Here is a 207,512-nt window from a genome sequence, read left to right on the forward strand (position 1 = left end):
ACTGGGATACCTCCATGCCAGTACCGTCAGGCTGATGGTGAAGTGGCCATATGAATGAGTGTAAGCAATCATGCTATGACGCGATCATATTTCCACTGGGAAATGGGTCACTCTACCCAGTATCAGTCTTTTCACACTGAAGGAGAGAAGGAAGAAAATATGCCCTCGATGGGTGCATCTGAAACAGCATTTGTATCAGTGTAGTAAGGTTACTGGTGAATCAAGGAATTTGCGGAAGGAATTGGAGCTAGAGGCTGTGAGTCAGTGAGGGAAAATACTAGCTACTGGCTAACCTAAATTTCAAATACTAGCAAGGTAAGATGTAGCTAGACCTAGCCAGCAAGTGTGGCTAGTGCCACAGCCTGACCCCCATATTCCACTGGATACGGTACGGCTGCGTTACGGCTGCGTTACAGCTCCGGTACGGTTTTGCTCCGTCGTCGTCGTCCGGCAAACCCCACCAGTTGCGTTTTGAGTCCGCCACGGCGCAGCTCCGCCGATCAGCTGGAGTTGCGAGACCGAGGAGTTCTCGCGATAATTACGTAATCGCGCGCAGCCGCAGTTAAAGGTCCGTGTTTATAAACACAACAACACACAGAGAAACGTTTAGTTACCAACAAAGGAGTAGAGGAACGGTGGACCTGCTTTGATTTGTCTTTCTACCATGGGTAAGTAGCCTGTTTATATATAAATGCTTAATTTATTTACTGTTTCTGTTGGAAATGCTATCTGTTTAGAGAGTGCTCTGTTTTGTGCTAAGTTTACCTATTGTTGTTGTTGTCCTAGCCTACATTTGTACACAACACGTTTTGGTGACGTAGTTACGTAAAATATCATCCGGCGTCAACACGGAGTGTTTTATTTTGAAAGGTAACCGGATGTTTTAATGTTGTGTTGGTGTCTGACTTCCGGTTTCGCCATATTTGCTCTGTGCTGAATTGCTGCGTTGTGCTGCGGCGTCCGCAAAAATAGAAGTCCTGCGTATCTGCTCCGCAGGGCTGCGGACTGCCGGAGCTGGCACGCAGCAGACACGCAGCGCAGCGGACCTGGTGGAAATTAACACATAGACTAAAGTGTTACGGATCAGCTCCGCCGCCGTGGCGGAGCTGTAACGCAGCCGTACCGTATCCAGTGGAATATGGGGGTGAGCAACACCAGCTAGCCTAGGTAATTAGCAGATGTGTGAGTGTGGCAGTGGGAATGCAGGAATTAATTGGAGACGTGCTGGTCGTATCCCCTGTGGTATGGTACCACGGCGAGTTAGCCACTGCCGAGGTCCTTCCCAGCGCCGGGCAGAGCCAAGGGCTGAAACAGGTAACAAGAATCTTGACAGGACTGCTAAGAGGGGTATCATAGTGACACTGGAGGGTGTAGCGGTATTACATAACGTGTGGACACTACCTCCTCATTGGGCAATGAGTGTAAAGATCAGTCTTAGGGTGCTTGACGGACTGGGGTTGACTAAGAGTGAAGCCCGTTGGAATCCTTCAAAACACTGGAAAGTCTTCAGGTGTATTTGTGATGCATTGTTCCATCTGCATCTGAGGACTGTGGCTGTCTTTTTGAGAATTCACAGCTACAGTGTGTATATTAATGTTTAAATTTCTGCAATAATATGCACTTTAACTGTTATTTATTAAACAGATAATGCTCAATAAATGATAATGGTGAGAAGAAAAGGATGCTTTTCATTATGGTTATAGAAAGTGGATTAGGGGCACAAATTCTTCATATTCTGCTATTGTGTTGCAGTGATAAAAACTAACATGATTGACCAAATCTCCACTATTCAAAGAAATCGATCTGAAGGGGACTTTTCTAAATGTATCATGACTGAGGCCACCCATTCAGTTCCACTAACTTCTTTCAAATAATGAGGAAAAGCATCTACGAGTATAGCATATCAAAAAACATCTGTTATGAGTCCTGGCAGCTACTATACTCACACAAACACACAAATCAGGGCAGGGCACCTCCCTTGGGCACACTAAAAGGTCTTTCGTAGCATTCAAAGGCACTCTCGCTCTCTCAATCAATGGAAAGTTGCCTGCCAGGCTGTGTTACTGGAGACCAGAGCTTGGCTTTTACACTCAGTGGTTTGATAAGGCTCTGACTCAACACCAGGCAGAGTGCTGCTGGCCATCACAACAAAGACAGAGTCTTAAGCTTCACAGTTTTCTCACATATCCGCCACGTATTTCAGGTCAAGACAGATTTAAGACCACAGTGATATTACACAATGAAAAAAGGACTACACATGCCTCAGGGAAGTATTTCAGACGTTGGGAAATCTTTAGTAAGTTGGTAAAATGATACAAAGATCACAAGATAATTATAAAACATAAAACTCACACAGCCTCAGTTAGACTCACACACAACCGATTCAACAACAATCAATGACTATATGAGCTAATCACCAAACTCAGATCCCAGAAACAGGGACTGTTGGTTTGGTGCTGTCCTAAAACAACCTTTATTTTATTATGCTTTTGCCCACAGGGGCCGCCAGAATCAACAAATCAAAGTTCCTTGTAGCCACTTTAAGCAAATGATCTGAATAATTATTCCACCACTGTCCTCGTAAATACATACAGATACCTCAGATAATTGTGTTGAGTAGATAGAACACAGGTATATGGAAATGCTCAGGTTCACTACAGGCAATAAGGATACAGCTCCGTGTCTGGAGCCATGGGCAAAAATGAGTTGCTGGGCCTCTGTTTCAACATGTAAAGTATTCGTACGCTGCAATATTATGTAGCTCAGGATTGCTGTGTGGTAATATTAGACACAAATTAATTAAGCAATATGCACCATGTAACTAGATGTATTGTAAAACTATATTTTGTCAAAGGGCCACAAGATTGGATAACGTAGTAAAACTAACTTCCAGGCCCTTGTTATAGGAGTAGACACTGTGAGTTATAGGTGCCTATTCTCATCAAATATCAACAACATGCCATCCCAAATCTTTCTTATTTGGCTCAATATAAGTCCATTAAAATCATTTGTCACTTCAAGCGGGAAATGTGAGTGTTGAACAGCCATCATTGATGACAACCTTTTCTATTTACCTCCATTCATTTACCCTGGTGTTTATATTTGCTTGCAGATTGCACTAAAACCCTGTAGTCATTAAGTGCATGTATTGGATATTTTAATATTTATGGCTTACTCTGTGCTCTCAGTCAGGTCTAATTCTTGAAGTCATGAATAATTCTACACACTCAGATGAGCACAAAACAACAACAAAAGTGCCCTGTGCAACACACATTTGGAGCTCACTGTAGGTTTCACAGCGTAAACTGAATTATTTAGTGATTAATCACAACGCACCATGAGAATATAAAAGCGTAACAAATTTATGAATATTAAAATGGTTAACAGACCTTTTCCTGTTCCCTCTCACCCTGGCACTGTTTATATTGGCAGCAAACAAACATTCTGAACTGCTCATTTCCAAACCTATGAAACCTCAACTTTGTGCCCCAGAAACACCCCAATGTGCATTAAACACAAAAAAATACTTATTGACTGTCAAAGTGCTTACCTAAATAAACCTAAGTACCAGGCTTTAAAAAATGAAACGGATGGAACGCGTGTTTTCTCATTTGACCCAGGTTAAAAGAGTAATCATTTACCAAGAAATGTATCAGAAAGAATCAGACGCATGTGACTCAGAAATCAGCCAGGTCAAGCACAGTGACTGCCAGACCACAGCAGCCAGTCAGCTGACTGACTGCAGGAAGGGAGAGGAGGGGGCGAATGATGAAACACACCAGGACTGCAGGCAGTGAAGCATTAAGGACTGTTTATTGTACCCAGTACAGATTATAATAAACTCAGCAGTGTAAGAAACACATTGTGAGGGGAGGGGACTGAAGCCTATACAATTGCAGACAATCCCTGTGTCTGGGGTGGAGCCCATGATATACTGTGTCTTCACTGGGGCCATTGCTGGAACTCTGGTCTTTTACATACACATACACACACATACACACACGCGCACACACACACACATACATGCACACACACACACATACATGCACACTCACCCACGTGCACACGCACACATACATGCACACACACGCACGCACACACACACACACACCCACACCAGGCAAGATAATAACATCTTCTCATCTATTCTCCAACCCAATACAGAGGCCTCTTAAAGAAACAGTCTGCAGTAGTTGCGTCATAAGGATCAAGATTGGTTTTTAAAAAGGTACATATCTATTAGAGCCAGAACTATACAGCTTATACATTAAAATCAAAACAAATGCAGCCTTATAGCAAAAATATATACTTTATATACGTTTTTCTTTGCCCCCATTTGGAAACATAGATAATGAACACAAAAAAATGCAGAGAATATCACAAATATCATCTTTGTCCAAAGACAGTAAAGCGATATGTTAGTGGACACAGTCTTGACTGATTACACCATGCGAAGAGAAGCAGAAGTCTCCTGTTGACAACGTGATTGGCAGAGTGGTGCCCAAAAGAGGGTGTCAAAATGTCACCCTTCTTTGTTTTGCATGCAATGTCCTGATGCTCCTGCCATACTGGTGCATCAGAGGAACTAGTACACTGCCGAGGAAACATTAAGCACCCAGACAGAAATACAAAAATGTGACCATTTATCATACATAATAACTTCTTAGGCTTTTATGAATGATCAACGCCGCAGGGAAAATATGTACTTGCGTTATGTGTCCCTTTTGAAATGGAGGAGATGGAGTGCTAATCATCTCTACAGTTGAGCAATAAAAGGACCCAGCATTGATGAACAGACATGAGAGGAGTATACTGTATAGACTGTGGGCTCCTACCGTGGGGTGCAGTCTCTAAAGGGAAGCAGACACAATCTCGTACACGGGCAGAACGATTAAAGAACGTAACATTTACACGAGAGAGCAGCCCGACCGACTAGCCTGAAATACAGCAACGCCCCAGTAACCTGAGAGTTCTGGGTCTCTAAAGTTTCAACAAAACTGTAAAACAGCTGACATATTAAAATTAAAAAAAAACTGCAGTCCTATCTACAGGAAACAAACTGATCAGTGGGTGTAGAATATGTTGTGTGTTTTGTTTTTTTGTCAATCCGTCTTTGCAAATTAAAGCCCTTTCACGGATATTGTAGTTCAAATGTGGTGACATGAACATGGGGGGACCCAAAAAGGCATCTATAGAATGAATAGTGCTGCATTTAGATTATCTCATCAGATTTTTCATGTTTTTACTCTGTTGGTTATTTGATTGTTTTTAAGAAAAGCAGATTGTCACAAACTCAGAAATGCAACAACACTTTCAGTCTTGTATAAAGAGGGTGTCTGTCCGTTCTTTTTAAGTCGGCGGCGTATGGCCTTGCTTCGCTTGGTCTCCATAGCAACATCAGCCCGTTGCCTTACTTTAGTTAGCTTGTAAGGTGGGCAGAGCTACAGAGTCCACTTCACAACCCTCTCCCTTTCTCTCTCTCTCTCATATGATGGCGTAGAAGACGAGCTGTCGCAGGTTGTTCCCTCATTCATTCTTAGCTTGGGAGCTTACAGAGTTTATGAAGGTTTTCCAGGGAGCAGGAGAGAGAGCCATGAAGGAGTCGAGCGCCAGGTTTTCCTTGCCAGCAGCTCAGCAGTTCCAGCTCTGGATTTTAGAGTGGGCGTCGAGAGACTTTGGGAGTGTTTGCGTGTAAATGTGTGGTGTGCGTCGCGACCCTGCATCTGGTTAGTAGCTGTAGCCGTCTGGGAAGGGCAAGCCTGCCACACACTGCTCCCCGACGTCCAGCAGGTAGGGAGTGGTTTCGTCGTAGTGGGTGAGGGGCACAGTGTCCTCGTCCAGCCCCGGCAGACTGTCCGGGTCGACCTTCAGGTTGGGCCTCTGGTTGTCAGGGAAAGCCATGGAGAAGAGAGCCTCGGGGTCACACACAAACTTGTACACGTACCTCTCACCAGCCACCTAAGAAACGAGACAGAAGACATATTTAGCTCACATATGAAACCACCTGATTAATACTGCTTGTGCATTTTGAGTGAGTAACATCATATTTGACTTCCTTCACAGACTCTACAGACTTAATAAGTTCACCCAAAAATGTAAACTCAGTCATTATCTACCCACTCCCATGCTGAAGGAAAGTCGGGCAAAGTTTCATAATCCACAAAACATTTCTGGAGCTTCAAAACAGTGTTGCGACATTCTCCTAAATAACTGGAACTGGGACTTGTTTTAAAATGTAGAAAAACAAGTGAAAGAAAACACATAAAATGGCTCCATACAGCTTGCCTGGTGTATTCCAAATCTTGGGAAGCCCAGAGACCACAAACTGATTTTTAAAGATGTTATTTACACCCTTTTATAAGCCAAATTAACCCTGTTGCTGCTATCCTTAAAGTGTTGCCATGCACATTATCCATGTAGAGGATGTAAATAACGTCTTTTCAAACAATTGAGGATCTCAGGGCTTCTGGAGACTCAGATTACACTGGACGAGCCATTTTATGTTTTCTCTGTTGTTTGTTTTTACATCTTAAAACAAGTCCCCATCTACTTCAGTTGTTTAGGAGAATGCTGCATCACTGTTTTGCTATGAAGCTCAAGAAAAATTTTGTGGACTATGAAACTTCACCTGATATTTCCATTATCATCCAAATTTTAAATTTTTGGGTGGAACATTGCCTCCAGTAGTCATCGGACTCCAGTACATTAACCTGACTGATCCACCCATACTATTTTTTCCTACAAACTTATACACTAGTGTAAAATGTGGATCACAATCTAGTAGACGTCTGAGGAAACAAACACTAAACATAACTACACTAATATATTCAGTAGAAGAAGAAATGTGGCCTTTAGCCTAGTATTCATTGCAAATCTGGCTGTGATAAGAGTCTGTATCAGAACACCCCGACCCCCATGCTTTTACTCACATATCACTACCGAGACTATTTGAGCCCACATGCAGCACAAAGTTGCTGAGGCAAAAAGGTGGAGGGAGAAAAAACAAAATGGTGAACGTGCCTTTACCTTCTGCATGATGCCCTTTTCGTAGTAGTAACGCAGCGAGCGGCTCAGCTTGTCATAGTTCATGGCCGGTCTGTTCTTCTGGATGCCCCAGCGACGAGCCACCTGAGACCACACAAGACACATAAACACAAAGAATTAACATTAGCTTCAGAGAATTAGAACAACATAAACCCATATATTACAAATGTGTAACATGAATAGATGTGAACAGTTGTGGACAGTGGGGACTGACCTCCTCGGGCTCAATGAGCTTGAACTCCATGCCACGCCCAGTCCAGGCGATGAAGTGACCGTTGGCTGGGTCATCCAGTAATGTGACCAGGAACTGCCAGAGCTGCAGGGAGCCGCGGCGCTGGTAGGGAGGTCCGTCACGATAGACAGAAGGTTCCTGTTTGACTTTACCTGCGAGTGGAAGGAGGAGAGAGTACAGAGAAATAAAGAGGCAGAAGGGGAGAGAGTGAAGAAGAAGAAAAGTGTCAGTCAGCACTGTTCTCCACCACGACCACAGTGTGGTGAGACATTCCTGCCAGATGGTCACTGTGAAGTGGACTTGCTGTTCATTATGCACCATGAGCAGTCAAAGGACTGGACTGTGTCCCAGAAAATACCCACAGTACAACAGTTTATGAGCAGCATACAATATTTTGGGTTTAAGTTGAATGTTTTTTTATTGTTTTTTCAGTCTTACCTTCTAATCTTTCAGGGACCACACAGGTATCATCAAAGTACAGCTGAGGATCTCTGTCAAAGGAGAAGCCTGGAGTAGAAAACAGAAAGAAATGCAACATTAATCGGATGAAAGTGTAACAGCAGATAGAGCGTGGGAAACAGGCTTATGTGCTGAAATGAAGGCCAGTGACCACGTTCAACCTCGAGATCCAAACTGCATACAAAGCAATATAGCTGGGCAGCTTCCCAAGAGTGGAAGCTCGTATTGTGCTGAGCCTCTGCCAGCTGCTGATGTGAGAAATGCACTGCGTGTGGAGCAGCTACACAGTATTTACTGATAGATTCACTTCCCCTTGAGCCGTCATTTCAATGCTGCCGAGTGCTATTCTTTCACCAGCAGCTCGATAAGTCAGCAGGTTCAGGGTCACAGAGAATGGACTCCACTAATGAAATTATTCAAACATCTGAGACAGAAAAAGACAAAAGCAGACATAATCTGAACTTACTTTCATGGTTATTTTGGTAGAAGCTCCCCGCTCTCCCAAACGATGACTGACAGTTAGGCACTTCTGTAAACAAAGAAGAAGGGTGCATAAATTTAGACCAGAGACATCCTCACTGTCATATCAAATGTGGAATACATCAAAGTCTACCTCACAGCTGACAGATATATCTGGATCACTGCCACTGTGTACAAAGATACATGGCTTTGATACTTAGCATCTGGTTGATTCTATGTTTATGGAAGAGACATTCAATCCAAGCTATATTAGTGTGTTAAGTCACATTGATAAATATATATTATAGGTATTAACGGTCAAACATGATGGCTGCTTTAATGGCCAACCAAGTACCATATTCATCTGCAGATCCAACAACTGGGCTGAAAATGCCCAAACACACCCACACACTCCAGTAGGAGTGGACTAAATCCCCGATCAGAGGAGACTCACAGCACATAACATCCCTTGCATGTCTACCGAGCCTGTAAATAAGATTAGCACCATGGTTGCTGTTTTAAATCTCAATGACAATCGAGTTAGGCCAGTCCTCCCCCCAAGGGGTCAAGGCCTGTCTTCCGTTGGCAGCGTCTCTGCACTGCGTACCAAGCGTCTCCACCCCCACCCATTATATTGTTTCCTGTCTACTGATAAGACAACCAGAGATCAATCTTGAGCAATGTTTCCTCAAGTCTGTGTCTCCTCTCGCTCTAACTTTAGGCAAGAGTCTGGAGGAAGTAATTACCACGCATGCAGAAAAACAGAAAAGATAAACTTCTGTCAAACACCGATAATGCATTGGTTCAAATTGTGGTTTCACATGAATGGTTTTGTCACTGTCTGTGGACCACTGACGCTGCAGTAACAATATGTTCCATGTCGGTATGCCGAACATGCGCTTCTTCCATCCATCTAGAGATACTAGGCCTCTGTGATGCAGATATTTAAAAGGCCATAAGAAGCTAAGAGGATTTGTCATTACATCACAGCCCGCCAGCCGGTCACACACCAGGCAGAAAAGGAATGAGAGTATATGAGAGCGAGTGAGTGAAAAAAGATATAATAAAAAAAAAAAAAAAAAAAAAGAGTTGCAGTTTCAGGAAAAGAGGATGTTAATGCATCAGAGCGGGGACAGCAGCTGGGTGTGTGGGCGTTAGGATCAAACAAAGCGCCGTCAGTAGCTCTGCCTTGTTTGATTTATACCATGTGAGTAAACTGCAGCTCTGCCACCACTGTTTGACAAGGCTTTTTGGAGAGGACTGGCACCAGTTGTCCTCTTGTGTATTCTACAAAAACAAGTGGAGAATCACCAGGCTCTTACAACCAACTGGCTGTGCTGCAGGTCACTAAGTCCTCTGAGGGAACTGGCCTAGATCTATTCCAGGTAAGCTCAGTGAGGAGGTTCTCTGCACCTGGCTGGATGACCCATTTACTTTTTGCCCTTGGAGGCTTAGGCTGTGCTAAAAGACCCACTTTTACTTTACTGGCATGACTCTGGAGGAGTGGTGCAGATTAGGCTCTGAGGCACTAGCACACGCTTTGTGGGCATGTTTGTATGAAAGGAGCACCTGTGTATCCAGGCCTCTGCTGCATGCTAAAACTCACAGGCATGTGGTAGTGCCCAGAACAAATATGGCAGGGCACATTCCCTACCCTCTGTCTGCTCTACTTGTATGTGCCCTGAGACAATTACTTTCACACAGTGTTGTCAGAAGTACCCAGGAGCTGTACTTGAGTAAAAGTTGAAATATTGTGTTAAAACATTACTTTGGTACAAGTGAAAGCCACACATGCTAATAGTAGATCAGTAAAAGTATCTGATGTTGAATGTAGATTACTGGATTGATATTCAGTATTTTTCAGATAATCAGAATAGATGTATTTTTTTTTCTCATTGGAGTGCAAATAAAATAAATACATTAAAAAATGATATACACTGGCTCTGATGCATCATTTAATCTGCAAAGTAACTAGTAACTAAAGGTATCAAATGAATAGTGAAGTAAAAAGTATAAAGTACCAGAAAATTCGCACAGCTCACAATGGACTTCACAGAGCAAGTGCAGAGATGTAGATAAGCTCCACAGGGATATCATGAGAGGTAATGGACTCTTCCCTGCTCTAAACCCTGCTACTCACCAGAATCGAAGCAGAAGTCACGAGGCTCCTGCTTGATGGCCATGGGGTGGAAAGCAGCCTGACGTGGAGGGCCTTGGGGAGGACCTGGGGGGCCCATGGAGGGGACACCCTGCTCGGTATATCGTGGGTCGATGAGCTCTTGCTTGAAACCCTGGGGAGGCACGGCTACCAACGGCTCTGACATCTGCCGGTGGTACGGTGGCCGGCTGTCACGTGGCAGACTGTTGTTGCTGCTGCTGGCGGGCTGAGGCAAGAACTGGGTGCGCCCCTGGCTCTCTGATGGGGGAAAAGGTAGACATGGCTCTGACATCTGTCTCTGGAACCTACAGGTGGAGGGGAAGTGACAGGACAATGTGAATAAGCCTCTTTGTTGAAACACGGAAAGCAAATGAAGAGAGGTTCAAGAGGTTCAACGGTGAGTGCTCACCTGTGCTCAGGTGTGAAGTTGTTGGCATCCTGGTTGATGGGTGCACAGGGCACGACGAAGGGTGGGCTGTGGACTGGGAGTGTTTGCTGGTTGGGAGATCCTGCGCTTGCCGTTATAGGCTGTTGTACGTGCAGTGGATGCGGCCCTGGGGTCGGATTGGCTACATGGGGGTGAGGAGGCGGGGTCTGCTCACTCAATGGGTGTGTTCTTCCTGTGCTGGTGGGGCCGCAAGGAGAGACTGGTGTTGAGGGGGGAGTTAATGGCTTGAACCCAGGGGTGGGTTTCCTGTCACAGGCACTGTGGACAAAGAGATTCAGTCAGAAAAAACATTAATCACAGAGGGACAAACAATATGTTGTCCTGTCACTGCTGCTGTGCTCAGCTTAGACTGGTAGACTACAGATATCATTAGTCACTACATACCTGTAGCTGTAAAGGCACTTCTCTCCGTAGGGCATGGGACTCCTGTCCTGGCGACAAGGAGAAAGCTCTTTGGAGGGAGTCAGCTCTCGTTTGATCTTGGCTGGTGGCGGGCCATGAAACATCACTACGAGGAGACATAGAGAGAAGGAACAGCTGAGTGCATGAGATAAACTCCAGATATCACCTAATTGAAGCCATAAACAGAAGTGCAGCAGTTATCTTAACCACATTTGGAACTGATGGATAAATGGACGTATGGACAGTGTCTGTGTATTCCCTCGACTGACAGAGCCACTTAGCAGCAATTTATCATGTGCCCTAATGACGGTCGACTCTGGGCTCTGAAAACAACCATCCATCCACCACTGCTAGGTAGCATGATACTAACTGCACTATGCACACAAAAGCTATCAAACTTCTCGTCTGATTCCCATTAGGGCAGGCCAATACCAATACCCATGAATCAGTGTGGCTGTAATCTAATGGCGCTGAATGATTTTCTTCTCCCGTGCTGTAACCATTAGACACTAGCAGCAGCTCTCTGCAAATCGGCTGCAGTTTCCGGGGCGCCACATAATAGCCAGGCAGAAACTAGATCCCTGGGCACAGAGGAGCGGGAGCCAAACAAATCACCCATGGTGCTGATGGACCTAAGCAGAGCTAACAATGGGCACGTGAGCTCCCCTGTGCGCGCTCTGAAAACTAATGGCTCGAGTGAGACTCCTCACGCAGAGAACAGTAAATAATGGGCAGATTAGACATCTTTTCTTACTCTGAACTGGTGGATTAACCAACAAGCACCCGGCGTGCACACTCCTCTCCTGCGCAACCTCAGCTAAAACATTAATTCTAAACATTTGAAACGCTTTCCATACCAATTTTTGTTGTATTGATACACCTGTACAAGCTGCATTTCCTGTCTCCTCTCTGACAGAGCTGGCACATGCACTGCTGCAGTGCCCACATAGCCCAACTCCTCCAGAAGTAAATTTACTTAGATGCTGTTGTTCTGACAGACAAGCCTTGTAATATTCATCTTTTAATAAATCTAGAATTTTTGCCCTTTGTGTTGTGTCATTTTTTCCCTGTGGCATTAAAAATTATATTGAATGTCAATATTTTTCAGGGTATTGAATTGAAGTTAGAAATTCCAGTATCGTGACTACACTAACCTCTAATAGACTGAGAGTTCTCCTCCATCACAGAGTAAAATTATACGTGGTTTGGCCTGAGTTGGTGAACCGGTGCTTCACCCCATGTGATGCCCTACTGACTGTAGCTCACATTGGAAAATTTCCTTTTGGTGAATAGGCAACTTGTGAGAGAGAAAGGCTGGCAGCCTAGCAACAGAAGCAACTGCCAAACTCACTTCCCCTGTATCTGAGACCCACACAGGCATGCGCGCACACACACACACAACAGTGTGCTGACAATACAAGGTCAAGGACTACACCATAACGGTCGAGTCCATACAGTATAAAGCAACAACCTTCGATGGGGCCCTCTTTAAAATACATACATCTAAATGCATGCAACCTCAATTATGCTACAGCACTATGGACAAGTGGTCAGTTTGCAGCTCACTTTGCCACAATAACCAAGATTTAAAAGGCAGCCCTGACAAAGACAGGCAGCAACCACACCCTGTCTCCACCTCCTACACATCAGACGAAAACATAAACTCACAAAGACAGAGAGGAGGGGGAGGTCATAAAATGCTCCATTGGGTATAATTCAAATATATCCCTCAGCTGCAGCCTAAAGGCAATGTGCAGAGACAAACAGCCGGCTGTAAGGAGCAGTTTTTTGGGGGATGTGAGTTATGGGGAGCAGGACTGAAAGAGGCAGCTCGGAAGCTGCCCTATCCACTGGAATCTAGCCCACTTCAGCAGCAGGGCCTGAGTGCGAGAAAGTGTGAAATCAGATTAGGAGCTTGGCTCATGTGATGCCCCATGCCAATCGGCTGATTAAACTCAAAATGGAGGGAGGGAGGGATAGAGCAGCTTTTCCCAGAGCTGTGTTTTGAAGACGGAGAATAGTGTTTGTCCTCGGCAAGACGAAGAAATGTTGATGAAAGACGGCTGACCTGTACATGTGGTCAGGGACAGTCACTCAAAAAGAATAAGAGCTCCTTTCTCAAAGCAAAAACGTATGAATCTGACTTTTGTAGTGGTGAAAATATTTGACGCAGTGCTGCATAAATGTAAAAAAGCAGTTACAGTTTCTGTTCAGAGGACACATACAATAGAACAATAGAAATCAGGTACTCACAGCTATCCGACTGGAAATCTGGAACAAATTGTTCGTCATCAGGCACCTGGGCTGTGAGGACATAAGAGAATGACGCATATGTGAGAAAACTCAATGCATACCCCTGCTGACCTCTTTATAGCCAACAACCTAACACTAGACCCTTTAAGTGCCCAAAAGCAGGAGAAAAAGGCAAAAGAAGGGAAAGAAAACAAGGAAAAGGGAGAACGGTAATAAATAAAATACTAAAGAAGAAAGTGAACAAGTGACAAGAGCTACTTTTAGGGCAGATATAAGGAGTCTTGGACAGCAGTTTCTCATGCACTGGACTTTGCTCTTTGTGCTCTAATTACTAGTGCAAAAATGACGATCTTTCACATTCTCATCAAGTTAATCTTTAATCATTTAACTTGGCCAATTTCATCCAGCATCAAAAAACAATAGACTAAGAGACTCTCCGTTGGCTGGGTGTAGTAGAGTGAAGTGAAACACAGAGTGTTTTCTATACCAAGACCAGCATAAAACACAAAATAAAATTATCAGAAAATTATTATGGAACTCACCTTCTGCAATCCAGATCTCCTGCAGCTGACTGAGGTCTTGGAAGAGTTCTGGAAATCAAGAAGTGAAAGATATTAAATAAAGGTTCCCTCCAATCTAAATACATGTTCAAACACAGGATACTCACAAATATATTCATGGCATCAAAGCAATGTTACCTTCTGTGTCCTGGGCGAGCTCTGTGTCGACAAATTTCCTTTTCCTGTCGTTCAGAGGCCTGTTGTGAGATGGTTCCTCCACATGAGACTTGTGCTGTTGGGAGAGAAAAGATGAAGAAATGTCAGAGCATCAACAGAAGATGCCACTTCCTTCCCAATGGACAATGCAGATGGTATCTAAGTGTGCTATAAATGTACAGTGATCTATGGTGGCCACAGGGAGGGCCATCCATAATACACAGCCATGAGTTGAAAGTGGTGATGAGATGTTTGAGGCTGGCGTGTGACCACTTACACTGGGTGGGACCATAAATGGGACTTGCTGGTCATAGAATCCGTCCATGTTATCTGGGTGATTGGGGGGCTCCAATATCGGGGGGAGGGGAGGTGTTCGCTTTAAAGCGACAGCGCCTGGGTCACTCTGTGGGTCACTGGAAAACAAAATTGATGGTGGAAACATGAAGCGGGAGTACAAAGCTACAAAGATATCAATTTCATACATCCACAATCAGAAACTTTTTCAAAAGTAAGTCTTTTAGTCATAATAAAGGTGAACACAATGACAGTTAGACCTCACTATTAAGTGCAATACAAGATTTCAGATTAAACTGTGTCCAAAGGGTTGTGATTCACTTCTATAATATTTTTCATGGCCATACTTTGTGCTGCGCTTCATCATATGGAGATGTGTTTATGTGGCAGCACAACTGCACCAACCACCATCTCCGTCCAGCCTTTTATTTAACCAACAAATAGATCTTTGAAAAGAGTGATGCTGAGCGAGAGGAGGCTGCACAATGTAAACACACAGTCATAATGGAACACATGTAGTTATACAGTACACCGTTATATAAGCCGCACTCACTGGCCATCTGTGGCCATTACTTTCCACTCTACATCAGCCCGGAGATCAGGAATAAAAGACTTGGAAATGTGACTCTTCAGAGTCTGTCTATGGTCTGTGGCATGTGCGGCACCAAGTATTCCAAATAAGCCACTTATAGAGTTGGTTGGCGTCCTATTGAGGCATGAAACCATAAGAATTGAAGTTGCCTTTAGAATTGGCAGAATCAGAAGTGTCTGTTCCCCTGTGTGTGCTACTATAAAGTTAGAAACACAAAGTTCCCTTTAAACAACAATAACACAGCGCTAACACTGCTCTCTTTCCTCACATCTCCCTCAGCGGAGTGATATGACTCACTCCTCAATCTCCTGTTAATGGATGACGAACACAGGATAGCTGCTGGGCAATAATTACAGGCGCGGAGCACACATAGCACTTATAACATTAACTCATTGTAAGGCCTTTGTTTGGAGCATGTGTTCACAAATCACATTGATCGCAAGAAGGAAGTTGCCATCAACAACTTTATAGGCTCTAGTCTGACGTGCTATACACAAGAGTTAAAATAGTAGTAGGTCAAATAAGGCAGTAGATTGGGAAATGTTATGTTTTTTGTGAGGATAACTACTTTATTATCAAGAAACAACTATAGTAATGACATTTAGGACAGCAGCGTCGACTATTACAATATTATTATCAGGTTAAACTTCAGGAAAAATTAAACTAGGCTATATTGTGAAAGTTGGTCCGTAAACGCACCAAAAACTAGATTTAGTTTACCACATGCGGCTCTTAGAGTTACACTTAGTTTTCACCACAGCCTCACAGCTGCTGCAGGAGCCTGCATTTAAAAAAGTAACAAGTCAAACTTTAAAAAACAACTCATCAGCCCGTTAAGGTCAGAAAAATCAGGTGCATTCTCCTTAAAACTTTGGTGTTTCAGCCCAGGCTGGTCGGGCCGCCGCTCGGGGACGAAGATCACCCGACACCCCCTGCCTCCTCCTCCTCCACCTCCCCCTCCCCGCCCTTCCCCCACCCATCCCTCCCTTGTTTTTCTCAATGAAGTGAAACTCGACCCGTGTGGAAACACAGGGGGAGGAAAAAAATGGCCCGTCCATTCATAAAAAAAATCACAAACCCTGACCGCGCTGATAAGCCACAGCCAGTATCTACGCAGATAAACCGAGGACCAAATACAGCGCATGCTGGACTTTAAAACGAAATACGGTGTTTACTTAACGAAAAAAGGAGCCGATATAAAATGGTTGCCTAAGTACATATCTTTCAATAAGATGGCGTTGTACTTGTTTGTCTAAAATAGCGTTAGAAAAAATATATGGCCAAACCACGGCTTCATAAAAGCAACTTTTCGTCGAAATAAATATTGCAGCTTACCGTGTCTGTGTGTATATCTCCTCTGTGTCGAAACAATGCAGTAGAAATATCCACAAGTAAAAAAAACAACGTGTCGATAGTCGTGTAGTCGTCTGCGCTCAGATAAACTGATGCGTCTCCTTCGACTCACAAAACTTGACTGAGCTTTTCGTTAATGGCCCGGTCAGTTTTCCCCTGGGCTCGAGCGGCACACAGAGACACGCGCTAATTGGTCAATCGACTCTGTCCATTATGTGGGTAGCCAATGGCTTCTCCGGAGCTAATGAATTATGCATGACTCCCTGTTTGGCCAATCAGAGCGGCGCAGTGGCCTATTTTTATGAATGGCTGGATTTCATTCACATTTTTTTCAGCCATCAATGCCAAGCTGTGTTTGTTAAAGGGCCAGCTGCAGTGGAAATATACTAACGATCGAAACCTACACAGAGGCTGCTGTAGCAATGTCAGTGTCAAGCTGACTTCCCCTGGACTCTAATCATAGATGATTATACTGTATGAACAAATTGGATTTTAAACCGTGCTATTGGCTCTGACACACTTTGCCCCAAGGAACATATAATTATGATCTAAATATAGGTCTAAAGTTGATTTTAATTGCGTAAAAGTGAAACAGCTTTGCGGTTCAAGAGAAGGATGCAAATGACTTAGAAGAAAAGAAGAAAATGAACTCTAAAATGTGGATTAAAGAAGTTAGAGGTTAAATTAACCAAACCATATATGTTAGCCTACATAGCACATGCAACCTAAATCCTGTTGTCTAATTACAGGCATTACTGTCCTTAAAATCCTGTATTACATATTATATAAATAACTTTGCATCAGCAATATATTTACATGCAATCTGATTAGTTTAATGTGGGCTAAGAGAGCTATCTTACAAGGAAACTAGAAAGGATAAGGGTGATGATTAGGTTAGTAGATCTGTTCGGCACTTTGATGCAGAGCAAAATGTCTACACTAGTGGATTAGCATAAAAGTGGTGGAGACATACTGTATTTTGACAATTTGCAATACCAGAGCATCCAAATGTAAACTTAATTTACATAGCACATTGCAAAACAAAGATACAAAGTTCTTTACAGTAAAAAACAAATGATAAAGGTACATCCAATCCAAGATAGAAGATAAAAAACTAGTAGAGTACATGACTCAGCCCAGGCCCAACAGTCGGCTTTAATTCAATCAAGCCTAATGCAATATCAAACTCGATAGCCTTTTATCACTCACCATAATTCAAGCTCATTGGGTCTAGAATCGGCATCAAATTGTTTTTCACTCAAAGGTACCAGCCACCTTAAATAAGCCTGTTTTTTTTTTCATTTTCCCCTGAGAAATTAACAAAAGTGCTGAAAAATGCCCTACAATGCCCCCACAATGTTGTGAGAAAAAAAATCCTGGATCTGTCCTATTCTCCTGTTTGGCACCAAAAGTTAATGGGGCCTATTCCGGGCCAAGACCCATCATCCATCCAAGTTGCATGGAAATCCAAAGAGTAGTTTTTGTGTAATCCTGCTGACAAAACAACCGACCAACCAACAAAACATGACCTCCTTGGTTGAGGTAATAACTTAATTGCTGTATAGCTATATATTTATATATAAAAGTGAGTCTTGAGAAAAGGTTTAAAAGAGGACACTTAGTTTGGCTGCCAGGAGTTCCATGGACAGCAAAACCTGGTCACATTTGGTGACAAGCAGAGATTTTGGAACCATTAGTCAGGCCCTGCCAGATGACCTTTAGCAGTGATCGGGCTCATATGGAGTTTACCATTCAAGGCTTTAAAAACAAGACGTAACATCTTAATATCAACTCAAGGGTCATCAGTGTAGGGCAGCAAGAATCGGTGTCATGTGGTCACTTCTCTTTATACTTGTTAAAAGCCTGGCAGCATTGTTTTGTATAAGGTGTAGTCTCTGGATGTTTCGCCTGCTGATACTTTACTGAAGAGTACTGCAGTAGTCAAGTCTGTCGAGTCTTCTAACACTTTTGTATTATACTGTGGCAGTCTGTCTTAAGACTTTTAAATATAACATTTTAAATGTTAGAACAGATTTGTCTGTAACTCATATCAGTTCAAACAAATAACTACCAAAACTGAATCATTATTCTTTAAGTATAATTATTTTAAGTAATATTCTCCAATCGTAAAAAAAAGTATACCTTTATCTTACACAGTTTAAAACACAAACCTTAAGCCTTCCCAAATTGAAATGTTATATATAAATGAGAGAAACTAAGATGTCATGACATGTGCGTGACAGTTTGCCAACAAATATGTGAGCTCAGAAACGGCTGTTGAAAGCCAAAGGTTAGAGGTCATGAATAAATAACCTTTGTCATTATCACTTCCGTCACCGCTTTAGGAATCCCTCATATAAACTTGATGTCACTGCAAACGTCACTCAGAGTTTCAAACTAAATCCAGCAGCTGTATGAAAACTATAATCCCTTTAAATCCCTGCGTCCACGATGCAGAGATTATGAGCCTGCTGCAGAGGCAATAATAGTAAGAAGAGACAAACACACATGTTAGTAGTCACACAGGATACAGTGCTATGATTGCTGGTTGTCCCAGAGGGCTCAGGCCAAAGGCAAACAGCTTGTCTTTCAGGATAGGGGCTCCACTTGGAGATGTAGCACTGAAAAATGTGGAGGTGAGAGGGCTTAAAATATCCACTGTCAAATTCAACTGAACATGTGTGTGAAGCATTAAATAGCAGAGGACATATCTCAGTGAGACTATTTCAAAAGCAGCAGCCTACAGGTCCACTGTATGGTGCACCTCTTCGTTGGTACGGATGTGGTGGGTGGTCACTTGGAGGCGTGTGGAGAGTGAGCACATTGTGTTGCTGTTCTTACTCTTTCCTTAAATAAATGTGCCATATGCAAAGGGTGACATGCTGCTTGTGTACATACCTCTCTCTCTCTCTGGATGACTGCGAGTGTGAGAGTGGGCGTTGTGAACGCAGGGCAAGATTTAAAGCGCCAATTTCCTGTTCCCTCGAAGACTACTACTGTAGGTTAGTGTGATACTGATATAACGACCAGGTCAGCAGTGCTCCCCGGGTGCAATGTGGGCTAATCCTGATACTAAGAATCCTTCACTAAGCCAGGTGAGAAAGCCACAAATCACTACGCATGGAGCCTCTGAACCATGATCCTTCATGTACGTAAGGCCACCTTACTGGACAGACAATCTACCATAGTTTTGAAGCCTTGAGGTTAAAAGTTCTCCAATCTCTTTCCAAGGAAACAGCAGTGGAGAAAGGTCCACTTAGTTGCTGTAAAGATTTTGATCGTTATCAGCTAAAAGAGTTTACCGTGTTGTCATTGAACTTTAGATTGCTACATCACAACCAGAGATTCTGTCTTTTTCATTCGACACATTCTTCTTTGTTGTCCAAACCTGGGGCCTACATTACCCATAATGCAACTCAGATCGCTGACAGTTTGGTCGGAGGTGTCGTGTGTGACTAACAGAGCCTGTAGACTCAAGCAGAGTTGAAGAGTGGGCTACAGAGGTCTGGTAAGCTCCCTTCTTTCTAACTCTAAACGCTAACTCCACATTTCTAAGTGCTGTACCGTAGGCAACTGGACGTGTTTCAGTTCCTTGAAGATGTTTCACCTCTCATCCAAGAGGCTTCTTCAGTTCTAACTAACTGGAGGGGAGTTGCAGGCTTTTAAACTCTGTGTGGGAGTGTCCTTACAGAGTCGTTAAGGACACGTGTGGGTCGTTGGTCCAACCGGTCTTCATGTGGGTTGTTAAGGTTAAGGTGAGCCCAGGTGTGAATGGTTGTTAAGCTGTCTGGGGAGGGAACTCAGCATTGTAGGTGGGTGATAAGTAATTGTGTAGGCCACCTCCTCTGTTCAAAGACAGTCGTTCCAGTTTGACATGGATGGATTCCTTTACTCCTCTTTTAAACCATCTGTCTTCTCTGGCCAACATGTTTACATTGTTGTCCTCAAAGAAATTGTTTGTCTCCTTCAGATGTAAGTGGCCAGCAGAGTCTTGACCTGAGGAGTTGGCTCTCCTGTGTTGTGCCATTCGTTTATGGAGAGGTTGTTTTGTCTCCCCGATGTCCTGGCTGCATTGAACAGCATAAACTACATTACTCTGCCAGCAACACATTTGCAGACCCACAAGTGGCCCTAACGACTCTGAAACTCAGAGCTCACACATGTCCTTAACGACTCTATAAGGACACTCCCACACAGAGTTTAAAAGCCTGCAACTCCCCTCCAGTTAGTTAGAACTGAAGAAGCCTCTTGGATGAGAGGTGAAACGTCTTCAAGGAACTGAAACACGTCCAGTTGCCTACGGTACAACACTTAGAGTTACCATGACCTGGATGACTGAGAACCTTCATCAACATCTAACTCCACATTCTTTTCATATGTAAACTTTTAACAGATCCAACTCACTCAGACTCAGGTAACATCACCTGAGGCAATTTATCGGATATTACGCAATTCCCTCCTGAACCTAAAATGGTTTATACAACTTTTTTTTTTTTGCATGTACTCTCTATGGAAAGTCAAAGTCCTGTCCCTTCTGCTGTCCCTCACAGGACCTTATTTTGGAAAGATTTGTACAGTTGTCAATGGGGAGAGACAGATACATATTTGATCCCATTTGATTTGTGTCATGAATTAAACATATATTGTCAGTCAATTTAAAAGATCAATTTGGAAGTCAAGAAGGTCATAGTTTGTCCTAAAGATAGTGAAATACCATGTAGGTTTGTGTGAAACACTGAACTACATTGTCTTGCTCGATATACAGTACACCACCAACACCAACATTGCCATCACCTCGGCACAGAGAAAGTATTAAGGTGAAAATCACAAGTCTGGCCACATTGAAAGCTGCCGTGTAAGGAGAGTTAGTCATTTCTGTGAGTTAGCTATAGGGCCGACTCTACAAGGTTTCAGTTATGGGTTTGTGACGACGACGTCACTTACCAGACTATTGGGTGCGTAGTCTTTATAATTATTTTCAGTCTTTTAAATGATTAGTTCTCTGACAACATGCAAGTTTCTCAAGTAAAACTTTGTATAAATTGACAAACATCATATGTATTATTCATGGCACAATTCAAATGGGATAAAAAATGATTTATCTCTCTCTATTAACTACCATACATATTCAGAGACTTCATCTGTCTAAAACCTTTAAACAAACTTTGAGATGTAAAATTTCCTAGATGTCCCGTACAAAATCAGAGGTTTAAATTTCATTGTTGATACAATTAACAGCTCCAAAACAACTACTGAAGTAACCATGTGACTACCACTGTTTCATAAACAGTACACAAACTATACATATACAGTTCATTTGAACATGGAGATTTATTTTATTTTATATTCTTTATTATTCTTAATGTCCCTATAGCCCATCAGTAAACCCGACCTTTAGTCTTATCACAGTTAAATCAACAGCCACTGCGACGAGGCACAAGTGGGTGAGAGCATCATAATTGCGAGTCGTAGCAGTCTGCTTGCAAATGTCTGTCAAAATGCACATTTCAAAGAGTTAAAATGGGGAAGTAGTGCCTCTGGGCGCAGGATGCTCTCTCACTGAGGGACAAGATGTGACTTGCCTGCTATTAATAGCACTTTGGGAGATAATTCCTGCCTTGTTATCTTAGCAAGAAGCCTTGCCAAAGGCACACTCTTCTGAGGCTCTGAGTTGTATAACCATGCTTTCTTTTATTATCTCTCTCTTGTCTCGCTCCCATTCTTAATTCAATGCCTCCTTCTTCTTTGACATTTTCTCTTTTCTTCCTGATTCCCTGTCTTTTGCTCTCTCTGCCTCTCTATCGTTCTGCTTCTGGTGGCTCTGTAGGAAGCTGCTGGGCGGCAGATCAGGTCCAAAAGGGTAAAAGAACATTTAAACACTGCAGGAAATAGTGAGGTGGTACAAAAACTTCCCTTTGTAATTAGCTCATTAGTGATGTCGGTATGTTTTAGTTTTCTTTCACATTTAAGATTGTACCTCTATGACACAAAGCACACTTGAAACCAGACTGTACATCAAGGCTACGGATCTACAACACAGCTGCTGCTAGCTAACAGTGACAATGCTAATATATTGATGAAAGTCTGTACAACATTTCATGGCAATTCATTACACAGTTGATTCCACAGCTGATTCCAGAGTTGTTGACAGATTTCAGTCTGGACTGAAGGTGGACCAGCATTAGCCTACCATCATAAAGCTGATATTGTCTTCTAAACCTTGAACACATTTTGAGTTGCCTGTTTAATAAATTTCATAGCTTACTGGGAAAGAGCAGCCTTTGATCTAGCTAATCCCTTTAGCTATTTAAAGCTAAGTGTTAAATATAGGCTACATATGTATGTGCTAGGAGAGGGAAAAGCACTAAGAACACCCACAACAGCACAGCAATAAATAATTACCTTTGTCACTTGCAGAATGTAACTAAGCAAATTTAATCACGTACTGTTCCGAGGAACAAACCTGAGGTAGTAAACATAAGTTTATTGAATATGATTGACTGCCATTCTTAATAATATGTACAAATGTTAACATTACATTCACATCAACCAACTTCAACAGCAAAATGCTACTTACACATCAATGATATTATTAATTCATTTTAAATGAGGGACTTTTACAGTCTTTGTTTTGCAGTATTGCTGCTTTTAGTTGAAGTGGAAACAGACAGACCCCCATCGTAACTACCAACAACACATAACACAGTTACTTGATCGAGTCTATAAAGGAGACGTGAGAGCAGATAGAAATGATGCCAGGCTGCCGGCCTGATTGGATCATCAGTCAACCTTCATTCTCCTGGAAGATTTTGTGCCCGGTGTCAGACAGAATTGAGAGAACAGAGTGAGGGCGAGGTTTATATGGGAGCAGTCTGAACGCCGATGTGGTCATTAGTCCATATCCATTACATTGTGCAGTCAACATTTAGTTCATCATGACATGTTGAAGGAATACTTGGCAGTTTAAATATATGATCTGAATACTTCATCCACCACTTTGTATGTTGTATTTTTGTTAACACTACATCAGTACAAGGTTAGCTCAACTCATGCTGTTTGGGATTGCATTACGTAATATTGTCAGATGTTCCTGTTATTTTGTCCGCCTTTGAACTCTGTCCAGCAGTCCAACAGGGAAATGCATGTCTTCTCCAAACCATTGTCTCCTTGTTTGCTCACTCAGTCGTTCTCATCACAGATTTCCTCTCAGTCTGAATGTGACTGTTTAATGTCATCAGTGACTCACAGTTGTTGTTGGATGTATTTGTCTTCAAACGATCCATTAAGATTAAGAATTCAGATGTCGGTCTCTATCAGGTGGCACTAACAGATAGTATCTAACACATTCTGATCAGATCACAAGTGACTAAATAGATATTCATTTGGTCCAATCCAAATCCAACCAGTTTACACAGAAATCCAAGAGTGCCAACACGAATCTGTGAGCATAGTTAACAAAACAAGGAACAAATGCACATTTAACCACCGCTGTTTATTTGATGAAATGTTTTATCCATCAAAATGCCAGCAGCTAAGAAACAGTGAGGGTGACAGACTGTAGAGACAGACACAGGGCAGACTGCAGAGGCTGCTCTTATTGATTTTCAGCCTCTTTCATCCAATCAGGTCCTGGACAGCGTGGGGGACGGTCTGCCCTTGACCCTCTGTGGGCTGAGAGTCCCCTACCATACAGACCCTGAGGGGGAAGGTTCATATCACAGACATAGTTTATAATTAGATTAACTGTCCTCTTGGTTATATACAGTAGCCTCTCCTCCCCTGTAATACTCCCCTGAGGCTGTGTGATGACTCCGTGATATGTAGTATCTGATTTCTGATTCACTCTGTAAGCCGTCTTTCTCTGATTTGATGATTTAGTGTACATGTAGAGCAACTATATGCTGCTGGGGCACTGATGTCACACAATACTGTTAATACGTCCCAGGATGAGAACTGGATCACACTGGTCGGATCTGTCTCGGAGGAGGGGGGCCAAGCAGAAGGTGGGGGGAAGGGCCAGAGATACATGTTGGGGACTAGATAGTGAGTGAGTGATTAGCTTATCTTAGCATAAAGTTGGGGGACAATGAGGCAAACAGCTAGCCTGACTCTCAACCAAAGTTATAACCTGCCAACCAACACCTGTGAGTACGTCAAAATGTCAGAATCTGTGGTCCAACATGGAGACCAACTGTAACTATGATTACATTCTCCAGCAGAACTGAGAACATGCAAAACATAATTCCGATTTGGTAGTTTTCATGTATTATTACAAGATGGCTGCCCTGACTGCTAACCTTATAGTCACACCATATAAATATCCTAAATGATGTTTTATTGGTTGTGTTACATATTTGTAGCTGTTTGTTTTTAGCTGCATTTAAGCAGAACTGGTTGTATCAGTGTTAATATTAGATTTAATTTAGATGTAATTGGTAGTGATGGTGATTTTGGAGTCATGTTGCCATCAGTCGGTCGACACTTCTGTTCTTTGAGCGAAGCTTCTTCATATTTTACATTTTAACCGTCTGAATGATATGACTTGAATGTGGCGAGTCTCGCCAGGCTACAAAGACAGCGCCCAGCAGCTCTCAGTGGGTGAGACCTCAGAACTTCTGTGCAGTGTCAAAAAAAAGCTACATCCCGTAAGTCCACTGATCAAACAATACACAACAGGCTGATTAGTGATCTTCGTAGGTGAGTGTTTTAATTAGACAGAACCAGGCTGGCTGTTTATCTCTGTGCCTAGTGTTATGCTAAGCTGAGCTAATTGCCTCCTAGCTGCAGCTCTTTACTTAATGCAATGACATAACAGTGGCATCATTATTTTCATCCAACTCTCTCCAATGTCAAGTTTGTCCTTAATGGGAGAATTATACCAGCAATACATTCAACTTAGCTTACCTGGGTTATAAATCACATTTCTGGTTTATTTTTCTAGTTTGGTGGTTTATTTTATTTGGTCTTTTGAATAATATAACTGATAGAGAGCGCTTTATTCCTTACAGATATTTCCAGTGTGACGACAATATACTGTATGTTATTTGTAAAGAGAAAACCATCACCGTTAGGCTCCTCGGAATCATGGTCGGATGACCTCTATCCTGACTCCATAGAAGAAGTCAAAGAGGCGGAGGTACCAACTTTTCCACCAGAGACACATGTTTTTAACATTGTGTTTTTTTAAAGGGTTAGACTCTGTTTACAACTGGAAACCTGTCTGGTAAGTACACTTACAGCCGGCTGAATGTGACAAGCTCGTTGTTCCTATTGAAAGCTGTCAAACCTCATTCTCACAATACAAGAAATCTCAAACTGAAGGCTGTTTGGATGATCTCAACGCTGAACCCGGTGAATGTCAGCCAGTCAATTATCAAATGTCTAAATCGTAGTTAAAGAGAACAAATGATAAGTCTGGTGATAATTTAAGTTTCTTTTTGTGAAAAGGTCCAATGACTGAAGCCATAAATACTTAATCTTACTTAACAAGTATTCCCTGTATAGCTAACAGATTCATTCTCTGTGACGGACCTACACTAAAAAAAAAGTTTACCTCAAACACTGACTTTCAGTATTTTTCATCTAATTATATTACATAGTAAGTTTCATGGAGATTTTTTCTATCATGTTGAGTCTCTGTGTATATATTAAATAGCTACATAAATTAAATAAATTGAATGTGATTAAATTAAATCAGTGCAGACTTATAAACCTAATGTGTTCAGTTATTACATATACAATTATGGGGAACTTCTACACAACATAAAGTGTTTTTCAAGTGTTTATTATTCAAGTATTATACATAGTAGTAATGCATTTCAACTTGATTATTCTGTCTTCTGTAATAAATCACACATCTATTAATTTAATTTATGCACAGACTTAACATTAAAGAAAATGTGTGCCTTTATGTCGATTTATGTGATGGAAAATGTACATGTCATTAAATTACTTGCAGTAAACGTTTTAAGCAAGTTTTGTTTTTGGGTGTACTTTTTGTTAGAAGCACCTGTGAGCCATACTGTTGTACGGGGTGACATGTTGCTTCATAATGACTAACACATTCAACATTCAGCTTCCAAAAAAAACTCAGAAGAGCTCCAGATGTGTATTAGTCTGCAGCTGAAAATAGTCCCCAACAAATTTACCATTTACTCCTGTTGTGATGTTTGCTAAAGACTACAGCGACCAGCTGTTTGAGGCAATTACTGAGCCTGTGAAAATTAAATATATAAACAAACAGGCAACAAGTCAAAAATAGTATTGAGAGATGGATTCACACATTGTTGGTTCTGATCTTTTCTCATAGGATTTACTGCCTTATTTTTAAAGAGAACTCAGGAAACTGAACCTGCAGATAAAATGGACAGTTATCACCTCCCTTGTTTGCTAATAAAGGTCAGCTCATTGGCAGCAAATTACATCAGTCCATCACCCTGACCCCTGCTGCTGACTGAAGGTGAGGCTGACACAAAAATGCTGGGTTGCCAAACACTGATAAAATGGTCTGCGTTTTGTTTGTCTAAATGCTGGGGGTCAGCTGTTGACCATCCGGGTTAAAGTAAATCCTTTTCGGTAATTTACATGAATCATTGTGTCTACGCCATGTGATAATTTCTGCTTTTCTCTGTCTTGTGTGTGAGCCCTGTGAGCACATAGCGGGTCCATTTATCTGTGAAGGCAATTGATTTCACATAGCACAGGAATAGACATGACTTGTGACACACATCAGAGTTTCACACAGACACACTCTGCGTGGGCTTTCATGTTGCTCATCCCTTTGACTGGACAATAAATCACAAGGATGATGTAATGGTAGAAACTTCATCTGGGAATTGTACTTTCTTTTTTAATGTAACATGATAGCTTCTTCCCTGTCTTTTCTTGCACATGATCATAAACATGCTGGCAAAAAAAAGAAAAAAAGAAAACCACAACAAATAAATATATCAGATAGTTTGAATTTTTAAGCAAAGAAATAAGTTTGAATAGTCTGATCCACACTCTCCGTTTGTTCACTCTCCTTTTGTTTCAACAGGCATGCGGTGATGAAAGTTAACTTCAGATAAAATATTGTAAACAAATATATACACTTGTAATATAGCTGTCTAAAACCATTCTTTCAATAAATGTAAAGTAACTGTAAACATGCACACTTTTCTCACTGAGTTCTTTTGGCGCCCAGGCTCCATTTGGGACAACTACAATTTGAGCAGACAAAGATTTTGATGTGCTGTATTTCTTATCTGGTGACATCCACAGTGTTGATGAAGTGTTAAGGTTGTGTCAGATATGTTGCATGGCTTTTAATTGTTGACGTTGATGCTGTTTGGAGGGACCAAAAATCCCATCAGGGTACAGTAAGTATCGGCAGTGTAAGAGGATACACTGGTCTGTGTTCATGGGGCCTGGGTGCCAGAGTTAATGACTCAGTGTATTTTAAAGGGAACCAGGGTCTAAAGGCATCAGAGCCTGACCCTACAGTGGAGCTCAGTTTGTACCATCAGAACATCTCAGCAGTCTCACTCTGCCCTGCACGGTCAACGCTTACATTTCAGCAGGGTGCAAGACAGTTTTCCACAAACGTCTAACTCACATCTCAGAGAACGTTTGAGTTTTAATATTCACACATTTACTTTCTCCTTGAGTTTTACATTTTGAAGATATCAGCATGTATTAGCTAGCCTGGATAGAGATCAGATTTAATGTAACTTTCTGGAACATGAAACTCTTGACCATAGAGAAAGTGTGTGTGATGAAATAATCTCAACTCAGGATCCATGTATCACTTTCACCTACGACCTTTTTCTGAGGCCAATATCATTGTTCGAGAGCTATGTCTGATAAATATTGGTTGATTCCTTTTTTATTTACATAAACACTCCTTAAAATGTCTCAGAATGGGACATTTGACGGTTGAAAAATGTATTTGGTGACTAATTTTGTACTAGAGGAACTGTTCTTAGCTCTGCATGGCTCTCGGGGTGGTAATGTCGGTTTGTTAACTTGAGTCCAACACTTCGGTCTAGACTGAAATATCGTTCTGGATGCATTGTCGTGAAATTGTGTACAGACATTCATGGTAGTCAAAGGATATCTCCTAGCTCCTCCCCTGACTTTAAAGTTTGACCCCTCAAGATAAACTGCAATAACTTCAATGATACCTTAATTTTTCATCCAGCCCCAGCATCAGGTCAAAGTTTTAATTCGTCCAATACTTTGATAATTTTACAAAACTAATGACAATACCAACGTCCTTAGTTTCACTTTGTGTTTCGTGCAAACATTGGCAAACATGAACATATTAGCATAGCAAACATTAGCGTGCTTACATGCGACAGTACAATGGAAAACATGGTAATCGTTACTTGATCAGCATGAACATGTATGATTTGAAGGTAGAAGGTAGCAAAAAATGTAAAGGGGGCAGCATAACTGCTAACTGTTGCTAACTATACTCTTTCCTGTAGTTATCTTTGGCTAAGTGCTAAGTGGCCAAGTGGCCCTATAGCTGACTGAAGTGAGCCTGGACCATGAACTCAGATCACATAGGGATTAATGAGGCAATTAAGCTCATCTTAGTTCAGTAAAAGAGAGAAATATAAATTCAAACATGTCGCCTACAGTTTCATTTATCTGTTTAGTAAGAAAAAATAGGTGTAAAAATATTTCCTTTCTTGACATTTTGTCTGAGTAGCGAACTCACTGCTGGCATATACAGTATCTCCCAGCTGAAACTACAGGGGCTATGAGACTATTGCCTCTTAAGGTAGAAAGCTGTATTTGGAGACAGGAAGGGGCTAGCTGGTTAGCATGCTAACTTCACTTGACATCTCTGCAACACAATACATAGACGTCTTTGACATACAAATTAAATTAAAATATTGGCCATGTCTTACACATTGTCCTTAACATTGACAGTGTGAGCATGTTAGCCTACTGATATTAGCATTTTACTCAAAGTTTAGCACAGCCTCATAGAGCTGCTAGCATGGCTGTGGACCTCAAAAACACATTTCTCTGTACATTTCTGTCCTGCAGTTTCTTTTCAGCCAACACATGCGTTAATACAATATATCTGTCATAAGCTTTTTTATTGGCCTAGCTCTACTTTCAACAAATATACAAGCACTTCAGAGAGCTCCATTTGCTGATAAACTTCCGGCTCTGAAAGAGTATGTGAACTATGAGATTATTTTGTCACACATTCTGTAATTTTGAAGCTTATGCTGTTCCTTTTTTTTTTTTCTTCTAAAAGCAAGCCAAGTTGAGAAAGGAGGACAACACAACAGTAGATTCAAATCTAGAATAATCTGAATTAGACAAAGTGGAAAACTGCCTTCAGAGAGCGAGTGTGGCAGCTCTGTACAGTGAAGAATACTGATCTGAATCCCTCTAAGCTAACATTTCCACAGTAATAACAATGATATATTAAAAACACATTCGTGTGTACAGTATATGTGAGCTACACCTACTTTCCAGGAATATACATATACTCTGTCTGCACATACTGTATAATATAATTTGCCATATTGTGGGGACAGTAATATGAATACATTCTGTATAAACACTGAACTAAGCTCTTGGTCTCTGAATGATACATCCATCTGCCGTCTTCTCTGGTTTAAAACACAATTCATCCAATTTTGTCTGTATCCTCCATTACCGTCACACCTTCATTTGGCGTAGTCAAACAGATCATGAATGCAGTAGGGGCAGGCTCTTGGATTTGCACTCTGACAGCACACTTGACATTGTAAGTTGATGTTTGACACAGTAATTAGGCGTAAGGTTTCACTGGAGGAGCGATATACCCTCCCTGAAATAGAGGGATAAATTTAGTCCCCCTGTCAATGCTGTGGTAAATAAAAACCCCGGGGGCCCTCTGTTATACCCTTGAGAGGATTTATTTCAAACCTTGACCCACTTGAAGTGTCCGATAGCGTGTGCTGCACAGGAGCTGCTGTTGGTTCAGTTTGGATGGTCGTGTTGTTCACCAACCAGACAGGAGTTTCTTAAGAATAGCAAAGATTAAGTGCAATGGCTGTGGCTACATGGACAGTATTTCTTCAATCCGATTGAAATCATTCTTTTTACAGATTCCAATTAAACTGTTTACATGGACTGAATAAAGTGATCCGATAAGATGTGGGTTTACATGCCCCACAGCATTTAATTGGAATAAAACTTTTTTGACAATGGCAAAATGGTTCTGCCTGCTGAGAAGGGTCTAATCTGCTGGAATATCACAGAAGAACTTTACTGAGAATATTCAATTAATGAATTCATATATTCGCTCCACCTGGTCATATAGTTTATAAGATGGAACAACTCATTGTTTCTGTGCCACTGAACCATTCTGCTTTACTACTGCCATGTTTTCAGTCACCTCATCTGACGTAACCGCAGGTATAAAATATATGTATATTTTTTCCACTTTATATCTTTGTGCATAGAACAATGCTTTTCCATGGCCATCTACACTGTACACGTCTGCACTCAGCATCAACAGTCAAGCTGTAACCATGGTAATAAATGCTAGGGTAACACCTACTCAGTCCTTCACTAACATTAATGTCGGACTCAGACTTGATCGGACAGGAAAATGTGGCCCAATCCGCAGCCTAGTCAGGCCCGCCAAAAGGGAGGGTGTGGACGCCGATGTGATGTTTCTGGGCTGTCTGAAAAGGTTGAGAAGCACTGACTGCTAACCACAATGTTTCCTCCATGTGAGGTGAATATATCTATTCCAACCAGAGAGAAAAATCCAATTATGTTTTTTTTACATGATAATTAGATGGTAGTATATTCCTGTTGAGCAGATTATTAAAGTTTACACCACCTCTCTCCAATCTGCCCAAATCTAATTGAAAATTGATGAAGAGTGGGCCAGATTGGTTCAGTCTCCTACGACTGAGGTGGTTACATGAGGCATTTTAATTCTGATTGGGCAATCATTCTGATTATTATTGGTATACTAGGGTCCACGTAACACAGCTATTGTCCCAAATCTCTACTTTTCATCTCGACTCCATCCAATCATATAGAGATACGTGTGCACAACAAGGTAGGTCCTTCCTCTGCCTGAGGTCTACAGCCAGATCATCTAACAGTCTGCAGACATGGTTTAAAGGATGTTTTTTGTAGGCCAGTGACGCTGAGAGGCTAAAATCCCTGCATGTTTCCACCTCTTTCAGGCCACTGTTACGCCCCACTGCCATAACCCACAAACAAAATAAGTCAATAATGGATGAGGCTTTTCCACTCCACTCCTCTCTTCTCCTCGGCTGTACCGTGCTGTCGGTCTGTGGGGAGGCCCTGGAGTGAGCCCCCTTACAAGCAACCGCTCTTTCATTATTCATACAGGTGTTTTAAAGAAGAGGTGGCTCTTGCTCTATTTACTCCCTGCCCTTGTAAACAACCATGATCACTTCCCCGCCACTCTCACTTTCTTCCCTTTCTCACTGTAGTGTGTTGAAGTGCTTTCTTTCTCCTTCATACAACCTCTTTCTCTAACCCACCATCCCCTCACTATCACTTCCTTTACTTCATTCAAGGGCTTGAGGGAATCCCAGCAGCCAAAGTTGTGTTTAGCAGGCAGTGCAGTACTGGCATATGGCTGAGTTTTTGGGCAGGGGGCGGCTTGGACTGAGAGACTTGGCTGCTGCAAGTGGCTGAGACTGAATCCATGGCTGGGATGGAGACAAGACTAGAGGATGATGGTTACACAGGAATAGGTCGATACTGTAGACAGATAGTCTTTACATTTCGGGTGCCATCACTGCAGCTTCCTTTGGGAATGAATTATCTGTAGGCATCCTGACTTAAGGAATGTTCCATTTGTTAGCTCCAGCCTGGGAACAGTTCACCAGTCATCTGATGGAGCTGCCTATACGGTGGGTGGCCTGTATGTGCGTATGTGTACTGTATGTGTGTGTGTATCGCATGCATGTGTCCTAATCCCTGCTCCGGTTGCGTTTCTTGAAGAAAAAGAATGGTGTCTTCTGTGGTGGGCCCAGTAAAATGGGGACCTGGTTCTTGTGTGTGATCCTGATCTGTAAGAATCAAATAAAGGAGGACACAGTTAGGTAAGGCTCATACACCAATGTGTTCTCAGCATACTGACTGTAACAGAATCTCTCACTGCAACCTTGGAAATAACTCACATAACACAACACAAAGCTTTTTTATGTTCTGCTTCCATGAAGGTCCACTATGCAGAAACGCAAAATTGTTGAAATGTTGTGAGGATGAATAGATAATAGTTCATTTCCTCCTCTTTTAAGAAGAATATAGGCAGTCTGTGATATGTGATGGCACGACATTCCTGGAGGTTGAGGCCAGTGGTGTGCAGAGGAGGATAGACAAACGCAGGGAAATGAACCAAAACAGGACAAAAGCTGACTAACACTCTTCTTGTTCCGGCATACAGCAGACTTTATCAGCTATCAAGGGTAAGTAGCAGCCCACTGACATCCGAGGGACACTTAGAAGACTCTACAACCCCATACAGACTGACACAGTGACACAGGTCAAACCTGGTTTGATGCTTTTCTTGACATTTTGTGAGGATTTTTGGTTGTCTGTTACCTCTTGTGCTGCAAAGTGGTATCACAAGACAGGACGGGCCGAGGCTAGCTGGTTAGCATGCTAACTTCAGCAGACATCTCAGCTATACAGTACATAAACATCTTTGACATGACGTCCAACCTGTTGTCCAGACCTTAAAACATAGTATGAGGATTTATAACTTTGGCATGCGTTTGGTTATAAAATACAAAAATCCTAACGAATGGGAGCCTCCGGGACAAAATGCCTCTCTGGAGTCTATTGAACCTAAAGGGGTCTTTAATGTACAGTATTATTTGGGCAAGGGCCTCCAATGTGACATGTTTCAGGCCCTATGAGAAGCCCTGTCTTTAAACAACTTTTCAAGGTGTTAGCAGTGATTGTGATGTGACTCTCACCGTGCAGGGGGGCTGCATCCAGGGCTCGCCATCGATCTGCATGGGCAGCCGTCGGGACGTCCTGTGAAAGGAGAGGAGAAGGACGAGTAAGAGAGGTGGGGGGGAAGGGAGAGAGAGAGAGAGAGAGAGAGAGAGAGAGAGAGGGAGGGAGGATAGGGTGGGGTTGGAGGTTGTGAAGGTCAAATCACACACACCTCTGAGGCATGAGAGGCCTGTTCACACTGTCCCAGGACAGGGTCAAACACTGCACCCTTTGTTCCCATGAGACCCATTCCCAGACAGGCCCCCACTCTTTAAACTCACAGAGCCACTGTACACACACACACACACACACACACACACACACACACACACACACTCTCACTCAGAGTTGGTTTAAGACTTTCATGCATGCCTCTCTGGCTAGAGAAACACAGTATGGGAGAATGACCGTGATGAATGGCCGTTTAATTCTGGTCTAGGAAAATATTAGGGGCAGTTTGCTGAACAAGTGAGAGAGCGACTTGTAAATGTCACTCCTTTGGTACAGTCTACTCATTATAGAGCTAAAAGGGTCGAGATTGGAAGATCAACAAAAACACCTGATCTACAATCACTGTGTTTGAATAAAACATGTATCGGAAGCAAAAAGTGGCCACAGTGCAGCTGGATGTCTTTGATAGAATTTCGTTTAAAAGTGAATCCAGGCTCAAATACGTTTATGGTATCACTCAGATAATAACGGAGGTTCTCCAATCAGCTTTTGTTTTCTGAGAAGGCTTAAACCATTACGAGCTTCACTACATGTAGCTACAACCTCAACATAAGAGGAGCAACACAACATATGTGACTCACTTAAATAATAAACTATTTTCTCCAAATTCTGAAGGTCCCAACACAGAACTATTAAGTTCAAGTTCCAGTAGGCTACGTTATTGTCATGTGTACAACAGCAACAGTAAAGTGGCAATGAAAATCTTCAGGTGTACACAAATATGTATCCTGTGATGGATCAACAGCTTATAAATATATAGTTAAAAATTGTGTAGGTATTAACGAATAGTAATAAAAAGTAAACTGGTAAACAGTAGGTAACTAATTAGGTAAGCTTGCTTTCACACTGAAATTTAAATTTGGACTCATCAGACGTTTAATTATTTTTCACATTCAAATTTCAAATAAATGTGATGGTTGCAGAGACCACAAAATTTGACAAAAATATTAATTTTGGCTTTTGGATGAGTTAAGAGCATGAATGCATTACAGACCTGGGTATGGCAGCGTTGCTGGTCACTGGCAGTATTGCAACAAAAAAATTCCCTGCAGCCCAAAAAGGATCTTCCCCATAGACCATACATCCATTATAGAGGAGACGTCTGTAAAACTGTTGACAGGACACCTCAAACTGCAAACAAGGTCACTTATGACTCTTTATTAGGAATTTCTGAGCCATAGAGGTTTTATATTTTTTGTGAACTTTCATCAGACCCAGAAAAATGAATTAAAAAAGGGTAGGAAATTCAGTGGCATCAGGTTTTTGTGAATGCAAGTATTCAGTGAACTTGGCACTAAAGCTACAGACAGATAATTTGTCATTCTGTGATTGCGAGTCAGTCCTCGGCTCCACCGGCTCACTTAGTAGAGCATGCAGTTGGAATCTATAATTCATAAGGTACAGGCATGTTATTGTTTGGATACGGCAGGGATTTTAGCCTTCAAATGGGCGAAAACACTCAAAAGGAATACATTTTTGTTTATACATGCATAAAATGGAGCTAGATCCATTTTGTGTAGAAACAGCTTCCAGTTGGTTGACCAGAAGGAAGATAAGGGAGGATAGAGACATGAGACAGATGAAGTGGAAGATGGAGAATGGTAACGAGAAGGTGACAGGAGGGAGGAGGATGGATTAAATGAGGTTCTCACCTGATGGTGACGTTGGCACACTGAGCCAGTCTGCGTCCTGCACTCTTGAGTCCTGTGTAGATCTGTCCCATCTCTATGGCCCCTTCCAGGCCAACCACCTCCAACAGCTGGTCACTGAAGTCTGGATGGAGAGGGTTACAGAGAGAGACAGAGAGTTCAGTTTAGTATAGTTTATACAAATGAACTGAACTAAAATCAACTGAACTAAAAGTATTTTTCTTTAAATCAGTTAAGGTAGTTGCTTGAGGTAAAAGGCACTTTCCCCCAACTGCCAAGACCTGGATTCAGTCACCAGAAATTGTGTTTCCAGCTTGGCCCCATCAAACACGATTGCTTGTGTTTGTGTGCAGGAAACCAGCTGTGGAGCAGTTCCAAGTGATAATCGGCAAATATGGAAAACAAGATTCACCATGATACTAAAGCACATTGTCATGGACAATGACATGGTGATTTAACACATACTTGCTGACCTCTAGAGGAGGAGAAGTTTGGACTTCGACCTTCTTTGGCATGTATTCAACCTTTGAACTGCTGCCGGAGGCATCGATAGAAACTTGCTCGCACTTTTGGGTGGTATTGAAAGGCAATGAAAGCCCCGTGTGTGCATATGAACCCAATTTAAATTTGTACTTTTTAAGGCATTGGTTTGCTTCAAATGAAGTGAACATCTGAGCACCTTATTCTGGAAACTGGGCTGCTTTTTTCAGTCTTTACACATCTACTTCAGCTGTGTGTACACATTATTATACACATTATTATTTATCATTAAAAGCAAACTATTGAGCATGTTCTTGGGGCACCAATAGTGACTCACTCTGGTTGGTTAATTTATCTAATCTACATTCTAGGATAAAGGGAGAAAAGGAGAAAGAATGTAGCACTCCTTTTTTGTCATTATTTCCTAATGACTATAACATTGCTCAATCATTTTAGTTCATCTGGTGTACTTAATTGTAGGTTACTTTTAAAAGTACTTCGGTTAGGGATGCAAAAATTGACTTACAAAAGAGGGTACCTTCTCAATGTACTTGTATACTGCATGTAGTACCTACCGACGCACTTAAAGCAAACAGCTGCTTATTACACAACTAACAGTTATGGAGGATCATCTTTCTGCTAGAGTTGTCCAATATTCACTCTCTTTCAGCACTGGCTTTGGTCACTACCCACTCCTGAGGGAATTATCTGACTTTTAGCAGCTAAATGCTCCACATTGTAAACTAGCTAGTGTCCAACACTGTCTTGGTACTGAGCAGGTAGTGTACAGTGGGTTTGTCAGAGCTTTTTATCTGAAAAGAGCTGCATTTGAAAACAACGGCATGAGAGCGGTGAGGCTGAACCAAAACAGTAACGTTGTACTAAACAATGAGGTGAAACTGCAGATGGGAGCTGCAGATTCAGGTGTTAACTCTCATCACTACATTTTTTTACATATTGTCATTTGATGCAACATTTTGTCCAACTGAAAGGTAAACTGTGACATGCACAACCTCACAGTCATTCATGGAGATAATATTTATGCAGTTTTCACCACTCGCTCACCTTTACCTCCTTCCTGTTTGTCTCTACCTAACACACACAACATGTCCTGACAAGTTCAATGAGTCTTTCACCTGGTGAACTAAAAACAGCAGAGGAGAGGAGCTGCTCACTATCATTCTGTGTGTCAAACCTTTAAACACATCGTGCCTCCTCATTATCTTCTATGACTTTTCCTTTGTGTCCTCTCACTGTTTGGTAAGTGTGATGCCTAATAGTCAATATTTACAGACATAATCTTAAAGGTCACTGATGATGTCATTTGACATTTCACGTTCAATACACTTTAGCTCATACATTATCTAATATTGTAGAGAAATGCTGTGTTTGTATGGCCCCAGCGACTTCACAGGTTTTTACAAATGCTTCATGAAATGAATTATTAGAGACAAATGTGAGAAATGTTTCGTCTTCACAGCCAGGGTGATAATTTGTGAGGTGTTACAGCAGAAAGGAATCTCATACAACTGGGTTGGTGGCAAATCATCTACGCTAATTAACTGTGGTGGTGTACATCTTGTCTAAACATGGGAACAGGAACCAGCTCCATGAGCTGACCAGGCTGACAAAGACCACACGACAACAGCTAGATCTGCCCATTTTTCTTATACCAACAAGTTCTCACTCACAATCAACAAATACATCAGCTTGGTCAGTGGCCTTAAGCCTCAAATTATGATGCTCTACCTACCCCGCTAGAGTCAGTTTTGCATGTGCAGGGCTCATTAGCAAGGTCAAGTTAGCAATAATACATAGGCAACATGTCCAGTTAGACTTTCAAAATAAAGCTTGCTGACAAACAGCTCACATATTATGACATATTATGACTTTGGGTCTGTTATTAATGTTGTGAAGCGATCACAGTTTGGAACCAAAACTACTTGGTTTGGTTTAAGTGTCAAAGCTACTTGGTTAGGTTTAGGAACCAAAACTACTTGGTTAGGTTTAGGAACCAAAGCTACTTGGTTTGGTTTAGGAGCCGAAACTACTTAGTTAGGTTAAGGTAAAGATCATGCTTAGGATTAAAATAACTACATTCAGTCATGTCACTTACATAACTTGCATTATGTAACCTACTCACGTAACATACCTTAACTTAAATGCAAATCAATCTGGACTCTAGGTCACACACAGGACGCAAACCTGGTCTTTGTATATGACCCATCCAAGCACCTCGTCCACCCCAATTCTGACTTTCCTCTTTTCTCACTACTGCACTAGAGCGCCACTTCAAGATCCATTTTCAAGGCCATCCTCAGAAAAGCAGTGATATAGACTGACTGTGAAAGCAACTCATGCAACCCATTTTAATGGTTTTTGTTGCCGTCACTAGTGGCCATAACAATTATTACAGCAGCAAAGGAGGAAGTCAGGCAAAAAGTATAAAAATAGAAGTCCATATAGGAAGCAGGTTGGGGACGGATGGTTTGGTCAAATAAGCACACTGTCTGTGTCCAGTGTAAAAGCAATGGTTCAACTGTGAGTTATTCTAACTGTAGTTAAGTTAAATTAGGTGCATTATGTACATAACTTATGTACATAATGTAGCTATGTTTCTAACATAAGTAAAATAAGTTACATAGTTATTTTAAGCCAAACATAACCCTAACCCAAACCACCTTCCTAAACCAGACAAGTAGTTTTCTTGCCTAAGCCTGACTAAACTGTGAGGGCATGATGAAGGTCCGGTATGCCTGTCGCTACAAGGGTCATGCTGTTTTGGAAATGGTGAAATTTGTCGTTTTGGGGAGTCACTGGAAGGCGATACATTTAGTCTTTTAGGTATGAGGAAGTGTTTCAAGTGTAGGGCCACTGACCAGGCTGCTGTTTTTAACACAACTGGAATGAGAAGGGGCCTAAATTGAGTTAAGACATTCTCAATGGCTAAACACGCAGGTTAGTGTTGCACTCTAAGAGTTGATTAACTTTATCCAGGCAGGCTGGTGCCAGCTGAAGACCTCAACATATTTCACTTTCTCATGCCGACAGAAAACACTGGGTTTTCCCTGATTGCATCTCTGCATCCGTTCAGTGCTGAAATCACAAACATCTTAAAATGTCAGAAAATCATCTGACAAGAAAGAGGGAAGGACTCTTAAAGTTCCCGTCCATTAAATCTACAATTCTTCAAATTGTGAATGTGTTCTTATGATTACATGTTGCAAATGTTAATGGCAGAAAAAAAGGGAAAAATAATAAAAGTACAGAGGATATAGATAAATATAAAGACAAGGTGTCTACTTGTTTTAATGGCTCTAGCAGAGTTTGCTACAGTGCAGCAGGAAGAAAGAAAGAAGAGTTGTGTGAGAGGCACCCACTGAACCAGTCAAACCATTCCCCGAGGGTCTCAATCCTCCATTCAGCCCAGACAAGCTGCAACCTGCAGCACTGCCTGTTGTGACTGGAGCCACAGGCTGCAGGTCTGTCTGTCTGTTACAGTGTAAACAATGTTAATAATTTCCTAATGTCGTCAGAGCTTGCTCACCTTGTTGGCTTTGTTTTAAACTACAAACAGGAAGCAGTTGTGTGGTTTTTGCTGTGCTCTGGAGAGGAAATGTGCTCAGCAGCAGTCTGATACAACACAGGGCCCAGGACAAGTCTGGGTTATGACTTTTTAGATTTACGGAAAAAGGTATGTAAGCATTGTGACGTGAGTATAGAGTCAATTTAAATGCATTTTCCTTTAATAAACTCTCACGTGTACTGTTACTGTAGGCAACATATTTCATGCTATTTCCTATCAAATGTTGACTAAAGCCACATTCAATAAACAATTGATCTTCTAACACATTTAGAAAGTTTGGGGTTTTCTCCCAATCATCTCCTTGTAGTCTTAAATAAAACTATGTACAGCAGTTTGGTGATTAGGTACATGGTACATTTTAACTTATGGAAAATATGTAGTTTGTTTTGGTTCACGTATAAAAGCATAAGTGTGGAGCTGCATGTGTGGCATTTAGAAAGTCCTTCCATGACAACTGAAAAGAAAATGTCAGAGCACATTATGGAACAAACATTTTGAAATGACTTGAAGGTGGTCGGTTTTGTCAGTCCTCTTAAGAATAGCATTAGAACAGAGGCGCGAGTGACGAAAAGAAAAAGAAATAAATAAACTGCATCCACTTATGGTTCAATACATGAAAATGTGTACATTACATAAAGAAAAGAAAACTCTTTTTAAAATCTTAAAATTATTGCTTGATATCAAGGTGGTGATGCTACTGGTAGACAGACACATTAACTGAGTCTCCAGAATTTTTTTGGAACTGAACTTTAAAGTGAATCAGATTGAAATGCTTCCATAAAATGATTTTAAAGTTTCCTTTGTTGTGGTGTGTGAATGTAAAAACAGTAACTTTTCAGTTTTAGCGACAGAATTGGTGTGGGATTATTACAACATGATAGTGTGATTGTCAGCAACTTTTAACGATGTGAAAAAAGCACCAGAAACAAGCTGTGAATACAGCACTGACATTGTATCACCTGTTATGGTGATCTTTTTTAGCAAACAGTTGCTAATTCAGATGTCTGGTGGTTCCAGAGTAACATTATCATTCATTCAGATAGTGTTGGAATTAGCCAGGTGCAGAAGTAACTTTATAGTTACCTATTACTGTAGTAACAGAGTACAACATGTCTCTAATAGGATTTCAGTTATATTATTACAGCTACTATGTCCAGTATCGCCTTACCACCTGAAATTAGGTGTCTATTGTTGTTCAAGAATTTAACCACACCACTACAACCAGTGCACCACAAGAAAAAATATCCACGAAAAAAAATCTTGTCAACGTAATGCTGAAATGGCTGCGAGGTCAGACTCTTTTTTTCTTATTGGCTATATTGCATTACTTTGAGAGAAAATGACAAAAAATGGAGGAGATGGAGCAGGGAAGAGATACTTCATTAGGCTGTATCTCCCCCCCACTGGATTTGTTATGAACTGCAATAAAGTTGAACTTCTGTGGTTATTTTGGAGCATTTGGAGCTGTGTTTTTGACTACCTGATGAAGTCCAACACTCTTTTAGCTCTATTTTTGGTCCCTACCAGCTCCTGAGGGAAATATCTGGCTCTCTATCTGCAAAATACACCGCTATGTTCACCAGCTAGTCTATAACTGTGTCTGTCTGCTGGCAGGTACAGTGGTGTACAGTGGTGTACAGTGGGTTTATCAGAGCCGGTTAAAAAATAGGACCGCAAACCTGGTAAATGAGAACTCGTGAGAGTGAATCAAAAAGTTGGGTGATAATTCTCTGTGTTTCACTACAAGTGACACCGTTCAGCTAACATGTAGTAAATTCACCCACTGACACTGTGAAAACATTGGTATGTGCTGCCTTAACTCTACGATTCCTTCCAAAAAGATCAAAATGCTTTTCAAATCTTTCTCCACATAACTGATGATACAGTTTGTGACTAAATCCTGTTTTTATTTAGATCCACAACAATGAATTCCCCTTAGTTTCCTAAAACTCCAGGAAAAATAATCAGGACATAATCTCAGTGTCCTAAATAGCAGCTACAATCCTGATCACATGTTCATTATCCTGCGTCAGATACACAAGTTATGCTTCATCTTTAGACCGCATGCTATTGTGCAGGCGCAGACACATGTCCACCATATGTATCTCTGTGTCTCTGCAGAGCTTTCCAGGAAATAATTATAATAGGATTGGGCATCCATTAAGAAAACACTGGACAGTTGGAGACTAAGGGATCAAGAAGAGGGCGGGGGGCTAGTGACACACTGGATACACATGACAGATGGGAATTAAAAGGAAGGCTGGATGTAAAGATGGACGCAGTCTGTCATCCACTGCAGTTGGAAAACAGGGAGAGTGTCAGTGTGTGAAAGCTGTAACGTGTTTGTATATGCTACTGCAATGTTTGAAGAAAGAGGTAATGCAGTCTATTGAGTGTTGACATGTCCTATTTTAGGATTCTAAAACAGTACTATTCATATATCCTTTTCCTGTTGTACTATTAAATATATAAATCGCCCTCCTTCGCACACCCACCTATACATCTCTACTTCCTCCAAATACCAAAAATGGGCATGCCGTCCTGCCCGTGTCCCAGTGTGAGAGCCTGATGGCAGAATAGCCCACTGTGCTGGTTCTCACCTCAGTGATGATTCCCGCCTCATCAGAACTCTGCGCTTTTGACTCTCAGGCAACCAGCACTGTTACTTCTCAGTGAGGTAGAGCTAAGAATAGAATAGAACAGCCTCTTACATAACGCAGCCACAGTGCATTCTGGGATGGGATGGCATTGCTTTGCCAAGCAGCGGGGAGCGAGAATCGTCACTGCTGTGCTGCACTATTTTCTCTGCTGTGCAATAAATATGAAGTCATTTAAAATACATTCATTATTTTAGTAATCCTACTTTATATAGTGACTTTTCAGAATATTTCTGAATACATTATGCCAGAATATCTTTGAAATGTTGAACTCAAGCCTAATCCAATATCAAACTCGACAGCCCTGTATTTCAACCACCTACAACTGCTTAACCATAATCTAAGCTCACTAGATCGAGGATCTGCATCAAATTGTACTCACTCGTGGATGCTAGCCACCTAAATCTGCCAGATTTTTTTTTCATCAAGATCCATGAATTATTCCCCGAGAAACAAAAATGACAAAAAAAAAATCTGCTCAGTAGTTGTTGTGTAACCCTGCTGACAAACCAACCAACCAACCAACCAACCAACCAACCAGCAAACAAACAAACAGACACGATGAAAACACGACCTCCACAAGGAGGTGATAATATACATTTTACTCATAATTAAATCCTAAAATCTCAATATATAGCTAAAACTATGAAGCAAAAACTAGAAAGTGGGAGATGAAAATATAAATGAAAGAATAAGGGTGGCTATATTCTATATCTGAGTAATTTTCCAGTGCATCATTCCATAGCCCAGTACTTTCTTACTCAGCCCCAAGCCTATTATTACAACCCTTCTTACTGCAGATGTAAATCCTTTAAGTCAAACTAAAGTTTAATCATTTTTTTGCAGTCTGTTACAGTATACACATCTGCTCTGTAAATCACTTGTCCTGTGTTCTCCTTCCAGAGAAAAACTCACAAACCAAAAGGCAGGAAATTACATCCTATATTTCTTGGTTTCATGATGGTGCCGCCTAGTTTTGCAATGAATTGCTGACATACTGTAAGGTGTTTATCTGCAGTGATTTAATAACTTATTTTGATACAGGAAACTGAATCTTGCTTAACACAGTAATATAAGTGTTCTATCATAGATTGATGGCCACATTGAGCCAGACAGCAGCCTGCGACGCAAAATAACTCTGAACGACAACCACTGATTTATGAAAAGAACTAGATACCGAGCGCAAAGATGGCGCCTAATCAATCCAAAGAGAACTGCTCGCCTGGTGCAAACGCCCAAAAATTTTCTCTGCTTCTGGGTCAACTTTCTAGTTATGTGGCCCACTGTATATGTGCAGGAGTTTCTCCCCGCCTAGGAGTTCCTGCTCGGCTCAGACTTTTAAATCTCTTTTCTCAGTGAGAGGAAAGTTTGACAAATATAAATAAAAGGTGTCCTGTCAACAGTTTTAAGGAAGTCTCTTTTACAATGGTGCCCTATGGTGAAAAATAAGTTTTACTGCAATACCAAGTCAACACACATCTTGTCCTGCACCTTATCTTGTTCCATGGGTAACCAAACAATAGTTGGTGGGGAACATGGGAAGTGCGTCTGTTTGGACGCTTGCAAATTGCTGCAGCTGCTGACGTCACTTGTGTTAAATACTGACGTGCTCCTTACAACAGCAGTCAAGCACAAGTTTGTTTACCTTGTGTTCTTTCCTACTGACACTCGGTCTGCCAGCTGCTGTCAATCAAACACAGGGACACACCTGTCAAGCCGACTGAGACTAAAGAAGTATTTCTGATTTTATTTCCCCAGAGACCTTTTTCTTTCTTTTAATAATGAAAAAACATTAACAATGCATTGCAGGATCCATCTATTGATGGTTTTGATCTTTAATGAGATGTGTTGACATTAACAAATATACAGACTATCACCTGACTTGTCCTTTAAGATTTAAAATTAGTGATGAGCTATTTATAACAACCCTTCAGTTAGAAGCTGAAAGATGAATTATAAATCCCCCTGAGAAATAGCTGCAGCTTTTGTTGTGCGATAGCTTGAGGTGTCGGGCTATAATTATAAGCAGGCATATTTGTGTATCCTTCCTCCGCCCACTTGCCCTCCCTCCCCGACCGGCCTGTTATTGTCTCAGGGTGGCCAGAGTAATGGCAGATGGTCAAGAGGAACTGCAGCTCACCTCGCCAACCCCAACAGAGGTAAGGGAACGGGGGAGAGCACTTGGCCATTTGACAAGGAACACTATGTTACTATGATACAGTGCAAAAGTACACCACCGATGCTGAATCCTTGCATGGACTGTTAGCAGCCAGATGGCGAAATTTTATTTCTACATTTCTGTCACAGTTTAGTCCAGAAACAAATGGTCATGAGAATTTTCCAGATGGGAAAAAAAAACAATCGTGGGAAAGAACACATTACACTCCTGTCCTGTTTTTAAAGGAGCTCTCACAATGTCACAAGTGTGTCATGTCATCTTTTCCAGTCCCATCCCGTTTGGAAGTGATTGCCCTCTTTAAGGAGCAGTCACTTGTCATTCATTAACTTTGAGTAAATGTATGACTGGAAGGTCATCCACTCTCCCACCATCCACTGAGAGCGACTACAGCAGCTTCATGAAGCAACTATTTCCAGCCACACAGACCAGTGGGGGTGAATCAAAGTAATTATAGTCTGCTGTTTCTGTTGTGTGAGAAGAAAACAATATGCAGTCTATGGATGTGATAGGCCTAATATAGCCTCCTCCATGGTGTGTCACAGCTTGACTGCTGGTGGGGAGGCTCGGTTGGGGTTTGTGGACATCGGGAAGCAGAGAAGGAGGAGCAAGAGAAGGCAAGGTGAGGGGAGGGAAAGAGCTCGGGGGCGTGATGGCTGGAAGAGGGGGAGAGGAGGGAGGAGAGGAGGGAGGAGAGGAGGGAGTCGGACAAGCTAGGAGAGAAAACAAATGAGTCATGGAGGGGAGACGCAATGGGAACCTGGACAGAACATACCTGAAATAGCGGGTTTCTAAAAAACAGCACCAGTGAACTGCCAGTGATGAGCAACTTATTAAAATCGGATATCAATTACTCATAACCGACTGAATAACCTCATCAAAGGTGGTTTCCAACAATGTTAAAGCAACTACACCCACATCTCACATTTTCTGTGACGTCCGGGATGGAGATATTACCACTTTTGTAGATATAAAAACAGGTCATCGTGGTTTAACAGTTATTCACCGTCCAAATTTCTCTTTTCAGGACAAAGTGTAAAAGATTACAATTTCAAATTCAGTAATTACTTATTACTGCTTTCGACTAAAAACTCATATTTGGTTTTCTTTCTCACCTGGGAAGTAACTAAAGCTGTCAGATAAAGGAAAAAAAACATCAAAATTGTACTTCAGTACAATAAAATGCACTTGGTTTCCACCACTGCAAATAAAATAATTAAAGACAAAAACAAGCTGACATCATACAAGTGAGCATTGCTGGTACTAGTAACTATTATATTTACTGAATTTTAAATTGTGATTCCTTGCACTAGTCATAACTGCACAGTGCACACATCCCACACTTCAATCTCTGTAACTACTGCGTGCTACATCCACTTTATTTATGTGCATGCTTTCCAGCTCAATCCACAGCAGGATGTTGAGGAAATCTGATCCAGGAGCAGGGAGGAAATAAACTGGGGAGGGGAGAGATGGTGCAGAGATAAAATGTGAGGAGGAGCATGCTGATGGGATGGGCTGACACCGGGGCCTTCGTACGTGAATCCTCTTCCTGTCAGCAGCTCCAGCCATCTCTGTGTTTATCTCCGCTCCTCTGACTGTTATTTATCTTCACCCAGCGGACATGAATGGACTTTTGACCCCACTTCACTTACAAATTCAGACAGGTTGACTTTTTCTGACCACCACAGCATATTCAGAAACCTTTAGCTCTTTGCTCGGTGTTCTTTGTCCTATTTATTGAGTGTAATTCACACCTTGACATCAGAACAACAGACGCGCAGGAAGATGAATTTCAGAGGCATGGAGGCACATTACAGAATGCAGTGTGTTTATCGAGCTTTTGATAATGTCCCCTAACCTAACCCCCAATGAACCTGACTTGCATTTTTTTCTGTAAATGGGTATCTGACCTGAGACTGAATTTGAAGGTCTGTTCAGACTGAGGGTGAAGTATTTTTCTCACGCTTTTATTGAAAGCAACAATACAGAGATGTGGGACAAGTACCAATGCTCAGAGGCAGTCTACAATCCAGATATCTATGTCTATAGTAACTACACTAAACTGAAATGAATTTTTTTGCCCTTTAGCTACAGTAATGACATATGGGTTGCCTCTAGCTGATTCATTTGTTATTCTTCTTCTCCTTTTTCTTGCAATCTCTCTGAGTGTGGGAAAATAAATGGTGCTGGCATACGACGACAGTCTACAGACCTGTAGGACTGGGATCGCTGCACAGTGTGCTAATATTTAGTCATTTCAGCTGCTGTTACCAGTCCTAGTGTCCATCATATTCTGCCAAAATCACATTGCATGTAGCATAAGCAGCAAAGACAGTAACAGGTTAACCTGCACGTTACCCACATGTGCACAGACTGACATCAGACACGTGATGACAGCCCTCCCTGTCTTCTTCACAGCCATTAGACAAAAGCCTGATTTACAAAAGCGTTTGTCCTGCAAATGATTTGACTTTTGAAAACTGTAGCCAATCAAAATTTGAGACATCATCACAATATGTGGGACGTGGAGCAAAGGATACAAATGCTGCACAGTCCCACATAGAGCAGGGCACCTGGTCACCCTAAGAGAGAGGACTGTGAACAGGTGTAATGTAAAATGACAATGCAAATCAGTGTTTAAGTGTCACCTCACAATAACACACACAGCAGAATTTGCATTAGGCCGTGTAAATGTAGGCAAAGATGCAAATGATCCCTCTTCACCAAAACATTTACATCTCAAGAATTTCTGATTCCTGAACACACAGAAATATGGAAAAAAGAAAGTAATGTGGAGGAAAATAACTAAAAAGCTCTTTGAGCTCCTGGTTATTGTCAGAGTCTGAGCCACCACACACACTTGCACACACAGGCGCATGTACACAGACACACACACAATTGGTGTGTGCATTGTTTGCTTACAGCTCACGTCTGTACAGCTGATACAAAAATCTGTTTGGGGTGAAGACACTTGGATTGCACTTGTCAGTGTTCACCTTTAAGCCTTCACAGCAGTTAAGTACTGTTGTTTAAACCTGGTAATTGATCTAATGTTTACATTTCTATGATGTAGGCGACTGTATTACATTTAAACAATTACACGTTACTATAGGCTGTCTCTGTGTGTCTGTCTCCGTTGTTGCTTCTGTTCATGCAGAACACAAAGCAGAGCAGCAACACAGTGACTCAGAGGACTGAAGTTTCATCACTGAGATCACAAGTGCCCAGGGCGTCTTTCACTCACTCTGGGTAACCCCGGCTGATTGTGTTATCTGCAGCAAATGGATTTAAAAGCTTTAGTTTATTGTGCCAGAGAAAGCAACTGCCATAAACAATTAGTTGTATGATAAACATGCAGGCACGCATACACACTGGCAGGCACACTCGCACATACACACTCTGAGGCACGCAGAGGCTGAGGCACATTAATGCATACCTTGCATGGAGACAATTTCTCTCTGAAACTAGAGCTCTCGTCTTTGAGCCCTGTTTCCAAATAGCATTAGCAGGAGAAGCTAATTTAATAATGGTTAAATCCTGAGGGACAACTGTGGAGCACAGAGATTCCATCACACACACGCTCTAACATGAATGAGAATGGAATATTTACCTGTTTTAATAAACTGTCTCTAAGTAAAGCGAGTTTGGGCAAACATTATAATCTACATTGTTCAGTCATGTAAAAATGCATGCATGCATGTGCATGTGTGTGCAAAGTACAGGAACATTTGTCTTTCAGTCTCTTTGTTAAATATGGGAACGTGATAATATTCAACATGTTCTCACTCCCAACTTGTAAAATTTGGCAACTTGGTCAGTGGCCCCAAGCTTCAAACTATGACGCTTAAATTATTCATCTAGCCCCAGTTTTGCACATGAAGGGCCCCACAGTGGAAGTTAGCACTAATACCTTATATGCAACGTTGGGCTTCACTTGCAAAATAAAGGCTCTGTCTAAAAAGGTCAAGAAGCCCCAGCAACATGTAGTATATAGAACAACTACAGCAGTCTAATAAAGTTGGTCTTCATGATGATACATTGAAGCAGAAAACTTGTCTAGTGCCAATTTAAGTATCATATTAATGAGTAACCTTTCCACAAACAAAATTCCAATACAACACCACCCCAAACACAAGGCCAAACTATGAGAACGTTACCTCAAAGGTCTCACAGAGGTATCACATAGGACACGGCTGCTGGCTCGTGTTACAGTGTACAGGTTTTCTGTATTTTTTTCTGGTCACTCTGTGTAATGAGATAAGGGAAATCCCTTCAAGTGAGGACAGTTTGTTCGTCTTCACTTCTTTAAGAGGCTCCTTTGGGATTATAGCTTGGATTTAGGTCAAGTTCCGACCGGGCTGATGTTTTACACCATGAATGGAGTGAATGGCTGCTAAGGCTCTCACACGTACAGTGATACAAACTGTGTCTGCTTGTGTGCACCGTGCAGTGTGTAGAAGTGCTCTGGGTTCTGTAGTTAGAAATACCCGAGCCTAGGAACTGAACGGTCCTGTGGAGCCAGAACCTTTGGACTGAACTGAGAGAAGACAGGGGCAGCAGAACAAGATGGTGGAGTCAGCAGCTAATGTGACCTCACATGGTGATGAGAAGTGTAACTACAGTACTATACTGTACTTCATGTGTTTGCAAGTGATGCTTGGTCTTAAAGGAGGGCTCCAGCAAGTTAGCATTGTATTTATACTAAGTTGGGGGACTCAAAAGAGATTCCAAAATCGAAGCAGCAAAGGCCCAGAAAGATTTACTCTGTAGTATGGATTGAGCTCCAAAATAATAATAGTGTTTTTCTAAATGCCCACATCTCTCAAACTCCATGTCCCAAGTTTGTTAGACAGGCTTTCTGTTACAAGTTTGAGTTCTCAAGCCTAATCCAAGACAACCCTGATCTCAGACTCTAAAGAAGCTCCTTTCAGAGCCGCAGAAGACTTTATATAACTGTTTTCACAGGCTGAGTAGTACTTCACGAGACCATGTGATCTTGTTAACCTACTAATCCAATTTGCACTCGTGACTGAACCAGTGTTTCGGACCAATCAGCGTCCTATGAGGAACTAGTGGCAGCTATAGATGACAGGGTGTAGTTTAGGTGCGTGCTCAGCTAAAGAAGTTAATGATGTTATGGCTACTCTCTCGACTAGCTACTGTAAGAGTTTCTGTGACCAACTTGCTCACTACTACATCATATGGTTTGTTGAACTGATTGGTTGAAGTTAGCTTGTGATAGACGATACAAGACAGATGCTTCATCCAATCACCTGCAGAGTATTTTCTGAAAGGGCCAATTTGCGCATCAGGTTAGAACTAATTAGACAAGTAAACTGAACTTTACTTTAAGACTTTTAAGATATTAACTATTTTCAACAGACACAGAGTTGACAATCACAAAGAGGCACAGATTTAACCAGATGCTGGATGACAGGTGGACTGTGATAAAACAGAAACAGACTTCACTGCAATTCAGTTATTCTTGCTAATTTATGATACAGTTTGTATGGAAGAGACAAAGAGCTGAGGAAAGATTCTGTATTTAAAAGGAGATGTGGATGGACAGACAGTGGCAACAGGGACTTTGAACTGTGCAAAGAGAGATGGAGGAGACTTCATAAGAGTGACGGTGCATTCGCACATACAGATAGAGTCTCTTTTCACTCTCATATCTGGAGCTGGCAAGTGTGTTTTTAGCATCGAGTATGTAATTTATATTCAGCTTGGATTGGCAGTTGTTTCTCGTACTGCCACGTTACTCGATGACAACTAAGTCGTTTCTTTCCTGAACAATTCTTTAAAGGTATTTCATGTAGAATTGTTAAGATGTTGACTGTGTCATCAACTCCTTTACGGATCTGAGAGGAGTAAAAAATAAAATGTGCTTCTGTTTTACGACGGAAGCCTTTTGACATACTTGTCAACCCTAGGTCACAATTTGCTGATATATTTCTCCCAATTTATGACACATTGGATTATGGATTATAATCCTCACTCATAGTTAATCATACATTAACATATTTTACATTGACTCGCCATTTTTTATTATCATTTCACCCACTATGTGATGTCAATGGTCCCCGCTCCACCCAAAATAAATTGACTGTGATCAAAATAATCTTAATGAAAACATGTAGTGATTTTAGCACTACCAAACTCCTGTTTATAATTGATCTAATAACTAAAATATTTTTCAGTACTTTAAATTGACGCATGCATCTGTGTCCATCAACTACAGACACACATAAGCCTGACAGTGACTTACATGAGTCATCCTTTTTTCTTCTTACGCTAATAGTTTCTCTCACTATATCTTCCTCCTGTCTCCTCCTCTCCTCCAGTCTTTACTTCAGTATAGCCCTGAGGTCTCCATGGAAACAAGCTTTGGTTCAGTCAGCAGAGATGTAGAGACAACGTGGAGTGAGATAGACAGAAGTGGGATGAATCGAGAAAACCTTGGTGAAAGCACATAGTGGGTTGTTTTCTAATGTGTTTGGACTGCAAACTGCAGCTCCAAGTAACTCATCCTGGAGATTAGCCAGATTATTGTGAGAATTATTGTTTTTGTTTAATTGTCAATATTATCAGTGTTTTATTGGCAGTAATTGACAGTAAAAAGCCATCCAGGCTGATGTTGGTTGATTTTTTTTGTTTTTGTTTTTTGGCTCTCATGCAGCAAAACGCCCAGATAGGACTCAAGAAGAAGAGAGACATGGTGTTGCGAGTTCAGTCCAAGCATGGGCATGTGTGATATGTATGGAAATGCATCATATGAGACAGATTTAAAAGGAAATTGAAGCATCGGAGGTCAATAAATATACCCTGGCTTTTGCTCCCCATTATGGATTGAGCTCCAAAAACACCAGGTCTTACAATTCCCGAAAGTTAGACCCTACACATGTGATAAATAATAAATGTCTTTTAAACTCCACACACCAGTGACACAGATTTTTCTCTAGTACTCCTTGTGATAATTAAACTGACCTTTATGAGCTACAGTAGCAGCAGATAAACTCAAAACTCAGGTTACGAGCATGCAAAGTGTTTATCTGCTGGTGTCATGCACTGCTGAAATGTCATCACTTGGAGTAATACAATCGTCAACGCATTCCAAATATGAAACCTTTATGAAATAGACTGGATGTTTTTAGAAGCAGATGTGGTGCTCAGAAAGACCAGGAGCCACAAGCTGCTTGCCAAAAATCTGTACTCTTTATTGCTATCTTTCATTTGAAAGATGTGTTAATGAGCCCCACATATAGTGATTTAAAGCTAAACCATGAAGAATCAAAGGTCTAGATGTGAAGTAGTGAATTTTGGGAGATGTGAAAATAATAAGATGGATAACAACATGGAAATGTCTATAAAGTTGCATCTGGTTTACAGATACAGCATATCCACCTTAATCTAAGCCACCATGATACCTTGCGTAAATTAAAGTTGCGACTCCCAGCGTGAAATGTGTCTTAAATGGAACAAGCTTTTCCATGGTTACAGGACGCTAATCTTAAAGTGATTGCTATGGCCTTTCATTCATTCATGGAGATCTGGATTGGCGACTTTACGCTTCTAAAGCCTTTTAAGTGCCGCTGGTACATCAGCTATTATGATACACTTCTTATGCTAGGCCTGCTGAACACCAGAAATATCACTCATAATCATTTCCCCAGCAGCCTTCCCAGTTATCTCCCCTGGAAACTCAAAAGTGAATGGAAGGTAACACTTTAACCCACATTCAATTGCAGATGTACTATTTTATTTCGAGCCATGGACAAGCTGCTGCCACACGTCATGCAATTCAATCAGTAAAGCGACAGCCTGGAGCTGGTGATAACAGTATGTCATTTTATGCCCATTAACTCTTTGATTGTAACCTTGATTTAATATCACATAATTGAATATACAGTGCAGCTAAATTATATGGAGGTGCTCCACCTGAACCTTTTAACGCCTTGCATGCTGTACTTTTATGAATGTAAATGTGGGTGGAATGTGAGAAGTCAGCACTGAGTTGCATTTAGCTTATAGCCAGATAATGATCACTGACCAACTGGACTTGTATTAATGTCAGAAAGTCCATCTTTATTGCCTAATGTCTCTCATCAGAGAGAAATGTTTAAAGAAGAGCACACAATCACAGCTCTACCTCACCAAAACATACTGTGGCTGAAATTCACAATGTGTCACTCAAACAGAGACCGGCCAATTGTACACCAATAAATCAGAACTCACAGACTAAGGAATGGTCGGGCATGTGCAGAATCTATTGAATAACTGTCTTCATTTATTTACTGAATATTCTGTTGTCTCCTCTCTGATGTAATTTTGAAGGTCATGTCATGGCATTCATATAAAACAGATGTTTGGTGGTTGTCACTGTCCTTAAATACCTCTTCTGCCAGCCCTTCCTGTCCCCAGGGACAAGAGGATGACAGAGGACGGAGTCATTTGAATGGAGCCAGTCCGTCAATGCAGCAGGGGTGCCAACACGGGATAATCCAGCAAAAAAGTTGAACAAGGCTCAACTTTTGCTGCAACGCAAAGCAATGGCATTCGGGAAAGCACCGCACTGGCTAATCAATTACATGCAAGAGCGTAGTCATGGTGGATTTCTTTGTAATGTGGACACTGTATTTCTGCTGTTCATCCTGTAATCTCCATGTCAAGAGAGAAAACAGAATTTAAGTCTTACTATTATCTTATATTATTACTATTATAAACCATCTGGTTTCACTGAAGCCTTACACCAATGGAGCTCCATACACTGTTTTAATTCAGGACTGTCTATGACAGCACCTTGCTTGGAACATATATTCTCATTCATCTTCTTTGACTCACCTTGAATGCAAAATTTGAGCTCTTTAGCGTCGGTGACAGTGCTGGCAGGCATCCTGTCAGGAACCTTCTTGCTCATGCGGTTGTAGTTCCTCCTCTTCTTCGACTCACCCCACAAGTTGGAGCCACCATGCATGCTGGGAATGTTGAGGACAGCGATGCCCTCTAAGGAGGTGTTACTGAGGTCCAAGATGATCCCATCGCACTGAGAAGAAATTAATGAAAGAGGCAAAAAGACAGTAAGAAGAAAAACAAAGAAAAATAATGCTTATGAAGAAACATTTAAGATGGAATCTCACTATACAAAAATATCTCATTTTGCATGAATACTCTCCTTATTAAATCAAATAATTATGCTTCTGCATGTGCACAGAAGCTGCGAGATTACAGACACCCTGGTAATATTACATTACAATTAAAATTATATTACATGAGCGATGGGACAACTAAGTGTCCAGAAGCAAAGGGAGCAATGATGGCCTGGGTGTAGGTTTTGACCATGCCTTGGAGGTAAGAAGGAGCTTTTGAATTGGATGTGAACAGCAACAGGAGCCAATGTAGTGAGCCGAGAAGAAAAGCTCTGTGAGAAAACTCTGGTTAAATACCAGACGAGCAGCAGCATTCTGGATTAGCTGCAGAGGTCTGATGGCAGATGCAGGGGTTCCAGCAAGTTGCTGTAGTCTGGTAGGGAGATATGTGCCTGGATGAGCACTTGGACTGCCTCCCTGATGAGGAAGGAAGGGGTGAATCCTCCTCCTGAGGTTGTAAAGGAGGAATTGACAGGAGGGGGCTACTTAATTGATGGGGTTCAATGTTTGCCAAGAATGATAATTTGTCACTCCCAGATTCTTTGCTATGCGAGATTGCACCACCATGCTGTTGTCAGTGGTGAGAGACAGGTCTTGGTGAGGGCATCTTTTCCCTTGGAGGCTCAGTCTTGTTCAGTTTGACCTTTCAGTTGCGTCTTGAATTGCACTCCAAGATGTAAGCAAGGGATGCAGTGCATGCCTCCACCTGAGCATCAAATAGGAGGAATTACTAGAATAGCTAGGTGTCATCAGCATAGCAGTGGTAGGAGAAGCCATGCAAGTGTAGAGGGCAAAGAAAAGAGGGCCCGTGACGGAGCCTTGTGGAACAGTCTGTTGACAGGCTGTGTGATTCAGACATGATCCTTTCCATGTCACTTGGAAGGCGCTACCTGTCAGGTAGGATGCAAACATAGAGAGTGCAGAGCCTGAAATGCCCAATCCTCTTAGTTGAAAGGAGGATTTGGTGTTTCACTGGGTCAAATGTCAGCAGACAGATGTCAGAGTAAGACGACAGAAGAGAGGGAGCTTGCATGGCATGGAGCAACATGGAGAGCCTCTGTCACTGCAAACTAAAAACAGCACTTTCTAGTGTCTTGGAAAGAAAACAGATACTGCTTATTTTGTTTTAAAGAAAGATTAGAGAGAGGAGGAGAATGAGGCGGGGACTGGATCAGTCAGAAAAAGGTCCTGAAGAGTTTTCTGGGATTTAAAACAGAAGTCTGGAACTAACATGTTATGCAAGCTTATGCCAACAGCCAGTTTCATATGATCCTCCATGTGTTGCTTCCATCTGTGCAGAGATACAGTATTGGCAAATGTATTCTGGTACAAAGTCATTCCTTGAAACTGTTGATGTTTTCAATGAATTTCGATGACAAATGCCATGAGCTCAGCTGTGTAGGCAAACAATTTCTTCAGCAGACATCTCCAGACATTGGCAAGACACACAATAACAATGAGGATAAATACATAAAAGTTGGATGAAAGACATTTCTTTTGATTTTGTAAACCACCTTGTTAAGTGGTTCTTTTGAGTTTAACTGAAACCAGTTTTGGGGTGAAAAATTCACAGTTGCTTTGGAGCACAGTGTGACAGTCAGTGTGCTCTCATGTACTGACATTATACAACCAGGTTACAGTCAGTCTTCTGCAATAACCCAGTTTACTTATAAATGAGACACATGATAATTGTAAGATCTAAGCTAATGGATACTAAAGACATTACAGCTGCAGTATATGAGTTACTGTATCATAGAGTAAAATGGCAGTCCTTGCTTGCACCCACTTTGCGCACCAGTGATTTGTTAAAGACTGCAAGATTTAGTTTGTCCTGATGCTTTACCTGGACAGAAGCCAAGTGTGCAGTTGTGTGAAGCAGCAAAACAGGCGGCCATGAAATAAGTTGGCCCAATGTCAATACATACTGTATGATACTTACAATATATAATATTTGGCACTCCTGGCCTAAACTCTGAATTACATTGTGTCTGGTCTCATCTGGTTACATAAAATAATTCACACACACAACAGCGAATGTCAACATCATATAGCAATGACTCAGCATGCAGGGTTGATTTGTGCTGAGTCGAAGCAGACAAAAAAATGCTGGACTACTACCGTGTGCCCACAACATGCAGGCAAACCACCTTGTAATGTTTGTGTGAAAAACTACATAACATTAACATTTACATTTAAATGTATTTCTTAAAATGTGTGATTGATTGCTAACTGACATTTATAAGAATCTGTCAAACTTAAAAAGATTTACAATCTTTACAGTGCCTGGTACTGGACGGCTCTGTAAAGAGTATACAGACATAATATTCTGAACCAGTAATCCAGTGACTGAGAACATTTTATTTTAACATCATAATTTATTCTGGGCCACATACGTACGTTAGTTGGTGTTGTTCCTGGAATATGAAAATGAATACTGCTCCAGGACCATCACTTCAACTTAAGAAAACCAACAGCATCCTCACCTGAAGCAAGCCATTGTGGCTGAATTAGATAAGTAAAGGACTCTCACTCAGGGGACCCAGGTTCACTATTTTCCATTGCTTTTCAGTTTTCTGTCGCTGTATGGTTAGGTTAACGGAAACAAAAACACCTGGTTAGGTAGACCCTTTCATAACATTAAATACATGTTTGAAACAAGAACTTCGCCCATGTGAGTCACAAAGCTATGACTTTACAACAACATGATTGGTTAGTTGCAGTGATGGTCCTGTAGCAACATTAATTATGATGATCTGATGTGATATCAGATTGTGCCTACCTTCATACATATGTATGTATGATCACTTATGCGCTATAGTTTTAAAGCAAATGTATTTTATAGAAAAATAATTCTTATATATGGAACAATGAGACACAAAAATGTTGTCACACTCCAACATTGGTGTTTTATTTATAACAGATAGTAGCTTCCCTGCTTTGTGCTCTGCTTCCCTTGTCAAATGTGAAAGTCCAGTCAACCCTTGTTAAGGTCATGGTAATACAAGCCCAACAATTACTGCAGCGGCTTCACAGTGAAAGCTGTCAAAACCATACCTGCACTTTCTCAGTGTCTGTCAATTTCTGCCTCTGGCTCTCCACTCTCTATTCTTTGTCTGCCTGCATCTGCCATTTACTTTCAATAACCTATGGTACAGCACCTCTCACCTCTAAAAGTTTCCTGCCTGTGCACATCACCTGACCACCTTTATGATTTGCGGCCTGTTTACGCAGTTGTTCCCCAAAGCAAAAGCTCAACATATAGACTGCTTAAAAGAGGAAACATTACATATCTAGTTTTGAAGAGGCTGAATTACTAACGAAATACAAGTGTTTCTAAGTTTCTGATGTGTAATGATCTCCAAATACATGCTGAAGTTGTTAAGATTTAATCAGGCTGACACACTGTGCTTCAAAACAGGAGCAGGGGTGAACACACCTATAGTAAAGTGACGTATACAGGTGGTAGAGGGAGTTATTTGTGATTACTGCTCTGCTCAGTCTAAGTGTTAATAAATATAAATATACATGCCAAGGTTACTTTGGAGGAAGTGACAGGAGTTGTTTTTGAGCCATGTGACCCGAGCCTATCATGATGAATGACTATACTGTACCAAAACATACAGTATTTAGGTTAAAGAATAATTCCGGTGACATTTTACACAATGAATCAACCATACTAAGTAATGTCTCTGTGATATACTGTATATTCTTCCTCTGTGCCACAGAGCTCCATATTTGTCCAAAAACTATTAAAAACACATCAGTGAGCTACACTGTTGTACTGTTCCTTCATTTACACACTGCAGTAATCCAATCTCATACACGCAATTACACACTTACTAGAGCATTGTTTTCCAATCTTTTTGTCTGTGGAAGTGACAAACCATCGCAATCCACTTCACAATAGGCCTTGTACTGTATAATCGAGAAGAGTGAATTTTTGCATACACATTCCTGACCATCTATATGATCTTAAATAGGTAAACCAGCCATTTCAAAGAGACAGATTGATAAGTCACAACTCTGTTTTAGGATTGTGATTTTGAAAACACACACACATGGCGGGGTTAAGATGCTTATTGTTTTAATTTCCTCTCAGTAAAACAAATACACATTTTGAATACTTCTTCTACTTTCTTCTTTTATTTCCCCTTGAAGTTTCTCGTAAATGGCTTGCTCAAATCTTTTGGATGCATTTTAAATCTAATTAAAAAAGAGAGAGGGAACAGTCAGGTCACGCAGTGTCACCTAAATATTTTATGGCATATGATTACTGTAAGCTCCACAAGCAAGTGGGTGTGTGCTGTGAAATGGTGAAATGAGTATGGCTAAATTTGGGTATGCGTGTGTAGCTGTGACACTGGCCATAGCACTGCAATGGGGCATAGAAGATCGATTGACAGACAGACAGACAGACAGACAGAACATGTCACTTAGTTCGGTTTCTTAGCCAGCTTGCCTTTCACAGTTGTAGATAGAACTTTAAACACTAATTTCTTTCCCACCACGGGAAGGTGGTGAAACGGCTGTTTCTAAATGCCTCTCCCTGATGATTGTGAGTGATTATTGTGAATGCTCTAATTACTAAATGTAAATAAATAATTCTCTGTTTGCGATGACAGTTTTTTGCCATGTTTAGTTTTAAGTGCTAGCCCCCAGGTGTTGTTCAATGTGCTGTAGGCACTGAGGACTTTTGCTGGGTTCCATGACTTTGTCTCTCCCCCTGACCTGCCAGAGCAGCACCCTGTCTGTGTTTCTGATTTACAAACTAAGCACTGGTTATATCAACAAGCTCTTCTAATATGGCTCTTAAATAAAAGACCATAGAAAAAATTCTGCTAATTTATTTGGTGACCCATATAAAATCTTCACACCAAGCACCAAGTGTGGAAATAACAAATCCACTTTTTCTCTCCTTGAGTTACTTCTGCTGCAGAGCCCAGCTGTCATTGGGTAAGGAGATACACACTAACACTTGTTTGTCTTTTCAATGGATTTGTTGACAATAACGAAATAAAGTTAACCTCGAAGATAGTGATGCTCCATACTGACAAAGACAATATTGTTCAAAAAGATGATGACATCTTTGTCGAACACTAAATATAAAACACTTGGTGAAATGGGATTTTTTTATTAGTTACATATATGGAGGGATGATGAACCCTGTGAGATGAAATGCAGCTTGTTTGCATTTAGCCCCACCAGTTCCTGAAACGGTGTGTTTCTTGTGTGCTTTCTTGGAGTCCTGCTGTGCTTTAAGCACCCAGGTGACAGATTACGCAGCGCTGTATGACAGAATGAGGCAATCAGTGACTTTATGGAGCATTAATCTGATGATGTGCTATGAATAGCCCACCTCATTAATATGAGAAAATGACTTTGTTGTAAATTTCTGCAACACATAAATGAATAACAGCACTTAAAAGTCTGTCAGCAAAAGACAGAAAAGCAAACTCGCTGACATGTAATGTACACAAGGTGTTTCATATTTTACTTTTGTTTTTTGCTTCAAATACGGTATATTCTTGGGTATTTAGAGACATCATTCCACATTTTTGTCAGTTACACAACCAATCTCTTTTTTTGTCAGCGCTCATCCATAATGACTCTGACAACAGCTTTGATGAGACTGTGACTCACCTCCACTTCTATGCATTCGTTGAGCTTCTTGCAGGTGGCAGATATGGTCTCAGTGGTGCCAAACTCAAAGTACCAGAGCTTGTTCTTCATTCTGAGGAACGAGAGGGGACACAGAGGACACACGTTTTTTACTAACACATTAGAAAATATTCCCGGTCCTAACCTTAGCCTGCACATGAGTACAGTGTTGAGAGCCTACGGTGTGATTTGTTTAGGGTGCACTGAACACATATTGAAGCTGTCCGCTGCCTTGAGTCATCTCACATTTTGAATGTGACAGTTCATGACAGCTCGCAGCCATGTGACCACAGAGGTCAAAGCTCCATCGATGCACCCTAAAGCCTTAAAGTCGAGACACTGGCAATGGCAGCATGGCTTGTTTGATACTGAACCACAGAGAGTTAACCTCACCATCTGTCAGACAGGCGTTTTGCTGTTGTCCGCTCTTTCATCGAGACAACGCACACAGTCGCCTCAGTGCCCTCGGAGCTGAGTTGAAAAGTCAACATAGCCTCTGGAGGGGACACAGGGGGAAACATTGCTGGTGGAGACTATAAGATCATGGTAAATATTATTGTGATTCACAATGTTCTGAGCAATGGTTCATTTCTGCCCTGCAGAGGATTTGTCAGAGGTGACCTGATGGATGCAGTTTTGTTCATGTCCTGATGTAATTTGTTGCAGTTTTGGGACTGGACAGTCTGAATAACAGTTTACAGTCAAAGAGAAATCCCTGCTTACCAAAGCACCAACTCTCTGTAACTGAAGAGAACTGGAGCTAACTGTGGATTTTTTGTCACAAAATGGTGAAGAATCATATTTCACAGTCAGCAATCCTCGATTTATCTCTATGATTGCTTCCAAAAGCAATCAAATGAATTCATTCTTCCATACAGACAGCACCACCACCCTCTACCCTCCACACCTCACACCAATACACCTTTCACACTTTTGCCGATTGTACGCATTCACACTTGTGTGTGTGTACAATTGGCATTCGCTTCCACCAAATAGGTACAATGGAAAAGTATTAACAAGCCAACATCCTTAATTTCAACACACGTCAGAGCATCATGGCTGACAAGGGGCGGATATTAGTGTGTCCACCCAAGTATTGTGTCTTCATCACAAGCAATCGGAGCTGGAGCTGATAAACACCTGCGACTACTGCAGAGTCATTTGATGCAGGAGCTAAGCTAGCTAACGTTACTGGCGGGTGTAGTTCAGTAGAAAGAAAATAGTTCCTACATGAAGCTGCTCACAGTTGATTAGGTCATTATTTCTAGAAAGCGACACCGTGTTGAGTTTTTCGGATGTATTTTGAACGCTTTGAGCGCTACAAGCTGAGTGCCATCTAGGTCTGTTACAATTGAGAGAAAGCAGACATCTCTGTGTCCCTTATCTGCAAAACTCAGCGACTCACAACCTAAGTAGATGGATCAATAGCATTACAGGTAAGAGGAAAAATATGGATTTTTTAATAATGGGTGAACTGTCCCTTTAAGTTGTGCGATGACACTGGAGCAAGAAAAGCCTAGGGAAAAGCTGATTAAGTGAACCTTGAGTTTGTTTTATTTTACCTCAGATGTTCATCACAAAGAACAAGAAACCTCTACCTCCACTTTATCACACAACAAGTCGACAAAATGATTCCCTTCACCTTTCTGTAAAGGATGTGCCGATCGAAAAAAACAGACGGCCAGCATGATGTAAGTTTATTGGCATGTGGACATGCTGCTGATAGTGACAACACAGCTATTGACACAACAGCTCAGTATCATGTGGGCATACCAGTGCCAAGGTTATGTGCCACCTTGGCACTGAGAAGAAGAAAAGTGACACAGAACATTTGACCTAAAGAAACCCTCTCACTGTTTGAAAGACTGCTTTGTTATTCTGTTTAATCTTGCACATTAAAATAATTGAGGAGATAACTCAAACAAAGCATTAAAATCATCCCTAACTGTTTATCTTACTTGTAACTGAAATGTCTTAAGCCGCTCTCCTTGTTCACATGTTTTTCTTCCTGCTAATTGTCTTTCTGTCCCCTGTTCTTTCTCTTTCACCTTAATACCTCCCCAGAAACCTCTGCCGCTGTCAAATCAGGGGATTATGAGCATATTTGAGATCACAATTAGGCACAGTTGCGATTCTCAACGAGGCGAGCTGCCTAACCTCATTAAGCTGCTTCCACTTGAGACGGCCTGGAAGAAATGCAATTAACTGATGTTTTTTCCCTCTCTTATGGACAGAGAGTGCAACAGGGAGACTTCCATAAGCCTTTCCTCCATTATTCCCAGGTTTCTGCACCAAAACTGGTGACACACTGGTACAAAAGGATCTGAAATAATCTTTAAAAAGGGGGTATTTTTTTCAGTTATGACAAGGAGGACGGATGTTTTTTTCTCCAGTTCAGGCTGTGTGTGCCGAGCCATGGGGCCTGGACTGATAAGAGCGTGGTTTAGTGTTTGACAGTGGACTTGCAAGAGCGAACTGCTGATACTTCAACACAGCAAAGTACTTCATTAATTCTTTTCAACTTTAATGAATACAGTTGGTCTGTAAGATAACTTCTCTCTGTAACACTTCAAAGAGAATTCAAAGACCTGCTGGAGTCACATTTCAGCTGAGAGAGAACAGAGATTGGCACTACAGTAAGAAGGTGGAAGGTGGAACCATGTTGTTATGAAAACACTGCAAAGCTCGAGGGCTCCACTCTCTAGCTGAACACTGTATGTCTCACCCTTCTACCCTGCCACCCCTCCCTTCAGATAAGCATCTGCTTTAATCCCCAATATGAGCAGTGGCCTTGTGACCCCACCACCTCTTTACTGCCCCCCTCTCTTCTCATACATCTTGTGAAATCAGGAGGACGCAAGGTGACAAGTCAGTAGCGTTAAACTAAAGAGGGTGAGTTTTCACGTCAGTTCTTCGTGGAAAACAAACCCTCCAGGGACATTCTGATGGTGAAGCTCCAATACCAGAAGAAAAAACAACTGTACTGATGAAGCAAAGCCCGTAAACAACAAGGATTCATACAACATACAGTGCCTGGTCAGTGGTGAGTGTCTGTGAGGACAGATCTGAGAAAAAAAACTTCAGTTTGTTTCAGCTATCTAGTCCTTTTTTAAATTATTTTTTTTATCAGTCTTTGTCAAAATGTTCGTGTGCAGCAGCTCAATCATTACCTCTGCCAAGGAGGTTATGTTTTCAACCTTGTCCATTTGTTTGTTGGTTGGTTGATTGGTTTGCTGGCAGGACTACACAAAAACTACTGACCGTATTTCCACCATTAACAAGATCCCCATTAACTTTTGGAGTAGGTCCGGATAAAGTGGTGAATCCACAAATTTTCTTTTGCTTTCTTTAACATTGTGAAATGGGGCATTTTTTAACATTTTCATTCATTTCTCATGGAATAATACATGAACCTTGATCAAAAAAATCTGTTGTATTTAGGTGGGTGGTATATATGACTGAGTGCAGTTTGACGCTTATCCCAGATCTGCATCAAAGGACATAAAACTCTCCATCAGTACAAAGAAAGGTGGGGAGAGAAGTGAAAAGAGGCACATTTCACTGGAAGTATCCTGTGACCAAGGAATATATATCAGGTTTTGGCAAGTGGAATATTACTTGGATACTTAGTGGATTAAGCTTTGTACAAACCTGATAACACATCCAGCACTTTAAATCATTTCCCATTTGGAGACAATCTTCCGATGGATTATGTGTTTATGTGCCTTTTATTCCCAGCTGTAAGACTGCATTTAGACTGCATGCTTTTTCTCACATAGCAACATTGGTACAACTGTGTTTCAGTGTTAATATGATATATTGATTAGAACATAACAGCACTATCTACGCCTTTCTTGTAACATGGTGTGTAATAATACTGATTTATTGATAAGTGAGTGTCTGGAAGGATGTGTCTACATGTTGTTAGTGGTTAAACATTAGAGAAGTACATTTAAAAGACATATTATGGTCAGTTATTTTAAAGTAACATAATGGTGTCTCTGTCACAGCCACTCCTGCCCCCCATAACTTGTTCCTGCACTGTGTAACTTCAGTGAGCAGGTAGCTGTACATCACACACAGCACCAGCTATCAGTGTTGTGTTGAAACGGCATCATATTTTATGCATAAAATGTTTTTCTGGTTTTCCCTCTGATGTCCTCCGGCTGCTCGGCCTCAGGTCGCTGTGATTTACGGAGTTTCCTGAAAGCAACCTGTAACTGCTGCATACTGTAGCTACAAATTAGCTCTGCTAGCTGATTCAGCTCTGAGCAACACCTGGAGTGATGGTGTTTACACCAATATCACAGCAGCTTTGGTAAGCAAAGGAGGAGGTGGTTTTCAGGTGCGAGGCCAGAATGGGCACCAGAACTGGAACCGGGCGAGCACCAACAGAACCAGGTACAGCAGCCTCTACGGACATCATGATGGAGGTGAGGAGACCAAAGAAGATGTTGACAGAGGAAGCTTAGAAGAGAGGCAAGAGAAAGAGTAAACCTCAGGCTGACTCTCAGTTGTAGGCCACAGCTTCACTAAACAGATGCCAAGCTGTTGCTGTTGAATAGTAAGTGATATTAGCTGGCTTGCTAAGTTATTTGTTTTGTGTTGTTGCACTAGCTCGACGTTTGGCTGTGGTTTAGCTGGTAGCATGTGATTGTCTCTGGTTCAGGTTACGTTAGCTTGCCGAGCTGTTAGTTTTCTGAGTTGTGTGCAGCACTTGACTGTCTCATGGTAAAAATGCCTAAGCATGTTTAAGTTTGTTCATTACATCGTTTTGTCTGTTGTTACCATGTAACGTTACATTACATGAGACAAATTGTTATAGAAACCTGGGATTTGTATTTACGTATTCACACTCACACAAAATACAAATAACATAATGTTGCTTTAATACTGATGAGTGAAACACCTTAATGAAAGGAGCTAAGGGCTTGTAGCTGTCCACCAGAGGCAGTGATTACTTTTAATCAAACTTCATAACGATTCATAAACTCAATAAATAACCTGTCCTCAAAGGACAACACCATTTCATTCATCTACAGTGTTCATATCTGCAGGACCCTCATGTAGCCACATTTCTAACTTCAAGCAGCGTTCTGGGGACCTTGAAACATACTGAGAACAGCTTGTTCATTCTGTTTTAGAAATATATCAAATAAATATTTCTAATAAATATATTTCCTTATTGATAATGTAAATCTTTTTTTTCCAAAACTACATGGTGCCCCTTTAAAATAATTACTTTAATCAGATACTAAATTATTTTCAAAGAAAATACATCATGCTTCACATTCAGGAACAGGTTTGAATTCTTTAGGAGCAGTAGCAGCACTTTGTTTGAAGAACGGGCAGTGAGTATGACAGTCAGTGTGGCTGAACAGACAAAGAGCACCACCTATAAAGACAATCCTACAAGGAGAGACAACAGTCACTGCAGTGTTTTGGGACAGGGGTCAGTAGGTGCTGGTATCTGATTTCTACTAATCCAAGTGTCAGTGACCTGCTCTTTAGGCTCCACAAAGCAGCTTATGGAGAGAGCTAATGGTGACGACATTTACAACAGGCATGAAAAGATTCTTATTTACTGTACTTCAACATATAATGCCCAACTTTATTCTTCTTTTTCTTCTTACTTATATTACTACCATCGCAGTGCAACTAAAACAATCACTTCATTCATCAAGGTCGTGTTTATGTGTGTTTGTGTCAGACTATGAGTCACGTGCAGTTGTTTGTGTGTCCTGTATATAGGCATGTTTTTATAACAAAAGAAGAAGTCCCCAAAGTTATACTGTGACTGTTTGTTTGCTGTTTGTATGTCCTTGTCTGTCAACAGGAAGCAGAGTGAGTGTGGAGAGATTTTCCCTTCCAGACACCAGGACAAATGCAGCAGAGGAGAGTTTAATGTCATCTCTGCCTCACCCTAATTTCAATATTCATGAGTGATACATCAGAGCTTCGTAATGATTCTTTTTTTATGGTCTTGGTAGAAACTAGACAGGTGGAAGCGACTGCATGTTGCAAAACAACTGACTGAAATCAATGTAGCGCTGAGGTCGCGGTGCAGCTTAAATCCCAGAGGAAGATACCTTTGCCTCTTGACAGCAGTGAGATACACACAAGCAGGTCATCGCATGTAAAATTACATCGATATATGGCTGATATGATGTACAGAGATTTAGAGTTCTAGAGTCGGAAAATAAACTCTGTAAACTTTGTAATGCCCATATTTGCATCAAGCTAAAATCCAGTAATCAGTAATGTAGCGGTGAGGCTGTGAAACTATAATTTTGTGTTTGACTAATACACTGCATTTATATAGACTTCATCAGTAAAGTCAAGTTGAAAAGAGCCCCAGGTCATTTATAAGGTAGCCTTTTGATTTTTAAAACAAGCCAAAGTAATCAGAGCAGTCTGTTACTGCCATGTTATCGTTTCCAAACGTCACACTAGACGCCGATACTTCCAGAATGCCCTCATGCTATTTAAAATCACACACTGGGGAGGAAGTTTGTTGCCATTGTTTGGTTCAGAGTACAAAAAGCAAAAGAAGGGAGAAAAGAAGACACACACACACACACACACACACACACACACACACACAGACAGACAGCATTGTCTCTGTGTGAGAAGTGATTAGCACCTGGGCTTTGGGCTCCTTAAGGTCTGGCTACTGTGACCATTAGGTGCTGGTGGAGCTCCACAGGATCAGGTGTCAGGAGTCACACATCCCCTCTGTCCAACAGGCCCATGGTGGGAGGGTGACACTGGTGGAGGGGGGGCTGTATGCGCTAGTCAACAAGCGGGGGATGGTGTGTAGTGTGAGAGAGACACATGAAGACAATGCTGGCTTACGAGTCATAGGAAGGACAATAAAGCACTGAGCTAAGTGCTACACGAGGCCATGGGCCTCTTTCACCAGGTCAAAGGTGGTTTATCATCTGCTCAGCCATTCACACAGACTCCTTTCAACTCAAAGTGCTGTAAAAAGGACGGATATTTAGCTTGCCAAAACATCAATCAGGCAACAAGAGAACAGTTGCAGTTGTCCGTCAGCTGTCTGTTACTCTGCGGAAGAAACCAAAGATAAAACTCTCAGAAGAACAATAACCTCCAGTGTTGGCTCACTGTAAATAGTGCACATTAGACTGTTGGTGTCATTGTGTGTAGTGGAGAGTGTCAGTACAGTTCATGTTTTCCAAGCTACAGTTGGAATGGAGCCATGAGCGGCTCACACAGTGAAGGAGTGATCCATCAGTAGAATAGAAAGAGTTAGAACCATCACAGATCAACAGTGAAGCACACTGTGTAGAAAATAACTAGCTTTACAGGTTACTGTGTTTAACTGCTGAGTGTCTTTGTGCTGAAGACGTCCTGATCTCCACACTCACACTTTACATCTTTAAACTCTGGCCGTCGCTCATGGATCAAAGGGAGGGCCCTCAGGGAACAGAGGCATCTCTCTTTTATCTTTTATCACCCGCCCTTCCTTCTGCCTGTGATGATGAAAACAGATACAGGACTAGAGATGGAAACCTAAGCATTAATTATTGAATTTCAAAGAGTAAACAATCCATCTCTCTCCTACTCTCCCTGCCCTTCCTCTTTTATTTTACAGTATGTAGGCTAATTAACTGTGGAGGAAAGCAGCAGCATACATGTTGTCATCATGCAAACAACATGACACACCAGCTAAGCACACAGAGAGCCAGTTCCCATGTGACTCAGTGTGGAATTCAGAACAAGTCTTTATACTTTAGTGAATAACTCTACAAAGCGAAAGGACACACACGCCTCACTGATTTGTGTTCGTGGGTCGTAAATATGCCAAATTTGACAAATACAGTAAACAGTAACCAATATAGGTTACTTCTCTGTCACCCCTGGAGAGAAAAAATTGTCAGAGTCTTTCTTTGTGTAAAAAAAACAAAACGTTGTTTCCATTTGTCCCATTGATGTACGTGTTAACTTGCATATAGAGCAGGGGCGTGAGAGCCGATCACAAGTGGTGAGTGGAGGTGTGTTCTAGTGCCGGGTGTGAACTGACGGACCTAGAGCTGTCCACTTGTGATCGGATCACTCAGGACAAATGTTAATACCAGGTATGAACAGGCTCGAACACACAGTGTACAGTACACACAAGAAAGCTTCTAAGCAAATGATTGGTGTGCAAGCATCCGTACTGCTGACACCAAAGCTTTACACAGAGTTTCACGCTGACACACTTGAGAACATGAACACAGTCATGAACACACCAATTGTTTGTTTACACACACACACACACACCTCAGCCTGAGGCTCCAGCAAAGACAACAGGCTGGCCACAGAAGTGAGCCAAGCAGCACCATATACTCATCAACAGTGAGTCACCTCAGGGCTACAGTACAGTGCAGAGGCTGTGTGCATACTGCTGCTGTTTGTTCTCCACTGTCACACATCACAGGCTGTGTTTCCCCCGAAAGCTCCTCATACTTGTGGATGGTATTGTTTTGGGCTGAGGGTGGATAACATTTATATTTTAAGGAAATGGCTGCTGTTGATCAAAAAATCTCTCAGCTGCTGGTTTGTCATGTAATAGTTCCTTAAAGACTTGTCCATCCATGTTGGTCGTAATGAAGGAAATAGCCATGGCTGCAGGGTAGCTCAGCGGTTTTCAAACTTTAGTGCACACCTGAATTCAAATCTGTGCAAAGTAGCCTCTGTAACATACAACCTGACAAATATTACTCGTGAAATATTTCTTAAGAAAATGTTTCGTTATTTAATTTGAAACTTTCCAAAACTGCATAAAGGCAGCAACACTCATTTAGACCACACAGGTCATAAAATTAAAAATGAGATGAAGTGCTCTGCACAGGGAAGCGATCCATTTTCCACCCTGTTATCCTCCTTCACACTGGCTGTCAATCAGGGCCTCTGATGTGTCACACTCGAATAATTATCACCACCTGCGAATAGTGTGAACAGCGAAATACTGGTGTTCCTCTGTATTGGGAAATAAATGTGTACAAAGTGCTGATACAGTAAATTTAAAACTAATGTATTACTTGTAGTATAGATGTACAGCTTATTGTATAAAAGTCTCTTGTGTCTTGTATTTTCTAAATTCAACTTTCTGACTTGTGCTGATAAAAGCGGTGCATCATCACCGAGGTATTTGTTCTCATCTGACTCTGGATACTCTTTCTGTTGACCTCCTTGTTATATAACTATTAATTAGCATCTTCAGAGTTGTATCTTCAAACAGCCTGCCATCTGAAGGTGCCTTCCCTGCTATTAGAATGACACAAACCTTCATTAACTTTATAACTATATTCACCAGCCTTTGTTCTGTTCTCATGCATTGTGACAACATTGTATCAAGAAGATTAACTCCTCGTTGTTCTTTTCATAAGTAGGTGAGAACTTCACCTGAACAAACAAACAAACAAACAATTATCTGAAAACTTACAGTCTTCATGTCACCTGTGTTCAACTATGGAACCACTGCTCCATGCGAGTTGGACATGGGCTTCACATACTCTGTCATAACTCAGTTCAGTTTTAACACAACGAGGCACTGTCAATATATTGATTCCACTATGCAGGCAGGTTTTGTCCTTCATTGATTGCTGATGACTGTGGCTCGTGTGATATTGAGTTTCCAGATGAAAGTGCAGGGTCACTAGTTGGTTATGAGGTTGCCTATTAGCTAATGGTATTGAGACAGTAAGTCTTTTTGACTAGCAAACCATCATGTGAAACACCACTATCCCTCCTCTCATTGACTGCTCAGTGCAAGTGTGTTTTACTCCTTGTAGCCTTTTGCAAAACATCCCATCCTCTCACCTGCTGTTGAACTTCTCAGGGTGCTTTTCCCGCATCAGATGAAAGCGATGTGCGATGGAGGCATCCTGTAGGAGACAACAGAGGAGACAACATTAGCAGCAGGAAAATCTACACATTATCACAGGTTGCTGTAGGTCAAATGCTGAGGCTGTGCCAACGTTAGAAGACGTTACACCTCAGTGAGGTTTAACCATCCTTCACTTTTAGGACAAGCACCCTTACATCAAACAAGACCTTCATCCATATTTGTTTAGGAAAATGGTGGTGTTTGTCTCGAAGCCAAGTAATGCTTTTTGCATCTGCGTAGCTGCAAGACTTCAATATTATCATCTGCCAGGCCTGGTTGGTGTGCTCCGTCAAAGTTTGAACTTTATCCACCTTCTACTGGTGTATATTGTATGTACTTACAGGACACATCACTTAACTAACAAAGCCCAATGAGGCAAAGAGAAGCCTCAGATAGCTTTTAAAGGAGCCTGGTCATAGATCATTGATATTTGGCGGTGTAACATTACAAGGTAAACATCACATGTCTTTTACATGAAAGAGTTACTTCTTTATTCCAGTGATGGAATAGTGATGAGACATTTACTCAACTAGGCTACTGCACTTAAACTGGCAATAGAGAACTTTTTGAGCTTACTTATCATTCTGAAGGAAACACTGACTGCACAGTGTAATGGCTGTAGAAAAATGACACCGTCTGCATCTAGATTGGTTCCCAATAAGCCTCACTTTCATTTTTCTAGTGCAAGAAGCTGAAGAGGGAGAGTGATAGAAACTGAGGTAAAACAGGAGTGAACAGACAGGCATTCACTCGATGGAGAGCACCAGGTTTTGTCAAAGTCTGTTCCCCCGCTGATGTGTGTTCCTCTTACCGCCAGAACTTGAGACGATTCAAAACCAGCACTCTCTTTTCTAGATCAGTAAGTAACAAAACCTTCCTACATATGATACAACCAGGTGTTTTATTCTGCCTTCATAGCAGCGAGATCAAGGTCAAAACAGGATTCTTACAGTTGTGTTTTGCTTTGGACAGTTGTACCAAACATTAGCCATGTTGCTAACACTGCCTTTGCGACAGCAGCGCCACCAGTAATACCACAGGGAAACGCAAGGAGGGAAGGAAAGTTGAAAAGTTGTCTCTAATTCTCCTGAAGTATTCATTTTCTTCAGTTTTACCATTTTTCAGCAATTTTATACATTCTTCGACTACACTACATTGTAAAATTCATTGCAAACAATTCACCATATGTATATAATCAGAACAATGCTGAATATCTGATCAGTTAATCAACCAGGCCGATAGTCAGTCAACTCGTAGTATACAGTATATACATTTGTACATGTAAATATATGTATAATTTCCTTTTACGTATACTTTTGATACTAAAATCAAGCACTTCATATAGGTGACTTTCAGCTTTACCAAAGTACTTTATTTTTACTCAGGTATGACTTTTGGGTACTTTTTACAACATTAAATCAGCTGGCTGATTCACCCACTGTACCTCCTAGAGTTGAAATGATTAGATGGTCAGCTGTACAACTTTTGTAATGATCAGTTAATTCTTTCTTTTTGCACAAAGAAATGCCAAACATTCTCTGGTTCCAGTTTCTGTGCGATGATTTGCAGCTTCCTTGTTGTTTTTGATAGTCAACTGAATAAAATCTTTAGGTATATTATTGTTTCTTTCACATTTTATATACAAAATGATTAATCAATTAATCAGGAAAACTTATCACGAATGAAAATAATTGTTGATTGAAACCCTACTATGTAACATAAGTATGTGTGGCACTAGGTTTTTCCACGTGGTAGTTTGTGTTACACAGTTTGAGGCTAACCAACAGTATTTTGGCCAAATCTACAACAATCAGACCCAAAAAGTAAATTGTCCTAATGCTGGTTGACAGTGTAAAATACTAAATAGGCTAGAGCTCTGAATTAAGACAAAGTTCTGCATCGAACAAAAGGTCACAAGTTGATCCGAGCATGGCTCAGGCTTGACCCGGCCCACCCCTCCCCATGTGTTTAACCTCCGACCTCTGGGGCAGAGGTGAATGCAATCCTGATCAGTCACAAGAGCAGCCCCAGAGCGACCTCATACCAGCATGAGGTCACGCTGTCACAACAGCATTATCGATCTTAAACCACGCAGGCATTTTTAATTGTTATTATCCTAATTCATTCATCACAGAAATGCCTGTCAGTCACCCGCGCCTCAAGTAGTTCTTTACATTAAATGACAAAAATGGTCAAGTTGCTTTCATGATATTTTAACAAATCAAATAAATTTAGATTTAGAATTTGGATTTAAAGCATCTGTCAGACATGCACCTCGTTAAGTTAATGTGTTGGCTATTGTCCTCCAATATGGTTAAAGTCTGAGCTGAACTGTTATTTTACCATACAGGCTACAGCAGCACAGTTATATCATGAACATCCCCCCGAACTGGCTTTACATAGACTACAGTATATAGGCTTACACAGCTCACACACAACATACTGAACATTTATTCAAATTAAGCAGAGCAGCCTTAGTTTGACCGTGAGTCTGACCAGAGCTGCATCATCTCCACTCAGGCCTCAGGATGTGATCTGTCTGTCACAGCAACTGTATATAAGTGTACAATAAGTTCAACATGTATAGATTCAGAGATTATATCGACCTTGTGTCAGAGGAAGTACTATAGCTGACGCAGATGTAATATCTATATATGTCAAATGTTATGGAGATGTTACACAGCACCAGAGCGTGGTGGATTGAAAATGTCATTGTGTTGGTGGAGTCAGTAATGACATTAACGTATGAAGGCAGATATAAGGAGTCATCCTTTCACTCCGTCATTGTATAATAACATCATCTGGTTCTGCTTTAAGTGCTTAACAGAGACAAGACACATGAGACAGCCGACTTCCACCGGTTAGTGCGTAAGGACGATAAATGCATGAAGACATCGTCAAATCAGTGTGACAAACTACGAACAGAGCAGTTTTATTTAAGAAAGTATGACTGGTGAATATAATTATGACAAAAATCGGTTTTCTGTGCCAAATACTGTAAATTGTCATTATATATGGAGACAGCAAATACTGAATGAATCTTGCTGTACAAATACCTCATTCTGATTCAGTAATCAAAGTTTTCATATGCAGCAAAAACACATTAAGGAGGTAAATTAGCCTTCAAGTTCAAACAAGTGGTTCATACAATTAAACTAACTGGGATTCAATCAACTAATGCACTAGTATATCTTTCATTTTCATGCATCTTTTGGAGCTGTGCTTTGAGAGGGAAGCTGGCACTTTATTTTCCACACCACACAGAATATAGCTCATCCACTAAGGGTATAATTTTGTAATTTTCTTCCTATTCAGCAACAACTCTTAGATATGCAGAAGTAAATGGTGCTTATGCATCTGTAATTTTAGAGAAATTGAAGGCTTAATGATTTTAAGAGATGAATAAGTAAGGGTCTGGGGTTCAAACTGTACTTTGCACATGGCACACTTTGACATTGAACTTAGGATCACATATCAGTTCAAGTGTCTCATTTTCTGAGTCTCTCTAACGTCTGTGTCAGATCTAGATATTTACTGAACCTAATTAACTTGAATGCACAATCTGCAATTTGTGCCACTCTGGGTGGCTATCTATCAAAACAAAGCATACAGTAAGACGTTTGCTCAGCTGCTCAGAGCCAGCGAGCTCTGGACGAGAGTCGGGTGCAGAGCTAGACCTTTTGGAGGAATAAACACCAAAAGTGACGTCAGATTCTGCTCTGATCTGGAGCCATTTACCGATGGGAGGGCAGCTCAGAGGATTTTGGTATTAAAAAGTGAATTCATCTTCAATCCTGTTTATCAACCTGACTGCAGCAGTGACCCATGTTTATGTTCAGTAATGTTGACTGCTGACTGGAGCTGGAGGGGAAATATATTTTACTTGTACTTTTAAAGAAACTAATAAACAAATAAACAAATTAACTCCATGAATATAACGTTGAAGAGGGGAGAGGAGAAAAGAAGAGAGAGAACCCGAGTCTCCAGTGAGTGCTAAGTTTAGTGAGAGGTTGACCTGAACCCTTGATGCATGTCATTGCTCTCTAGCTTAGAGCTGATGTACAGTAAAGTAATCTGGCTGTTTGGGGTGAATAAACATAAACTCGCACAACTAATACAAATAAACACAAATGATCCTGCAGTGAAACCCCCTCTTCACCATTAAACAACCACCATTACTGATTCAAATCTATATCTATTAATCTATAAATCTATACACACATTTTGCTTTGCTTTATAGGTCACCAATAACCTATAAAGCTGGAGATATGAGTCCTCAGCTGATACTCACACTATTATAAACACCAGTTTTGTACATTTTATACTGAAGGAAAGATGAATGTGGATCATGAAAGTGGTTTGAAACCTAAAAATGCATTTCAATAAATGGAAATGGAGATAAAGGACACAATGTGATTATGTGTGATATATTTAAACTCTACACAGTATGCTAACACTACCAAGCTGGCCCATCATAAGGTGTTAAGCTGCCAATAGGATATAACAGGCAAATGAGCAAGCAGCCATTTAAGAGGCAACAAGTGTTTTGTTCCAACGTTTCCACGTCCTGAAGGTGAATGTCCACACGCTTTATTTAATTTAATGCTAAAACTAGGGCATCTTGATCAGATAATTTACCCTCTTTTTGTGATTTGGGCTGTAAGAGGTGTGTATTTACACCGAATCTTGCATTGTGCAACTTTGACAGGCAAACTGATCTGTGATGGCAGCCTGGCACCCTGCCTGACTGTGCAGGTGTTTCAGTGCTCTGCAACAAGGAGAATGGAAGGTTGTGACAGGACAGGTGGACAATTATACACATCCTCTCTCGTCACCCTCAAAATCCACTGGCGCTACGGGCATGCTGCAACGCACCTCCTCAACCAGACACTATGGGCAATGTGCTGAGATCTCACAGCATCAGCGAATATCAGATCTTAAAATAGAGCTGCATCTGCTGCTTTAACTGGCTCAGAATTTGATACTGGAACCGAGGGAGCGAGCAGACATCACAGGTAAACCATTTTTCTACAATGATCCCCAGACACAAGAGACTGACTTTGCCCACAGAGCTCAAACTATAAAGCTGATTCTCGTGGCAAGGTTACTCATCATAACAACAAGCGTCCATAAAAGAAGAAAACATGGAACGATTCAGTGAGGGTAAGTCGTTCACAAGTTGCCCGAGGAGCTACTGTCACATGTGAACAAAACAGGGAGTTATGTTTAACTGATTTTGGTACAATGTGGGCAGTGTTCTCAGCACAGCGTGTGGATTAGGGCCAGACAATGACACAAAGTGGCCGTGAAGCTTTCCAAAACATGATGGGCTGTTTCATGTCACTAAATCTGCTCTCAGTCACCTGCTGCAGGCGGTCACTGACCAGTCTCACTTTTCTGCATTGTCCCCCTGAAAAATCTGGCTGTAACAATATGTGACATTTGCCGTCGCCTATAGTTGCCCGTGTGATGAAGGTTGTTTTGATCTTGCCGTTTGAAGTTTTGCACGTGGTGTGTGGGGGCAAGGGGAGGTTCTATTGGATGAGTGATGTGAAAAGTAGGAAGGGAGGAGAGCGAGACAAACAACAAAAAACAACAGCAAAAACAGTGGCTGGAAAATGTCACCTCAGTGGGACTCAGCGGAGAAATGGGTTGTCAGTTCACCCCTATTGTGTTTCACTGGCCTCTGGTAAGTTGCTTGGTTAGCTTAATGTCAAAGAGAAATGTCATAGTCAGCCTCTAATCTCTTATATCTTATGATTCTGTTATACTGGAAAGTTAAACATACATTTATGTTCATTTAGTAATCATCTATACACTCCTAATTCTTTGTGTTAAGATCTCGTAATGCTGTAACAGTCAAGTTGGTATATGAGTGTGTTCATTTCCAAATGATTTTTGAAAATGCAGTCTATTAAAGAAGTTAGAACTTTTGGGATTTAAAAATGGATTTATCCTCACTCCTGTTTATCAACCTGACTGCAGCAGCTATCTGCAGAGGTGACCTCAACTGTCAGGTAATGTTGAGCTGGAGGGGAAATGTACTTTCTAGAATTCAACAATTATCTTTTAAATTGACAAACGTGTAACTCCTGGCAGAATTCAAACAGAATACATTTTTTGTCTCTTGCCATCTACATGGTGGTCCACCAGAAGGGGAGGGACTTCGACTCTATATACACATTCCTGCCGAAGGTTTCACACCAATCCACCGATGAACAGTTAGAGGCGGTAATGTGCCAAGAAACGTAGCAGTATGCTAGCAAAGGCAGCGAGGGACATTATAAGAAGGATTATACACTCAGCATATTTGTTTGACCTCAAGGATATACTGTGAGTTTTGGTAAGAAAGTCTGTGCTATCTCACTGGTTTGAGGTAGGCGGGGCTTAGTTGCAATAAAGCTGATTTTTCGATGGTTTTGATTTTTAGTCGTGCATAGTTATTCATGAATATTTGATGCGATGGAGACACACTTGAGATTTAAAGCCATCTTTTCACGTGTTTGACCATGTGTGTTTTTGAGTGCCGTTCCTCCCGTCTTTAAGACCAGCCAGGTGTCACTCAGCACGGTCATTCATTACCGTGGTAACCTGGCCTGAACCTGGCAGCCGCTTACTTCCTGTCACTGATACTTCCCCTGACCTTCAGTCTGTGCCAGCGCTACTCCATCTCTCTAACACACACACACACACACACGCACGCAGATAATTTTATATGCACACTTTCTGTTCCTTGTGGCCTTGCCTGTTTTCTGAACAAATACTAACACACTCTGTTCAGGACTGTGTTAAATTTAATAGGGTTTTGTCTCCGAACACTTACCCTCCCACAAGAAGTGCCATACTGGCAGCAATGTCAGGGAGTGTAACACTGTAACGCCTTTAAAGTCTTCATACCTTAATAAGGAAACCGAAACACAGTTGAGAGCAAACTTGAGCAGGAAATTTGATTTCAAATTCAAAGAGAGAGTTTTGAAGCATGCAGAGGAACATTCAGGAGAGAAAGCTGCGGGGAGCTTTCACACTGACCCGAGAAGAATAAGGTACAAGAAACAACCAGAGAGGGAGCTGAAAACAGCAGAGCATTGCTTGCTTGAGGTGGGAGGAAGAAAGTTAGCTTGGAGCTAGAGACTTTTAAAGGCTTTCAGAGTGGATTTATCCAATGCAGAACAAACACAACTGAGTATCAAGAAAAATGACTTTTTAAAAAAAGCATTGAAGATCTACTCTTCAGTGAGTGATGGAGGCAGGGTGTTTGTTTTTAGCATGGAATTTAAGTTGCATCACCATGGCCCAGAAGGACCCAGATCTACTTGCTGAGAACATGTTTTCCTTTGTTGGCTATGTTTGGAAGGCTGATATGGCCCAACACACCAAACCAACATTTAAGAACCAGCAGCCACAAATGCAGACTGTTGCATCTCCTCACATCACCTGTGTCTTGAGCAAAAAGTGGCACTTGAACACACCACAAAGACTACAACAGACAGCCAACTAGCTTGTACATTCTGCGCCTGAATGACGGGAAATAACTCTCCATACCAGCAGGTGGCGGTAGTCTGTATTCGTCATTCATAAAGGAAATCTGAAAGGACTCAGGACTGCAGATATACAAACTGTAGTTATGATAAAGCAGTTTTCATGCCACTCTCGCTAATATAGCCACTTCTAATCAAGAACATGTCTGAAGTTACAAATGGTACTGGTGAAGAGTTGAAGAGTTGGCTTTCTTTTTCCTTTCTCTTCTCCAGCACTGGTTTTCTTAGGTGAACAACCTAAGAACAACAATCAGAGGGATTTCTCTCACCGACGGCCTCCAATTCAGCACACTCTGACAAGGGCTGACTCGAGCCACCCACACTTTGAGAATCAGTGTGCTGGTGTATATGTTGTCAGTTTATGCACTTGATTTTGTAGTCTTAAGGTGTAAATGTAATAGTTATATTATTACTGTATCCCCCTCCACTCCACAAATGTAATGTAAATACATTTACTCAGAGTAACATTTTAACTGACCTACGTTTAACTTTGAAATCAAAAGGTGAAAAAAAAAAAAACTTTTAAAGAATTGAAAGTCTTTAAACAGAAATGTAAACATCCATGACAACTGGACAAACTTGATCTGAAGGAAGGAAGATTGTGTTTCAGACTGAAAGCTCCAAACAGCCTCTCATGGACTTGATGGTGAGATTGTTCGAGAATAAAAATGTTTAGCCTTCTGAAATCCTATCTGCACTAGGATTCAAGAGTGCTGCAGTGTTGTCTCCAGTGAACAGCATTAACCCCTTCATGTTTGATGCCTTTCAGGTGAGAGAAGCAGCTAGCGACTTATATGTCCATCAGGAGAGGCACAGGATAGTCTACACTCCCCTGGCTAATGGCAAAGTCAGGGATTGTGGTACGCATTAGGAACTGGCTGTTAACACTAGGAGTCATCTTGCAGGGCACACACACACAGTCATGTGCATTCAAGCATGCACATACACATTTACACCTGTGCACCCGTCCACAGAAAGTCCTGCTCAGAGACACACGCTGCAGAGGGATCAGCTTCCTCGCTGCAACATGAGGTGGCATCTTTAATGGCTGCTGACATGGTGTGATTTCCTTCTCTCAAATTCCTCTCACAAGATTCCTTCCATGCTGCAGGTCAAGTGAAAGTACATATACTGACCTGCTTGTGTACACACATGGTTATCCACTGCCATTATTTGTTATGTATAGTTTTTTTTATATAAATTCAACAAAAAGCCTGCTTAAAGACAAATGCTTTAAAAGTAATGTGAATTATGAAGCTGAAGAGGAGGCAGAGGCTTCACACATATTCTTATTGCTTAACTGTGTGCTTAGTGTGGTGCTGCCAGCCCCCACAGTGAGCCCACTGCTCAGTTCCTGCTGCCAACAGCACAATGGCTGAACCTACTAAACCCTCATCTTCCATGAAAATGATGTATATAACTTTAAGTATGTTGAATTCTGTTTTAAAAATGTAAGAATATTTGAATTTATTACATAAAAACAGAAAAATGTATTCGTGACAAGGCGATGAATAAAATGTCATCAAAAACATGGAATAAATTGAAGGAGAAATGACATAATACACTCTGATTTACAGTTCTGAGGGCTTTGGCTGAGCCAACCGCATGCTCCACACCATGTCATCCACAATTAAGTCAGTGAGATAAAGGACAGATGACTGTGGAAGCTTTCAGATTCGGCCTTGCCAGCCTCCTGTCTCCATAGCAACCAAACCCTGAGTAGCAAGGTCTGTGATGGGACAGCAGGAAACGCAAACCCTGTATGGTTAGTAAAGCAGATTTGAGGGTTACTAATGGCTACATCATTGGTGTGAGTCAGAGATCGGTTTGCTCAGGTGTCGTGTGCACCCAGATACTCAGCCATCTGTCACCGTGGCTCTCAGAGGCACAGCGATCTGTCACTGTGTGTAATGGCCGGGCCACATTGGAGTGTTTCAGAACCCGAGGAAAACAGTCACAGTTTCACACAGAGGACCTATACTTTACATTAAAAGATACACTTTTTACACTATTTTTTACTAACGATGAGTAAGTTGGCCTCAGTCTGTGAGGATGAAAACCTTTAAAAACGTGTAGCCAAATAAAATGTTTGTTTTATTAAAGACTAAGTTGTTGTGCAGTATTTTTTATCTACGTGACCAAGTACAACAGTGTGGCTCACGGAGGTTGCTAAGCATACAGAAAGTACTTGTTGGTTGGATCAATTTATTGTTGCTTTTGGTCTTTTCATGTGCTTTGTTGAGTTTAATTTATTTTCCCAAGTTTGCTTTATCTATAAGTATAACAGGGATTGAGATTGTCAGTTGTGGAAGAAGAATTTAAATGATTTTCTTTCATAAAAATATCGATTTCGCAATGGAGGCATTCCATTGTATTATATATTAATTTACTGTCCTTTTCGGGCGTGATGCTATGACGTGTGTTGAAGTTTTGGCTGTTGGTTTAATATCCATCTCTGTCAAGCAGTGCTTAAACATCATTCAGATGATGCTGAGTTTGAAAGAGAGACTGCGGTAAAAGAAGCAAGATGTCTCACTCCTCAGCAGCTTCTGAAAAAACAAATGTGTAACTCAGTATTTAATTAAGACTTATTAACTTAGATTTATTAAGACTTTTTAAAACAAGTTTAACATCTTCTGGATGTAGTCTGATCAGGTGTATGATCCGCTGCTTTCTACTGTTCCCTGTTTTCCCGGCACGTTTGTGATGACGACGGGGACACACAAGGAGCCTCTTGGCAATGTGGAAAGAATTAAATGCAGGTTATTAGCGGGTTTACCTGTGCTCAAAAAACCTTCATAAATATACACGCTCTTTTCAGTGTTAAAGTGGTATTATAGACAAAACCAGCCTTAACTTAATAATACAACCAGGTGTTGTGCCTTTTCATGATCAGAGTTTCTTGGTCAAACTGGGATTCTTTTGCTCTTCTTTGCTCTAGACAGTAGCCAGGCTGCTAGTGGTAGCCATGTTGCTAACGCTGCTGTAAAGAGTGTTTATTTTTATATTGTAGCTGGTCCAGTAGCTGTTAGTCTATACAGGTAGCTAGATTTCAAGAGTCCCCTGTGGAATTTCTGACCTGCAGTAGTGCTATGGAGCAGCTTTTGAAGAGTGGGTCTCTGTTTTGTATTGTTCACATGCACAAGGACACACTGTACATACGCAGGGACATGGGTCATGAGATACACGTTCCTGCCAATGGTTTCACTCTATTCCACTGCTCAACAGATGGTGGTAACATGCCATGAAAAGCAGCAATGTTCCAGCAAAGCCAATGAAGAAGACGACTGCAAGCTGGCAAACTGTATGTAAACAATACAGAACTCAAATCAACTTTACAAATGTTTTCTGAGGAAGCAAATGGATTCAAAACATTTGTTCCCTCATGAAACAAGCATGACATTACCATAAAAGCACAATCTAATACATTTAAAATAAATATTAATATCTGGAAGGAGCCCAAACAATCGACAATATATTGTCAATTTGCTTTGAGAATACTTTACAGAATATAATGAGCGTATATTTTGATAATATATTGGCAAAATATATTGATAAGTATTTAAAAATATATTACTTAAATACACATGAATCCACGTATGACTCAATAATAAATTATTTGCTGAAAATATATGGTGATATTATGGTTTTCTTTACAATATATGAAAAAACGGCAAAATAAGTAAAGTGCTTAATTTGGAGTTGCACACACTGGAAATATAGTTTTTAAGCACCCTTACCTAAAAGTTGTAGTACGTATCATCTTTAATCTAGGCAGCTCCTCTCCAATTATGGAGACTATTGTGTTTGATTATACAACGATTATACACAAACTGTTAAATGTAAGAATTGAAAGAGACAAAATGTAGCAATATGCATCATCAAACGCAAACAGCCTGTCAAATATTATTACGGACCTCTATCTGACACACCGTCAGAGAAATGCAGGCCACAAAGAGAGCACTGCTCCCTGCTGCCTTTGCCCAGTTTTGACAGAAAGGAGTTATTGTTTGGAAAAAGTCAAAAGTTGATTCAGTGTGCTGCATCTCTAATTAGAAATATTCAGACAGGACAATGTATAAATATGAATCCACAAATGGCAACCAGAGACATATAGGTGAGTATAGGGCCTCCTCTGTGTGGTGTACTGCTTACGTGTTGTGTTTACACTGACACATATGCAGGTATCAGCGGGGGGGCAGTTGTATAACATCACTGTGGTTGATCCTCTTCTTGCCAAAACTCTCTAACTTCTACCTGTGCACATATGTCCTCTTCACACTTATGTCACTTCTGTTTATTTATACTCATAAGTACAGCACTGTACGTCTAATCAGCTGTTATTTGTATTCATTAGCTTAATGGAGCTGGAATGTTTAAGAAAAATAACATCAGATGGTGCCTCCTCTAGCTGTTATGGTGATGACTCAGCTCAAAGTTTGGAAAATCACCAAGGTTAACAGTCTGGTTTCCATTGCTTCACTGAAATATTTACTCTGCTTCCATTTACAAGTTGGATTGGAAAAGGTAGGGTGCAAACTATTTCTAGGATGCCTGCAACAACTGTACTTTGATGACAGTGGAATGAATTTAAACAGCTATGAATTGTTGTTGTACATGAGCTGATGGTTAAATTGTAGCCGCAAATGCATTCTTGTGCGTCCAAACAACAATATAGGAGTGATGAGGTTTGAAAACTTTGTGACTCCCTATGGTTGCCATATCGCCATAAAGTAATACCAAAGAAACACATTTCACTGACCTGCGCTGGGGACACATCCACTAATTGACTGCACTGAAGCTAAATCAGCAGGGCCAACACTGTGATAACTTCATGACGGCCTAGTTTGTCACCTCTGAATAAACGTCCCTGAGCCTTAACACTGGTATCTCCATCAGGACAAGATAAAAAGGTTGCTAAGCAACTGGAACCTGGCAGCATGTTTCTTTCCTCCAATTAAAAGATGAAACCTGCCCAAGAGGGAGCAGAAATTCACTGATGAATCTACTAATTGCCCCTGTCCACAAAGACCAAATCATCTCTGTCACCATGCTGTTATTGTTATAACTATGTCTCAGACACTTTGGGGGCCGGATTTATATCTCTGATACACATTAAACTATTAATCAGAATTAAAAATTCCAATTCTTGAGATTAGATAGTTATCTGAACATTAAGTCTTTACAAGTTCTGTTGTTATAAATTGTCCCTTTTTAAAATAATAATAATAATAATAATAAGAAGAAGAATGAGGAGAAAGCCCAGACATGTTTTCACTCAAGGCTTGGAGTTGGTCAGCACCGAGCAGCAACCTCCAGTACAGGAAAATTAACGTTGAACTATTGAAAACTGCAGTTCCTCGAATGACCACTTGAGGGTGGTTCCAAAAGTGAATAAATCCTCAAAAGAGCCCATGTTAAAATATGTTACAGCCTGGTACAAAAAGCAGTTTTGGTCACTATAGTTACTTTCTCCATTCATGCCATGTACGTCATTTAAATTATATTAGGCTTAAGTTGTGCATAACTAAGGGCTTGTCCAGGGCTTTTAGTGACAGCCAGCTAAGAGCTTTGTAGGGACAGCTGTGGGTAGAGCTCGGAGCTTCTGGAGGAACAAACACCCGGTCAAGAACAGCACAAGTGGATTCATCTTCACTCTCGCTTCTTAACCTGTCGCTAGCAACGAGCTGCAGGGGTACTGAAGTACTCTGTAATGTTCTGTACCTCATGAAAGTACAGATAGGAGATGGGAAAAAGAAGACACTGGAGGATATCAGAAATGACTCTAAGTCTGGTGAGTGCTGAACACACTCTTAACGCTAACACACAGATCACATACATGTGTCTGACTAGACACAGTATAGGGAATAACATTACAGATGACTTACAGATTTAAATTCCATTTTTTTCACTACGGTTAGTATTTATTCACTAGATATGTTTACAACGACTAAGATATAATGTTATGTGCATTTTAAAAACAGGACAATAATCATCTGTTTCCTAACAGATATTGGTTAAATATTTAGCTATATCAGCTAAAACAAAATGTTTTGATCTTGGCCAATTACAATTAAACAAGCTGTCTGAATTCCAGTTTAGTATTATACAAAAAACAAAATAAAAAAAACCCCTGTGATATGAGCGTGTGTTTATGACAAAGTGTGGACAGAATACCTTCCTGTACATTAGCCACAAGATAGCAAGCGACTGCAGACACTCAGTTTCCTTACCACTCCAATGGAGAAGTAGTTGTTGACGATGCAGTAAGGGACAGGGTCCCCCTTTTCCTCCTTGTCATCAGGGACAATGTCTATGTTCCAGCGGTCCAGCACCACCTCTGTGCTGTGCTCGATGTCCCGAAGGAACTTCAGCAAGTTGCCACCCTCATAACCTGCCGGGAACAGCCAGAGAGGGAGGTGCAAAGGGTAAAAACACAAGCAATGCACTGATACAAACAACAGAAAGTATACATAATGTGCCCAAAAGTACACCACCGTCTACAGCTGTGTACTTGGTTTGCTTCAATTAGTACTATCCATTTATATCAAGGAACTGACCACTTCTGGGTAATGGTGACACAGATAGATGGTTTGTTTGAGTGTAATCAGCAGAGTAACAGTGATAAGTGACAGGTCATGATGTCTGCGCTGTACACCTGCATGCATATGATTAGATGTAAATGAGCTAGTTATTGTAAAGCATATTGCAAACAGCTGATGCTAATCAGGCAATACAAGCAAGGGCAACTTCAGTACTCTGGATGAATAATGGGAGGGAAATGATAAGGCGACAGCATGCGGTTATAGAATAAAGCCAGGCCCACGGAGAAATGTTTTGGCCTGCACAGAGCACTGACATTTACCTCAACATATTTGGGATGAGCTGGAACACTGACTGAGATAAAGTTATTTTGTGAATTTTATTTTTGAATTAAATTCAAATAAATCAACTCTAATGTGATTTAATGTGAGCAAAAACTGGCAGGGACTTTAATGAGTGGTTCCTGAAATTATTGTTTCACCCTATTTAAATTCAAACCCCTGCATTTAACTGGTGAAATGGTGAATTATATGGGTTCAGACATGAAACACAGTGGCACTGATTAGGCTGCCATTTCATAGACACTGCCACCCCCACCACCTCCGAACTGAGAATACGGCCCGGGCCTGACAGCACCCCGGGGAGCCCTCTGGTTTTGCTCTGCAGCTGACAGCCCGCTTCAGCAGCCAGGCATGTTAATAGCGATCAGAGGCGGAAGTATGTTCCAAAGGTGTCACGAGGGCGTGAGGCATTAATGAGTACCATCACACTGGGAGCATCATGTGTGAAATATGAGCGTGTTTGCATGTACACATTTTCTGACACACTGGCATTCTTAAGAAATAATTGCAATTTCAGGGAAAACAATTTCCTTTTCACATTATAAAAACAATTGTCCCTTATCACATTTATTCTGAAAGTGTGAAAACACTTACACATTTGTATGTTGTGCATCATACACACTATGTATCACACACTAATAAGCCCTTTAATAGTTTTCAACAGTCTAAAATCTAAAGTTGACAACACAGGACATCAGAAGACGCTTGTGTCACAGTCATAAAGTCAAACATAATAAACGTGTTTGTGGCCAGTAGAACAATATTAGGCCTCATTCAGACAGAATCAGGCGCTGCGAAAAACACCATCCTATTCATTTAAATGAGGGTAGTGTGTTGAGGCTGCTGTGGTGTGACTGCAGGGGGTGCTGAAGAAGCTTATGATGGCGGCACAAGAGAAGTCATGAAACTGTCGTGTCTCATATTGACATAAGGTCATGCTTTAGTTTTTTCTCATTTTTTCCATTTCTGTTTCCTGTTTTATTTTGGCGTCTATCTCTCCTCTCGTTGTGTGTTTCCCGCCATTGTGATTGTCTGCCCCTCCCTGATGTGTTTCACCTGTGCCCGATTATCTTTGCCTCCCTTGTGTAGTCTATGTGCTCCCTGCTCCCTTTTGCCAGTTCGTCTTCACCCTTGTAACCAGTATTTACACTCTTGTGTTAGCCTCTTAGTACTTTTTTACCCTGTGTGTGGATATTATACTTCAGCCTTGCCCTCTGTTTTTCGTTTGCCTTTGCTGACTGATATCCTGTGTACCGAACCTGCCTTCAGTAACAATGTTTTTCTCGGAAACTTGAACTGTCTGTGGGTCGTGGGTCTACTCCTGCTGTGTCAGAAACCTTGTCAGAAACGTCATAAATATTCATCCTAAGAGGGACATGTATGCAAAGTGAATTTCAGGGCAATCCATCTGACAGTTAACAAGATATTTTCCCCAAAGCCAAATATGTGAACCTATGGTGATAAAGCAAAAGTCAGGATTCATCATCTGGGGAACAAGAAAGTTTGTCCAACGTTTTTGTGCCAATGCATGATATTATTTGTTGAGATATCTCACAGGATATGTGAAATGTTTGACCTGCTGGTGGCACCAGAGGAAAAGTCCGGGATGGCCCTGAGTAGGATTCATCCTCTGGAGACCATGAATGTCTGTACAAATGTCATGTCAATCCATCCTATAGTTGTTGAAATATTTCTGTCTGGCCCAGAGTGCTGTACCAACTGAGAGCCACGTGGTTAGCGTCACTAACAACTGACTCCTCACCTTCGGATACACGTCACCCTCGCTTACACTGTCTGCCGAGGTAAATATTCATCCGGCTAAATGTCTGCTGATACTCCAGCTCTTACATCACTATTTATTTCTCAGAAATACCATCTATTCAACTGAAGTCCCAAAGCCCCGCGGACCTGGCAGCATATTGACAAAATATCATGCTGAAGCCTGGGTAAGTGCTCTGCTGGTCCTCCAAGAGGCAACAATCAAGCAGTCACAACCAGCCATTCTAATTACTAGCCCAAAGTACTGCAACAAATCAATGGCTGGCAGAGGATTTACAGCACAAGTGCTTTGCATATTAACAGTTTTTAATTTGACACATAAGAGCTCTCGCTCTCATCTACCAATCTTTCATTTCCTACAAACAGGAACAAACATGCCTGTGTTTGTATTCTAGTATGCAACGGAGACCCTTCCTGAAACTACAATCATACTTGAAGCACTAAAATGAACCCTAACAGAGTGTTTAGACTGCTGTCAAGTCAATCAAGTACTCATTTAAACCTGTTCCTCTTTAATGAGCCAAGTTGAACCTTGTGGCATCTGATATTGTCTTGACAGCGCCACTCCTTTGTAATTTCTTCATTACATAGGACAAGGGTTTTAATATTGACACCTTATGTCATCTCTAGATGTCTTGTGCATCATTTTATACACATTTCTCCAAACTTCATCTGTGTAAACTTTGGAATCTCCATTAAAATTCTGTGTATTTGAACAACGGTTGGCTGCGCAACAGTTTGTTATAACTGGGCCGTTAGTGGGACAGTGCTGTGGCCTCCATTCATGATTCAAATTTAAGTTACTTTCTATTGTTTGTCTACAAGATCAAACAGCACATACATAGATACAGAGGATAATTTTAAACCGACTGAATGGAAAGTCTGTTGTGGGGCACTGAACAACACTGTCACAACATTCAAATGTGGCATGTGTGACAAAACGGTTCTACTTGTTATTGTTCTTAAGTTTCACAAATACCCTGGGGATGGATGCACTGTGAAAGATTAGACAAACAACACACACACACACACACGCAGATGACTGACTGAGTGCCTCACCTCCTCCCCAGCGTAAGCAGCGTGCCAGGTCGTTGCCTGTGCCCAGAGGGAGGATGGCCACTGGGGGGTGCCTGGCAAAGTTGGCCTTATCTGCAAAGACAAACACAAACAGTTCAATCTTCTTGAATCAACTGTCTCATTTGTTTACAACTTTGGCCTTATTTTGGTAGCTTCAGACACAGTATATATTGGTTACAATGACATTATATTAACATCAAGATATGGAGGCTAATGGATCTGAGAACAACACAATGTTGCCACAGCAGACGATCAGGCAGGATGTAACAAAGCTAACTTTTCATTCGTGTATCTACCACTTTATTTGGAGGCGGGTAAAGCTGTAATATTGTCGGTCCTTACTGTAGCGATTACACAGGTCAAAGTTGAGCGTAAGTGTGTCTATAAACTGATGGATTTTTATAATGGGCAGTCTGTGACAAAAATTGTTGGCTAATTGGAGGATTTGTTAACAGCCTGCCTGACCCTGTTTGTTGTCCCACCTGATTTCTTTGTAGCGGTCCCAGATCTCAGTAATTAACTGATTAATTTATCCAAGTTGTAAGTGTTGGTAATGTTGTGATGGTTCCAGTCATTAGTCCAGAGGATATAATCTGCGTACCTATACAGTCGAGGATCCAGCCCACAGTGCCGTCACCTCCACAAGCAAGCACCCGGAAATCAGGGACATCATGGAAGAAGTTGAGCCTGAGAGGGCAGAAGATCCGGTAGATTTAACCAACTTTTTCTACGAAATGCTCCTCGATCTCATTGTCAAAGTGTGTCATAGATGGCACATCCATTGATTGGATTTCATAATGGTTGAGTGAGGGAGAGAGAGAGAGATTACAATCAATGTGTGCCTGTCCAGCTGTGTTCACTCCATTCCTTCCCCTCGAAACCATCATCACAGAGTGGTCACAGAGGGCGCGCCCTTCAAAGGGACCTTTAATGTGTGTTGGGACAAAGGTGTCGACAGTAGCTTTCATCTCTCTCCGTCATGAGACAGCTGCATACAGAGCACCCACCCCTTTCACACCAACCACCTGGTCCTGCAGAGCAATGGCCGGAGACCTTCCAAACCATGTCGATCTTAAAATAAATATGATGTGGGTTGTACGGCAAATAGTTATTCAGTGCTAAAGGTAGCGATTTGCTCTTGTGATGTGGCAGCTCTAACAACATGAGAGGCTCACTCAATATTAAAGTTCCAGTGTGGAGGATTTAGGAGCATCCTGCAGTGTGGCTGTAGATTGCCACCAATTGAACACCCTTCATCTCACCCTCCTCTACAGTTGCCGCTAAAAATGTGACAGGCCCTGTCTAGAGACAGTTTTAGGTTTGTCTGTTCTGGGCTACTTTAACTGAACATGGTGGAGGACCTGCTCCCTCTGTAGATATAAAAGGCTTATTCTAAGGTAACAAAAACCTAGTCATTCTTAGTTTCATGTGATTATACACAGATAAAAACATGATGAAGATCAGATTCCATTTTGACCCATAGATGTCCTTAAATTCTACACACTGGCTCTTTAAAGGATACATTTGTCAATAAATAAATCTTTTATAAACTTTGCATCGGCATTTGATAACCCTTCATTACTTATGGATCTTTTATCCAACCTGGACCAGATTTCATATCTCACTGGTACCTGGAACAACAATATGCTAGCCTTATTCCTTTAAATCTAAACAATCTAAACACACACTCCAGAACAGCCTCCTCTGTTTTTGCTCTGATGTTATGTCAGTGGTCCACTCAAATGAAAGCAGGTGGTGATCAGGTCAGAAGATGCAGAAGCCACGAGGCAAACAACCCTCTGTAACTGACATTCAGAGGAACTACACCAACATGCACTCAGTGTGGGGACATTTCCACATGGAGCTCCGTCTCTCATCTAACCGAAACCCTTCCATCTCAGCATAAAATTTTAATTAAGCCCCCTAATCCTGACTGTTTGTGCCTATGCTTTATGTATGACAGCTCTGGAGAAACATGTGCATCAACAAAGAGCCAAATGGAGGTTTACATTAATGTAATGACTCAAAGTACAGAGAGGAATTGCATTCCCTAAACAAATTACTCAGAGTAAGCTGCCTCTCACTTCAAAGCCTGCTGCGCCTGTTGCTAGGGAGCCCATGGTAACAGTTGTGGAAGTTAACCCTCGACGTGACAACAGACCTTCATTCAGTTTATTTGTATGCATGTGTTTATATTCACTTGTGCACACTGGAGCCCCCAGCACAACTGTCCCACTGCTCAGCAGTAACACAGTTACATCACCTCAGTGAGATGTGGAAGACCCCTGTGCTCACATGTGTGTGACTGGTAATATAGACCATGTGCACTTTATTAATAATAACACAACTGCTGTAAATTACAATCTCAACAAAATGTTCTTGGTTTGAAGATATTGTGGAAGCAAAATGATATAATGAATGGAATAATAACAATAATAAACAATAATTCCTGTTTAATTCCTGTTGAACAACCAGATCAATTGAATACATAATTAATTAAAAACTGTGTATTGAGATAGTTTTATCACTGAACTCTAATGCAGTTAAACTCTAGTTTAACAAAACTACAAAAACAAAAGTTCTGAAGGACTCAGATCGTAATGTTAATATCTTTTCCAGTGTCCAACATCACATCGCAGTCTTTGAGTTTGACTGCGTGTATCAGCCACAGCTTTCTCCTCTGAGACCTGCGTGCGTCACTCAGCTGCTTTTCCTACAATGGATTCTCGAGGGCAGCAGCTAGTCGTGACTGAGAGAGAGAGAGACGTGCACGAACATGGGAGGAGAGAGATTCAAATGGAGGTGAAAGGATGGTGAAGAGAGCGCTTCACCTTCAAGGTAAAGCATTTACAGCCTTGGTGCTGTGCAGCACGATTTTCCTCCGTGAGCGGACAAAAGGAACAACAGCATTCATTACAAAGTACAAGCTGTGCTCAGCTCTGACGGATGCCTGAGTGTGTGTGTGTGTGTGTGTGTGTGTGTGTCAAGAGGTCAAATGTACAGCACGGCAGTAATGCGCATTCCCATTCTCCTTCAGCGACCTCCACAGCAGGTTAGTTTGATATAAAGGCGAGAAGTGGTCTGACAGCACAGCTCCCTGACTGTACTTACTGTACTTCTACTTTATATTCATGTTGTTCTTTCCATTCTGTAGTACAAACTCCTGATGCAGCTTAATCAGTAAAAAAAAATAAATAAATAAAAATGCACACATGCATTCATCTTTGAATCTTAAAATCAGCTGCGTAGCCACAGGTGTGCCTGGTTGTGGCTGTGCCATCTAAATCTAAAGCTGGCACACCCAACAAAAGCATGAGTGGCCAATGAGTTTATATAATTACACTATTACACTTACACTATTGAAATTAATTGGAAAAAATAGACTGTTAGAGAGAATTCATGTCACTTGTAGTTCCATGAAGTTCAAATGCGTATGGGGTTGCCTTAAAGTACACGCTGCCTTTACACTGTTCAATATGCGGTCAGTGACAGATTATTACAGCAAACCAGCTAGCTAGCTCAAGCCAAGAGATTGAATTAAAAATGCAAAAAAGTCAAAACCAAGCTCTCTGGACAAGCTTTACTGTAAGAGGCCATGCATTGAGAAAGAGGACCAGAGGACAAGCCTCGGGCAGAAGCCTCGGGCAGAAACCTGAACGCTCCACTGACGGCCCTGGGACATCGCTGTAAATGGTTGACATTTACAGTGATGTCCCATTGCGGATTTTTCAGCAATAAACGTGCAGATGTTTAGTGAGTAGACCATTGCAGTCGCCACAACTAAAAGTTTGATACAACTTCTACCTCTACAGTGGAATTGTGCTTCTAGTTGAACAGTCCGGAGTTTTGTTTATGATACTTGAGCTTAGAGTTTTCAGAATCGTGTGCATAGTTCCAGTTTTTGTCTGTTTACAACGTAGAAAACTGTATTAAATGATAGCTTTATTTCTGTGTCTGGCTCTGTATATGGATACTTCAAGCACTGAAAGACCTGAGGTTGTATATTTTTTAGATGCTCTAACGTGCATGCTGTATCTTAACCCAAAAGACCCAAAGATTTTAAAGCCCCAACTGGACATGATACATCTCTGATCAGATGGCAGATGGTCGCCCACTGTTGAGTCCGGTTCTGCTCCGAGGTTTCTGCCTGTTAAAGGCAGTTTTTTCTCACCACTGTTGCCAAGCTTGCTCAGGGGGGAACTGTTGGGTCTCTGTGAATAAATGAATCAAGGCGTATGGTCTTGACCTGCTCAATTTGGAAAGTGTCATGAGATGACTTTTGTCGAGAATTGGCGCTTTACAAATAAAGATTGATTGATTGATTGATTGACTGACTGATTGATTGATTGATTGACTGATTGATCAGAACATGCAACATCATTCAACTCAAGTAAAACAGATACATTTGGACACGTTGTGTATGATTGAAAAGAGATGAATGCAGCAGACTTACCCTACCATTGGTCCCCCTTGCTCCAAACTGTACACCTGCCGGGGGTTTAGGAGGTACCTGAACTTCCTCAGCACCCTAGAAGAAGAGAGAAACACATAAGAAAGGACAACTCATCTCGTAAGAAATACAGTGAGCACCTATACAGTACATTGAGTACATACACAATATGCCATGTATGACAAAAAGACAAATTCAATATTCCAGGTTATAAAGTGGAGTATTCATCTATATGTTAGAAGACTGAAAAATAATAAATAACTGTAATTACTGCGTCACGGTGTACGCCTCTGCCTATTAGTCAAGCTGCAGTTTACATCCATGTCTGTGCAGACTAATATACTGTATATAGCGAAGGCCTTGAATATAGGTTATTAAGTGTATTTTTAACAAAATGGAAATTCTTACTATATTGACATGTATGATTCCAGGGAATGGTTTCCAGTTAGAAACATGCTGTCTTCACTTAGAGACTATTATTACAGAGGAGTACAGAGGACTGATAGAAAGCCTCATCACATGGTGCAGCGACAATCACCTGAAGATCAATATTAGCAAAACCAATGAGCTTGTGGTGGCCGATTGCTGTATGTCTGTTAGTGTCTAAGTTCACTGAGAGGAACAAAAAACAGTCAAATTCCTTGTAAGTGTTCACATTTTGGTCAATAAATCTGATTCTGATAGAACACAAAGAAGAAGCTATGAATAGTAAAACGTGGATGCTTCACACACATGTTGAACCTGCAGAACAGAAGATCTCTACAATCAGCACAGTTTCAAGGTGGACACCAAATGATAGTGTCACCAATTCAGTGTTTGACCTAATCTAAAATAAGGTCAAAAGGACGGGTCTCGGCCCAGAATAGATTCCATTGGGACAATGGGACAGATGCAGGAATTATTATTTCTCACTTTCTTTACATTGTGAGATGTTTTTCCACATTTCATTTAATTTCATAGGGAATAATGAATGAATCTTGATGAATAAAACTTGGCCGTATTTAGGTTGGTATATACAGTATGAGTGGGGACTGTTGGGCCTTGGTGGAGATATGCGTTCTTCTGACTCTTCTGAGTCTTCTAGTCGCTGCTATTTGTAAGGAAAGTTGATTTTTGAGTCCTACAGTAGTCCCAACTCGGCAAAAAGTGATGCATGTGATGGTGGCTGACCCGTCCTACAATCCCAAAGCGTCAGTTTTTGACAAGTTGGGAAACCCAGAGCGTCATATTCTCACGATTTGGGAAATGAGACTCAAAAATCAACTTTTAACTTTCAACTTCTAACAAACAGCAAATAATAGGAAAAAAAAGTCAAATCAACTTGCATCTAACCTCTTTGCTGCTCTCATGACGAAACCTTTTTAGATGACCTAAGAATCACCAATTCAGTATTTTTTTATACAGTTTTCTACCAATCTCTATTGGTAACCTGACGCGCCAGCTGGTTTGTTACAGAAAACCATACGAACGTCATCCTGATCATGTGATCTTGCTAATCCTGCTGCCTCGCAAGGATCATTTGAACTCTGCTGACAAGGTTGACAGGTCCATCTTAATAAACTTAATTGAAAAAATGATTTGCAACCAAACAGTTAAACAGTTTAAACTCCTGTACAGTATATCTAAAATTCTACATGAGATTCCAAAGCTGCCAGAGATAAAAATTCATGTATTACTGACTGAGTTTTAAAGAAAAGTATATAATACAATGCCAAGAACATTACATTTTATGGAATGCTGCAGCCATGAAAATCAAACAAGTTGTATTTGAATATTCAACTCATATAGCTTCACTATAGACATGTCAAATGACTTCCGTACAACCTCCATACACATCTGAAATAATCTGTCCTCAGGAAGATTCTTCTCTAAAGTTTCTGTTTGAAATGTGCAGAAATAATCATTTGAGAGTTCAGGAAGAAGAGAGGAGAGAAGAAGTGCGAGAGACTTTAAAGCTTTTCACTCTTCCATCTATGATCTTTCAAACTGTCAGTATCTGAGCCAGCTGCACGTCATTGCAGTAGATTCCTGTAACCTTGTGAGTGTTACATAAAATGCTCATTGAAGCCTGCACAATAATCTTCATTCACATCTCACACAGGCAATTTTACTGGTACCTAATATGCTTCTAATTTCCAAGGAGGCAAGTCAGAATATTTCAGAAGACTAGTTGAATATATTTAGATAAACAAGTGAATAGATGCCTCAGCCTTGAAGAACTCTACACAAAGCTGTATGAGGGATTGATAAATGTATTTGCCAGTGGATGACACAGATTTTGACAGATAATATAAAATGTGTTTAAACTCATAACATTTGTATGTAGGACAGAAGCTTATACAACTTCTGATGAGTTGCTGTAGTCGTCAATCAAACTAAACATGTTTAGTAACTGAATGGAAAAACTTGTTTCAGTTTCACACAGACAAAAATAGCATCACAATAGCCTCTGGTTTCCTGTTCAAAATGATGTTTTGTTCTTGTATTGTCTATTAATAGAGGATAATTTCCTTTCTAGTGGTAATAAATAGTGTGTTGCTATGGTAATGTACCAGGCTGAGGCAGAGCAAAAGAGTATGATTGCTCTCTGTTGTGTGGCAGGTGGGGAGCAAAGTAACAGTGTACAGCCATCTCAGTCCTTAAATTACAGCATTCAGAGGGACAGCAGGGAGGTGCACAAGCTATGGAGCCCTGTGTGACGGAGATCGGTCCTGAAGTGCTTTGTAATTTTCACATAATGACCTAAGAGACTCTAATGATTATTAGTTATTAAACATAGGCATTTAATCATATTATTTCTTGGCTAAACGTAAAAGCTTAAATTGGCATGGGTAAGGAGAACAATGGTAGTTTTATTCTTCTACTTTCATTCTAAATTATCCATCACTTTTGTTTTTTACCCACATTTCGAAATGACCGATTACGCTTCTAAATGTTTTAATCCATTTTCTTTTTTAATCAAAAACCTACTAATTAAAACTGTGGTTGGTAAGATTGGAAAATTACCAAGAGCAAACTTCATTTCTAAAATATCAAACCAAAAAATACAACCCCCTCCCTTCAGGCCTCCAGAGCACCTCAAACGCAGACTGCCCATTAACTCTCGCTGGCTAGCAGGGAGATGTATTAGCAGCCAGTTTGCTACATTCAAGCTCTCTCAGCCTTTGTCGTCTACTAAATACATAACTACCATGATTATAAACACAAGTTATTTTAACTGTCAATAACTCACAAAAGAATACCCAGCTGAACGGTTGCTACTTACTGCTGTAGGTGTGTTCTTTGTGCTAACTGGGTTAGCGACTGAATGACAGTCTGTTACTGCAGCTGGTGCTTACTCTTGGCTCACAGGCTTTGTGCTTAGTGCTACTTAGATAGCTATCTACTTAACAAAAGGCTTAGGGGCTGAGTGCTTTGTGCTACTAGGTTAGCTGCGTTCAGGCGTTGTGTACTGTACCTGCTAACCATGTCCTACTACCTTATGTCTCACTCACATGTAAGAAAAAACCTAACATTATCACAATGACTGTAAACTATAAAAATGGCTATTGTACTCACCGCTGTCAAGCTAGCAATGTATTCGGAAATTTTGGCTGCACTTTCTCTGCCATTCTTATTCCATTAGCTTTAATAATATGTCCACCTAGTAGGGATGGAGTAGGGTTATCCCTATAATTTTTGATGTGGTTATCCCGGGGTATGTGGTATTACCACCAGGTGATTACATTTCACATTGCTTTGAAGGAGACACCAATTGCTTCTATACCATTTTCTGTCACAAGGTGGCTGCAGTGCTGCAGTGCACTTCAACTGTAATTTTCCATTTTATGTCAAATTAACATTTTTTATGTTGTTATGTTTATTTTAAGGTCTAATCTTATGTGAAGCACTCACTGCACATACTTCATTTGTTATTAGGTATTTTGAACTGCAGCTATTTGAAGCATCACCATCTCTGGCTGTGTAATTCTTCATGTAGGTCTTAAACAGAGCCTTGTTGCAACTTTGCTTGCTCCGCTTTTCATTTGGTCTGAACCCAAAATGCTCCCAAATTGCAACAGCTGCATTCTTGACCAACTCACTTGTGTTCAACATACGCAAGTGGCCGACACCGCAGTGAGCATTTATACATGTGTGCCGGGGTGTCTGTGTTGCTGCCAGCATTGAGCAGATTGCCAGTCGACTTTCCCACGTTAAACACATCGATCCCTTCAGCTCACGGCTGTGTCTCTGGGCTTTGCAGACTGGACAGGCCAAGTGTCTGCAGGGAGGAGTGTCCCTCCATACAAATCGAGCTAGAACGACTCCCTGCAAGGCAGCGTATGCCACTAGACTGCTCCTGGAGGGAAAACTACAGGTCACAGTCATCAGTATTAGCAATGCTGCTGTGCACCGGAGGTCAAGCCGGAAAATTCTCCTTTCTGAGGAGAGGCTGTCATGTGACGTGTGAGTATGAGTGCTTCTAAATAGTATTTTTTTTATTTGACAAATTACATTTTCTACAAAAAGTTCTGTCTTCACTTTTATGGGATCTTTAAACACACAGACAATGGTGGTGCTGTACACACACTCTTAAGGCATTGGCTGTATTCACACAATACGTAGCATAATCTTTTCATGACGTCAATTAAAGTTACAGTGTTGATATTTTTAATTACAATATTACCATATTACCACCCAATCCAACCACCTAGCTTTGTGGAAGGCTCCAGTCATGAGTGTACAGGCAGAGTGTGTGCAGGCAGACAGGTATGTAGGTAGACAGACAGGTAGCCTGTTCAATCTTAGCATCCGGCCGAATGAGATGATTGGATGGGCTTATTAGAGGCCTGTGACAGCCACATATACTTATTATTTTCTTTTATTTGTCAAAGTACTTAAATTACCGATTGCTGTTGGGATGTTAAAAGATTTTCTCCAAGTATAACAAAAAAAATTGCCTCGAGAATAACTTACCAACTTACTACCCATGAAATAATCAAAGTTCAGTTCAAAGTCTTTATGGGAAGCCAAGCTGTCTTCAATCTTAACGTTCCTGCTTGGTCTCTATACATGATATTGCAATAAATGTAAACCACAATGGTCGAAAAGACCCATGGGTGACAGGAACGTACCTCTCTCCCTGCCTCCCTCCACTCTTGGGATTGACCATGACCAGGAGTGGGTGAGTACCCGGGAGAGGAGTGATCTGGAGATAGGAAGGAAAAACAGACTTAGGCATCTGTTAACTCGCTTTGTGTGGATGAAGTGCTGCTGGATGCTGGATGCTGGACCTGTGTACCTGCAGTGCTTGTCCGTCTCCAGGGGAGAATTTGAAAGTCTGATTGGTGTCATCAGGGCTGGTGCTGGGTGGCGACTCCCCCTCACCTCGCTTCACCACAGAGTGACGGTCCTGTGATAGAGGAAGACTGATGAAGTTGTGCACAGATAAACAACGATGAAGCAGGATTTTTATTTACTCTACACTGATTCCTCAAAAGCAAGAAGAAGAAAAAATATAATGAATATCAATGTATTTACCTGTTTACATGCATTCTTCCATTTATTAATCAAAATGAGCTCTGGTTATGCTGCAGGTGCATGGGTCCATGTATTAATGTTTGAAAAGCACACTCTGGATATGGATAATATGCATATAAATCAGCCTGTCAATGAGGTTTCTGTGAGGAAAATTGAAAAGTCCAATTCAAGCGAGAATTGAATCATCACTAAGCGTGAAATTGAGGCAGGTGTCTGGTGGACACAGGTCTGACATGACTGGTTAGAAGCAATCTGTTGAATAGCATGTCACTAATACAGCCACTCAGTCATCAATCTATCCATTCTCTCTTATCATTTGTAAGTGTGAAACCAATGGATATTTTTTGACGAGGGACCATAGTGTTTCAACATTTCAAAGCATAACATCACTGGATTTATTTTTTAAGGTGACCACAGGACTATTTCAAACCACATTTGTGGTGACAAAAACTAATTTTTTGATGGGAAGTCAGGACAACTCTATCCGTGTTCTTTAATGAGACTTCGGGTCATCTCCAGCTTAGAACACAGGTATTCTAATCCTAAACATGATCTCTTCCTGACCCTGACTAAGCAATTTTTTGTGCCTTAAACTAACCGGACCATAAGAACAGCGTTTTCACGACGTAAAATTAAAAACTGAACCTAAAGAAATGTAAAGTTTCAACATATTCGTGCTTTGCAGACATCTACTTTGCTAACATTTATTCAGGCAAGTGGGTTGCTTTGCATTCATTAAAATATTTTGAACAATCCAGTATTAGGCTGATTTGCTTTTTCTGTTAGATTTGTGGTCCTTGTACTTGTTCTATTGTTGTTGGAGTGAATAGTACAACAAAAAGGAGTGCTTTTGACCAAATGTCAGTGTGGATCCTACTGAGCTACAGATGAACATCTAAAAGTGGACAGCTTTGCAGGAGTGGCTTAATAAAACAGTCATGCAGTAAACCCTACCTTCATAAAGGTTACAGGTTATAATGTTTAGTTTATGTTAAAGGTGATGAGTTATGGTGATTTTGAAGGCTGCAGTTTGTGGTGCTGTTAAATTGTACTGTGTGATGTTCTTGTGTCTATTATTTGGTCTACCCATTTATATATATGTATACACACACACACACCCTTATACATCATTAAGGGTCGGCTAAATGATAATAATAAAATAACAGAAGCAGCTCTCTGTATAATGTTTTACAGTAATGTCTGCTATGTCTGAAATGATCATAACATTGATGAAAGTAGGATTCATATCAGGAGTCTGTATGACAGACAGCATTACTTTTAGCTCAATGTTCCTATTAAATAAACTTTATAACAACGTTCTGAGGCGGCAGTAACAGTTGTGAGAGTGAGGCTGACTGTATAATCAGGGCCGTCAACTGAGTCTGAAGAGGATTTTTTTTTATGTGAATGATATAATACTGAAAACAAACCGTTCCTCCTTCGTCTGTGGGAGTGAACATAGTTTCAATTGTACATATGTGCAGCCTTGTGTACGGATAGCAGAGAAAAGCATTCTCACCAAGACAACGGGGCAGATGTACGAGGGCAACAGAGTGTGGTCCCTCAAGGCTCCTCCATCACACTCTGCTTTCACATTAGATGCACACTTATTATGGAGCTACGGAGGAGAGGAGAAGCAGAAACATAAGAACTGTGGGTGGACTCCATCTGTGGGACTGAGTGTATCAAATGTTAGCAGTATGAAACGCTACACGTTGGAGGCTGTTTATCCTGACAGTATATACTGACTGTTTGACAGGCCATCAGAAGTCAATCAAAAGTTATACATTTGTATTAATCAGTGGAATATTTTTCATGCTGACATGAGAACAGCTCTGTGAAACGGTGTGTTTTGTGAGCAGGGCTGATGTTGAGAAAACTCCAAGTCAGTGGTGACATCTAGTGGATTTGAAAGGTAATGCTAAGTAAAATGGGTCAAAGTGTGTAAGTATTTGTATGAATCATATTGTGGCAAACATGTCTCAAGTCATTTGGTTTAAGTCTCAGGTCCCAAGTCATTTTTGGGGGATAAGTCAGTCAAGTCTGTAGTTAAGGCAAGTCAAGTCCAAGTCAAGTCCCCTTTTACACCACCACCATCAAGATACTGCAGTCTTACCTGCAGTAAGAATTCTTTTTAGCACCTGTCTAATAATTATATTATTGGATATTTTATCTAACCTGTTCAAAAAATATGATGTGAACTTACTTCTTATTATAATTATAGATATTCAGTGAAATAAATGTCATCAAATAGATCAAGCCAAGTTAACACAAGCCATCAAAACAGTGACTCAAGTCAGTTTGAGTCTATAACTCTGCACTGTGGGGACATGAATGTGTTTACACAGGACACTGTAGGGATTTGCCTCATATATGGGGACAAAACTCTGATCCCAATGTAGTAAAACATCACATTTTACATTAAGATGTAGTTAATGTTTAGGTAAGGACCGAACCATTACACAATTTCTAGCTACAGAAGGTGTAAGTCAATGCAACGTCCTAATGTGTGCCTGTAAGAGTGAGACAGACTTTATAATGGACATAATTAATTCACAATGTACTGATATTATATCAGTATCATTTTATGAGACTATAAATCAGTGGTTAGCAACCTTATTGATATGAAGTGCCATTTTAAATATAATATCAGCAATATTAGCCTCATGGTTAACAATAAGTGTAACAAACAGAAATAAGCACTTGTACAAGAATGCTGCCATCCTCATGAAAACATCCACATCTGAGTTGAAATCATTTATCATGTTCATCAGCAATAACATTACAATAAGTATCATGCCTTTGTGCCAGTGGTTACTACTGCATGGTCTCTGCATTTTGGCAGGCTTGGGAAGTAACGGAATACACCTGACGGGATTACGTAATTAGGATACAAAAAGAGGTAACTGTATTTGGGTAAAATTACATAACAAAAGATGTAATTAGATTACAGATACATTCAGCAGAAAAGGAAATTACTAACAGGATTACAATTTTAAAATAAAGAATGAAATACTAGACTGTAACTTTGCACATGCGCGCACATGAGTCTAACACAACATCACTCTGGTTTTAAGTGAAACCAAATACACACTAGTATATTCTTACAGAATACACACTCGATATTAAGATAACATACATGCTATGTTATTGATATTTATTTCCTCTTGTCTTTATTTGCATATGTTTGGTACTGAGGTAATCCAAAAGTAATGGAAAGTAATCAAGTTGCATTACTTTAATCTTGTGATACTTGGATTACTTACTACATTTTTGAACAAGTAATTAGTAACTATATAGGAATACATTTTTAAAGTAACCCTCCCAACCTTGGATTTTGGATATTGTTATATGGAATATGACATGAAGTGATGTCATTTTCTGAACTTACCAGACCGTTCTACTTGTTCTCATACACGTCTTTACACACTCAGTCATTATATCCATATTACTGATGATTATTGATCAAAAATCTTGTGTAAACATCTAGTTAAAGTATCAAAAGTCATCCCTACAATATTTTCACAATATTGATTTTGAGGTATATGGTCAAAAATATTGTAATATTTGATTTTGTCTCCCAGTCTTAAATTTATTAAGTGTTTTTGATGAGATTTTTAAATATCGAGATATATTGTGTATCGCTATATAGCCTAAAAATATTGCAATATTTATTTTAAGTTCATAACACCCAGTCCTGCATTGTTCATTAACCCCTTTAATATATACTGTGAGGGTGAACCATAATAAAACAATACTCTACAGTCTATACAGTCTAAATCTATTGTGCTGTATACTTAGGATGCTCCCCTGTTAGTCAGTACAGAGTTTGGAATGTGGCCACTGCAAATTAAAGCATTGCCTCATAATAATAAGAGTTATCTGTGTCTACATAAGGCAGCAACTCACAGTGATCTGACACCACACACAGTGCAAGCCCGTCAGGCCCTGGTAACACTTGATGCTTCTGTGACAGCGGTCGCACTTGGTAGGAGAGTTACCCTCTATCCATACATGCTGCATAGCCTGGAGGGTAAGAGAGAGAGGGCAACATGTTAAAATGTTAGTAAGCATTTTAATTAGTCATTTCATCAAGAAGCAAACATAATTTATGGTTTTGAATGTTATAATGTTTTTTGCTCAATGTATAGTGAAGTGCATCTACAAAACTGTGACATTAAGTTGACACCATGTGTAAAACAATAATGTGCAATATTAGTTTTATCTAAAATAAAACACTGCTGCAGCAAAAACAACTATGATGACTTCAAACCAGGGCCACTTTTTTTTTATCTCGAGAGAAATAATACATGAATGGAGCTAAAATTCACACCAGGATAATAACAACAGCTGAGACACTTAGTTGCTCTACTGGACAATAAGCAAAGTATCCTTGAGTGAAGTCTGTATTGTGCAAGGTCACGGTAGAGATGGATATTGCGATGTGTAAAATAAAAGTGGCTGGTGACGGAAACTTTACATTAATGTAAGTGAAGGGGGAGGCTAGTTGAAGATGGGAAGAAACTGTTCTTATGGCAAGAGGTTTTGGTCCTGTGGTCGCAGCCTCCTGCCAGAGGGGAGAGTCTCAAAAAGTTTGGGTCTGGGTTGAGAGGGGTTGACAACAATCTTACCTACACGCCTCAGGTCTTTGAGGCGTGCAGGCCCTGGAGGGATGGCAGATTGCAACCGATCACCTTCTCAGTAGAGCGAATGATAGGCTACAGTGTGCCCTTGTCCCTGGCAGTGGCAGCAGCGTACCAGATGGTGATGGAGGAAGTGAGGATGGACTCGATGATGGCAGCATAAAAGTGCACCATCATCGCCTTTGGGAGGCTGAATTTCGTCAACTGCCACAGGAAGTACATCCTCTGCTGAGCTTTTTTGATGAGAGAGCTGATGTTCAATCCCCACTTCAGATCCTGGGAAATGATGGTACCCAGGAAGCGGTAGGACTCCACCGTGTTGGCGGTTCTCGCTGCAACAAGTCACCAGATGGTCTATATCCCACCTGCAGTTTGACTCATCCCCATCTGAGGTGAGCCCAATTACAGTGGTGTCGTCCACGAACTTCAGGAGCTTGACAGACTGATGGCTGGAAATGCAGCTGTTGGTGTACAGGAGATTAGCAGAGGAGAAAGAACACAGCCTTGGGGGGATCCGGTGCTGATGGTCCGTGAGTCAGAGACATAGCTTCACGTGCTGCTTCCTATCAGAGAGTGTCCTCACCGACCAGATACTGTGCGTGGAGTGGTCATACCAGGACTCGGTGACTTTAACAAAGGACGCCTCAACCACGAACTTCCCAAATACAAACAGTTTATTAAATGTCCAACCAGAGAGGGGAATGATTTGGGTCACTGTTAAACCACAGTCAGCGCTGCACTGGGCCACTCTGATCACGTCAAGGTCCATCTGATTCCTGCATACAGGAAGAAATTAAAGCTCTGCAACCTGTTGTGAGGACATCAAAGAAGTGGACCAGCGAGGCTCTGGAGGATCTTCAGGCATTAAAAAATGAACTCAAACTATCAACAGAATGTGAAGTAATAACAGTTTTGATGTTATGTTAGGGACGTCTATGTATAGTGTTGCAGATATCTGCCGAAGTTAGCACTGAAGTTAGCATCTTTCTAACCTCTTTCTCCCAGCAGTCCAAAGTGTCTGTGCTTGCTGTGTAAACAACACTCCCTCGGTATTCTGATCAGCTGCACAGCTAAGTGAGCTAACAAGCAAACAGCTACAGTCATGGATGTCCAAACAGAATACAGTTAGCAGTTAGTCTGGTGATATGCTGTACCCTCTTTGTTAGGAGTATGAATTCAACAGGTGGCAAATCCTTACATTACGAGAAACTGGGAAATGAAAATGTTTGGTGTTTTTTTTATGACTTAAATGTGTTATCGATTAATACAATTATTGACTGTTAAATGTATCATCAATTACTGAAGAAATACAATATACAAGACAATTTGAAAATAAATATTACAAAAGGAAATGAATTGGACTGAAGAAAAGTACAAACCTCCACAGGGGTATACAGCATGTGACCTGAGCCTGAGAAATCATTCTGTAGAGCCTAACCACATCAATGCTAAAAGACAGAGGGTATTTACTAGATGCGCATGACCTCACAGACCATCCCATGATCCTCCTTGCTCTGTTAAACAGAACCGTGAGCCAGTGGGAGGCTGCTGAACAGACTGGTCAGTGTTCCTTTCTCATTACCCTGCAGCATCAGTCCATGTTATCAGCAAGGCATGTCATGCACAGAATGAAGCCTTTCATGCGCTCTGTTTGTACTTACGTTGGTGTGTCTACGTGACTTGGCGTAGGTGCTGATGCAGGCAGCGATGTCTTTGGACACACAACGTTCATGTACTGTGTACTTGCATACTGTGGAAATACGACAGGAGGCAACAGTTTGTTGACATATTCCTCATTTACACTTCCTGGTTCTGTCTCACGCTAAAGGTGTTCTATGTAGTGTTGGGGTAGAAAAGTTTAAAAAAGTTTTTCTGCCTAAACAAAAACTAAATAAACTGAATAAACAAACTGACCTTAAAGGACAACACAGTTTATACTGTTTTACTTTGTTTATATGTGGCGGACCCTGCCACCTTTCTAGATTCAAACAGTGTTCTGGGACCTTATTTTTCCTCTTAGAACAGCTTGTTTAATCACTCATGGAAAAAAGTTCTGAGTTTAAATTTCCTCTCAAAAACTACATAGTGCCCCTTTAATAAGAGCTACTAAAACAAGGTTTAGAAGGAATTTAATCAAATGTTACCACATTACAGATCATTTCAGACAATAAGTGAGTACTTGCATTAAACAGTGACAATAACAGCAGCCCGGAGAACTGCTCCCTGGCAGAATTCAATCAATAGTGAAATTACACATGATAACATTGTTAATGTTTTTTTAATGACGACTGCGAGGACTTTTAATTGAAAAACAACATTGACTCAGAGGCACTCAGGCAGAACAAATAACTGAAATTTGAGTCAGATGCTGGGAGTAAAGTGGAAGACAGATAAAGATGGAGGAACAGACAAAGATGTAATGACAGAGATGGAGAGGAAAGGAAGTCAGAGAAGCAGGAGAAATGGAGACAAAGAGATGTAAACAGACAGAGGAAAGCAGACACACACTTACTGGAGCAGCAGAGGCCCTGCTTGCGGACTCCGAGCAGCATGGTCTGGCAGTAGTTACAGTACGCTGGTTTGTTGAAGTGCTTCAGACGCCAAACATGCTGCCCATCTTCCTGTACATTCTAGGAGGAGACAACAAAGGATGGATTAAGCACTGATAATGTCCTTCTATTGGGACAGCCTTGTATTTCCAGGATTTTGGTGAATGTTGTTGGCATAAACAGTCTGGAGAATTCTCAAATCAACAATAACCCCACCCAGCATGTACTTTATCTGTTTGAAAGAAGGGCTATCACAACATCAGATTTTCACAACACAATTATTGTGGTCTAAAGTATTCACAATAATTATACTATCACGATGTCTATAGAAAATATAAATATAATTTTTAAAAAGCCCTGTCATATTCTTCTTTAACTTTGTTTATTTTTTTTTTTTTTGGAAAATAAATTGCACTCAAAATACAAGTGAGGGGATGTGAAGAGAGCCTCGCAGCTTGACTAACTAACTTCAATAAGTAACAGTAGTAGTTTGCCTAACAGAGAGTGTTGATTATTGAATTTTCTGACTGTAAAATTGGGTATGAGCCTCAAAAATCCAGTATGGAGTTCATGAAAACGTGCTATGCATTTAGTACATGAAACCATATTTTTAAAAAGGAAAATCCTTCCCCAGGGAAGTATGTTTTGAGTGTAATGGTTTAAATTTCCAGCAGTAGTAACAAAATGTTTAGATTTTTGTTAAAGCTACTACAGAAAGCTTTCATGTGTTGTTGATTCTGGCGGTCCCTGTGGACAAAAGCGGTATGAGCACCACTGCCTTGTGGTAACAAGCTTGATCTGATCTTTTTTAGATAAAAACATAATTATGTACTACATGGGGGCTCTGCAGAAAAGGTTTGGGAACCATTAAACTATAATAACAATAATAAAGTAGCCAATCTTCTCTCTGATGGCATCGTTTGCTTATGTAGGTCATAAAGAGGCATCAAAATAAATTGACTGAGACTGTTTCATAACCAATCAAAATCTCCTTGTAGTTTAAGAATAAACAAAAAATAAGTAAACGGTTAGCGGAGAAGGAAATAAGCTACATTTCTGTTAGTGCTGCTGACTGGGAACTGATCTTATTACAGCCAATGAGTACTTTGAACTCAAGATGTCAAAAAGGAACATACAGAACAATAAATGTTAAATGGTTGTATGAAGACAAGCTATAGAGTTTTACACACACCCACACACACACACAGAAAGAGAGAGAGAGAGAGAGAGAGAGAGAGACTGCCCCTTCCCAGACACAGTCTGACCAGCCTCACAATAACACTGCTCTACAAACACCAATCAGAGTAAAGCAAATTATAACGCAATGTAAAGAAACCTATCTGGAACGTTGGAAAAAAGAAACTAAAAGCCAAAGTAGATTAGAATGTTATCTAGCCCTACAAAGAGATTATGAATTAGCAGAATATTTCTCTACTGTCAGAGATAGAAAGCAGAGACAGATCCTCACCCAGTACAGGCTCAGTGACCACAAACTGACAATCCAAACAGGAAGACACAAAAAATCATGGAAACCAAAAGAAAACAGAACATGTGGTCACTGCTCGACAGGTGAGGTTGAGACAAAGATGCACTTTCTCCTACAACGTAAAACATTCAATGAAACAAGGAACATTTATTTTAACAAGTTCAACTCTGTAATCTCAGAGTTCAAAGAGCTGAATGACATCTCAAAATTAAAAACACTCCTGGAGACAGGGCATATCTTGCTGCCCAATATGTGTCAACATGCCACAACCAGAGGGACAGTGAATGACCGACACACACACACACACACACACACACACACACACACACACACACACACACACATACAAACACACACAAGATATACTGTATATATAATTAATGCAAATCAAGCTTAATGTTGTGTTAATATTCATATCATTGTTTATTGTGTTCTGTCCGAATGTTTGGACAAATTGTATTTTGATGCTTTGGCAACATTGTTATTGAAACTTTCATGCCAATAAAGCCCCTTTGAATTGAATTGAAAAAAATGTACCGTATCCATGCCCAGCAGGACCAGTAAAGGGATAGTAGTGAGGCCTCCTCTGATCCACTCCTCCAGTGTGACAGTCCCATCTTTGTCGAAGTCAATCTCTTCCATCATCTCCTTCAGTATCTGAGGAGACAAAGATATATAGTCCTTAAAACCAAAGTCAGCATATCTTATGTATATACCTCCACAGAGAAGTCAGTTACAGGCAAACTGCATACTGTGGTTTAAAGTAAGTCTCTAATATTATTAAAGAGTTTCTAGTGGTTGAAACAAATGGACATACTCTATGTACTGGTACTACAGGACCACAGATGGTTGTACGCTTTTAGCTATATCTTGTGCATTATAAAGTAAAATGCATTGCCATTGTTAAACAGACAGAGATACTTTTACAACTTCATAACTGGCTCTGATTCACTTTCATGGTAGGTGTAATTGTTTACTCAGCTCAGGGTTCAGTTATATTCACAATACAAGGCACAAGGTCAATTTATTGTCATTTTTTAAATCACAAGGGTTTAAAAATAAAATAAAACAATGTTTGATTCCCTTGAGTCCTGCTACATCTATCTTGACAAATGGAGTGCTGATGATGAACTGAGGAGTCTCCCAGCCTGAGGAATGAAGCTGCTCTGTAGTCTGGTGGTACGGCAGCAGATATATTCTTTATCATTTGTCAGATGGCAGCAGGGTGAACAGACTGTGGCTGGGGTGGGTGTTGTCTTCTAGTATCCTACTTTGATTGCTAGCTTCTTTGGTGGGTCGGTCTCAGTCTCAATGAGTTACCTATAGTATTAGAATTCACATTGTCCTGCTGACGAGAAACAATCTGTTTATTCTGATTAACATCGCATTTCTCTAACTTTTTGTTGTCTGTTCTCACAAGCTGTGTCATTCTCTCACTGTCCACTCTATAGCTTCCTCCTCCTCCTCTCTTTTCATTCAGGCTCCTCCTGATGGATCATGGGCTCCTGGGAGCATCTACCTCTCCTGGCTCCTGCTGCCTCACATATTGATGGATCTGGATCATCATACCCTGGCCTCCGTTTGATCATTGCTCTCCTTTATTTTACTATCTCCTTATATCTGTATTTCTGCAAAAACTGATGCCTCTTCACTTTGATCTTCTCTGTTTTACTGCTAATTATCCTGTGTGGCCTGCCCTCTTCCAGGTCACCCCGGTGGACAGGAGGTCGTGTGGCTCGGCACCACTTGGTGATGCTTCGTCCTGCTCAGTCGTCTCCTGGATCCACACACTTTACATATACTATAATTTGTATCAAATATTCTGTCAATCCAATTTGTAAACTGTGATTTTGTTGCTCTGTTCTGTACATTCGACATATACTGCATGTCTGTCTGTCCTGGGAGAGGGATCCTCCTCTGTGGCTCTTCCTGAGGTTTCTTCCATCTTTTTCTTCCTGACAAAAGTTTTTTTTTTTTTTTCACTTCTGATGTTCTGGTGGTTTTAATCAGCTGCTGTAGAGCCTTCCTGTCCTGGGCCGTGATGAACCATGTCAGTTTGTGATGTTTCCAGGCAGGATGCTTTGTGTTGCTTCTCTGTAAAAGTTGACCAGAGTCTGGCTCCAGAATTTAGCCTTCCTAGGTTTCCTTAGGGAGTAGAGCATTTTTTCTGTGCTTTTTTAACCAGTGTGTTAAGGCCAACAGTTTGAAAGAATGAATGAAAAATAACCATGGCAGTTTAATTTTCTTTACAAATGACTCCATGGGTATAAAATTTCACTGTTTTGTAGTTTTGCTGCAAAATGCAAAAAAACAAAACAAACTTTGAATGAATAAACCTCTTTTTCATGGTCCTCCCCTCTAACAAGCCTGTTGTTTTTCTGCTTTAAGCAACCTTGTGTTTTTCTGGATCTAAAATCCACTTTCTGGGTGTCACTTGGGGCATTAAGGGTGAGTAAATAATGACACAACCTTGACAGTGGGGCCTGTTTATGTTTCTCTTCCAGCTCAGCATTAGACTTTACTGCAGCGGAGAGTTTGCTCACCGGCCGCAGCTCCGTTGAATCCCACTCCAGGTACTCTGCCACATGCACCATCTGATTGATGATACGATCCAGCTCCTACATACAGAAAGACACAAGTGGAACCCGTCATCATAGCTTTACCCCCTAGTTTGCATTTCCCTTCATACATTTCAAACATGGATGACAAATGTGAAACTTCTCCTGCTTGTGATGTGAATAATGTGCTTTTAGTCAACAATAAAGTCAGTCCTTATGGTGATGTACAGTGAAACAAAGTCTGTATATGAACAATGTATATCCCTTCATATATAACATATTCACAGACGAGAGTGTCTGTTTATGTGGTCTCTTCAGCACATGGCTAATGTCAAACTGAACAGAACCATTACAAATGACCTCATGTAAACACAACTGCTGTCACTGAGTGTCCAGGTTTCTATTCTTAGAGCTGCTCTGTGCAAAGGGCAAAGAGAGAAAGATGAGGTTGGTGGGGGAGGGTGGGGGAGGGAGACAAAAGTAAGAAGAGACTACTCACCGAGCTGTCCAGAACCCCGTTGCCGTCTGTGTCGTACAGCCGAAACATGACTAGAGGTAAATGAGAGAACAGAGATCCCATGATGACTCAGATCCGTCAGATAATTAGTAGCTGTCCGAAGCATTAACATTTGTTCTTGGACTCTCTCCAAATGTACTGGGGCATGGGGAACAGTTAGCGGAGATTAGCCTTGTCAGTGTGGGCCAATATAGCATTAGACGCTAAAGAAGTCAATTGGGCACAGCAGGGCTTAAGCATGTCACTGACCTGCCCCATGTGGGAGGTGTACACCATATCTACGGCCCTGGGGAGGCAGCTAGAGAAGGATGGAACGCCTTATTACTCATGCTGTCAACCTGAGCTGACGTTCTACTCAACAAGCTGTATTAGAGGCCTGAGCACACATTGCAGATGACAGCTGCTCCCACTTGACATTCCTGAGAGGAGCTGACCCTCCGCCTGCATCCCCCACCCCTGTCACTCACACTCCAGCTTGTCCTCCGGTGTCCCCCTCTCGAGCAGGGAAAGGTAGCAGACGATGTCCTTGAGAAAGACCACCTGGGGCGATGGCAAGGGGGAGCCTTTCTGGGGCGACGGGCTCCTCCGCAGAGACAAATGCTTCTCTGAGCGGCTCCTCTCTGTTGATGTACAACACAAGTGTTCAAGGCTGCTCACAGCTCCCATCACTCTCTCTACTGTGCTGCGGTTCCTCTGGTGAAATTAATGGAATGAATAAGTAAAAGAAGCAGTTTAAATGACACATTGAAGTATTAGTTTGACAGCTTTAGAGAACTCTGATCCCAGTACAACAGGTAGAGACAAAACAGAGCCATGGAGAACAGTTTGACAAAACATTGTTTACAGTACAGATGGAGGATGGAGATGCCACAGGCTGTTGACCAAAACAATGTGACATCATGTGACAGGGTAACCAATCAGGAAAGTCATAACTGGATTAGCAGCACCTAGATGGCATGAGTCATGTTAGTCTAAAGTCTAAAAAGCACAGAAGTGCAATCTTCATTTTCATGAAGATGCACTAAAACTCTGATTCTATTATCTTAGAAATGGGACCATCATCAGACTTTTATAAACAACAGGAACCTACTTCATCTTAACCGTACCTTTCATTTTACTGAAAAAAATTTTGTGGCATGTAGTGTAGTTTTGGAGAAGAAATTCAATCTCAGAATGTTAATATTTACAATATTAATGAGGTAATAATATAAACTCAGCAATATTTATTTTTCCCATAAGTGAATAAACAAGCTGTTCTCAGAGGAAAATAAGGTCCAGGAACACAGTTTGAAGCTAGAAATTCAGCCGAGCGAAGTGATGACGCATTATCAACATCCGGTGGTGGCGCATAAATAAAGAAGGAATTTGGGATGTGGTCTATACAAGGACGTTTTATTACTGGACACAGTGTTGGAGGTGGAGCCCCGTTCATGCCTATGAAAGCTGCTCAGTGGTGTTTTGAAGCCAAAAAAGCTCAACTTCCCGGCTGTGAAAATACCTGGATCATAGATCGAGCAGGCTAACTTCCGGTTTAACTCCCGGCTAACTTGAAGGGGGATAAATAATTTAATCGTGCGGCTCTTCTAGACTTTCCAAATGTTATTGGACCGAATGGCTCAAATTATGACAGTGAAATGAATCATTATGCAGGGGTTGTGACGCTCAAAATAATTTATTCTTCTTTGTCAAAGACAAAAATGATGAAGCAGTGAAAAGTGCCTGCTGATTTCTTAAATTTAGTTTCATGTAGATAAAGACCTGCCTGCAAGTACTACTCGCAACTAGAACCTAAATTAAGAAACTTATATACAGTTGATATTCATATTCAAATTATATTCCAAATAAATACAATAAGATCAAGTATTGTGAAAACATTGAAAATACAAAGTTGGGAGACACTGTGATTACTCTGTCAAACTGCTTTTTCGAGCACTAACGTTTAAGATTAAGAATGGTGACATTTGCACACAAAAACAAAACACACAACTAAAAAAATGTCAGGCTGTGTTTTTAATTCCAACTTTGTTAAGAAATATTCTGAGTGGATCAGTAATTGTAATAAATCCTAAAGCAACTGTATGATTACACCCCTACAGTATACAGGTTCAGCACTTGAACTTCATTTATTTTTATAGCACTTTTCATACATTTAAAATGCAACACAAAGTGCTGTACAAGTTAAAAGACCTGACCCCCCCCCCCCCCACACACACACACACGCAAGCACATACATACACACAAGTACATGCACCTACTTACTCACTTAGGCATGCACACACAGCCGCAAACATACACTCATTAAGATAGGGTATGGCTTGGCACTGAGGATCCAGGTGAGGAAAGCAACGTTGGGGAGCCATCCACGCCGGGAAATCATGTTGATCCATGGCCACAAGGGGGCACCGCCACGGGAACCACCCAACCAGGACAGACAGAGGAGCCCACACCACGGCTCTTAATACAAGACACACGCAGGTGTGACTCTAACATGCTACATGTATATAGGCTGAAAGGACCATCAGTCATTTCACCTATGACTCCTGGCCAATATCAGAGTGTGATTGTTGTCCTTTCTGTCAAAGAAAACCACCACTACCAACAGCTTGCAGTCAGTCTTGTCTCAGTGTAGTTAACCTCACCTGGTGACAGTTTGGGGGACACTGGCGACCTAGCAGGACCTGTGTTGGGGGTCAGGGCGTTGCTGCTGGCCTCTGAGGTTTTGGCCTGGGTGCAGGGTGATCGGTGGGGCCCCCCAGGTGTATGGGCCCCCGTCCCTGAGCGCTGTGAGGAGGAGCGAGATGAACAAGGCGAGGTGGTGGCTCCTGAGCCTGCTGTGCTCATCACACTGGAGTGCTCCGGTGTGTGACGGCCCATTGCAGACAGGATGCTTTTCCCATTCATCCCTGTTGGTACGTACACCAAAGAAAAGAAAAAAAAAGTTGGATAGAGAAAGAGTGAACATAACTTATAGAAACCGTGGAGGGTGAGGGGAGGGGATATTAGAAGCGTAAAGAGTTGGTTAATTTAAAAAAGGAACATGAAGAAATACTGTAAAACTTCACAACAATCCAAATACTCAGGATGCATAGAGGGACAGGAAGCAGAAAAATGACAACACTGCGTTAAAACCTTACACAGATACCATTCACGAAGCATCAAATCATCCACTGTCCACAGCCAAAATACCATGAACTCACATCAACACAACAAGAGCACACCAAAAGGGAGCAGGAGGTTATAGCCAGGAGGACTCTTGTCCCATTAAGATGACATCACCCTGATAATATGGGCTAGTCGTCCAGTTCTGGTACCTGTAATGGGGGCACAGGCCACTTCGGTCTGAATAGAGATGCCTGCATCAATGGAACGGGCTTCTGTGGTCAGTCATTGTATCGATGGGGGAAAAAGACAATGGCAGCAGCAGCAAGAATGAGTGAACATCAGAGAAGAAAGAGTATTCTGTATCATATCTAAGAGCAGACATTTTTATTTTTAGATCCTTTGTCAAGAACAGAAAGCTGTTTGAATGTTCATACCAAATGCAGGAAAGGCAGGAAGCAGTAACAGTGGTCATGATCGAGACCTCTTATATGTTATACAGCAGACGGCAGAAAGCAGGATATTACACATAGTGAAACATTGGCTATAGTTTTCCAGGCACTGGGAAAAGTTCTGAATTCATGGTGAGTTGGCGTGGACTGACTCGGAGGGATTAGATCAGACAGTGATCAGTTCCTTACAGACTGGTTCATATCATGTTATTCAAGACTGCCACCAGGTGTCAGTGCAGGCTCTATCAACGCTCTCCAGATGAGAACTAACCTAAACATGTACTGAATCCACACCAGCCTGTCAGCTCCTTGATAAATAAAGTTTACCATATTTGTTTTTACCTCAAATATGATGATGACAAGTGAGTTCATTATATACAGTGTGTCAGGTGTGTTTGGGTTCCTGAGATAGACTCACAATGAGAGAAATAACAACTAGGAGTGGATCAGTAGTTTAGATTTTGCACAAAGTGTTTATAACTTCACATGGACCTGAGAGCTGAGTAGATGACCATTGTGTAAATGTTGAGATCACAACAGGAGAAGCAGCAGCACTATCGCAGATTACTTTCTCTTCAAACCAGTCTGCCATTCTTATTGTCATTTTGTCACTCTGCTGACATTACATTAATGAACTGCCTGAAACAGCTGATGGATTTATCAATCAGATATTTGACAGAAAATTAACCAGGAACTATTCTGACGAGGGATTTAATTAAAAATGACATTAAACATTCTCTGATTTCAGCTTCTGAGGATGTGCTCCTTTTCTTTGTCATTTATAATCGCAAACTGAATAACATTGAGTTTAAAGGAAGCTTACGGTAATAATTAATTATGAGATTCATAATCATTACATTTCCACTGAAGTCCCTTGTTCTAGTGTCATTTTGAAGTGTTTGATGACCACATTTGAATATTGGCAGATATCTCTATGACAACTCTTTTACTATCTATTATCAGCATCAGCATTTGCCCCAAAAATCCAGTATCATTCAGGCTTTAGATAAAGGGGCACTATGGAGTTTTCGAGAAGAAATTCAATTCAAACATTTATTTTTTTCCATAAGTGAATAAACAAGCTGCTCTCAGAGGAAAATAAAGTCCCTGAACACTGTTTGAAGTTAGAAAGGTGGCAGGGTCACATATAAACAAAGTAAAACAGTTTAAACTGTGTTGTCCTTTAAGGTCAGTTTGTTTATTCAGTCATGAAAACAAAGAGAGTTTGTTTATTTAGTTTGTTTAGGCAGAAAGAAATCAGCCAATGAAGATCTTTCTCTACTGATTAATATTTCTTCCCCAAAACTACAGAGTGCTCCTTTAAAACAAAGAACTTGAAGATGCTACCTTAAACTTATGAAAATTATGATTTCGCTCATTAGTCATTAGTTAAAATAATTGTAAGATTTAGCACTGAAACTGCCCCTACCTCTCACTCGCATGGACATGTAAAGACTTTTTGATATAGTACCCTTAGGGAGCAGCATTTCTATGAGTGGGTTCCACTTTTGTTTGTCTCATGCACGTAGGTGATGCTACCCCTCCCCGCCAATGGTTTCATAATATTAACTGCTCTACGGGTGATGGTTATGTGCCAGGATATACAGCAATAGCCTACACAAACATAGGCAGGAACAAAGAAGACTTCTTAAGCATGAATGTGAATAATGCTAGTCTAGTTGCTGATAAAATGTCAGTAGTTAATATTTCTGCAAACCACTGATGTGTTCACATTAGTACATGTCTTTTGCTCATGTACCATATTGACATTTGTACAATGTGTGTTTTCACGTTCACATTACATGTTTATAACCTGACTTTCATATTGGGAGGTGCGGAGGATGGCAATGGAGTTACAGGAGAGCAGACCGCGTTTCAACATCTGTAAATGTTTCACCGCATAATATTTTTAAGGAGACCTCAGGACCTTTTCCAGACGTGTTTTTGGCAACAAACCAATAATGTATTCTTTTGACAGTAAGTTGGGACATCTCCAGCCATGTTTAAGCTGACCAAACCAGGTATTTTAAGCCAAAGCATGTTTTCCTACACCTAACAAAGTGGTGTTTGTGCCTGAACTGAACCCAAAGAAATGTAATGTAAAAGCGGGGTCTACAGTATAGGGGCATTCATTCATTCATTTATTCATTCATTCATTCAAGCTGCTTTTATGATGAGCCATCTTTGTGATTTTTACACGTTTGTGATTGTCTGCTTCCCTCACTGGTCCCGCTTGTGTAGAAAAAACGTCATGGTAGGCCCTCATTATTGCCTGTCGTCTACTTCTGTACGATCGTCGGATCGCATAGCGTCTTCGGCGAAATGCATGGATCAAGACATTATTAATGCCCGCTGCTCTATGAGGCGTTCATACGCGCGGTCCATTAAAGTTTGCGTGTAAGCGCTCCAGATCAGCACTAATGTAAAAATAAGCGGACGCTCCATGATGTACAGTAGGCTACTGATCTGATGTACAGATTTGCTGACTACCCGCCTAAACAGTTTGACCAATAACAGAAGGGCGTTGCGACCACGTGAGTTTTGTTTATATTGATTTTGGACCGTTTGAGTTTGGCCTTTGTGAACCGGACCGACTCAAAATTGCAACAATGTATCATTCTCGCGTTGGTTCGGATCAAAAAACGGACCTTTCACGGACCTTTAGGTGTGAACCCGACCTTAGAGTCTGTGAAGAAAACTAGCAATGACTGATCAGACTGAAGCTTTTCTGTTGCCATCAGAAATAAAAACCCACCTGCAAACAGGTCACAACACAGCAGTATGGAAACACGACTTTACTGCCATTTCTAAAGACAGACTAGAAGGACGGCACACTGAATGAAGAGGGTGACATGCAGCTGATGTGCCGGCTGAAGTCAAAGCTCAGATGCCTCAAAGTAAACTAACTGAGACACTGGGAGTCTCAGCACCAGTGCTGCCACCCAAAGTGACATGCTGTCACTCACATTTAGCCTCTCTAAACTTGTTGCCTCTTCCTTTATACCACAGAAATAGATTTCTAATTCAACAGTCCATCTGTCTCCTCAGCTGCTCTGCAGTGAGGAGCAGAAAGGCAGAGCCCGGTGCCAGCCAGGGCCCACACAGCACTCACATGGAAGGATGGAGGCAGACACAGTTTACATACTGCGCAGAGCGAGGTACACGAGACCTACGCCGCCCGCACACTTCTCCTTCTGCTCTGGTCAGTGTGAAGTCAAAGAAAGGCGTAAATATAGACTCATTTGCAAAGAGAAACTGGGACTTGATTTAAGTGGCAGTCCATGGGATCATGTCTGGTGTTAAGTGCTCAATACTGTGGAGTTTTACAGGGACCACTTTGAACACAGACCAGTACTTTGATCTGTTTCAGTCTCTGCAGGTTTTTCCACTGGACATTGACAAAAACATCAAAGACCTACTGATTAAAAAAAGGCCAGCTGATCAAATGCTCTGTGCTACTTGTTGATCACAACATTACTGCTGCGGCGTCGACTAAGGCTTATGATCCACACCTGCATGAGAGAAGGTGAGTAAGCAAGCAGGTTAATCTTTGTTCCGAACCAAATAAAATAATTCAGAAAACACTTTGTATGTCGAATGGTCTAAATTATGCTTTGCTTTTATCTGGCATGCTTGTGGAAAGAGAAAGAACTGATGACAGGCGGAAAGTAAGAAAAACTCCATTACGTCACATGCAGTTAAATCACTGATTCAGTAGTCTGTCAGACAGCTCTCTGGAGCCTCTGTCTTTGCTGCTAATGTAACATGCTCAGTTAGTTACTATAACAGTAAACAGTGCCAACAAGTGTTATTAAAAGAATCCAAAAGTCATACTTAAGATATCATATTAAAATATGACTTTATTAAAAGTGAAAATTACCCATATGAATAGCTTCTAAATTAAAGTCTTAAAGTTTCAGACATTAAAGTATCAAAAGTACAAGTAAAGTTAATTCTATATATATTTACAGATATATATATATATACTGTATACTATGGGTTGACCGATGGAGGTCAGTTTGACAGTACAGAGATGATTTACACCTGACTATGACTTTGACTTCAGGGACGACAATACACAACAGACGGAGACAGTTGAGGCGCGCAGTGGGAGAGAGAGGAGACAGAGTCGGGCATCAGCAGCAGGTGAAAACGACGTGTGGAGCCGGAATATTTTCACATCTTATTCTGTCAATTGAGGATTTATAATGACCAAACCAGAGGTGATTGTGGAAAGACAAACCAAGGCTGTATTGGTGAGTTTTATTTAGTTCAGATTGAGTTTTAATGTAGTGTGTTTTATGATGAGTTAATGAGAAACTTGAATTCTGAAGGTGTATGATTGTATTTTCCTGTTTAGTTAGGAAAATCTTGACAATTTGTGAGTTTATTTTGTTCATTTGTCACAATAAAAGCTGGCATACATCTCCCGGCTGAAACTACAGGGGCTATCAGACTCTGACCTCTTGAGGTACAGATTGGGGGACAGGATGGGCTGGGGCTGGCGGGGTAGCATGCTTTCTAACACGGTACATAGACATAACGTCAACACTGTTGTTTCTTCACACTCTTTTTTAACTCCTTGTGTCAGATTGTGTTCAACATGCAGACATTTTTTTCACTCAGGGTTCTGGAGGGAAGTTGCAAAAATATTTTGAGGAAGATTAATATTATTTTAAAGTAACGAAACAGCTATTAACCTGAGATTGTCCGGAGACCTGCCTGACTTTTCTAACAACTTTCTTTAGTAGGTGTACGCCAGCTCATTGCTGTGCTCTGTGACAGCAGCTAAACCAAAATACACTTGCATAAAACGTCATGGATTCTAACTTAACTGCAATTGATGTGATCAGTGGTGTTAAAAAAAAAATGCAACTATGCTGATAGAAACAGCCTACCCAGTAAGCTTGTTCCAGCTCGAGACTGATCGGGAGAGCAGCCTCCTGTCTTGCTCTTGAAGGAGGTGAAGAGGTGCTGACACAGCTCCTCTGGGATGTCATTCTCCAGGTAAGTGGCCATGAAGAGCTGGAAGCCTTCATAATCAATTGGCTGCATGGGAAAGGAAAGAGCAAATAGGTTAACAGAATAATTGAGGTACGCTTAGGAATCTGAAGTTCACACCGACCACAGATGGAGAGTTAATACGTTATAACAATGAAAGAGAACAATGTGATGGACATTTTGCTTCAAGTCGATCTGCCCTGAAATGAAGTTCTGCAGCGTTGTTATGGGTGACATGCCAATATTTTCTTGATGATGACATGGTTTGAAGCCATTAAAGGAAAAACATTCTCAATATATTTTATAGTAAGGCTTTAAAGGTCTGTAAAATGTGAAAAGTGCAATTCTGTCAGAGCAACTGGCCACCACAGAATATCTCATTAAGGTCAGCAGGAGCCGACTGGAGCTGCTGGAAGCTGCACCCACACAAACCTCTGTGTTTGGAGGCCTGATGGCTTAAAAGAAAACCAAACAATATAAAGAAAGCAATATAAACAGCAAAACATGTCATATTAACCATTCTGAGCCATGATGCTGAATATGTAATGCTCCTCCCATTTACCTCCTATAAATACCCCCAGCTGCCCCTCACTCAGTCATGTGGTGGGTGCATAGTAGCACTCCAATCAACTCAACGACCCCATGAACTTTGACCTTTTCCCTTCTGGCAGGGTGACGGACCATCTGTAGCGGATAAGGCTGGTTATGTTATGTTAGTGGACAGAATGTGCATGCAGTCTGCTGACACAGACACCACACAGCATGCAGAGTCTGCCGGGCGGAGGCTTACTTGGTTGAGAACGTCTTGCTTCTGTTTAACAGTAGGAACAATGAAGAGGAAAGAAGGGAGGAAGGAGGAAAAAGTGAGGGAGGAGTGGGTAGAAGAAGAGAAGGGGTTAGCTACTCTGTGTGAGGTAATATCTTGGATGAAGATGTTAGTGGTGGTTAGGTTGGAGACCAGACTGATCGCTCACTGTTTCTGCTAAAAAATTGTCAAAAAAAAAGAAGAGAAACAAAAAGAAGTTCTGAAACCCACGGTGACTTTGTTATGTGCCGTGTTTTGTTCAACCAAAAGTGCAAAATCCAAAGATGTTCCAGTCACAATAGCCATGTTTCCATAAAATGTCAAGCGAATTTTAATTGAACTTTTGAAAGTTTGCAAAAACATCAAAATGCAACAAATCTGGTGCGTTTCCATGAACTGTTTTGAGTGAATGTACTAGGCTACTTAAAGCGTCATTTTGTCAGAGGATGATGTGGTGCAGGCCCGACTCAAAAATGCTTTATGGAAACACGGCTTGTAATACAAAGAACGAAGCAAACCTTCTCGTTCAGAAGTTCAAACTGAAAAATGTTTAGTTAGCATTTTTTAAAGGAATGACTAATCCATTAATCATTTTCTACTCCAGACAACATCTGTGCCATTAATGTTTGGGAGGGGTGTCATGATTTTGAATCTAAATTTAAAATCAATCAAAATGAGCTTTCAACTTCAATAAACAAAATCAACCAGGATCGTCAATACTATACTCAATGGGTTAGGGTTAGTCAATACTCTCTATCTTGCCTACTTGCCGCACAGACGACACCACTTGCTTACCGGTTGCCTGCAGCGCCACTTCCACACACTTATCTGATATATTTTCTGTTTCAGAGATCCTTTATTTATCTGTTCTAGTCGAGGGTTTACTCAGGACTTGAGAAACCATCTTTTGTCCTTTATTACTGAATTACTGAGGGGTGGTATTTTCTGTTGAACTCTGGAATCTTTATTTTTGGTGAATATTATTGAACTTGCCTTATCCTACCCTGTAGAAAGACACCAGGATAAAGTCAAGCTGATGTTGTAAAATACTCCAATGATTTTAAAATGTAAACAACGAGTTGTCAGGGCATTAAAGCCGAATTATGTAGGAATGCAATTTATCGCTCGCACAGTTGGCAACACCACTGCTGTCAATACCAATCCAAGGTTTGTCAAATGAGCTAACTAGCAAATGGCAGCTACAGTTAGCAGCAGTTAGTGGTTAAGCAACAAGTAAAGCTGTCCATCACGAGGGAAACGCAGGGAACATTTTCTGTGGATAAATGACCAATTCCACTGGCATACAATAGGTGGTGGTGTGTGACGTTGTATTATAAAGCATTACCCATCTCTCCCAGTAGATTCTACTGACCAACCCAATGCAAGCCATTAGGGCACCATTCCCCCTACAATAAGTCACTCTACCATTAAAATGATGTTGAAGCTGTTATTTCAAGGTAAAACAGTTACATAATATTGCTGAAACCAATCTGTTGATCTTCACAAATCCAGACGTGATAGTCTAACAATTGTATCACCTCCAGTCCTGAAAAAAGGTCACATCCAATCAAATCAACCCCCCCCCCGAGCTCTATAGGTGAGTTCTATGTGGTCTTCCTCTTGGTGATTGAACGTAACTTGTGCAAGTTAATGCAAATAAACTCAGCAAGCATACATATTAAAGCTGAATGGACAAACCCCTTTCCTCTCAGGGAACATTTAGTTCACACCAAAATAGGACAAAGTAAAGCTGATCCCTGTTGCACGTCAGGACTTAGTGGAAATATGCTTCTAATTTGCTTCTGCTCAGCGGGTTTGAAGCAGCTGTAACTGACGCCCATCAGAGAAGAACACACCGTGATGAGGATCCTCCCTCAGCTCAACAGTGTTGACCTAACCCTGAGAGCTCCCAAAGCCAGCCAGGCATTATTCATATCACTCTCTTCTCCTTATTTGGCCAAACAAACCATGAGGCTTTAATTTGCTGTGCATCGTGCAGCACAGCCAGGTCAGACAAATATTCTCATGCACACACACACACACACACACACACACACACACACACAAACACACACACACACACACACACACACACACACACACACAGTCCTTTCACATACTGCACCACAAATATACTATATTTGAAATCATTAAATATAAAAAGCTGTGCTCAGATTTTGATGGATTTCCTAGAGTGTAAGTAAACTTAAATTCATGGAAATTCTCATCCCTCTGGAAAACATTTTTACCCAAGAGTCTGAGCCACGATTATTTTCCCTGTGAGCTTCCAATCTGTAAATATCTCCCAAGGGCAGCTATGACACATTTACATGGTTCATTTAATCATTCTCATTTTGGCATGGCTGTCAGAATGATTTGATTGACTTTCGTTTGGCATGACAAGGTAGGACTACCAGCTACCGTCCTGACTAGATCCCAGACTGGCGGAGTAGATCTGTCCATCTAAAGGACAATGTTATCAGAGTGAAGAAATGAGAATGTCATTTACTTGAGAAGGAGCGGGCCAGACATGAACAAAGAGGATAAGAACTTCCTGAGTTTAGTAAACGTACCTGAAGGCTTATCATTTCTGACTAAATGTTAAAGGGTTTTTTTAAAGGGAAACTGAAACTTCACTCAAATCAGTAACGGGCCCCGGGTCGATAACTCTTATACCACATTTTGAAAGATAAAGCAAACATTTACACATGCATTCAAACTGCTCGATATTGACTGCGTTGACAATAAAATGGGACGTTTTTATGTGGAATTGATCAACTATGTTACAAAAACAGAGCACAGCTAAATGACATAGTCATGCCTGGTGGAGCCTTTAACTACTGTGAAGGGAAACCCTGTGGGTGTATTGTACAGCTGTTGTCAGCCTCTCAGTCACTCATCAATCACTGAAGATTACACTATGGTGCTACTGTTTGTTTGCTAATCTGTTCATTGGAGAAAACACGGCACTAGTGACAGCTAAACGTGTCAGTCATTGTTCTTTGTTTTTATCCATTGTCCTTATAATCAGTGTTAAAAACTCCTTCAGAGTAGGCAGGGCCACATGTTGGCTAAAAATAAGATTTCACTACAGCTGCACAATGGACTGATGAGTCATTGGAGGTACACACACACACTGATCGATGGCAAAAGCAGGGCCACGGTGGTCATCGTGGCGCCAGGTGACAGTGTGGTCTTAAAAAGACCACATGAACATTAAGCCCGGCTCCTATGGCGCCAAACGTCCAGCCGGGCTGTTAGTCATGTCATCACAAATACTGAGGAAAGCTACAGCAGAGTGGAGGTAATAATGAAGAGGCAGAGGAGCAAGACGAGAGGGCAACGATACTGAGGGGAAGGAAGTGGATGTGAACACAGAAATATTTGGGCTGAGCACGGCTGTCATTTACACACACACACACACACACACGCACACACACATTAAATTAATGTATGCAACAAGTGTGAAATTCATCATGACAGGCATAAGAAAATGTCATCAATGCACCATTTTGTCTTGCCTGAAAACGCATGTAAAATTTTAGGGTGCTCCGATCAGGATTTCTGGGGCTGATCACTTTATTGTCATCTATAGTTGTTAGTTATTAGTGGCACTTTAATATGCTAATAAATATTTATATTTATTTTTCATTGATTTAAAAACAAAAGAAACAGTAAAAGCAGCATTAAGAAAACGTAAATAAGACGCAGAATTTGGGAAGATGTCCCAGGCTCAGTTGTGTCAGTCTTTTTACTGTGGTCTTTGCACCCTGAAGCCATTATTGCAAAACACCTGCTCACTGCTTGTACCCAGGTACCTTCATCTCTGACAGAAGACTGATAAAGACGCACACAGATGTAAAGTGTCTGTAACTCCAAACTCAAAGTACTTTCACCTTCAAACTGTACTCAACTTGTTATGTTGTCACATTAAAATGCAGTTTACTGTTTCACACTTCATGTTCCTCTGAACAGAAACTCTCAGTCCTGCTATGTTTAGCTCTGCTGTAAGCTATTAGCTTCATCAGCTGTTAGCTCTAATGCCAATATGCCCCAATATGCCCCCCACCCCCCACTCTGGGGATGACAGAAAATGTACTTAGTACGACAGACAATCCCAAATTATGAACTGCACTGACTATTCCTGACAAGTGCGACTACAACGGAGCGTGTCTTCTCATGCTGTTACGATAATTATGCCTCTCCACAGCACTGTGTCAGCAATAGTTACAATCACTGACTTTTTTTTTTAACGCGAGACCTAATGGTAATTGTTCCGCAGTACCGGTCCATCTATCTCCTCTGTCATGACTCACGTCATGGCAGCCCCTCCTTCTTCTCTGCTGTCTGTTTTCCCAGGTCTGTCTGATCCTTCTGTTTCACCCCTCTGTCTGTGTTCTCTGTGCGTGGGCGTGGCCAACCCTCTCTTGCAGGCAGCACCAGGTGAAACTCATTTCCACAATCAGACCCACTCCATAAAGCCTCTGGATTTCCAGCCACTCATCGCCAGATCGTACTATCAGCAAGAGTGTTTGCTTCAGCTATTTCACCTGCCCGCTTGCTTGCCGTTCCTGCCAGCTTGCCTGCCTGCCTGCCTTTCCTGCCTGCTTGACTGTCGTCAGTCCCAACCGTGAGTTCCTTGCCCTCTGAACAAATCTCCCAGTTGGACGCAGACCGCATGGTGACGCCAAACAAAGAGACACTTATTCACTTGCCACCTTCACCAAACCACGTGGGATTCCAGGATTCTCAACACCCCTCCCCCCTGCACATTTATTCACCGTGTCACAAATAAATATTTAACTTTAACTGCTTTTCTGAGTTCTGTGTCTTGCATTTGGGTCTGGTCCCTGTTAACTGTAACAGAACGATCTGGCCCAAGCATGGACCCAGCAGACACAGACCCAGTTCTGCAGGTCAAGAGCCTTCGCCACGCTGTGGCCACCCAGGGGTTATGCTTGGTCAGCATGACCAGTCTCTGTGGGATTGTGGAATCCTTGCCGGACCTGGCTTCCGGACTCGCTTGGGTAGAGACAGCTGCAGACTCCTCCTCCTCTGGCACCGGTTCTCAACCCACCTCCAGCAGTACCAGTGGGCGCTTATCATCCCTGTGAACCTTTGTTCCTGCACGCGAACGCTACGAGGGGAATTCAGGTGACTGTAGGTCATTCTTATTTCAATGCTCTCTGGTATTTGAATTGCAACCCTTGACCTACTCAAATGACAGAGCCAAAATAGCCTATGTGTTGGGTTTATTAACTGGGAGAGCTATGTCTTGGGGTACTGCTTTCTGGCACAGCCCACATACAGCTAATGCTACCTTTGATGAATTCTCAGCAGATATGTCCTTTGTGTTTGACCACCCTGTAGCTAGAAGTGACGCTAGCAATCGGCTGCTTAGCCTTCAGCAGGGTTCCCTTAGCGTTGCAAACTACTCAATTGAATTCCGTACGTTAGCGGCTGAACTGGGGTGGGATGATAGGGATAGGGTATTTTCATGAATGGGTTAAACGAGGCCATTAAAGACAGCATAGTGGGGAGAGCTGAGACTAAAGACTTGCAGGAGCTAGTAGACTTAGCCATCAAGGTCAACAACAGATTGAGAGAAAGACGTAGGGAGAGATTGCAGGGCTCCCAAACTGGTTCGCCTGGTACTGCTGCTGCAACTGGATTTTCCTACCGGTTTCCTGAGACCAAGACCTCAAACACCAGCTCCTCCATTCCACCCCCACAGGCCGAAGAACCCATGCAGTTGGGCCGGAATCGACTCACCCCCACCGAGCAGAACAGAAGATTTAAAGAAGGCCTGTGTATCTATTGTGGAGAGCCTGGACATCGACTAGCAGCATGTCCTCTACAGTTAAACCCGAGGCCTCACCAGTCACAGACGGGGTTCTGGTGAGTAGCACAGTATTACCCTGTTTGCCCCGAAGATGCGTAAACATTGATGCTAGTATTTTCCTTAATGGAAATACTTATAGACTTGAGGCTCTAGTCGATTCAGGTTCTGACTCCAACCTGCTTGACTCAAACTTTGTTAAACACAGTCAAATAGCCACTGAACTCATTGACCCTCCACTCACAGTAAACGCCCTCAATGGAGATTTATTAGCTCTCATTTCTGAGCAAACCCAGCAGTTACTTCTCCTGTTGGCTGGCAACCACAGAGAAAAGATATCTTTCCACGTAATGCCTTCCTCTCATGCTCCCCTAGTGCTCAGCCTTCCATGGCTACAGATTCATAACCCTGTAATTGACTGGGCCGCTGGCAAGATTGTTAGTTGGAGCTCATTCTGCCATTTCTCCTGTCTCAAATCAGCTCAGCCCCCATGTTCCTTAAACTGTGTTGCTCCACCAGAGCCTCATGACGTCTCCTCTGTGCCTCCAGTTTATCACGACCTAGCTGAGGTCTTCAGCAAGTACAGGGCCATGTCTTTACCTCCTCACAGACCATACGACTGCGCCATCGACCTGCTGCCTGGAGCCTCCCTTCCTACCAGCCAGCTCTACAGCCTCTCAGCCCTGGAACGTGAAGCCATGGAAAGGTACATCACTGAATCACTGGACTCAGGTATCATCCGACCCTCTTCCTCTCCACTAGGAGCTGGATTTTTCTTTGTGGAGAAAAGACAAAACTGAGATCTTGTATTGACTTTCGTGGCTTGAACAATATTACAGTTAAAAACAGGTATCCTTTGCCTCTTATCAGCTCTGCCTTTGAGCCTCTCCATGGTGCTACCATTTTCACCAAGCTGGACTTGCGTAACGCCTACCACTTGGTCCGCATCAGAGAAGGGGACAAGTGGAAAACTGCTTTTAACACCCCGTTAGGTCACTTCGAGTACCTTGTAATGCCGTTTGGCCTAACTAACGCCCCGGCAGTTTTACAAGCTCTTGTTAATGATGTGCTGAGAGATTTGTTAAACCACTCTGTTTTTGTCTACCTCGATGATATCCTGATTTTCTCCCATAGCCTTGAGGAGCACATTGCGCATGTGCGGCAGGTCCTCCAGAGGTTGTTGGAGAATAAATTGTCAAGCATGAAAAGTGAGTTTCATGCTTCCTCAGTGACCTTCCTAGGTTACATTCTGGAGTGGGGACAGGTGCGGACCAACCCTGCCAAGATCCAGGCAGTCATGGAGTGGCCGCAGCCTAACTCACGGAAGCAGCTCCAGAGATTCTTGGGCTTTGCTAACTTCTACTGATGGTTCGTGAGGAACTACAGCCAGGTAGTAGCCCCCCTCACAAAACTAACCTCTCTGTCCCTTTTTGGTCTCCTGCAGCTGAGGAGGCATTCTGTGAGTTGAAGAGACTCTTTTCCTCAGCTCCCATACTGGTGCAGCCAGATCCATCTCGCCAATTCATCGTCGAAGTAGACGCCTCGGATCTTGGTGTGGGAGCTGTCCTGTCGCAAGGAGATGACGAGCTTCACCCCTGTGCCTTCTTTTCCAAGAAGCTTTCACCTGCGGAGCGGAACTATGATGTCGGCAACAGAGAGTTGCTAGCGGTTAAGCTAGCCCTGGAAGAGTTGCACCAATGGCTGGAGGGAGCAGATGCACCGTTTACGGTATGGACAGATCACAAAAAACTGGCATACATTCAGACAGCTAAACGGTTAAACTCCCACCAAGCACGTTGGGCCATCTTTTTTGGTCGCGTTAACTTCAACCTCAACTATTGACCCGATAGCAAAAACATTAAACCTGACGCTCTCTCCAGACAGTTTAACCCAGACACTGACAGGCCCGTAGCTCCCCTTGTCATGCTGAGTAGGCTCTCTGACATGGGAGATTGAGTCCTTGGTAAGGACGGCCCTAACCCAGATCCTGGTGGTGGTCCCTGGGGTTGTCTGTTTGTACCTGTCCCTGTCCGTCCTCAGGTTCTGAAGTAGGGACACACTTCACGCTTTGCCTATCACCCTGTAGTCTTCCGCACCCTGCTCCTGATTCATGCCCTCCTACCGTCGCCCCTCCACCCCCCGGCTCATTGGGGCCTCATCCTGGACCCCCTCACTCCACTTCTATGAGAGACACCCAGACAAGCCTGGGAGACCTCCTGGAGGCAGTCATGGGGGGGGGGGGGGGGGGGGGGGGGTACTGTCATGACTCACGTAATGGCAGCCCCTCCTTCTCCTCTGTTGTCTGTTTTCCCGTGTCTGTCTGATCCTTCTGTTTCACCCCTGTCTGTGTTCTCTGTGCGTGGGCGTGGCCAACCCTCTCTTGCAGGCAGCACCAGGTGAAACTCATTTCCACAATCAGACCCACTCCATAAAGCCTCTGGATTTCCAGCCACTCATCGCCAGATCGTACTATCAGCAAGAGTGTTTGCTTCAGCCATTTCACCTGCCCACTGTGCCTGCCTGCCTGCCTTTCCTGCCTGCTTGACTGTCGTCAGTCCCAGCCATGAGGTCCTCGCCCTCTGAACAAATCTCCCAGTTGGACGCAGACCGCATGGTGACGCGGGTCCGCCATTACACGTGGGGAGCCAAACAAAGAGACACTTATTCACTTGCCACCTTCATCAAACCACGTGGGATTCCAGGATTCTCCAACACCTCTCCCCCCCTGCACATTTATTCACTGTCACAAATAAATATTTAACTTTAACTGCTTTTCCGAGTTCTGTGTCTTGCATTTGGGTCCGGTCCCTGTTAACTGTAACATCCTCAGTCACAAACAGCTGGCTGACAGGACCCTGCAAATACGTTGTACTGGTTAAACCATGAGGGCACTGAAAATCCGTATTGATGTTGGCAGTAGAAGAGCTAGTTAGCTGTTAGCAGCCAGGGAGCAGCAGAGTCCTGTTGTGTGTATGACTATGGCATTTTAGCAGCACATAGAGAAACTATCTCATATGTTTATCTGATCGACTCCTCTGATCGGGCTTATAGAGACCAATGATCTAACTTTTTACAAATTTAACGTTAAGTCGTCATTTCGTATTAACATATGATCATGAGCAAATGTAGTATCACAAAAAAGTATTTAGGTTTTTCTGTGGTCAAAGAGACATTTCAGCCTGCAGCCTGATACTGCAGCATGCTAAAGGTGAGTGTACCTTCTGTGGGTATAAAGAGAATATGCTTCTCTACAGAAAATGATGATTTAATGTCATTAACGATGGTGAACAATATTTTGAGTTTTTTAGTCTGAGTCTATTGAGGTAAGGGACAACACTCAATGAGGTGTCCTTTATCAGGAATTAAGAGATGACATGGAGTCCATTAATTCCTGATTATGGATGGGACTCATTGTCCCTGGGGGCTACGCCTTGCATCTTGCATCACACAGTTTTGTGTACCTGATGCACGTTCTTGTCTGCTCCATTGGGTGTCCAGTCACTTATAACTTCCAACAGAGAATTATTTATATATTTTGTGATCATTTTTGTTTGTGTCCTGTGTGAAATCCAAAGTGAACACTGACTTATTATTTAAATCCAAGCCAAACCTAGCCAAATAGTTTTATTGCATAAATCTAACAGAGTAATTGTTACTTAAACCAAACCAAGCAGTGTCTGAAAACTGAAAATATAATTTTAAATACATGAAAACAATAAATTCACTAAGTCTAAAAGTACAGTAAGTAGTAGTAGTAGTAGTAGTAGTAGTAGTAGTAGTTAAAATCTAAATCCTCTACCAGTGGCCCATGTGGAAGCCACAACTTGCTGTGAACAGTGTCTACATCTTTATGCCATAACACCTGACTATCTATGGACTTTCCAGCAGAAAACTTCACATGAAACCACCAAAACGTTTTTACAAGGCAGACTATCACTTTACATGCACATAGATGTGAGGTCAAATACACAAATTATTGAAAAACAATGTCCACTCAGACATGGAAGTGGGGAACAGGGGTCCTGAGGGCACTGCAGCACCCCCTAAAATGAGGCATTATAAAAACCATCGAATACCAAGTTTCTAGTGAGATCCGATTATGGACACCCCGAAGGGATTCATCCCACTTATACCACAGTCACTTACCTGAGAAAAAAAATCAAGACCATTCATTTATATTTTCATCTGTTTTGCAATCAAAATGTAAAGCTTTTCACAAACCAAAACTCTGTTTCCCTTGCCAGAGGGTTAGACTTATACCTGGAACAATCGCTACAATCCCATAAGGTTGTTGTGCAATGGCAATGTTGTTCCCTACTCCTCCAGTAAATAGGATGAACCTTAGTTACGACTTGGTGGGGGGTAAACTAGTCTCCTCAGCTCATAGAACCCTTATAACAAAACAGTTTTTATGATACAAAATAACAACACAACAAAATACAAACCATGAGCCTTCAAAGGAACACAAAGCTACATACAGTATTTCATGAGTGAGGTAACCTTCTAGTAACTTAATTGATCACAAGACGGGATAAGTCAGGATCTGTCTGATTCAGCCCGGACACATTCTGACTCTGGCAATGATTTTATATTATACTTAAGCGTCTATTAATCAGATCAGCACATTGCAACGTGAACAACGGAAAAAGGAAAACCCTCCATCACACAACTATTAAACTGGAGGTGGCTGTATGTCACAACCACAAGCTAAACCCAGATGCCTTTTTTTTAATTTAATGCCATAATATTGTGGTGTTGTAAACTGTCAGTCTCTTCCCTTGATTTAACCCAACAATAGGGATGTTTTGAGAATACAGGAGACACAAGTGCAATGGAACCAGTCAACTTGGGTTCCAACTAAATATTACTAAATTATAAAATAGCATCCCAGCCGCCAGAATAAAATGTTGGCATTCTACATTTCTGCAAAACATGGATACATAGAAATCTGTACTTGTCATACATGTCTTTTCAACATGTCTAGAATACATGTCACATCACATTCAGATAACATGTAGTGCGGACTTTCATGTGGGAGGTGGAGGGGGTGGTGGTAGTTGGAACTGCCCGAGACCAATATTCAAAGTGGCTTTCAACATGTGTGAGCGTAAAATGTTATTATATAGTGAGTCGGGACATTTTCTAGCCATGTTTGAAGAAACGAAACCAGATACTGTTGGTGAGAAGTCAGGATCATTTATGTTATGTTTATGGCTACAGAACTAAGTAAGTAAAAACATGATCTTTTTCTAACCCTAACCTGATTTTATGCCTTAACCTAACCAAACCATAAGCACAGCATTGTCACAACATAAAATGATAACATGAAATGTGAAGTTTCATCACATTTTCATTTTAGGTGAACTGTTCCTTTAACCAAATATTCTGATGGTATCACCTCAGGAGAGAGATTATTCAACACTGAAAATAATCGTTACCACACTTCTTTTTGAACGGCAATGTCACAAAAATGTCTTGCTTTTTTCAGCCTTGAGATTCAGAAGAGCTTGTGCTTTTTAGTTGATTAATTTATTCTCACATTCAGTTCTTCTTTCCATAATATTTTAATTAATCATTAGCCTATAAAATGTCAGAAAATAGTGATCACATCAGATCATTAGTTTGCAGGAACGTACACTGCCAGCATTTATTCTGATGATAGTGTTGGGAAGAGTGTTCAGGAAATCAAAATTCAAAATAACCACCACAGAAAATTCAAAACAATGGTAATATTGGTCTTTGAATATGAAGTTTATGTAGAGTGTTTGGTCGGCTTCTGCGAGCAAAACTTTGCCCCCATTGACCACAAAAGGTGTCAGTGAGTCAGTCAAATCAGTTCGTGTGGAACTGTGCCTGGCTGACAGATGTACAGTATATCATGACCCAACAGAGACATAAAACAAAAAAATTATTAGGCAAAGTTAAACTGTGGTAAATCTGCTCAAAAACACCCCTTGAATGATTTACACAGAATCAGTCTAAATACACAAAAGACACTGAAAATCGATTAACTGGCAGTAAATTCTTTAGCTTCACAAGTCAACTTGCGGTGGGTAGTACAGTATGTTAAAGAGAGAGAACAAGGAGAGAAATGAGAGTCATAGCTAAAAAGAAAAAAGACAAGAAATCAGTGACACTGTCTAAAGTTCAAATGACGGTATTAAGCAGTCTGCACCAACTGCAGCCTCTACGTCTACAGCCCAGCTGGGAGCTGATCGGCTGACGTCAGGCGCCAAAGTTGATGCTGAGGGTGTGTCTCCACCACAGCCTTTATCTAAAAATGAGCTAATGACTAAGCATTCGGGTGCTTGATATCACAATGAATCAGAGGAACTTAACAAGCTTCCGAAAAAGTCACGCCATGTGTTTGCGTGCGCACGGACAGTAGCTGCGTCAGAATGACACCAAATATGGACCAGAATGTGACAGAACAGACAGAAGTGGATAACAGAGAATGGAACTGTGCTGCAGACACACCTGCTCTGGATTGTATTTGGAAAGGACTCCTTCACCGTGAAACTCCTCCAGCACATCCTTCAGCTTCTTTGAGGAGTCTGAGTAGGAAACAGAGAAATATAGAATTTTGTTATTACATTTACTGCAGTGCATTCGATTTGATACACTTGACTCACTTGTGAAAACCTTGCGACCTCCTTTTAAGCAAAGGAGTCCAATCATGCTGTATGTGAGTACGTTTCCTTAAAGGTATGGCTGGTAAGTTATTCTAGAGGCATTTTTTGTTATATTTCCAGACAGTCTCTTAAGATCCCGACAGCAATCAATACATCAAATGCTCTGACCATTAAAAGGAAAATATCCACTAACTGTGGCTGTCGCAGGCCCTTAAGGAAGGCACATCCAATCATCTCATTTGGCCTGTATGAAAACATTGGACAAGGCTGCCTGTCTGTCTAACTCATACCTGCCTGCCTGCATGCACTCTGATCGTGCACTCATTGCGCATGACTGGAGGCTTCCACAAGGCTATAGGGGGACATACTGCTAAAGCTGTCAGGGAGCTAGTCACACAAGGTGACAGATAAAATGCAGCCAGAATGTGAGACATGAGGTAGCACTGTGCTCACAGTTCACAGCCCCTGAGCCTGTTGTCCAGCAGCTAGCTAACTCAGTGGCACAAAGCACACAGCCCTTGAGCCAAAGAATGAGTGAGTCCCTGCAGAAGCAACAGATTCATTAAGCAGCCAACCCAGCTAGCACAAAGCAAACACCTACAGCATTAAAGAGTAACTGTTGGTGTGGTTAGCCTTTTCAGACTGAGGTATGTTCATGACAGCTATTTTTCTTATGTTTATATGATTGAGCCATTTAGCGGAGTTGTTTATTTATGAATTTATTCAGCTAAAAAGCTAAGAGTTTGTTGAACGTAGCAACATAGGCGCTAACACACAGTTCCCAGCGGGAAGGCGAGAGCTACGGAGCAGTTGGTGTTGGTGGGATTTTTGGTTTGATATTTTATAATTTGGCTTGCTCTTGCTGGTTTCTCCATTCTTACCAACCCCAGCTTTGAGCACTTTTTATAGCCATATTTTCTAGTGGAAATGTTCCTTTGGATAGAACTGTCTCATAACCTGAATAAACATGAAGCATCCCATTAACAAATGCTCTGATAAGTACTCATCTGTACCAGGAAGTGCTGCATCAGTTGAGCTGAGCCTGTGAGTCACCATGTTAGCGAAAAGTAAAAGGGCACATGGTGTCTTTCTCACTTTTAGATGCTAATCCCATATGCATCGCACACACACACACGCACACACACACACACACACACACACGTCACAGAGCCTCTGTCCAGAACTCTGACCGTAATGACCTCCACCCATGATCATCTGTCAAACAATTACAGGGGACAAATGGGGACAAATGTGCACATGTGCATGGGTGGATCGCCCCACTTCCATCATTACCACACTCACTTATGCATGCACACGCTCAAGACCTGATTTCACCAGTCACGCCAGCTCTCATAATCAACTACGGACGACACTTCACTTCATTATTTTTAGTGCTCAGCAGCAGCTTTGCAGCCTGTAAAGCTTTCCTATTTCTGTCCTGCATTAGATGTCCACGATGACAGAAGGAGGCAAACAGGGAGAGGGAGAGGGATAGAGCAGTGTACCATCTCAGGTAAGATGGGAAACATGATAAGAGAACACCCAGTGTGCAAATAAAGAGCAGCCTGCTCTCGAGCATTAGCTGTGCACACAATGTGCTTAGTGATCTGCAAGCACGTAAAGAACATCACAGTCAGATGCACTCAGGTCAAATCCAAAAATAATTCTTTACGTAGTGCTGAAACCATGAAAATGAAGATTACTTTGCTTTTTATATAATTGCAAATTAAAAATCTTTAGCTTTTGAACTGTTAATCTGTAACTGGGCAGTATCTGAAAGGCCCGAGATACTGAATTGATCTGAAAAGACTGTACACCCTTTTTTCAGCCAAAACCTTCAGCTGCTAAGATAAAAGTGTGGGTTCACAAGCTCCACAAATATTTGTGGACTATGAAACTTCACCTGACTTTCCATCAGCATGTAGCATTTTTGGGTGGACGGTCCCTTTACATTTAGAGCCTGGCTGATTGATAGAAGGACATTATCAGCTGATGTTGACCTATCACAGATATCAGAGATATATCTGGTTCTGTGCATATGTTCTTTAATATGTGCTGATATACATCATAACCCATAACGCAGAAAAAGATGCTTGGAGTAATTCACAATTATTACAGTTCCAATGAAGTTTACTGTTTCAGTGCACTGATGTCACCATGGACAGCAAAGTTTATTATCAAACTGTAAAATATTCTGGCTCCATCACACCAGACTTTTTGGCATCTCAGCTGGGTAGATAACTTAAATGATTAATCAATTATCTAAATTGTTTGTGATTAATTTCTGTTGATCGACTAATAAATGAATCAACAAACTGCTTCAGCTCTAATTGATTACATTAAGGCTGCAAATAATGATCATTGCATCATGATCATTTGCTGATTATTTTCTTGATTAAATGATTAATTGTTTTGTCTATCAGAAGTGAAAAAGTCCCTCCTTTGTCTTGTCCACCGGCAACAGTGCAAAACAAGAACATATCACATGACCCTATCATACATCACAAAGAAACTCCATCACGTGACATCTGAGAAACTAGAACCGATAACGTCGAAAAATGACTCAATTACCAATTAATCAATTTCTAAAATGGTTGGGATCAATTAAAGAAACTAACTGTTCCAGTTCATTTGATTATATAGCTTATTAATGACACTAGCCCTTTAACCTGATAGTATTGCTCTGTCACGCACCGCTATCTCTAGGGACAAACAGCTCGTGTCCTTCATTATGTCCTCGATTGATTGGCTGGTGATACACAAGCCTTCCTGTCTTTCATCTCCTCACTATCAGTTAAAAATGAGACCTTCCCAGCCTGCAGGGGCCTTCCCACTGTACACATCTGTCATGTTTCTATTACACTCCAATCTCTTCTGCAACCTGGGTCGTAAACCAAAGCCCTGCTACACCACAGCATCAGCAACATGAACGAGAATTAGCCAGGATTATGTTTGTGTCCTCTCCTGTGCACAGTCTCATAGAGAAGATCCATCTGAAGCCAACAAATGGTGCAACATTATCCCCTCGCCACTTCTTGCTCATTGCTTTGGGCATGTCAAGTCTCACAAATTAGTGAGCAGCCAGCAAACTCTGCTCTGTATAAAAAGGAACCACCGGTATTTCAGTTGACTTTGTTTTGAGCAGTGATGCTTTTTTTCATGTTTTTTCATGTATCATTCCGAGTAGCTGCCCGCTGCTCGATTTTCTGTAAGCTGAATATCTTGACTGCTTTCCACATCATCACTGCAGATCTTTGCCACTGACACCAAGGAACTGGCAATTCAAGCATCATGTAGAGACAACTAGTAAGTGAGGCAAAGACAGTGATTTTGCCATTTTGGTTACCACCTAGTCTATCTCAGTAGTAAGAATCGTCAGTGACCTTACAGTCAATCAGTGAATCCGACATAACGACCTGTTGAGGTTTTACGTCTAAGGTCTACAAACAATGATTTATACATGATTGTGTTATTCCTATGTGGAATAGCTTGCGTGAGAGTCATACTATATTCATCCACCATCATGACAGGCAGAATCCACCAGGCACGAGAAGACAGATGCTCTTTTGACTAACAAATGTGGTTGCTAGCAAGGGAAGTGATGGCCACAAGGCTCATCCAGCAGGCTAATGAGTGGCATCCTGAAGTCCTGAGCCAGTGTTTGCTCTCCTTTTGATTTGAGAATAAGAAGTACCAGGAGTAAACAAATGTCACTAATAGACTGATGAAATCTGAATACATACAGAAAAGAGAGACAGAAAATGACCAGTGTTTCATTATTTTCTTTAGTTTTAAGCAGCAGTAACCCTAGCACTTTAAAGACTTTGTCTAGGACAGTGGTTCTGAATCTTTTTCTGGCCACATCCCCTGATGATTAAACTGTTTATTGACGATTGTTATATTACTCTTGCTATTATTCATATTAATTATTATATCAAAATTGTATTTAATTAGTCATCTGATATTTTATTTATTTATATTCTCACTACATTGTTATTATTCTGTTATATAATTAAAGCTGCGCTGCAGAGTAAAAAGTCATTTTGTTATGAAACACTACATCCTCTCATATTGATTTAAGCAAGAATGTTTTATAAATGTTGCAGATCGCAAATGTCAACTCTTCTCGTTGTGAATTTCTGGTGTAAACTCATAAAAAAAGATGACAAAGATAAGCTAGTTATGTGAAATGAATAGATAAGATATATTGGCCACAGGGCAAAATTGGATGCAAGGCTGAGCAGCTCTGTCATATTTAGGTCTATAACACATTCATGGTGGTCAGGCAGTGTGCGTTTAAGGAGGGAGTGTGATTTTTTTCTGTTGGATACTTTCAAAATTTAGCTTGCTCTTGCTGGTTTCCACAAACTTAGCAACCCCTGCTTTAACCAATACATTTAAATTGAATAGAATGCATCATCACCTCCTCCAAGGGGATATTGTTTTCACCTGTGTCTGTTTGTTGGTTGGGTGGTTTGTCAGCAGGATTACTTAAAAACTAGACAGATTTCCATGAAACTTGTATGGAGGACCAGTCCCAGTCCAGAATAGACCCCATCAACTTTTCATGTGGATTGGGATAAAGGGACTGATCCAGGATTTTTTTCACAGTTTCCTTAACATTACCAGATAAGGCATTTTTTTCTCAGGAATAATGCATAGATCTTGATGAAGAAAATTAGGTGTATTTAGGTGGCTGGTGTCTGTGAGTGAGTACAATTTGATGTGGATAAAGGGGACTGTTGGGCCTTGGCAGAGGTATTCGCTCTACTGAGTGCCATTCTAGTTAGTTCATGTCTTGTTTAGCTTCTGTAGTGCTTCATACTGTATGTCTTATGCGGGACATTTGTGGCTTGTGGCCCTGCATACTTAAAATCCATTGATTCCCTCGTTTGAATTTGATTTGCATAAAGCCTTTGGCACGCTATAGGATAAATACCACATTATTTAGTTTAGCAAACAAACCATTTGAGCAGTATCAGCTGTACACACACACATACGTACGGTGGCCCTGAAGTGCAAATCACAACGGCAAATCAAAAAACACAACAGCAAATTAGAAAACACAACAGCAAGTCAGAAAACACAACAACACATCAAAAAACAGAACGGCAAATCAGTTTTTTTTTCTGATTTGCTGTTGTGTTTTCTGATTTGCTGTTGTGTTTTCTGATTTGCCGTTGTGATTTGCACTTCAGGGCCACCGTACATACAATATGTGTGCACACTGCACACACACCCAAAGATGCACACAGAAAATCATCATCTACGCCACAAATGTGGAAACCCCAGATGGAGACACGTGGGTACTCACACTCGCTGTATTGTTGCAGCTGGGCAAACTCAGCTGGGCTCAGACATACCCAGCCTCTGTCTCCCATACTGCCTGAAGCCAGGGGCAGGGCTCTGTCTCTGGGAGTGTGTCCGTCCACGAGCGCGCTAAGGGGTGTGATGTTATCCGTGGGTCAACCTGTTTAATAAGACTGAGGCAAAGAGCTTTGGGCATGTCATCTCTGCCTCTATAATAAGCACCTTGTGAGCATACAGGAGGTGGAGAGTTGAAATAACTGAGGCCACATGAGTACTGCTGGAGGCAGAAAATTGGAAAGATGATGAATGTTCAACTGAGTAGAGTTTTTCAAGTGTTTATCTGAAGCCAGGGGTTGTTGCTTTCAAGTACAGAATATTGCTGAGGTGCTCCAAATATTGAATTTGTCACTTTGAATGCCACAAAACAAAAACAAAAAGATATATGGAGGCTGTCTACCACAGTAACTAACTACTCCTCATGACTGGGAGATAGCACAATGTTCCTCAGCAGGTCTGCAACAACACACGCCTTCCTGACCTGAGGAGAGGGACAGAGAGAGAGAGAGACAGAGAGAGAGAGAGAGAGAGAGAGAGAGAGAAAGAGGAGGAGAGGAAGAAAGTAGAAGAGGGGAGAGAAAACAGAAATAAATAAATCATGGTGATCATCAACATTCTCTGGACCGTACATAAAACATACAATGTATGAAAAGCTTTACATCAGTAGTCATAACAGAAAAATCTGTAACATCTCAAAGTCATTTTAAAGATAGAGGGGGCGAGTGGTTGTGGAGGAAGAGGCAGGAGAGAAAGAGACAGTGAAGTTGACAGCATAATATGAACAAAAAGAGATTTACAGCAGAAATGGAGGTGGAGAGTGATGGAGCATCTGAACACTGAGGAGCAGACACAGCTAGGTGAGGGAAATGGTGCTTGGACTGTGCAGGACATTGGCATGGTTTAATCACTGGACTGAATTTATAGTTTTTAATTTAGTGCACGATATAGTCATTTCTTTTTATGTCAAAACACACATGGTTTTATCACCGAGCTCGCTCTCAGGGGAAATTCACTGTTAGTTCTATGACAAGAAATGTCAATTATCCATGTAGACACAACCAGGTCCTTTTTATTATTATTTTATTTTTTTATTTTTTTAACATTATAGGCTATAACCAAAACTGTTTACCGTAACCTTGACGAGGGTAACTTGGTCAAACCTGAACCAACAAAATGTGTCTGAGATACTCAGGACAAACAACATGGGAACAAATGTGGAGTCAAACTGCTTTAGTGATCCACTGATCCAGAAGAACACTGGACATGTTTCTACAGAGACAAGATGCTGTTCAGTCTCTTAACTTTAATTCTTTGGTGCTGTTATCCCCACAAAAACATTTCGGTATGGATTTTTCAAAACTTGAGCAAATAAAAGAAATTGTGTAATATGTTGTTTTCTTTCCTGTAATTGGGCAAACCAGCCCTTTAACCCTTCATCAGAATCATGTCACACCAGTATTATGTTTGAAGTTAACATGATATTGTAGCATGCTAACATGCTAGTGTGTTGGCGAAATTCTAACATTTAGCACTTACCTTACAATGTTTAGTGTGACTGCATAGACATAGCCTGGTAATGGGAAAACATTCATTTAAGTATTTATGCTATTATGCTATTTAAGATGTCAGTGTGATGTTAGGGTTAGGTGTCAAGTCAAGACGGAATTCTTATAATCTAATGACAGAAAAGTACATTTGTCATAAAATGTCCATTTTCTGCTCTGGGTCAGCCGGATGACATTAGGTTGAGCAGGAGTGCAGGCAAACTGAAGCACACAGGGATGTTTATATAACTGAGTTAGTTAGTTATTATTGTGGGCTTAGATTGATAATAGTAAACATGCAAATACATTGGAACAGATTTTGTTGGCTCAAATTAATTTATTCTCTGAATAATAATAATTCTCTTCAAAATCATTTATGTAATTGGATATAAAAATAGTCTCCATTTTCTTATTTTACACTCAATGAAACATATATGTATATGTACATAATAACATACATAATACATAATGCCATAAATTACATGGCTTTAGGTCTTTTTAAATGACAGGCTTTGATGTGTCAACAAAGCAGTGGTGCAATTAATACCAATAATACTACAGTTTGCTATATCAGTGGCTGGGCCCTGGCTCTTTTTGTGCAGGCTGGCTCACTGGGCTGAACCAGAGCCATCAGAGTTGTGAGTTGCAGTTGTGCTCCTCCGATAAGTCAAAATGTTTCATTATAAAAAAAACCTTACACGTCTAATTGTAGTTGAGAAACAATTAAATTAACACATCTCCATTGAGAAAGTGTAAAAACAAAACTAAAAAAGTGTGATGTGACCTATCTTGGCTCCAGCTGGATCCTGGCCTGTGCTGGAGATGAAGTTGGAGCTGATGCCAGAGTACATATAGTTCCAAGAAACAAAAGATAAAAGCATGAGTGAAATTCACTGAGGTATTAACGACAGATTATTTTTAGAAATGGTTCTCCACTGATAGAGAACACTGTTTTAATTTACTCTTCAGTAAATCAGACTGGTGTACAAACATTGCACTTATGATTTCAGCCACTGGGTTACATGAGTCAGTCTGTGTCACTGTGTGTTATCTGGATACATTTATTGCATTCAAGCACAGATCGGGTTTAGATCTATGGATTTGCTGCAGTAGATAAACAGTATATGCCAATATGCTTAACTAAACTTCACAGTGATTTTTTTGTTGATATGGTATATATGGTTTATGGTATGGATTATAATTTATCATTCATTCATTAATTATGCGTAATCACTTATCCTTTGCAGGGTCTTTATTAAAAAAAAAAACCTCATTAAAGGAGCACTCTGTAGGGAAGACATTCTAATCAGTAGAGAAAGATCTTCATTGGCTGATTTTTTTTCTGCCTAAAAAAACTAAATGTACTGTTTTACTTTACTTTGTTTATATGTGGCAGACCCTGCCACCTTTCTAGCTTCATACAGTGTTCTGGGACCTTATTTTCCACTGAGAACAACTTGTTTATTCACTTATGGAAAAAAATAAAATGTGTACGAGTTTGTATTATTACCTCATTAATATTGTACATGTTAAAATTCCGGGATTTAAAATCTTTAGGTAATAACATTAACTTCACCTATCCATTAACTATACTGAAAAGACTTGACTCATTTTGACAACAGACTCAAACTATTTTGAAATATTACCCATCACTCTGTCAGTAGTGTTACGTGAGAACAGATGAACATGATTTGACTGTGGTCAGATTCATTGTAACCAGTTTGCATAGAGGACTGAGATGTGCTGGCGTCATGAGACAAACCTATAGAAAGCTATAATACTGTTTGACTTCCCTGAGCTGTCTGTGGCTGTTCTGCCATTAGCAGTTGGTTTCAATTGAACATTTGGTTGTTATAGTAACCGTCATTGCTCATGTTACTTGTGTTTTATTAGTTTTTTGTTACATTATGATGCCATAACAGAAATTGTTTGAGTGTCTCAAAATGTGTTGATCACTTGTGGCTGCTGCAAATAATGTTGATAACTTGAATTATTAACAATAACCTGCATTTTTCAATCCAATATCTGTGGTGGATATGGGGGTGTCAGGTCAAATGACCTTCACATAAATGTGTGTTTACAGTTTTGTGAAATGTATAGCATGCTGTCTGCACATATCAGAACCAAGACTTCTGACTTCAGTTCACTGAGGCCAGCAACAGGCTTGTGACCGGAAGTTAAAGGATAAGTACCGTTTTTTACAACCTGGACCTTATTTCTGGCAAAACATATGGTCATTTACTCACCCAGATAACTTTGGTGTCATTCGGCGTCGTTCGGACGAAATTAGATCCAGTGTAGCGGCGATATATCCATATAATGGGAGAGACGGGGCAGCGACACACAGCCTCTATATAACGCATTATCTGCCACGAAACTAGTTCATTTCATCAATATTTTGTTATGAAATGCTAGCGCTATTAGCCTCTGAGTCCGGGCTCGTCTATTGTCAACATCCGGGGTCTGTAGGCTGATCTACTACCTCTGACCTGGAAGATGTCGTCTCTGAGCTGCGCGCGCACCCGCGACAGCGCGGCTTGTTTACCTGTAGCTGCTGCTGCTAGTTTGACCCCGGATGTTGATAACGGACGAGCCCGGACTCAGAGGGGAATAGCACTAGCATTTCATAACAAAATATTGATGAAATGAACTAGTTTCGTGGCAGATAATGCGTTACATAGAGGCTGTGTGTCGCTGCCCCGTCTCTCCCATTATATGGATATATCGCCGCTACACTGGATCTAATTTCGTCCGAACGACGCCGAATGACACCAAAGTTATCTGGGTGAGTAAATGACCATATGTTTTGCCAGAAATAAGGTCCAGGTTGTAAAAAACGGTACTTATCCTTTAAAAGACAAAAACAAGAGAGAAATGAAAAAAATAAAATAAGCAGCCAAACCAAGGTCAAATGTGTGACTTTATGTGATTTGAGATCTCAAATGAGTTCATGTCTGTGATCGATTTAGCGCTGACTGAGCAAGCCATTCTGAGGCTAATGTGTTGCAAATATAACTCTTAATTTACTGTTAGGTTAACTGGTATGTATTTGATTCAATAGTATACTCTGTCAGAAGTGCTACTCGGATGGTTGAATGGCTTCGGAACCCTAACATCTACACCCGCACACACACACAAACACACACACACACACACACACACACACACACACACACACACACACACACACACACACACACACAATAAACAGTTATTGAAATTAATTTCTTTCGGTTTTCATGTGAACAGCTGCAACACTATGATTGTCCGTGTGGAGAGACTGCTGGCCTTTCACTCTGCCATCCAGTTTGGCAGTTTGGAATTAACCCAACACACAGTTTTGATTTCGGACAACATGTCTTACAAACTAGTTCTGGAAATAATAACCCAACCTTTAGTCTAGACAAATACATTAACCCAGTTTTGTTGTATTAAATTACTTTTCCATACCTTTATAAGGCTGCTATAATTACTTTTATACCGCTGGTGTGAGTCTTGTTTTTGGTGTCTCATCTTTTTCAGATTTTTAAGTACTATCATTGAATTTATTGTGTCTTGTCAAACATGGTTTTCACTTTTAGTAGAAACAACAAAGCCAATTAGTTGTACATGCTTAGCACACTGAGTACGTACACAGAAGCTAAACACACTTCCTATCAGGGCTTTGGGCTAATTTGCAGTAGCCCATTAATTCCCACTGTAAATATTCATCATTAAACACATCATCATACTTAAAAGTTATGTATTAACCTAAAACAGCTGCTTTGTAGTTAGTGAATTTTACTCAATCCTAGAGTTAGCAGTCCATATAGACTAGGTTCAGCCATGGTGTAAAACACCTTTAGTCTGCTACGGAGTATTTAAGACTGCAGTAAGGTTAACTGTGGGAGTGACTCAAAATAAACAGTGCCCATCTTCATTAAAATACAAGCACAGGTCAACAGTTAGACCTCATTCATCATAGTAGTCAAGTTGTTAGAAGTACCAGGAACAGAAAGTCTCCAATTTTTTTAGATTTTATACAATCAGTTCATTGTTCAATTGTATTTTCTGCAAATTTTATTTCCAAGCATGACAGTATGAATGCTGTTCCGAGGTCTTCTCCACATAAAATACAATTCTGGGCTGAAAAAATGATTTATTTTTTTACTGGTCTAAACATACATATGCTTAAATATTTTGAGTTTGAAAAAACAACCATGCCTTGAAAATCTTTAGCTTTACAGCGGTATGTTAACTCATGGACATGACCTCTGCGTCCTAACATTGAGGAATGGTGATCCATGGTACAGGCGATGTTATTTTTTACTACAATATGATCAATTTATTATTTGGTCTTGTCAAAATAAAGAAAATCACCAGCCTTATCCTTTAACCCTCCCTTTGTGAAGCAGTGTTCTTACTTTCCAGCTTAATATCCATCCCCTCTCCTTTACCAGCTGATCTCTTCACTCCTGCACTACATGGAAGGTGACATGTACTAATGGGCTGCACAGGTTCAGTGATGTTACTGACTCAAAGGGAACAAAGGGGAGATGTATATGTATATAGTGTGAGTGTGTGACAGAGCGAGCGTACGGGGCCTCCCCTGTGCGCAGAGAGGGATTCTGTTTTGCTCACGAGGTTGCCCGGCAACTATGACGTCACTGGAGTGCACGACAAAGAGCAGCACCATGACAGACAGAGAGCTGCGGATACTATGAACAGATGACTTGATAAGCATCAGTTCTGAGTGTGTGTCCTCAGTATGTGTTTGTCTGCTTTTACCTCAAACCGTGTTTCTTTTTTTAAATGTAACGACAGAATAACTGTTCACTTTCTTAAAGCCATAGTTAGCTTAAAGGAATAGTTCACTCTAGAACGAAATTCAGTCATTATCGACTCACCCTCATGCTGATGAGAAATCTGGTGTAGTTTTTTAGTCCTCAAAGTGCAGCTGGAGACCCGCGGGGGTACCCTCCTGCAGCAATAATCCATATAATGGTGTCCGAGACGAAAAGGTCCATAAAACTACACATAACTTTGTAATATTCCTCCATACTGCTCGTCCGCTGCAATCCAAGTGTCACTATACTAACAGTCACTATACTATATTTGCCTGGAGGCACGCTCCTGCGCAAAAATAATTGCCCTAATTCCATTCAGTCTGTATGACCTACTATTTACCTGTAATGTGTCCTGCTTTGAACTATGTAACCTGACTTCTGGAAATAAACTTCTAAGAGCCTAAACGGTCGTACATGGCAAACTATTGTTTTCTATGTACATACCTCTGAAACAAAAAATTGCAAGTCACAAATCGTAGGAAAACATCGTGCAGAGAAGGCTGAGATGGTCACGGAGCACTCTGGGGCAGGAACCCTGAAAATCCACAGCCGTCTGGGGGAAATACCAAATTTTTAGGGAGTCTGAGATTAATGTTCAAGCCTGTTCACCACTTCACACAGACCTGATCTTTTCATCCATCACCGTTTTTATCTCTTCAGTGGAAACTTCAGTGGATGTATGACTCAGATGTTTCAAGTCATGATAAATTTGCTGAGTTGATTCCATTGCACTTTATCGTATTTTGTTTTGATCGATACACCAACGTTTCCCACCTCAGCCAAGCATGACACCTTTTATCGAATATTTCTCATCAAACTGTCTGCGTTTCCACTCAAGACTTTATATGCACACATTGAAAATGTGCATAAAAATAGCTGGATGGAAACACACCGAGATATGAGAGTGGTATCAATCATCACAACTAACCCTCTGCCCGAAACCGATGACGCGTTCCCTAAAATTAGAATTCCTTTAAGGTGTCTCTCCAGCTTTTAAACTCAACAATGAGTGAGTGACTACAGTCCTGACCAAAAGGACAGTGAGTTGTGTGAGCCTCCTCCAGTCTGCTGCCTCAGTGCTGTGGTTGATTGGTGTCAGTGACTCACAGCCACTGAGTGTTAAAAAAGAAAGAGAAGCAGAAAAACAGAAGGGTTATTTACACCCCTCACAGTACATTATGTTCATTACAGCGCTCCGCCTGTTTCATTCTGAATGTTGGACAAATTGACTTAGGTTTTATGACAAAAAATGGCAAGTGTCAATGAAAGGGACAACTTTGGTCAATGACTTAACCAAAAATTCATAGTTCTGTTTTATGATCAGCCGATGCTTTGACTAAAGTTTGGTCAGATTTAAGCACATGTTAATTAATTACTTTTAACCTCATTTACACGTCCTGCAGTTATGGAGTAACATTATCACTCATTTGGAGGCATGTTTGGTGCTGAGCAGGTGGTCTACAGTAGGTTATACACCACCAGTCACACATTCCAAATATATCAAGTAAAGCTGCTTTAAAGTCACTCACTTTGTGAAATCAACTGTGCACATCAGAGGTTCTCTATAACAGGACTGTCATAATTTGCGTTGTCACACAAGCCAGATGTAGACCACATGACCAGATTAACATAAATATGATGTTTTAGGCATTTGAACATATAACAGTATGTTGCCACATTTACAATTTAAGTTTTGGGAAAACCCAATTCGAGGTAAAGAAGTATGTTGACTCAACACCCAAATTCTTGTGACTAAGTAAATTCATCTAAATTAATTTAATTACCATTCAAATCAGTCCAACACACCACTCCAGTCTGCTGTTGTTGTGTCTGCACATTCGCCACTAAGAGGTGTTCCAAGACATAAAGCATGTGCAGAGTGTGCCACTGCCAAATTAGGATACTGATGATGATTACAGTGATAGCACTGAAGAGGAGGGACAGTAAACAGAAACTGGAGCGCTGGCATAATCATGTTCACAGAGGAGAAGATGGAGAGAAGTCTGCAGGATGACAGAAGTGGAGGGCTGATCCGGTCTCAGTCCAGCCATCAGAGTAAGAAGACGCTAGTTAAGTGTACAACTGGAAGCAAAACGCCATACAGGTCGCTCTAACTGACATTCCCCTGTTGAGTGTTTAGCAGGATGCTGTGGGTTAGTCAGGCCTCATTACAGGAAGAGAGTGTGGAAGCCCTGATAGCAGCTCTCGACACACATACACTCCCACCAGCAAAGCCTTTTCACTTACAGTGGTCATGTCTGCTGCAGGAAGCCATAGGACTGTGTGGCCATATGATTAAATGGATACCAACAGCAGCTTTTCTGTGTCAAACATGAGTCATTTTCAGGACTGAGATAATCTTCATGATCCATGCACTTGCTAAATATAGCCCTCCTGCAATAACTGGGTCGTAGCTTACCGAACAACTCTTGAAACTGAAAATTCAAGCCCTAGTTTGCACCTGCATTGAACTGGTTGGTTATGCTTTTGTTAAGCTTACATTTATTTGGAGTGTTCTTGGTGCCAGTTCTTCACAGTTTTTTTTTCTTCACAAGACTAAAACTGTCAGATTATATCTCGAATCTGCATTGACACAAGAACTCAGCTGGAAGTTAGACAACGGCAAACGCTGTTGAGCTTTAGTCACGCGTGTGAAAACAATCTTAAAATGTAAATGTCTATATGGGGAAGCATACAGAAACCGTAACAGAAAAAGCTACCATTTCGCAGCCTTTCGATATCGTCTGGCGAGTAACAAAGGGGAGGTGAAAGAAGACAGGGTGAAGGTTGAGTCAACTGAAATTTAGCAGTCAGAAAATTGACAGGAATCTAACAGAGAACTCAACTACACCCATTGTCTTGTGGGAATTAATGAGCCTCAGTGTTGAAAATAACACACAGTCGAAGCACGCTCTCCAACTGCTACAACTGCAGCCCCCTGGGTACTACACAGAGGCCTCAACGCAGCGACAGGAGAGCTTCCTTCTCAAAACAGAGTGTGTCTATTTAGCATCATGTCAGCTGAACATTTCGTTAACATAGAGTGAAAAGTGCCTGTGCATTCAGCATGAATTTGCCTGCATGGATTCCGACTATAAAAGTGCTGCACACCTGCAGAAGCTTGTGTCTGTTTTGCGTTTTCCTGTGTGTAGGTGTGTTTATATGTGAGCCTGAAATCCACGCTTTTTCCATAATCATCTCTTTCTGCGCATTGAGAGCTTTTTTTGACATAAGGAAATCAAACAGCTCGAGTGTGTGTGGGCCGAGGTTTTGATTCTTTCACCCTTGAGACCAAAGAAGGCCAGTTCCTCAGTATTATTCACTGAAGCACATGAATCACTTCAATCATCTGGATCCTATGGCAGGTTTCCTGTGCTTTGTTCAGACCAATTACCGCCTGTAATGGCTCGTTAGGCTCTTTGTAGTGGTCTAGGATGCTTAAGAAAATCCTCACAGTACTTGAACAATAAAGAAAGGCTATTATGAGTAGTGTTATGACTGACAAAATGCCAGATATTAAACCATTTCGAATTCTAAGCAAACATCATGGTCCAGTTTCAATGTCCTCCTAAACCATAAGCACTGAACCCCCAGACTTTTACCTCATCTGTTAGTGTCTGAGTATGGAAGTGTGGAAGGGCTCCAAACTCTGTGTTGAATGGGATAGCACCTAATGTTACCTGGACAGACAGTAAAGGTTGTGTTTTCACCCGTGTGGTTTTGGCCGGATTGCACTAAAAATCGTCGAACTCCAGAAGAGACCATATTAACTTTTGGTCTCATCCAGGAATTTCCTCTCACTTTCTTAAACATTGTGAGATTGAGATTGAGTCGTTTTTCAACATTTTGATTCATTTCTCAGGTAATAAGGCATGGATCTTGATTTTAAAAAATCAGGTGTATTTAGGTGGCTGGTATCTATGGGTGAGTACAATTTGATGCAGATCCTCGGTCTGGTGAGCTTACATTCTTAAAATTAGAGTGATACCGAATTACCAATACCGATACCGATAATGAATTGGACCTCTTATAAGCACAACAGTACTGTTGGATCAAATCAACACATTTGAATTACAACAATGGCAACAGTAAACAGACAAGAAGGCTACACACATAGTGCTGGTTAGCGAAGTGTCCAATTAATAAATTTACTATTGTAGCTATAATATTGTACATACACAACTTCTTATATTAAAATAGACTCTGGGGCTTTCACATAGACTGTAAAGCTTAGTGACTTGGGCTGTGTTAAGTCAGATGTCATTCAAAATCAAACGGTTTTTTTTACAACTTCCATCAAATTCTCTAACTACTTGGGTTTAACCATTGTACTTCCGGACACAAATTTACCAACTGGTACATCTGGTAAGTTTTAAAAGTGTCTGATCAAATTCTGAGTATGAAATCAATGTAGAAACACTTCTTTGGACTGTTGATTTGCCATGAAAAACTTGTTACATGCTGTTTTTTAAGTAGTGTTACAACCGTCAGTGAAAAAGACTACGATTATGGTGACTCTCACCTTCACACTGTGGGTTTTTTCATTGGTGTTGGAGCCATTATACTAGCTTTTTTTAAATAATCAGCGTTAAGATTAGGGTATTGACACATGGCACATGGCTGTACACTATACAGCCTCCCCTGGGCCAACAGAGTGAACTAGCAGTGGCAACGACAACAATACAGAACTGGCCTTTACAAATGAAGAGTTTTTGCTCGGAATCATTTAGTCCCAAAACGCACCACTCCTCAGACAGTGGGAGTCTGCTGAAGAGGATCACTTTCTGCTCAGGATAGAGATTCCTTCTGTATGAGGTTTTCAGTGTGGGGCATCAAAGACCAGGGGGGAAGTGCAGAGGCCAAACATGCAGTTCAAGACAAATTGAGCAGCAAATATTGTTTCACAGAATCAACTGCATGAGGGCACGGCTAACCTGAAGGGCCGTACACTGAGCTTCATCTTTACCCTTAAAAGGAGTGCTTCTAATCCCCTGTCAAGACTTGACAAGACACACATTCTACACACACACACACACACTATTCCTGCGTCTTGTCCCAGAACCATCTTCACCTCTCGCCCCCGTTATCAGAACTCACTGTTTCCACTTAGTCCTTTTTATGCTGTGATCTTCTCTGTGATAGTTCTTTCCATCTCAGGAGAATGAATCATCTCAGTTTTCACAGTTTGCAGCAGAGGCCGGTATGATGAACGTCAGATCTCCCTCAGCATCGTTAGTCATCTACTGAACTTTCACCAGACAGTTATTTGCCTACAGCAGGTGTACACTGTCAAGGCTACAGGGACAGGAAGAACCTGAATGTGTGATGTGCTGTGACACCTACAGAGCGCTGAGCAGGTCCTGGGCCTCTGTAGCTGACACTCAAACTATCTGAGGAACATTGTGGATTGATCTGCGATTAGCTCTGCTGCAGGCTAGGCTAACATAGGGCAATGGCTTTCTGTTCTCTAACCTACTGGGGATGTAGCCTCACAAATACCAGGAGTATTTATGGAAGGCCTGGGTGTCATGGCAACTGGGGGATTGTGTGTAAAACGCAGAGGGGGAATGGAAAGGCCAAGCTATACACAACAACTGATTGTACTGTGTTTAAAGGGGAATGCCAACCAATTGAAATAATAGATTTACATGCTCTTCCTCTGCCCTCTGACAGTTTAGTGTTGTGAATATGATAAATGATTATGTGTGAATAACAACCTTCTTTCCCAGAGCCTGAATCCATACAAACAAAACTTTTCCTCTGCAGTGGCTTTGCAGTAGAATAAAATAGAATACATCAAGACCTGGTCTTAATCTTAAAGAGCTCTTCCAGAGAAATAAAAGCACTCTGCCTGGGAAAAAGCATTTGTGCCTCGGTATGTTTTCCCATATGACTGATAAAAAAAATATCTTAAATTGCATCCTTTCCTTCTCCCTTAGTGCACAATCCACACTATATGAACATGCAAATGCTACGCTGAAGGATTTAAGTTTCCACATCACACTAAGTTGTATATAAACCACAACGAATAGTTGTGATGTCACAGAACCCTGCTTGTGTGTACATGTCTTACACTGAGATTTAGCTGAGCTCAGAGAAACTTCCCTCCTTCAGCAGGTGAGAGTGGCAGTATGATGGTCTTGCAGGTTAGTAGATTCTGTGTTTGTAGGTGTGCTATGGTCGAGATTTTATTACCTCAGCCAAGGAGGGTATGAATTTGCTCATTTCCACTGATTGGTGGGTTGGTTGGCTGGTTGGCTGGTGGGTTGGTTGGCTGGTGGGTTGGCTGGATGGTTGGTTGGTTGGTTGGTTGGCTGGTGGGTTGGCTGGATGGTTGGTTGGTGGGTGGGTTGGCTAGTTGGTGGGTTGGTCAGCAGGATTACACAAAAACTACTTTACAGATTTCCACAGGCCTTAGCTGGAGGATGGGTTTTGGCCCAGAAAGGACCCCATTTACGTTTGGTGGTTTTCTTTAACAATGTGGCACATTGGTTTTCCACATTTCTTTTAATAAATGATTTGATGCAAATACAAATAAAAATCTGGATCTAGTGGATTTAAATATGTTCTACTTGATATTGGAAGCTTGATTGAATTATAGGGGACTTTTGGCGGAAGTACACGCTCTACTGAGCACCATTCTAGTTAAATATATATTTAAATTCTTGTCAATTCTTGGTTCTGATTCAAGTTATATATTTGAACAAAACATGAATTTTAAAAAAAATTGTGACATGTCTCAAAAGTAACACATTTTGTGATTCATCTTTCATATGTCACCTTTCTCCTATCAGGCAACAGGTAAAAAACAGTTCTTATCCTGCTCTGCTCAGAGCTGTAATAAAGCTGATCCAGTTGATGCAAATATAAAGGCCTCAGTATGCTTTAAATAAAGTGATTGTTACATTGTTGAACAACATCTAAAACTCCCTTCTCAACAGAAGAATCAGATGGGTGTGTCACAGATGATAAGACAAGAATGCCACTCCACACGTGTTTTTGCAGAGGTGTTAAAGTAAGTTGTGGTGGTAAGATGTGGAGGATTCCACTATCAGCAAACAGTTGTAAACACCACCTGAAAACTGAAATGGCAACCTCATGCTGCAGTAGTAAAAAAGTCCAACCAATAAGGCCATCACAAATATTCTGACTGACTTTACATTCCAGTGAAGGCAAAACAGGCCTGTTACTGTGGGACAAACAACAGCCTAGTTTACCCTACCAGAGTGTTCTGCTGGATTTTGTTAGCTATTGTGTTTCTGCTAGGGAATAAATCAATTCTCAACAAGCAGTTAGTGCCTTAAATCTTTACTGCAGAAATGGTGTGGACTGATTCAATTAGAAATACTGTATTTTGTCATGAAATGTTGTTTTACAAGATTGTAAGCCCAAAAACAAATAATGAGAAAAACAATATTCTTCTTCTTGTGGTATCAAGAAGTTGGCAGGTGAATGTGTGTGCTAAAATGGAGTAAGTAAGACCAGTAGGCAATAGAAAAGGCATGTTACTGGTTAATGTATTGGTTACTTTTGTTGTGCAGCACATTCAATGTTCAATCAACTTAAACACACAGTATTGAAGTTCTGCTGCTAGGGTTCTCTAAAGAACACCATTACAAACAAAAAGTAAGGAAACAATTGGATGATGTTGTAGCGTGGGATCTTGGGAGTTGCTGTCTCCATTGTTAAACAACCACCATTGCTGATGAATATCTATCTACTTGACTCAGGCAGAAATGTCTACAGACGTAATAAGTGCTGTTCACATTACGTTTAGTCACACCAACTTCCTTCCTCACTCTCTGACTCTCTCCTGGGAGTTATGGCAACAGACAACCATTAGTAAACATTTAGGATAATGTAAGTACACAACTCAACAAAAGTACTGGTCATATTTTAAGGGGCAATATATAAGAATTTTAGTAGAAAACATCAAAAACTGTACTAAAATAATCAAAAGAATGTAAATGAATAGCAGTTTTGGCATTATGATGTCTATGTATTGTGTTGCAGACATATCTAATGACGTTAGCATGCTAGCCCTGGTCAAAACCGTCTGTGCTAGCGATGTAAACATAAAACACTACCCCTGAGCTCCCAGTATCCAACGCTCACTGCACAGTTAACTGAGCTAAGGGCTGCCACAGTTAGCAGCAGTTAGTCTGGTGATATGCAGCCCCCTAATTGTTTTGAGTATGAATTTGACATGTGGCCAATTCTTACATTTTGCACCTGTAAGATATTTTAATGTGGAAATGTTTCATTTTATATCTTTAGACGGTGATGATATGTCATAACCTGACGTGGCAGATTGTTTGTTTCACAAAAATTGTTTGGCTCCACAAATCTATCTGGAAAGGAGCCGCTAGAAACCAAAAAATACTGTGAAAGTGATTGGACTAACCATCCGTCTATTCCTGTCTATCACGAGCTAACTTCAACAAGTCAGGAGAGCGCAGCAGAGTCAGTAAGTAAATCAAACTCTTACTGACGTCAGCAGAGAGGAGAGTGAAAGCATCACCCCAATCAAGGAAATAAAACTCTCCTGTTCTGATATAACTGATGCCAGCAGCAGCTACGCTAATCTCTTAAAGAGCCGCCATTGTTGTTTTCAACGGAACAGTTGCTCCTCTCGCTTGTCCTCACATGTAAACCACACCTGTAACTGCCAATAGTTGACCACAGGACACTGACTGGTTCAACAAAAGCCACAAGCTCATAGCTCTAAGCCTTGCAAGATGGATTTGCGAGGTGATCAACCTTTGTGCAAGTTGTATCTAAATGGTTGCATCCTCGTTCAAACGCAAATAACTAAGGGTTAACAACGCCATGCCATTATGTCTTGGATTTCTAACAATGTTCAGTATGTTGCTTGTTCAAACTGTTTCACTCAGTTATGTCTACATAGGTACTTTTTATATGGTTAATGTCATCAACCGCCTACCTGCAATAGTTACCACATCAACAGCATTTCTGTGGATTTGTCAGTCTCTGAGTGGGTTTTTAACCTGGAGGTAAAATACTGTGTATCATGACTGAGCTAACAACAACACTGTCAGTCACCTGTGAGGGGAGCTGCAGTGCCAGGCGCAACTGATTCAGTCAATGAAAATAATGACACTCCTCTTCTTTTTACAGTGTTTTTCTCTTAATGTTGTTTTTACGTAAATGAGACTCTACATTTAACAGTTCCTGCTTAAAAATCAGGTGTTGAAATGGGGGGTGGTGTCTTCTATCCGGGTAGGTACTGAAATGAAAGGAATCAATTTGAGTGGGTCTGTGCATGCTCTCGTCCTAATCACACAGATCCATGTTCAGACAGGCGATTGTTCACCTCTTAATCCATGTGATGAATTACTGTCTGATGGCACAGGGATCACCATCACCATCTTCACAGCCCTCGCTGACCCACCAGCTGGCCACATGATTTCAACATGAATAACACAGTCTAAACACACATGGCACCGTTACATAGACACATACTGTTGTACACACTGGTGCTGATATTCTTTCTTGGGACTGAGAACGTGAGCTGCATATCACAGCGCAGTTAAATGATCCTCTTCCCTTCACCCTCTATCCATCCTCTGTCTTTACACTCTCTCTGTTGATCCTCTCCTCATTCCCTCAGCTCTGCCCTCTCTGCTCGCTTGCTGTGTTCTCACAGACGAGACTCAGGGCAGAGAATCCCTAATGTTTATCACCGACCAAGTGGATGCTGTCAAGGAATAAATAACCATCACATTTGGTGATTGCTTGATGAGATGTAATTAGGCGTGCCGACGGAAGATTAATCATGAGAAATCGGCCGTCTCATGCTAAAGCGTCGCTTTCAAGGAGGATTAGAAGGGACTGACATTAACATATACTCAAAGACCAATGGCGTTTAATTAGAGACTAAAATATAAAGTGATAGATAGAGAATTATATATAATTATATTATTATATTTTGGTCAATAGCTTCTTTAATCTAATATATCCTGGTTGAAAATTGGTAATAGACAGTACCTGATTATGAGGGGAAAGAGTTATGCCCTTCAGTTTGCAACTCTCTTGCAAAGGTCACCCTTTTGATGAAACATGTTGGAGTTAATTTTCGGTTCATTACATTATCTTTTTGATCAGTTCTTTGTTCCAGAAAAGAGTGACCTGACCCTGAGAGCTGATGCATATCACTGTAACTTGATAAAAACAGATCTAAGTACAGTGTAGAAATGGTGTTGAGCTGAACTGTTTCGCCTCCAGCTGGTTCCTGAGGGAGAACGAGTCTGAGACATTTTGTTTTTAATCCATCTCCACCCAAACACACATCACATCCAGTGTTGTTCTAACCTTCTCAACAAGAGAAGTTATGATGCCATTTATCGCAAAACGTCACCGCAAAGCCTTATCAGCACCTTGGTTCAGATACAGCAAATAAAAAAACAAGAAAGTTGGAGGGGGGAAAGGTTATGGCACACAAGCAAAAACAAAATTGGGCTGGAAAGGGGAAGGGAATTCAACAAACAGGGAGGGAAATGTGTCAAAAGAAAAATATATAAATATAAAATATAAGTGCTGAGAATGTACTGAAGAAAGAGAGAGCATGGAGAGACAGCAAAGACACATCATACAGCTCTAAAAACCAGCATGATCATCGACATGGAAGCAAGAGAAGAAGACAGAAATGGGAGAAGGGGGACAGGAGGAGTAATCACAGACAAAGTCTGCCCTACCTCTGGCCATTGCCACTCCAACTATAGTCCATGTAACATCCCTGTTAGTCCCAGCTGGTCTGACAGTCAGTCAGTCAGTCAGTGGGCTCCAGGATGTGGAGTCGAGGCTGGGCTGGACTGGTGTCTGGTTCCCAGTAAGCAGGCAGCGGCAGCAGCCGAGTCGTCCTCTCTGCTCACACGAACACGCGGCTACATGCAGCACGACAACAGAGGCACTGGAGCCTCGGCAGGGACAGCAGCAACATCCCTCCCATCCACCCTGAATTAATTAAGCCCTTTTTCTCCCTCTGCTGCCCTCCCTCTCTCTCTCTCTGTCTCTCTCTGTGTGTTTCTCTCTCTCTCTGTCTCTCTGATTCTCATGTGCGCATGGTTAATGCTCTGTGTGTGTGTGTGTGTGTGTGTCTGCTTCCCCCTGTGCTCAGTTTCCTCTCTTGCTCTCTTCCCTCTTTCTGTCTCACTGATCAACAACTGTAAATGGGTACTGTTTTCCTCCTCCGCTCCACCCTCTGTAAGTAAGGTTCAATCTGTCTTGCCTTTCTTTGTAGTCTGTTTTTCTACAGTGAGTCACAAATCAGTGAATGGAAAGAGAACTTAAAACATTCTTATTTTTGTCTTTTAGGAATGTTCTTTTAGAGATCAGCAGCTTAACTAGGAGAAACTTTCACACTCGTAACTGAGGCACAAACTTATTATTTTGGGAATATTTTCTTTTTTCCAAAATGTGTTTTGATAAATTAAAAATTAAACATACTAGAATGAATTTAACTAGTTATGTAACAGTCTTAATTTAATACTGATGTCTGTATGACCTACATAAGCAGCCAGACCATCAGGGAGAAGATTGGTTATATCTGTTCTCTAGTTATTCTTCATGCTTGTCACCGGATCGCAATCCAACTTATCTGAGGTGGTTAAGTCATAAAAATGGCGGAGTGCTGAGGATGAATTGAGGAGTCTCACAGCCTGAGGAAATAAGCTGTCATTAATAAATGAATGAATACATTCATTAAGACATTATTTGATCGTACATATTCACAAAGAGATACATTACCTCATCGCCTGCAAACAGCTGAGTGTGAAAGAGAAAAATAGTAATAAAAATATGCTGAGTGTCACACGAGGCAGTGGTGCTCATTCCACTTTTGTCCAAAGGGGCCGACAGACTCAACAGAAAATGAAGTTCCTTGTAGCCTCTTTAATTTTTAACAAAGCAGAATTCAAAACTCAGCACTGTTCAACAAAGACAAAGAAACATTCTCTCCAGGCACCATTTTGAGCCTGATGTCTCAATACAACAGCAGCCAGCAAAGTTGGGTCTGAGCTTCTCATACATACATCGTACATGTCTGTATTAGCCTGAGCTAAAATTATCAATACATGAACAATAACATATTCAAGGGGTATGGCTTAGACCAGCTCAATTTGGAGAGTGTTATGAGATGACTTTTGATATGAATTGGCGTGACACAAATAAAGATTGATTGATTGATTGATTGATTGATTGATTGATTGATTGATATTGACATTAGTGATATGCATGCTAGAAGATCCAGGAGAAGAGACACTGGATTGAACTCAAGCTTAGTTCACACACAGGGAAAATACACTGTATTTTTGTAGTTTGGGGCAGGACCACAAGTTGAAGCGCAGAACAGAGTCCACTGCCATTGAGGTCCAAGGCTGCAGGACAGTGTCTCCGCCAAGAATACAAACACACACATTCAGTGGCTTTATTAGGTTCACCTATACGGTCAATGTAGTCTAATACAACAGCCTGGCCGTAACAACTATCTTCGTGAGGCTTACACATACCACAACACACATACCACAATACATCAATACACATACACCCTAAATCAAAAGTACAGTTAGCTAACAATAGGACCAGCTCTGGTTTTGCTTTTGTTGTGAAAGATTTTATATCTGATATTAGTTTGATTTATGCTGGTAGTGTGTTACAGAGTTGAGCACCCTGTGTGGAGAAAGCTGATTTTCCAAATGTAGATGTACAGTAGGGTGTGTTATTTTACAGTTTTCATTCAAATATATTTTTACCACCAAAGTTACAATCACAGTTCGATTTTCATGGCCTTCCCATTTAATTAAACAAGGGTGCAGAATATTAGAAACACCACCACTGGGACCAACGCTACAATGCTACAAAAAAGCAGCTCTAGTGTTTGCTTTATTGGCATGCTTTTGATAATTACAGTACAGAGTTCTGAATACTTAAATTTTACGTCACACAATAATTCTAATATGACCACATTTACTTAAGTACAATAGTCAGTGTACCACAGGGAGTGTCAGTAAAGTACATTTACACACAGCAGCTACAGACACACACTGATCAGGATCACAGAGCAGAAGGAGCCTTTGTGAGCTGAGCTTGTGTTGCAGTATTAAGTTAGCACAAAGAGCAAAGCGACAAAACTCCCACATCTAACCTACTACTGTGGACTATTTAATCATCCTAACAGGGCTTAACATTCACAGTTTATTTTGACGCCCCTAAATATGAAATACTCAAGCATAATAGAATAGATGCTAGCCACATTAGCCATGGGACGCGCTAGCACTAATTTCGGCAGACTAACCTGCAAAATAAATCGTAACCTAAGGCAGTGGCAAAACATACCACTTGAGGCTCAAAGCGCATCCCGGTTTTTACATTGCTGACCCTCGGGGAGCAAGTAGTCCGGAGGAAAATTGTTAGCGCACACTTAGCCTCTAAGAGTTTTTCAGTTCTTGTGAGGACATTTCCATCAAAAATCAAGTTAACCCACTGAACTTCACATGAAGACATTTTGCCCTCTAGCAGCATTTTATTGCAGCCACAGTAAAGCGCATCATTTTTTTATAGGCTGAAACACTTAAGGTATTCCAAAATCTATGTCGTAGCAGAATGTGACACCCGTGGCGGTGATGAAACCTGTATGCCACCCACCCCTTTTGCAAACATATAATCAAAAAACTTATATTTACAGTACATCAGAATTGGTGCGTTCTTTTTGTTTGTTTTTTGTTTTTTACTCAAATCTAAATATAGACATATCAAGACAATCTTGGTTCAAGACAGAATTAAACATTTACTTGGGAGAAAAAACTGAGGCAGAGCATGTCAAAGCCTGCTGGAAAACCAGTGGAAGAGCACATAAAACTGCACTGAGCTCCCTCAAACTCGGCCTCCTCTCTTAGATTTTTAGATCTTACTGTATAGTTCTCACCATTACCCTTACATTATCTGTGTGCCTCTCTTTCTCTCCCCCTCACGCCCACACACTCACAGAGTACATCCTGCACAGTGTGTCACACAACTCTAAGGTGTCACTGCAATGTGTCGGCCTGTTGTTGTGCTGCTGGCTATTTCTGTAGAGAAGTCATTGATGAATAAAGCCAGTAGCATCCATCTATCAGTCCGTTCTGCCTTTCTACCAGCTCATGTTACAGCATTAGCACACACACATCCTTCTTTCTTTCTTTTCCACATACACACACAGACACACGCACACACATGTGGTGTGATGCCTCATTTCACAAAATCCTGCATAGCTTCCTGCTGCTGTAGATGTGAGCTAAAAGAGGCTGATCCCCAGAGAAACAAGAGGAGCGTGCATTATTTTTTCTCATCGGCCCCCCCTCCCCTCATTCGCACATTTCCATCTTCCTGTCGTCTGGATGTTACACTGAGCCGTTGTCAATTTCAGTGAATACAATTTCTATGGTGCTCCTTGTTCAAAAGCAGTCAAACAAAGCAGCAGAGAGAGGGATTCTCAGAAAAGAAGCGATGAGCAGAGGTTCTACTGTGAAGCCACAACCCAAAGATGGGGACTGTCCTCACGATGGGAACTCTGTAGAAGGACAAGCAAAAAAACTTACAGGGCATGAACTAATCTTAAAGGGAAACTGGCTCTCCTGCTGCCTTGGTTCCTCTAAGTAGCTCAGAGGAATGTGATTGTGTTGGAGGAGAAAAACACAATTCGCTCCAAGTTTCTACCACTTCCCAAGTATGTCTGACATTCACTGATAACTTTGAAACACTGGTTGGTGGGTTTTCAAGGCAGTCAGCAAAGGGAAGGGGGCCTGTTGAATGTCAGAGATGATGACGCAACTGTAAAGGCAAAGGTCACTTGATGGGGATAAAGTCACATTCCGCTAATTGAAATGTGGATATCAGACACCATAAATGATGAGGAGGGTCTTTGACTGCCATAGCAAAAACAAATGGCCCTCAGCTTACTGTAAGAAGCAGACAAACAGGATGAAAATAGCACAATGTTGCCTTTTTGTGAAAAAAGGCTGTTTGCTTGTGTATTCATCCCCATTACATACTAACTCAGGGTGTCAGGGTTTCAGCACTCACAGCTATGTTATTGTTGGGCTCACATCTGGATTTGTAAAGATCCACAGATCATCACATGAAGGCTGTCATTTACTGTCCAAGTTGCGGGCGATACTGCAGTATGGCTCTCACCCTCTCCACAACGCTCTGGTCAAACAGAGGAGCACCTTCAGCGAGAGACTAATTGCTCCCAAATGCATCACTGAGCGCCACAGGAAGTCATTCCTACCTGTGGCCATTAAACTTTACAACTCCTCCCTCCGATGATCGGACTCAAATGGCTATATATATATATATATATATATGTATATATATGTGTATCTATGAATATTTCCCATACCATATTGTACTGTATATCTGTAAATACTTGGACTGGTCATTGCACACTTGAGATTGTCTACTTTATTATTTTATTTTATTGTCTACTATTTTACTTGTTTCCATTCATGCTATATTTCTATTTCTACTTTGCACGGAGCATCTGGAACAAAAACAATTTCCCTCCGGGGATTAATAAAGTACTCTGATTCTGATTCTGATTCTGATACTTCGAAATCTTCTTCAGAAAGATGTTTGCGATATTTTACAGCTTGACATCATCTTTATGGCTTCAACTAATACTCAATGAAAATAAAGACTCCAGAGTTCAAGAAAGTATACAGTGCCATCCTTCAGTGCTTCAACAATAAACAACAAAATGTAGAAATTCACTTTGTCACAAAGTTCAGTTTCTCAGATCTGTAAAAGTAAACCCTCTTCCCAAACAAATCAATAAAGGAGTTCTAACATCTCTGACACTTTCTAACCAGTCAGTTGATTGTCTTCCTGCACACAGGATAAATGTTTGGAAGTGTGGCTGCATGCTGCTGGTTGTGTTTTTCCCAGGGGGAGGGGGTGGAGGCTGATACTGCATTTAAATTCAATAATTAAAAGTGAATGCTATTTTGATCGGTTTTCATTTTAGAATAGAAACCAAAAAATTGTAAAGTTGTGTTTCTATACCAATTATTTTGCAACATTCGTTGTCATTCCAGGACTTTTTTTTCCAGTGTATGATGTGCCACATGTTTGTATCATATGGAAGTCAAATGGAGGAGGTGGCAGGGGATCGTGAGGGGGAACGCATGGCAAGTCAAGGGACGTCACCATGACTACTAGCCAAATAGCTGAAGGATGGAGGATGAGGGAAATAGGTGTGTCTCAGTGACTTTTTCTTATTTAAAAATAAAAAATACAGCATGTAAATAGCTGAAGCATCTGATACGGCAGCACAGCAACGTGAGAAAAACAACAGTGCTGGAAATGAGGCGTCCACTGCCAGTGAAGGAGTTGTTATTTAAAAGTAGTATTGTAATAGAACTGTAACAAGTGATGTAACCTATTACTTATGATACCAAGTAATAGGTAAAGTAATATTATTACTTTTTAACTGTGTAATAAGTAGAGAGTAACTTATTATACTTCCTGAGTAACTTGGTTTCTACTTATTTTATCCACAATGCAGTATCATTGCCGAAGAAACATCTGGCTGCACCCATTATTATTCTGGTATAGGAGGAATGATCTGGCTTGCTTATATTTCTTGAAACCAATCACAATTGTTTTGGGCAGCACTAAAACCAGTGAAGGTGTCTCTGCTAAATGGTGTTGCCGGTCAAGCCCAAGCCCCCAGGAAGAGCACCAGGCTTTGAAACCAGTTTTCCTAGTGGCCAAACCATTTAATTACATCATCACGCAATGCACTGCAACCCAAAAACAGTTTTTCCCATAAGCTAACATCGTGAAAGAAGTGTCTGCAGGACGGTGGATAAAGATTTTTGAGTGTCACAACCACCCGAAATGACTTGTTTCACTGTCATAACTGGAGCCATTCGGTCCAATAAAATTTAGAAAGTCTAGAAGAGTCACACTCTTATTGTCATTCAAGTTAGTTGGGCGCTAAACTGGAAGTTAGTCGGCGGAAGTCTCTAGTGCGCACATGGGCCACACAACATGGAATATCTGGGTGAAACCAAGCAGTTTTCATAGGAATGAACAGGGCTCTACCTCCAAGGCTGTGTCCAGATTTAATACAATGTCCTTGGGCAAGCCCTGGTATTAAAATGTCTAAATCTTCACAAATAAAAAGGTATGAGCTGCTAGCTTGTTCATTCATACTGTTAGCGACCAGGTTTTCAGCAAACATTTTCAACATGTATGTTGCTAGCTAGGTTGTTGCTGCCGTTTCCTGTAGCGAAGAGGATTTTGAAAACAGCAACACAGAGATAATAGAAGGGAGGAGAATACTGCCTGAAATAGCCGTGCCCAATACTTGTTGCTTACACAGCCTGCATACAGTGAGTCAGACTAGGTATGTACACATCCAGCAGACACAGAGCAAAATTATCATTCATTTGGTGACACTTTTCTGGTCACCAGGTGAATGTAAGTCCAATATTTACTCTCTTTTAGCTCAGATTTTGGTCTCTACCAACTCCTCTGTGAATATTTGGCTCATTAGCTGCTAAATGCTCCAGTTTGTCACTAACAGTGTGTGTCCTCAATTTGGTGATCAACAGGATTTGTGTAGTCAGATTTAGTGTTTTTTTCTGGAAAAAGAAGACACGCTGGGAGCCGAAACAGTACCAAAGTCATGGTTTAACAGAAAGAATCTCTTAACATTGGATTGAGCTACGGCATATGCTAGCTTTGTGTAGTTTCATTTTTACCATATAGACTTGGGAGCTGAAATCATCCAACTTTTGGCAAGAAACCAAATAATATTATTAACCAAGACTGTAATCCTTCCTTAACCAAGTGCTGTGAGTGCCTGAACATCACCATAACAAATGTTTATTATCATTTCTATTCTATTCTATTTTCTTTGAGATACAGTAAGAAGACAAATATGGTAGTTACATTATGTTTCTCACAAAATGTTTTTGCTATTGCAGTATGCAGTTGAAAGAAAACACGAAGTTGTTGTATCGATGTAGCCTTTATTATCAGAATACAATTGACTATTTTGACACATGCAATCATTTCTTGGTACACACCTGTCAATTATTGAGAAAAAGATTAAATAAAAATAACTGTCTTCAGAGCAGACACTAATCATCTATGAAATGAGAAAAAGAAATCAAATCTGAATAAGAAACTCCCTCTATAGTTTCTCTGATTGACTGTTTTCCATTTGTCAAAGCTGAAGTGAGTGGGCGTGTCATGTGGGCTCGGACACAGGTGGCTTTTAACTGTCCGAGTGATGAGATGAGATGAGAGGACATGAGCTTGTTTCATCACAGGGGAAAACAGCAGTTGCAACATCAAAGCGTCATACAGTAGGAACTGTGACTTCAAGAGAGGTTTGTGAGTAGATTTAACGCTCAGATTAAAGGTTGGAAGATTACAAGTCAGTCAGTTTCATGTGACACCTGCTAAGAAGGAGAAACAAACGGTAGAGGATGCATCTACTGCTACAAACTCTGCTTCTTTGTTTCACCTCTGGAGACCCTCTGTAACTGTAGTTGTTGAGTGAGAAAGGCTCTGCGCCACAGACCGTTGTTTCACTTCCCCCAACTTCAAGTTTTGTCTTCATTTCACAGCGCTGCATTTTTAATACGTCACAACCGCACAGTTTCACCATCAGTATCGTTACAGTTTCAGTCATGGACAACTATGTACATGGAAATAACTGGTGTACACATAACTTAGAACCACATATACATCGCATACACACCACCCACACAGGCAGTGTCTCACATACATATACACAATGACAATCAATACAACTACTGCAAAACAGGAAGTGTTTTGTGTGTGTGTGTGTGTGTGTGTGTGTGTGTGTGTGTGTGTGTGTGTGTGTGACTAAATAAATGGACTAAAGACAGATGCAGTAGCTTGAAGACTGCAAGGCAGCTGCATGAGCAGTGGAGAAGGACAATTACAAGGAACATTTCACATTCCATTTGTTTGGCTCTTGAGCATGCTCAGCTGTTTTTTATCCACTAACATGACTGATTTTTTTTCATCCTGGATTGCACATGGTAAATACTAGCAGCAGTAGTCATTCACTTCCCCGTCTGTCCAGCCTACTCATCTGAGCTCCATTCATCTGCATGAACACCTCCCCCACAATGTATGAATCAAAGAGTTCACAAAAATCAGTCAGGGACGCTCTCCAGAGCCATTGGTAACATTTGCGCACACTTCATAATGGAGCACACTCACGGCTGGTAAGTGGCTGACAACTCAATTACTGAAAAGAGTGGGTTGTTTTTTTTGCACGGTGGCCTTGACATCAAGCTTTTCATTCCTCTATCAGCTGGCAGTCATTTCTGAAAAAAGTCATACACATGGAGGATTATTGAATAGGCCTCAGACAAGGTGAGTTCATCTAAAACCTTCCTCTAACTATTGAGTTCAGAGTTAACACTAAGCTAAAAATGGAAAATGTGTTTTCTGGCAGCAGAAAAAAGAAAAGAACAAAACTGCACATTAGAGTCGTAATACTTAAAGGTGCAATTTGTAAAATATGAACTCAACTCTGCTCCGACTCTGTAACTCAGTAACTCTGGCCAAATCTTACAAATTGCTCCTTTGAGATTTTAGTCCTTGCATCAAGTGCAGGTCCCAAAATCCTTTGAGCTTCTACTTTGTTAGAAATGCAACATAAGAGCAACTGCTGTGTCTGTTTACAGTGCAGATAAATAAATCCACATTGTTTAATTAAAGAAGTCAGTCACTAATAGTTACAACTGCATTTTGATATCATCCAGAAATCAACCAATCAAGGAATCAAGGTCATTTTACAACACCAGGTTGCACAATCAAATGCAGTAAGCCCCTTGATGCTAAACTAACATAGAACATAGGCTATAGGCTCTACAGTTTGTGTTCTGTGTGGCTTTTTCACAATTAAAGCCAGTTGCATGTATACATACAGTTGAATTGTATGGGATCTAGCAGCAGTAGGATATTCTGTAAGCATTAGCAGTAACTTAAAAAAGCCCATACAGTGTAAAGAGAAGAGTAACAGTAAACAGCAAGGCTCTTATCAAGGAGACATAATGTGTTTCATAACATTAAAATATCCTTTGAATCCCTGCATTTTGTCTGGACTGGCCTGTTCCACTAACTTCTGTTAGTCAATGCAATCTCTTTCTGAATGAATGAAGTGTTTTCCTGAGATTTACTGTATATATTCAATCAGCAACCACAACAGCATTTGGCATTGGAAATTGAAACCTTTTTGATTCATTAAAAAAGCTAAACAACAACTACTCTGTAAGTACAGTAAAAACACAGAAAAAATGTCGAGCAGCAACAGTACTTGGGTTATCATAACTTAGCTAGCAGCCAGCTGTCTAAGAACTTTCACACTGTTCGATCCTCTCTGGCCTCTCTGTTCTATTGTTGAGCCACCATGGCCTACCAACTTCACCATTAACTCCTCTTTTGTTGAACCATGACATTTATCCAGCAGGTTGGCAAGGACTTATGGAAAATGGTGTCCATTAAAGATATAAAAAAAAAATTAGATAAACAAAGATAATAGAAAAACATCCTTATATAAATGTAAGATGTGAGTCACATGCCATACCTTTTAGGCCCCAGAGCTGGTGTGGGAGAGAGAAGTACCAACTAGATATAGTTGGGCTGACCTCCACGCACAAACTCTTGGAGAGGGGCTGGACTCTTTTCCAGAGTTGCCCAGGGTGACAGGCACCAGGCGGGTGTGGCAATACCCACAAGTCCCTGGCTGAGTGCCACGGTGTTTGAGCTCTCCCTGAAGAATGAGACGGTCACCTCTGTACTACTTGAAGTCGCTGGAGGGAAGGGCTTGTTTGTGCTCATGCACCGAATGGCAGCTCAGAAAACTTGGCCTCCTTGGAGTCTTTGGGTGTCATACTGGAAGGGGTGACATCTGGGGACAGTTCTTCTGGGGCCTGGTCTGTACCTTAGTGGTGCTTTGTTATTGGACTCCAAAACAGTGCTTTGTCATGGATTGGATTGTCATGAATTTCTTGCTCATCTGGGAAAGGACGAAGGACATGGAATCCAAGTGGACCATCTTCATTCACATTTATAGGGAATTTGGGTTAAATTTGGCTATCAATAATAATTAATGATTAGCAGGGATAGTCAATAATTATGATAAATCATAAGATCTAACACCCTTGAAGAAGGGACAAGAGATAGCCAATTCAATAATTCAGTCTCATAAAAGGAACTAAGCTGTCGGTTTGTAACTCTGAATAGTAATTGACTTAATATCTACAACCAAAATTACCATAACAACTAGGATTTCGGAGTCCTAGACAGAGTAGAGGTTGGCAACATTCACTCTAGTTCAATATTAAATAGACAGCATGTAGGTTCTAAAGATAAAAACACACACTCTAACTAACATGTACGATATACAGATGAGTGAGTGTGTGTGTCTGTGTGTGTGTGTGTGTGTGTGTGTGTGTGTGTGTGTGCGTGCGCGTGCGTGCGTGCGTGCGTGCGTGTGTGTGTGTTTGTCTGTGTGTGTGTCTGGAAGAACAAAAGCATAATGGTGGCTAGGGTTCAAAGTCCCACACCACATGGCATGGACAAAGAAAGACTACAAACAAAATGGCTGATCAAAGGAGACTACAAGATGGCAGATGAGGGTTGGACTCCAAAATGGTGGATCACCACTTGTTTCTTTGATAGGGGAGAAACAAAGAAACAATGGTGGTGCTGACACCATCAGCTCACTGATATCACACGTAGGTGAGATGCGGTCCAGGCTGAAGGTGTGTGGATGTGATGTGATGCCAGGTTAGAGAAGATGGTTAGTTGCACCCCTGAACAGTGAACAAACACATAGATTGAACAAATGTGCATTACATCAACCAGAGTTTAACAGTTCTGTGCTTAGCCATGCTATGTGCTGTGTGCTATCTAGGCCCAGTTCAATGACACCAGTCTTTGTAGAAAGGGTGCTTGTGGTTCCTTAACTGATGAGCCAATCAGGAGAACGTTGTAATCCCAATGTTGAACAGTTCTGTACTGTACAATGTCTGATGAAAGAAGGTGGATAGAGGAAACTGGTTGCTCCTTTCCTTTTTAAGGGGTAGCAGCTTGTGCTTACTTGCTGCGTGTTCTCGGATTGTGGAGTTAGCTGTCAAGCTTTGTGTCAGAGCTGCTGGTTCTAACTGAGCTGGGGTACTAGCAGGACCTCTTGTTGCTGCTGTGGGGAGAAGTTCTGTGGGCCTGCTGGAACTGTTGGGCCCAGGAGAAGAGCTGGGGGCAAGGCCACCCAGGGGAGAAGAGGTGGAGAAGAGAACTGGGGGCAGCCCAGTGGGGGCAGAGCTGGAGAAGAGCTATGAAGAGCGAAGAGAGCAGGCAGCCCAATGGGGAAAGAGAGAGAACAAAGGAAGGAGCTGGAGTTTTGACTATCTGGTCAGCGGGGGGGTTTGTCACCCTGACCATTAGTAGCTCAAAGCTGTGTCTCTTGGCAGTCTTTGCACCTAGGTGTAAAGACTGGGGAACTCTGGAGTCCATTTTGAAATCCAAAATGAATGACTTCATCTGTGGATCCCACCAGAGCTGTGGTCAGAAGGTCATTGGTGCCATTGGTGTTGTTGGTGGACAACAGTGGTGAGGTAAGCCGTCAAGTTGAATAAGGAGACCTTTTGGGCTTGGTTGGCCCAGGGGTCTCCTGAAGCAGTAGAGAGGAATGTGGAGGCCAGAAGGGCTGCATTCTCGAAGGGTGGCTGACTTAAAAACCTGGTTGTGGGAGGAGGCTATGGAAAGGGACTTTCAGTCGGCTTCAACGAGCTTCTGAAGAAGACTTGTCCATATCCCTGGCAGAGGTTACTGTGGTGGTCAAAAAGCGCCTCAGCAGCAAGGTGAGATTCATCCTTAGATGCTGAAGGTTCTGGACATTGTCAGGCTGTCTTGATGACACACCTCTTCAGTGCTATGTGGAGGTCAGGGACCATTCCTTTGGAGTGGCAGACCAGGGTGGTGGTCCCCATCTTCAAGAAGGGGGACCGGAGGGTGTGCTCCAATTATCGGAGTATAACACTCCTCAGCTTCCCTGGGAAGGTTTATTTCAGGGTGCTGGAAGTGCAAGGAACAATGCGGATTCCGGCCTGGTCATTGAACAGCAGACCAGAAGGGTCCGCCCTGGTCTGCTGGTCCAGTCCGCCCTGACACACCACAAAAACTGCTCAAGAAGGGCTCAAGGAATGTGACAAAGAGCTCAAGGTGTCGACCTGGCCCCAAAATTTCTTGATCCAAATCTGATTAAGCATCTGTGGGACGTGCCGGAACAAGTCAGATTCATGGAGGCCATACATACAGGGCCAAAAGGATCCACTACAAACATCCCAGTGCCAGACACCATAGGGCAACCCCAGAGGTCTTATGACCATGCCTCAACAGGTCAGAGCTGTTATAGCTTTCGAAGAGGAACCTGCACAATATCAAGCAGCTGGTTTTTAACGTTGTGGCTGATCCGTGTATACGTCATCTGGCTGGGAATGCTTCAGGATCCTCGGGGAGAGCTGGAAAGCGTTGTTGGGAAGAAGGATGTCTGGAATACCCTGGGCCTGCCGCCACCATGATCCCAACCTTGGATAAGTGGAAGACAATAGATGGATGGATGGATAGATGGATGGTAATTGCCTACAATCCTAAAAATCCACTTTGATTTCATGAATCTCAAGGCTTATAACTTTAAAAGTACATTTGTGGGGACATGAGGGTCAGTCCGTCAGTCAGTTTCTCTGTGTCCAGCTCATTCTGCCTTTTTCTTTGCCTTCTCTGGTGGTTGAACTGCTGTAATGTATGGAGCCAATCCAGATACATCACAGCCAGCCAGTAATGGGATTTATATTTGGAATATTGAGCAGACTGGACTTCTCTAGGGAAGAGAGGCATTAGGATGACTGCTCTGATCTCCCTCTGAGTCCACAGTACAATATCTGGCATCTGATACATAGAGAAAGAAATCTATTAGATTGACAAAAAGCCAGTGTAATAATTATTCTATATTCTTAATGAAATCATTCACCAATATTGCTCAGAAACACCCACAGCCAATCGTAAATCTTAAAAACAGTCAACATTCGCAGAGGCGAGCAGACATTTCCATTCAAAATGTACTCTGGGGTACAATTGTTTATTCATTCATTTAGTCAGAGCCAAGTGACGGAGCTATCTGCTGCTCTAGTAACAAATGTTTTACTCGCCTGTTGTGCACACACATACACACGTTTGACACGTTGACAGAAAAAGGGAGAATGTGAATCACTTGACATCAATTTATTGATCCTCTTCACCTTATGCAGGACGTGACATTTGCTAGCCTAATTATATCATGACATATGACTTCCTGTCATCAGGGCATTAATGCAGCAGCTTGCTCTAAACAGGAGTAAGATGTAAAGTAAGTGTTGATGTGAACTTCAGCTGACAGATATTATGGAGGTAAGTATGTCTGTCAGTATACAGAATGACAGCTCATGTGTCTCGCCATACTGGACTTCATTTAAACAATGCTACTGCATTGCAAGATCTCAGCAATAGACTCTGTTAGTACAGTGTATTATCATGACTGATAGAAACAGTGCTCTATACTATATACTAGGGCATTAGTGACTTCAGATTTTTTCAAGTCGACTTATCCGTCAATAAAGTCGAAGTCGAGTCGACACGTCGTTTGATGACGTCATCACATTGACACAGCGGAGGAACACCTCCATACATGGGATGTGTGTCCGGCCCACAGCCGGAGAGTTTTGAAACCAGGAAACAGCTGATCACAGCAATCAGTCCATCACTTCAGCCGCGGACGTCAAGATGAGCAACTGGAAAGCCGCTGAGATCCGGGAGATGCTAGCGTCTCCTCGGTCTCTGTAGCTGACGGCTACCGGACACAACCAAACAGCTAGTAGCTGCTGTCAGCTTGCTGTGTAGCGGCAAGCTACGAACGGTCGCTACTTTCAAATTAAAAGCCCCCCGCTAAGAACCCAGTTCTTAAATCCAATGGGATGCAATGTAAAGCTTTTATTGTGAAGACAAATTTGTTGTAACTGTTCACGGCCCAAAAAAAAAAAAAAAAACACGACTTGTCGACCACTCTCAGGGGCCGTCGACTTGCGCCACTGACGTCGACGCGTCGACAAATCGGCTTTTCTGTTAATGCCCTACTATATACAGATGAAGCCCCTTAAAACTTCCCATTCCTCCATGACGGGGCCCTAACCGGTCCGTGACGGGTCCGTGCTCGGACCTTGAAGAGTCCTTGACTGGACTGAGATCCTGAATCTTATGGAAATATATATCGTATGGAAACCAGTTGCAATGGTTTATCTGTCCACTAGGAGGAGCAGTGATAATGGCAGCTGAAGCATTACTTCAGCGTGAAATCAGCTGTTCTTACTGTATCATAGGCATACAGTATTTGCGTGTGTGAGAGAATGCTATTCCCACACAGAGCATATTTAAAGATTATTAGGCTACCATATCATTAGGTCATCAATATTATGCTTCAGCTTTTCGTTTTTCAACAGTACTTCATGAAAGTGAAAGTAATATGGCTTAAATGGACTGGTCACTGATGGTGAATGTAAGTCAGGTTTTAAGGAGCTGGAAATTGTGTCTTTTACTCCTCAACACAAACAGACTAAGACAACTTTGTAAAATTGAATCCTCCTCACTCTCTATGATGGGAAAAAAATAAGGATATTGGAGCTATTGTACGTGTTCTTCCATTTTTTCGAAAATGTGGGAAGAAACGTTTTTGGACAGTTTTGTGAAAACAGCAACCAATCATCATCCTGTGGGTTCCCCTCAGAGAGACGCAACACCGTCTCAGTAATCAGCATCAGTTACTGTAGATGTCTCTCTTAATAGAGTCCAGTTGTGGTGGCAAATGACCACACTGTCAAAACTCACAGCAAAGAGTAGTCCTGTAACTTCAGTACTGTTCATATCACCCTGATTTCCGACACAACAAAATTCATTTCTGGAAAACTGATGAACAAATTACAACATGAGTCCCCCAACTGGTTAACTGCCTGTGTGTCAGTTGGAATTGAAATGATATTGTGACTATTTTGGTGCTTGGCAGACCCTGCCACAGTAATGCCAGGGCCCCTGAAAAGGTCAAGTGAATGGCCTCTCCCTCAATCTGCTGTACAAAGAAAAAACATTGGTCATTACATTATTATTTGGGTGTAAGGCCCTTGCAAGCTCCTTCTTCATTCTTTTTCTTTTCTCGGCATCCTGATTTATGAGTAGGCATAGCAAGGAAAACTGACCCCTAGTACTTGGTTGCGATCAGTAAATTAATCAGGTCATGTGGGTGACCATATGGTACACTTTTGACATTCTGGTGTTCCGTTAAAAAAAAATGACTCATACCATTTTCAGGAAAAGGGGTTTACATTTTACAAAAGCAACAATAAATAAAATGTTTAATCCTGTTGTTTTGATATTAATAAGTAATGGTGACTATTTTGGTTCATATTAAAAGTTGGTTTTATTGCTTATATAAGGCTTAACATGATTGCTGGCCTCAGAAAACATCATCATTGGTGCCAAAGATTCACAGTCCATAGAGAACAATAGTGTAGGGAAATCTCAATGCTGAATAAATAAATAAGTGAATAAATAACTGAATAATGTTTACATTTCTTCAACAAATAAGTGTACAAAAAACAATTTACATACTGATTTCTTCACTAAATTTAATATACATTTTAGTTAAACTAATAAACTAGAATTATTCTTTAAAGCAACCTTTATATTAATCTGGTGCAAGCTTGCTACATTGATGCATAGTTAACAAATCAATAGAGCAGAAACAGTGCTGGCTACACATAATCAATCTTAAAATGTCACTTTTTAAACAGATAGGATCAATAGCTATAGCAGTTACATTTGATAAATGTACATAATTATCCAACAACCTCTTTGCAGCCTTCAGCAGCCCCAAAGGCCTTTACATCATCCCTAACTCCTTCTCTTGAGGGGAGGATAGTGTCACCATACACAGACTCTAAAACTGTATGGAAGAAACCTAATCTAACTGTAAGGTCAACATCATGCTGTAGACTGCTGATGACTCAGCTGATGAAAGCAGCCAAAATACAGATAACAGGAATTCAAAATAATCCTTAAACCTTCACTGCTTGTCACATCTTGCACTCTCCATCTCTGCTGTCCATTTCAAGACTGTTGAAAAACACCATCTTTAGTTTCAGCAAATCCAGAAAAAACATGACGAGGTAGTGTTATAAATGTTGTTATACAGGCACAAAGTCTGCAGACAAAGGACATCAGGGTGGATGGGTCAAAATAATGTCTGACTTTAATATGGAAGACCTGTGTTTGTCAATGTTGCTCTCCTTTACCCACGACTACAGTTGTTCCCTACTGCAACCTTAAACAAGTGTTTATCAACAAAGGCCCTCTAACCTGAAAAAAAAAAAAGTAATTTAAACCCAATGATGATATTTCTCTCACTGTTTTTTGTGCCTAAACCAAACAAAATTCTAATCCCAACAGAACTTAACATGCTTATATGTTTCGTTCCAGAGTGCATGGACAGACAACATATGATGTCATTTAAGACTTGATTAGAGTCAACAATGGAATTGTAAAGGATTCCTCTCTAATTGCTGATGCTTTCAGTCAGCATTTTTCCTCTGTATGCAGCTCAAAATCTTCTGATTTTCCTTGCTCTTGTATTACATTGAATCATTTTGAATATGGTAGCTCCTGCTCCTTTTGAAGAATCCGCCCACTTGAAATTCAGCAGTTTGTGGTTTAAGCTCTGATAGTGCTGCTGGGTGCATGTATTAATGCATTTGTGTTGATTTGTTAAATGTACTGTGTTTTATAAATATTTGTGTTTAGGACCCCCCCTCATATAAATTTCCCAACACCAACACCCTGAATTTTTTTTTGACTGGGAACGAAAATGAATCCGCCTGAAGAACCCAGTTGAAATGCAGCTGGAGAATGTAAACTCAGATCATTAAGTCACGCACATTCTCACAAACAAGATCAAAGACTTTTGTCTGTTTTGGAGAACATGGCTCTAAAATGATGACTTTATGCACTTTGATGGGACTGATTGGTTGGTGTTAAATGAATGACTGCTATTATTGATTACTTACATGTGGAAAAATAGTTGTATGCAAAACTGTTATTACTTGCCCTAAAACAATACTTTATTGTACTTCATACTTTAATACTTTAATTTAGTATTAAAGACCTGATTAAAAAATCAACTACAGGCTTTATTCAGCAATAAAAAGAGGCCAAATAAAAGAGAATGTATGTGGTTTATATACATGTGCAGGTGAAACAATGCCGTGACTCCCCATGCTCATTATGTCTTAATCTGGAGCACAGTCTCTTGAAATCATCCCAGATGGCCGACTCATGTGGGTGGATGTGGGAGCTGGGATGCAGAGGAGGCGGTGAAGGACACTAATATCAAGGATCGCTTTGATCCTACGAGGTAAATCCCTCTCTGATGTCACTGAGCCACTCCACTTTGCACATGCTGACTGTTAATGAAAAAACAAAAGCCGTGTTACACATGTCATGATGGAGTGAAGACAGAGTGGAAGTAGAAATGAAGTAATATATTCAAATAAAGAAACCATGCATATTAAGTGTACTGCAAGGAGCTTTAAACTGGTTATGAAACAGTCTCAGTTCAATACTGATCCCTCTTTATGACCTACATAAGCAAACAAGACCATCAGAGAGAAGATTGGCTATTTCTGTGTAGTTATTCTTAATGCCTGCCACTGAGTTGGATTCCAAAAATTAAAACTATTTTTTATGGTAGATGAATTGAGGAGTCTCACAGCCTGAGGAAAGAAGCTGCTCCATAGTCTCTGTATTGTCAGATGGCAGCAGAGCAGCAGACTATTATCGTAACATTTTATGTTGGCCTTGCAACCGAGATATTGCCGTTGGCTTATGATTATGAAGAAATAACATTACTACAGAGTGTTCATAACTTTCTCAACAAATTACTAGAACAGAGCAACACAATCTGTTAGCTGTATTACATGTAACAAAGGTAATGGAGGATAGTACAAAGTTATCTTTGTTTCAGCATTGTCATATTAGAATTATTATAGCAACATTACAGTATGTTTACTATTCTTCCTGAAAATAACAGCTCTAAAATAATTCTAATGTTACAGTGACTTGTAATCTCTGTCTCAGCCACTCCGCCCCTCCTTCACTCATGTCTGCACAATGTGACTTTAGTGAGAGGGTAGGATCTCTGTTTAATCGTATTTAACGGTTGGTCAAATGGATATGTTGGTCATAACAAAAACCCACAAAAATAATTGTCACCAGAATGTGCAGTTACACTCAGCACTAATAAACATTGTAGCATCTTTGAGCTCATTCTTTTGGCCAGCAACTTTATCGTTTTATTTACTCATATTGCTTTAATCAGCATCTTTTTCAGACACAGCAGGCAGTTGTGATCAGTGATAAACCCTGTTAACCCACTGTCCAGTACCTGCTCAGCACCAAATAGCACACAGACACATTTTGAGACTAGCTGGTGAACATAGTAGAGCATTTAGCAGCTAAAGGGCCACATATATTAAACATACTTTAATAGGCTATCCAGGCATTGTTAGGCTTCATCTGTCTGATTGTGAATCTCTGTTCGTGTTGTCTTTGTAAGGTTGCTTTTTTTGCATGCACTTTGACTATGTTTTGTATTCCATGACTCTGTCCTTAGTATTTCCTTTGTAATCTATATTATTGTTGATGTAAAGCACTTTGTAATTTGTGTATAGAAAAGTGCTGTACTGTATAAATGAAGTTTTACTTACTTACTTATGATACATATAAATATCTCCCTCAGGAGTTGGTAGAAACTGAAATGAGTGAATATTGGACATATATCAGCCAACCAGAAATACGACTTCAAATGACAATAATGTCGCTCTGTGTATGCAGGGTGTGTAAATGAGCAACTGTTTGTCTTCAGGTTTGCCATATCAACTTTATACGGTACTGTTATTTAAAGTTAAATGTCAGTGTTGTGTCTACATCTTCTGGTGCTGGTCAAAATGGCCAAAAACTGAATTATTACATGGTATAAAAATGCATTTAATGCTTAATTTTCCCAAAACCCAACCAGAAGGGGTTATTTGTGCAGCAACAAGGACATGATCCCTCACTGGCTTCCCACCCGTTGTTGGAATGCACAACCAAGCTGAAGTCGCCACTACAAGGAAAGTGAATCCCAGGCTTTGCTATGGTGGGCTAACATTACCACCATCACTACCATCTGTGGACCCAATCCTCTTCTGCTTCTGTTCCCAATCCTATATACTCCTTTTTTCACAAAAAGATACCTATTGATTTTCCTGTGTGGGATAATCTCACTTGTGTTTGTTCAGCATGGTATGAAATTTGTACAACTGTTCACCTTACTGACGTGGCCTTATTCTGCTGACCTCAGCTTCCTATGCAACCTCTGAATTATTCAAAGGTTCACTTCAATTATTTAATCTTTAATTCAAAAGAAAATGCACAAATTGGATGTAAAATATTAAAATGCATTAGACCGCAAGAGATGCTGCTGCATGAATGTGCAACACATACAGTAATGCCCTAGCTACTCTAAAGTTTGGTATTATATTAATGCTTGTACGATTTACTCTTTGATTTAAACAACACTTTTGCATGTACTAATATATTAAAGCTGCACTAATCAATATTTATATATTTAAAAAGAACGTGTTAATGAAACCTGTAGTTCGTACAGATTAACAAAGAATGATAACCTGACTCTGCAGGTGATAGGTCTCCTTTAATTCTACATGGCATCTTTGTGCTTTCATGCACATTATTTTGGTTCTGTGGCCCACATTTGACTGTTTTTGTTCACTCTCACCATTATTCTGTTTTCTGCCAGAGCAGGCAGCTGTTTTCATTTAAGAACAAACAATGAAAACTGCTGTAAACAGCTAACTGACACAGTTGGCAACTAGCTCACTCCACCCTCGTCAACACAGCAGCTTGGTCAGTGGCACTACTGTAAGCTTCCAACTACAACATCTCTACTTACCGTTAAAGTGTGGTCACATCAGCAAACAGCAAATATGCAAGGTCCTTTCAATTAAGCTTGCTGAGAAATATTTCACATATTGTAAATTTTGGCCTGTTAATGTTGTGAAACGGTCACAGTTTGGTTAGATTTTTGGAAAAGATCATGGTTTGGGTTAAAGTAAGTATGCTAGTTCCTACATGAAAGTGCTCACAACAAATCTGTGGATTATCTTGTGTAACTAGGTCATGATATCTGGAAAATAAACATGTTGAGTTTTTAATTTTTTTTTAACTTCCAAAAGTGTGCCATCATAGTTCCAGTATTTATAAAAGGGGGCAGACATTTCAGTTATGGACTTCTTCCAAAACTCTGCACTAAAAAGAAGGTTTTTGAACAACTCACGCTAGCAGTAGCTTGTTCCGCTCGTCGCCGTCCTGCCAGTCGAGAAGCGTCGATGCCCGATCCTCGATCCCCGACGTAACATGGAGCTTTCTCCTCCATATTACGCTGCACTCGGGGATCGACGCATCTCGACTGGCAGGAAGGCTACTGCTACTGCTAACGTGAGTTATTTAAAAACCTTCTTTTTAGTAAACTCTGTGTACATAAAAAAGTTTCTCAATGCTCATGTTCATGTGTTGTGTTACACTGTCAGCTATCAACTCAGTTTATAAGCAACAATTGCTGCAGAATTTTCACACATCATGGGACATTTTATGTTTTCATTTCAAAACAGCCTGACAGGAAAACTGCTGCTGCTCCAGATGGACACGTATTGTTCTGCTTCAGGTTGTGTATTCTTTTCTTCCAAGTCGTGCTTTTTTATTAATTATCATTACATCATTTACAAAGTATCATTTAAAAAACATTTCTCACACATTCCTGAAATGTTGTTTTAAGGCCTTTCATAAGATTTGTAATAAATTATTGGGATGAGCCTGGTGATTCAGACGTTGGTCACTCCTGAGTGAAAGGCCGCATTATGGATTCAGTACCTTCAAATCACTACACCAAACTGAAGACCTGCAACCTGAGAGGTGTTTTTCCTCTGTGTCTCACCTGTAAAACTCACCTTTCCTCATCTCACCTTCTCAGAACGTGTGAGGGCAGAAGCTACAAGTTCTCTATAATGTGAAAAGGGTGTGAGATGAGCAGATGCAAGCAGTCAACAGCAGAGGTTTGCTCTTCATCTGCGACATTAGCAGACTAACAACAGCAGCAGACTGCAGGGTGGCACAGAGGCCACTGCTCCCAAATGGAAATGTCACTAAGACATTTGTGCTCACAGCAATTTGACATTCAAATCAGTTATTTGCCATTTTTCCAAACAATGATCTCCTGTGTACTGTACAGACACCCACAATCACATAGGGATACACGCTATTATACTTTGGATCTTCACAAAGCAACTGATGAAAAACAGCAATGCATCACAATATTACAAAATTCATTACTTATCATTTACGTTTGGACCTGCACTCACTCTCACTACTCATTCTAATGACGTGGCATTAGAGATGGTATTATTGGTTGGTTGGTCTTTCCACGACTTTGGTCCAGAAAGCTCAGGAGCTGGTCGCACCAACTGGTCTTTACTAAGCCTGGTCCTGACTGCTAAGTCAGTCTGACTTAAAACTAGTCAATAGAATGGGTTCTACTTCAGTTGCATCAACTGAACTTAAAGGTATAGTTGGTAATCCTGTTCAAAAACACTTTTTGTTATACTGGGTGAAATGGTCTTGCCACCCTGAGAGTAGTCCATACATAATGTGTTCAGAAAAAGGAACGAAATAAATCAGACCTCTGTGGCAGCTGCAGGCCTGTAAAAACTCTGACCAATCCCTCCCTCTCGGTCCGAGTTGAAAGAACCAATCAGATGCCTTCATGTCTCGTCCTGCCTGCACCCACCTCTGTCCCCCCCTCCTCCCTGCGCGCACTCATCACGTGTCACCGTTGCCGGATATATTCAGCACACTGCATATGGAGTTAGCAGGAGATCCACACTCCAGGTCAGAAGGTGGCGGTAATGCACACCTAACGGTTGTTTGCCAACAGCCATAAAACAACAACAGCAGAACTTCTTCTGCTGTTGTTGTTTTAGCACAGTTAGCACAGTTAGCAAGAGAACGATGGCAGAGAAAATAAAGCTAAAGTAGCACTTCCAGAAGTGATGCAGAGGTTGCTGTCTTTCTGTTGGACAGGTAATTATTTGTTTTGCTTCGGGGGGATTTGTTATTTTCATGAAATATGTAACGTAAGCCAACTTAGCTACTGTCGTAGCTTGTATTAGCCCAGTGCTAACGGCTCTCCTTTTTTTTTTTTTTTTTTTAAACTTTATTGAAAGTTGTAACAATAACAAATAATTCAGTCGTTCCAGTTCACATTTTCACATTCCATAAACTAGTAACAATACAGGTGTACAAATATGATATCGATCTAAGAATTAAGCCAAAGAAGGAAATAAACAGATAAACCATAAACAAATAAATAAAATAAAATAAATAAACAAATAAAAAGAAGAAATTTCTCGGTGACAGTTCTTGTAATCCATGAAAATTGCAATTATAATTGTTGTGATTAATTGTTATTGGTTAAACATTTCTGAGTGTATTTTCATTATTGTAATTAATTTAAGAGACTTAAAATAATAATCAACCTCAATCAAATACAATTTAAATGATGGTGAAGAATTCTGAAATTTACATTTATGTATGTGAAATTTTCCTAAAATATAAAGGTTGACTATAGTACATAGTTTCTTATCTTTAAATTCAAAATACATTATAATGTTCTTCCCCTCAATGTTGATTTTATGTTTTGTTTTACATAATATATAGCTCTCAAGTTCTTTCCAAAATGTACTGCTATATGTACAACCATAAAACAAATGAGTTACATTTTCAAGTTAAATTTTACAAAAGGTACATTTGTTATCGATGTCGAGAAATCTTGAAATATACATCTTAGATGGGTATATGTTATGTAGTATTTTTAAATGTAATTCTCTGATTTTATTTGTGACACAGAATTTGAAAGGAACAAGCCATGCCTTGTGCCAATTAATATCCATAAAAATAGCATTCCAAAAGAATTTCCCTCTAGGTGTTATTTTCTTAGCATTGTAGAAGCATTCTCTAATATGTTTATTAGTACATTTTTTACTCAGGATGTCAATACCGTTTATATAAAGAATGTTAGAATGGACGGACTGTCTGAAGCGCGTTCAAGTTTGTGGGGGCGGGGCTTTGGACGGAGCACTGACGGGAGGGGGAGAAGGGGGTGGAGCTTAGACAAGGTGCCACTTTCAAATCTTGCTAGCTCTCCAACATTACCAACTATACTTTTAAGTGTGATCTTATCGACCGGTCTTAGCAATGCATGTCCATGTGAATGCTGTTGCCCTGCAGCAGCGTGTGTTACAAGGATACATTCGTAATAGGAGTGCCGTAGCTCCTTTAAGGAACAAGGCAGTGCTTAATGTTTGTGCATAGGGAGACAAGAGGCAGAAAGTGACGGTGAATACAAGCAAAGCAGAGAAGAAAGGTTAGCAGTGAGTTCACCAATACATGTGCAGTGTAGATTACAGTGAATACAGGCTGCAGCTTCTCACAACCAAAGTAAATCTTGTGTTCTATTTCATAACTGCTTTGATAAGTGAAGGCACATTGTTTGCAATCTTCCACTGTCCTGCTAACTAATCGTTTCTAATTTACCACAGCATTATGGAGGATCAAAGAAAAAGGAAAGGCCATTTTATGGACACTGAGATAAGAATATTAGTCGAGCTGTCTCGCCACAAGAAAACATTGACTGCCAAGAGATCCAGTGTAATAAGAGACTCCCTTAAAAAGTAAGTTTTAGATAACTTGATAAATTAAAACACAGTCTATGACAAGCTCTAATTATTTATCCCCTCTTGTAAATTTGGCAAATGTAATTAGGTAAGTCATTAGCTAAATCCTTTCTCTGTGTAAAAAAATTAATTGTGTCAGTTTGTCCCATTGTGTTGCACTACCAGCGTGTCGGCTGCTCTGTGACTAGACAGATTATATGCCTTTTTCACAGCTGATCAGCCGCACAGATGAGTACACTGCACCGCCTCAGTTTTCACTTTAGACCTGCTCCTGACTGGGCATAAGATTTACACCCTGTCATAGCAAGAAGAAGCTTTAATCTTAGGCGGAGCAACCAACGTAACTGTCAGGTCGGACTTAGAACAACAAGTTACGACCAACTTGGAATCAGCTTAAGAGCAGACACAAGCCCTGTTCATGCAACTACAACAATTATCAAATAGATTGCCATGAAATGTTGTCCCAACCTTCCTGGTCCCCACAGGATTAATCCTTTGTTTTATCACCAAATACCTGCAAAAGTAGTAAAGTTTTATTTAATGAGAAAATGGTTTCAGTAACAAATCTGGAAAGTGGCAAATTGTGGACATAGGTCTACAATATCCACTCTTCAATTATAATATCAGCTCATAGGACCAAAGCTTTGTCAAACTTTACGTGGCCATGTTTTAGCACTAACAGCACTCGTGATTTGAAACATAAGGTATGACTTTTTAATTTCTTAACATTTAACCAAAAAATCATTCTTCATTGTAGGTTTAGATAAACGTGTGTAATTATTGTTGATTTTTGTTACTTTGACATTTCAATTTTGAAGAGTATCTGAGATATGAACTGAACATCTTTTATACATTATTAATTAATTCACATGTTTCTAGAGATACACCTAATATTTATGTTTATGAGCCATTAAATTGAAATAAACTTTTAACTGAGTTTAACATTATTGGTTTAACATCATTTAAATTGAACGATCTTTCTAAATGTGTGAATAAGCTTGAAATGTCTAGAATTAAACTAATTTATTTAATTGATTACGTATTACCAATTTGCGCTCAGTTGGAGTTATTACTCTACATTACTGTACATCTTTTACAATATCCAACTGGTCAAAAATCATAATTATATTCATGATCTCGCAGTGCCCTTTCTTTATCGTTTAGTTTAATTAAGATAAATCATTTTCCAACATCAGAAATAAGACTTGAGACTGATGCTAACCCAAACATTACTGATACATCCCGTTCTTCATATGAGAAGCGTACACACTGAGTCGTGAGAGGAAAAACAGAAGGCTGAAAGGGCAATTAGTGAATTAGTGAATCCCCAGCTGAATGGTCATCTGATTACTTTGGCCCTTAAGTCTTATGTGATCATCCTGGATCATTTTCTTTCATTTCCGCTGCTGGTCATGGCTGTATTCCAGCTGCGGGGAGTAAACACACTGATGTACTGTTCTCCATCAGCCAAAAGCTGTGCTCCTAATGTGATTAGCATGCTTTAGTGTACCAGCCCCACTGTGGAGGTCTAGATGACCAATTACACAAGGGATGGCAACCATTAAGAAAAACCCTCAAACTGAAGTGTTGAGAAATGAAAAATAAACAGAGACATTGAGGCTTTTTCCTTGTGTGTCATATTATTACTTACATCATTGCTGATAGGTGGTGAAAGAGGACAAACTGCTGTTTATTTTACAGTGATGGTGCTACAAGCAGTGGTCTCTTCCTTCTTAGTGGAAACACTGCTCACTTTCATTAACATGCCTCTCTGCTGATGAGGCACATATGGTTTGTGTAGAAAGATTTCGAGCAGGCCTGAAATTATTTCCTGAGGAACTCGAGTGATTCAAGTAATAAAAATGATCAATTCCAATCCTCTGCTTCTGATTCAAAGCTTCATTTCATCATGGATCTATAAAACATACTGTATATCCATGTCAAGGACTGACAAAGTGACCAGGCTTATTGTTTTAACTTCCTCTCAGTAAAACCATACACATGTTAAATATTTCCCCTTCCACTTACTTTTTTTTTTTTTTAAGAGAGAGAGAGAGAGAGAGAGAAAGCACGGTCAGGTGACACAGTGACGCCTGAACTTGTGAGATTTGTGCACGTCGCATGAGCTGCATTTTTATACTTTTTAAGTTCTAAATGTTTTGACAAGTGCGCTACCAGAATATTACCCTTTTTTTCCCCTTTTTTCCTTTTTTTGTATATAATTTTATAGTGTGTGGTTCATGGTCTTAAATCTTGGACCTATAAGCACTCTGATATATCTGACACTTGTCTGAAAAGGAAAAAAAATATGACATCTTATATCAATCTTTAATCCATAATTTGATGTGATTAAAACCACATTTAAAACCACATTTAATGGGTATAGTCAGTGCAATTTTAACAATGTTTATTTTCTTAATGTTGTCCCTGTCAACTGCCCAGGGACTGCAGATGTAAATGAGCTTGTAGCTAACTCTGGTACAGCTAAGAAGCTGTGCACGGTCCATGTCAAATAAAACAATAAATACATAAATAAGCAACACAACCACCATGCGTCTTGTTTTTATGTACAGTATTCACAGACTTAAATGCACATAATAATGTGAAAAAACAATATTCCAACTAAGCTGTTTACATGGCAGATGAAAATGAATATTCCACTCATTTTCCTGTTTACATGCAGCAGTGCAACTCTTGATTAACGTAATGACAGACATCCTGTTTAAGCACTTTGGAGGAATTTACTTCCTTTTCAAACTGCTGTCATGCTGCTCCTGTGGTGTACCCTCATTGTGATATGAAAGAAGAAATGTTGTCTTTTCCTATGTGCATGCATCTCTACCTCAGCTTTGCAAACTTTTGGCTGGTTTGTTTGTTTGTTTGTTTACAATGCACAGAGCTGACCGTATGCTGTAAAGAGGCTGTGTGTCGCAAGCTGCTGTAAAAACGCCAATAGAGGCACATATTCGAAATGCGCTATATATATCCAAATGGAATATGCTTTTACCATGACCTGTATCAAATTCTGAATATTGTCATATTCTGAATAATAGTGGAAAATTAGTGTACATGTAAACAAAGCCTGTGTAAATGAGGGCCAGGCCTCCGTGATTTATGAGTTTAAATGAAGGCAAATAAATGAATAAAACCAACTATCAAAACTCTTTCAGCCATCTTGAAATATCCATTCATCGGAACTTTTCCCTTCTCTATCATCCATACCAAATGATGTGTATGTAGCATCAGTATCAACATGGTTAGATAAGGGGAATGAGTTATTACTGAGCACAAACTGTCACAAACTATGAATGGTGTATAAGATTAATGCTGCAGTTTGTGGCCTGCTAGTGTCATATTGACACACCTCATTAGAACCATGATCTCTTCATATTAAACACGGTGGAATTTCACAGATCAGAATCGAACAAAGTAAACTTGAGTCCAACACAACCGGCTAGAGGAAGAATCAAAACAGGAAATCCCTGCTTCAATGTATCAGTCATACAGGTCACAAGTGAAGTGAATGGTAGATGAAGTGAATACTTGTCTGGCTGAAGTATAATGAGAGTGGACCACTAGTGCATCAGTACAAGAGGGTGCAAATGCTGTTTGAGGAATAAGGCAGCACTTTGTGAAATCATGTTACCCTGACAGAAGCATTTGGCCAGTAAAGTGCAGGGCTCCTATTGCATCTGCTCACACACATAAGCTACATACTGTTCCCAATATTATTAGTAATCTTTGATCAAAATCAACAAAAAGAAATCAACACGATCACAACCAAATCTTTTCTTTTCATAACATGTTAAGCAAATTTTGTCAACATGTTTTAGTTTTTTTAGTTTTTTGTGATTTCAGACTCCCTGTCGTCTGGCTGACGTTGTTATTACACCACTGGTCACTCGAGTGTTGGAGTTTTCCCATTGGCTGGTGCTCTATCCAAATTAATAGGTGCTAACAGTCCTGAATTACATCCTGAGGAGGTTTTTAAGTTTTGTTATTGCGTTATACAATCCCTGTAAAGAAAGAAGTTTTTGGAACAACAAATTTATTTTATTGGACAAACGAACTGCTGCTGTTTTGGAAGCATTCAACGACTAATTGGTTGCCTTTTTAAAATCCTTGAGGGATATTAATAGTGTAAATTCATTCATTATGTTACTTCTTTATTTTAAGTTATTTGCTTTTTTCACTATTTGTGGCATTCATGTTCTCAGTTGTATTGTAACTAGTGCAGTGCCCGTTCAAAACATGCTGTTGGGCACAGATTATCTGGTGATGTGAGGGGTTTACAGATCCAGTCTTAAGCCTCCTGAGATGCTCACAGACTCATCAGGGCCGCCCCCATTACATCAAACATGTTTGATATTTACGATTTGAAATCTGGATGATTACATTACTACTTTCTGAGCCGGACCACAACAACTGATGAGAGAGGCATCCCAGAGCAGCTGACAGTGCTGCCAAGCCCCGGTAAACATTTTAACGTAAGCTAGCATGCTACTGTTGACAGAAACTTTAAATCTCACCTCCAATTCTCACCAGAGAATAGAAAACCTGTGTTGACCACGTCTTCCCACTCATCCAGACTCATTCAACCTTCTGCTTTTGTTGTGTTCTCACTGTGGGTTAAAATTCAGAAAAAACACAACACCAAAACCCCATTGAACTCATCCATCTTGACAAGAAAAGCCCAGTGTGTGCAGTGGGTGCCTTGTCTCAAAAACTGGGAGGTCCATGAACACACGCCAAGAAGACTTGTGACACCTACAGGCTGATGTAAGAGACGTCCTCAGGAGCACACTGACCAATACATGGTGTAATCTATAGATTTTGACCTGGTCTTTTAAGAATAAGACCACCGTCAGCTGTGTAAAACAGTGTTTAACAAGTTTAACTATGCTCTTCATTTCTTTTTACAAATACATTAACAGTCCCAAGTAGCAGGAACATTCTGATGGAACCTGAATTGATTACCAGAAGTTGAAAGTAGAAAATATGCATTTCTGTTGCACATTCATTATTTTTCCAACTTTCCTCTAATCTTTGCCTTGTTCTTGTAAATTACCTTCTACTGTTACTGATACAAAAATATATATATATATTTTTAAACTAGAAAACAAAGCCACTCTTTAGTTGAAATTAAAACTGCTGAGGAGTTGCAAGTAGGCGTTTGTTTAAAGGGTACTCCGATACCTGCATATGAATGCAGAATCTGGAGGCAAGGGACAAGATTTCCCTTGCCATAACAGGCTGATTGCACTGGGCAAAAAACAATATTGGAACTGGCTATCATTTTTGCCAGTATTTAGCTTTTCATTAGCTTTTTTTTTTTTAGATCTGAAAATCATTGTCTTAAACAATGAGCCGTTCCAGCTCTTCCAGCCAGCCTGATAATCAGCACAGAAACCATCGATCAGCCATGTCATTTACAAGACAAAGCTTTGAAAGTCTCATGTAAGAGACGTCCTCAGGAGCACACTGACCAATACATGGTGTAATCTATAGATTTTGACCTGGTCTTTTAAGAATAAGACCACCGTCAGCTGTGTAAAACAGTGTTTAACAATGCTCTTCATTTCTTTTTACAAATACATTAACAGTCCCAAGTAGCAGGAACATTCTGATGGAACCTGAATTGATTACCAGAAGTTGAAAGTAGAAAATATGCATTTCTGTTGCACATTCATTATTTTTCCAACTTTCCTCTAATCTTTGCCTTGTTCTTGTAAATTACCTTCTACTGTTACTGATACAAAAATATATATATATATTTTTAAACTAGAAAACAAAGCCACTCTTTAGTTGAAATTAAAACTGCTGAGGAGTTGCAAGTAGGCGTTTGTTTAAAGGGTACTCCGATACCTGCATATGAATGCAGAATCTGGAGGCAAGGGACAAGATTTCCCTTGCCATAACAGGCTGATTGCACTGGGCAAAAAACAATATTGGAACTGGCTATCATTTTTGCCAGTATTTAGCTTTTCATTAGCTTTTTTTTTTTTAGATCTGAAAATCATTGTCTTAAACAATGAGCCGTTCCAGCTCTTCCAGCCAGCCTGATAATCAGCACAGAAACCATCGATCAGCCATGTCATTTACAAGACAAAGCTTTGAAAGTTTCATCAGATTGCATATTGTTCATTATATAAAAATGTAATTGTCCTGCACGTCACAGTGAAACACCTGCTGGAATCAGTCATATAACGATTTGAAGTGTCTGAAATAAACTCACAGGAACAGCAGACAATGGGAGAGCTTGGAGAGAATTTGGGCTCCCTGTAAAGATAATAATTGGGTTCCTGTTATTGGTTTCCTCCAACTGAATCAGACACACCATAGTGTGCTGCCTACACACCATAGGAATGGGAAGACTTGTCAGCGGCTGCCAAGTCTTCTTCCAGGATCGCTGTGTCTCAGCAGTTTTTAATTAAAACGCTGCATTTGTGCCACCTATCCCAGCTGCCTGGGAGAGAAAATACAAGAGAATAAATTACTGCATCCATCCCTGCTGGCTAAGCTCTGCCGTTTCACAGCATTTCATTAGGACTGATAAGCCACTTTTGAAACATCTGGGGGCTTGTTTACTGTTATTGACTAAAAAACCTTGATGAGATGCTAATTTAAAGAGAGGACAATGGATGCAAACAGTTCTAAATATAGCTGAGCTATTATTTTAACTGCTAGAAGAGGTTAGATCAAATGGAAATTCACCTCTCAGACTGATCATTCAGCCTGATGAAAAAAAATAGAATTTCTTCAAATCAACCTTTTCCTGTTCTGTGATATGCACAACACATTCTCCATGATTCCTCCATCCTATTGAATTATGAACCATATCTTGGTGTCACACATACAGTATCCACTTGATAACAACTTCTGGTGTTTAACGCTCATAACACCAGTGCAGCTTGTGTTCACACGCAGACTGACAGGAAGTGCTGTCATTTGCTCAAGAACATGCAGTATGTTATATTCATCTGCCTCTGAGTACAGAGTTAGATACTGAAACCTTTGGGTTTCACCCCACTGTGTTATTTCTAGGCTTCTGTGAGGTAAAAGCAACTCCCAGTTCAATACAACGCATGATGTAGAGGTGGAATTTCAAAAAGACAGCCACTGCCATCAGAACTCACACACAGTGTAAACCTGCCGTCACTGTCAAACTGACTGACAGTCACACGTCGCCTATCACTTGACATGTTTTCTGATGCTGTTAAAGCTTCATTCACAATAGTAATGCCCATAACCACAGGAGTGCAGCATGTTCAAGTTCAAAATTTGCATCTCTTTAATTACATAAATATACTTCAACACAAGTCAACAAGGTAGCAGACACAAATGTTAGTCAGTAGCCATGTTAAGCTCTGTGAGGTTCTACTGATGCACTGTGATGCCTTAAAGTTCTGTCCATTTATTTATAGAGCACAATATCACAGATCAAAGAGGGCTTTTACAATCTGTAACATATATAACCCTCTATCCTTGATTCACACTTGATTCGGATGTGGAAAAACTTCCCCACAAAACTTTAAACAGGTCGACAAATGGTAAAATTAAATGGTAGACACCTCATGTGAAGCAACAGAGGAGGGATCCCTCTCCCTGTGTACAGTGCCATAATGTCATTGCACAGTTTTGAACAACATAACAACCATGTATCTTATTTTCATGTCCAGTATTGACAGACTTTTTAATTATTTTCGAACAAACTACTTATTTTTCTGCGAAAAAGAATTGTGTAGAAAAATATCAAACCCTGGCTCCTCTCTCACCTTCACAAAGCTGGCCAATCACAGTCTGAAGTGGGTGTGAATATCCGATGATCCTACATGAGAAACGTGCTGGAGGAGGGTTACAGAAGCTGTGGGACCATCTGATTGACACTTCTGGCTGTAAACCTTAACTTCTGGGGGGTCAGGATCCTCCACAAGGGGCTGCAAGGAAATTTTGAGGGGTCTTGAAATGATTAACAGAAGTTGAAAGTAAAATAAATGCATTTCTGTTGCACATTTATTATTTTTACGACTTTCCTCTTAACTTTGCCCCTTTTCTTGTCAATGACCTGCTAATTTTACTGACAGAAAGTCAGAAAGCTTTAGCTCCTTTGTTTCTCTCTACTTGACTTGTAAATGAGAGCCAGCCCTCAATGATTTTCAAGTTTAAATAAAACCAACTAAGGATCCACTGAGCTGATCCAATAACAGTGGAGATGATGGTTGTGAGACCAAAGGAGCTACCTCTACATAACATTTTGCACTGGGGCTGTAAGGAGTTTTAATGACAGCTGCCAGTAGAAGATATGTTATTTTACTAGCATGATGTGCAAAATGACAGAACTATTTTATAATTCTGTTTAGACAAGAAGGACATATTTAAAGAAAATGCATCCCAGCATCACGGCAGTTGGTGTAGTAGTGACAAAATGTAATCTCTAGGATTCATCTACATGGGCAAGAATTGTCCCATTTTGAAAATGGAAAATTTGTGTGCATGGAAATGAATCGTAGAGATTAAATTTCATCACATTTTCACAAAGTGATTCTTTTAAAAACATAGAACCAAAATCCCAATCTTTTCTAACTTTAACCAAAGTGAATCCTTTAAATCGAATTTCGTGACTGTTTCACTAATGAAAAATATCTTCTCCTAACTTTTACCAAAGTGCTTTTGTTGAGGAAATCTAAATGCAAACACAGGATTCTGATGTGACAGTCCTGGGCCTTGTACATACAGCATCCCCCTCGACCATCTCCCTGCATAAATGTTTTTCATTTCAGCCCCGTCACCAGGGTAAATGTGGAGGGGGTGGTGGTGGAGATAGACAAGAAAGCTTAAGAGCCAGTAAACACAGTTTGAGACTGTATTTTAACATTTGTAATTGTGGAACCACTGGATACGTCTCATTAGCGACCATGGTATTTCAGCATTTGTAAGTGTGTCATCCCATATTTGGCGACAAAAAGCAGATATTTTTGATGGGAAGTCGGGACATCTCCAGCCATGTTTGTGAAATCAAAACTGGGGGTTTTTAACAAGACCATGGGACATCAGCTGTGTTTGAAATGAAATTGGCAATTTAAGCCAAAACACAATCTTTTCCTAACCTAACCAAGTGTTTTTTGTGCAGACACCTAACCAGAGCATATGTACAGCATTGTCACAAGATAAAATAGAAAATTAAACCTAAAGAAAATAAAGTTGCAACATCAAGACGAGTCAAATTATATAACAACATGTCAATGGTTTTGCATAAATGTACATTGCCAGCATTTGTTCCGGCAACCTGGCTGTTCATTCAGTCAAAGAATCATGGAGCAGGCACAAAAGATAGTCATGCGAGAGTCACAAAACATTTTAACTTCATGCTCAAGTACACAAATCCTATAGATCATATTTTGTGACTATTTCATGAGCTGTCATGATACTATGTTGGAAAATCAGTATGATGACCTGTGATCCATCTTCATTCAGTCTAATTAACTATCTAATTAACTACTATGCCATAATTTAAAAGCCCAACATCTCTTTCACACTGGACCAAAAACCCACTAACAGCTAATAACATCTGTGCTTTGTCCTTAATGAGAAAGAGTCCAACCAGCATTTACTCCTGCATCAGACCACTCTGCCATTGTCCCCGGTGTTTTTAATGGCTCTGGCTCTGATCGGCTGTGATTGGACAATGACCCCTGGGTTGAAAAGCTAGTTTTGGTCACTTTCAGGCAGACTCTGTTCAAGAAGAACTCAAACTCGATCTATCGGTGCTGAGTTTGAAAGATAGACTAGAGAAAAAGATATAAAGAAGGAACCTCTCTAACATTTTCACTGGCCCTCATGTCAGTGCTGATCCTTGCCAGCTGCCTCTGTATGATCGGCACTGTGCATGTGCAACTCACAAGAGAAGTGAGAAAGAAGCAGGATGTCTCAATCCTTAGCTACATTCATCATCGAGCGAAACACAAGAAAAGAACAACAGAAAGGCAAACTCATCTCCTGGAAATGTGAAATATACATTTTCGTGTAAAAATGGTAAAAAAGGTTCAATTGTCAGTCCACACGCCTCCATGAGACAGCTGGTCCTCTGACAGCCATCACTACATAGAATGGCCTTGTCTTTTTGCCTGCAGAGTAAAAGTGCCACACAGGAGCTGTGTTCTCCTCTTGTTCATTCTCAGGCTCCTTACCTTCTCCATCAGGTTACAGAGATCTTGCATGGACCTCCCCTTCTCATTAGGAACCTAACAATAATGTACTGTGTGTGTGTGTGTGTGTGTGTGTGTGTGTGTGTGTGTGTGTGTGTGAGAGAGAGAGAGAGAGAGAGAGAGAGACAGAGATAGCATAATTGTCTTGTTATAGATATGGTTTAAGAGCAGTGGCTCCATGTCTCTTGTCTAGAATCCAATTTAGCTGATCCTGTCTGAAGTGCTGAGCACCTTTGTTGATCCTTCATTAACATGTTGTTGACAGAATCCAGTGAGTTCAGTGTATGAAAGTGTGTGAGCAACTGAACACTGTAGGACACCCCTCATTCATCTTCCTGTGGACATTATATAAACACAGCAGGCTCCTCTTTGGTTCATCTGACTCATTTGGCCTGACTGAGCACATCATTACACCCAGTAAATCAATTTCACATACATTCAAACATGAAGAGTGCACCAGATACATCTCAAAGACAGTGACAGAAAGCAGACCCTGTCTGCTCCAACCTTTCAGCTCAGTTGTGATGAGACAGTCGACATACTGAAGAACACTTAAATTGAAATATTGATGTTAGAAAAATAGGATAGAAAAAAGAATAATGAGCCAACAAAAAAAACAGTAATTCATCCATATTTTTGAGATGAAAAGATGGCGTCAAAACAAACATAGCTAACAGCTGTAACCTGTTTACCTTTAGGATAACTGCGTTTAGAAAATGGAGGCATGTACAGATGGATGGATGTGATTTTCCAATATATTGTAACGCTGGGTGATTTACTGATGTTATGTGTAGTATTACAGTGTGTTAAATTGAGGGAGGTGTCCACCGTAACGGGGAGGGGCCGATATATGTGTTCAGGGAAGGGAGGGGATGATGTGTGTTTTACGACAGTGTTACGACAGAGAGTGGGTTGGAGGCTGACTGGAAGAAAAAGTGTGTGAGCAACAGAGAGAAAGAGTTCCTGAGTTGAGAGGGTTAGCCACGCTGTTTGTTGTTTTCCGGGGGACACCTCAACCTCGGGTTAGCTGTGCTTCGGCGAGGGAATAAATCTGGGCTCAGTTGAGCTAGCAACTTTGATCTCGTCTCCTCCCGTTCTTCCGTTAGCTACCCAGCTACCCCGCAACGCTACACTGGTGTCAGAAGTGTTGGACTTACCCCACATCTCCGGTAGCTGGACAGCGACGATGGAGGCAAGCGGATGGCTAACTCCACCACCGTCGGGGGAGACGAAGGTGAGGGAGCAGCGGCCGTCTCTATGTGGAAAAGACGAGAAGGTGCGTTTGAGTGCAGCTCGGAATGAAGGAGTGGTGCGTTCGAGGCAAGCTCGGGAAGAAATTATGGAGCGTTCAAGTGATGCTCGGACAGAAACTGAGAAGGGGATGTTTAGGCAGTGGCTGAAGACAAGCTATGCTGAGGTGGCTGGACAACACAACAAAGCTGCTGACCAAGGATGTGACAGTGAGTTTCCGGGTGAACAACCATGGCTACAGGATCCTGACAAAGTAACGCCCCTGACTCAAAGTAGCCCTGCCCAAACCCACTGTGGACCAATTAGCTCCATTACCGAAGGTGTTCCAGTACCGTGGCCTGGTTTGGATAGCCCATTAGCTGGGGAAGCTAGCTATCAGGATGCTTTGGTTTCACAGCTAGAAACTGTTAGCATGGTGGCTAAAAAGAGTAATGGCAGGGGCCATGGTGATGTAATCAATAGTTCAAGAACACCAGTCATTCAAACACCAACCCCGAAGACTTGTTTTAGCTTGGCCGCTGACCACACTAACTACATGGGCTCACTTGCATCTGAACAGATAAGGGTTACGACTAGCTGCACTCAACATGATGGTTTCCCCCCTGCAGTGGACCGGGTTGGCTGTGCCCCCAACAACACTCCCCACTCTGGCCAAGTGTCTCTCCATGACCCCACTGCATTGCTGACCACTGCCCTCACACAAGCACTCACTGCAGCTATGACTGGTGCCTCCCCAGCTTCCATAGCTACAGCTCAGCAGAAGAGAGACCAAGTGAAGGCGGGGCGATATGACGGTGCTACTGATTTGGAGACATACTGGACGCAATTCCAGCTGATAGCTAGAGCCAACCAGTGGGACAAGACTGAGAGTGCCATCCAGTTGGCTGCAGCTCTAGAGGGGGAGGCCAGGAGGGTTCTGTTGGACCTCTCCGTAATGGACATGACTGATTCCCAAGCCATAGCTTGTGCTATAGAACGGCAGTTTGGGGACCCAACAAGTAAGTCGACCGCCAGACGTCTGTTCAATGAGAGAACACGCAGAGAAGGCGAGAAACTGGGAGTCTATGCAGCGGAGCTACGCCACTTAGCTCGCAAAGCTTTCCCTGAGTTCACTGAAGATCAGAGATTTATTCTCTTGAAGGAGGCTTTCATCAGTGGCCTGAGACCTGACAGGTTACGGGAGCAGGTGCGGCTTAGCAACCCCTTATCGTGGGAAGGGGCACTGGAACGTGCACAGGAGGTTGAACAGATCTTTACAGAGGGCGGGACTGTGAGACCTCTCCAGTCCCCATTCCCCCAGTCACCACGCCACCAACCCCTGCAACAACAGCCCCCACGCCCCCAGCCTCTATACTTCCTCCCTCAACGAGACCCCCCGAGACCCCCGAGAACCCCTAGACCACAGGACTACAGGGGTCCTCCAGACCCACAGACACAGACTTGTTGGAGATGTGGCCAAATAGGTCACATCCAGTACCACTGCCCTGACCTCAACAATCCTATGCCACCTGCCCAGCGCCAGCCGCCGAGAAACGGGGTGGGGAGCGGAGGTGAGGAAGGTTACTCCACTCCTGGCCATGCACCGTCCATGCACTCACCTGCTAGGAATAACTGTGTTGCAGAAGGGGGCCCCGCATTCCCCCATTCAGGACCTCAAGTCTCACGGGTGTGGTCCTGGATTAACGGCAAGTCAGTATGTACGCTCGTGGACTCTGGTTCAACAGTGACAATCATCTGCCCAGACATGCTCCCGGGGGACCTTCAATGGTGCTCCAATGTGCGGCCCCTCATTACCGTGACAGGAGACCAGTCAGCCATGCTGGGCCAGTGCACCGTCAATGTCCAGTTGGGGGAACAGACTTTCCCTTATCTAATGTGGGTGGCTGAGATTCAGGAGGACTGTCTGCTGGGTTTTGACTTCATGAAGGATACCAAGGCTGTGTTGAACGTGGACCAGGGAACAGTGACATTCATGGATGGTCCACCATTACCCCTGATATGTGATGGAGACCTGGGGAGCAAGCTGGGGGTCCAGCTAGAGCCATACCCAATATTACCCTCTCTGGGCCCTAAACCATTTATTGTTGAGACGGAAACCCAAGCCCAGGAGTTGACGGCTCTCCCATGTGTGGATGTTGTGCAGGATGAAGGCCAATCATGGTTGATACCCTTAGCCACAGGGGCTGTTCCTTTCGATGAACTCCTGTTGCAACTGCTCAGCCCAGACCCCCAACCAGAGACAGTTGGCGATCTGGCAACCAGCAATGCAACCGAGAGTGGTACCGTGAACTGTGATATCCCACAAAAGCCACCAACCCAGGAGGAAACTATTGAGGCGTTGTTGGAGAGTAATAAAGAGGGGTTGTCCACGGAGCAGCAGCAGTGGTTATGGGACTTGCTGTATGAGTTCCGGTCCATTTTTGCCACCTCACCCTCTGATCTGGGCAGGACCCACTTAATCCAGCATGAGATGGATACAGACACAGCACATCCGATTCGTCAGCGGCCACGTCGCATACCATTGAATAAACAGGCGGCTGCTGAAAAGTGTGTGGCAGAGATGAGAGCAGCTGGAGTGATTGAACCCTCAAACAGCTCGTGGGTGTCACCGGTGGTGATGGTGCCTAAGAAGGGTACTCAAGGGTGGTGCTTTTGTGTCGACTTCAGACCGGTAAATGAGATCACAGTCAAGGACTCATATCCCCTTCCCCGAGTCAATGATGCCCTGGATGGAATCAGGGGCTCTGCCTGGTTCTCCTCACTCGATCTATGGAGTGGGTACTGGCAGGTGCCTCTGTCACCAGAGGCCCACTTCAAGACGGCCGTCACGGCTGGTTCAGGACTGTGGCAATTCACTGTCATGCCGTTCGGGCTCTGCAACGCCCCGGCCACATTCGAGAGGCTCAAGGAGAAAGTGCTCGTGGATGTTCCATCGCAAAACAAGCAAGTCTATCTAGATGACGTGCTGATCCATGGGCCAGATTTTGACACCGCTTTGCAGGCACTCAGAATGGCCTTCTCCAAGATCCAACAGGCAGGGTTAAAGTTGAACCCTGAGAAGTGTAGATTGATGCGGAAAGAACTGACCTTCCTGGGCCACAAAGTGAGTGCACAGGGGGTGAGCACGGTGGAGGACAAAGTGATTGCTGTCCGGGACTGGCCAGTTCCAAAGAATGTTTCCGAGGTGCGCTCCTTCCTGGGGTTAGCCTCTTATTACCGCCGCTTCATTGCCAGATTCTCAACTGTAGCTGCACCTCTATACCAGCTGACATGCAAGAATGTACGGTTTGAGTGGGGCCCAGAACAGCAGCAAGCGTTTGATGCGCTAAAATCAGCTCTGTCATTCCCCAGTTTTGACAACTCCAGATCCAGCGGGGCAGTTTGTGTTGGACACCGATGCGAGTAACGACGGTCTCAGGGCGGTCCTAGCCCAAGTTAAAATTTGTGGTATGGACAGACCATGCCTCCCTCAGGTGGTTGATGTCCTTCCAAGAACCTGAAGGGCAACTTGCCAGATGGATCGAACGACTACAGGAGTACAACTTCTCCATCGTGCACAGGCAAGGAAACAGTCATTCGAATGCGGACAGCCTCTCCAGGAGACCCTGTCGGCTGGATTGCTTGCATTGTAGTCATGCTGAGGCCAAGGATGAGGAGGCAAGGCGGGAGCAAACAGAACACTGCATGGCCCTGAGACTGGATGATGTTATTGATTGGGCCAGGGAGCAGCAAGGGGACCCAGATTTGAGAACGGTGTTAGAGTGGTTGGAGGCCAATCGGCGCCCAGAGTGGTCAGAGGTTGCTGCCGCGGGCCCATCCTTGAGGGGTCTGTGGTCACAATGGGAGGGCCTGTCGCTTCGTGATGGAGTACTCTGGAGACGTTGGAAGGAGCCAGCTTCTGGGATGGAGAAATGGCAGGTGGTGGTGCCTAAGAGTCGACAGGAGGAGGTGCTGAGTTTCCATCATGGCCAACCAGGAGTGGGGCACTTTGGTGTAAACAAAACACTGAATAGAGTGCGGCAAGGATTCTATTGGAGCACTTGTAGGCGTGATGTGGGAGCCTTTTGCCAAAGTTGTGATCCCTGCATTGCCCGCAAGGGCCCCACAGGCCAGAGTAGAGCACCACTGCAACAGTACCAGGTGGGGGCACCAATGGACAGAGTGGCTGTTAACATTCTTGGCCCCTTTCCCCGCACGCCTCGGGGACATCGCTATGTGGTGGTAGCACTGGACTATTTTACCAAATGGCCAGAGGCGGTGGCAGTTCCAGATCAAGAGGCGGCTACTGTCTGTGAGGTGCTAATTGAGGGGATGTTTAGCCGTTTTGGGGTGCCCGCTGAGCTGCACCACGACCAAGGGAGGAATTTCGAGGCCCAGCTGTTCATGGAAATGTGCAAGCAGCTTGGGATCCGTAAGACCAGGACGACACCTCTCCATCCCCAGAGTGACAGGTTGGGTACGGGCACCCTCCAGATACCCCCCAAGTACCAGCTGGCCCAGTGTATGCTACCCAGCTAAGACAGAGGCTGGAGCAAGCACATGAGTTTGCGCGGGGACAAGCTGAGACTGCAGGGGCTCGACAAAAGAGAGCCTATGACCTGCATACAAGAGGAACTCACTTCAAAGCAGAGGACTTGGTGTGGGTCCATGCCCCGAAGCGGATCAAAGGGAAATCCCCTAAGCTGCAGAGTAACCGGATCGGGCCCTGTCGGGTCTTGGAAAGAGTTGGGGAGGTAGTCTACAGGGTGAAGCTGACAGGGAGAGACCGAGTTGTGGTGATACATCGCGATCGCCTAGCACCCTACCGGGGAGTGAATCAACCAAGCTTCAGGCAGGATCGTCGATCTCCACCAGCTGTTCAGACACCTCCTGCGGAGGGGACCCCAGCTCCACAGCGCTTTCCAAGGGGACCTCAACGTTCGGCTGACCTTCTGGAGAGGGATGTTCAAGTCACACCGCTTGGAGCGGTTATTCCCACGCAGGATTTCGGGGACGGCAGAGGGGGCAGAACCCCTCGTCCCAGAAGGCAGCATAGAGTTCCCCAGCGTTATTTGGACTGAAAGTTGGCTCCTTGGGGCGAGGAGATTTAGAAAGGGGGGGGCAGTGTAACGCTGGGTGATTTACTGATGTTATGTGTAGTATTACAGTGTCTTAAATTGAGGGAGGTGTCCACCGTAGCGGAGGGGCCGATATATGTGGGAGGGGATGATGTGTGTTTTACGACAGTGTTACGACAGAGAGTGGGTTGGAGGCTGACCGGAAGAAAAAGTGTGTGAGCAACAGAGAGAAAGAGTTCCTGAGTTGAGAGGGTTAGCCACACTGTTTGTTGTTTTCCGGGGGACACCTCAACCTCGGGTTAGCTGTGCTTCGGCGAGGGAATAAATCTGGGCTCAGTTGAGCTAGCAACTTTGATCTCATCTCCTCCCGTTCTTCCGTTAGCTACCCAGCTACCCCGCAACGCTACAATATGCTTTAAAGGGTTGGATTCCAAAACTTTCTGCCATAGAAAGACAGAAAACTGGGGTGGAAGAAACATTAAACCCGCAGAAACTGAGTTGTTTGGCCACTTGGAGACAGCCAAACATTACTCCGAAAACACTTTTTAAAGTTATATTATGAAGATTTCAGCATTAGAGTGAAAAACCGCAAGACCTTTGTTAAATAATCTTTTAGGTTGTGTAATTATTAGGGCCGGGACTGGATTAAAAAAATTAATCTAATTAATTAGAGGCTTTGTAATTAATTAATCGAAATTAATCGCATTTTTAATCGCATATAAATATTTGACCTGAGAACATTGAGAAGCAATTTTTTTCATATAGGTTTTAGTATACCATTGAATAATGACTTAAGTTTAAAATAAACTGAATAAATAAAGACATGGGATGTTTCATTCGGTGTGTAATGGACATATATATATAATGTATTAGTTTCACTTTTTTAATTGAATTAGTGACATAGGCCTTAATAAACTCTCCCATGACATTCTAATGCACCTGTACATCATAAACAATAGGAGTGATGGGTACAGTAGGATATGCAATAATTAACTCCTGCATACATCTTGACAGCTCTACTTTACACTGTTGATTTGTATAATCCCAACAGACATGTCCAGTGATTTTCAGCTTTCTGTGTTTACATGTGTCTGTTTTGATGATACAAGTCAGCGGTCCTGAAATGTGTGTTTCTCTTCTATAAAACACATTCTTCTTTCCACTTAGGGCTTCCTTCACCTTTGAAACAGGGCAGAGCTCCGTGGGAAACACCTGCCTGACACAGCAACGTAGGGAACCATGCACGTCCGCGGCGCACAGCTCCACGGACATGCACGGGGGGAAAAAACGGCGTCGCCGTCGCACCGAATGCACGCGGCTACGCGCCGCTTTGGGTTGTGAGCGCGCATGTCGCGCGTCTACATTGGAAGCTAATAGGTAGGCTATTATCAGTATAATCAGAGGCAACCATGAATGAGTTCGCCTCAGTTTCACGTGATTGTCACTGTCAGCCTGATAATTCTACTGACCCGAGCTGAGACGCACCCCAAGTGTCGGCGGCTCTCGTTAAATAATTGTGCTCCAGTATAATCGGTACGCCTGAAACTCATCCAGTGAGAAACGTTCCGCGGTGCAAATATAAGTGCGATTAAAATGCATTAATTTTTTAACGCGTTAATTTTTGTGTAATTACTTAATCTTAATTAACGCGTTAAAGTCCCGGCCCTAGTAATTATATTATCCAAATGTTACAAACAATGTTCAAACCCAGAGAAATCCAGTTTACTCAAGGTTACTGTGTGTTTCAGTTGCTTGCCTGTCACCATAACTTCCAGGAAGGAGTCAGAAAATGAGGAACATTACACAACACTAGATTTCTCAAGTAGATCATACTAGATTACTTTACTGTACATTTGCTGTAAACTAGTGATCACAGCATGCACCAAGTGTGTGTGCATCTGTGTGTTTGAAATCATGTCCATCACTAAACTCAGCACTCACCAAGGACTCTACTGTAGTTCTCTCTCTTCTTATCCCCCACATTACAGAACATAAACACCCAGCAACAGAAAGTCACCACCACAGATCACTGCTGCAGTCAGGTTGATATATAGGAATGAAGATAAATCCACTTTTAATCCAAAAAGTAATGTCTGAGCTCTCCTCTGTCGGTAAGTGTCTCTGAATCAGAGCAGAATCCAATGTGACACCAGATGTTTATTCCTCCAGAAGGTCTGGCTCTGCACCAACTTTTTCCTTCAGAGCTGGCCAGCCCCTGAGCAGCTGAGCAAAAGCTCTGCCCGGCCCTCCTAACACAACACATGGCAAATGTCTTTTGTTTTGTTTTGACTGAGAGACGCAGCAGAAAATACATATGTGCTCTATCAACTCTTGAAGGAAATAACTCACTCTTTAAACTTTACAACTATGTTGAGCAGCTCTGAAAACAACACCATCCCTCACGTGCTGAAGGCCTGTGCCAGCCAGCTCTGTGGAATCCTCCAGCACCTCTTCAACCTGAGCCTCCACCTTCAGAGAGTGCCAGTGCTTTGGAAAACATCCTGCCTTGTTCCAGTGCCCAAAAAAGGACATCCTGTGGCACTGGATGACTACAGGCCAATTGCACTGACCTCTCACATCATCAAGGTCATGGAGAGGCTGGTTCTAGCACACCTCAAACACCTAGTGTGCCCATCACAGGCTCCCCTACAGTTTGCATATCAACCCCATGTTGGGGTAGATGATGAAGCCTACTCCTCCCTGGATAGACCCAACACCACTGTCCGCGTCATGTTCTGAGTTCTCCAGCGCCTTCAACACCATCCAGCCCAGGATGCTGAAGGTCAAACTGGAGAACATGCAGGTGGATTCTCCCCTCATCACATGAGTCGGTGACTATGACAGGCAGAACGCAGTTTGTGAGATTACGGAACTGTGTGTCTGACCGTCTGATCAGCAACATCAGCGCCCCCCAGGGAACTGTGCTGTCTCCCTTCCTCTTCACCACCTACACTGCAGACTTTAAGTACCGCACTGAGTCGTGTCATCTGCAGAAGTTCTCTGATGAGCTTATCACCCTGGAGGAGGTGGGGGAGGACAGGATGCTGGCAAAACGGCTGGCAATCATGGACAATACCTCTCACCCCCTCCACAAAACTCTGGACAAGCATAGAGCTAAGGTCTACGATTTGAAAGATTTGTCATTATTGCTAACATTATTTAGATGGTGGTTATGGCCCAATAGTACGACCTACACAATGTGAAGAGTAAAAGGAACCAAATAAATCCATTCTCTCTAGCGCCTGTAAAACTGAAAAGGAATTGACCAATAGGAGCCATGCCGGCCACATGGTCCCGACCCACTTCCGCATTTGAAACTACAAGCGGACAAGAGGTTTGTTTTGCCCTGAGCAGTTCAGCTGCCTCTGCTCGCCCCACCGACAAAGAGTCAAAGAAAGAAAGTCTGTCACTGAAAAGACACAAACCGGAGATGTGAAACAAAGAGGGCTCAAACCCGAATAAACATCGGGTCATCATTTGAACGGTGGCGAAAGGTCCATGAAGATATGGACCCGGTGCTGATACAGCGGAGTTTCTGTTGAGCAGGTAACCTTCGTCTTTATTGTGGATGTTGTGACACATAACTTTCATGCCGATGCTGGCTTATGACTGTGAAAGCTGCCGTTAGTTTGTTTCTGTGTTATTAGACGGTGTCTGTCTCTGCAGTATTGTCAACACTTGTTTACTTGTTCGATGGAGACGTTAGCCTCTATGCTAGCATTGTAAGCTAACAACAAGCTAACATTGCTATCATGTTTACACCAAATCAGCCTATTTATTTGCTCGTGGCAGCTAAATGAAGCAGCAAGTAAGATGAATGAATGGATGAATGAAACCCCAACGCGAAGCGGAGGGGTTTCGGATTTATTTCCGGAATTTTTATTTTATTTGTCCGGATTTATTTCTCCATAACAACCTCTCGCCCAGTCACTATTCAGCTGTTTTGCTAACCCTCTTCCAGGTCTTGTCCGTTTGTTTTCAGCGAAGCCTTTGCTAAATCAATATGAAGGATTATCATATAGGCGTTACGATGTGTGTATTTGTGTGTTTTATCTGTCATAAACAAGAGATTACCATTTACGGGCACGTTTGTGTCGCGGTCTGGTGCTGCTCAGACAACAGCTGGGACACACACAGCTGGTCCGAGACTCACACAGGTTTGTTTTTCAGCCACAATGTGGAAGCGATCGTTGTGATGAAAGCTGACGGCAGCATCTGTTAGTCTCTATGCCCTCAATAACTTTTAGAAGTGGCTAACTTAGCTGTTGTAACTTATTACGTAGCTGTAAGGTAACGTAGCTGTAACATGCTAATGACGTTACGCTAGCTTGGCTGTGGAGCTTAGCTGTGGACATTGTAATGACTTACAAGATTTACCTCAGTTTCAGCGTGCATTGTAATAACTTTACCTGTGAATCCGACGTCGTTACTCCACATTCAAAGCTGGGCTGTATTTGGTTTCTGCCAGCCGGCTTGTTGCTCTTGGTGCTTGTTGTGGGAGGGGGTGTGTCGCGGGAGGCTCCGAGGGGAGAGCGATACGAGCTCAGAGGGGAGGAATTAAGGAGCACAGAGGGGAGGGGTGTGTGTGGGGGGGATGCTTTTTTCAAACCTTTCTCAGATCGTAGACCAGAGCTTTAAGAGCAGCTTCCGCCACAGACTCATTCAACCCCGCTGCCTAAAGGAACAGCACAGGAAATCATTCCTACCTGGTGCCATCAGACTCTATAACGCTCACTCCACAACACACAAATAATCTTAAATTATTACTACTGTAGTTAAATTATTATTACTGTATATAAAACTGCACCTTATCCTTATGTTCCTCTTACCTTTTCTACCTCAGTATTTTATTTTATTTTATTTTATTTTATTTTACTACCTCTTATTTTATTTTATAGTTATTTAAGTATTTTATTGTTTTTTTATATATATATAGTATTTTATTGTTTCTATATTTGCCCTTGTATTTTGATTGTATTTGCACTTGAATTTACCCACTACTATGATATCTATCTATCTATCATCCATCCATCCATCCATCTATGAGGGTGAATTTAAGCAGGAACATTGTGGCCGAGCAGCTAAATAATCTGAAACTCACTGTGAAACTACATAAAGCTGAAGAAGTGTTGCAGATTGGGATGATGATTCTCTGCAGATTCATTGTTACCAGAGACCTCTTTTATATTGTCACTTTGTTTTTACATTGTCATTCTGGATCTGTAGCTTTTAGCTGTGGAGCGTTCAGTGGTGACTTATAGTGCTGTTGTCAGCTCAGGTCTGATTCATATTTCCTCCTAGTAAAACACCAACAAAGCCACAGAAAACAGTCATACTGTGATAACTCTGCTATTAACCTTACATAAAGTGGTATGTAACTTGTATTGGCCAGTTTTGTACTACTGTGACAGCTTGGACAGGAACAGACTGAACACACTGATGAACTGGGGACGGTCTAAATCAGTACTGAATGAAGAATTGTGATCCCATCACTTAATACTGTTGTACATACTGTACTGCACTGAAATGCTTAAGAGAAACACGTTTTTGTACTAAAGCGATTTTTACTTCTAAATAATTAACTAGTCCTGTATTCAATATATTACTTAAGTGAAAGGATATGTCATCAGATAAATGACTTAATGTATCAAAGTGCAGATTGTCAGTGTCAGTGAGATATTAATTTATAAAACTGATTTGTGATGCATTACAGTATGAGAAGAGTTTTAATGTGGTAGCTGGTCCCAGAGAGCAAATTCTAACTACTTAATATACTATTTCATAGTTTAATCAATAATAATGTATCATATTTTATTTAATCATCAAAGCGTCTGTGCACTCACTCCACCCACACAGGTGTTTTCATTTCGGCTGTCTGATTAGACCTGTGCACAGACTGACTGACTGACATGTCCTTTGCCTCTCTGTTGGTTTTGCTGCCAACCTTATCATTCTTTTTATGCTGCAATCCATTGCAAGTCGATATTTCTGAGTTGATGTTCCTGAAATCCAAGTGCATCTACTCGGGAAAACGCCCGCAGCAAACTGATGTTTGTATGGCAAGTCTGTGAACTTCACAGGCAAGTACAGCATCTGATTTAACAGATATGGACCTCATCCTCGCACAAAAAAGTCTATCAAGCATAAACCAACTGAATGGAACTATAAATGCCGCAGTGTTTGCCACAATCACTTCATAAAGTTAAACATGATGAAAAGATAAAAAGGCATTTGTCCACTGTGTGCACCGCCATACTGCTGTGATGTCATCTATGTTTATGTCAGTTAAGTTGGGCTTGGTGCATCTTGCCAGACTTTCCAACTTGGACTTCCTACTTGGATGACTGTTCCATTGCACTTGTCCTTGTCGGAGGTCATTTTTTTTTCTGAATTCCGAGTGCAATGAAATGCAGCATCAGCACATAGAGTTTATAATCATCCATTATATCCAGCATGGCTCCACCCAACTTAAACAGAGTCTTGCATAGCCAGACCTCTCTCCACAATGCATTGTCAGCACTTGAGAAAGGTCTGGCAGCACCAAATCTCATTCTGGTGTAGGGAGAAAAACACTCTGGCTTGCTTGCATGTCTTTAAAAAAAATCAGATAGTAGAAGGAAGGGAGGAACAGGCGCCCAGTGACAGTATTTTTACAATCTATAACAGCCTACATCCAGTTAGTCAGACTTACTTGTAACTGGCTCGAGGTGTAATCAGCCAGTATTGGAGTAATTGAAAACACATGTGTGGGTGTGCCTTTATTTGCAAAGTACAGGAACTAGAAGCGATAGCTATCAAATAAGTAGTGGAGGAAAAAATACCCTCAGATATTTAGTCAGGTACAAGTATAAAGTCCCCAGAGATCTTTAAGGATCCATTTTCCTTTGAATGATCATTTTTTCAGTTGAAGTTGTTCATCAGTTTAAGAATGAATGAAAGCAAAAATGGCACCAAAAGAATGAAGGTCAGTCTTGATATTTCTGAATAACGTGTACTAAAATCCATATTTAGAAGGAGAGTGACGACCTGAGTGGCTGGAACGAAACTACAAAAACACTGGTTTTAACCTGTATTACAAGAGGCACTTCTGCTGAAGCCAGCAGGCATTAGTTAAGAGGGAAGATGACTTTTTCTCACAAGATGGAAAATCTCCGGCATGTATCAAAGACCTACTGCTTCTTTTCAGGTTTGACTGCAGGCCCAGGGTCTGACGTTTATCTGCCTCTTCTAGTGCCTCCTCAGCTCAAACACAGAGCACTCTCACTGAGATCTCAATTAATGTGACGCAACCGGGCTCTCTAAACAAACCACACTGTGCTGCTTTGGAGCAAAATTTGGTTTATGTTTCCAAGAATAGATGCAGTAAGGACCGTGTAATACAAATCTGGTGACGTTTAGGGGAAGGGCAGATGCCTGCAGTTATGTAAAAACATGAGGGAATGGGGGGTTTGGGGGGGGGGGGGCTGAGATGAAAGGTTGAAGAAAGGAAAACACTGCAGTTTATCCCAGATATGTCCATTTTCCGTTCTGTGCAGGCTATCAATAGAATTCGCTTTGGGAACCTCTGATTCCATCATGAGTTTGTTTTGCTGTTGTGTCTCCATGACAATTTCCCTTCAAAGAGAATGCTGCAGCAAGTTAATTTCTAAAAATATACACACTGAACCACAAGGACTGGCAGGGCAGCCAAGGTTTTGCAGTTCAACCCTCATTTCCTGAGGATTGTCCCTCGTCTTGGTCCCAGGGTCTTCCGGTAGCCAGGATTTAAGAAATCAGTCCCCATTGCCACCATCTAGATATTTCTGTCTCGCCACCCAGAAGCTTGATTATTGAAAATATATACTTTGCATTTAATGTATTAATTTAACTGTTAGATTATACCAAGTCAAACTTTTTTGATAATATAAATACTGTTTCAAAGACTTCTCTCAGCTGCCACATTACTGAATTAAGCTAATTTAAACCTTTATTAATACATTTGTTGAAGCCATGAACACATCATTGACATATTATCATTATGTTTCTGAACAAGGTCACAATGTGATGATATGTCAACACCAACCAACATTAATGTATGTCATGCCGCTGGCCATGTGATGAATGTAACACCATGTCCATGTGATGCCAAAAAACATCAGAGACAAGTCCAGCTTGTTTTCATTGTTTTCTTATTGGAGTGTTCTAACTGGTTTTGTCTTTCTGTTGTTGTGGAGTGGGTTTATCAGAGCTTTTCCTGCAGGATATGAGGCTGATGAGAGCGGTGAGAGTGAACCAAAGCAATGAGCCGAAAGACACCAAAACACTTCATTGAGCTGAGGGGATCTAGAGCTTCCCTCAGCTTTTTTGACTCCTTTCACATTAAACAGAATCAACTGATCCATTGTTAATATAAAACTATTGATTAGAGCAGCTTTAAAGTTATGAAGTCTAAATAACACCAGAACCAGTAATAGGCCATTACTTTGTTGTTCTAAATTGTAGCTACAGTCCAGAACATGTTGTTGCCCACATATAATGATGATGTTACCTTCCTGTCACTGTGGCATTTTCATGTCCTTGTACCATTCATACCAAGTATTGAAGGGTTAGAGGGGGAGTAAGTTGGAGCTGGGGGTGTTATGCAATGCAAGACATGACAGGGTGAGATGATGAGTCTGTTATGGCAACCCAAGGAGGAAACAGTGGCAGTTCTGCAGCATACGACTGTTAACATTCCCATCCACCATTACTACTGTACAGGCGGAGGCTTGAGTTCACTGCTTGGTCAGGTCAAAAAACACGTGCTTCAGCCTGCACCTCATGTAAATTTAAAATTTGCTCCACATAGCAGTTTTCACTTAATTTAACGTCATGTCTATGTGGCTGAGTAACATCCTGCAAACAGAAATCACACTGGATAAATAAAAGAGGTGAAAGCAGTTCATACTGCCCAGAATATTTGTCTGAATATTAAACCTGTCGGTTTTTCCACTGAGCTTTGGGAGCCTTTTCTCTGCATGTGTGAGGCAAACAGAAGGTGTTTTACTGCCATCCGCTCGTCTCTTCATTAGAATGCAGCACCAGCCTGCAGCTGCACGCAGAGCGGAGAGAGAGGAATGATGAAACCAGAGCTAAAAATAGCTGCCTCCCAGGATCCCCCCTCATACGGCATTGTAAACACTCAGAAAGCCAGCGACAGGCAGCCTAGGCCTGTGTGTGTGTGCATACATGGTTTAGGAGCTAGTGTGTGTGTTGGACACATTGCAGTCCTTCTCTCCCTCCCCTCGTCAGTCATAAACCAGTGTTTGGTTTGGCAAGCATGCATCATCGAGCTGCTGTACAATTAAAGCCATCTGTGGGGTTTTTACTTGAACTAGTCTGGGGAACGTTACTGCCTCACAGCTCTGCAGCAAACACTAAAAATGTGCCTGATAAATCAAAGCTCAGTCCATATTCACATTGTGAAAGTGCAGATTGTCATTGGAGAGAAATCTGCATTTTGCAAGCATGACAACAGGAAGCATCTTATTCAAGGACTGTCACCTTTATCACAAGGTCTGTTATTACATGACAGGGTGCCCACTTTTTACACAGTAAAAGCAAACAGTGTCACAGTCTGTACACACATTCAGCGAGGTTAGCTTCCTGCTCATCTCAGAGTCAATCAGGCAGCATCATAAAAATAAGATCTTATTAAACTGAATCAGACGCTCCAAACTGACTCTGTAGATGTAATGATTTGATCCCAAACAAAAAAGACAGAAGCAGACAGAGTCATGTCATCCAATTTAAAGCCATCGAGCAATTAAGGTTTAATCCAGACACCGGGATTGCAAATGAAATCAGGAACAATGCAAACAACCTTAAATCCCCACACAACAACAAATCCATGTGACTGACGAGGACAACATGTGCTCCACAGCCTGGAGATGACAGAGGAGCCCCTGGAGACATGCACTGTATCTTTGGGCCAGATGAGCTTTAAACAACCTGAACCAAAAGTACTACAGAGCAGCTTCACTACATTCAACCCAACGACTGGCTGAATGAAAGGTTAGTTTGTCTGGATGCTGATTAAGTGTATGAATACCTCTGATCAGTGAGACCAGTGCACCTGAGGAATGAAAAAGGCCTTACATGCATCACTTACTCTGAATCAAGGCAATCCTCGTATTGTCACAAATCATTCACAACTTCACGCTATAGGGGTGGGGGTAAGGGGCAGGGTCAAGGGGTGTATTGGGATTGGTCCAAAGACTTTAGAACTTTCCCATTTCAAGGAGGGTGGTGCAACCACATATGAGATATAAGGTGCAAGCCAAGGTACAAGGTAATTTATTCATTATTGAACAACACAGGGTTACAAAATGGAAGTTCATAAACTTTTTTACACAAATTACAGAACATGTGTACAGTTTATACACAATTATAGATAAACACATAGTGCCTCTTGATATGTGCGCAGTGAATGTAGACAGCCGCAATACGATTGTAATGACAATATGTTCTGCATCTTCACATCAAAAGTTTGAAATCTTGGAAACACTGTCTGTCAACTTTGACTGTGTGTGAGCACCAAGCATCAATGTTATAAACACAGAGTCCACCTCTCCTCGTCCTGCGCTCTGTCAGCTCAGAACACCATCCACCGAGTGCAACAGATTGATCTGAGATGTAAAAAGGTCTCTGTTAAGATGTGGGCACAACAGTGTCTGATTTCCCGTTGTCCATTTCCTTTTCCTGCAGCCAGACACGAGGCAGGAGCAGCGTCAAAACCAAGATGGATTAGCATGGCTCCTATTCCAACTCTCTTCCTCCCTAGGGGCAGTCCAGTCAGGATGGTTGAAAGATGTTGTGGGCTGTGATGGTCAAAAAATAGAGGTTAAAAATTATTAAATGTAGCATCATTTTGAGGAGCTACCGACTGCTGCATCTTCACTTAATTTGCCTGATTGCTAGACATCTTCGGACTGTGTGGCTGTTTACAGACTGTTTTCAGACTGCAATGTGCAAGATTAACCAAATTCAGAGGTTTTTGTACCTTTGAAACAAGATTCAGTGAGGTTATTACATCATTGTTGGTCGATATAAATTCATTTAATATATAGTATAATCAACTGATCAAAACAACTGTAAAAGCACAAAACAGCCCAGTCGGCAAGATAAAATGTTGGCAGTTAACATTTCTGCAAACCAATTATACATTCACTTTTGTACGTGTCATAGGCTAAGAACCACATTGACATGTCTAAATATCACGTTCACATTACTGTACGTGTTTATGACCTGAAAGTCACATCAGGAGGTGGAGGGGATGGTGGTGGAGTTACATGCCAGTAGACTGCTGAGCCAGTGACGTCGGGACAATTACCGGCCATGTTTGTGGCAACCAAAACAAGATGTTTTTCTAATCCTAACCAAATGTTTTTTGTGCCTAGACCTAACCAGAAAATAAGCACAGCGTTGTCACAACATAAAATTAGAATATGAACCAAAAGAAATGTAAAGTTTCAACAAAGTCTTGGTTTGCAGAAACTGTTGCCAAAACAACTCCTAAAAACATTGGGTATGTCTTTAAGTACGTGTCTATAAATGGGACTCATCCACTGTCATACTTTAAACAAGCAATAAAAACAATTTATGTGGCAGTCTGTCATCAAAGATAAACATGGAGTCAGTAACAGAGCTACTGTCCAAAAACATGTTAATATCACTCGCAGGCAGTCGTCCTCTACACTTACGTAGTAACCTAAAACGTGTGTCTCGCTTTCCAAAAAGATGCTTTTCTTTTGAGCAGCACTGCATGTCTGGGTAATAATACAGCCTTCATGTTCTCAGATCCAGGACGGATCAGAGATCATAGAGAAACTGAGGGAGATGGGTTTCCATGGCAATACGGTTTCTTTTTGCTTCTCCCCAGCTTGATGTCACATCAGCCTCCCCTGTAAACCTTTAGCACAAAGGTGTGTATGCACAGACGAGAGCAGAAGAGTGAATGAATACAAAAATGGGTGACAGCAAGACTGCAAAGATCCATTTCACCGTGAATGTGGTGAAATAAGCGTAAATCATCTATTGACTGTTGAGGCAGTACCTCCTGTTTCTCCATACTGGCCTGCTTAATACTACTGTGTGTCTTACATTTACCTTGTGTTGTGTTTTATATACATTGCTACAACAATTCATTCAAACTAAACAGGAGAATCGTTTTTTACTATTTTCTAATGTTTTACAGAATGATCCTGATATCAGACAGTGCTGGAGAAATACAGACAGCTGCGTTTGACTGATGCTGTTCCTTCAGTGATCTGCACATCAACCAGCTTGTTCGGGTTATTTGGTTGTATAAACTAAGCCTTACCCCAGTGTCAGACTCTGTGTACAATTCTGCCATCTTGTGGTTTAAAGTGAAACTTGTAGGTCATTTGTGAATCACATGAGACACAGATGATTTTGAAGGAAAAACATCAGACAACAGAAAAAATAACTGAACTCAAAAGCCCTGTTAATATACTGTAATTATTGTGATATGTTGCCTTTATTGTGGCCAGTATACCAACTCTATACGTATGTATGTTTTCTGGTCCTTTGGAAGAGCTTTACATGTATTGTGACAACAGGATAATATTAAAAATGATTATTATTACTATAAAGGGTAGAAGTAGAGGTTGTAGTGACATGTCTAACACTATATTGCATTATATAACATTTTCTATAATCACAAACTACACCCATACTCTTGTAATGACGTCTCAAATCTGGTTAATTTTGGTTCCAGCATGCTGAGACCTCGGGTCCAAATTAAGGTCCCAGCAGGTCCGTATGTGTGTGAGGTGCACACTGTGAAGGGTGTGAGCTGAGGTGCCTGTGTGTGTCTGAGTGGCAGGTGTGTGAATATTGGCTAGCTGAGGGTGTGATGGGCAGGGAGCCACATCACAGGGACACGACCTCTCTGCAAGGGGTCTCCTCAGAGGACAAGAGGGTGTCAAGAGACCGAAAGCAAATTTATCTTGTCTGACTGTAGCAGTATGTCCCTCTGGACCAGAGGCTTTAATGTTGACTCAGAAACTTGCTGGATCTGATGGTGCTGTTTTAGCTGCAACTTTTAGTGTGAGTTTTGCTTCTGTTTCAGTATCAGGCCACTTTCACTGAAGACATTTTAACATGTCAGTAGGAAAGCGCAGGTGTGATTATAGACATTTTTGAAGGCTTTACCAGTTTGCAAACCATCAAATCAATGATAGATCAACAGAATATGTATACTTTTTTCATGTTTATACAGATGGATTTGTTCCTGTTGGGCTCATATGGAATAACACAAAGGTTGCACAATAAACTAATTGCAGAATACAATGTCCAACATGAAAAATAAGGGATGCTTCTACGGAAGCGCATTGCATTCACTGGATAAAAAAAAAAAATAGACACCTTATCTCGTAATTACGAGATCAGGATCTCATAATTATGAGAAAAGATGTCGTAATTACGAGAAAAGATCTCGTAATTATGAGATAGTGAAACACTGCGGTCAAGCCAGCCCACACGTTGTTTTCCGGTTCGCGATGTAGCCTTTCAAAATAAAAGCCCTTTACACGTTCATATTTACTTCACATTAAGGTTAAAGTTTAAAAAAACATTTTTTTTTTTTATTACTCGACCGTTCCACTTCAGATTCATAGTACTCAACCTCAGGATGACACCCAGAAAAAATCAGGTCAATCTGATGTGGCATTTCAGAATAAAAGCCCTCTGAACTTTCATATTTCACTGTATTATATGTACATTAGGATTCATATTTCTTAAAAACTACCTGTTATTACTGGACTGTTCCACTTCAGACTGATAGTACTCGACCTCAGGATGACACCCAGGAAAAATCAGGTCAATCTGATGTGGAATTTCAAAATTAAAGCCCTCTTAAATGTCAGATATTGTCAATATTTACATGTATATTCAGATGGATATTAAAAGGAAACTCCCTGTTTCCACAGACTAATTTTAATTCAGACTGGCAGTGGTCCACCCCAGAGACTCACTCATGTAATATCAGGAAGTTCTGATATGGAATTTCAAAATTAAAGTCCTCTAAAATTTGAAATATTTTCAATATTTTTCCTCAAATTCAGATTTACATTAAAAGGAAACTACCTGTTTCCACAGAATAATTTCAGTTCAAAATGATAGTACCCCACCTCAGAGACTCACTCATTTAATATCAGGAAGTTCTGATGTGGAATTTCAAAATTAAAGCCCTCTTAAATGTCAGATATTGTCAATATTTACATATATTCAGATGGATATTAAAAGGAAACTCCCTGTCAAGCTGAATTCACATGGAAATATTGACATTATCTGACATTTAAGAGGGCTTTTATTTTGACATTCCATTGACCAAGTGTTTCTAGTTGTGGGCTGGCTTGACCGCAGTGTTTCACTATCTCATAATTACGAGATCTTTTCTCGTAATTATGAGATCCTGATCTCATAATTACGAGATAAGGTGTCTAATTTTTTTTTATCCAGTGAATGCAATGCGCTTCCGTAAAGTTCAGATCATTTTAACTAATTTATATACTGTTGGGCAGTTTTATCTACAGCAAC

General features: G+C 41.3%; 2 protein-coding genes and 1 long non-coding RNA gene across 8 annotated transcripts; 1 reads left to right on the forward strand and 2 right to left on the reverse strand.

Moving 5' to 3' along the window:
• Positions 1 to 3,794: 3,794 nt before the first annotated feature.
• etv5a (ETS variant transcription factor 5a) lies at positions 3,795 to 16,539 on the reverse strand. 2 transcript variants are annotated; one of them, XM_084363067.1, is made up of 13 exons: positions 16,393 to 16,539; positions 14,449 to 14,584; positions 14,154 to 14,247; positions 13,998 to 14,045; positions 13,456 to 13,506; positions 11,185 to 11,308; positions 10,762 to 11,058; positions 10,335 to 10,657; positions 8,202 to 8,264; positions 7,715 to 7,783; positions 7,259 to 7,428; positions 7,027 to 7,128; positions 3,795 to 5,958 (listed from the first exon to the last, which is right to left on the reverse strand). In XM_084363067.1, the coding sequence occupies exons 2-13, from the start codon at positions 14,494 to 14,496 to the stop codon at positions 5,728 to 5,730; spliced, it is 1,620 nt and encodes a 539-aa protein (XP_084219193.1). In that variant the 5' UTR covers positions 14,497 to 14,584; positions 16,393 to 16,539; the 3' UTR covers positions 3,795 to 5,727. The 2 variants fall into 2 exon arrangements, with proteins under 2 accessions (XP_084219193.1, XP_084219192.1); XM_084363066.1 differs by having other exon boundaries at positions 7,021 to 7,128.
• A 6,335-nt stretch (positions 16,540 to 22,874) lies between these two features.
• On the reverse strand, positions 22,875 to 152,562 carry dgkg (diacylglycerol kinase, gamma). 4 transcript variants are annotated; one of them, XM_084362240.1, is made up of 27 exons: positions 152,162 to 152,562; positions 135,024 to 135,557; positions 129,555 to 129,631; positions 117,224 to 117,244; positions 116,331 to 116,481; positions 111,193 to 111,255; positions 110,521 to 110,784; positions 108,349 to 108,501; positions 107,864 to 107,913; positions 107,350 to 107,424; positions 105,344 to 105,463; positions 103,284 to 103,401; positions 102,433 to 102,521; positions 100,038 to 100,154; positions 97,648 to 97,746; positions 95,890 to 96,000; positions 95,723 to 95,796; positions 90,612 to 90,686; positions 86,760 to 86,845; positions 86,141 to 86,230; positions 82,652 to 82,812; positions 68,814 to 68,878; positions 58,968 to 59,058; positions 53,023 to 53,224; positions 35,283 to 35,403; positions 33,378 to 33,438; positions 22,875 to 32,465 (listed from the first exon to the last, which is right to left on the reverse strand). In XM_084362240.1, the coding sequence occupies exons 2-27, from the start codon at positions 135,088 to 135,090 to the stop codon at positions 32,367 to 32,369; spliced, it is 2,700 nt and encodes an 899-aa protein (XP_084218366.1). In that variant the 5' UTR covers positions 135,091 to 135,557; positions 152,162 to 152,562; the 3' UTR covers positions 22,875 to 32,366. The 4 variants fall into 4 exon arrangements, with proteins under 4 accessions (XP_084218366.1, XP_084218367.1, XP_084218368.1 ...); XM_084362241.1 differs by lacking the exon at positions 117,224 to 117,244; XM_084362242.1 differs by lacking the exon at positions 111,193 to 111,255.
• Positions 121,646 to 125,838, forward strand: LOC311262666. Of its 2 annotated transcripts, XR_014623288.1 has the most exons (4): positions 121,646 to 123,136; positions 123,627 to 123,783; positions 124,522 to 124,805; positions 125,464 to 125,838. It is a non-coding gene; the product is annotated as an uncharacterized lncRNA (long non-coding RNA). The 2 variants fall into 2 exon arrangements; XR_014623287.1 differs by having other exon boundaries at positions 123,627 to 124,805.
• Positions 152,563 to 207,512: the final 54,950 nt, after the last annotated feature.

This window comes from Pagrus pagrus (assembly GCF_965226575.1).
Source record: "Pagrus pagrus genome assembly, chromosome: 9".
Lineage (NCBI taxonomy): Eukaryota > Metazoa > Chordata > Actinopteri > Spariformes > Sparidae > Pagrus > Pagrus pagrus.

Bases quoted from the DNA above. Each gene is read 5' to 3' on its own strand.
- dgkg (XM_084362240.1), bottom strand. From the start codon at position 135,090: ATGGGAGACAGAGGCTGGGTATGTCTGAGCCCAGCTGAGTTTGCCCAG. The intron at 116,482-117,223 runs GTAAGCCTCCGC...TTTCCCATGCAG, and splicing joins AGCAAGACGTTCTCAACCAA to CCAATTGATTATGAAGGCTT. The intron at 90,687-95,722 runs GTACGTTCCTGT...CTCTTCTTCTAG, and splicing joins GGAGGGAGGCAGGGAGAGAG to GGTGCTGAGGAAGTTCAGGT.
- etv5a (XM_084363066.1), bottom strand. From the start codon at position 14,496: ATGGACGGATTCTATGACCAGCAAGTCCCATTTATGGTCCCACCCAGT. The intron at 7,129-7,258 runs GTCAGTCCCCAC...GTGTGGTCTCAG, and splicing joins AGCTCATTGAGCCCGAGGAG to GTGGCTCGTCGCTGGGGCAT. The intron at 5,959-7,020 runs GCACGTTCACCA...CTCGTTTCTTAG, and splicing joins GCATCATGCAGAAGGTAAAG to GTGGCTGGTGAGAGGTACGT.